Here is a 243,950-nt window from a genome sequence, read left to right on the forward strand (position 1 = left end):
AGACAGAGGAGAGGAGAAAGGGGAAATGGAAAATAAGAGGGAGTGAGAGCAAGAGAGCAAGCAAGTGCAGTGTTTATTAACCAAGGTGTTGTGTGGTATTGGGAAAGAGCTTGGCAAGTTAGAGTTCTGCCTGCCAATGGTGGAAATAGCTTCAAAGGTGGCTTGGAGAAGATCTCAAAGGCCTGTAATGCCACATCTCTGCTTCTTGTATTAAACTAGATAGCTCTTCTGCTCCTAGTAATGAATGTACAGAAAAAAGGCCAAAGGGACAGGACGGAGGGACTTTAACATCAATTCCTCCTCATGACATTTCTTCGTCTCTTATTTACTTAGCTCCCACTGAGTCCAACATTCCCTTGGTAGCTGGACTTTCTGCTGCTGGACTCTCCCTCCTGACATTAGCACCATTTCTCCTCTGGCTTCGGAAATGCTTTCGGAAAGGTGAGGAAGTTTATGAGTGTACTTCAAAAATTTTTGAAAATACATTTCTTTCTCATTGATAAGTCATGGTCTTGCTTACTAATTTAAACAATAATTAGAATCTGGATAAAATGCAGTATAATTAAGCAGAAGTCTTCAGAAAAGAGTTAGTAGTACAACTCAGTGTGGGAAGTGTTTCAGGAAATAAAAATGTTAGTCGTGCCTAATATTGTACAACTCCAGGGGGTGCTATTCATGTTGAATTATATGATGCCTCTCGGAATTGTGCAATGAAACTGCCATGATGAGCGCTCTAAGGAAAATGGATAAAATTCTTCCTAAGGAGATTTATTTGGAGTACAGGCTTAAATTTGGGAGTCTCTCATAACGAATATGCAAGCACATCTGACTACACTCATGGTTTGTTTGGCTTACATGTTTAAGAGTACTTAAAACATTTTTGAGTTAAGTTCTGACGTTTACAAAATAGGAAATCTCACATTTAAATTAAGACTTTGGACTTCTCATGAAAAATTGGGAACTGAATCAGGCAAGATGACCCCGTAGCTATTTGCTGGCATTAGGAAGCTGCTATGCCCTTTGGATGGCTGTGTACTTTGCATTTTACCCTAGATGCCACCGAGCCATGTTTGTGCTCTGATTATTACAGAGTCCCTGAAGCATTGAGTTTGCAACGCTTGATGAATTAAGTCATATTGTATCTGGATTTAATGTATCCTCAAAAGTCATTTAGTCTGAATTAATGGTTGTTTGTCTTTTCTTTTGCAGCAAAGAAATTTGTTCCTGCCAGGTAAGTTGCATTCTTATACAAAGCATGCCATTGAACATTCCACATACTTTTCTCTCTTCATGTTGGAAGACAGTGCTTTACCTAGTGTTCTCATGTGTTCCACAGCAGCTGCCAAAGCCTTGAATCAGACGGAAGCTACCAAAAGCCTTCTTACATCCTTTAAGTTCAAAAGAATCAGGTAAGACTTGTAAATCACAAATGGTTATGAGAGAGGTATCTTCTCTACGTGCTCTGTTTCTCCTTGAACCCTCCAAACTTGCCAATATCTTAGGGAGGGAGCAGGGGAGAAATCACCACCTGGGTATTGTTCTTGAAAGTTGTTTTATTTTTTGTAGAAGGAGAGGAAAGAAACAGATCTAGCTTTATTGGGTAATTTCATTTATGATAGATAATAATAATGAAGATAGCTGACGCTTACATCGCACTTACTATATTCTAGGAATTTTTCTAAGCTAGGAACTCTGAGATACGGGCTGTTACTATATTTCTTATCTTTTCTTTTTACTTTTTTTTTTTTATTTTGAGATGGAGTCTCATTCTGTTGCCCAGACTGGAGTGCAGTGGCATGATCTTGGCTCACTGCAACCTCCACCTCCTGGGTTCAAGCAATTCTCCTGCCTCAGCCTCCTGAGTAGCTGGGATTACAGGTGCCCTCCACCACACCCAGCTAATTTTTGTATTTTTAGTAGAGATTTTGTATTTTTTCATCATGTTGGCCAGGCTGGTCTTGAACTCCTGATCCACCTGCCTTTGCCTCTCAAAGTGCTGGGATTACAGGCATGAGCCACTGGGCCCGGCCTGTTACTTTATTTCTTATCACACAGATGAAGAAAATGAGACAAAGAGAAGTTAAGTAAATTGCCTGAAATCTCAAAGCTAGTAAGTGGTGTAGCCAGGATTCAAACTCTGGCAGTCTAGTTCTAAAATTTGTGTTCTTAACTACTCTGACCTGCTTTGAGAGAATTTGGAAAGGTCAAGTCCCTCTGAATACTTTTTAAACAATTAAAATAACTTTTTTTGTGTGTGTGGTTTTAAGTTTACAGAAAAATTTAGCAGAAATCACAAAGAGTTCCAACATATCTCCTCACCACCCCCTCCAATTCCCCCTGTTATTAACATCTTATATTAGTGTTACAACTGATGGGCCAATATTGATACATTATTATTCATTAATGTCCACAGGCTACATTAGAATTCACTCTGTGTTGTATATTCTGTAGGTTTTGACAGAGGTATAATATGTATCCATCATCACTGTCCTAACTGAATAGAATTCGATGTTCCTACATGGTCTATCCTAGTGAGAGTGTATACAGTGGTCTGTGTTAGAAGGTACATTTTGTTGTCATGATCAGTATGCAGAATATTAAGTCTTCTGATGACATGCATGTTTATATTTACAGAAACAGGTGTATCTGGGGAACTAGAGGGATACACTGAAGTTAACAGAGACAGATAACTCTCCTTGGGTCTCTGGCCCTTCTTGCCTACTACGGCCAGATGCCTTTATGGCTGAAACCGCAACACCCATCACCACTTCAATAGATCAAAGTCCAGCAGGCAAGGACAGCCTTCAACTGAAAAGACTCAGTGTTCCCTTTCCTACTCTCAGGATCAAGAAAGTGTTGGCTAATGAAGGGAAAGGATATTTTCTTCCAAGCAAAGGTGAAGAGACCAAGACTCTGAAATCTCAGAATTCCTTTTCGAACTCTCCCTTGCTTGCTGTAAAATCTTGGCACAGAAACACAATATTTTGTGGCTTTCTTTCTTTTGCCCTTCACAGTGTTTCGACAGCTGATTACACAGTTGCTGTCATAAGAATGAATAATAATTATCAAGAGTTTAGAGGAAAAAAATGACTAAAAATATTATAACTTAAAAAAAATGACAGATGTTGAATGCCCACAGGCAAATGCATGGAGGGTTGTTAACGGTGCAAATCCTACTGAATGCTCTGTGCGAGGGTTACTATGCACAATTTAATCACTTTCATCCCTATGGGATTCAGTGCCTCTTAAAGAGTACTTAAGGATTGTGATATTTTTACTTGCATTGAATATATTATAATCTTCCATAATTCTTCATTCAATACAAGTGTTGTAGGGACTTAAAAAACTTGTAAACGTTGTCAACTATGATATGGTAAAAATTACTTATTCTAGATTACCCCCTCATTGTTTATTAACAAATTATGTTACATCTGTTATAAATTTATTTCAAAAAGGGAAACTATTGTACCCTAGCAAGGCATGATGTTAACCAGAATAAAGTTCTGAGTGTTTTTACTACAGTTGTTTTTTGAAAACATGGTAGAAATGGAGAGTAAAAACTGAATGGAAGGTTTATATATTGTCAGGTATTTTTTCAGAAATATGTGGTTTCCATGATGAAAAACTTCCATGAGGCCAAATGTTTTGAACTAATAAAAGCATAAATGCAAACACACGAAGGTATAGTTTTATGAATGTCTTTGTTGGAAAAGAATACAGAAAGACAGATGTGCTTTGCATTCCTACAAAGATGTTTGTCAGATGTGATATGTAAACATAATTCTTGTATATTATGGAAGATTTTAAATTCACAATAGAAACTCACCATGTAAAAGAGTCATCTGGTAGATTTTTAACGAATGAAGATGTCTAATAGTTATGCCCTATTTGTTTTCTTCTGTATGTTAGGGTGCTCTGGAAGAGAGGAATGCCTGTGTGAGCAAGCATTTATGTTTATTTATAAGCAGATTTAACAATTCCAAAGGAATCTCCAGTTTTCAGTTGATCACTGGCAATGAGAAATTCTCAGTCAGTAATTGCCAAAGCTGCTCTAGCCTTGAGGAGTGTGAGAATCAAAACTCTCCTACACTTCCATTAACTTAGCATGTGTTGAAAACAAAGTTTCAGAGAAGTTCCAGCTGAACACTGGCAATGACAAAGCCAACAGTCAAAACAGAGATGTGATAAGGATCAGAACAGCAGAGATTCTTTTAAAGGGGCAAAAAGACTCTGGGAAATAAGAGAGAACAACTACTGTGATCAGGCTATGTATGGAATACATTGTTATTTTCTTTGAAATTGTTTAAGTGTTGTAAATATTTATGTAAACTGCATTAGAAATTAGCTGTGTGAAATACCAATGTGGTTTGTGTTTGAGTTTTATTGAGAATTTTAAATTATAACTTAAAATATTTTATAATTTTTAAAGTATATATTTATTTAAGCTTATGTCAGACCCATTTGACATGACACTATAAAGGTTGACAATAAACGTGCTTATGTTTATCTCTGTGTTAAGGCTCTTTCTTAGAAATTTTATTTAGATAAAACTCATATTCCATAAAATGCACCCTTTAAAAATGTATGTGATTGTATAGCTATCACCATTGTTTAACTCCAGAAGATTTCTATCACCCTGATAAAACATCATTTCTCAGTGTGTCTGTGAGAGTATTTCTGAAGAGATTAGTATTTAATTGGTAGACTAAGAGGATTGCCTTCACCAATGTGGGTGGCCATGATCCAACCCATTGAGGCACTGTGTAGAGCAAAAACAGTGAATTCACTCTCTTTTTAAGCTGGGACACCCATCTTCTCCTGCCCTCCAACACTGGCACTCTTGGTTCTAGGGCCTTTGGACTTTGAAGTATTCCACTGGCTTTCCTGGTTCTCAGCTCGTAGACAGCAGGCCATGGGACTTCTCAGCTTCCATAATTGTGTGAGACAATTTCTATAAAAAATACCACACACCCCCACACCCCAACACACACACACACACACACACACACACACACACTATTGGTTCTGTTTCTCTGGAGAACTCCAACTAATACATGTGAAGGGACCTTCATGAGAACTGGCTACTTAGACTAGGTCTCTTCTTTAATGCCCTCATAACCCATATGTCTCTTCCTTCCTTTAACTGTAATAAATAATTATATATTATTACTTGCACAATTGTTTGTTTAATGTCTGTCTTCCCCACTAAACTCTAAGTTCCTTAGGGGTAGGGAAAAATTACCTTGTTCGTTGCTGTATTCCCAGAACCTAGCACATTCCTGATGCAGAGCGGACATCCAACAAATATTTATTGAATGAATAAATCAATGCATGGGTGAATGAATGCATATTTTAGCTCATAATAAGAAGTAGAATCACTTTTCACAAATGGAATGAGTGGTCTCAGAAGGCTAGAGTTTAAAACCCAGTTATGTATCAACTACCCCCACTACTGCCAGTTTGCAATTTAATATATCTATCTCTCAAAAGTCCAGCAATTATTTCAATCCCCATATACAGAAATGGGGCTTGTAGGAATCATTGTGAGGGCTAAAGGTCAATATAAATAAAAGGGAAAATTTTTTTTAAAAAAGGAGGTGTAAAAATAGCACAAGAGGAATAAGAGAGAAAAAGGAAAGATACTAAAAGAAAAAATATTGAGGTGCATAGAGTAAACAGTACAGATGCTACAGAAGGGAAAGATCTAGTTAAGTATTCACTCACCTGGGAGCTTAAAACATCCACACAAGTGCTGGGCGTGGTGACTCACGCCTGTAATCTCAGCACTTTGGGAGGTGGAGGCGGGTGGATCACGAGGTCAAGAGATCAAGACCATCCTGGCCAACATGGCAAAACCCCGTCTCTACTAAAAATACAAAAATTAGCTGGGCATAGTGGTGCGTGCCTGTAGTCCCAGCTACTCAAGAGGCTGAGGCAGAAGAATCGCTTGAGCCCGGGAGGTGGAGTTTGCAGTGAGCAGAGATCACGCCATTGCACTCCAGCCTGGTGACAGAGCGAGACTCTGTCTCAGAAAAAAAAAAAAAAAAAATCCACACAAGCGTACATGCTCATGTGCACACACATACACACAGAGATATATTCCTAAACCCTAACCCACAGGTAATTTGCCCTGAAGATAATGAAAATTAAGCTTCAGGGCCCATTACTTAGATAAACCTTTAAATTACAAGGGCCTGCGTCCTAGGAATGTGTTTACATGGTAATACATCTTTTTAAGATCTATAAAAGCAAGACGCTTTTACATTCCTTTTCTCAAAGATAGACCTCAAATTATATAAACCTTGGACCCTGAAAAACTCCTGAATCTGTTCCTGAACAAACCCAAAATATTCTGATTCAGTAGGATTGGGAGCGAATGTTGCGTGTATATTTTTTTGTTTTTTTAATGTTACCAAGTGATTTGGATGCACAACCAGGTTTGGAAATTACTGAAAAAGGGCTATAGGCTGATTAGTTTAATGAGTCCCTGATGTCTATGTGGTATTTCTGGAGCTTTGCCACCGTTGATTGGGTCATATACCATATAACACTATGTAGTTTGGGAAAAGTGGACAATGGGTAACATTTACTTGCACATTGCAGTGATGGTCACATCCCCCCCGTGTTGAGTAATTAGCTATCCATCTGTATGTACTGGCTGTAGCAATATAGTTATTTTCAACAAGAAATAAAGAGAATTCAGACACAACATTTACAGTTGTAAATATCAAGAAAATAGAGTAAATTCATTTAACAAAAATCCAGTTTTGGAAGCAAGATATATCTGCCAACAGTGTAACTGTCCAATGGGTTCATTTTGTTTGCTGCCCAGATAAAGGTGATTTATCAAGATGGGAATTGCAATAGAGAAAGAATTTAATTCATGCAGAGCCAGCCATATGGGAGACCGGAGTTTTGTTATTACTGAAATCAGCCGCCCCCAAAATTCTAAGGCTAAGATTTTTCAAGGATAATTTGGCAGGCAGAGGAATGGGTGCTGCTGATTGGTTGGGATGCAATCACAGCGATGTGGAAAGTGGTCCTTGTGCATGTTAAGTCTGCTTCTAGGTGGAGCCACAGGACTTGTTGATGGGTCCAGGTAGAGCCACCAGTTGAAATGTAAGAATCTGAAAAGACATCTCAAAAGGCCAATCAGATTCTACGATAGTGCTGTTATCTGCAGGAGTAATTGGGGATGTTGCAAATCTTGTGACCCCGGAATAACAGTTGGTAATTGTTTACATCTACATCTTAGCAGAATTCAGGCTCCTCTCATCCTCCTAACCTTTCATGGGTGGTCTTTCATTAGTTTTACAAAGGCAGTTTAGTTTTGGAGAAGGGCTATTATTATTTAAACTATAAACTAAATTTCTGCCAAAGATAGCTTGGCCCAAGCCCAGGAATTATTAAGGGCAGTCTGGAAAGTAAAGGCAAGTTGGGGGTTGATTATATCAGATCTCTTTCACTGCCATAATTTTCTCACTATTACAATTTTTGTGAAGGCAGTTTTAATAGTGCAGCATAGACTTGAAATAAATAAGGAGAAACCAGATGGGGCATAGTGGCTCATGCCTGTATTCTCAGCACTTTGGGAGGCTGAGGCAGGTGGATCACCTGAGGTTAGGAGTTCGAGACCAGCTTGGCCAACATGGCAAAACCCCGTCTCTAATAAAAATACAAAATCTTAGCCGGGCGTGGTGGCACACACCTATAGTCCCAGCTACTCGGGAGGCTGAGACATGAGAATCACTTGAACTACGAAGATGGAGGCTGCAGTGAGCCGAGATCACACCACTGCACTCCAGCCTGGGCAACAGAGTGAGACCCTGGAAAAAAAAACAAAAAAAACAAACAAGTAAGGAGAAACCTGATGGTTAGAAATAAGGAAATGTTTAATGGCCTGGAGGTTCAATGAGGTAGGAGTAAAAAGCATTGCAATGAGATACTTGAGCAATACACTTGCAAGAATGGGAGACAGTGGTTAAAGAGTGAAGTGTTTGAACATGTGACTTTAGAGATGGTACAGTCTTAGGTGATGTCGAGGTTGAGACTGTGCCTAGGGAAGGAGGTAGCTCAAGTCTAGTGGAGGAAAATGTCATTGGAGAGCTGAGGATCTGGGCTGTGGTATGGGTTGTGCCATGGATGGTGAAGTCCCATGACTATGAGAAGTGCTTACAGGGAGAGGAAGATCAGGAGCCAGGTGCCAAAGCCAATCCTGCATGAGGAGTTGGGCGGTCACTACAATGAGGACAGTGAGATGGTTTATCTCAGTGTCACAAGCTTCAAAGAAGCAGAGTTATTTTATTTCTTCTTTGTGTGTGTTTTTTTTTTTTTTTTTTTTTTTTTTTACAAGAGGGCAGATGAACAAAGATATATAAGAGGCACTCGTTATAAAGGAGAAGATTGCCCCTGCCTTCCAACCCTGAAGTATGTGCTGTGTGGAGAATAGATATTGTCATCTTGAGAGATCTGCAGGGGAAGTGATGTCCTCAGGAGGCAGTTGGGCTAATGACAAAGCAAGGAGGTAGGAGAAAAGTTTGAACAGGAAACTGGAAGACTGAGGGGAGTTTGGTGATGGTGAAGACAGGAATCCCAGGGATGGCAAGGAAGGATTTTGGATGAAAATCAAGGTTGGGTCAGGAGAGAACAGTTTAGGTGAACTGTCTAGGAGATAGATGACAGATAATAAGAGGGGCTTACATGCCAAATGTAAGGAAATGTGAGCCATGGTGATTTGTCCTGATAGGATTGTGGAGGTAGGTGGGCAGTTAGTTAATTCTGTACTGCACATTCCTTCTACCCATGATAAACTGATAGCAACTGCAGTGAGTGCAGCCTTGGTTGGCAGCTATGAGCAAATAAAGCTTGCGGTCATCTGTAATGGAGGTGTAGGCTAGGGAAGGGTTGGGTAGTGGTCCTTTGACCATCCCTTGGACCCAGGGATGCTGCTTTCAATGGCATTCACTGGTACTTTCCTCATGTCTCATGTCAGGCAAATGGTTCTTCAGCATTGGGTCCTCTCTCCAGGGTTTTGTGATGGTTTTATAATGCTCACCAACTCAATCTAGTTCTACCTTTTGAGAGCCACAAAACAGTCTAATAACCACTCTTTTCCTTACCACCCATCAAATGGCTGTTAATATATCTCCATGACCTTTCCTATTCCAAATCTTCTTTTGGTTGAATGCACATTAAATATTTTCTTTTTATTGAGGTGAATTTCACATAACATAAAACAACCATCTTAAAGTGTACAATCCAGTGACATTTATCACATTGTATAACCACCATCTCTGATATGGTTTGGATCCGTGTTCTCACTCAAATCTCATGTCAAATTGTGATCCCCAATGTTGGAGGTGGGGCCTGGTGGGAGGTGATTTGATCATGAGGGTGGGGTTTCTCATGAATGATTTAGTACCATCCTCTTGGTACTGTCCTCATGATAGTGAATGAGTTCTCACGAGATCTGGCTGTTTAAAAGTGACTGTCACCTCCCCACATCCCTCTCTTGCTGCTGCTTTTGCCATATGATATCCCTGCTCCCCTTTCACTTTCTGCCATGATTGTAAGCTTCCTGAGGCCTCACCAGAAGCTGAGCAGATATCGGCACCATGCTTCCTCTAAAGCTTGCAGAAGTGTAAGCCAATTAAACATCTTCTCTTTATAAATTACCAAGTCTCAGGTAATTCTTTATAACAATGCAAGAATGGCCTAACAAAATCTCTATCTAGTTCTGAAATATTTTCATCAGAAGAAAACTCTTTACCCTGTAAGCAGTTAGTCCCCATTTCTTCCTCAGCCCCTAGGAACCTCTAATCTACTTTCTGTCTCTGTGGATTTACCTCTTCTATATATTTCACATAAATGGAATCAGACAACATGTAACCTTTTGTATCTGGCTTCTTTTGGAACAGGAATTAAAAGAAATTAAATAATGTGTAAGCAGAAACTCAGTTGTATGTAAGAAAACCCAATTCCCCCTGAGAAAGACAAAGAGCTGAAGTCCTTTAAAAATTAACTGCCTGTTTTTCTACGGCTAGTGAGCCTTATCTCTCCTCCTTTCCTAGGCATTGTGAAGACCCTGTTTCTCTAGCTGTGCAGCTGCAAGGTCACTAGACAGATAAACTCAAGTCGCAAAACATGTTTCTCCTTGAAAAGTAAGAAATGATGTAATGCATGTCTCAATTAATTGAATAACTGTCTTTGTTTCTCACTTCTGTAGTATGGTTCCCCCTGCACAGATCCCCCTCTCCCCAACCCCACAAAATGCTTAAAAGATAACTTAACTCTTTGTTCAGGGCTCAGTCCTGTGGAGTTAATCCAACTTGGCCAGTGCACCTAAATATTAAATATCCTTCTGAACCCCATCGGTCTCTCTGATTCCTTAAAAAATCCCGCAACATTTCCACTACCAAAATGTGTTGACACATTGGATATGAGTTGTGAAAAAAAAGAGAGGTGTCTCAGTTAACTCCAAAAGTTTTGGTCTGAGTAACTGGAAGGATGGAGTTATAATCTACTGAGATGGAAAGGCTGGGGGAAGAGGCCTACAGATTGGAGGAGAAATTCAGAAGTTCAGTTCGGGATATGTAAAATATGAGAGGCTGATTGAACAATTTAATTTGTTTGGAGATGGAGATGTTGAGTAGGCATTTGGCTACAGGAGAATGGTTCTGGCTGTACAGAATTTAGAAGTCATTAGCATTTAAATGGTATTCAAAGTCAAGAGAGTGAATTGGACCACCAAGTTATTGAGGTTAGACACAGAAGAGCAAAGCAGTGATCTCTGGAGTACTCCAGGGGTTTGGAGGTTGGGGAGATGAGGGAGAATCAACACATGATGCAGAAGAAATAGCCAGTGAAGTAGGAGGAAAACCAGGAGCTCCCTGGTGAAGTAAGATGAGGATGGAGAATAAGCTGTTGGTGTTAGTAAAGTGTAGGACCTTGGTGAGAGCAGTCTCAGGGAATTGGTGTGGCCGAAAGCCTGATTGGACAAGCTTCAAGAGAGAATTACAGCCTAAGCAACATAGTGAGATCCTGTCTCTACAAAAAAAATAAAAATAAAAAAAATTAGTTGAGGGTTGGGGCATGTGCCTGTAGTCCTAGCTACATGGGAGGGTGAGGGAGAAGGGGCACTAGATCCCAGGATTACTTGAGTGCAATGAGCTATGATCGCACCACTGCACTCTAGCCTGAGTGACAGAGCAGCATTCCCATCTCTTAGAGAAAGAGAGATTGAGATTGAGAGAATTAGAGGAGTGGACTTAGAAAAAAGCAAGTCTAGATATTTCTTTCAGGGTACAGTAGGAGCATTGGCACTTTCACAAGTCTCCCTGGCTCCACATTTGTCCCCATTTTACCATGTCTTCCAAGTTCCTGCCATAAGTTCAGCTTAATGATCAAGAGCATGCATTTGGAACTGACTGGTCTCTGTTCAAATTCCCAACTGTGTCTCTTACTAGTTATGTGACTAAGGCAACTTTCTTTTTTTTAAATTTTTTTATTAGACTTTAATTTCTGGGATACATGTGCAGAACGTGCAGGTTTGCTACATAGGTATACATGTGCCATGGTGGTTTGCTGCACTCATCAACCTGTCATCTACATTAGGTATTTCTCCTAATGCTGTTCCTCCCCTAGCCCCACATCCCCTGACATGCCCCAGTGTGTGATGTTCCCCTCCCTGTGTCCATGTATTCTCATTGTTCAACTCCCACTTATGAGTGAGAATGGGTAATGTTTGGTTTTCTGTTCCAGTGTTAGTTTGCTGAGAATGATGGTTTCCAGCTTAATCCATGTCCCTGCAAAGGACATGAACTCATCCTTTTTTATGGCTGTATAGTATTCCATGACATATATGTGCCACAATGTCTTTATCCAGTTTATCATTGATGGGCATTTGGGTTGGTTCCAAGTCTTTGCTGTTGTGAATAGTGCTTCAATAAACATAAGTGTGCATGTGTCTTTATAGTAGAATGATTTATAATCCTTTGGGTATATACCCAGTAATGGGATTGCTGGGTCAAATGGTATTTCTAGTTATAGATCCTTGAGAAATCACCACATTGTCTTCCACAATGGTTGAACTAATTTACACTCCCACCAACACTGTAAAAAGCATTCCTATTTCTCCACATCCTCTCCAGCATCTGTTGTTTCCTGACTTTTTAATAATCGCCATTCTAACTGGCATGAGATGGCATCTCATTGTGGTTTTGATTTGCATTTTTCTAATGACCAGTGATGATGAGCATTTTTTCATGTTTGTTGACCGCATAAATGTCTTCTTTTGAGAAGGGTCTGTTCATATCCTTTGCTCACTTTTTGATGGCATTGTTTGTTCTTTCCTGTAAATTTGTTTAAGTTTCTTGTAGATTTTGGATATTAGCCCTTTGTCAGATGGATAGATTGCAAAAATTTTCTCCCATTCTGTAGGTTGCCTGTTCACTCTGATGATAGTTTTTTTTTTTTTTTACTACTGTGCAGAAGCTCTTTAGTTAAATTAGATCCCATTTGTCAATTTTGGCTTTTGTTGCCATTGCTTTTGGTGTTTTAGTCATGAAGGCTTTGCCCATACCTATGTCCTGAATGGTATTGCCTAGGTTTTCTCCTAGAATTTTTATGGTTTTAGGTCTTTCGTTTAAGTCTTTAATCCATCTTGAGTTAATTTTTGTATAAGGTGTAAGGAAGGGATCCAGTTTCAGTTTTCTGCATATGGCTAGCCAGTTTTCCCAACATCATTTATTAAATAGGGAATCCTTTCCCCATTGCTTCTTTTTGTCAGCTTTGTCAAAGATCAGATAGTTATAGATGTGTGGTGTTATTTCTGATTCCTCTGTTCTGTTCCGTTGGTCCATATATCTGTTTTGGTACCAGTACCATGCTGTTTTGGTTACTATAGCCTTGTAGTATAGTTTGAAGTCAGGTAGCATGATGCCTCCAGCTTTGTTCTTTTTGCTTAGGATTGTCTTGGCTATACAAGCTCTTTTTTGGTTCCATATAAAATTTAAGGTAGTTTTTTCCAATTCTGTGAAGAAAGTCAATGGTAGCTTGATGGGGATAGCATTGAATCTATAAATTCCCTTGGGCAGTATGGCCATTTTCACAATATTGATTCTTCCTATCCATGAGCATGGAATGTTTTTCCATTTGTTTGTGTCCTCTCTTATTTCCTTGAGCAGTGGTTTGTAGTTCTACTTGAAGAGATCCTTCACATCCCTTGTAAGTTGGATTCCTAGGTATTTTATTCTGTTTGTAGCAATTGTGAATGGGAGTTCACTCATGATTTGGCTCTCTGTTTGTCTATTATTGCTGTATAGGAATTCTTGTGATTCTTTCACATTGATTTTGTAACCTGGGACTTTGCTGAAGTTGCTTATCAGCTTAAGGAGATTTTGGGCTGAGACGATGGGATTTTCTAAATATAAAATCATGTCATGTGCAAACAGACACAATTTGACTTCCTCTCTTCTATTTGAATACTCTTTATTTCTTTCTCTTGCCTGATTGCCCTGGCCAGAACTTCCAATACTATGTTGAACAGGAGTGGTGAGAGAGGTATCCTTGTCTTGTGCCAGTTTTTAAAGTGAATGCTTTCAGTTTTTGCCCATTCAGTATGCTATTGGCTGTGGGTTTGTCATAAATAGCTCTTATTATTTTGAGATACGTTCCATCAATACCTAGTTTATTGAGAGTTTTTAGCATGAAGGGGTGTTGAATTTTATTAAAGGCCTTTTCTGCATCTATTGAAATAATCACGTGGTTTTTGTGATTGGTTCTGTTCATGTCATGGATTCCATTTATTGATTTGTGTATGTTGAACCAGACTTGCATCCCAGGGAAGAAGCCGACTTGATTGTGGTCGATAAGCTTTTTGATGTGCTGCTGGATTTGGTTTGCCATATTTTATTGAGGATTTTCGCATTGATGTTCATCAGGGATATTGGCCTGAAATTTTCTTTTTTTGTTGTGTCTCTGCCAGGTTTTGGTATCAGGATGATGCTGTCCTCATAAAATGAGTTAGGGAGGAGTCCCTCCTTTTCTATTCTTTGGAATAGTTTCAGAAGGAATGGTACCAGCTCCTCTTTGTACCTCTGGTAGAATTTGGCTGTGATCCATCTGGTCCTGGGCTTTTTTTAGTTGGTAGGCTATTAATTATTGCCTTAGTTTCAGAACTTGTTATTGGTCTATTCAGGGATTTGACTTCTTCCTGGTTTAGTCTTGGGAGGGCATATGTGTCCAGGAATTTATCCGTTTCTTCTAGATTTTCTAGTTTATTTGCATAAAGATGTTTATAGTATCTCTGATGGTAGTTTATATTTCTATGGGATCAGTGGTAATACCCCCTTTATCATTTCTTATTGTGTCTATTTGATTCTTCTTTCTTTTCTTATTAGTCTAGCTAGTGGTCCATCATTTTGTCAATCTTTTCAAAATCCAGCTCCTGGATTCATTGATTTTTTGAAGGGTTTTTCGTGTCTCTACCTCTTACAGTTCTGCTCTGATCTTAGTTATTTCTTGTCTTCTGCTAGTTTTTGAATTTGTTTCTTAACCTCTTTGAGACTCTTTAGAATGGGGATAATAATCATATCTTTAGCACAGAGGTGTTATAAAGATTAAATAGTATATAAATATGGGGTGCTGAGCTTCAGAGTTTTTGTTGTTGCTATTATTATTTTCCTAAAAATGCAAATCTCATTTGCATTTGACTCATTGACTCACATCAGTGGGTCTTCCTTTTTATCGTTCTTCATTGTATGGGTCCTAATTTCACATGCAGTCTTATGAAACCATCTCATTTTATAGTCCAAGAATACTAAAGGTACTTGTAGGCTCCCAAACCTACAAGGTGAAAAGCTAGAGAGCATGGGCTCTCTTCAGGGGTTAACTTCAGGAAGTGCCACTAACAAGGACCTCCACTAGGTGGTGAGCAAGGAAAGACGGAGTTGAAGGAACCGAAACGAGTCAAGTCCACTGCTTAGCTCTACTGAAGTTTTGCAAATATCACAAATTTGTCTGAAATGTAGTTTTGATTTGTAGTATTTGCAATTTCCAAGGGCCATTTACCACAGGTAGCCAAGAGTTAGTTTAGCATTTATGAAAAAGATAGGGGAGGATGGTGGAAAAGAAGAAGAGACAGAAGGAGGAAGAGGAGAACGAGAACCAAACAAAAACAAGAACAAGAACAAGTAGAAGAAGAAGAGGAGGAGGAAAAGAAGAGGAAGAAGAACAACAACAACAATGAGGGAAGGAGGAGGAGGGGAAGGAAAGATGCATAGGAGAATGGAAGGAAGGATAGAAAGGAGGGAAGGAAGAGAGAATCTAGTCACATTACTTTTCTGATCAGCAGTTCATTTTTGTCTCAGTGGGAGGCAATAGAGGCCGGTCTAGGAAAGGGGTGGGGAAAGAGGAAAGAGAAGTGGAGGAGGAAGGGGAGGGAAAAGGGGAGGAGGAGGAGGATGTGAGACTGGGTTAGAGAAATGAAAGAAAGCAAGGCTTTCCGTTGACATTCAGTGCAGTCTCCCTGCAGCACAGCACACTCCCCTTGGGCAAGGACCTGAGACCCTTGTGCTAAGTCAAGAGGCTCAATGGGCTGCAGAAGAACTAGAGAAGGACCAAGCAAAGCCATGGTGAGCCTTTCAGCCTAAAAGACTTTTAGATCCTCAGATAGAAACTCTTGGGGTTGTAGAGGCAGGTGGCAAGGATAGGAAGCACCCCCATTTCAATTCTGGTTTTAAATAATATAGAAACTAAAAATTTTCTCAGACCCTCAAAAAAAGTGATCCCGAAATCTTTCTTCTCAGATATGCTGATTTCCTCTTCTTGACTTTGTCTCTGGGGAGACTCTTGAAGAAGTACTATTGAAATCAGATCTTTTGCAATAAACACTATCTACCTGAGAAGTGATATGCTTTGGAAGACAGAATTTTTTTTAAAATTATACTTTAAGTTCTAGGGTACATGTGCACAACGTGCAGGTTTATTACATATGTATACATGTGCCATGTTGGTGTGCTGCACCCATTAAGTCGTCATTTACATTAAGTATATTTTAAGGTGTGCAGGAAATCTGTGACTTTGTCATTTCAGTTGCTCAGAAAGGTATTTCTTTTTATTAAAAAAAGAAATACTTTTCTTTCCTGGTGTCTGGCTATCTAATTGTTTTTTTTTAGGTATTTGAGGCATTGACCCATTATGATCAAGAGTGAGGCTATAACATTAAATATAAGCATCAATAGTTAATTAAGTACCAACAATACTTTAAAAAATATACGTACTAAATATTAAATAGTTTTATCTAATAGCTCAGCAGAAAAGCAGGTATAAAAATTACCAAACCATAGAAAAAATTCAGGGCAGTACTGATTAGCAACTTGAGACTAAAGCGTGAAAATAAAATAGAACAAAACAAAACTATGCATCAGTTCTGATGTAAATTTGAAGTAATTTTTCATCTATGTCTGAGAAACCTGTTACCTCAGACAGGGTTAGTAGACATGTGTGTTTTATTTTGAATATTAAGAAAGTTGTAAGCACCACCTCAAAGGCTATAAATATGTGGTTTAAGAGTATAAATCTAAATATAATTTTGTATTTCATTTGCAGATATTTCCATGGAAATGTCAGAGCACCCAGAGGGACTTATGTAACATCTTCAAGTTATGGGGGTGGACAATGCTCTGTTGTGGTATGTTATGATATTTATATATCGCTAAGTCTACTTTACTTCTATTCATTTTTCTTAAATATCCACTGCTTATACATAGTCTAAGGGAAAATTATTTCACAGAGAGCTGTTAATTCTATCCCTTCTGTAAACATCTCTTTTCTTCTCACCTTTAGTTCTTCCCCAGAAACTCCTGAACACTATTTTTAACCTATAATAGCCCATGCTGTAGGGTTCAAATCCCAATAACCCCACAAAATCCTTCAATTATAAAGGAATAATGTTAATTAAGAAATCTCTGTTAAGGCACTTACAATCTGTACCAAATATTTAGCACCTCATTTTCTATTTTTTATTCATAGTTCAGTGTACATTAATATCATTTCTACAATTACAATATGAGCTCATTAAGGGATAGGGCTTTATCATTTTTTGGTCCTTCTCCCATTGTCATGACAAATTTTATATCTGATTCTTGAAGACTCTCCAGCAATAGCTTTGAACTTGGTTTTTCATTTCCTAAGTAAACTAATGTCTTCTTACTCCCTAGCCTGGATTTTCAGCTCTAGCCAAGCAAACATGCTAACTCTCCCCTTCACACATTCCTTATGCCATGTCTGCACTGTGTCACATGGAAACTTAGTGCTCTTTTCATACAACAGGTATTTTCCGAGTCCCTAGAATGTGTGAAATTTATGCTAGGCACTAACGATACAGCAGTGGACACAACAGTTTTTTCCCTCTTAGAACTTGCATTCTAGTGGAATGCTCATTCAAAACTCTGTTCAAAATGTTTATTTTATGATGCTCTTTACCATCAATTATATCTGTTTCTTTACTGTATTAAATAGTGATTCATGTAGATCATACCATGCTTAGAATGCCATATATTATTATGAAGTCATTGTATAATTATGTGTTTAATTAGATATCTTCAAAGCCCTCATATTTGATGGGTCCATATGTTTATTAAACATCATCAGTTGAGTCTCTTTGTGTATAGAACATGATCTAATCAATTTCATAATCCTATATCATTTGGCTTTGTAAATTGTTCTTTTTAAAAATTATACAGTTAGATATATAAGAGTTGAGTGGTATATTGGGCTTTTCCAGAAGCAGTTCTTCCTATGGTAAAATAAAATGTTTTTTATGTAAAAGAGATTACTTAAAACTATGTCACTGTTCTTCCCATCCTTATTATGCTTCTCCCATAGGTACATATGTGTTGGCCTTCAAGAAATGATTCCAGGATTAAAAAGTATACATAAATTGTATAGTAATATGATATTACACTGTAATTAGTTGTAAATCATTAACAGCTACAAAGAAAAAGAAATATGAATGTCTAAAATATGTTGGTTAAATTTCACCTGAAATAATTTTGAGAAAAAATTAATAAGAAAATAAACCTAGAAAGCCACTAAATTTGTTTAAAATAGAACCTTAGATAAAAGCATCTTATATTCAAGCCAGAAGGTCTAGGTTCTACTTCAAATCTGCAAACAACTATTCTGTGATCCTGAGATGGTCACATACACTCTTAGGCTCTGTTTCCTCATCTCTAAGTGTCTGGCTCAGCCTGGAGTAGTGCTAGGTTCTTTTTAGCTGTAACATTATGTAAGTCTGCATAGGTCACACTGATGTCTTGCAGATTTCCTGGCACATCATGGAACTGACTGCTGGACTTACCATTATTCTGAAAAACCCATGAACTGGCAAAGGGCTAGAAGATTCTGCCGAGAGAATTACACAGATTTAGTTGCCATACAAAACAAGGCGGAAATTGAGTATCTGGAGAAGACTCTGCCTTTCAGTCGTTCTTACTACTGGATAGGAATCCGGAAGATAGGAGGAATATGGACGTGGGTGGGAACCAACAAATCTCTCACTGAAGAAGCAGAGAACTGGGGAGATGGTGAGCCCAACAACAAGAAGAACAAGGAGGACTGCGTGGAGATCTATATCAAGAGAAACAAAGATGCAGGCAAATGGAACGATGACGCCTGCCACAAACTAAAGGCAGCCCTCTGTTACACAGGTAGGGAGTGACAAGACGGCTATGCTGCCTCAGACTCAGGAAGGGCCACGGTTAAGAGAATACTCAGATTTACCCCATGGAAAGGTAGGGGGATGAGAACAGCTGCTGGTTCATTCTAAAATACATCTAGACCTCTATATAATCTTGCATCGTGTCACTTCTAAGAATTTTTGGTGTGTAAGATTTGTCCCTGTGCACAAAAGCTATACCCCTAAATCAAGTTACATCAAAATGATAGGTGTACATAGGAAGTACAGAGGAAGAACTAGACAATCAGTGCCTTTGATAATAAGGCAGGGGAGGAGAAGCTGACAGCTGGGGCCAGTTGGAAACTTAGGCTCACATCACCTCAGTTTTCACATTGTGAAGTAGAGAGTGTGGTGCTGCGTGCTTCCTTCTTGGTCTAAATTTATATAATTTTATATAAAAATTGCACTATGTTTGGTGTATGAATATTTCTGTAAAATCTTTTACAATTCCAAAACAGCCAGCATTTTCCAAGTGATGTTTTAATAGTGAACCATAGTTAATTTGGTCTCTTGTAAATTGGACTGTACTGTTTTAGCAAATTTGGACTTTTTAATCTTTGATTTCTATAAAGAAAGGGATTGCCAAGAAATAATTGCATGCAGAAATGATTGAGGTCAGGTCATCATTTAACCTTCTCACTCATTAAAAACAAGTAATTTCAAGAGTTTCAAGGTATGCCACTAAGTTTCCTATAAGTGTTACAGAATATTAGTATTGGTAATTTCATTCCAAAAGCAAATAAATGCCTATGGCTATATACTTAGTGTATTTTATAAGTAAAAATTTTAGCATATGATTTTTATGCTATGAATTTACAAATAAACCTTTCCTGATTTTTTAAATCATCTCAGACAAAAGGTTATCTATGTCTAAAGAAATTACTTTGAGTACTAAAATGTAATCACATTAAAATATTTTTTTTCTGACTTCCTTAAAGCTTCTTGCCAGCCCTGGTCATGCAGTGGCCATGGAGAATGTGTAGAAATCATCAATAATTACACCTGCAACTGTGATGTGGGGTACTATGGGCCCCAGTGTCAGTTTGGTAAGTCTCTTTCCTTTCTTTGCTTCTTCTTAGATAAAGTCACAGGAATCATTATAGCTTATCACAGAAGCTGGTTGGAACAAAATGATACTAGCCACTCTGAGAAATGGGAAGTTTTGATCAGAAAGCTCTGCTTTCACAATATTGTTACCTTTCCGTAAAGATTTCATAAGTCAGCATGAAGTTTCGATTCACTTCTCAACAAGTCTTTTTGAGTACCACAAGAAGCACAGTGTTGGGATAAAAGCTGTCAGGGTTACAATAAGGAATTAGCATTGTAGATTCCCGCTCTCAAGTAGCTCACAATCTAATGAGCTTGTTAGATTAATTAGAACTCTAAGGTCTGGAAGAAAGTATGCCATTTATCATTAGGACGCTGAGTTACCCAGAAAGTAATCTTGCTTTTTCCTTCTAGTAGTTCATTTCCTTCTTGCAGTTCTCCACACTTAACACATGTGCTCTGTAGCACACTGATTTTGCTCGTGGCCTTCTCTCTCATTTTGCACATGGCCAAGAAACATGTCATCTTTAAGACATTGTTCAAAGACAATTTCTTCTAGGAAGCTTTCTTAGTTCTGATAGCTCCACATATTTCTTCCTCATTTCTCCCACTTATGTTGAAGTCATCTGTTCACTTGTCCATCTCCTCTGGTACTGAAAGCTTCTTGAGATCAGTAAGTGTCCTATTTATCATTGCATCTTTGGGATTCACAAAATGCCTGTATGTATCAGGTACTTGCTTGTGAGCCTGAATTGAATTGGACGATTTAATTTTTTAAAAAAGCAATGTTTGTAAAGAATAAAGAATTAAAACCAAAATAAATTTAAATGTCAACCAACTGAAATAGATCTATAGATCTAACTCATTTCACTTGATCCCTGGGCCATGACTCCTTCCTAATACTTTACCCTCACCCCATTTTTGAACTCTGTTTTTTAACCTTTATGTTATTGGTATGCCTATTTTACTCATTTTTAATTATTGGTATGCCTATTTCACTCATTTTTAACATTTTACTTTTTTTTTGTCTTGGTTTCTCTCATATCACTCTTTTCTCATTCTTTCTACCTGTGATCATTTCTCCTGAGATCCTTCATGAGCACTTATCCAGGACCATAAACTATTATAATTTCTCAGTTTTTGTCTTTCATATATTGCTCTTCTGACTCTAATCTACATGTATCCTTTGGTCAAACTTTCTAACTTTTGCGGACTCACAAATCTATGTGATCTTTGGACTGATAAGCCTATCTCCAGCTCTGAACTCAAATATGCTAAGGATGTCCTTTGGTATGTTTAAAAGACTATAAAACCAATTGTTCCCAGTCAGCTTTCCTTTTTGTATTTCTTATCTCAGTATGTGGAATCACCATTTACATGGGCACCCTGGTATGAGACTCTCTTAACTCCCCCAACATTTATGCGGGGTAACATTTTACCAATTTTTACAACTTAGTGTTTTTCTAATCTGTCTTCCACTTGTCAACTCTACTACCATTGCCCTCATTATCTTTCTCCTAGATTCTTGCAATAGTTTATTAGATGAGTTCCACAATTTTAAATTAGCTCCCCTCAAATATATTATTTATACTACAGGGAGACTGATCAATTAAAAGCAATTAAAACACATCACACATACATGACAATCCACCCATTAATTTCTACCTACCATTTTGTCCTACAGGGTGAAATCTAAGGTCTTCAAGCCCCAGAGTAATGCTTGATGTATAATAGATACTCTTTAAATCAATGAAAAAGGATAACATTTTCTCTTAGTTCCCATCTTTCTCCCTAATCTCATCTCATATAGTTTCCAAATACAAAAATTCTTCCGATTCCTTGAGTCCATTCTTCATTGAAGTCTCTAGAGCAAGGCAGCAATAATGGCTTAAATTTGACAGATGAGGAATAAGACATGAAAGTTGTACTGTTTACTAAATGGCATGGCAGGGACTAAAACGTGAAAACTTTAATTTCCAAGTCTTAAATTTGCCTATTGTACCACCAATCAGAACAGGGAAATAGATACAGTTTCTGGAGAGGGTTGTCAAAATCAAAAGAGTTAAAATTCTGGAACTGAGCTAGAACAGAAGACAGAATTGAGGTCAAAATGCTTCCTAGACTTTTATATTCTCTCCTTGCAAAGGGCTTATTATGGAGACCTACTCTTTCTCTGAACGTCTTGCTCCCAATACTCTAGTAGACTCAGGGGCTCTGATGTGATAGTTATTTCCCGACTAAGCTAGTCATTCCCAGTTACACCTATTTGGGTTTAAGGATTCTCACTCCAGATAATGCTGAAGATAATAATATGAAGACTAGCTAATGTTTAATTAGAATTTCTTATGAGTCAGGCTTTGTTCTAAGGTCCTTGACTTATGCTAATTGAATTCCATTTAGTTTCCATATCAATTTGATAAAGATAACACAATTTCATTATTCCTCTTATATAGATGAAGAAACTGAAGTTGGAGGGTTCAAGTAACCTTGTTTAAAGGCACATGGTTATCAAGTGGCAGGGCTAGGATTCAAATCCAGGCATCAGTACCTCTTAACTCTTCCCCATACTATTTCTTTCCCTATTGAAGTGATTCAGTGTGAGCCTTTGGAGGCCCCGGAGCTGGGTACCATGGACTGTACTCACCCTTTGGGAAACTTCAGCTTCAGCTCACAGTGTGCTTTCAACTGCTCTGAGGGAACAAACTTAACTGGAATTGAAGAAACCACTTGTGGACCATTTGGAAACTGGTCATCTCCAGAACCAACCTGTCAAGGTGAGTAACTTAAGACTAGAGGCTTTGTCATGGCAATCCTGGGCTTACAGTCAGAACATTCAGTAGAAGTTTGCTGAGAAGTCAAACTTAGGAGCCTAATTTAACCTAACTTTGTTTAACTTACTGTGATATTTTTCAAAGGACTTATTCTTACTAAATTTTTTTGAAAAACCTCCCAAACAAAAAGTAAAAACCAAATACCCCTGAAGCCATCTCCCAGTGTGTAACATGATTTATAGCAATACAGCATGGTTATACTGTGTTTTTTATTTTTCTCATTGCCATTGCATAAATAACATCTTGTTGAACCTCAGTTAAATTTTGGTTATTCTCCTCTCAGTAACACCAACCAATTTCCTTCCCAGGGTAGTGGAGGTCTTTCTTGGTTGTTTTATTTGGCTTATTCTTAAAATCACATTTTACTTTTCCTCGTGCATAAATTTTTAGGAGAATAACAACTGAAAAACAAAAACACAATCTCTCGATCTTTTTAAGTTTGAAATATGGTAGGTTATTATTATTATTATTATTTTCATTTTTAACTGCCAACCTTATCTCCGTATGGGAGAAAACCAGTGTCATCTGAACTTGTGAAGTTTTGGTTAAATTTTCTACAAGTATGCTCCTGATGCATTAGTTTAAATAGTTTAATTCTTAGAAGTGCTATCAAAATCCCTTATTGAAATTATAAAACTGTCAACCCACCTACTGGAATTTACAGAAGTTGGACTTGCTTCAGTGAATTGGGATGTTTTTCAAAACGCTTGGGTAGATATCAGAACAGATGAAAAGGCAGAGATTCTCTGAGAATATCCCATAAGAGCTCTTGATGCAGAGGCCATATGGCATGGTACTTCCAGCAGAAGGGGAGGGTCACCTTAGCTAGGGCAGCAGCCTGGAGTAGCCACTCCTCTCCCCACAGCTTTCAATGCTTCCTTGCCTTCATCTCTCATTCACCACCCACCATCATTCTCAAGAAAATAAAGCCTGGAAGCAATATCACAAGTAATGTAGTCAGGCAGCTTTGGCTAAAAATCCTTTGCTAAAGGGAGGATCTCTACTCAGAAATACTGTTTTGTCTTCTTTTTTTTTTTCTTTTTCATTGAAGTGATTCAGTGTGAGCCTCTATCAGCACCAGATTTGGGGATCATGAACTGTAGCCATCCCCTGGCCAGCTTCAGCTTTACCTCTGCATGTACCTTCATCTGCTCAGAAGGAACTGAGTTAATTGGGAAGAAGAAAACCATTTGTGAATCATCTGGAATCTGGTCAAATCCTAGTCCAATATGTCAAAGTGAGTAAGTTTGTCCTGGAAAACTGAAGTCTCAAAGATGGAGCTGATGGATGAGCAGATATGAGGAAAGACATACATAAACACTTACATGTTGTTTTGCTAAGAATATGTGGCCTAGAAATAAATTTGTATGCTTAACTCACTGTAAAATCTTTGGTTGGTCTTTCTTCCTCCTTTAATGACAATCATTTCTTTTTTTCATTCTCACCTCTTGCCATCTTAACTCTTAAAATCTGAACTCACTGATTTACTTTTTACCCATTCTTCTATTCCACTACAATCTAACATCTCTGTTAGCCTGTTGAAATGCCTCTAAAACATCACTAATGAACACCTACTTCCCCAAATAATGGATACTACCGAATTATCACTAAGCTAATGCCTCCCAAATCTATCTGTGTATGAGAAGAATCATGTCTTGTTCATCTTTGTATACCCTCTACCTGACACAGTGCCTGGCAATAGGTGCTAAAGCAAATGCATGTTAAGCTAGCGCATGAAAGAATAGCTACCTATGCCTGCTCCTGAGACTATCTGCATGGATGACAAAAGTCTTTAAATGGTAGGATCTGCAGAAGCTGTCAGAGATGCTGATCTCTGTGTGCTGGGTGCCCAGGGCCAGGGAGTAGAGTGGATGAGCAGAGAGAGGCAGGGAGGCCTTTAGCAGAGGACTGTGCATTAGGCCTATCAGAGACATTTCCCTTTAAGGCCTAGCTAGTGTTCATTTCCTCCTCATCTTCATCAAGCCAACAGGTACCCTCTGTCTGGAGCTCCTGGGAACTTGAGCCTTCTCTCCATCATATATTTGGGTGTGGGGATCAAATCACCTTGAAAAGGTTCATCAAAGTAATGGGAAGAACTAAGGATAGAATCAGACCCTCTGCCAATATATAAAAAAGTAGATTCCTTCAAATGTTCGTATCAGGAGACAGATTTTTTTTATACCAGTATTTTCAAATAGAGGCTCCCAAATGAACTTAGTTTACACTTACAGGAGTATCTCTAAACATGCCCTTTTACTTATTCGTGAAGGAAGTAGAGGGAAGTGGTAACTACTGCATTGGAAAGAAATTAGTGCAGGTCCTTGGCATGTAAAAAACAAGTGCTTATTTTTGCACAACTGCTTTAAAGTAAAAGCATTAATGATTTCCTTTGACTGGTGAATTATCCAGTTCAGATCATTGGCTTTTATTTTTCCTGAAGTTGTATTAGGCTTTTCGCTCTTCTCTATGTTTCAGAGTTCCAGTCATTGAACAAGTCCATGGAGCTAAATACAATGATGACCATTCTTGCCAACATTTTTAGGTGCATTCCCAGGAACTCTATGAACCACAAATCTGGGCATTGAGATTCTGTAGGCATTAGAATAGCAAGGCTGGTCCAGTCTTTGCCTATGCTGTAGACTCATCATGGGCCTTCCCACGCCAGTTTCCTCATCTGTCAAATGGCATCAAATGGGCTACTACTGGGAGATGTAAGGAGGAAAAAGTCAAATATCATGAGATGGACTAAGGAAATAATGCTGGTGGTCTCATGCTATGTGCCTTACTGATTTCTCTTTCAGAATTGGACAAAAGTTTCTCAATGATTAAGGAGGGTGATTATAACCCCCTCTTCATTCCGGTAGCGGTCATGGTTACTGCATTCTCTGGGTTGGCATTTATCATTTGGCTGGCAAGGAGATTAAAAAAAGGTATGTGAGTTTAACTTCATATGAAAAGAACACAACTTTAAAGTGAAAAAGAAAAAAAAAAGAAACCCACAGGAAATTAAGTGTGATAGATTCAACACAAGCAGGATGCCAAGCTTTACATTCTAGAGCCATCAGTCCCTGAAGACATGTAAATCAGCCCAGGACACACCTTCATTAAAACAGGTTGGCTGATTTTTGCTTTTCATCTGATAAACTTTTAAAAATGTCTATTACCTTCAAGGCAGCTTGCTAGGCTGATAACAACTAAGTGAGATATTCTAATGGTTCTTTGCTCTTATGTAATTCTTTAATACTTTTTTTTTTTTTTTTGAGATGGAGCCTGACTCTGTCACCAGGCTAGAGTGCAGTGGTGCAATCTCAGCTCACTGCAACCTCCGCCTTCTGGGTTCAAGCTATTCTCCCACCTCAGCCTCCCAAGTAGCTGGGACTACAGGAGCATGCCACCATGCCCGGCTAATTTTTTGTATTTTCAGTAGACACGGGGTTTCACTGTGTTAGCCAGAGTGGTCTCGATCTCCTGACCTCGTGATCTGCCTGCCTTGGCCTCCCAAAGGGCTTGGATTACAGGTGTGAGCCACCACGCCTGGTCTGCTCTTAATTAATCCTGAAAAAATGACACACAATCTCTGTCCTCTAAGAGCCTACATGCCTTGGATTTCAATGCTACAATTCCACTAGGAAGTGGGTCTAATGTCCACTAAGGTTTCAAGGCACTGCTCCCAAATACCTGAGCTCTTCAAGAGTCACCTGGTTTCCAACACATGGGCATTGCATTAACCCTGGGAGAAATTCCCATGTGTTCTCCCAAGTATCTATTTACCAAGGCCACAGCTCTAACCAAATGCACCATATATGCTTTCCCTCCATCCGCCACTGGAGAGGAAAATAGAAGGAGGACTGCCTTGAGAAGTTAACATCTGCTGCCCAGATTATCACTCCCTTTACCTTAAGGCATGAGTGTGTCTCAGCCTTAAAGTGCGAGCAACCCACTAGCCTGCAGCAGGCCTTGGGTGTATGGTGCCACATTTGGCCAAACTCACCTGGAAGAACCATTCAAGGCTGTAACATTCATGGACATTGGGCAGCTTTTAAGATATACCTGTTTTGGCCAGGTGCGGTGGCTCACGCCTGTAATCCCAGCACTTTGGGAGGCCGAGGCGGGTGGACCATGAGGTCAGCAGTTCAAGACCAGCCTGGCCAACATGGTGAAACCCTGTCTCTACTAAAAATACAAAAATTAGCCAGGCGTGGTGGCGGGTACCTGTAATCGCAGCTACTCGGGAGGCTGAGACAGGAGAATCACTTGAACCCGGGAGGCAGAGGTTGCAGTGAGCCGAGACCGTGCCATTGCACTCCAGCCTGGTGACAGAGAGTGAGACTCTGTCTCAACAACAACAACAACAACAACAAAAAAAGATATACCTGTTTCAAGTTCAGGGATGATCTCAAAACAGTTGCTAACCAACTGCTCTGTGTTGCCTTTCTGTGGGCTCAGTTGATTGTCATTTTAATTTTCCTTCCATCAAATTAGTTAGTATGTATTCTGTTCACTGAATATGGTATGTAAAGGTTGCCCCCTGTCCATTTACACTGGCAATTACAAAAATATTATTTATCAGTCCCTAATTGCGTGCCACTCTGATCTTATCTTTCATTTAAATTTGAGAATAGTGGGTGCTAGGTAAGTTTTCTAACCAATCCAGAAAGACAAAGTGTTGAGGGGGTGGGGATTGTTGGTATGCAAGAACTTCATTAGCTATGTATAACCTGAGAACACTGAGGAGTTAAAATGTCTCTGCCCTTGCTATTAGAAATTCTGTGCTGATTGAATCTCACTATCTTATAGTATTATACAGTACTAAGTACTATACAGTATTAAGTATAAGTATCAAGTACTGCATTAAGGCAAAAGAAGAATGACAGTTTTCTCCAACCACTGATTATTCTTTCCATTGAGACTTCAAAGCCTGACCCCAATCGTCCTGTCTTTCTTCCTACCTTGGGCGATGATGGCAGAACTGACGGATAGAGAACAGGGTGGGTTATTACACACTGCCCCCTGGGATAAGGTGGCTATTATCTAAATAATTTTATAATAAGGAAGCTATTTATTTCCGAATTCTAAAATCTTTTAATAAGTGTTTGTAGAATCAAAAGAATAGAATCAAACTCACTTGTATGTAGTGAGGGGTTAGCTGCCTAAGGCTGTTTTATAAGCAAGGGTAAAAAAATTAGTGGGGTTGTTTTTAAATTTTTTACCTTGGAGTCATTTCTGTACAAGATCTCAAACCGATAACTTGAAAACTGCTGTGGGAATCAGTGTGGGGCAAACAGGAAACAGATAACGGGCAGTTAGGCTAGTTACAGTTATGCCAACAAAGAAAACAGAAGCCCCAAAAGATCACTGGCTTGGTAGGAAGCTCAGGGTATCTTTAAGGTAACATTAAATAGTCTTCATCTGTGGGCCAGGCACCGTGGCTCTCACCTGTAATCCCAGCACTTTTGGAGGCTGAGGCAGGAGGATTACTTGAGCCCACAAGTTCAAGACCGGCCTGGGCAACATGGCAAAACCACATCTCTACAAAAATACAAAAAATTAGTCAGGCATGGTAGCATGCACATGTAGTCCCAGCTACCCAGGAGACTGAGGTGGGAGGATCACTTGAACCCAGGAGGTCAAGGCTGCAGTAAGCCATGACAGCACCACTGCACTCCAGCCTGGGCAACAGAGTGAGGCCCTGTCTCAAAAAAAAAAAAAAAAAAAAGTCTTCATTTATAAAACATGTTTCGTTTTCACCAACTTACAAATGATTCTGCTTTCCAAAGATTTTAGTTGTAGGTTGGTCCTTTAAAACATGAAGAATATTTTTCCTATAGAGACAATGGTAGAAATAATGACTACATTCCCAGGCTAAATCTAAGACAAAAGATAGTTCATGACATTTACAAGGATAAAAGTAAAAAGTCATAAACTTCTATGTGTGTGTTTAGGGGTGTGTGTGTGTGTCTGTGTGTGTGTGTATATGTATATATACACAGAGAGAGAGAGAGAATTTATAGGCTTTTTAGGTTCTAATAGCTAGAAAAAGGGCACAGGTAATTATTTAGAGCATGGTAGCCAATGAAGTGACTAGAGTCTTCACCCCTATTCTTCTATGCTCAGATGAATCTTCTGACTCTAGCACTTTGTCTCCTGCCCTAGTAGTCTTAGTATGGAGACTTTCGCTCCTTTCTTTTAGGAAAGGAATAAGGAACGGCTCCAGAAACATGTGTCCTTGTGCATGGGCTCATCCAGATACATTTTGTGCTCCTGGCATTATCATTCTCTGATTAGTCACTACCACTGGCCCTGTTTGGTAAATGAGGAAACCAGGGCAATGATGTTATAGGCCAAATCTCAAAAATTCCATATCAGCAGGACCCAGAGTCAGAGATTAGACTCCAATCCAGATACATCTTCTAAAATCACTGGTCTTCAGATTTGTGAACTGTTTTTTTCCTCGGTTGGAAGAATTTCCCACCAGAACCAACACACAGGGTTAGACCAGGGCATGAAACTGAACACATGCCCCCTTAGTTCCCTTTTCTTCAAAATGAAACTTTCTCAGTAGGAACAGATTCTTACTCATCTATTGCTATTAGGTTCATCATCCCTAAAAAAATATTTATGTGAAGTTAACCAGAATCTGAAATTAATTCAGATTTGATTCTCCCTGCTCAAGTGCACTTGGTCATCAGCAGGCTGAATTTTAGAAGAAAAGATTTCAAATAGTAGTCTTTAATACTTTAAAGGATTAAAACAGTAATGGAACACTGTCTATGTGCTAGGACCTGAACTAAATACTTGGAAATATTTTATTTTATCAACCCAGTGAGGATGATACAATTATTATGCCTCTTTAACAGATGAAGAAATTGTAGTTTAGAAAAGAAAGTAGCTGTTCAAAGACACACTACACTACAGGTGGCAAAATAGGGCTTGCACCTGGGTGGGATGATTCTAGAATGCCAGTTTACAGCCACTGAAATATATTGCCTCCCAAATGATTCTTTCTGCTCAAAGAGTTTTTTTTAAGTTACCTACTTATTGATATTCTGCTTTTTTCAAAAAGAATGTGAGAACAGTATAAAATGTGTTCAGTATAGCAAATTAAAATTAATTAAAAAGTAAGAAAAAGCCAAATTTGGGCAACCCACTCGGGTCCCCTTCCACGCTGTGGAAGCTTTGTTCTTTCACTCTTTGCAATAATAAATAAGCTTTATGTTTTATTGAGCCAAAAAAAAAAAGAAAGCCAAATTTAAACTTAGGGTACAAAAATCATTTGGAACCAAGGTTGAAGTTATGGCACAAAAATGTATGTCACAAAGTTCTATATACTTGGTAGGAGAGGGTCTCAGATCTAGCTCTGAGTTTCCTTACAGCCAGTCAAAGGAGAACCATGTGATATTCCTTGTGTTTGTAAGATAAAAACACATTAGTTACTAAGATGAGGCTGCACAATTCCTATCAACAAGACCAAAGTGAAATTCTCTTGTGGATTCTCATAGAGATGATGCTGTGAGCTGTAATGGCACATAGTTTTACAGTATTAGCAGCTGTCCCTCAGTGGAAGAATCTGCAGGTAGGATGAGATGGCAGATTGGGAAGGGATAAACTCTTGAATGGACATATTGGGTCTCACCACCAGGCAATTTAGCCTACACTTCTGTCTTCTTGAGTAGCACGGAGAATGGACTGGAACCTCAAGAGGCATCTGCATCAACATATCTGTTCTGTATTAGCGTCTACCACTGTTTATTAAGCCAGTTCCTCAAATCTCCTTTGACACAGATAGGGTCCACCTAACAAATACCTAATATACTTCAAAAGACAGTTTTGAGAGTGGGAGTCTTCCTTCTCCCTTACTTGAAAAACTTTAAATTGTCTAATTTTTGCTAATGCCATTTCTCTATTTTCTATTTTCAGGCAAGAAATCCAAGAAAAGGTAAGTTCTATTAGTGGCAAGGAGTTTCCACATCTGCTGATTCGTTCTCTACTTCCTTAAGTTACTTCCTGCTCTAGCTAGACACATTAACCCCATAGTAGTTTTTTTACCTGGGGTCCTCATCCAAATGACCAGATAAGGTGATAAATCTACTAGCTTCTTTTCAGAGCTGTGCTTTTTGGTGCTAGTGGAGCTGAATGAATGAATGAATGAACGAACAAGTAATCCCTATTAGAAAAGGGCAGTTTATGTAAAGGGAGACTTTTCTGATTACCTCAGAATTTTTTCTGAGAGTTAAAAACATTGTGGTGTGTTCTTCTTGTTCTTAAATATATTATTTAAGAAATATTCAATTGAACAAGCACTTATTGAGAAATGAATAAATGCTTGTTCAATTGACTATTTGCATTCAATTGCTCTAACAGGCATTGCCCTTCAGAAATGTGGGAAAGATAAGGAGCATGAATTCTACCTACAGCTTCCCCAAGGAGGCAAGTATTTTTCAGTTTGGTCTTGAAGCTCATGTTTCTTCTACTGGAGAAATAGCACAGTGGAAGGAGATGCAGACATGTGAAAGTTGATGGCCCACCTGGAAGAAATGAAGATGGAAAAATATTTCTCAGTATCTAGGGTTTAGTGACTTGCTCTGGAATTTTAGGAAGGAGAGTGTAAGTAAAATAAACTATGAAAGGAAGACTTTGGTGACACATTCAGTACCCAGCTGGACAACTGAGCTTCCTTTAAAATGCTAGAAATGAAATGAGATGATTTCTGAAGGGATTGGGTGCTGGTTTGGGCAACCATCCTACCAACCACAAACTTAGTATGGGCCATTGCTTAGAATGCAAAGGAAAAAGTGGGGAAATGTGAGGCACCAGAAGCCAGATCATAAACTAATGTATAAGCCATGTGATATGGGCTTTATCTTGAGATGTTTTGGGATATCACTAAAGGGGTTTAAACAGTCAGTAGCCTTGCCTCTGGCATCTTATAAGGTCACCCTGCAGAGCAGTATGGCAAGTGTGGGAGACAGGTGAGCCTGGATTCAAAGAGACTTGTTTTGGAGGGATTTGAAGTTATTAGGTTAAAACTGATGGCGCCTGTCTAGGGAACTAGTAGTAAGAATGGGTTCATGAAATAAGAGGAGGTGATATTAACTGAATGTGTCTGTTAATTGGCTAAAAGTGAGAGAGAAGAATCAAATTAACATCTTTCTCACCTGGAAACTGGCGGATGGTAGTCCTGTTTACTTCTGAGAAGGGAGCATAAAAGAATGAGAGGTTTTGGAGGTAAAGATCGTGGGTTCAGTTTTGTACTGAGCTTTGGGTGTATGCACATCATTCACTGTGGTTAATTGGACCTATCCAAAGCACAGAGGCTATGTTGGGGCAGGAGAGGTGGATTTGGGTCCCTCACATTTCAGGAGGTAACTGCCATCTCAGGAGTAGGTACCATCATCCAGGGAGGGTGCGAGTGCTCTAAGAATGGAAGAAGACCTGGGAGAGAGGATGGGAGCCAGAGGAATATCACTATCTAATAAGTCACCTAAGGGAAAGAGAAATGAAAAGAGGTTGCCAGGCAGGGAGAAGAAAGAGGAGGAAGAGTGTGGGGTAATGAATGCCAAGGAAACAAAGAAAGGGGAACGGTTTCAAACATTGCCAGGAGAACCAGTAAGTATCCCCTGGATGCAACAAGGGTGTCAGTGGGGAGACTATTTTCAGTGCAGACATCAAGACAGAGGTCAGGTGGCCAAGCATTGAGCATCACTGAGGATGAGAAAGTAGAGACAGAACAAGCAGTCATCTCTTTTAAAATGTTTGGCTGTGAAGGAGAAGTGGGGCAGGGGTAACTTCATGAGGATGTACAATCAGTGGAGGTTCTTTTTATTCTTTTTAATTACTCTGTCTTCTCTTTACTAGCGTAAATGGAGTCTAGTGAGGAAAGGCTTCTTTCTCTGGGCTGGTCTTCCTATGTCTGTGGCAGGAAACCCACAGATGTGAAGATTTCTTTCAAACTCGCACCTACTGAGTGAAAGTATTTTCTGGCACAATCTACCCAGAGCTGTTTTCTGGCTACCGGAACCACCTGTTTTAATTGCCACTAGATGGAAGCAGATCAACTAGATTTTTTTTTTAAGATGTCCTTGAGGCACAGGAAGAGAGACTGGCTGGAAGAATATTAGCAAAAAGCTAATTACCATGCTAAGCAAATTGCCATATTAAGTTTAATGGTTCACTGATTTTTTATAATCAGTCAATTAATAGTTGTTTATTGAACATTTTTGCGTTGGAAACTGCTGAGCTTTCTTGAGACACCAAGAGGAGTTAGCCTGGTCCCTGATTTCAGGAAAATTATTACCTAGCTGGGGAGTTAAGACAGGAATATAGAAAGAAAAAAATCAAAAAAATACAAGGCAGAGCATGGTAATGGCCAATGGATGCTATATTTAAGAAGGAAAAGGTCATTTGGCTTGGTGATTATAGAAAGTCTTATAAAGAAGGTTGCTTATGAAGACTAGATAGGATTTAGGTATATGGAGAAAAGCAGGAAAGGAAGGCAGTCTGTAGGAAGGAAATTATGTAAGCAGTGGTATGGTAGTGAGACTATGAAAGCATTTTTCAGGTGCCAGTGAGCAAAACTTTCTTGAGCCCATGGCTTATTGAGGAGTTGTGGAGTTGAAGTTGGAAAGGAAGGCTGGCCCCAACAACATAAGTCTTGAATGCTTCACCAGATGGTCTAGAAAGGCCTAGCAAAGAAGAATTATTTGCCCAGCTCTCATTTATTGACCAAGGCTGTATTAATTCATAAGAATCACAGAATTTTAGGTCTGGATAAGATCTTGGTGGATATCACATTCAAACTCTTTTTGTAGTTGAACTAATTAAGTAACTTTTCTATAGGCCTTGAGCAAGTGACAGAGTTCGTTACAATAATCATAAACCTTTATCAAATATTAATTCCATGTTGTACACTATTATGAATGGTTTACATGTCTTAAATCATGAAATATGCCTTTAAGTCTATGGGAGAAGGGTCTATGAACATCTTCATTACTGATAAAGAAACAGGCACAGAGAAATAAAATAGCCTGAGGTCACAATAAATGGCAATGCTGAGATCCATACTCATTTGGATCCAGGAATCATGCTCTTAATGCGTATGCTTTTAGAATTCAGGACCCTTGACTACCAGCTTAGAATGGCAAGTCCCAGGCACCCTCCTATTCCAGTAACGTGATTTTTTTTTTTTCACACTGAAACCATTGTGTGATGGCACTGAGGAAGGGTGGGGTAGAAGTGCGGTGTGTTTTTAGAACAAGTCAAAGGTAAAATGAATACTATCACACTAAACACTGTGAGCCTTTTTTTTTTTTTTTAAAGTTCTTGGGCGAATTTTCATAGTAATTTGTGTTCATTTCTATTAGCTTTTCAATGGTGAATGAATGACTCCTTGGGCATTTGTGGTTTCATTTCTTGCTGGGTTATTTTGACTCTTCTGCAAAATGACTCTGTTTATCACCTCATTTGGTTTCTACTGTGTAAATTCTGGCAGGGTAGAAGCTACACCCAAGATACACAGGAAGATATGATGCCAACCTCAGAGGAGGGCATATGTGAAATTTTGTTTTCAGAAACATTTTTTTGTCTCTATTTTGGCAAGCACATTTGCAGCTGCTGAGCTGTGGTTTACCCTGACAGTTCATCATGAGACCAGCTCCTCAGAATCTGGTTCTCCCTTTGAAAGGTGCATACCACATTTCATTCTCTCCTTGTCCTTTCCAAGAATAAAACAGTTGTGTCACACACAAAAAAGTGTCACTTATTTCTTTAAACTAAATGTGTTACCATCTCATTAAATGATATCCCAGGATATAAGTCATCACGAGTTTATAACTACCACTCTTTCATGAGTTTAAATTTTCTCCAATTCACTTTCCATTTAAGCATGCCTTCTAATTTCTTGACTTTCCACTGCTCAAAATCAATCTACGGCCGGGTGCGGTGGCTCATGCCTGTAATCCCAGCACTCTGGGAGGCTGTGGCGGGCGGATCATGAGGTCAGGAGTTTGAGATTAGCCTGGCCAATATGGTGAAACCCCATCTCTACTAAAAATACAAAAATTAGCTGGGTGTGGTGGCACGCACCTGTATTCCCAGCTACTCAGGAAGTTGAGGCGGAAGAATCGCTTGAACCCAGAAGGCCGTGGTTGCATGAGCTGCCACCGTGCCACTGCACTCCAGACTGGGCAACAGAGTGAGACTCCATCTCAAAAAAATAATAATAATAATAAAAAAATAAAATAAAATAAACATAAACATAAATTAAAAAAAACAATCTACACTGTCCTTCAAACTCATTAGATCTGGAGACAAAGACCGTATGTACCACAAAAATTTCTCCAAGTGGGGTCTGTGGGCCAGTGGCATAAGTATCACTAAAGAGCTTGTTAGGGCTGCAGAATCTCAGGCTCCACTCAGACCTACTGAATCAGAGTCTACATTTTAACACCATCTCTGAGTGGTAAGCACATGAAAGTCTGAGAAGTGCTGCTACTAGGGTTTGCTTACATTCGTTCATCTTCAAAGGTTCCTAAAGCCCGGCCTCTTGTCTGATATTTCCAGCTGAAAGCATTTCCTTGCTCCTCTTCTTATCTCTAATGAATACTTACCTTTACTACTAACACTCCAAGTTTTGCAATTTTTAAACTCTTATTATCTTTTGTTTTTCTTTCAGTATGGATGACCCATATTAAATTGCCCTCGGTGAAAGAAAATTCTTGGAATACTAAAAATCTTGGGATCCTTTAAATCCTTCCATGAAATGTTTTGCATGGTGGCACCTCCTACGTCAAACATGAAGTGTGTTTCCTTCAGCACATCTGGAAAGATTTCTACCTGACCAACAGCTCCTTCTGCTTCCATTTTGCCCCTCATTTATCCCTCAACCCCCAGCCCACAGGTGTTTATACAGCTCAGCTTTTTGTCTTTTCTGAGGAGAAACAAGACCATAAAGGGAAAGGATTCTGTGGAATATAAGGATGGCTGACTTTGCTCTTTCTTGACTCTTGTTTTCAGTTTCAATTCAGTGCTGTACTTGATGACAGACACTTCTAAATGAAGTGCAAATTTGATACATATGTGAATATGGACTCAGTTTTCTTTCAGATCAAATTTCACGTCATCTTCTGTATACTGTGGAGGTACACTCTTATAGAAAGTTCAAAAAGTCTACGCTCTCCTTGCTTTCTAACTCCAGTGAAGTAATGGGGTCCTGCTCAAGTTGAAAGAGTCCTATTTGCACTGTAGACTCACCGTCTGTGAATTGGACCGTCCTATTTAACTGGCTTCAGCCTCCCCACCTTCTTCAGCCGCCTCTGTTTTTCAGTTGGCTGACTTCCACACCTAGCATCTCATGAGTGCCAAGCAAAAGGAGAGAAGAGAGAAATAGCCTGCACTGTTTTTTAGTTTGGGGGTTTTGCTGTTTCTTTTTAAGAGACCCATTCCTATTTCTTATAGTCAATGTTTCTTTTATCATGATATTAGTAAGAAAACATCACTGAAATGCTAGCTGCAAGTGACATCTCTTTGATGTTATATGGAAGAGTTAAAACAGGTGGAGAAATTCCTTGATTCACAATGAAATGCTCTCCTTTCCCCTGTCCCCAGACCTTTTATCCACTTACCTAGATTCTACATATTCTTTAAATTTCATCTCAGGCCTCCCTCAACCCCACCACTTCTTTTATAACTAGTCCTTTTACTAATCCAACCCATGATGAGGTCCTCTTCCTGGCTTCTTATTGAAAGGCTACCCTGTAACATGCAATTTTGCATTTGAATAAAGCCTGCTTTTTAAGTGTTAACTGGTTTGCCTAGTTTGTTATTTTGAAAATTATCATATGTTTTGTTTTCTCCCCAGTGAGATTATATGCTCCTTCAGGGCAGAGTTTGTGTCAGATCCCTGGAGTGTCTAGTGCATTACTTGGCACTCAATAAATGAATGTTCAGATAAATCAGAAAGAGCATACAGTATACTGCTGATATAAGTTTCAGCAAACCCTCTTTCTCTATGGCATCTGATGACCTGGGCAGATATCACCTAATGTCAAGAGCTGAATTCTTAAGAGAGAATAGAGCCCTATCAGAAGCTAGCTGGAAATACCTCCTTGCCCCATGGCCAATACAGATTTCATACAAATTTGCACACATTATGAGAATAATTTTTCGGTAATGATTACACTTTTCTTTCTCAAAGACATCTCAGATTCTGTATTATAGCAAGAGCTGTTGCAAAAGATTCTCCCTATAGTACACTGTAAATCTTGGATGTGCAAATCACATTCATGTAGTTTAGGGTACATCCCCTGGAGTTGTACAGTGCATGCGTGCACAGACACACATGGCAACCCTGATCGAAAATGTTTATTCGACTAACACTTCAGGGCCAAGGAAACCAAATGGACACTACTCCTTGTAATTATGATGTATATAGATTTAAAAATAAAGTTCTATATTCAAGCTCTAGGATTCCTATATGATCTTAGGAATTACATAAAAGTAAGCCCATAAATGAAGATTTATAATATAAATTTCTCCAAAAACCTTGGTCTTAACCTCCCTGAGACTTACTTCCTATGCCCATAAAACAAGAATGAAATTTGCCTTGCTTACCCCACAGGGTTATTGTGATGGTACCTTAAGTGTGAAACTGCTTTGTGAACTGAATCTGAAACACGGACTGTTTTTTTTTTTCTCACTCAAATCTTACCTTTCATGCTTTCGTGGTGTAAGATTCTGGTTCTTTTCCTAAGGCTGGAACAGACGGAGCTCGGAGTCCTTATCCTGAGATTAGAAGCCAGGAAGTCTTTCACTTGTGTTCCAATAGGAACTCAGCCCTCAGATTTTCACTGCACTGGGTCAGCTCTGCCCCCTGCACTTCTACTTGGGGGAGGTGGAAGGGCCTGGGACAGGGAGTGAGAGGCATCAGTGGGAACCCTGCCTCTGTCTCTGTGATGTGACCCTGGCCAGTTGATACTCTCTCTGAACTTCAGATTTATTTATGAAATGGGGATCCTATTATCTTCATCATATGATTGTGCTCCACATTTTATGAAATAACTCCTTCCATCCTTTACTCAAATTACCAAGTTCATGAAATTGACAGAGTCCCAGAAACACAGAATTATTCATTCCTTCTGATTTGTTCACCCAAGATCAATGTGTCTGGGCTGTATGATTGTAGTTTCCTGTAGAAATAGTTCACCAAATTAAAATCTAATTTTTAAAAAATTAGCTGGGCATGGTAGCACATACCTGTAGTCCTAGCTAGTCAGGAAGCTGAGGCAGAAGGATTGCTTGAGCTCTAATGATTTAATGAGAATAGAAAGAAGCGAGAAAGAGGCTTCTTGTCCAAATTGCACTGTGGAAAATGAATAAATGTATTCTTTAGACATCTATATTTTTCCCCTTAAACTTCCTCTTATCTGCCAGTTGACTTCTCTCTACAGTTCTTTCTCCAAAGTTCTTTGCATTGCCCTCTTTTGACTTCAGCAATTTGATTTTTCCCTTCTGTTCAAATGTCCTATTATGGACATTTTACGGAAAGAAAATCTGCCATCACCATAACAGCCTACCCACAATTTATGACAAAGGACAGGAAAATTATTAGGAGAAATAATGAGATCTTTACTTCCCTTTGGCCTTTGTGGCCTTCTCTGATCCAGTGGGCCCCAACATTTTATGAGATATATACAGCCTTCCCTGTGAGACTCTGAAAGGGTTTTAGTTAAAAGTTATATAATAATTCTCATGCATGTCGGTGTGAAGAGACCACCAAACAGGCTTTGTGTGAGCAATAAAGCTTTTCAATCACCTGGGTGCAGGTGGGCTGAGTCCAAAAAGAGAGTCAGCAAAGGGAGATGGGGTGGGGCTGTTTTATAGGATTTGGGTGGGTAGTGGAAATTTACAGTCAAAAGGGGTTTTCACTTGTGGGCAGGGGCAGGGGTCACAAGGTGCTCAGTGGGGGAGCCTCTGAGCCAGGAGAAGGAATTTCACAAGGTTAATCACTCAGTCAAGGTGTGGCAGGAACAAATCACAATGGTGGAATGTCATCAGTTAAGGCAGGAACCGGCCATTTTCACTTCTTTTGTGATTCTTCACTTGCTTCAGGCCATGTGGATGTATATGTGCAGGCTTGGGCTCAGAGGCCTGACATTTCTGTCTTCTTATATTAATAAGAAAAATAAAATGAAATAGTGGTAAAGTGGTGGGGCAGTGAAAATTTTTAGGGGTGTTGCGGAGAGATAATGGGCAATGTTTCTCAGGGCTGCTTCGAGTGGGATTAGGGGTGGCGTGAGAACCTAGAGTGGGAGAGATTAAGCTGAAGGAAGATTTTGCAGTAAGGGGTGATATTGTGGGGTTGTTAGAAGAAACTGTAGCAGGACAAGCCACAGACAAAACCCCTCAGACACCAAGTTAAAGAAGGAAGGGCTTTATTCGGCTGGGAGCATTGGCAAGACTCATATCTCAAAAACCGAGCTCCCCGAGTGAACAATTCCTGTTCCTCTTAAGGGCTTACAACTCTAAGGGGGTCTGCATGAGAGGGTCGTGACTGATTGAGCAAGCAGGGGGAGCAAGCAGGTACGTGACTGGGGCTGCGTGTACTGGTAATTAGAACGGAACAGAACAGGACAGGGATTTTCACAGTGCTTTTCCATACAATGTCTGTAATCTATAGATAACATAACTGATTAGGTCAGGGGTCGATCTTAACTACCAGGCCCAGGGTGTGGCACCAGGCTGTCTGCCTGTGGATTTCATTTCTGCCTTTTAGTTTTTACTTCTTCTTTCTTTGGAGGCAGAAATTGGGCATAAGACAATTTGAGGGGTGGTATCCTCCCTTAAAACATTTGTCGTATAGAATGATTGGTGATGGCCTGGATACTGTTTTGTATGAATTGAGAAACTAAATGGAAGACACAAAGTCTGCATAAGAGAAGGAGAAAAAGAGGTATTAAAGGACTAAGAATTGGGAGAACCCAGGACATCTAATTAGAGTGCCCAAGGGGGTTCAGCATAATTACTTGCTTGGTTGGCAAGGTTTTTGGCTCTATCCTTGAGTTTTTTTTTATGTTGTCATATACCAGGCCAGATTGACTTAGGTAAAAACAACACTCTTCATTTAACAATATACAGAGTCCCCTTTTTTAGCAATGAGTAAATTGAGGCCTCGGCGATTTTGGAGGAAAGAGAAATTGTAAAGCCAGCAATTGTTTGTTAAAGAAGGATTAGAAACGGCTAGGAGAGAGTGAGTGAGATTGACAGTGTGGTGGAGATAGCTGGAGAGAGGTAGTGGGTGGCATAAGAATGGGAATGAGAATAAGAGTGAATATAAAAGTAAAGAATAGGGCTTCATTAGGGTGAAAGTATTGGAGTGTACCTTGTCACTGAAGATCTTCTATCCACTTTAAGAGAGACTTAAGGGTGGCAGTTTGAGGTAAAACCAGGAGATATCAGTTACAATGGTTTGGAGGAAAAGTATAAATCAGCACTGTAAAAAAGGGCAGGGCATTTACAAGTAGTTGAGAATGGTGAATAGGAGTATGACTAGACAGAAGATTGTAGGGATGACAAGTTTTTGGGGCACAGTTCAAGTTGGGCTGGTGTCTGGAATGAGACTGGGGCCTAATAAAAAGGAGCGTTCATACAGAAGCTTAAATGGGCTGTACCTTGTAGCATTTCGAGGACAGGCCCAAATTCTGAGAATGGCAAGGGGTAAAAGTACTGTCCAGTCCTTTTTAAGTTGGAGGCTGAGCTTGGTGAGGTGTGTTTTTAAAAGACCATTAGTCCATTCTACCTTTCCTAAAGATTGAGGACAGTAAGAGGTATGAAGGTTTCACTGAATGCCAAGAGCCTGAGAAACTGCTTGCATGCTTTGACTAGTAAAGGCTGGTCCATTATCAGACTGTATAGAGGTGGGAAGGCCAAACCAAGGAATTATGTCTGACAGAAGGGAAGAAATGACCATGGTGGCCTTCTCAGGCCCTGTGGGAAAGGCTTCTACCTATCCAGTGAAAGTGTCTACCCAGACCAAGAGGTATTTTAATGTCCTGATTTGAGGCATGTGAGTAAAGTCAATTTGCCAGTCCTGGGCAGGGACAAATTCCCAAGCTTGATGTGTAGGGAAGGGAGGGGGCCTGAACAATCCCTGAGGAGTAGTAGAATAGCAGATGAACACTGAGAAGTGATTTCCTTGAGGATAGATTTCCATGATGGAAAGGAAATGAGAGGTTCTAAGAAACAGGCCAGTGGCTTGTAACCTACATGGAAGAGGTTGTGAAATGACAACAGAATAGAATGGACCTGTGAGGCTGGAAGGAGACATTTTTCTTGGTCCAAGAACCATTTGCCTTGTGTGGGAAGAGACTAATAGATGGAAATTTCAGTGGGAGAGTAGGTGAGCGTGACCAATGAGAAGGAGAAAAACTGGCCGTGAGGGACAGAAGTGGGAACTGTAGCTACATTTTTAGCTACCTTATCAGCATAAGCATTGCCCTGAGTGATGGGATCTGATGCCTTCTGATGGCCCTTGCAGTGAATGACTCTAGCTTCCTTTGGAAAAAAGCAGTCTTGAGAAGAGTTTTTATTAAAGAGGCATTAATGATGGAGGACCTTTGCACAGTGAGGAAACCTCTTTCTGAGCATATAACAGCATGGTGTCGCAGGATAAGGAAGGCATGTTTAGAGTCAGTATAAATATTGACACGTAGTTGCTTCACAAGAGTGAGGGCTCCAGTTAAGGCAATGAGTTCGGCTTGCTGAGAGGTAGTGGAGGGAGGCAGAGTGCTAGCCTCAGTGATAGATATGGAAGATACTATAGCATAGCCTGCCTTTGTTGGTGAGTGGTGATTAGGCCTGGTAGAACTGCCATCGATAAACCAAGTGTGATCAGGGTGAGGAACAGGAAAGAAGGAAATATGGGGAAATGGCATGAATGTCAGTTTGATTAGAGAGATACAGTCCTGGGTGTCAGGTGTAGTATCCAGAATAATGTGGGAGGCCAGCCTAAAACAGTAAGGTCAAGTTGTTTGGACAGAAAGGCTACAGGGTGCGGTCCTGGCTCTTGTATAAGAATTTTGACTGCATAGCCCTATACTTTGGCTGTGTGTAATGAAAAGGATTGGGATGAGTTAGGGAGAGCTAGTGTGGGAGCAGTTTCTAGGACTGTTTTTTAAGGCATGGAAAGGGAAGTGGGGAAAGGATTTAGGATTTATGGGGTCAGCTAGGTTTCCTTTTGTGTGTTTATATAATGGTTTAGTCACGGTGGTAAAATTAGGTATTCAAAGGTGGAAGTAATTAAACATGCCTAGGAAGGAAAGGAGTTGTTGTTTTCTAGAAGGGGTTGGGGTTTGGGACATTAACTGGACATGATCAGCAGGGAGAGCACGTGTGTTTTCATGAAGAATTATGCCGAGATAGGTAATGGATGAGGAAGAAATTTGGGTTGACTGAAGTAATGTGGGCTGTCCGTGATGCCTTGCAGTAGTACAGCCCAGGTAAGTTGCTGAGGCTGATGGGTGTCAGGGTCAGTCCAACTGAAAGTGAAGAGAGGCTGGGATGAAGGGTGCAAACGAATAGTAAAGAAAGCATGTTTTGAGATCCAGAACAGAATAAGGGTTATGGAGGGGTTTTGGAGGGAGGTATTGAGGATAGAAGAGTATATGGGTTTGGCACCATGGCGTGGATAGGCAAGACAATTTCATTGATAAGGCACAGATCCTGAACTAACCTGTAAGGCGTGTCCAGTTTTTGGACAGGTAAAATGGGAGAATTGTAAGGAGAGTTTATAGGCTTTAAAAGGACATGCTGTAACAGGCAAGTAATAACAGGCTTTAATCCCTTTAAAGCCTGTTGTGGGATGGGATACTGGTGGTGAGCCAGGTACGGGTGATTAGGTTTTAATGGGATAGTAATGGGGGTGTGATTTGTTGCCAGGGAGGGAGTAGAGGTGTCCCATACCTGTGGGTTAAGGTAGGGGGATATGAGAGGAAGAGGCAAAGGAGGCTTTGGGTTGGGAAGAAGGGCAGCAATGAGATATGGCTGTAGTCCAGGAATAGACAGGGAGGCAAATAATTTGGTTAAAATATCTCAGCCTAATAAGGGAACTGGGCAGGTGGGGATAACTAAAAAGAAGTGTATAAAAGAATATTGTTTAAATTGGCACCAGAGTTGGGGAGTTTTAAGGGCTTTAGAAGCCTGGCCGTCAATACCCACAACAGTTATGGGGACAAGGGAAACAAGCCCTTGAAGAGAAGGTAATGTGGAGTGGGTAGCCTCTGCACTGATTAAGAAGGGGATGGACTTACCCTCCACTGTAAGAGTTACCAAAAGCATCTGTGATGGTCCAGGAGGCTTCCGAGGCGATCAGGCAGCATCAGTCTTCAGCCACTAAGCCAAGAAGATCTGGGAAGGAGTCAGTCACAGAGCCTTGGGCCAGAGTTCCAGGGACTCTGGGAGCGGCTGCTGGGTAAGTTGGACAGTCCAATTTCCAGTGGGGTCCCACACAGATGGAACATGGCTTAGGAGGAATCCCAGGCTGAGGGCATTCCTAGGCCCAGTGGCTAGATTTCTGGCACTTGAAGCAAGATCCTGATGGAGAAGGTCCTGTAGGAATGCTTGACCACTGTGGCTTAGGCATTTTGAAGTTCTTGTGTGCTGGAGATGTGGCTGGGGTTTCTCTCGCAGTGGAGGCAAGGAATTGCAACTCAGAAATATGTTGCTACTTGGCTGCCTCTATTCTATTATTGTACACCTTGAAGGCAAGGTTAATTAAGTCCTTTTGTGGGGTTTGAGGGCCAGAGTCTAATTTTTGGAGCTTTTTCTAATGTTGGGAGCAGATTGGGTAATAAAATGCATATTGAGAATAAGATGGCCTTCTGGCCCCTCTGGGTCCAACGCTGTAAAATGTCTAAGGGTTGCTGCCAAATGAGCCATGGACTGGGCTAGGTTTTCATATTTGATGAAAAAAAGCCTAAACACTAACTGAGTTGGGAGAGGTTGGATAAAGAAAAAGGAGCATTAACCTTGACTATGCCTTTAGCTCCAGCCACCTCTTTAAGAGGAAATTGTTGGGCAGGTGGGGGAGGGCTAGTCATGGAATGAAACTGTAAGCTGGACCAGGTGTGAGGAAGGGAGGTGATAGAAGGATTATAGGGTGGAGGAGTGGATGCCGAGGAAGAATTGGAGCCTGATTCAGCCTGGCGGGGAGCGACCTGAGGAGCAGCAGTCTGGGAAGGAGGGGAGAGGTCAGATGGGTCAGTAGAAAAGGAAGATTGGAAAGACTCAGCGACACTTGGGGTTGGGACTGACAGGACAGACAGGAGGGAAAGAAGGAGGATTTGGGATGAGTTGCATTGGGAGCAGAGACTAGGGAGGGACCGACATGTAAAAGAATGCCTGGATGTCAGGCACCTCAGATCATTTGCCCATTTTACGACAAGAATTATTTAGATCTTGTGGGATGGAGAAATTGAAAGTGCCATTTTCAGGCTATTTGGAACCATTGTTGAGTTTGTATTGGGGGTCAAGCGGTATTGCAGAAGAAAATAAGGCATTTAGGTTTTAGGTCAGATGTGAGTTGAAGAGGTTTTAAGTTCTTGAGAACACACGCTAAGGGAGAAAAGCGAGGAATGGAGGGTGGAAGGTGGCCCATAGTGAAGGAGGCAAGCCCAGAGAAGAGAAGGTGGAGACACAGAGAGAAGGGGTGGTGGGGTACTTGCCCCCCAGGAGAGGTGGTGCTTGCCACCCAGGCAAAGTGGTACTTGCCACTAAGGTGAAGGATCCAGGCAGGCGTCCCCGCAGTGATCAGACACCTCTGAAACACGGGTGAATAATCAGGCAGGCGTCCCTGCAGTGATTAAACATCAAGGGAAGACTGTCTTCCCGAGTCCATGACTGGTGCTGGAGTTTTGGGTTCACAGATAAAACACGTTTCCTCTGTCTCTACCAGAAAAGGAAAGGAACTGAAATTAAGGGAAGGGAGAGATTGAAGGGTGGTGCCAAGATTGAAAGGAGAAAGATGTTGAGGGATAGTGAGAGAGGTTGGAGAAGAGAGTAAAAAGAGGCCGCTTACCCAATTTAAAATTGGTGAGATGTTCCTTGGGCTGGTTGGTCTGAGGACCAGAGGTCATAGGTGGATCTTTCTCATGGATCAAAGAGCAGGAGGACAGGGGATTGATCTCCCAAGGGAGGTTCACCGATCTGAGTTACAGCACCAAATGTCACATGGTCTGTGTGAAGAGACCACAAAACAGGCTTTGTGTGAGCAATAAAGCTTTTTAATCACCTAGGTGCAGGTGGGCTGAGTCTGAAAAGAGAGTCAGTGAAGGGAGATAGGGGTGAGGCTGTTTTATAGGATTTGGGTGGGTAGTGGAAAATTACAGTCAAAGGGGGTTTTTCACTTGTGGGCAGGGGCGGGGGTCACAAGGTGCTCAGTGGGGGAGCTTCTGAGCCAGGGGAAGGAATTTCACAAGGTTAATCGCTCAGTCAAGGTGGGGCAGGAACAAATCACAATGGTGGAATGTCATCAGTTAAGGCAGGAACCGGCCATTTTCACTTCTTTTGTGATTCTTCACTTGCTTCAGGCCATCTGGGTGTATACGTGCAGGCTTGGGCTCAGAGGCTTGACAATAATATTTACTTGACATCTTGGTTTGAAGCTTGATCTGGTAGTGGTGTTTTCAATACCAATTGTTTTAATACTGGTAGTAACCATAATGATGATAACAGTAAGTAATGTGGTTTCTTTTAAAAGTTTTTAAATCTTGGTTGAGTGCTGTGGCTCATGCCTGTAACTCCAACAATTAAAGAGGTAAAAGGCAGGAGGATTGCTTGAAACCAGAAGTTTGAGACCAGCCTGGGCAATACAACAAGACCCATCCTTAATTATTTTTTTAAAATTAGCTGGGCAGAGTAGCATATGCCTGTAGTCCTAGCTACTCAGGGAGCTGAAGCAGGAGGATTGCATGAACTCAGGACTTCGAGGCTGCAGTGAGCTATGATTGCACCCCTGCAATGCAGTCTGGGTGACAGAATAAATACCTATCTCTAACAATAATAATAATAATAATAATAATAAAGTTTGTTAGGTTAAACTTATCTTGGCATCCAGTTATCTTAGTGGGCATCCAAATCCCTTTTTAGGAGAAAGCTACCTTTTTTTGATAAGCCTCTAATATAGCAGGTGTGACCCTACAGATGTAGTGTTGGCAGGAACTAAAACAATAGTAATATGTAATTAAGACACTCTGTGTAAGAAAACTTAGAGGAGTTAATTTTCTTTGCTCCCGTGAGCACATGAGAAGAAAAAAAAAGAGAAGGTAATGAAAGTAGAGAGAGAAGAATTAGAAATGTGAGAAGCTGAAGAACTCTGTGGCGGGAGGGGTAGGGGTGGTGGGGGCAGCCTGGCCTCTGGGGACTAGTATGGATTTAAACAGCATGACTCCCCTGCATCACACTAACCTCTGTAACATCCCATTAGGCATACAAACCCAGACCTGTATTTAGGTTGCTTTGAAGGAGGAGTTTAAGGTGAAAGGGCTGCTTCTTTAGTTTGGGAAAGTGGATATGAAGAAATAGCCATATAAGGCAAAATTGGGACAAAGTATTTTGGTAGAAACAAAATATTTAGAAGAAAATCAGTGCTATGGTGAGCATGAAAATTAAGCTTTCTGAGAATTTTGAGAACTCTTAGAGAGGGTTTGCGGCCAGTATTTTTAATTCATTTTATCTGGATTTTAGAGAGATGGTACCTGACATCTGGTTTACATTCCTCATAGCATTTAATCCCTGGCCATAGATGGTATTGTCCTCATTTTAAATTTTAAGAAATTGAAGCTCAGAGATATTAGTTTGTCTAAGTTCATATAGCTAGACAGTGTCTATAGAGTTACTGAATGTCTGTTTAATAGATAACGAAAGGTAGTTTAAAAGAGCTGTGTGTCTAATGCCATAGAGAAAAGGGAATAAAAAATTACTTAGAATAGATTTAGTTTCAAACACTCTTGCTGAAGTGGGTAGTCCAAAAGTATGCAGCCATTTCTCAATTCACAACAAAATCACTCTTGAAAGCAATTTTGAGAGAATAGGCTATGTCTCTTGATTTCAGCATCCTCAGAACTGACTCCTATGTCAGGAAGAAAATAGATCAAAATAGTTGTTCAATGACAAAGGACACAGGCATGTTTAGCAGAAAGAGAGGCTTAAGGCATGGGACAGTTGTCTTCAATTAACCAATTAAACATTTGCTGAAAATGTACGACTGCCAGAAATATTACCGGGGGCTACGGACACATACGGGCAGAGTTCCTGTCCCTGGGGATCCAGCATCTGGAAGGGGAGGGAAGGTAAACACCCTGAACGGCAAGCTAAGGCTGTGTGTGCTTTGGCCATGCCAAGTGTGCAAGCTCAGAGATGCTGCGGCTCAGAGGAGGAACAGATCACTTGGCAAAGGGCAACAGAATTCAGAGACAAAATTAGATCCTAGATCGGGTTTAATTAGAAACCAGGAGGAGAGTCTAGTATCTAAGACAACGGTATTGAAGTTAGAGATGTCGGACAGGTTATACTGCCTTGGCAGAGACCTGGGGATGAAACAGAGATAGAGTGGCTTTCAACTCTAGAGTAAAGCTTAAAAAGTTTGTACTCTAGTTTCTGGGAAAACTTGAGCAAGAGTGGAACAGGATCACAACGGTATTCTGGGAAGATTAAGGTGTCAGAGGGTTTAGGAGTGGAGATAAACGGAAGCAGGGGAGACCAGTCAGTAATGTAATTATTCAGGCGTGATGATGAGGGTGGGGCCAGGAAGGTTCAAGTGTAAACCATTGTGAAGGCTTTGGTCTCTGACTAGTTGGGGTCAGGGAGAGGGGGGCTGGCTGGGAGGAGGTGTAACAAAGTATTCAGAAAGGAAAACATAAAACAACAGTTCTGGCTAAATATGACTTATGCAAATGTTCCATTTTTCAAAGATCTTGTAGGAAAGTCCCTCCTTTGTTATATTTCCTCTGCATGAACTTAGCTCTTTAATTCTTAATATAGGAGAGAGTCAAGGATGTGGCCAAATTGCCTGTGGATTCACAAAGACCAATAGCGGAGACTGGGAATAGGAAAAGCCCCACATCTAAGGCTTTTAAAAATGTGAATTTGGATCAGTTCTGACCCCTTAAAAGAAAGCAATCTGAGTTTAGTTTCAGAAATGCAGTTTTGACAAAGACCCTAACGCAGACTGGCCAACCCTGTCTCAATGTACCAGGAAGTCTCCAAAAATGCCTCTCCACTGGGCTCGCCTTTGACTGCATAATCAGTTTCATGTGGATTTGGAGTAAACAGGCAGAATGTATAGTTGATGATGCACAGACTTGCACAATTGTGCTAATTACTTCTGGAGCAGTATATGAATATTCTAGAGAAATTACTATCCCTTTAGAAAGTATATACCCATAGCAATGGTTTTCTAACTTTTCTATTATGAGGAACACTCATTAAAGTCAAAAAATATTACAGAAGAAAAGTTATATTTTACTACCCAATAATTGAGAAAAATACAGATGTGCATATAGATTAAAACCAAAAAGGATTCCTTGTTCTGAGAAAAGTTAAAGCCTAGAGATTTAAAACCACTGTTTGTTCCTATACCCAGCGATATCTTTAAATATCTTTTATCTTCAGTAGAATGTATATTCACCTGCAATTCACATGCAAAAATACCTACAAGTAACTCAGGGCCATCTTCTCTTGGACTGTAATGGGAGGAGGCTGACTAGATAACATCTAAGATTCCTTCTAGCTCTAATTCTTAAAGACTCTATGACTTAAGTGTCCTTCCCATCCCTTTGAAGTTTGAGAGCAAATTGAGCAACATTGTGGCTTCACTAAGCTCCGTAACTTGGACAAGTTACTTAAACGTTTTATGCCAGTTTTCTCATTGGTAAAACGGTGACAATGAGGGTACATCCCTCATATGGCAGTTATATGGCAGTTGTATAATACATGTAAAGAATTTAGAACAGTGACTAGCAAACAGTAAGCACTAAATAAATGATAGCTACTGGTATAATAATGGTAATAGTTATTATTATTATTAATTTCAGAAGACCTGTGCTTGTATCTGGGTTCTGGTACCTAGTAGTAGTGTGCTATTCTAGTACCCTTCTTAGACTTGGGCAAGAGTGGCCCCTACTCAGGACCCCATGCTTTAGAAGTCCTCACTCTGACCCTCCTCCAGCACCCTTGCTACAGTGGGAGAAGTTCATGCAATTAAGAAAACATGTCTTCTGAGGCCTCCCTTACAGACCACACTACTGAAACCATCCCAAGCTTGCTTCCAGAACTTGTATGGACTTTTCCAGGTTTTCCTGAGGATGGGCTGTGTCTCCGTGTATGCCAAGGGTGTCCCATTTTGTTTAGGGTTTGGACTTGGAGGCTGGGGTGTTCATACACGTATGTGAAAGGTGATTTAGTAAAGAGAAGGTGGGTGGACTGAAGGCTGGGGACCAACTCACCATGTGCCTCCACATTTCAGTGTGGGACTCTGAAGCATCAAAGATTTCTAAATTCGAACCCCAGCTCATTATGAAAGTATGTCTGTCAATATAGAAATTGGAGCACATTTTATTTAGCAGTTTTAAAGCTTGAATTAGAATGCTTAAATACCTAGTTATAGGATATGTGGGCCTTCATTCGTATCTTTGCTTCATTCTTTACGAATAGTAGAGCTAGGTTTTTTTTTTTAACCCTCAGGCTCCTCATGTGTAAAGTGGAATTAATTATGGCTGCCTCATGCAATTGTGGTGAGGATTAAACATGACAACATATAATAGCACCTAGAACAATATATTCAATAAATTTCTCTTTCTCTCTGGATTACACTTGATTTCATAGACATATGTGTACTTTACTCAGCTATTAGCCAATTCTACTACAGATGTAACATGAACAAAAGTAGACCATATAACAGACTATGAAGCAAATGTCAATAAATTTCAATGATGCAGAATCATACAGGTTAATATCTGTTCTACTTGTTATAAGTTAATAATAAAAAGGTAAATTACTTAAAATCCCAATATGCTTAATAATTTAAAAATATTTAAATAACTCATAAGTTAAAAAGTCACATAGCTCTCACCACAAAAAATGATAAGTATGTGAGATAATGCATATGTTAGTAAGCTAAATTTAGCCATTCCACAAGGTACACATATTTCAAAGCCATATGCTGTGCACAATAAATATACACAATTTTTATTTGTCAATTTAAAAAGTTAGTTTTTAAAAACCAAAAAGAAACTTTAAAGTATTCTAATTGAATAGAAATTAGACAATAGAAATATCAACAATTTGGGGTGCAGCAAAAGAATAACAAGGAAAATTTGTAGTTTTAATGCTTATACTAGAAAAGCAAAGCAAGCTAAAAATTAAACACCAACTTAAGAAGTTAGAGAAAAATTGAAAGAATAAACCATAAGGAAGTAGAAAAAAAACAATAAACTTCAGAACAGAAGTTAATAGAAACAAGGAATAAGAGAAGATCAAAGAAGTTAAAAAAATAGATGAACATCTATGAGACTCATCGAGGAAAAAAGAAAAATGGTATAAATAGACAAAATCTGGAGTACATAAAGAATATCTCTAAAGATATAGCAGGTAATTTTTTAAATTAAGAAAACATTAAGAATAACTTAATTAAAATATATTGGGTAATACTCAAAATAGCCAAAACAAATTCCCCAAAAAATTACTTGCCAAGGATTATTTGCCAAATATTTCATAAGTCTAAAATATCCTTAATTTAAAAACCAGATAAAAATTGGCAAGAAAGAAAAATAGTCCAATCTCATTCACAAATATGTGTGAACAAATCTTAAACATAATACTGTATAGCAACCAAATATAGAAGCAAATAAAAAATATAGCCTCATGCTCAGTTTAGGTTTATTTCTGCAATATAAGAGTGGAATTTACATTAGAAAATTTCTAACCATTAAATCACCATATTAACAGATTAGAGAAGAGAAACCATATAACCACCTCAATATTGCAAAAAGGAATTCATGATTTTTAAAATGGAAAGAAAAAACTTTCAGCAAGCCAGAAGGGGGGATTTCCCTTACTAAAAAGGCGTACCATCCAAACATTGCAAGAAACATCATATTTAATGGGGAATCGTTTGCAGCTGTGTCTCTATAAGCAGGAGTAATTCAATGATGCTGACTGACAATGTTGGCCATGAAAATGCATCACTGGCATCTCCTGTGGGGGAGCAGAGTTGACTGAGTTGACTGACAGTTCAGCCCCAGTTGCTACCCCTCTGGATCTAACACGACTTTTTTTTTTTTTTTTTTTTTTGAGACTGAGTCTGCCTCTGTGGCCCAGGCTGGAGTGCAGTGGCGCGATCTCCGCTCACTGCAAGCTCCGCCTCCCGGGTTCACGCCATTCTCCTGCCTCAGCCTCCCAAGTAGCTGGGACTACAGGCGCCCACCACCACGCCTGGCTATTTTTTTGTATTTTTAGTAGAGACGGGGTTTCACCGTGTTAGCCAGGATGGTCTCCATCTCCTGACCTCGTGATCCTCCTGCCTTGGCCTCCCAAAGTGCTGGGATTACAGGCATGAGCCACCCTGCCAGCCTAATATTCTACAGCTCTCTCTGTGATTATAGTAATGATCACAACCTGTCACATAGATCTTACTATTGTGTATGACCCTTCTACCAGATGATTAACTCCTGAAAAATCAGTCATGGCCAGATACCTAACTCCTGAAAACTGCTCACAGCTTGTGCACAATACATGTTAGAATTAAATTAAGATCAAAACCTAACCTATTTATGCCTTGCAAATAAGTGTAAAAACATACTAATACAAAACATTTTTACTTATTCCATCAGCCTTCATTACAGTGATAATCAGTGTGGATCTAAACCTTGCAGTGAGCTGCAAGATCATTTCAGCTCTATATTTTCTTCAGAATTCTTCCCTGAAACCCTACACAATTCTTCCCTGAAAAAATAGTTCCAATATGTAATTAGCCTAGCATTACAGGCTAAAGGAAGTTATTTACATCTAGCTTAAATTTGTCTTGCTGCAACATCAGTGTATTTTTCTTCTTCAGGGGAACTGATGTAAACAAATGTGATTGGCTGATTCTTCCACAGAGGAAGAGTCAATATTCTAGTTATAGTTAACCCAAGATTATTTCTTTCTGCCAATACTTGAGTGTTATTAAAAATTTTATAAAAGCTGGTGGTGGTCCTGAACTATTACCACTGGCAAAGAGTCTGCTTCTCTGGTTAGGGTTTGCATTTCTCTCACATGTGGTGCTGTTCTAGGCTGTGCCACTTCCTCAGAGCAGGAGAGAGAGAGTGGGGTGGACCATCTGGCAAAATTCCCCGAGGTTACAGGCCACCATTTCCCCTTCCTGCTCTATTGAAATGTAATGACTGAGTCAAGCCCTAGCCATCCCCCAGGTTGGCCCTTTTGTGTACCAAACTATGACTGTTCACCAGACACTTAAAGATGATGGCCATAAGAAAGTTCTGGGAAAACTTGTGGGCTGGAGTCCTGATTCATGCACCAGGCATCAACAATAGCAGATGCAAACACAGAGAGCATTTGCACAACAGAGTATGCTAGTATAAGTGATGATAAATGTAGCTTTTAGCTTTGTAATGCTGATAAAGAACTTGCCAAGAAACTCATTTTTCCTCAAGGGCAACTTGTTATTGCCAAATATCCTGCTCATCTGATTGGACATTGGTTCCTCTATTGTTCATCAATATGCATATAGTACAACTACTGACATTAACTTGTTTATTCAGAGGCATTTACTTCCCTTCTCTCTCTCTCACTGGGTATTTGTTGTGTTTTAGAAAATAGTGAACTTGGCATTTAAAATGCTTAAACCCAGGTCCCAAGTTTATAGCTGTCTTATTTCCCATGGATTTAAAATGAGAATATCACTGCAGATGGTTTCTGCAGCTACTGTTAACCCTAAATTGCTCTTATGGACCTCAAATACATCCAACCTTGAGAGACTCCGATAAAGGGATAATTTGTAATCTTTGAACTATAAAGTATACTGTAGGTCCCCTCAGGGTTCGTATACTGCATTGCTCCAGGGACACCATTTATGTTGTATTCTGCATGAATGGTGCCCCTTTTGGGTTATGCAAAGCAGTGGCCTGGATATTATATGTAATACTTATACAAAAATAGCTACTATTTATTGATAAACTTACACAATTATCTCAAATTCATACATTGCAAGAATGAATCACTATCTCTATCTTATAGACGTGAAACTGGAAATTCAGAAAAATTCAATAAGTTGTCCCACACCCACACCTGCCAAAAAAAAAGTCAATAATTGAGGATGAGGGAATAAGGTTTTAAAACCTGTTTGACTCCAAAGTTTGAGTTTTCCCCATTGTGCCATCAATATTAAACATACTTGCAGTAAATGGGTATTTCTTCATTCATTTAACAGATATTTGTTAAATGCCACTAGTAATAATAGTCAACAACTATTGAACGCACACTGTATACCAGGTTGAGGATGCAATGTGGAACAAAACCAACATGGTCCTTGCATGCATGCTGCTTAGTTGTAGGAAAAACATGAGCCCAATAAGACAACAGCTAGTATATTTGTGTTCAGTATGTGAAGGCATTATTGTTAAGTGGCCTACATACATACGCTCATTTAATGTTCACACTAATCCTATGAGGTGGATATTATTTTTATCTCTATTTTACAGATGAAGAAACTAAGGAACAAGAGCAATTTACCTAGTATTGCACAGCTAGTCAATGACAGATCTGGGATTAAAATCCAGGGAGGCTAGCTCCAGAGTTCATGCACTTAGCTATTAGCTTACTAACAATGATCATGTAAATCATTATCTCATGACTGCTGTGATAAATGTTATAAAGTAAAGGCATGATGTTAAAGCATACACATTGTATTTATTTTCATTCAAAGGATATTAATCTCCTAGTTTTTATTAAAACTTTATATACATTTATACAAAGAAATTTAGGATGATATATATGTATATATGTGTGTGTGTCTATATATCAAATCTTTAAGCACTATTATCTCTGGATGGTAGAATTTCAAGTAATATCTGAAAATTTATTTTTAATGATTTTTATATCAAAAATTTTAAAATAATAACTTATTGATTTTATCATATAAAATGAGTACACTGTTTTCATTTGGGAAAAATGTCCCCACTTGATACAAAAACAACGTTTTTATTTTAAAAATTATCTTTCAGTGGGTCTGAGGAAAAGAAAAAGCTGATGTCCAAATGAGGAAAAAAATTACAGTGAATCTTTCCATAAGACTTACCTTTGCAGTGGAACTACATAAAAATTGAGAACTACTCCATAAAATTTCTCAACTAAGCATTGAATAAGAGTTATTTGGCTTCAGAAGATCCATACTATACTCAAATTTTTGAGTAAAAATTTAACAGCAGATCTTGAATAGTTAATATTTGCTTCACTTAAACCAAACAAGACAAACACCAGAAAGGACCTGTTCTTCATGGTAGGCCATGCTATAATGTGGAAAAAGCAAAGCCTACAAAACCATTCAGAACTGAGTTTAAATCCTGATGCTTCCAGTTTCTAGTCAAATGGCATGCCCCATGTATTTAATCTCTCCAAGGCTCAATTTCCACATATGTACATACAATGGACGGTTGTTATGAGATTAAAGATCATTGTGAGATTAAACATCATGTGTGTAAGGTACTCGGCTCTTTGCTTAATAAATGTTAAGTACTCTAATGAGGTAAATATTTTATTGTAATATGAATGCTCAGATTTATACCACAAAGCAGATTAACCCCACCTCCCCCCACCATTAACTTTTAGGTTCAGGGGTACATGCACAGGTTTTCTATATAGGTAAATTGTGTGTCACAGGGGTTTGGTGTGCAAATTATTTCATCACCCAGGTAATAAGCACAGTGTCCTATGGGTACTTTTTGATCCTCACCCTCCTCCCACCCTCTATTCTCAAGTAGGTCCATGTCTATTGTTCCCTTCTTTGTGTCCATGTTTACTCAATATTTAGCTGTCACTTATAAATGAGAACATGTGGTATTTGGCTTTCTGTTCCTGCATTAATTTGTTTAGGATAATGACCTCCAGCTACATCCATCTTGCTGCAAAGGACATGATGATCTCGTTCATTTTTATGGCTGCATACTATTCTGTGATGTATATGTAGCACATTTTTTTTTTAGCCAGTCTACCACTGATGGGCATTTAGATTGATTCCATCTCTTTGCTATCGTAAGTAGTGCTGTAATGAACATATGCATGCATGCGCCTTTATGGTAAAACAATTTCTATTCTTTGGGTATATATCCAATAATGGGATTGCTGGATTGAAAGGCAGCTCTGTTTTACATTCTTTGAGGAATCACCACACTCTCTTCCACAATGGCTGAACTAGTTTACATTCCCACCAGTGGTGCATAAGCATTCCCTTTTCTCCACAACCTTCACCAGCATCTGTTATTGTCTGACTTTTTAATAGTAGTCATTCCTACTGGTATTAGATGGTATCTCATTATGGTTTTGATTTGCATTCCTCTAATGATTAGTGATGTTAAACATTTTTTCATAGGGTTGTTGGATATGTGAATGTCTTATTTTGAAAAGCATCTATTCATATCCTTTGCCCACTTTTTAATGAAGTCGTTTTTTGCTTGTAAATTTGTTTAAATTCCTTATAGATTCTGGATATTAGACCTTTGTCAGATGCATAGTTTGCAAAAATTTTTTTCCATTCTGTAGTTGTTTACTCTGTTGGTAGTTTATTTTGTTGTACAGATAAACTATCTGTTGCACAACTAAAGAGTTTCATTAGTTTCATTAGTCAATTTGGTTTTTGTTGCTATTGCTTTTGGTGTCTTATCATGAAGTCTTTGCCAGGTCCTATGTCCAGAATGGTATTTCCCAGGTTATCTTCCAGGGTTTTTATAGTGTTTGGTTTTAGATTTAAGTCTTTACTCCATCTTGAGTTATTTTTTGTATATAATGTAAGGAAGGGGCCCAGGTTCAACCTTCTGCATATAGCTAGAGAGTTGTCCCAGCACCATTATGGAATAGGGAGTCCTTTCTCCATTGCTTGTTTTTGTGGATTTTGTCAAAGATCAGATGGTTGTCAGTGTTCAGCATTATTTCTGGCCTCTGTATTCTGTTCCATTGTTTAACCCCTCTTTTGAGTGAAATGTATTATAAGCAGCAGTCAGTGGTTATTAAGGTGACTTCCATTTGTACATCTTTGCAGAGCCTTCCCTGGCTTTGGTCTGCACTTCTCAGGTTGGCTCTGCAGATGAGGAATGAAGAAACAGTAACAGACAGAAAAGTCTCTAGTGGCTCAAGGAGCAGATCTTGGGGAAAAAAGAAAAAAGCCTGTAACTTCCATTCTATAGCACCAATTTACTTATTTTCAGACTATTGCCCCCTGGAAAGTTTTAAATACTTTCTACTGTATCTTTAATCCCACTTATTGGTCCCACCTATTGGTGCCTGGTAGGAAATAGGCACCAAATTTCTCCTACAACAAAAATGTGGTTCTTTTCTGTTTACCAAGTGCTGGTAGATAAATGTATCAGGTGTTAGAAGCACATGCTGTCTTCTTGTAAGATACATGAAAAAGACACAATGCTGAGACTCCTTAAGAACTGGAATCAAGAAATAAACTCACTTTGGAAAATGGAGAGACTCTTACCCAGTAAACCTTCATTCTGGATTTTATACTCTTAACTTTCCCTGTGAATTTTCCTACTTGTAAATGACTGATGGCTTAAGGTAAAACAAGATTAAGCCAGAGGCTTGCTGGGGCTAACTGAGCTACTCTACAGTGACATGAGAAATTATTAATTGAACTTCTTTGAAGTATAATGTACACATGGAAAAAGGTAGATATAAAAAAATGTACAGCTTAATGCATTTTTACAAACAACACATCCTGTAGCCAGCATCCAGATCATTACCACTCCCCAGAGGATTCCTTATTTACCACTTCTGGGCATTAAACTGTCCCCTCCCCACAAAGGTAGCCTCTCTTCTGATTTCTAACACCACCATGAATTGGTCCCACCTATTTTTGAACTTTGTATATAGAGAGAATCTTTCAGTATGTGTTCTTTGGTCTGATTTCTTTCACTCAGCATTTTATGAAATTCATCCATATAATTGTATGAAGACTGTTCACCATCATTGCTGTGTCTGTGTGTGCATTTATATACTTGTTTATATATCAAATGTATTAATAGGTAAAAATTTTGATCAGGTATGCTTTTTCAACACATAGAAGTTAAAAACAGCTATGTACTGATGTGAAGCTTTTCTTTTTCCAATTTTCTGACTTCCCAAAATTCTCCTAAATGAGTTAGGCAAGGAAACTTTTCGCTATAGAAAGGAAGATGTTGGATTCCTGTTAATTCTAGTTTGTTTAGATTTTTCCACAATGGGAGGTGTTAACAGGGGAAGAAGTATAATGCTGCCTGGGAAAGGCTGCCACTGTTTATCATCCAAGTATGTCAGGTCAATCTAACTGATTTCCTGTGCTTGAAGACAGGAAAAGACGTTGCTGCCTGGCTGCTCCTGCTCTGCATTTCAAACCAAAGCTGGGGTCAGGCCCAATTGTGAAGTGGTTTAAATTGGTCTCTAGTGCCACTCCATTCTCCTTTCTATACCATCAGATACCCTCCCCTATTGCTCACTAAGGAGCTTGTGATTATAGCCCTCCTCTTCATCAGTAGATACATACCACCTAAAAGTGATGTTTTTTAAAACAAATTATACTTTAAGTTCTGTGATACATGTGCAGAACGTGTAGGTTTGTTAAATAGGTATACACGTGCCATGGTGGTTTGCTGCACCCATCAACCTGTCATCTACATTAGGTGTTTCTCCTAATGCTATCCCTCCCCTAGCTCCCCACCCCGCAACAAGCCCTGGTGTGTGATGTTCCCCTCCCTGTGTCCATGTGTTCTCATTGTTCAACTCCCACTTATGAGTGAGAACATGCAATGTTTGGTTTTCCATTCCTGTGTTGGTTTGCTGAGAATGATGGTTTCCAGCTTCATCCATGTCCCTGAAAAGGACATGAACTCATTTTTTATGGCTGCATAGTATTCCATGGTGTATATGTGCTGCATTTTCTTTATCCAGTTTATCATTGATGGGTATTTGGGTTGGTCCCAAGTCTTTGCTATTGTGAACAGTGCCACAATAAACATATGTGTGCATGTGTCTATAGTAAAATGATTTATAATCCTTTGGGTACATACCTAGTAATGGGATTGCTGGGTCAAATGGTATTTCTGGTTCTAGATCCTTGAGGAATTGCCACACTGTCTTCCACAATGGCTGAACTAATTTACACTCTCACCAAGAGTGTAAAAGCATTCCTATTTCTTCACATCCTCTCTAGCATCTGTTGTTTCCCGACTTTTTAATGATCACCATTCTAACTGGCATAAGATGGTATCTCATTGTGGTTTAGATTTGCATTTCTCTAATGACCAGTGATGATGAGCTTTTTTTCATACATTTGTTGGCCACATAAATGTCTTCTTTTGAGAATTGTCTGTTCATATCCTTCGTCCACTTTTTGATGGGGTTGATTTTTTCTTGTAAACTTGTTGAAGTTCCTCGTAGATTCTGGATATTAGCCCTTTGTCAGACGGATAGATTGCAAAACTTTCTCCCACTCTATAGGTTTCCTGTTCACTCTGATGATACTTTCTTTTGCTCTGCAGAAGCTCTTTAGTTTAATTATATCCAATTTGTCAATTTTGGCTTTTGTTGCCTTTGAGTTTGGTATTTTAGTCATGAAGTCTTTGCTCATGCTTATGTTCTGAATGGTATTGCCTAGGTTTTCTTCTAGGGTTTTTATGGTTTTAGGTCTCACATTTAAGTCTTTAATCCATCTTGAGTTAATTTTTGTATAAAGTGTAAGGAAGGGATCCAGTTTCAGTTTTCTGCATACGGCTAGCCAGTTTTCCCAACACCATTTATTAAGCAGGGAATCCTTTCTGCATTTCTTGTTTTTGTCAGGTTTGTCAAAGATCAGATGGTTGTAGATGTGTGGTATTATTTCTGAGGGCTCTGTTCTGCTCCATTGGTCTATATATCTGTCTTGGTACTGTGTCCAGAATTGGTGGGTTCTTGGTCTCACTGACTTCAAGAATGAAGCTGCGGACCCTCGCGGTGAGTGTTACAGTTCTTAAAGGTGACATGTCCAGAGTTCGTTCTTTCTGATGTTCGGATATGTTCAGCCTTCTGGTGGGTTCGTGGTCTCGCTGGCTCAGGAGTGAAGCTGCAGACCTTCGTGGTGAATGTTACAGCTCTTAAGGTGGTGCGTCTGGAGTTGTTCGTTCCTCCCAGTGGCTTCGTGGTCTCGCTGGCTTCAAGAGTTAAGCTGCAGACCTTCGCGGTGAGTGTTACAGCTCATAAAGGCAGTGTGGACCCAAAGAGTGAGCAGCAGCAAGATTTATTGCAAAGAGTAAAAGAACAAAGCTTCCACAGTGCAGAAGGGGACCCGAGCGGGTTGCCACTGCTGGCTGGAGCAGCCTGCTTTTATTCTCTTATCTGGCCCCACCCACATCCTGCTAATTGGTAGAGCCAAGTGGTCTCTTTTCACAGGGTGCTGATTGATGCATTTACAATCCATGAGCTAGACACAAAACTTCTCCATGTCCCCACCAGATTAGCTAGATACAGAGTGTGGACAAAAAGGTTCTCCAAGTCCCCACCAGAGTAGCTAGATACAGAGTGTCAATTGGTGCATTCACAAATCCTGAGCTAGACACAGGGTGCTGACTGGTGTGTTTACAAACCTTGAGCTAGATACAGAGTGCCGACTGGTGTATTTACAATCCCTTAGCTAGACATAATGGTTCTCCAAGGCCCCACCAGAGTAGCTAGATACAGAGTGTTGATTGGTGCATTCACAAACCCTGAGCTAGACACAGGGTGCTGATTGGTGTGTTTACAAACCTTGAGCTAGATACAGAGTGCCAACTGGGGTATTTACAATCCCTTAGCTAGACATAAAGGTTCTCCACATCCCCACCAGACTCAGGAGCCCAGCTGGCTTCACCCAGTGGATCCCGCACCGGGGCTGCAGGTGGAGCTGCCTGCCAGTCCCACGCCATGCGCCCGCACTCCTCAGCCCTTGGGTGATTGATGCGACTGGGTGCCGTGGAGCAGGGGGCAGTGCTCGTCAGGGAGGCTCGGGCTGCACAGGAGCCCACGGAGTTGGGGGAAGCTCAGGCATGGCAGGCTACAGGTCCCGAGCCCTGCCCCGTGGGAAGGCAGCTAAGGCCCGGCGAGAAATTGAGCACAGCAGCTGCTGGCCCAGGTGCTAAGCCCCTCACTGCCCAGGGCCGGTGGGGCCAGCCGGACGCTGCGAGTGTGGGGTCCACCGAGCCCACACCCACCCGGAACTCATGCTGGCCTGCAAGCACTGCGTGCACCCCTAGTTCCTGCCCATGCCTCTCCCTCCACACCTCCCCTAGAAAGGGGAGAAGCCATGTTGCCCAACTCCAGAGGCTGGTATAAGAGTTTGAAGACGTTGTCCGATTTCAGAAGCCTTTTCCTGTAAATGCTGGGTGGCATCTCATACTATCCCTGACTGGTTAGTGTAAAAACAACACTGTTCCCCTAAGAAGGTGTAGAGTCCCCCTTTTTCAGCAGTGAGGAGGTCTAGGCCTCAGCAGTTTTGGAGATTCACTGCTGCCAGAGAATCTATTTGGGATTGTAAAGTAAGGACAGATTTCATTATTTCTTGCAAACTGTCTGAGAGGCAGATATGGGTTGAAGATCCACATAAGTAGAATATGCCTTGGCTGGGTAGATGGACATTTACCCTGGCTTTTAAAGCAATAGGGTACACTGTTTTTTTTCTCTACTACTTCCATCTCTCTTTCTCTTTCTCTTTGACTTCTCCTTTGTCTCTCTTTCTCTTTCTCTTTGACTTCTTCCTCTCTGTCTCCTCTGTCTCTTTGACTTCCTGTCTCTTTCTTTCTCTCTGTTTCTTCCTCTCTCTTTCTCTGACTTTCTCTTTCTCTCTTTCCTTCTTGCTGATCTTTCCCTGCCTCTGCCAGCCACTTATGCTGCTGTTCTCCCCTCTTCTTCCCATTTTGATGGCTTTGGCAGTGTAAGAGTGCCACCTCCTTGTGTTTTTGCATTGTGTGCAATAACTCTATAATTTCCTTGTGGTATTTGATGGGGGTTCCCCCCAGAGGTTAGGAACTCCCTCTCTTTCCATATTGCAGCATGGGCATGTAGGATTAGATAAGCATACTTGCTATCTGTATACACATTTATTCTTTTTCCCTTTCCCGGTTCTAAGGCTCGGGTAAGTGCCACTAGTTCTGCTAACTGGGCACTGGTCCCTAGGGGAGGAGGCTTACTCTCAAGTATGGTTACATCACTAACGATGGCATAACCTGCCCTTCATATCCCATTCTCCACAAATGAACTTCCATTGGTATATAGGTTAAGGTCAGGATTAGTTAAGGGGACTTCTAAGAGATCATCTTGGGTGGCATAAGTCTGGACTATAATTTTTTGGCAGTCATGCTCGATTGGTTCCCCATCCTCCGGGAGAAAAGTGGCAGGGTTGAGGGCCACACACATGCGTATTTGAAACACTGGTCCCTCAAGGAGGAGCGCCTGGTATCTAAGTAGGCCATTGTCTGATAGCCATAAACTTCCTTTGGCACCTAGTATGCCATTTACATCATGAGTAGTCCAGACAGTGAGATCCTTTCCTTGTATTATTTTGATAGCCTCTGGCACTAAGATGGCCACTGCTGCAACTACCCTTAAACAGTGAGGCCAGCCTTTTGCTACTACATCGATTTCCTTACTTAGGTATGCCACTGGTTGTGGGGTTGTCCCACGAGTCTGAGTAAGGACTCCAAGAGCTATCCCGGCTCTCTCTGTGATGTATAAAGAGAAGTTTTGTCCTGTGGGAAGGCTTAAAGCTGGAGCTTGTACTAGGGCCTGCTTTAAGGTTTTGAAGGCTCTTTCTGCCTCTGGTTCCCATTTGACTAGATGAGTATTTGCCCTCTGGGTTTCCTTGATTAGAGTATAGAGGGGGCCTGGCTATCTCGCTGTATCTGGGGATCCATAGTCGGCAAAAGCCGGTAATTCCAAGGAACCCCCTCAACTGTTTTAATGTCTTAGGGTGAGGATAAGCCAGTATAGGCTGTATTCGTTCCTTGCTGAGGGCCCTGGTCTCTTTGGCTAAGATTAGGCCTAGATATTTAACCTGCTATAGGCAAAGCTGAGCCTTCAACATAGACACCTCGTACCCTTGATTAGTTAGAAAGTTCAAGAGATCTAGAGTAGCCTGCTGGCACGAGGCTTCCAAACTAGTAGCCAAAACTAAATCATCCACATATTGAAGGACCAGAGTACGTGGACTTGAGAAGTGGCCTAGATCTTGGGCCAGTGCCTGACCAAACAGATGAGGGCTATCCCTAAACCCTTGGGGTAAAACCGTCCACATAAGTTGGGACATGTGGTCTGTGGGATCCTCAAAAGCAAAGAGGAACTGGGAATCACAGTGCAGGAGAATACAGAATAAGGCATCCTTGAGGTCCAGAACTGCAAACCATTCTGCCTTCTCTGGTATTTGAGAGAGCAGGGTATAGGGGATGGGTACAACTGGATATAGTGGAATTACTGCCTCATTGATGAGTCTAAGATCTTGCACTAGTCTCCACTGACCATTCCGTTTTTGTACTCCTAGAATTGGGGTGTTGCAGGGACTGCTGCATTTCCTTACTAAGACTTGAGCTTTCAAATGTTTAACAATATTCTGTAATCCTTTATGAGCTTCAGGCCTTAAGGGATATTGCCTTTGATAAGGAAAAGTGGTGGTATCTTTTAACCTAATTTGGATTGGGCAGGCATTTTTTGCCCTTCCAAATTGTCCTTCCAATGCCCAGACTTCAGGATTGATTCCCTCCTCAAGTAAGGGACAACAAATGGGTAACTTGTTCCCCATATTCATATAGATAATAGCTCCAGCCTTGGCTAATATATCCCTCCCTAATAAGGGTGTGGGACTTTCAGGCATAACAAGAAAGGCATGTGAAAAGAGCAAAGTTTCCCAATTACAACTGAGAAGGTGGGAGAAATACCTGGTTACAGGCTATCCCAGGATTCCTCAGATGGTAACAGACCTTGAGGATAATCATCCAGGACAGGAGATTAACACTGAGAAGGCCGTGCCAGTGTCCAGGAGGAAGTCAATTTCCTGATCCTCAATAGTTAAACATACCCAGGGCTCAGTGAGGGTGATGACATGAGCTGGCGCTTGCCCCGGGCACCCTCAGTCCTGTTGTTGGATCATCTGGTTGGGGGCTTCTGACCCAGGGAACCTTCATCCTCTGGTGCAGTGCACCTTCCAGTGATTGCCTCAGCATAGTGGACATGGACGAGGGGGCAGCTTGTTTCTCATTGGACAATCTTTTTAAGTGTCCTAGTAAACCACACTGATAACAAGCCCTACTGGGTGATTGGCCTGCTCCATTTTCTATCCTCTCTGAACCACCAAAGTTTGTTTTTCTGAGGGCCATGACTAAGGCTACGGCCTTTCTCTGATCTTGCTTTTCCTTTTGGGCCTGTTCCTCTTGGTTGCTATTATAGAACACCGAGGTTGCCAGGTTTAATAATGTCTCTAGATTTTGTTCAGGGCCCAGGGCTTGCTTTTGGAGCTTTCTCCTGATATCTGCAGCTGATTGGGTAATAAACTTATCTTTTAGAATCAATTGACCCTCGAGTGATTTGGGTGACAGGGGAGTATATTTTCTTAAGGCCTCTCGTAGCCACTCGAGGAAGGAAGAGGAATTTTTCTTCCTTTCCCTGAGTTATGGTGGACATCATTGAATAATTCATCAGTTTTTTTCTAATTCTCCTTAGTCTTTCTAGAACGCAGGTCAACAGATGTTTATGACTCCAGTCCCCATGATCTGAGTCAAGGTCCTAGTGGAGATCCATACTGGGGATGGCTTGCTGACCGGTAGGGAATTTGTCCCTTTCTTCGGCTGTCATTCTATCATTTACTTGACTAAGATACCAGGTATCTCCAAACTCTTGGGCTGCAGCTAAAGCTGCATTCTTTTCATTAAAGGCCAGGGTTTGATCTAACAGTAGCATGACATCTCTCCAAGCAAGGTCAAAGGTTTGCCCTAGACCCTGTAGGACATCTACATACCTATCAGGATCATCTGAAAACTTCCCCATGTCTACATTGATCTGCTTTAAATCAGAGAGGGAGAGGGGGACATGTACCCAGGTTGGGCCAAATTCCCCTCCCCCTACAGCTTGAAGGGGACATAACCGATAGCCCGGGGGTTTCTGTGGTCCTTTGGAGATTTCTTTGCTTATTTCCTTCTGGCAGGGGAGATTAGAGGAGGATTATCATTAATAGGAAGGGGAGCTATAAGGAGGCTAGGATATGGGGGTAAGCTGAGAGGTCCTCCTGTGGGATGTAAATTGTAAGTTTTGCATAGTTGTGTATTCTCCCTCAATGAAAAGAAAGCTTGGGCATAAGCTATTTCACTCCATTTGCCTTCCCTCTCACAGAAAAGGTCAAGCTGCAGGATAGTATTGTAATTTATACTTTCTTCAGGTGGCCATTTTTCCCCATCAGAAAGAGAATATTGGGGCCAAGCCGTAGTGCAGAAAAAAAAAAGCCACCTCTTTTTCAGGGTTTGTGGGTCAAATTGGTCCCAATGGCTTAGGATGCATTTCAAGGGTGAGCCTGTTGATGCCTGAGTGTTTCCCATCTGAAAGACAAAACCACCCACAGTTTTGGTTTATTTTTTGTTTCTCCCCCTGCCCAAGAACCTGCAACGGTCCCTGGACCCTGCTGATCGGAATAGTTGTGCTCACTGACGCAGCAGCAGAAACAACCCCTGCCCAAGAACCCACAACAGTCCCTGGACCCTGCTGATCGGAATAGTTGCACTCACTGATGCAGCAGCAGAAACACTAGTTTTCCTCCCAGACCACATGGAGGACTGAGGAAGGGCAGATTTAGCTGCCCTTACCGATGCATTCTCAAAAACCTGCATCCTTGCCTGTCCTCCTAGACCACAAGGAGGACCAACTGAGAAAAATCGGATTTAGTGGCCCTTACCGAGGCATTCTCAAAAACCTGTTAGAGTCCTAAGCATTCTCCTGTTAGTATTGGGACTTTACCCCTTTCCTAGAAAGATGTTATGCCCCAAAAATGAAGTGGAGGGCCATACCCTGAGGGAGGGAAGGGATCTCCAGGGTTGGAAGAGTGACACCTTTTGTCCTCACTTATATGAATAGGAAGGATACAATTTCTGAGGCTCCCCATATCCTAGCTTCAGGAATAGCTTTTGCTAGGCCTATTAGTGTGAGGAGGGATCCTAAAATTCCAGGTAGTCCCCACTATGATGGGGCTTTGGGCAAAAATTGTCTTTCTGATTGGTGAGTCCAGGTGCCTAAAGAAGGTAACAGAGTCCTGGAGTTTATACTAGAAATTATTCTTATAGGAGAAACTAGAAAACCACCAGAGACAGGTAGCAATTTTTAGAAGCAGGACTAACCTCAGAGAAGAGAGGCAAGAGGAAGTATGTCTGGCAGGCATTAGGACCCAGGGGGCAAGGGTCAGGATAGATAGGATAGATGGGCGAGTCTCACTTGGGCGACATGCCTTTGTGAGTTCCGCTCATGACCGCAGGGTCAACCAACTTGTTGTCAGGACCCTGGAGATGCATGGCTTTCCTCTCTGTCAACCCTCAGCTCAGCCCAGAAGTACAGGAAAAGCAGAAGCTGGTTCTAGGCAAACCAACAGTCCCAACTCTGAAGAGTCGGGGGTTGTTAGAGGGCCCTTTCACCGAAAGCCTGACACCCGTTTCTTTAGTCTGGCGGCCGCGCTAGTCACTTTTAACTGGCCAACAGGTGCCCGGTATTTAGTTCCCGAATTCTAAGGAAAAATAGGACAGAATAGCAAGTGAAAATGGTCCGATGGTACTCACTGCTTGGTGATAAGCAATTGTCTCGCTGCTCAGTGACAGGCAATGGTCTCACTGCTCGGCAATAGTCGCACCACTTGGCAATAGGTGATAGTCCCTTCGTGGTCGCCAAAATGTGTCTGGAATTGGTGGGTTCTTGGTCTCACTGACTTCAAGAATGAAGCCATGGACTCTCGCGGTGAGTGTTACAGTTCTTAAAGGTGGCATGTACGGAGTTTGTTCCTTCTGATGTTCAGATGTGTTCGGCCTTCTGGTGGCTTCGTGGTCTCGCTGGCTCAGGAGTGAAGCTGCAGACCTTCACGGTGAGTGTTACAGTTCTTAAGGTGGTGCATCTGGAGTTGTTCATTCCTCCCAGTGGGTTCATGGTCTCGCTGGCTTCAAGAGTGAAGCTGCAGACCTTCATGGTGAGTGTTACAGCTCATAAAGGTAGTGTGGACCCAAAGAGTGAGCAGCAGCAAGATTTATTACAAAGAGCAAAAGAACAAAGCTTCCACAGTGCGGAAGGGGACCCAAGCGAGTTGCCACTGCTGGCTTGGGCAGCCTGCTTTTATTCTCTTATCTGGCCCCACCCACATCCTGCTGATTGGTAGAGCCAAGTGGTCTGTTTTCACAGGGCACTGATTGATGCATTTACAATCCCTAAGCGAGACACAAAACTTCTCCACGTCCCCACCAGATTAGCTAGATACAGAGTGTCGACAGAAAGGTTCTTCAAGTCACCACCAGAGCAGCTAGATACAGAGTGTCGATTGGTGCATTCACAAACCCTGAGCTAGACACAGGGTTCTGATTGGTGTGTTTACAAACCTTGAGCTAGATACAGAGTGCCGACTGGTGTATTTACAATCCCTTAGCTAGACAAAGGTTCTCCAAGGCCCCATCAGAGTAGCTAGATACAGAGTGTTGATTGGTGCATTCACAAACCCTGAGCTAGACACAGGGTGCTGATTGGTGTGTTTACAAACCTTGAGCTAGATACAGAGTGCCGACTGGCATATTTACAATTCCTTAGCTAGACATAAAGGTTCTCCACATCCCCACCAGACTCAGGAGCCCAGCTGGCTTCACCCAGTGGATCCCACACCAGGGCTGCAGGTGGAGCTGCCTGCCAGTCCCGCGCCATGCGCCCGCACTCCTCAGCCCTTGGGTGGTTGATGGGACTGGGTGCTGTGGAGCAGGGGGTGGTGCTCGTTGGGGAGGCTCAGGCTGCACAGGAGCCCACGGAGTTGGGGGAGGCTCAGGTATGGCAGGCTGCAGGTCCCAAGCCCTGCCCATGCCTCTCCCTCCACACCTCCCCACAAGCTGAGGGAGCCGGCTCCAGCCTTGGCCAGCCCAGAAACGGGCTCCCACAGTGCAGAAGCAGGCTGAAGGGCTCCTCAAGTGCCGCCAAAGTGGGAGCCCAGGCAGAGGAGGTGCCGAGAGTGAGCGAGGGCCGTGAGCACTGCCAGCGCGCTGTCACCTCTCAGCACAAGTACCATGCTGTTTTGGTTACTGTATCCTTGCAGTATAGTTTGAAGTCAGGTAGTGTGATGCCTCCAGCTTTGTCCTTTTTGCTTAGGATTGTCTTGGCTATGTGGGCTCTTTTTTGTTACCATATGAAATTTAAAGTAGTTTTTTCTAATTCTGTGAAGAAAGTCAGTGGTAGTTTGATGGGGATAGCATTGAATCTATAAATTACTTTGGGAAGTATGGCCATTTTCATGATATTGATTCTTCCTATCCATGAGCATGGAATGTTTTAACATTTGTTTGCATCCACTTTTATTTCGTTGGGCAGTGGTTTGTAGTTCTCCTTGAAGAGGTCCTTCACATCTCTTGTAAATTGTATTCCTAGGGATTTTGTTCTCTTTGTAGCAATTATGAATGGGAGTTCACTCATGATTTGGCTCTCTGTTTGTCTATTATTGGAGTATAGGAATGCTTGTAATTTTTGCACATTGATTTTGTAACCTGAGACTTTGCTGAATTTGTTTATCAGCTTAAGGAGATTTTGGGCTGAGGTGATGGTTTCTAAATATACAATTATGTCATCTGCAAACAGAAACAATTTAACTTCCTCTCTTCCTATTTGAATACCCTTTATTTCATTCTCTTGCCTGATTGCCCTGGCTAGAACTTCCAATACTATGTTAAATAGAAGTGGTGAGAGAGCGTATCCTTGTCTTGTGTCAGTTTTCAAAGGGAATGCTTATAGCTTTTGCCCATTCAGTATGCTATTGGCTGTGGGTTTGTCATAAATAGCTCTTATTATTTTGAGATATGTTCCATCAATACCTAGTTTATTGAGAGTTTTTAGAATGAAGGGGTGTTATTTTTATTGAAGGCCTTTTCTGCCTCTATTGAGATAATCATGTTGTTTTTGTCATTGGTTCTGTTTATGTGCTGGATTACATTTATTGATTTGTGTATGCTGAACCAGCCTCACATCTCAGGGATGAAGTCGACTTGATTGTGGTGGGTGGCTTTTTGATATGCTGTTGGATTTGGTTTGCCAGTATTTTATTGAGGATTTTCGCATTGATGTTCATCAGGGATATTGGCCAGAAATTTTCTTTTTTGGTTGTGTCTCTGTCAGGTTTTTGTATCAGGATGATGCTGGCCTCATAAAATTAGTTAGGGAGGAGTCCCTCTTTTTCTATTCTTTGGAATAGTTTCAGAAGGAATTGTGCCAGCTCCTCTGTACCTCTGGTGAAATTTGTCTGTGAATCCATCTGATCCCAGGCTTTTCTTGGTGGTAGGATATTAATTACTGCCTCAATTTTAGAACTTGTTATTGGTCTATTCAGGGATTCAACTTCTTCTTGGTTTACTCTTGGGAGAGTGTATGTGTCCAAGAATTTATCAATTTCTTCTAGATTTTCTAGTTTATTTGCACAAGATGTTTATAGTATTTTCTGATGGTAGTTTGTATTTCTGTGGGATCAGTGGTGATATCACCTTTATCATTTTTTGTGTGTCTATTTGATTCTTCTCTCTTTTCTTCTTTATTAGTCTGTCTAGTGGTCTATCTATTTTGTTAATCTTTTCAAAAAATCAGCTCCTGGGTTCATTGATTTTTTTTGAAGGGTTTTCATGTCTCTATCTCCTTCAGTTTTGCTCTGATCTTAGTTTTTTCTTGTCTTCTGCTAGCTTTTGAATTTGTTTGCTCTTGCTTCTCTATTTCTTTTAATTATGATGTTAAAGTGTTGATTTTAGATCTTTCCCACTTTCTCCTGTGGGCATTTAGTACTATAAATTTCCCCCTAAACACTGCTTCGTGTCCCAGAGATTCTGGAACATTGTGTCTTTGTTCTCATTGGTTTCAAAGAACTTATTTATTTCTGCCTTAATTTTGTTATTTACCCAGTAGTCATTCAGGAGCAGGTTGTTCAGTTTCCATGTAGTTGTGCAGTTTTGAGTGAGTTTCTTAATCCTGAGTTCTAATTTAATTGCACTGTGGTCTGAGAGACTGTTTGTTATGATTTCAATTGTTTTGCATTAGTTGAGGAGTGTTTTACTTTCTGTTATGTGGTCAATTTTAGAATAAGTGTGATGTGGTGCTGAGAAGAATGTATAGTCTGTTGATTTGGGGTGGAGAGTTCTGTAGATGTCTATTAGGTCAGCTTGGTCCAGAGCTAAGTTCAAGTCCTGAATATCCTTGTTAATTTTCTGTCTTGTTGATCTGCCTAATATTGACAGTGGGGTGTTAAAGTCTCACACTATTATTGTGTGGGAGTCTAAGTCTCTTTGTAGGTCTCTAAGTACTTGCCTTATGAATCTGGGTGCTCCTGTTTTGGGTGCATATATTTTTAGGATAATTAGCTCTTCTTGCATTGATCCCCTTACATTCATTTGATGCCCTTTCTGTCTTTTGTGATCTTTGTTGGTTTAAAGTCCATTTTATCAGGGACTAGGATTCCAACCCCTGCTTTTTTTTGCTTTCCATTTGCTTGGTAAATATTCCTTCATCCCTTTATTTTGAGCCTATGTGTGTCTTTGCACGTGAGAGGGGTCTCCTGAATACAGCACACTGATGGGTCTTGACTCTTTATCCAATTTGCCAGTCTGTGTCTTTTAATTGGGACATTTAGCCCACTTACATTTAAGGTTAATATTATTATGTGCAAATTTAATCCTGTCATTATGATGGTAGCTGGTAATTTTGCCCGTTAGTTGATGCAGTTTCTTCATAGTGTCGATGGTCTTTACAATTTAGTGTGTTTTTGCAATGGCTGGTATGGGTTTTTCTTTTCCATGTTTAGTGCTTCCTTCAGGAGCTCTTGTAAGGCAGGCCTGGTGGTGACAAAATCTCTCGGCATTTGCTTGTCTATAAAGGATTTTATTTCTCCTTTGCTTATGAAGCTTAGTTTGGCTGGATATGAAATTCTGGGTTGAAAATTCTTTTTTTTAAGAATGTTGAATATTGGCCCCCACTGTCTTCTGGCTTGTAGGGTTTCTGCAGAGAGATCTGCTGTTAGTCTGATGAACTTCCCTTTGTGGGTAACCCGACCTTTCTCTCTGGCTGCCCTTAACATTTTTTCCTTCTTTTCAACCTTGGTGAATCTGACAATTACGTGTATTGGGGTTGCTCTTCTTGAGGAGTATCTTTGTGGTGTCCTCTGTATTTCCTGAATTTTAATGTTGGCTTCTCTCGCTAGGTTGGGGAAGTTCTCCTGGGTAATATCCTGAAGAGTGTTTTTCAACTTAGTTCCATTCTCCCTGTCAGTTTCAGTTACACTAATCAAACGTAGGTTTGGTCTTTTCACATAGTACCATGGAGGCTTTGTTTGTTCCTTTACATTTTTTTTTCTCTAATCTTGTCTTCACACTTTATTTTATTAAGTTGATCTTCAATCTCTGATATTCTTTCTTCCACTTGATCAATTCAGCTATTGATACTCGTATATGCCTCACAAAATTCTTGTGCTGTGTTTTTCAGCTGCATCAGGTCACTTACATTCTTCTCTAAACTGGTTATTCTAGTTAGCAATTCCTCTAACCTTTTTTTCAAGGTTCTTAGATTCCTTGCGTTGGGTTAGAACATGCTCCTTTAGCTCAGAGGAGTTTGTTATTATGCACCTTCTGAAACCTACTTCTGTCAATCCGTCAAACTCATTCTCTGTCCAGTTTTGTTCCCTTACTGGTGAGGAGTTGTGATCATTTGGAGGAGAAGAGGCATTCTGGTTTTTGTAATTATCAGCCTTTCTGTGCTGGTGTTTCCTCATCTTCATGGATTTATCTACATTTTGTCTTTGATGTTGGTAACCTTCAGATGGGGTTTTTGTGTGGACATCCTTTTTGTTGATGTTGATGCTATTCCTTTCTGTTTGTTAGTTTTCCTTCTAACAGGTCCCTATGCTGCAGGTCTGCTGAGTTTCCTGGAGGTCCACTCCAGACCCTGTTTGCCTGGGCATCATGAGCGGAGGCTTCAGAACAGCAAAGATTACTGCCTGTTACTCCTCTGGAAGCTTCATCCCAGAGGGGCACCCGCCACATGCCAGCTGGAGCACTCCTGTATGAGGTGTCTGTCGACCCCTGCTGGGAGGTGTCTCCCAGTAAGGAGGCACGGGGGTCAGGGACCCACTTGAGGCAGTCTGCCCCTTAGCAGAGCTTGAGCACTGTGCTGGGAGGTCTGCTGCTCTCTTCAGAGCTGGCAGGCAGAACATTTAATTCTGCTGAAGCTGCACCCACTGCCATCCCTTCCCCCAGGTGCTCTGTCCCAGGGACTTGAGAGTTTTATCTATAGGCCCCTGACTGGGGCTGCTGCCTTTCTTTCAGAGATGCCCTGCCCAGAGAGGAGGAATCTAGATTGCAGTCTGGCTACAGCAGCTTTGTCATGCTGCGGTGGGCTCTGCCCAGTTTGAACTTCCCAGCAGCTTTGTTTACACTGTGAGGGGAAAACCACCTACTCAAGCCTCAGTAATGGTGGACACCCCTGCCTCCACCAAGCTCAAGCATCCCAGGCCAACTTCAGACTGCTGTGCTGGCAGTGAGAATTTCAGGCCAGTGGATCTTAGCTTGCTGGGCTCCATGGGGGTGGGATCCACTGAGCTAGACCACTTGGCTCCCTGGCTTCAGCCCCCTTTCCAGGGGAGTGAACGCCTCTCTCACTGGTGTTTCAGGCACCACTGGGGTATGAAAAAAAACTCCTGCAGCTATCTCGGTGTCTGTCCAAACAGCCGCCCAGTTTTCTGCTTGAAACTCAGGGCCCTGTTGGCATAGGAACTTGAGGGAATCGCCTAGTATGTGGGTTGTGAAGATCGTGGGAAAAGCATAGTATCTAGGCTGGAGTGCACCATTCCTCACAGCACAGTCTCTCACTGCTTCCCTTGGCTAGGGGAGGGAGTTCCCTGACCCCTGGCACTTCCTGGGTGAGGCAATGCCCCACCCTGATTTGGCTCACCCTCCATGAGCTGCACCCACCATCTAATGAGTCCCAATGAGATGAGCCGGGTACGTCAGTTGGAAATGCAGAAATCACCCACCTTCTGCGTTGATCTTGCTGGGAGCTGCAGACTGGAGCTGTTCCTATTCAGCCATCTTGCCAGCCACTGGCCCTAAAGGTGGTTTTAACTGTGTGGTTTTGATTGCTTCTCCATCACTTATTACCCCTGTTGGCACCATTAGAGATGGCATAAATAAAGTGACTTTCCTAGACACTTGCCATGACGCTTTGTATTTAACTGTGTCTTTATATTACAGACACTTGTAGATTAAGTATCTTCAAAGGAGAGGAATAAGAGCTGATCAGCCTCTTAAGATATAGAGAATCCTAGTGAGAATATTAATCTTCTATAGGTAATGAAAGCAATTCATAATTTCATACCAAAGACTAGGGTCTGTTGGTATCATCACCATTCTTGGGAATTGTGAAGTGAGTCGTGTGCATGGAAGTGGGAGGAGTCAAAAATCTGGAGCTTTCCTCTGGGTCTCTCTCTCTCTATATTTTTTTTTCTGAGACAGGGTCTCACTATGTTGCCCAGGCTGGTTTCAAACTCCTGAGCTCAAGCAATGCTCTTGCCTCGGCTTGCCAAGTGCTAGGATTATAGGCATGCACTGCACCTGGCACAGTCTTTCTTGATCTTATGTTTTCATGGTCACATTTGGAAAACTCAGCTCACCTCACTCTTCAAAATACTGGTCATATTTTCCATTTTCTTAGTTTATTGGTGTCCTGTATTAGGTGGTTGTTTTGTAAATTTGCCTCGTACAAAGCAGATGCTCAACAATATTGACAATATGGAATGTCTACCACTCTCAGGGATGTTGACATTGGAGCAGAGGATCCTGAGTGCCTCAATCCAAAGAATAATTATTAAGTTTATTGATTAGAATAAAAATAATAATAGGCATAACTTTATACAGCATTGGCTATGTTTCAGGCACTATTTTAACACTATAAATGCATTCTTGTTTCATCTTCTTATCCTCACTTTATGGATGATGCATTTGCTGAAGATCATACAGCTGATAAGCGGCAGAATTGTAATTCACTTGATCTTAGCCAAAAGGCTGAGAAGCAATGCAGAATTGTAATTCAATTCTAGCCAAATCTGTCTGATGCAGGAGCCAGGTTCTCAACCATTATAATATAGGGACTCTGTTTTGTATTGTGTATTTATTTTTCTGCGGTAGTAATTCTGCTTTTTACTGCATATAGCCACTATTTTCTTGCTCTATCATTTATTTCATTGAACCTGTGTTTTCTCCTACTTGTTCCTGTTCTGATGCCATATCCTCTTTAATCTCACTGGGCATAGGAAATAGCCAGTTGTGTAGAATATTCTTCTGATTCATAAAGTGAACCTCAGAGGAAAGGCGTTTCTCAGCTCTTGACTTTTTGTTTCTCTTCATTATAAAGCATTTGTTTTCTGCACTATTTAGTCTCCATGATTTTGACTTGACCCTCCTTGCTATTCACAAATCTAAAAAGCTGGTTTTTAACTACTTGTCTTAAATGTTGGTATTTGAAGCTTCCTAGGACAAGGCTGAAGTAGCAGGCCATATGGGGTGACAGCCCTGACCCATGCCAGGTGGGCTGCCAGGGTTTCATTAACTAGGACTGGGGGTACATGTCTTGGATCCCATTTCTGAGGTATGGTTGTGCATAGATTTTCCCACCACACACATCTGGCTACTGAGGTTAGGCAAATTAGAGGAGAAAGCCAGACTGTGACAAAGTCTTACTTGGTTGTGAGGCAGGGTAGAGGCTTTATGTTATTATTGTTGTAGTTACTGAAAAATATTTAAAGTAATAACATTGGAGACAAGCAGGTTGCTGACATTGCTACTTATTCCACAATATTCCTGAAATCCTACAGTCTGAACCTCCAACTGTGGAATTTTTCACAAACTGTGACAAACTGAGATCTTTTAGAGGAGAGGCATCCCTGTAATCACACCACAGTTGCTGCCAACTTTGCCTAAACACAGAGCCCAGTGGTGCTGGCATCTGTGAACACCCATCATGCACTTCACTGTGACTGTAGCACTTGACTTTTGCAGCTTTATACCCACGTCATATATATTTTTTGAGGGTTTGAGACACAGCTGTGGCCCTATAGAGGTACACAGAGGAATGCATGCTGGCTGAGCTTTTGGACAAAGAGGGTCTTGGAAATCTGCATGATGATGTGGAAAGAACGTAGGCTTTGAAGTCAGACTTGTCACTCTTGGCTTTAAAAACTGGCTCTAATATTACTAGTTCTGTGATCTTGGGTATGGCAAATGACATGTTTAGTTTCAATTTTATCATCTGTAATATGCCAATCACACAGCATATAATCAACATGTCAAACTAATAATTACATATTTTAAGTCAGTTTCCCTCACTAGTCCAAGGTTCATGAGAATTAAGAGTTCATGTCTTGCTCATTGCTATATTCTTACTATACCTAGTACAGTCTCTAGCAAGGACTAAGTGTTCAATAAGCATTTATTAAGTTAATAAGGAGCTCTACAATAAAACTGCTGGGGTTTTAATTGGAATTGCATTACATGCATAGGTCAATTTTAGGAATATTTACATTTTTATGAGTACACATTTTAGGATTCATGAACATATCTTTGTATTTAGGTTTCCTATGTTTTCAATAAAATTTTATATTTTTGCTCTAAAGATTTATACATCTTTTGTTAGATTTATTCCTAGGTATCCAAAATTTTTACTGTACTGTAAAAGCCTTTTTATAAAAAAGCACATTTTAAAATTTTTGTGTTGATACTTAGAACTGTAACTCAAATGTACATATTATTTTTTAAGGAGCCACGTTTTTAATTTTTCTTACTAGTCTAGTAATTTTTCTGTAGATTCATTGAAGTTTTCTACCCAATGTTATCATTTGCAAATAAAGACAATTTTATTTCTTATTCCCTAATGCTTTTATCTTTTCTTTTTTCTTTTTTTCCTCATTGCCTTATCTAGGACATCTAGTACAATATTAGAGACAGATATAGTGAGATTCTGTCTTGTTACTCATCTTACAGGGAATATTTATAGTGTTTCACCATTAAGTATAGTGCCCGTTACAGGTTTTCTTTGTAGATACCATTTACATACTATAGCAATTCCCTGTCATTATAATTTTTTAAATAAATAAATGTTAGTTTATTGAACTTCTTTGTATGTTGAAAAGATTACATTTTGAATTATCTTCAATCTGTTAAAATGTAGATAATTGTATCACTGATAATGTTAAATAAATTTTGCATTCCTGGGGTAAATCCAAATTGTTTATGGTGCACTATGCAATCTCTTCATTGTTTACATAGGTCACATAGGGAAAATTAAACTCAGAGAAGTTGAGCTACTTGCCCAAGGCCACACAGCCCAAGTATTTGTAAAAAGCAGATGACTGAGGGCCAGACGCGGTGGCTCATGCCTGTAATCCCAGCACTTTGGGAGGCCGAGGCAGGGGGATAGCTTGAGTCCAGGAGTTTGAGACCAGCCTGGGCAATATGGCAAAACCCCATCTCTACAAAAAATACAAAAATTAGCCAGGCATGGTTGTGCATGCCTGTAGTCCCAGCTGATTGGGAGGCTGAGGCAGGAGGATTGTTTGAGCCTGGGACGCGGAGTTTGCAGTCAGGTGAGATTGTGCCATTGCACTCTAGCCTGGGTAAGACAGCAAGACCATGTCTCAAACAAACAAACAAACAACAAAGCAAAAAAACCACACACACACACAAACAAACAAACAAAAAAACTGAAACCTTGAAGTTCTGAGTAATATAGCCTGGATGAAATGGATTAATCATAAAAGGTGTTTAGGTATTGCCAGCAGACCACTTCATTTAGAAAGAATGAACCACTCTGCCCCTTGGATAACATCACTTAAAACTAAACTGTCATGCATTACTGCCCTCTGGGATCCCAAAGTTTCATTTAGGGTCATTGCAGGATCCCCATTATCTCTTAAGTAAATCCTCAGGGAAGCTATTAAACCTCTGGGTAAGACAATTCTCTCTTATTAGAAACCAGGATCATATAATTATTTGAGGATTAAAATATTGGACTTGATTTGACTTTTCCAGCTAACCGACTTTAGACAGTTGCTATTTTCCATTTATTTATTATATTATAATCTATTGTTTAATATCACAGTTGGAGTATGCATATATTTCAATCAGTGACTCATTTTGGTAACCAAGATATTCAGTTGTCAAAGTATTACTCCAAAATACATATTAAGTTTTTTTAAGAATTATATTCAAATTCACATTTACCAGACCAGAATTCCTCTCTTTGAATTTAGTGTGCTTCTAGCAATGCAGTCTCTGGCACACAGGGTTATGAAAAGACCCTAATTTGCTAAACAAGCCAACTGACCAGTCCTGCAGATAGAAGGTGGGCAAGTACAAAAGCAGCAGCCATGAAACCCAGGGAACAGTCAGTGTTTGTGTCTTAGACACCTATAGTTTCATTTAATTATTTTTAATAGGCTTTATTTTTAGAGCAGTTTTGGGTTCACAACAAAACTGAGCAGAAGGTACAGAAATTTTCTGTGTATCCCCTGCCCCCACTCATCCATAGTCTCCCCCATTATCAACATCCACTACCAGAGTGGTACATTTGTTACAATTGATGAACCTACATTGACACTTCATTATCACTCAAAGTCCATAGTTGACATTAGGGTTCACTCTTGGTGTTGTGTATTTTATGGGGTTGAACAAATGTGCAATGATGTGTGCCCACCATTATGTTATCATACTGCCCAAGAAATCCTCTGTGCTACACCTGTTCATTCCTCCACTTACCATAACTTGGCAACCATTAGTATTTTTACTGTCTCCATAGTTTTGCCTTTCCCAGAACGCCATATAGTTGGAATTGTATAGTATGCAGCCTCTTCAGACTGGCTTAACTTCGAGTAATATGAATTTAAGTTTCTACCACATCTTTTCATAGCTTGATTGCTCATTTCTTTTTAGCACTGAATAACATTCCATTGTCAGGATGTACCAGTTTATCCATTCACCCACTTAAGGAAATCTTGGTTGCGTCCAAGTTTTGGCAATTATGAATAAAGCTACTATAAACATTCATACACACGTTTTGGTGTGGACAAAAGTTTTCAACTCCTTTGGGTAAAAACCAAGAAGCGTGATTTCTGGAACGAATGATAAGACTATGTTTAGTTTTGTAAGAAACTGCCAAACGGTCTTCCAAAGTGGCTGTACTATTTTTCATTCCCGCTGGCAGTGAATGAAAGTTCCTATTGTTCTACATCCTTTGTGTTGTCACACAAAGGATGTCAGCATTTGGTGTTGTCCGTGTTCTAGATTTTGGCCATTCTGACAGCTGTATAGTGGTATTTTATTGTTCTTTTAATTTGTATTTCCCTGATAACACATGATGCAGAGCATCTTTTCATGTGATCATTTGTAAGCTGCACACATTCTTTGGTGAGGTGTCTTGTAAGATCTTTGACCAACTTTTAAATTGGGTGGTTTGTTTCTCAATGTTAAGTTTTAAATATCTTTGTATATTTTGGATAACAGTGCTTTCTCATGTGTGTCTTCTGCTAATTTCTCTCCCAGCCTGTGGCTTGTCTTTTCATTTCTTTGACATTGTCTTTTACAGAGCAGAAGTTCTTAAAACTAATGAAGTCCATCTTAATCAATGATTTATTTTATGTATTGTGCCTTTGGTGTTGTAGCTACAAAGTCATCGCTATATCTAAGGTTATCTAGGTTTTTTCCTGTTATCTTCTAGAAGTTTTAGAGTTTTGCATTAAATTTTCCATTTTGAGTTAAAATTTGTGAAGTGTGTAAAGTCTATGTCCAGATCTTTTATGCATGTGGATGTTCAGATGTTCCAGCTCCATTTGTGCAAAAGACTATCTTTTCTCCATTGTATTGCTTTGTTCCTTTATCAAAGATCAGTTGACTTTATGTTTGTCTATTTCTGGGCTCTCTAATCTATTCCATTGATCTATTTGTGCACTTTTTCACCAATACTGCATTTCCTTGATTACTGTAGCTTTATAGTAACTTTTGAAGGTGGGTAGTATTGGTATTTCAACGTTGTTCTTCTCCTTCAATATTGTGTTGGCAATATTGTGTTAATACACTTGGGCTGTTATAGAAAAATATCTTACACTGAGGGGCTTATAAATTTATTTCTCATGGTTCTTGAGGCTGAGAAATCCAAGATCAAGGCATAAGCAGACTTACTGTCTGTGCTCTGGTTCATAGGTGGTGACTTCCAGCTGTGTCGTCACATGGTGGAAGGGGTGAGCTCTGTGGGGTCTCTTTTATAAGGGCACAAATTCCCTTATGGCACAATCACCTCTCAATGGCCCCACATTACCCTGGGGGGTTTGAAATATGAATTTGGGGGACATACAAACATTTAGGCCTTAGTAGCAAATAAACTTTAGAATCAGTTTGTTGATATCGACAAAATAACTTGTTGGGATTTTAATTGAGATTGCATTCAATCTAAAGATCAAGTTGGGAGGAACTGATATCTTAATAACATTGAGTCTTCCTACTCGTAAACATGAAATATCTTTCAGTTTATTTAGTTCTTTGATATCTCTCATCTGAGTTTTGTAGTTTTCCTCATTTTCCTTCTCTCTAAAGAACTTTTAAAGACATTTTTTGCAAGGCAGGTCTACTGACAAGAAATTCTCTCAACTTTGTTTGAGAAAGTATTTCTCCCTCAATTTTGAAGGATTATTTCACAGGGTACAGAATCCTAGCCTGGTTGTTTTTTTTTTTTTTTTTTTTTTTTCTTAATTCTAAATATTTCACTGTATTCTCTTCTTGCTTGAAAGGTTCTTAAGATAAGTAGGATGCAATTCTTATTTTTTTCCTCTATAAGTGCTATGGTTTGGATATGGTTTGTTTGTCCCCATCAAATCCTGTGTTAAAATTTGATCCATTGTGGTGATGATGGGAGGTGAGGCCCAGTGGGAGGTGTTTCAGTCATGAGGGTGCATCTGGTACAAATGGTTTGGTGCCATTCTTGTGGTAGTGAGTGGGTTTCACTCTGGTGAGACTGGTTTAGTTCTCACAGGAATGGATTAGTTTCCTCTGAGGGTGAGTTGCTGTAAAGCCAGGATGCCCCTCAGGACTGGTTCCTCTTCACATGTGCCCACTTCCCCTTTGACCTTCTCCACCATGTTTTTTGACACAGCACAAAAGCCCCACCAGAAGAGGAGCAGATGCTGACATCATGCTTCTTATACAGTCTACAGAATAGTGAGCCAAATAACTCTCCTTTCTTTATAAATCCTCAGGTATTTATACCCATCCTCAGGTATTCTTTTATAGCAATACAAAATGGACTAAGATACTAAGTAAGGTATTTTTCCCCTCTGGCTTCTTTTGGGATTTTTTTCTTTATCTTTGATTTCCTGTAGTCTGACAGTGATAAACCTAGGGGTATTTTGTGGTGGGATTTATCCTTTTTGATGTTCTCTGAGATTTTTGTATCTGTGGCTTGGTGTCTGGCATTAATTTGGGGGAAATTATTAGTTGTTATTGTTTCAGATAACCTTCTAGTCCTTTGTCTTTTTCTTCTCTTTATGGTATTTCCATTACTCACATATTATATCCTTTGTAGCTGTTCTGGGTTTTTTCAGTCTTTGTACTCTTTGCTTTTCAGATTTGAAGGTTTCTGTTAAGATAGCCTCAACATCAGAGATTCTTCCCTGAGTTGTCTCCAGTCTACTAGTAAGCCCATTGAAGGCATTCTTCCTTTCTATTACATTGATTTTTATCTCTATCATTTCTTTTTGGTTCTTTCTTCCATCTCTCTGCTTACATCATCCATATATTCATGCATGCTCCCTACTTTATCCATGAGAGCCCTTAGCATATAAATCATAGTTCTTTTAAATCTTGATCTGATAATTCTAACATCCCTGCCATATCTGAGTCTGGTTTTCATGCTTGCTCTGTCTCTTACAAATGTGCTTTTGGCTTTTTGGTATGTCTTATAATTTTTTACTGATAGCCAGGCGTAATGTATCCTGCACTGTTTCCCATAGAGATTATTACTTCGGTAAGTTGTGATTTTCTCTATTCTCCTGTTAGTCTCTTTAATTTGGCGATGGGGGGTGGGGGTGGTGGCAGCAGTCTCCCCTGTGACCTTGCCTCTCTTATGGATCTAAGAAAAGCTTCTGATTTCTCAGTTTGTTCAGCTTTTTACTTATTGTTACATGGAGTGACAATCTTTAATATTCTTACATGCTAGACTGGAAAGCAGAAGTCCTTTATTTATTTTTCACCTTTATTGAGCCTGCCACCTTTCATGACTCACTGCTAGGGACTGCACCAAAGTCTTCAAGCTGTGAAGTGGCAAGAGGTGACATCCAAGGACATCTTTATGCAATGTCCTAAGTTCTTTGTGTTACTCCCCAAACATTATATATTGGGTAAGCTCTATAGTAATTAAAGTTAGAAAAATGAGATTTGTTGTTGTTGTTCTCTACCAGCTTGGCCAGGTTTCTTAAAGTGGAAAATGTTGGAACAGGAGTAGGGGAATGGTCACCATCATATACTGTTGGCAAGAGTTCAAATTTATACTTTTATTTGAAGGATAATTAAATAATATCTGTCAATATTTCAAGTGCACATATACTTTGGTCTAGTAAATTCACTTCTAATAATTTTCCAAGAGAAATTATGGGACAAATATAGGCAAAGACACATATTCTAGAATGTTTTGCAGTTTTGTGTATGATAGCAAGAATTCATAAATAGAAAGATTTTCATCCATATGGGATATTTTGAATACATGATGGTGTGTTCTACAATGAAATATTATGCAGCCACCACAAAGAATGATAGAGATATATTTATTAACATGAAAATATGTCCTTAATATATGACTTAACTTAAAAAAACTAAAATACAAAAGTAAAGCTTAAACCTATTTTTGTTGAAAATTATCTGTGAATATATGAATTTAAAAATTCTAAAAGCATACCAACATGTTAATAGTGGTTGTTTTGGATGATTGTTTTCTTCTTTATGTCTTTCTAGTATGAGTCTTTTATAAGAGAAACAAAACTTTTCTATTTCTATTTTAGAAAAAGACTGTTTTTGTGAAAATTTGTTTTTATGAATTACATTGACAGATGAGTTACAAAATTTAAAAGTTTTATTTTAATAACAAAAAGAAAAACAGCAAGCTCTAAAGAACACTTATTAAGCCAAGTTTAAGTACAAACAAGTCTCCTAAATTCAAATCCCCAATGACACCTTTTCCTCCCTCTTCATTGTTCAAAGGAAAGCAAATCCCTAGGAGGCTATTATACCTTTTGGTAAGACAATTTCCTCTTATCGGGAGCCAGGATCACAGAATTATTTAAGGAATAAAAAAAACGGACTTGATTTGATTACTTCCAGCCAAGTGTCTTTATATAGCTGTTATTTTTCCGTTTCTTTATTTTATTATAATCCATTGTTTAATGTCACAGTTGGAGTTTATGTATATTTCAGTAAATTACCCGTTTTGATAACCAAGGTATTTGTAAGAAAAGGAAACAATTTTTAAGCAGATGTGTCAATTTTGAAACATTGTTCAAAATTACCTTTTCACTTATAGGACTCATTTGGGGGCACTGTGGCCAGTGGTAGATGCAATTAAAGTTGTGTGTATTCCATTCATACCTAGAGAATATGTATTCTCTCCGTAAGAACCCACTGGTTCAACTGTACAGGGAAACTCGTCTTAGCCCCAAATTCAGAGCAGAGATACTGCTCAGGAAGCCATTTCCAAAAATACATCGTGAAATTTAACTGAAAGAAATCTACTATTTCTTAAGTTCTATTATATTTTTGTTATTAAATGAAAAATTATTAATGGATAACATCCATGCCTTGCATATGATGGGAAGAAAACGTGGATTTATGGCTCTTGAATGTGAAGACTTTTAATGAGCTCTAGGCTAATAGGGTTTGTGGAGAGGATGCCAGTCCCACTAAGACAATGGAGAAGCAGTGGTTTTTTTTTTTTTTTTTGAGATGGAGTTTTACTCTGGTTGCCCAAGATGGAGTGCAATGGCATGATCTTGGCTCACTGAAAACTCCACCTCCCAGGTTCAAGTGATTCTCCTGCCTCAGCTTCCCAAGCAGCTGGGATTACAGGCACTCACCACCATGCCCGGCTAATTTTTGTATTTTTAGTAGAGACGGGGTTTCGCCATGTTGGTCAGGCTGGTCTCGAACTCCTGACCTCAGATGATCCACCTCGGCCTCCTAAAGTGCTGGGATTACAGGTGTGAGCCATCGCACCCAGTCAGTAGTGGTTGTTATAGGCAGAAAACATCACCACACTGATATGTTCTATAGAAGGCTTATTGGAAGAAGAGAATATTTCAGATACGACTCTGATATAACTTGAATTGACTATTATTAAGAGCCAGAGAAATAAAAATAACACATAGTCACTGCAGTTGATAAACCTGCCATCCATAGAGGGAGACTGCTGTTCAGGCCCAATGTGGAAAAGGCAATTGTGGGCACACGGGGTACTTGTCACTCAGACAAAAGGCCACCAGCCTTGCTGCCTTTACTGAGCATGCAGCTGCCTGCACGTACTTATACCTATGTACCTGTCTCTACTTTGGGCACCACAGAAAATGTAATTCCTAGGAACCTATGATAGGGACAAATATTGAAGAAAAAAGAAAAAATCCATATTCACAAACTTCATAAGAAACTCATTATACTTTCTTTCTTATATATTCTCTTTCAGATATATTTTAAAGTGGACGTGTAGTGTATGTGTGTGGTGGGAGAAAGTGTAGAATGCATTCCTCCCCTGCAATTCCTTTATGCCTAATATGAAATTGTTCAATTCCTAAAACCTAACAAATATTAGCATTTTGAGAAATAATAGAATTGAGGCTGGGTGCAGTGGCCCACGTCTGTAATCCCAACACTTTGGGAGGCCAAGGTGTGTGGATCGCTTGAGCCCAGGACTTCAAGACCAGCCTGAGCAACATAATGAGACCTCGTCATTACAAAAAAATACAAAAATTAGCCAGGTGTGGGGGCACATGCCTATAGTCCCAGCTACTCAGGAGGCTGAGGTGGGAGGATCACTAGGGCCTGGGAGGTCAAGGCTGCAGTGAGCTATTATTGCGGTACTGTACACCAGCCTGGGTAACAGAGTGAGACCCTGCCAAAAAATAAAAAAGGAAGGGAGGAAAGGAGGAAGGAAGGAAGGAAGAAAGGAAGAAAGGAGGAGAGGGAGGGAGGAAGAAATAGTATAATTGGCTGTCTAGGAAAATCCACAGCTTTATGGGAGGCAATGGGAGGCTGACCTCACCTAGACTTGGGGGATTGAAGAAGAAAGCACGAGATGCACTTTGTGTCCTTTATTCTCTGTGCTTGGTTATTTCACTCTTTCTCTAAACTCTGGTGGTTCTCACCTGTGTGGGCATGCATTGTCTCACAGAGTTATATCTCCTTTCTTTGTGTTTGGCCTGTATCTCCAACTAGATTAAAATCTCCTAGAGGTAGTTTTTAATGCAGATTCGGCAAACTGAGTCTCCTATTTTTGTGAGGTCCCAAGCCCTAGAACAATGGCCTATGGAAAAGACACAATAAATGGTTGTTGATGTTGCTGTTACATTGATGGATGCTGGTTTGAGAGGTCTTATTTCATTAATTGCTTAATCCTTAAACAAAAGTTTCTCTACAAGGACTGGCTTTTCTTCCACACACTTGCTAACACTTGTTGGCTCTTGTCTTTTTGATAATAGCTGTCTGTGATATCTTACAGTGATTTTGATTTGCATTCCCCTGATGATTAGTGATGTTGAACACCTTTTCATATACCTGTTGGCCTGTTGGCTTTTTCTTTTTCTTTTTTTTTTTTTTGAAGACAGATCTCACTCTGTCACCTAGGCTGGAGTGCAATGGCATGATCTCGGCTCACTGCAAACTCTGCCTCCCAGTTAAAGTGATTTTCATGCCTCGGCCTCCCCAGTAGCTGGGACTACAGGAGTGCACCACCACACCTGGCTAATTTTTGTATTTTCAGTAAAGACAAGGTTTTGCCATGTTGGCCGGGTTATTCTTCAGCTCCTGGCCTCAAGTGATCCACCCACCTCGGCCTCCCAAAGTGTTGGGATTATAGGTATGAGCCATTGCCCTTGGCCCCATTTTTATGTCTTCTTTGGAGAAATCTCTATTCAGTCCTTTGCTCATTTTTAAATTAGGTTATTTCCTTTTCTGCTATTGAGTTGTATTTTGAATATCAACTCCTTATCAGATATATGGTTTTCAAATATTTTCTCCCAATCTATAAGCTATTTTTCCATTTTGTTGATTTCTTCCTTTGCTGTCCAGAAACTTTTTAGTCGGATATTATTCCATTTATTCATTTTCGCTTTTGCAGCCTCAACTTTTGGGGTCATATCAAAAAAATCATTGCCAAGACCAATTTTAATGAGCTTTCCTCCTGTGTTTTCTTCTAGGAGCTATGGTTTTGGGTCTTATGTTTAGGTCTTTTATCTATTATGAGTTGATTTTTAAGCAAAAAATTAAACTGGAGAAACACTTTCATGAACCATGGGATGTGCCTCTAAATGCTTAATTAGCATTTTTAATTTTTAATAAATGTTTCAATGAAAAATTTTTAATGTGTGTTTTTATAAATTTGATATCTATTTTTAATTTCAGAGACGTATCTCTTTTTTTTTTTTTTTTTTTTTTGGTAGTCAGAAATAAAAGGAGTATTTACTTTAGGAAAGCTCTTAAATTCTCAATTATCTTAACCTGTGAAGACTGCAGGGCTTTCAATCCGCATCTCTCCAGGCAGTAGCTTTTGTAGTCAACCCACTGTTTCCAAGGTCTGTTTCTACCTTCTCAGGGATGCGTCACACAGGGTTTGTTTCTCCTCAGGTGTTGCTTTCTCTAATGCCGCCTGGTCATCCAGCCAGGACATGGGAGGAAGTATGGCAGATTTTGTCATTTCTTTCAACCAGGGAAAAGGGAGGACTGGAATAATGTTTCCTAAAGTTGTGTTCAAGGCCTTGGTAGTTTCTGGATGTTAGCCCTTTGTCAGATGAGTAGATTGCAAAAATTTTCTCCCATTCTGTAGGTTGCCTGCTCACTCTGATGGTAGTTTCTTTTGCTGTGCAGAAGCTCTTTAGTTTAATGAGATCCCATTTGTCAATTTTGGCTTTTGTTGCCATTGCTTTTGGTGTTTTAGACATGAAGTCCTTGCCCATGCCTATGTCCTGAATGGTATTGCCTAGGTTTTCTTCTAGAGTTTTTATGGTTTTAGGTCTAACATTTAAGTCTTTAATCCATCTTGAATTAATTTTTGTATAAGGTGTAAAGAAGGGATCCAGTTTCAGCTTTCTACATATGGCTAGCCAGTTTTCCCAGCACCATTTATTAAATAGGGAATCCTTTCCCCATTTCTTGTTGTAGTTTCTTTTTTTTTTCTTTTATTATTATTATTATTATTATTATTATTATACTTTAGGCTCTATGGTACGTGTGTGCAACGTGCAGGTAAGTTACATATGTATACATGTGCCATGCTGGTGCGCTGCACCCACCAACTCGTCATCTAGCATTAGGTATATCTCCCAATGCTATCCCTCCCCCCTCCCCCCACCCCACAACAGTCCCCGAAGTGTGATGTTCCCCTTCCTGTGTCCATGTGTTCTCATTGTTCAATTCCCACCTATGAGTGAGAATATGCGGTGTTTGGTTTTTTGTTCTTGCGATAGTTTACTGAGAATGATGATTTCCAGTTTCATCCATGTCCCTACAAAGGACATGAACTCATCATTTTTTATAGCTGCATAGTATTCCATGGTGTATATGTGCCACATTTTCTTAATCCAGTCTATCATTGTTGGACATTTGGGTTGGTTCCAAGTCTTTGCTATTGTGAATAATGCTGCAATAAACATACGTGTGCATGTGTCTTTATAGCAGCATGATTTATAGTCCTTTGGGTATATACCCAGTAATGGGATGGCTGGGTCAAATGGAATTTCTAGTTCTAGATCCCTGAGGAATCGCCACACTGACTTCCACAAGGGTTGAACTAGTTTACAGTCCCACCAACAGTGTAAAAATGTTCCTATTTCTCCACATCCTCTCCAGCACCTGTTGTTTCCTGACTTTTTAATGATTGCCATTCTAACTGGTGTGAGATGGTATCTCATTGTGGTTTTGATTTGCATTTCTCTGATGGCCAGTGATGGTGAGCATTTTTTCATGTGTTTTTTGGCTGCATAAATGTCTTCTTTTGAGAAGTGTCTGTTCATGTCCTTCGCCCACTTTTTGATGGGGTTGTTTGTTTTTTTCTTGTAAATTTGTTGGAGTTCATTGTAGATTCTGCATATTAGCCCTTTATCAGATGAGTAGGTTGCGAAAATTTTCTCCCATTTTGTAGGTTGCCTGTTCACTCTGATGGTAGTTTCTTTTGCTGTGCAGAAGCTCTTTAGTTTAATTAGATCCCATTTGTCAATTTTGGCTTTTGTTGCCATTGCTTTTGGTGTTTTAGACATGAAGTCCTTGCCCATGCCTATGTCCTGAATGGTATTGCCTAGGTTTTCTTCTAGGGTTTTTATGGTTTTAGGTTCAGAGACGTATCTCTAAAGAACAAATGATTGCAGAGACCTGGTATAATAATCATTGGAGGTAACATTCCCCTGAATGCATTAAAGAAAATGAATATTATTAGCTATTTAATCTTTTATTACCTTTGATCATGGGAAACAGTAGGACAAGTTAATCAGGAAGGTTTCAGGAAACTCTGAACCGCGTAATTTTTAATTCAGTGATTGGGTGGGGACTCAGAAATTAGCCATGTCTACGTCCCATTCAACCTAGGCTTTTTTTCTTATGAATTGAAGCATGTTCATGTTTGTCCCACATTTCCAGATCAAAAATACTTTCCGCACCTGTAGTCCCAGCTACTCGGGAGGCTGAGGCACAAGAATTGCTTGAACCCAGGAGGCGAAGGTTGCAGTGAGCCAAGATTGAGCCATTGCACACCAGCCTGGGTGACAGAGTGCGACTTTGTCTCAAAAACAAACAAACAAAAAAACAAAAAAATGATTGCCCAGAAAACTGACCAAAGCTTCCCTGTGTAAACAAGGTGATTTTGACTCAAGCAGACTTAATAACAGAAGATCTTGCCCTGAGATGTGATTTCTGTGTCCTGACACAGATACAAGAAGTAGCTTGATATAGTCTTACTTTTAATTCATCTTTAATTACCAGAGATTTCTAGCATAGAGCTCACCAGAAAACTAAGGGAAAGGGGTCTGAAGGGCCTCTTCTCTTAACAAAAATGAGCACTTTTAAATGAGTTTAATGAAAAATCCCATATTTTAATATAGTATTATTTGGGGTGCACCTAAATTTGAATCCCATTTCTTTCACTTATCATCTGTGCCATCTTGAGCAAAACAGTTAACCCTCTAATCCTCAATTTCCTTTTAAATAAAATGGACATCAAAATACTGTCTAAGTAGACAGACCAGTTGTGCAGATGGAACCTACCTCATTATGTTGTGGTGAGTATTAAATGAGATATAGCTTTTTAAATGCATAGCCAGGGTCTGGCCCAAGAATAATGTCAGCTCATAAATATAACAGTATCTCTGCTTCCTTTCCTCAGTGACTTTTAAATAATCTATCATGGTGTTCATTTATAAATAGATCACCCATGTGACTATGTTTCTAGTATTCTAGCATGGGTGATAACCCTTCTGTGGTTATCACAGCCTTTTGGTGATCAGAGGGTGCAGACACAGTATGCTTTGGGAAGGACAGAACTTTTTTTAAGGAGATCCACTTCCTAATTTGTCTGTTGATTTTAGAGCATTTTCCTTGTGTACAAGTCTAACCATCGAGTTTGCACCAAAGAATCCAACTTATTTCACTCAGCTCAAGGGTTTCTCCTCCACACCCTTTCTGACCATCTCTCCACACCCACTATCAGACTGTCAGATGGCCTCTTGTGGGTCTCTTACAGGACTGTGTTTATTGACTCCTTGACATGGTCTATAATTATCTGTTTATATGCTCACTTCTCCACAGGTGTTTGAGCTCCTTCAGGACAGGGACTTTGTCTTATTCATCTTTGTGTGATCAGAGCATAGCTTAGATAATAGCACAGAGCAGGACCTCACAAAAATATATAGAATGAAAAAATGAACCATGAAGTGGGGCTAAGTGGGTATAAATATGGAAATGTATAGTGTTTCCTGAGAATCCTATTTCTATTTAAGGTTATATAGAAAGACAGTTTTTTCAAAGTTCATGTTTACTGTTTGGGACTTTTGTTAAGTTGACTTATTTCCTTGCGTTTCCTTCCCTTTCAAAAACTGGAGAGCAAAGATAAAGAAAAGAAATGCTTGAGCATAATACCACAGGCCAATTCAAATGGTATTTCAGCAAGCAGAGTCACGAGTTCATGAAACTTGTATAAGATACCTTTCTAAAGCTGTATGGGGAAAATTGGCATCTTTTTCCATGACAAGGGGAGAGAACATTAGGAAAGGGACAGACACTTCAGGCAAATGGGCCAGAAGTGTTCCATCTCTGTGGGAAGTTTTGTTAAGGACATTAACCTGTGGGGAGGTTGAATTTATCTTCATTCCTCATCATCATGTTGTATCTCTATCTACATGTATATCTATATCTCCATAAGTATAGTTATACTATATATTTGGGAGATTTTTAGTTGTAACTAGAACAGAAATATATTTTAAAACATCAAAAAGTTTATGATATATCACTGAATATTAAAAAACATATTTTAAAACAATGTACAATGTGATTCAGATTCATTGGTGACAGTATTATGAGCAATTTTTCCCCTTCTTTGTGCTTTTCTGAACTTTCAATGTATTTTTTCACAATGAACGTATATTAACAGTAAAGAAAAAAGCTGTAAATTCTTTTTTTAAATTGTAACTTGTCTTCCTATAACCTATTATTTACAAAGTTCCCCAGTCTTCTGAGTGGAGGAAACAGCTTTGCAGGTGAAATTTTCCTGAAGAAATAACTGTCTCCGATTTGATCCAATGACAGATGGCACATGTGAAAACTCAATTTTAACATACACCTGGCATAGCCAAGGCCCTCCCTAACTCTCTAGCCTCTGTCCCTGCCCCAAGGCCACCATGGCTGTCTTTAGGCTCCCAGGCTGCTTGCTCCAAACCTTGACTGGTCTAGAAAGTTCTCCCAACCTAGACCTCAGCTCCAAAGTCATTCTCTTTATATATATATATATTTTATTATACTTTAAGTTCTAGGGTACACGTGCACAACGTGCAGGTTTGTTACATATGTATACATGTGCCATGTTGGTGTGCTGCACCCATTAACTCGTCATTTACATTATGTATATCTCCTCATGCTATCCCTCCCTCCTCCCCGACCCCACAACAGGCCCCGGTGTGTGATGTTCCCCTTCCTGTGTCCAAGTGTTCTCATTGTTCAATTCCCACCTATGAGGGAGAACATGCAGTATTTGTTTTTTTGTCCTTGTGACAGTTTGCTGAGAATGATGGTTTCCAGCTTCATCCATGTCCCTACAAAGGACATGAACTCATCATTTTTTATGGCTGCATAGTATTCCATGGTGTATATGTGCCACATTTTCTTAATCCACTCTATCATTGTTGGACATTTGGGTTAGTTCCAAGTCTTTGCTATTGTGAGTAGTGCCACAATAAACATACATGTGCATGTGTCTTTATAGCAGCATGATTTATAACCCTTTGGGTATATACCCAGTAATGGAATGGCTGGGTCAAATGGTATTTCTAGTTCTAGATCCCTGAGGAATTGCCACACTGTCTTCCACAATGGTTGAACTAGTTTACAGTCCCACCAACAGTGTAAAAATGTTCCTATTTCTCCACATCCTCTCCAGCACCTGTTGTTTCCTGACTTTTTAATGATGGCCATTCTAACTGGTGTGAGATGGTATCTCATTGTGGTTTTGATTTGCATTTCTCTGATGGCCAGTGATGATGAGCATTTTTTTTCATGTGTCTGTTGGCTGCATAAATGTCTTCTTTTGAGAAGTGTCTGTTCTCTTAAAGGAGTTTTCCAATTCCTCTCATGCCCTTTCATTGTACCACATTGTTTTTTTCCTGAATTTATTTGTGTGATTTTTATTTAATATCTGCTCCCCCACCCCCAACAAAACTGTGGGCTTCATGAGATATACTCATGACTGAATCCCTATGCTAGCACACTCTCAGGAGTCTCAAAGGGACTTAGCTATTTGTTGTGTATTTGAATGCACCAGTGTAATGAGATAAATAGAATTCAGAGAGGAACATGGGAGGGAGCACTTTCATTGTGTCCGCTTGGGGTCCTCAATCTAACCAATGAATCAATAAGTATTTGCTGAGTGTCTCTCTGCCCTCTGCTAGATACTTCAGGAGATGGAAGATTAATATAGGAAAGGACCCCTGCCCTCTGGGAATGTATGGTATAATCTGAAGAGATTAAAAAAAATACAAACCAGATATATAACACTACTAATTAAATTATGTTGGAATTATATCCTGTTTTTAGTGACAACCCAAATTTTCTACACAGATTATATCCATATGAGAAAATGGTATTGAGCTTGAATAGCTTTTAAACAAATTCAAATAGTTTTTTCTTCTCATTCCTGTTCCTAGAGATTCTTCTTTTTCATTTTCTTTTTTCTTTATTTTTGGTGGGTATGTGTATATGTATGCATGTATGAATTTAACTGTAATTGATAAATAAAAATTATATATATTTATGGTGTACAACATAATGTTTTGATATATCTATACTTTTGTGAAATGGCTAAATTAAGCTAATTAACATATCAGTGACCTCACATGATTATTTTTTGTGTGATGAGAACATTTACAATCTACTCTTTTTGCAATTTTCAAGTACAGATGCCCCTCAAGTTACAATGGTGTTACATCTTGATAAACCCATTATAAGCTGAAAATATTGAAAGTTGAAAGTGCATTTTCAACTTTTGATATTTCCAATTTACAATGGGTTTATCCAAGCATAACCCCATCATAAATCTATACTGAATAAATATGGCTCTTGCACCATCATATAGTCAAAAATCCTAAGTTGAAACATTTTATGTCAGGAATCATCTGTATATAACACATTGTTATAAACTGTAGTGACCCTGTGGTACAATAGATCTCTTGAACTTACTCTTCCTAACTGAGATTCTGTATCCTTTGACCAACAACTTCCGAATTCCCACACCTCACCTCCAGTCCTTGGTAACTACCTTTCTACTTTCTGCTTCTATGAGTTCAGTGTTTTTAGATTCCAAATATAAGCAAGATCACATATTTGTCTTTCTATGCCTGGTTTATTTTATTTAACATAATGTCCTCCAGGTTCATCCATGTTGTCGCAAATGACAGGATTTCCTTCTTTTTTTTTTTTTTTTTGAGATGGAGTTTCACTCTTGTTGCACAGGCTGGAGTGCAACGGCACGATCTTGGCTCACTGCAACCTGCATCTCCCGAGTTCAAGTGATTCTCCTGCCTCAGCCTTCCTGGGTAGCTGGGATTACAGGCATGTGCCACCACGCCTGGCTAATTTTGTATTTTTAGTAGAGATGGGGTTTCTCCATGTTGGTCAGGCTGGTCTCAAACTCCTGACCTCAGATGATCCGCCCGCCTCGGCCTCCCAAAGTGCTGGGGTTACAGGCACGAGCCACCGTGCTGAGCCAAGGATTTCCTTCTTTTTAAAGACTGAGTAGTATTTCATTGTGTATATATACCACTTTTTTTTGAAAGCCATTTGTCCATTGACAGATACCTAGGTTCATTTCATATTTTGGCTATTGTGAATAATGCCACAAAAAACATGGGAGTTTAGCATTTCTTTGGCATACTGATTTCATTTTTTTTGGCTACATACCCAGTAGTGGGATTGTGTCATATGGAGGAAACTCCATAACATTTTCCATAATGGCTCTACCAATTCGCATTCCCACCAACAGTGTGCAGTGGTCACTTTTCTTTGCATCCTTACCAACACTTTTTATCTTTCATCTTTTTTTTTTTTTTTTTTTGAGACGGAGGCTCGCTCTGTCACCCAGGCTGGAGTACAGTGGCGCAATTTTGACTCACTGCAAGCTGCAAGCTCCGCCTCCCAGGTTCAAGCCATTCTCCTGCCTCAGCCTCCTGAGTAGCTGGGCCTACAGGCACCCTCCGCCACGCGCGGCTAATTTTTTTGTATTTTTGACAGAGACGGGGTTTCACTGTGTTAGCCAGGATGGTCTCGATCTCCTGACCTCGTGATCCGCCAGCCTCGGCCTCCCAAAGTGCTGGGAGTACAGGCGTGAGCCACTGCACCCAGCCTTTCATCTTTTTTATAATAGTCATTCTAACAGGTATGAGGTAATATCTCATTGTGGTTGTCATTTGCATTTCCCTGATGATTAGTCAAATATTTTAAAAATACGTGTTGGCCATTTATGTGTCTTATTTGGAGAAATGTCTATTCAGGTTCTTTGCCCATTTTTAAATTGAGTTTTGTGTGTGTGAGTGTGTGTGTGCATTTTGCAATTGAGTTTCTTACATATTTTGCGTATTAATCTTCTATCAGATACATGGTTTGTAAATATTTTCTTCAGCTCCATAGGTTGTCTCTTCACTTTGTCAATTGTTTCCTTTGCTTTGGAAAAAGCTTTTTAGTTTGAAGTTATCCCATTTGTTTATTTTTGCTTTTGTGCCTGCGCTTTTGTGGTCATATGCAAAGTCGTTGCCAATACTAATGTCATGGAGCTTTTTATGTATGTTTTCTTCTAATCGTTTTATAGTTTCAGGACTTATATTTAAGTCTTTAATCCATTTTCCTTTGATTTATGTATGTGAGACAAGAATCCACTTTCAAGCTTCTTTATATAGATATCCAGTTTTCCCAATATCATTTATTAAAGAGACCCTCCTTTCACCATTGAATGTTCTTGGCATCTTTATCAAAAATCAATTGACTGTAAATGCATGAATCTATTCCTTGGCTTTCTACTATGTTTCATTGGTCTAAGTATCTATTTTTATGCCAGTATGCTGTTTGAATTACTATAGCTTTGTAGTATATTTTGAAATCAGGCAGTGTGCTGCTTCTAGCTTTGTTCTTTTTGCTTAAGATTGCTTTGGCTATTCAGGATTTTTTTGTGGTTCTATATGAATTTCAAGATTGTTATTTTTTATTTCTCTGAAAAATGCCATTGAAATTTTGATAGGAATTACATTGAATCTGCAGACTGCTTTGGGTAGTATAGACATTTTAACAATATTAATTTTTCAAATTAATAAATATGGGATATCTTTCAATTCCTTTGTCTTCTTCAATTTGTTTTATGGTTTTCAGTACATAGATCTTTTACCTTTTTGGTTAAATTTATCCCTAACTGTGTTTTTTTGTAGCTGGTATAATGAGATTGTTTTCTTAATTTCTTTTTCAGATAGTTTGTTGTTAGTATATAGAAACACTGCTGATTTTTGCATGTTGATTTTGTATCCTGTAACTATACTAAATTCATTTACTAGTTCTAAAAGTTTTTTTTAATGAAGTCTTTAGGGTTTTCTACATATAAGATCATGTTTTAGGGTTTTCTATATATAAGATCATGTTGTCTGAAATCATAGACAACTTCTTGTGATTTGGATGTCTTTTATTTCTTTCTCTTGCCCAATTACTCTGGCTTGGATTTCCAGTACTATGCTGCATAAAAGTGGCAAAAGTGAGTATCCTTGCCTTGCTCCTGATCTTACAGGAAAAGCTTTCAACCTTTCACTATTGACTATAATGTTAGCTGTGGGCTTATGTATATGGCCTTTATTTTGTTGAGGTTACATTCTTTCCACACCTGAGGGTATTATTCCTTCCTATTGTCTGAGGGCACTATTGTTTCTTTACCAATTGTTATCATAAAATTATGGTAAAATTTGTCAAATGCTTTTTCTGCATATATTGAGATGATTATATGGCTTTTGTCCTTCATTCTGCTAATGTGTGTATCACATTTATAGATTTTCTTATGTTGAACCATCCTTGAATCCCGGGGTAAATTACACATGATCATGGTGAATAATCCTTTTAATGTGATGTTGTTGCTTTGTAGTTACTGTGAGACTTATATAAAACATATAATAGTTATAATGGCTATTTTAAGCTGATAAAATTTAACTTCAAGGATAAAAAAACTCCACACTTTTACTCTCCCTCCACATTTTATAGGTTTTTAATATTTTTCAGATTTTATGTTTTTGATGTTATAATTTACATCTTTTATATTGTACATCTGTTAACTTATTGTGGTTATAATTATTTTTAATAGTTTGTCTTTTAACCTTCATTCTAAAGATATAAATGATTTATACAGCACAATTATAATATTGGAAAATTCTGAATTTGACTATGTTTTTATTTTTACCTTTGACTTTTATACTTTCATAGACTTTCATGTTACTAATTAACATTCCTTTCTTTCAGCTTGAAGAATTCCCTTTAACATTTCTTGTAAGGCAGGTCTTGTGTTGATGAACTACCTCAGCTTTTATTTGTTTGGGAAAGTCTTTATCTCTTCTTTATTTCTGAAGGATGGGACTCTTGGTTGGCAGTTTTTTCTCTTTCAACACTTTGAATATACCATCTCACTCTCTCTGGGCCTAGAAGGATTCTGCTGAGAAATCTTGTGATAGCCTTATTGCAGTTCTTGTCTGTGATATGCTTCTTTTCTCTTGCTGATTTTAGGATCCTGTCTTTGTCTTTGATTTTTGATAGTTTGATTATTATGTCTTGGTGTGGTCTTTTTTGGATTGAACCTGACTGGAGATTTTTAAGCTTGCTGTACCTGAATATTAATATTTTATTTCAGATTTGGGAAATTTTCAGCTAGCAATCTTTAAATATGCTTTCTGACCCCCTTTTCCTCTATTTTCTCCTTCTTAAACTACTGTAATGTGAATGTTAGCTCTCTTTTTTTAATTTTTAATTTAATTTTTGTTTTTATTTTTTGAGATGCAGTCTCACTCTGTCACTCAGGCTGGAGTGCAATGGCATGATCTCAGCTCACTGCAACCTTTGCCTTCTAGGTTCAAGAGATTCTGCTGCCTCAGTCTCCCCAGTAGCTGGGATTACAGGCATGTGCCACAATCCCTGGCTAATTTTTTTGTATTTTTAGTAGAGACGGGGTTTCACCATGTTGGTCAGGCTGGTCTCGACTCCTGACCTCAGGTGATCCACCTACCTTGGCCTCCCAAAGCGCTGGGATTATAGGCGTGAGCCACTGAGCCTGGCTGAATGTTAGCTCTCTTGATGCTGTCCCATAAATCCTGTAGGCTTTCATCATTTCTTTTCATTCTTTTTTCTCCTCTCACTCTATATTTTCAAAAACCTGTCTTCAGTTCACAGATTCTTTCTTCTGCTTGATCAAGTCTGCTATTGGTGATTTCTACTGCATTTCTCACTTCATTCATTATATTTTTCAGCTCCAATTTTTTTATGATTTCAATCTTTCTGTTACATTTCTTATGTTGTCCATTTATTGTTTCTCTGATTTCACCAAATTGTTTCTCTGTGTTTGCTTCAAAGTAACTGAGCTTCTTTAAAAACAATTATCTTGAATTCATTGTCAGGCCACTTGTAGTACTCCATTTCTTTTGGGTCAGCTACCGGGAAATTATTGTGTTTCTTAGGTGGTGATATTTTAATTTGGGTTTTCATGTTTCTTGCTGCCTTACACTGCTGTCTGAGCATCTGGTGGATCTGCCCCAATTTCAGGCTGTATGGGCTGACTTTGGTGGAGAAATACCTTCTTATGTGGGATAATGCGGGGATGCTGGCTGGGTGGGATGCAAAAGTTCTGACTTCAGTGGGGGCAAAGCTGTGTGGTCTCCATGCAGATCTGTCAGCTGAGGTTGGTGTTAGTGAATACTACAGGGATCCTTAGAGGCCAACACTGTGGGTATCCACAGTGGCAATGAGGCTGTTCAGGTTTTCAATTGTGACAAGTCCTCCATATCTCTTTTTTCCCCCACCTGGGAAGTCGTGACTGAGGACATCCCTCTTGGAACTAGGTCTAACTTGCAGGCCTGCTCGTGGTGGTGGTGACACTGGTGTCTGATGAACAGTGCCCATGGAGTGGCCAAGAGCCAAGGCCTGAAGCATGGGCATGCATGGAGGGACCACAGCACCAGATTCAATTGTAGCAATGGCACCAGTGCCCAAGGCATAGGCATACTTACTATCACATTGATAATGGTGTGAAAAATGCAGGTACTTATAAAGCAGCTAAGGAGCCAGGGACTTTACTGCATGCATACACAGAGCTACAGTGGCTCCAAGATTGAGGGTGTGGGCTAGCTCTCCTTGGTGGCTGAGCTGGTGACTAGAGCATGGACAGGCACAGGGAAATCTTGACTCTGGGACCCAGGGTGTTCACTAGCTCACTATAGTGGTGGCTCTGGTGTTGGAGGTGTGGGTGCGTGTAGTACAGCCTCAGAGACAGGGTCTGGAGCAGAGGTGTGCACATTGCTACAGCAGCTCTGGAGTTGAGAATATGCGTTAGCTTTCTACAGTGGCTGAACTGGTGTCTGGAGCAAAGACTTTCATAGAGAGAACTTGGTTCTGGGTCCCAGGGTGAGATCTAGTTCACAACAGCAGTGACTCCAGTGTCTGAGACATGAGTAGGTGCACTGCAGCCACAGAGACACAGTCCAGAGTGTGAATACCTGTAAAGCAGTCACAACTTTTGGGGATCAGGAACACACATAGAGTTGTGAGAGGTGGCAACCCTGGCCCCAGTCCTGGGGCAGTACAACAATAGCTGCTTCTTGGTGAGGAGGTGTGAGGGGTAGTGCAACTGTGTTTCCCTTTCTAGCATCCTGCTATGGGAATGGCTGTTGGACAAAAGATGCCAGTGTCCTCTGTGGAGCAGGACACTGGGGGCCTCAGTGGCTCTTACCACATGACTGACACAGATAGCCTACAACTTTCTTTATTCGCAGCTATCTCCTGGTGTCTCATACATGCCAGTCTCACCAGTGATTCTTCTACATGGATATTCTTTCTTTTCTCCATTGTGTTGTTCCAAATTCTTTAACAGGCTTTTGAGCCCCACCCCCCAACTCTCCACCCTTGTGAGGGCTATTTTGGTTTGTGTATAACTGTCTATATTTGTTTTTTTGTTGGGGCATAAGGCTGACATTTCCTACTCCACCATCTTGCTAATGTCACCTGCATAGGAATCTTTTTATGCTTTCCTTATATTCACTAAAATTTAACAATATCAAACTTAAAAACATATTATCAATTGAACTTACTAATATCAAACTTATTATCAATAAGAACCTACAAGGCTGGGCATGGTGGCTCATGCCTGTAATCCCAACATTTTGTGAGGCTGAGGTGAAAGGATCACTTGAGCCCAGGAATTCAAGACCAGCCTGGGAAATATAGGGAGACCCTATCTCTAGAGATTTTTTTTTAATTAGCCAGTAGTGATGGCACACATCTGTAGTCCCAGCTACTCAGGAGGCTGAGGTGGGAGAATTGCTTGAGCCCAGGAGGTCAAGGCTGCAGCAAGCAGTAATCATGCCACTGCACTCCAGCCTGGGCCACAGAGTGGAGACCCTGTCTCAAAAAAAGAAACTACTAGTCTACATACCACCCTTCCTCATCCCCATCTGAGACTATATATATTTTTTCTAACATGAGGCAATGCCAAAAAGAGGGGCTGGTGAGTGAAAGTAAGAACAGAAAGACATGGAGGCAAGTCTTATAGAGTAATAGCCAACACTTAAACTTACACTTACAGTGTGATAGGTATTGTTCCAAACACATTAAATTCATTTAATGGTCCTTACATGTCTATGTGTTTGGTGATTATTATCCTTATTATTCACATTGCTGAGTGTATTAGTCTGTTCTCATGATGCTGATAAAGACATACCCGAGACTGGATAATTTATTTAAAAAAAAAAGGTTTAATGGACTCACAGTTCCACGTGGATGGGGAGTCCTCACAATCATGGTAGAAAGCAAAAGACACGTCTTACATGGCAGTAGGGAAGAGAGAGAAATGAGAACCAAACAAAAGGGGTCTCCCCTTATAAAACCATCAGATCTCATGAGACTTATTCATTACCATGAGAACAGTATGGGGGAAACCACCCCCATGATTCAATGATCTACCAGGTCCCTCCCACAACCTGTGGGAATTATGGGAGCTACAATTCCAGATGAGATTTGGGTGGGGACACAGCCAAACCACATCACTGAGGAAACTGAGTCATAGGGAGATTAGTAACGCCCAACACAGCTGGTAGGTGGTGGAGCCAGGCAGTCTGACTCTAGGGTCTGGACTCTGAACTGCATCATGCTGCCAAGAAGTTCCTCATTTTTCCTCTCTCTAAGTTTCCCTTATTCCCCTACAGTCATTCCTTCAACAGCATGTCCTTCACCATCTTTTCTACTTCTACTATATAATTAATTTTTTCTTCTTGGTCCCAAATTCCAACGTGCAAATGCAGCCTCATATGCCCTAATTCATCTTTACCTTTAGAATTTCTTCCAATGTTTCTACTTCATTCCATTTTAAATTTATCCATGAGATGCCTATTTACAAGCTGTAACCATCATGAAGTGAATGAAGAATAATACCTACTACTGCACAATAGAGTTCCAAGAGTATAAATAGAGGTTATGGCTTTCTGACTTGAAACTAAATACTTGATACTTGATTTTGCTGTCTGAGATCAATCTGAAAAGTAATAATAATCGCTAACATTTGTTGAGCATCAATTGTGGGCCAAGTGTCATTTCAATTGCTCTCTACATATTAACTCATTTCATCCTACAACAACCCGGTGAGGCAAGTTCTGTTGTTGTATTTTACAGTTGAGGAAACAGAGGCATAGAGAGCTTAAGTAGTTTGCCCAGTAGATAGTCAGAGGTGGAGCCAGGATGGGTCTCGGGCAGTTTAACAGCACAGCTGAAGTCTTAACCACTATGCCAACAGCTTTTTGGTCCTACACATCCCATGGGAAGAGGAAAATAAAAAGGTATCTATTTGTATACCTTTTTATTTCTGATATAAGAAGCAGAATTCCTTTCACATGACCTATGTCTATTTAATACGTCATTTTGAAACTTACCAATAAACTTTCCCAAGTGCCAGAAAACTGTTAGTGGCTTTTTCCATTTCTCTCCAATTTTTTTTGTGCTACTATTTTTGCGCTACTATTTTTGCTCCTTTCCCTCAGAAGGCTGCTGGAATAGTAAACGTTCACTGACATGTCACAATAACTGGAAAATGGGCAATGGAAAATCACAAAGTGATTAATTCAAAGCATGTTTTCCAAATGTACGACTTTAAATTGGAGCTTATATCATAATCCAAGGAAACCTTTGTGTGTATACTGTTCCCACATTGCTCAGCCTGGGATATCCAGCAGTGATCGACGTTGCCCCTGTCTCCAGACCATCTTCCATGGAAGGGGGTGACCCCTTGCCTCTTGGCAACCACTATTTCTAAGCTGCCAACATTACTCTCGCATTATCAACATTCTAACTTCATGGGAAGGGCTGTGGTGAGTTTCTGGAATGTGAATAGGAAGTTGTTTTTCTAAACAGCCTGACACTAAGGGGAGGCAGTGAGACTATAAGAAGTCTGGGTTGGGCAGAAGGCAGAAAACCAGCAGAGTCGCAGAGGAGATGGTGAGTTTATTTTTTTCTGCATGGGAAGTGGTTGAAGTGAGTTGGAGTGGTTTGGGGCTAAGTCAGGCAGGTAAAGTTTCAGAAAGTGAGGAACAGCAATAGCCATGGAGTTTTATGTTGAATTGCCTATTAGATTTTGTGAGTACTTTTAAACTTGCTGTCCACTTTGACCACCCCAACATCCTTGTGAGTTGAGGTTGCTATTTCTGTTTCACAAATGAAGCCATTGTGGTTTACAGAGGCTGTGTTTTCTCTAAGCTGCACTGTTAAGCTACATGATGTTGGGATCTGGGTCCTGTCCTCTGGCTCTGCATTTGCTGTTCCTTCTACTAGAATTTACAGGGACTCTCTGAGAATAGATCATGGTAAACCTGTCACCCCATTTTCCAAGATTGTACTTCTTTCTGGGATAAATGATGGAATAAATGGAAGACTGGGTAGTGCCATGGGACAAGCTTACAATTGAACAGTTTCTCATCCCCATCCCTCCCATTTGTTTCTGTGAGCCTATGAATCTTCTGGGACTGATCTGGAATATCCATATAGTTTCCTTTTCTGCCCTAAGACTCAATCTTGTTAATGACTCAGTTTCTTCTTCTATAAAATGGATATAGTAATAATACTCAATAGTTTCATCATGAGGATTAAATAAGATTTTGCTGAAAAGCATCCAGATCTGAGCCTGACACATAGTAAGTGATTGGTAAATGTTAGCCATTATTGTTACAATAAAAAGAAAATTCTTAGGAATAGTGGGGTTTAGGATTCAGGGAAGATCCAAGGATAGCTAGGCATTTTGCACTCAGCAATGTTATATGCTCGTGGATAAGGTGCACATGGTTAGGCTACTTCTAATTCAGGGAAGATCCAAGGATAGCTAGGCATTTTGAACTCAGCAATGTTATATGCACCTAGATAAAATGCACATGGTTAGGCTACTTCCAATTTTCCCCAAACTTTCCAAGAGTATCCCACATAGTCCCAGGGTCTGAAATCCTGCAGTCTGTGGCTATGGAGGAACCAGACAGGTCTCTGTTTTTGAGTACTTTTCTGTGGGACTCCAGAAAAAAGTACCGCATACACCTGATTCATCCTACTTCTTTGCTTTACTATAGCACATTTTTCAAGTACTTATAATGTGGGTTTCTGTGTTGGGGAAAACAGGAATAAGAGTATGATAAAGAGAAGAGGAAGGAGTTTGAGCCTGTCCTAAGTTTGAACCACAATGACATAAGGATATGAATTACTTTTGTCCTATCTTTTTGCATGTCATACTGCTGAATTGGTTAACTTAAATGAGCAGTTCTTCCTCTCTTCCTTCTACTGTCCTTGGCATCCTCCTCTACTTCAAAGGTATGAACTTATTGGATCATAGAGTTATTTGAGATTTTGATGAAAGTTACAACTTGTCTTTCCCAGATGAAAGCAAAAACATCCGCATAAACACCAACCTTTAGAGACAACCACAGGAGGTTCCCAGACCTCCATGTGGATCCCAGGGTAAGAAACCTTCTTGATTGCCTCCTGGGCAAGAACCCTTCTTGATTGCCTCCTGGGCTTTATGTTCAGAAGCCCCTCTCTTGGTACCCTGAAATTAGGCTTGAGCTCTACAATGAAGTGCTAAGGCCCCAGCCCTGGAATGGTTTTTAGTATTTCAAAGACAAGACCTCTTCCTTTTCCTCTGAGCACATTTGGCCCTAAAGATTCAGAAACCTCAAACTGCCTGTGTAAATTTTGCTTCAAGTTCAGAGGGTGGCTTTAATTAACTTTTAGGACCTGAGAAAATGAGGATAAGGTTTTTCTGGTGGGATATTTTCAATCAGATAGATCTCAGAGGAGTAGCTCTTGATTGGGAACTTACAGTTAAATTGCATTGATGTTTGTCAAAGTTTTAGTGGGCTATGGCCGGGCTCAGTGGCTCATGCCTGTAATCCCAGCACTTTGGGAGGCTGAGGCGCACAGATCACTTGAAGTCGGGAGTTCAAGAGCAGCCTGGCCAACGTGGTGAAACACCATATTTACTAAACATACAAAAACTGGCTGGGCATGTTGGCATGTGCCTGTAATCCCAGCTACTCAGGAGGCTGAGGCAGGACAATCTCTTGAACCCAGGAGGTGGAGGTGGCAGTGAGCCAAGATCACACCACTGAACTCCAGCCCGGGTGACAGAGCAAGACTCGTCTCAAAAACAAAACAAAAGAAAAAGTTTTAGTGGGCTAAGGAGCAGGTCTGGATTTTCGTCCATTTATACCTTTTAACCACCTTATGTGGCTTCCAGTCCTTACTCTTCTTTTCATTACCTGTTTTTCAAAATGCAACTAAAATAGTCCAGACTCTCCTGGGCTGGCCACCAGCTCCTAGAATGTGCATCTTCAGAGATCTTTAAGTAGAAGCTTATTAATCAAATCCTCAAAAATCAAAATGACTTACTACATAAAAAGCTGTGCTTAGAAAAAACCCTGGACCTAAACCTAGAGAGTAGGCACACAGTGGTTTTATAAATGACATTCATTACATTGTCTTCAAGGTGTCTAATCTCTTTGATTAAAAAGTAAATCAGAAATTTTATGAAGTCAAATACAGAGCAAATCCTTACCATTTGTAGAGATATAACTCATCTCTGATCCAACAGACTTTTTAAAAAATTTTAAGTATCGTACTTTATTTTTAATGCTAATATGTTACTCAAAATAATGGCAGTTAGTAGTCTAAATTAAATATATGCTTGGATTCTAAGTGTTGATGTCCTGGGTCCCTTCCTGTCTATATTCATAATTTGCTCTTTGGCTTAGAGACAACCTCTTTTCTCACTGTATTTCTTTTTCCACCCCTAAGCTGGGCTACTAATATCTGTGCCACACCACTACTACTACCACCGTCCAGAAACATAAGGGAACTAATGTATTAGCTGTAATAGCTTGTAACATCTGGGCTTTGCTACCAACAAGTTGTATAGTTCTGCATCCTCAACAACTCTCATATTCATATTCACCTCCCCCATTTGCGTTCCCATTGATGCCAGACCAAACCAGTCCCTCTTTGACTCTCACTGGGACTATTGCAATAGCCTCTTCTTTTGCAGTACCATCTCCCTGATTCTAACTCATTAAAAAAAAGAAAAAAAAGTATTGCACCACTCTCACCCCTATAATCTCAGCATTTTTGGAGGCCAACATAAGAGTATTGCTTGAGCCCAGGAGCTCCAGGCCAGCCTGGGCAATATAGTGAGACCTTATCTCTACAAAAAATTAGCCGGGTGTGGTGGTGCATGCCTGTAGTCCCAGTTACTCAGGAGGCTGAGATGGGAGATCACTTGAGCCTGGGAGGTGGAGGTTTCAGTGAACCCACATCATGCCACTGCACTTCAGCCTGGGCAACAGAGTCCCCCAGCCCCCCCAAAAAATCGTACCACCATTAAGTGCATGTGTTCATGATACTTCTCTGTTCAGAATCCTGCAATTAGATCCCTTCTGCCAACTGGTATTTGTGACCCACAAGATCTGGTCTCAAACTACCTTTTCAATTAACCTCTAGGATCTCCCAATCTTCAGCAGGCTGGAGTGCAGTAGTGCCATCTCAGCTCACTGCAACCTCTGTCTCCTGGGTTCAAGCGATTCTCCTGTCTCAGCCTTCTGAGTAGCTGGGATTACAGGCATGCGCCACCATGCCCAGCTACTTTTTGTATTTTTTAGTGGAGATAGGTTTTGCCATGTTGGCAAGGCTGGTCTTGAACTTCTGACCTCAAGTGATCTGCCTGCCTTGGCCTCACAAAGTGTTGGGATTACAGGTGTGAGCCACCATGCCCAGCCTCCCTTGGCTTATCATTGCACTTAGAATAAAATCTCATCCCCTTGTTTTGGATCCCAAAGCCCAGTGTGATCTGTCACTAACCCCGGCTCATATTTTTCTCTCCATTGCTCATTCCATTCTGGCTACACTAATGTCTTCATGTTCTTTGAACACACTGTGGTTTGCTTCCACCTTAAGGCCTTTGAAATAGCTTTTTCTTCTTCCTTTAATGCTCTTCTTCCTGCTTCTCACTGGCTGGTTTCTTGTGTCATTCTTCTCTCCACTTAAACATTATCTCATTAAAAAGTCTTCCCTGATGTTTCTGACCAACATAGTGACACAGTCATTCTATCACATAAGTTTCATTTCCTACCTAGCACTTATGGCTATATTCTGTTAATATTTTTCATGTTTACTTGTTTAGTACTGTTGTGTAGTTATTAGTATTTGTTTCATTGTCTTCTCTACCAATAGAATGTGCATTCTGTGAGGACTGGAATCATGTCTGTTTTCATCATTTCATTTGTTCACTTAGCTATTATCACTACTGTAAAAGTAATGCATTCAGTTATAATTATTATGCATTTTTCCAACATTTTCCTATTTAGCATATTTTTATCTTACTTTCAGTCATTCCTCTGCCATTATTAATTCATATAGTTATCCATAAAATGTTTATTAAGTATTGAGTATGTGCCCTACCATGGCTGGGGATTCAGACCTGAGTAAGTAATAGTCCTTGCCCTTGAGAAGCCTCTGTCAGTAGCTTCCTCAGCTGTATGCTCACATGTTTGTTGTGCATTTAAATTGTGGACCTCCTGCTCAAGAGAATATTCAGAAACGGAGATGCTGATTAGAGGACGTTGGAAACAGATGACCATAAGGAGGTCATCTTTACTTCCCAGGAAAGCAGAAGAATGAGAAGAGAATAGGGCCATGGAGGTGGGAACCTAGAGAAACCCTTACCTGTGCAAGGGAAGGCAGAGGATTGAGGTAGATTCAGAAGACTCAGAAAAGTTTCTCAAACATTAGAGCAGAAGAACAACAGAAGAGCTAAGGGAAGCATTTTAGGCAAAAGGAAGTAGTGGTATTTACTGTTACAGAAAGGTCAAGGAAGATAAGGGTAGAAAGTCTTCATTTGGTTTGGTAATGAGGATGTCAGCAATGAAGTTTGCAGGGACACTTTGATAGGATGGTGGGGCAGTGGGCTGGAGAGTAAGGGGGAGGCAAGGAAGTTAGAGGGAGGAAGGAGAGAAACAGGCAGATGTGGGCAGGAGGACAAAGGGTCAAGGGAGGGACATTGTTTGATTCCGCCTTTCTAAAAGCACAAAGCTGTGGTCTACAATGTAGACAAAAAGAACAAGATCTCCTTTCTGTGGCACTATTCTTGCCAACTTTGTAAGCCACCTGGAACATGGCAAGCCATGGGACACCTACTAGCCTCTGGTACCTCCTTCTGTGAAAAGTTAGGTCAAGGCATTTGCTTCTTCCACTTTCTCTCTGCTTTTCTCTTCACCCTGCAATCATTATTAGTTTTTTTGTCTGTTTGTTTGTTTTGTTTTTTTGAGAAAGAGTCTCACTCTGTTGCCAAGGCTGGAGTGTCTCGGCTCACTGCCACCTCTGCCTTCTGGGTTCAAGCGATTCTCCTGCCTCAGCCTCCCAATTAGCTGGGACTACAGACATGTGCCACTATGCCCGGCTAATTTTTGTATTTTTAGTAGAGACGAGGTTTTGCCACGTTGCCAGGCTGTTCTCAACTCCTGACCTCAAGTGATCTGCCCACCTCGGCCTCCCAAAATGCTGGGATTAGAGGCATGAGCCACTGCACCATCCGAGTTCTTTATTAAAGTAAAACTAAAGATAATCATAGTGCTTAATGAAGGCTTACACAGGCACAGGATGTTATTCTAATGACACAGTCTCTGACTCCTTTCCAGCAACTTCCAGTTGAACCAGGCTTCCAGAGAACATTAAAGACTAGCAGAGCATGTGGATGCTTCTAGAGAGGAATTTCCTCTTGTTTTAGTATTTAACTTGCTTAGTAACACAGGACAGACAAGCATCCTGAAGACTATAATGCAGAGTAGGAGCAGGTGTAAGAAGCCCGCCCATCCCAAGCAGGTTTCAGAGGAAAATTGTTACTCAAAGATTTTTAAACATCATCCATTCTCTATACCTCCACACAAAATCCTTATCAGTTGCCTTATAGTTAACACAGAATCTTGAACTTGGGCCCCATTAAACATGGACAGACTTAGTAGGTCATGAACCATCTGAGATTCTCTAAACTACTGCCAAGTATGCATTTGTTTTGAAGAAGTCTGACCATGGCTTTTATCAGCTTTTCAAAATTCATAAGCCCTGGGAGAATAAGAATAACTGTGTTAACCCTATGCACATTCAGGTGAGTAAGCTTGGGGAAATCATTTACACTCATTGAGTCTCAGTGGTGGGGAGTGGTGGCTGCCCCATCTTAGGCGTTCGAAGTCGGAAAGACTTACTGCAGAACAGCAGATAAATGCTAGGTTGGCTTGGAAGTGACCTTTATGGTCTCCCACAGCTCTGAAATAACCTGTAAGAGGTGAATCTTAGTATTTGGTGATGCATAGAAACAGAAAATTATGTCAGATTAAAGCAGGGGATGCACACTGACTTGCATTTTCCTTTCTTAGATGTTGTGCCTTCATCAAAAGCACTGTACCAGTCCTCTAAAATCTTAAAATGTTTAAAACAAGTTCTCTCACTCTCTCTCACTTTGTTTTGTCTTGTGTGGTAGAGAATTTGCTGAAGAAATTTTGCTTAAAAAAAGTTTAAACAAACAAACAAACAGGTTAAAATGGGAAACATCTCTTTTTGGAAATTTTGTTTAAACCAAATCTTATTTAAAAGTTTAAACAAACAGCCCCATCAAAAAGTGGGCGAAGGATATGAACAGACACTTCTCAAAAGAAGACATTTATGCAGCCAAAAGACACATGAAAAAATGCTCATCATCACTGGCCATCAGAGAAATGCAAATCAAAACCACAATGAGATACCATCTCACACCAGTTAGAATGGCCATCATTAAAAAGTCAGGAAACAACAGGTGCTGGAGAGGATGTGGAGAAATAGGAACACTTTTACACTGTTGGTGGGACTGTAAACTAGTTCAACCCTTGTGGAAGTCAGTGTGGCGATTCCTCAGGGATCTAGAACTAGAAATACCATTTGACCCAGCCATCCCATTACTGGGTACATACCCAAAAGACTATAAATCATGCTGCTATAAAGACACATGAACACGTATGTTTATTGCGGCACTATTCACAATAGAAAAGACTTGGAACCAACACAAATGTCCAACAATGATAGACTGGATTAAGAAAATGTGGCACATATACACCATGGAATACTATGCAGCCATAAAAAATGATGAGTTCATGTCCTTTGTAGGGACATGGATGAAATTGGAAATCATTATTCTCAGTAAACTATCGCAAGGACAAAAAACCAAACACCGCATGTTCTCACTCATAGATGGGAATTGAACAATGAGAACACATGGACACAGGAAGGGGAACATCACACTCTGGGGACTGTTGTGGGGTGGGGGGAGGGGGGAGGGATAGCATTAGGAGATATACCTAATGCTAAATGGCGAGTTAATGGGTGTAGCACACCAGCATGGCACATGTATACATATGTAACTAACCTGCACATTGTGCACATGTACCCTAAAACTTAAAGTATAGTAATAAAAAAAAAAAGAAAAAAAAAAGTTTAAACAAACAAGTCAAAATAGGAAACAGTGGGTAGGGTTGACCACTGTGATGCGAGACTGGGAGCCTCACCGACTCCTTTGCCCCACACACTCTTGTGAGCAAGCCCAAAGCCAGGGAAATCCCTAGAAATACTCTGTTCATGGAGAAAACCACTTCCACAGGAAGAGTACCACTAAATTTAAAATCTTTGCACTCCTTCTGCAACCTGTCTGAGTAGAGGCAAAGCCCAGGTTCAAAGGCAAGCACTCGGATCCCCTTCATGAAGGCTGCAGAGTTGTGCTCTTCAGCAGCAACATTTTTGCTCCTATACCTCCAAAAATATCCTGGAACACTATGTTACCTCTTACATCTTTCTAAGTGGAAAGCTACAATTTTTTATCCCAAATTTTAAAAGCAAAAGAAGATTGGATTTTCCAATGTATTACAAAAATTAGACTTTAAAAATAAAATTGTTACATAATTTCCTAAAGTTTATCCAATGGAATAAAGTACTAGCATGATCTGCAATCCTCATCACTTAAAAGACCACAAGCAGGCTCTTAATAATAAGAAATTTTATATTATTCATTTTTCTCACCTTGAATACTTATTTCTATCCCACTTCTACAGTATTTAGCCTAAGATAACACATTTTAAGCTTAAAGTATTTTCTTGATTATTATACTTCTTTGCAAAATAAAAATACAATGTAAAATTTCAATTTTCTACAACCATAAGTCTCTATGTGTTAAAATGTTTTTGTTTTCTATTGAGTTAGCATGACAACTACTTTCAGTACACAATTAAATAAACTAAAGTAAATATACTACAAGTTTTGACATGTAACTTAAGCCTTTATATTTAAATTGCTATTGAAGATTCATCTCTAAGACAGGAGGAGCTTTCCTCCATTTGTTCATATATCCATGAATGAATATTACTTATCAACAAAATTAGACAAGTTTGGCATCAATATTATTCCCATATTTCATTTTCAAGGATTTAAACATTGAGAAACTTCATTCATATGAATAAGTAAATGGAATTAGAAGTTTTATTATAGCAATGTCTCAATTCCTTGAAGTCCTTCCAAGTTATATGCCCCAAATTTTATAGTGATTTACTATCAAAATTTAGTCAAAGTTGACAACTTAATCGGGTGCTCTCTCAAAGCTGATGAAAGGAAATAAATGGAAATCACCGGACTTGAAAAAGGATTTGCTGCAATATCATTTAAAATATTCAAATTCTTAATACCTATAATAATATTTCGAATCATCTCTGGCATACGAATGTATTTATATCCAAGGGCAAAGCTCTAGAATAAATAAGAAATTAGTAAAAGATATAATTTTTCTCTTATAAAGCAGGAGAAAGGTGTATTTTAAGCAGATTGTTTTTAAGAAAGTATATATGTGAAAGTTGAGAATCCGACTACAGATTTAATTAACACTCTCTTTGCTTGTGAACCCCTTGGGAAGTCAGCCTTATCCTGATTTGAAGAATTCCGCTTCAGCATTTGGAATGGTGCGTTTTGAAATGTGGTAGGAAGAACAGCTTGTGACACAACACAATTCAGAGAAAGCAGTGGGGTTAGGTTTGCACCAAGGGATTATCTATCACTCTACATTTGGTGCAAATAAACAGCCATAAATCATAATGTTATGATACTCTCAGTGTTTAATCATAGGTCCTGCAGAGATCAGCAGCTTGTAAGAACACAAAATATGCCTAATTACCAAAGTCAAGATTCAGAAGCTCCCAGATGAAAAGTTCTAGGCTTATGAGATAACTCCACTCTCTGGGACACATTAACTGGTTTGAGTTGAGTTCTCGCTGGTATCTGGTCAGAATGTAGTCAAAAGTGCATGAACACATGCACACACATGACCCCACACTGTCCCATGCACCCTACATCATCCATCACTGGGCGTGACACACACACACACACACACACACACACGACCCCACACTGTCCCATGCACCCTACATCATCCATCACGGGGCGTGACACACACACACACACACACACACAACCCCACACTGACCCATGCACCCTACATCATCCATCACCAGGACATGACATATGAACACACACACAACACCACACAGTCCCATGCACCCTACATCATCCATCACTGGGGTGTGACACACACACACACACACACAACTCCACACCATCCCATGCACACTACATCATCCATCACTGGGGCAGGACACACGAACACACACACAACCCCACACAGTCCCATGCGCCCTACATCTCATCACTGGGGTGTGACACACACACACACAACTCCACACCATCCCATGCACCCTACATCATCCATCACTGGGGCATGACACACGCACACACAACCCCACACAGTCCCATGCACCCTACATCATCCATCACTGGGGTGTGACACACACACACACACACACATACACACAACTCCACACCATCCCATGCACCCTACATCATCCATCACTGGGGCATGACACATGAACACACACACAACCCTACACCATCCCATGCACCTTACATCATCCATCACTGTGGCATGACACACACATACACACAGAACCCCACACTGTCCCATCCACCCTACATTATCCATCACTGTGGCATGACACACACACACACACACACACACAACCCCACACTGTCCCATGCACCCTACATCATCCATCACTGGGGCATGACACACACATACACACACAACTCCACACTGTCCCATGCAGCCTACATCATCCATCACTGTGGCATGACACATACACACACACACACACACACACACACACACACACACACAACCCCACACTGTCCCATGCCCCCTACATCATCCATCACTGGGGCATGACACAGGAACACACACATAATCCCACAGCAAATTGTCACAGACCAAATTGTGGTCTGAGGCAATTTGGGATTTCTTTACAGGAAAGGTTTTAGGTAGCAGTCTGGCTGGGATAGTGACAAAACTGCAAATGCATAGCAAATGCACTGTTTTTATGTTGATAGTAATGTTGAGTGGCTTTGGAGGGGAACTGATGTAGCAGCTAGGCTTGGTCATGTCACACGCTCTATCATCCACAACAGCAATGCAGCATGGGATTTAGAAGCCTGAGGTTAATGAAGGTAAAAAAAAAAAAAAAAAAAAAAGTACGGTAGAAAGAGCTCTTTCTTGTTTCAAAGTCAGGCTCTGCTACTGTCACTCTGAACGTGTTATTTAGATGCTCCAAGCTTCAGTATTTTCATGTGCAACATGAGGAAGTCAGACAAGATGAGCATCACTAGAACTTAGATGCCCAAAAACTTTTTTTTTTTTTTTTTGAGACGGAGTCTCACACCGTCGCCCAGGGTGGAGTGCAGTGGTGTGATCTCCACTCACTGCAACCTCCGCCTCCCAGGTTCAAGCCATTCTGCTGCCTTGACCTCCCAAGTAGCTGGGATTAAAGGCACCCGCCACCACACCTGTCTAATTTTTTAAAATGTACTTTTAGTAGAGACAGGGTTTCACTATGTTGGCCAGGCTGGTCTTGAATTCCTGACCTCATGATCCGCCCACCTCAGCCTCCCAAAGTGCTGGGATTACAGGCATGAGCCACTGCGCCTGGCCCCAAAAACATTTTAAAAATATTCATAGATTTGATGAAATCCCAACAGAAGAGAGTTTATGAGAAATAATAGTTGCTATAGATCCAAGGGGAATAAGTTTACTGCATATATTAAGAAATATTAAATGTATACATACATATGTATATTAAACATTGAATAGTATTGTAGATGTGTACAGAAATGAGAAAGCAAGAAGATAAAACAAAGATCCACCGTACAAAATAGATGGCATAGCATAACACAATTAGTTGATGCTCTGCACCTCAAAGTATAGGTTAGACATTATTTGTGTGGGTCAGGAAGTTCTCATGTGACTTTTTATTATTCTTGGCTATGACATACCACTTCTTAAAAAGATTGTTTTATAATAACAATGACAGCCATATTAATGTGTTTAGCTTTCTTCCATACACATTAAAAATGTATCTTAAAATAAAAATATTGGTGGCACAAACTACTCAATAAATATTTGTTGAATGAATGGAGAAATGAACTCTGTCCCCAGCCTTGCTACAGTGTCCATCCAGGGTAGAACTTAGAAGCAGGGCAATGAGAAACAAGAAGGAAGCAGAGGGCTTGAACCACTCTTCCAATGGAAATTGGCACAATTATACTTCAACATAACGATTGTTAACTAGAATTATTTTTGGCCATGTTGGTAGTATATGGATACTAAAAGAAACTTTTCTCTTCTTGTTTCAGGCCAGCTGCCAAAAAGCCATCTTGTACCAGAGATTCCAGAGAGTGGTCTTTGGAATTTCCCAACTCCTTTGCTTCAGTGCCCTGATCTCTGGTAAACTTTATGCTAACTTTTCACTTAGCCCTAAGTAATTAGGGTAGAGCCCAGAGCTATGTGTGAGAACTTTAAGGATTGTAGCCAGTTGGTTTGAGGCATGGGAAAACTGTCCAAGTCCAGATTGCTGGAAGACAAATGTACCCAACACCATCATATTGGTAGAAAGGGCATAGGAAAGAACTTAAAATGATATATCCAGGACCAATTTATCCATTAGGCACAGTAGACACAGACCCACAAAATTTTTAGAGACCCACACACGTCTGAATTTCTTTTATAATTATTTTCTTTGAAGTCAAAGAAAATGTTTTAATATATAGTGATATATTCATCTTTGTACCAGTACAGTTGCAAAATAGAATTTTTAATATGTTAGCATGGAGGAAGAAGCCTACATAGGCAAAGTTGCCTAAAGTCTATGAAAGTCATAATGCAGCCCTGGCTATAACAGAATAAAGTCTTTAAGGCAAAACAATGCCCTGGAAATGTCAGCAAGGGGGGTACAAGCATGACTAACCCTCATGCAGGCAGCAGAGGAGAGGGTTGGATAGAAACAAGCCTTTAAATAAACAGGAAAGAAACCCGTTTCCAGGCCTGATTGCTTGCTTTGTACACCTCTTCATGTGGGAATTGGCCTCTCCTGCCCCGGGTGGACTCCCACAGGCTATGATAACAGTACTGTAGTACCTTTATACTTTTGAAAGGCACATTCTTTATTTCATTTGGTATCAAAAACACTTGTGAAAAAGGGCTGTTCTGACCCCTATCTTAATAAGGGAGTATGCAGACATGGAAGAAGTAGAGTAGTTAATGAAAGAGAAACAGCCAAGAGGAATGGAATGACTATAAGATTGCAGATCAGGATATCTGATTTCCCACCCAGGCTCTGCCACAAACCTACTGTGTTTCACTCATTCAACAAGTATTTATTGAAGGCCTATTAAGTGCTAAACTCTAGGCTCAGTGCTAAGGATCCAAAGCTAAAAAAACACCGTCGGAGATTTACAACCTGGCAGATGTAGACTGTATCATAGAAATAGACATTACCATACATGGCAATGAACACAATGGAAGCAGGGATGAGGTGCTGTGGGAGCCTGGAGGAAGGAACACAGAGTCCACCTGGGAAAGCCATGGAGAATAGGTGGAGTAAAGTTTACCAGACATGAGAAGAGAGGACAACCAGGACTGTGGGGAAAGCATGTGCAAATTCAACGAAGTAGGGATTCTGTTCTGCTGAGAAAGTAAATATGGTGGGCAATGAGGCTGGACCAACTGGTAGGCTCCAGGTCATAAAGCATGTTATTTTCCATGTGAAGAGGTAGAGCCTGCCCTTAAGACATTTTATATGTCATTTAATCTGAGCTTGGGCAAATTACTTATGTCTCCTTCTTTTATAAAAGGACAGGAGTAAATTAGATGACTTCCAGGGTCCCTCCCAACTTTGATATCTTATGATGCCAAACCTTTAACATCAAGGATCCTCAGAAGATGACATTTTCCTATTCTGACATCATTCACACTTTTAAGTGAAAGGTGGAAACCACTCTTTTTCCTTCAAACAACTACGTTAGACGTAAACAAGTCGTGTTTTGTGCATTCATGTTCTGGTTGGAAATTCATCTGAGTATGCAGAAGCATACTTGGGATCACGTCCTCCTTTTGGTGAGGGTTACTAACCTGGCACTCACTCTCCTTTACTCTAGAACTAACAAACCAGAAAGAAGTGGCAGCGTGGACTTATCATTACAGCACAAAAGCATACTCATGGAATATTTCCCGTAAATACTGCCAGAATCGCTACACAGACTTAGTGGCCATCCAGAATAAAAATGAAATTGATTACCTCAATAAGATCCTACCCTACTACAGCTCCTACTACTGGATTGGGATCCGAAAGAACAATAAGACATGGACATGGGTGGGAACCAAAAAGGCTCTCACTAACGAGGCTGAGAACTGGGCTGATAATGAACCTAACAACAAAAGGAACAACGAGGACTGCGTGGAGATCTACATCAAGAGTCCGTCAGCCCCTGGCAAGTGGAATGATGAGCACTGCTTGAAGAAAAAGCACGCATTGTGTTACACAGGTAGGGCCTTCTCTACTTTGAAACTTTTCTGTTAAAAAAAAACCCTGCCTTCTCTGGTTGGCCAACGTAACCACCGAGTCAACACAAAGATACAAAGGCAGGACATGAAATCAAGGGGTAAATTGTTAGTCAATCAGCATTATTGAGCACCTTGAAGAATATAAGATCAGAATTAGAGGAAACTAGCTGCTTAAAACTAGAGGGAAATTTTAATATCATCCAGCTCACCTGTCTCATCTTATAACTGATGAAAAGGACACTCACGCGGTTTTAGTTTCTCAAGGCCGTGGAGCAGGACAGAAGCAAAGTGAGGACCAGAAACCAGTCTCCCCAATTTTAGGTCTAGAGCTTTTGTTCACCCCTGTGTCTTGTATAACAAAGAGTGTAAATTGGAAGGAAATTTAGCCCTGCCCCTAGGTGACACAGCTGTAACTGTATGCTCTAGGCATTGTGTTATTAGTTTATTTAGTTCATGTGTTATTTGTTCATTTAATATTAGTCACATTTAGTCCTCATGACAACTCCATCAATCAGGTTTTTCTACTACTCTTACTTTGCTGATGAGGGAAAGGCTCAGAGCTATTAAGTAATCTGCCCAGAGTTCTAAGCTAGTTGATGGTGGAGCCAGTTTCACACTCATGTTGATTCCAAAGTTGGTGTTTTTTAGCCATGTAAACTACCACATTCTTTGCTCTACATTTTTATGAGACGATTTGAGAATATAATCAAGGATTGTAAATGCTTTACAGTTTCTCTTCAACAACAACATATCTTTAGATCCATTGAACTTTGGTGGGAGGGTAGTGGTGGGGAGTGGGCAGGAAAGGAAAGAAGTAATTGAAGGTGAAATACTTCGAGTGTATTTTAATTCTCAACTTTACCAGTACCAGAGTAAGCAGACATTCCTGAAAGCTTGGTCTTCCTCTAGTCATGAGCCTAGTGTCAGAGCTGATTCCTTCTTTTTGATGTTGCTTCCCTGTCTAGCGGGGCCGGTCCTGTCCTTTGTAGCACATGAACACTGTGCTTAAGGATGGTATGGACTGCCCCGAGCAGGAAGGTTCTAAGTACTCTGAAGCTTCTTTGATAAATCATCTGCCATACATATTCTGAATTCTTTAGATTTTAAACACCTCTCCCTCAGAAGCCCTCAACAGTACACGTATGGAACAGAATACACAGAATAAAGCAAGCCTTCTACATTGTCCCCCTTCTCCCCAAGCCTCCTAGCTGAGGCAAAACATATCCATGAATGCATTATCATATAATCAGATCTACTTTATAAATAATGCATTTATATATAAATAAATTGATTAATGACCATATATTCATGGATCAGAATGGACATTACCAGGATATTAGCTCGTCCTACTGCTCTCCCAGTCAGCTCTCTACCCCTTTCTGGGCTATGCCTCCCTAGAATTATCTCTTAACAGATAACCTTGACTGCCACTAGCTGTTTCAATATGCCACTACTTCCCCTTCTCACCCAACCTTCAAAATCCATTTCTGCAAGACAGTCTTCCTCAATAAAGCATACCAAAAAAATTGCAAGATAGAAAAAAGATAGAAAATTACTGGCATAAATGATGCCACTCCTCTAACCCACAACAGTGGTAGACATCACTAATTAATACAACTTTACCTGAACACGGATGGGTTTTATCTCCACCAACACAGTACTCTAAGTAGCCACTACCATTGATTGTCATTTTGCCATCTAAGATGTAAAGGATGTAGAGAAGCATCAATTATCCATGGGAGATGAGAAATAGACATATTTACTGTAATATGGAATTAAGTTTGATTGTTGGAATAATTCTCCACATGTCAGGAATTATTAGACCTCAGAGCAGGCTATCAAAAAAAGATTTATTCATTGAATCATCATGAATAAATCATCTTCTCCCTGGAGATCCAAAGGAATAGACAAATTGCTAACCTATCTATTCAGGAAACCCTGAAATGGGATAGAATAGAGAACATTGTCTCTTTTTTTTCCCCTAGAGTTCTGAGATCCCAAGGAAGCTATAATTGGGGAAACATCTGTATGCTCCAAGAACATAGGGCAGGCAGGGGTTGCTACTGTAAGGCATTAAGACATTGGAGGGGTTAAGGTCAGGGAGCAAAGTGAATAGGATGTGGACCAAACCTGTATCCATTTAGCTGCTATTGCCTCCTACATCTTCTCTTTATTTGAACCCTTCCCAGTGTCTCAGTGCAGCTTCGCCAAATTCACTGGCTGCCATAGGAGTTTCTTCCTATAGACACTTGCATGGTTTATAGAATTTTGTATCTCAGAATTGAGAGGAAACACAGAGATCATGTAGCACAGCATATCCACATATGACATATGGATATCCTTTTGTAATATACTTCCAAGTGAACCAGCATGTGGACAGGGCTTAAGACAGAGGAAATAACCACCAGAAAACAGTTCAGCCACAGAACTTGTCCCCAACTATGACCTCATTAATAAAAACATTCTCAGTGCTTTCAAAGTATCAATTCTAATACTAATTCTCATCAAGGCATATACCCTCAAATACTTTATTGCAGGAAAGAAACCCTGGCCCTTCTCTATTCTGTCACCTGAGTGGCACTGTCTTGGTGAGGAGGACATGGCAGGTCAGCCATAGTCGGCACTGTCTTGGCCTGCTGTATTCAGACTCGTGAAACATCACCTTATAAGATTACTTGTCCTTTACCATGAGTAGGTCTTAAACATCTCATTTGGCTCCTCTGTTTCTCCACTGTAGGATTCTGGACATAGATTTGAAGCAAATGAAAGGTGAAAGGGTTTGGGCCCTAACACTGTGCAAGCTGAGCTCAGAGAAGTAACTTGCCTAAGGTCACACAGCAAGTAGGCAGCAGAGCCAGGATTTATATCACACCTGTGTGACCCCATGCCCCATATCTGGTGCCTAACCTCAATGCTGTAACACATGACATTGGGCTTCCATAATAAAACAACGCTTGGTTTGAAAACCACAACCCATTTTGTACCACATAGGGTTTCTCTGTCCACACATCTGTCAGTGGCTCCATTTGTCCCTCTGTGTCCACACACAACAATACCCTCCTTAGGAAACACCAAATGCAGTATGAAATGGGAGCGATGCAATACTCCAGCAGGCCCCTACAATGCTTTTCACAAGGAACAGGTTGGCTCTCTAGAAGGTACTGTGGTTCCCTCTTGTCTGGCTAGCTCAGTCCTATCTGAGAGGGGATGAGTCTGTGGTCAAAACGAGAATTCAGCCTTTCCTCACATCTGTGAATGTCCATGACTCTGACCTTTCCATATCTATGCAGCCTCCTGCCAGGACATGTCCTGCAGCAAACAAGGAGAGTGCCTCGAGACCATCGGGAACTACACCTGCTCCTGTTACCCTGGATTCTATGGGCCAGAATGTGAATACGGTGAGGCTTCCTTTTTGTTGATATTATTTTGGTTTTATGCTAGAGATGACGCCAAGAAGTAAATAAATCATGCTGAAGGCTCTCCAGTGAGAATAGGATGGTACCAGCCCCCCTCTATCATCTGTCTCCTCCACTCAGTGTCCCTAGACGCACACTCTAGGTAAAAACATTTTATTCTTGGGAGAAAACATTGACTCATAAATTTCAAAAAAGAAAAGAGAAGGGGAAAGGAAGCAAAACCAACAGAACACTTTCAGGCTAATTTTACTTGTTTGAAGTAAAAACTTGTGAAAGAACGACTATTTCCCAAGATGCAGCCAATACAAAGAAACCAAATAGAGATGGATAGCTTGGGTTAGAAGTTTAGAAAATTAGAGTTAAGAGGGTTACACAAATAGTTACAGCTCTCAGCAAACCTGACATTGCTGTTAATTCTACATGGAAAATAAAAATCACTATTTTGTCTCCTGCAGTGAGAGAGTGTGGAGAACTTGAGCTCCCTCAACACGTGCTCATGAACTGCAGCCACCCTCTGGGAAACTTCTCTTTTAACTCGCAGTGCAGCTTCTACTGCACTGACGGGTACCAAGTAAATGGGCCTAGCAAGCTGGAATGCTTGGCTTCTGGAATCTGGACAAATAAGCCTCCACAGTGTTTAGGTATGTAGACCTTATTCTTTTCATCCTCACTCACATAGAATTTTTGGGGAGAAGAGGACACAATGAGCTTTCTCCATTAAAAAATGTGAGAAATAATGACCACCTATGTTAGATGGAAAATTCTGGTTATCACTGTTAACTGTCAACCAGAGTAACATTAATTTCAATTTTCACGGTATTTTTTTATGGGTAGAGTGACTTAGTCAGTTTAATTGTTGATTCGCAGGCAAAAACATTACAAAGGGTCCCCCATTTCCCTTTGCTAATTGTAAAGTAAACAGGGTACAAAGATGAGGACTTAGGGGTTAAGTATTATTAATTTGATAATTTTACCTAACTTCTCTACATGAAAAAAAAGGGTGTTTGGATCTTCCCAAACAGCTATTGAAAATACCATTTAACCATTCTAGTGCATCACCCTGCCTGTCACTTTGGGAAGGTGTGACTGCTGCAGAATTTGAAGGCTTCCAAGGTGATGGACAAAATTTGTCCAAGGACTCACACTATTATTCTGTGGTTGGTTTTAGCTGCCCAGTGCCCACCCCTGAAGATTCCTGAACAAGGAAACATGACCTGCCTTCATTCTGCAAAAGCATTCCAGCATCAGTCTAGCTGCAGCTTCAGTTGTGAAGAGGGATTTGCATTAGTTGGACCGGAAGTGGTGCAATGCACAGCCTCGGGGGTATGGACAGCCCCAGCCCCAGTGTGTAAAGGTGAGTTTCAGGTAGTTGGGATGTATAATGTCCATTGCACCCAGTCCTTACTTAGTGCATAGATGAAATTGACCAGCTTATGGAGAAGCTGGCCTGAATTGCCAAAATTTAATTCTCTTCCTACCTGCCATTCAGCTAGATTGGGTTCATCTGAGATAAGAAAGGAAAAAAATCCTTTCCTTCCCCAAACTCACAACCACAGGCAGTTTCAGAATGGGCTCATTCATAATTTCCACATAAGATTAGAAAGGGTGGCCTCTACATCTATAAGTGGACACTAGAAGACCTACTGAGAAAGGTTTATAGAAGTATAGGGAATAGAGGACATTAAGAATACAGCTTGGAGGAATCTTTGTTTTTAACAGACCCAGATCACCCTGGGAACTGGTAATCCAAGTCTGGACAAACATCATTAGGGTCTCTTGACCTTTACATCTTGCTAGCTCCACCTCCATTTCAGAGGTGGTTCCACCATTGCTCTCTATCTGTGGCTTTTCTCCTTTCTCAGTATCTTTCTCTTTATCCTTGATTATTCTCTCCAGCTGTGCAGTGTCAGCACCTGGAAGCCCCCAACGAAGGAATCATGGACTGTGTTCATCCACTCACTGCTTTTGCCTATGGCTCCAGCTGTAAATTTGAGTGCCAGCCTGGCTACAGAGTGAGGGGCTTGGACATGCTCCACTGCATTGGCTCTGGACACTGGTCTGCACCCTTGCCAACCTGTGAGGGTAGGACTTTTTGTTAGCAACCTCCATTCTGTCCAAGAAGGAATCATGGCATGGTAGAGAGGCCAAGGGCTCTCAATGTTGGGGTGATCTCTTCTAAGTTCTTGCACTGGAGCAAGCTCTTCAACCTCCAGGAACCATGGTTTTCTCATCTGTGAAACGGAGCTAAGAATTGCAAGGTGCTTGTGAGGATTAAGTACATAAAAAGTATACAATTAAATAGCATGTATAAAGTACCTAGCATAGAGCTTCTGCCCTACTGACATATCCGAGGTATAGGACCATGTCATATACTTGAGAGGGAGTTGGGAGCAGCGGCTAAGGTGGCTAAAGAGTGATTCACCATGTAGTCTTTGAGGGTAGCCTTTGACAAAGAAGCAAAGGAAGGAACACTGCATCGAAAAAGTGTGTGATGCAATCCCAGGCAATTACATAATTCCACCAAAATGAATTCTCTGCAATTGCCTCACACCCTCAGTTTATAAGGTGGACAGTGGTAATGGCAGAATACGAAATTTACGATGGATTAGTGAATTCCCAGACCTAGATGACAAGCCCAACCCTGCTACTATCTAGCTATGAGACTTTAGAGAAGTCACTTAACACTTCTGAACCTCACTTTTCTTGCCTAAAATGTAAGAGAGAAGAGAGAAACACTAGAGGATTTTGGTGTTTTTGTTTGTTTGTTTGGTTGGTTGTTTTTGAGACAGAGTCTCACTCTGTCGCCCAGGCTGAAGTGCAGTGGCACGATCTCAGCTCACTGCAACCTCTGCCTCCCAGGTTCAAGCGATTCTCCTGCCTCAGCCTCCCGAGTAGCTAGGATTACAGGCAAATTTTTGTATTTTTAATAGAGACTAGGGTTTCACCATTTTGGCCAGGCTGGTCTCAAACTCCTGACCTCAAGTGATTCACTCACATCAGCCTCTCAAAGTGCTGGGATTATAGGTGTGAGCCATTGTGCCCAGCCGGATTTTTGGTTCTTAAATGCTCTGATTCTGTAAAAACCAGAGGTCAAAGCTCAGAGCAAAGAGGTAGTCTTTACACTTTGAAAAGTTTCAGGAACAGCCTAGAGATAAAATGCTTTATCAAGGAAGAGCATGAGGAAACCAATCTTTATCAGAACTGAGGTCACTCAGGGCTTAATTGTGCTCAGGAATTCACTTTGGCTGCACTCGCTTGGCAACTGAAGTCTGATTAGGATGACATCCTGTGTTCTAGAGACAAAGCCCGGTCAGGATCACTTTACAGGACTAGGTAACAGTGTCAACAATAAGCTATGCTAGTCCAGCTTTTTTTTTTTTTTTCCTATAAGTCCAGCATTTTCCTGTATGTACTCTTTTCAGATTCAATTTCACAGATAATGTCAATATTTAATGAGCACTTTCAATGTACAAAACACTCTGCTCAGCTCCAGAATAAAACTACGAATGACAGAGCCCAACCTCGAGGAGACCATGGTATAATGGGGAAGAATGACAATCATGTATGAACAGCACAAGAACAGAGGCTGTGGGAGCACATTGCAGGGGCTTCTACACTCAGTTAAGGTGGGAAGGGAGGGCTTCCTAAGGAAAGGGAAGTCTAAGCTGAGACCTGAAGGGCAGGTGAGAGTGAGTCAGGCCAGGAGGGGCACGGGAAGGTGTTCCAGGCAGTCTCTCTTTTGGAAAATGGAGGTTTTAGGGCTCTGAACACACTGAAAATGTGGACAGGAAAGATATAGCATCCAGGAATTTTTTCTGAGGAAGAACCTGGCCCTTCCATTACCTGGCTTTAGAAGGTACCTTTTCCACTTAGCTATTTCGTGTGAGCCGCTGGAGAGTCCTGTCCACGGAAGCATGGATTGCTCTCCATCCTTGAGAGCATTTCAGTATGACACCAACTGCAGCTTCCGCTGTGCTGAAGGTTTCGTGCTGAGAGGAGCTGATATAGTTCGGTGTGATAACTTGGGACAGTGGACAGCGCCAGCCCCAGTCTGTCAAGGTACTGTAACAGTGGTAATGTTTTTCTGTGTGTCTCAGCTCATTAGAGGTATCAGCATCTGCACTGAGCATTGGCATGCCTCTATCAGATATTCACTGAGAACCTACTATGTGCCATGTCCTTTGTGCTTGGGACCAGGGATGAGATGAAATGGTGAGCAAAGCCAGTCTTAGGCACATGTCCACTATAGTATAGTCAAGGTGAGGGTTGCACTGATTGACACATATAGGGTGCATTGGAATGAAGAAGATGGGGCTTGGGGGAATAAATCATGCATGAGGAATAGCATGGGATGGGGAAGGGTAATGGACAAGGTGTTTAGTTCAGTCCTGTCACTTCCTGTCCTTAAGCTAGTGGTTTAGATTCTCTGAGGCTCTGTATCTTCTGTAAAATGGGGCTACTATCATCAGCCTTACCTACCTGCCTCACTAGTAGCTGTGAATTAATGTGTGTAAACGCAACTTTAAAACTCTTATAAGATTTATAGGGAAAATGATGATGATGATGATATGTTACCCTATAAATCACATGTCTGTGGTCTGATTTGACAAAATGATCCTCTTTCAATATGTTAGGTTTCTAATCTTTTGCTCTTATACTAAGGCACTCATGGGGGCGGGTGTGGTGATTCACAAGGATTATTATTTTTTTACAAGGAGTACCTCACACTAAAGTCATGTTCCAGAAGTGTAATATTGACATTTTGTGTTTTCATTTACGGAGACCTCTGAGCAATCTATGTGACTCCCCTGGGTTCCTAAGTATACCTTGATTTTAAAATGAGGCAGTGGTTTGAAAGCAAGTCTTGAAGAGATATTTGTGCACCCATGTTCATAGCACTATTAATCACAATAGTTAAAATGTGGAAGCAACCCAAACACCCATCAATGGATGAATGGATAAGTAAAAAGTATTCCACATACTTACAATGGAATATTATTCAACCTTAAAGAGGAAGTAAATTCTGACCTCTGCTACAAACATGAATGAACCTTGAAGACATTATGCTAAGTGAAATAAGCCATTATGAAAGGACAAATACAGTATGATTCCACTCATATGAGGAACTTAGAGTAGTCAAAGTCATAGAAACAGAAAGTAGAATGGTGGTTGCCAAGGGCTCGGTGGGAGAGGGAAATAGGGAGTTATGGTTTAATGGATATAGAGTTTCAGTTTGAGATGATGAAAAGAGTTTTGGAGATAAATAATGGTGATGGTGGCACAATAATATGAATGTACTTAATACACTGTGCTGTACACTTAATATTGGTGACATGGTAAATGGTAAATTAAATTTCATGCTATGTAAATTTCACTATAATAAAAAAATTGAACAGCAAAAAAAAAAAAAAAAAAAAAAACAAGAAGGCAATAGAATAGATGGCTGTGCACCATGATGCTGACACCTAATCTGAGTTATGGAATGTATTGTATATGTTATCTGGGAAAAAAAGACACAATGAGCTCTTTGACACACTTAAAAGGGATCATAAGGGATTATTCAAGCCATTGTCGTCTCCAGGAAGGTAAATGTCTAATCAAGAAAACATAGTTGGATATTCTCTTAAGTATCCAGAGATGTAGTCCCACTAACCCCCTTCATAGGCCTTCTGAATGTTTCCCACTCCTGAACTCAGGGTCTGCATGTGATGCAAAGCCTTAATGATATTATTACTATCTATTACTACCACTGCTACTAATATAGCAGCTAATGTTCATTGAGCACTTTCTATGATCTCAGTCTAACTCTGTGAGGTAGTTATAATTATTACTACCATTTTAAAGACGAGAAGAGACAACACATAGAATACATGTGCTCACTTCATATATGGTTATTTATTTTACATCTTTGAGATCATGGTGTATATTATTTTTATTCTGATTTTTTACTTAACATCATACATTGAGACCTCTCTCCTATCTTTCCAAGTTAAAATATATTATTTTTAGTGATGTTAACATTCTTTTCATGGATCCACCATCATTAATTTTCCACCCTCAATTAATGGCATTTGTGTTTGTTTTCAATATTCCGCTCTTACAAATAATGTCTTCACAAAAATGTCTAAATAGATTTTTTGGTATGCATCTTGATTACATACTTAGCATAAATTCTTGGGTCCAAAAGCATGATAACTTAAAAATTATTGATACATGTTGCCAAGATGCTCAACAAAGGTTTAGCATTGCCTGATAAAATCCTTCATGTGCCGTTATAATTAAATGACACTTTTTCTTATCTTCTATGTTAAACAAGCTCAATTCAGGAATCCCTGTTCTTGACACTAGAAAGAGTTAATGGCTCAAAAATCAATGAGTACATGTGTATTACTGTTTCTTTATTCCTTACTTCCTCACCCCTTAGCTTTGCAGTGCCAGGATATCCCGGTTCCAAAGGAGGCCCAAGTGAACTGCTCCCACCCCTTTGGTGCCTTTAGGTACCAGTCAGTCTGCAGCTTTACCTGCAATGAAGGCTTGCTCCTGGTGGGAGCAAGTGTGCTACAGTGCTTGGATACTGGAAACTGGGATTCTGTTCCTCCAGAATGCCAAGGTAAGAGTGTATTCTTTCTAACATCTTGGAAATAAATTGTAGGCAGTATTTTTAAAGGCTGGATTTTAGAGGTGAAAACTATGTAAGATCCACCTTGAAATATACTGGAAAATTAATAAATACTCTCACTCATCCTCTTGGCCTATAACCCAAGGATCCCAAATGCAAATGCCTCTGGGGGATAGGCAGATAACACAAGTGTCAGGATGTCTGGCCATAGGCAGTAGGGCATGGCCCTTGCTAACTCCTTATCAGGGTCTTTACCGAGACCTGAAGGCTCCTGTCACAAACCAGGTAAACTCTTCTCACCTGGCCAAAAATGGCATCTGGAAAGAAGACCAGGTGGAAAAAAATTTCTTCAGAGTGGTTGTCCCAAGACTGGTCTGGCACTTCCAGGAACCACAGGGTATAATGGTAAAGTGGGAGGGGCAGAATTTACAAGCACCCAGTTGCAAACACTCCAAGATCTGTATAAAATTGGAGAAATAGAATAAGGTGAAGAGTGATAGAAAAAAGAGAAAAACTAATCTGTGTACTGGAGGTTACAGGATTCTCAGAAGAAAGAAATGTGCAGATTCAGTATAAACATTCTATCTGCATTGTACTTGATATACATATATTTTTTGAGATGGAGTCTCACTCTGTCACCCAGGCTGGAGTGCAATGGCACAATCTCGGCCCACTGCAACCTCCGCCTCCTGGGTTCAAGCAATTCTCCTGTCTCAGCTTCCTGAGTAGCTGGGACTACAAGTGCCCACCACCATGCCCAGCTAATTTTTGTATTTTTGGTAGAGATAAGGTTTCACCATGTTGGCTAGGCTGGTCTCAAACTCCTGACCTCAGGTAATCTGCCTCTCTTGGCCTCCCAAAGTGCTGGGATTACAGGTGTGAGCCACTGCTCCCGGCCTTGTACTTGATATTTAACAAGCCAGTGTGCTCTGTCAGTATTGCAATATCTTGTATGAACTAGAACCGGTTCTAGTCATCCATGTTTGTGAATTGAAGGATAGACATATATTTTTTATATTCCCCAATCTTTTTCCCCCTCAGTGTATCCAATTCCTTAGTTAACTTTTATAGAAAATGCTGCTTTTTAAACGCAAGATTTTCATTTATAAAAATCTGCAGAAGTATAATAAAGAAATGAAAAAATATCCTCTTAAATACTCCTCTCCTAAAATAGACACTGTTAGGCTTCTGATATGAATTCTTCCAATATTTTCTCCACTTTTCCCCCTATGCAATTAATATTTTTATGATGTATATACAATTTTAACAATAAAGTTAAATGGGTAAAAGACTAGACAGTTCTACATTATTTGCCATACTTTTCACTTTGTATAGACTTTCAACATTTGAATGAAAGCAGGCAGATACATATTTTTTACTAAAAGGAAACCACTCACTATTCAGGTCACACAAAAGCATAATCACATACACACACACACACACACACACACACACACACACAACCCCCATTGTTAAGCTAGGTTAACAGTAAACGAATGAATGAATGAATGAATGAATGAACAAATGAACAAGCAAACAGCAGAATTGAATGTCCTTCATCCCCAGGCACCAGAGAGGATGGCAAGCCCCTGGACTTAGGGTTGAGTGCACCTTCAGAGCTGGGTCTGGAGAGAACAGGGCGGGGCTGTGACCTTGCCCCTTAAGTGCTCATCCTGGCTACGTTGAAGTCTAGACATATCACAAAGTCCACACAACTTTGGGGAAGTTGTAGGAAGAACTGGGAATCCCTGAGGACAGTGATCACAGTGATTGAAACTCTTCCAGGCAAGCCTGGGTGGTGCAGGGCACAGATTACAGTTCATTGCTCCATACTGTCCTGCCTCTGGGTGTTTCACAGCAAGGAGGTTGCCACTCACCACGGCTTCCTGTGACCTTCCAGTTCCCTTCTGCTTTTAGTTCTTTATTTACTCTGAAGTTTCTCCTCTTGTTGTTGGGTGCACATCAAGTGAAATACCCAAATGTGGGCTGGGCAGGAAGGTACCATGCGGTGTGCAATCCTCTTGCTGTTGCAATACTTCTGAGAGAGTGTTATCAGACAATTTCCCTTTTTAATGTCCTCCCACCCCTCCACATCTACCCCTGCTGTCAGAAGGCAAAGCCACAAAAGAGCTGGAAATGGGCTCTGTGGTACCAACATCCTCACCCACACCCTTTCCCCCATAGGTTCTTGCAGTTTATAGGCTTCTTGAGTTGTGTCTTCTTCAGCCCCACATACACGCTTACTACAGAAATACTTTTCAACTAGAAGAAAAGAACCAGATCTTTGGACAAGTTGATCAGATTGAAAGGAATGTAGTTAGAGAGAGGAAGGAATGAAGGGAAGAGAAAGGTATAGAAAGTGTTCTTGAAACCTCATGCTGTTTAAGTCAGTGGCTGAAAAATGACCCTAGGAGCAAGGACTTTATGTCTAAAACACCAAAAGCAATGGCAACAAAAGCCAAAATCAACAAATGAGATCTAATTAAACTAAAGAGCTTCTGCACAGCAAAAGAAACTACCATCAGAGTGAACAGGCAACCTACAAAATGGGAGAAAATTTTTGCAACCTACTCATATGACAAAGGGCTAATATCCAGAATCTACAATGAACTCAAACAAATTTACAAGAAAAAAAAAAACAACCCCATCAACAAGTGGGCAAAGGATATGAACAGACACTTCTCAAAAGAAGACATTTATGCAGCCAAAAGACACATGAAAAAATGCTCATCATCACTGGCCATCAGAGAAATGCAAATCAAAACCACAATGAGATACTGTCTTACACCAGTTAGAGTGGCGATCATTAAAAAGTCAGGGAACAACAGGTGCTGGACAGGATGTGGAGAAATAGCAACACTTTTACACTGTTGGTGGGACTGTAAACTAGTTCAACCATTGTGGAAGTCAGTGTGGCGATTCCTCAGGGATCTGGAACTAGAAATACCATTTGACCCAGCCATCCCATTACTGGGTATATACCCAAAGGATTATAAATCATGCTGCTATGAAGACACATGCACATGTATGTTTATTGCGGCACTATTCACAATAGCAAAGACTTGGAACCAACCCAAATGTCCAACAATGATAGACTGGATTAAGAAAATGTGGCACATATGCAAGGATTATCCTTTCTCCCATTTCGAAGATAAAGCAACTGAGGCTCAGAAAGGTTATTGTCTAGTGATAGATTGCTAGCAAGTAACAGAGCCAAAATTTGGAGGCAGATTTCACCACTTGGTTGGGAAAGGAGGAAGAAAGTATTTTCCTCCATTTCTGTGTTTCCAATCACTTGTCATTGTTTTCTGGTAAGGTCATTAGGGGTGTTTCTGAAGAAGGTATCAAGGGAGAAACCACTTCCACTCCTCTCTAGAAGCAATAAAAATGAGTTGCACCACTATCCTCCCAAACAGAGCACCAGCTTCCTTTAAAAATCACCTCTAAAGCTGTTTGTGATTGAGCACTTCAGGATGTCAATCAACTGTAAGCTGCTGCTATTTTACACCTCTACAACCTCTAACTGATGATAAAGCATCATGAAATTCAAACAATCACTTTTAGCCAAATACCATCATTGTATATTAATCACACACACACACACACACAGAGAGAGAGAGAGAGAGAGAGGGAGGGAGAAAGTGAGGGATAGAGAGTTACAGAGTTCAGGTTGCTGAATTATAAAATAATCTCTTCTTTTCTCCTCTGCTATGCCCATGATAGCCATTCCCTGCACACCTTTGCTAAGCCCTCAGAATGGAACAATGACCTGTGTCCAACCTCTTGGAAGTTCCAGTTATAAATCCACCTGTCAATTCACCTGTGATGAGGGATTTTCTTTGTCTGGACCAGAAAGATTGGATTGTACTCGATCGGGACGCTGGACAGACTCTCCACCAACATGTGAAGGTAGGCTGTGGGTCTGTCCTTTCTTATGGCTTTTAAGATGACATCAAAGAATGGAGAATCATCAGGGATTTATATAAAAGTGTTCTTGAGCTGAAGCAAACAACACTCTCCACAACAATGGTAATCTAGATAAAAAAGTTCTCCCTCTCTTTAAATAATATTTTAATAGCTTTAGTTAAATATTCCACAGTTTCAAGAACATCCTGGCCAACATGGTGAAACCCTGTTTCTACTAAAAATGCAAAAAATAGCTGGGCATGGTGGTGCATGCCTGTAGTCCCAGCTACTTGGGAGGCTGAGGCAGGAGAATCGCTTGAACCCGGGAGGTGGAGGTTGCAGTGAGGTGAGATTGCGCCATTGCCCTCCAGCCTGGTAACAGAGCGAGACTCCGTCTCAAAAAAAAATTGCACAGTTTCAGGAAGTGTTTTCATGTCATAGCATTTCTGTTTACCACAATTCTAAAATAATAAGGAAATGCAGTATCATCTCATTTTATAGATAAGGAAGAGACACAGGCTTAAAGAGGTTAAATAATTCGTCCAGGGTCACACTGTTAGTAAGTGAAAAGGCTCAGCTCTATGTCACTGAAAGTTTTACTTCCTTACAGAGTCTTTTTCAGCTACATTCTTCATTTCTTCATTCCTACACTCACCTTCAACTGAGCACTACTAAATCCCAGCCACAGACCTTATTTAGGGATGGGTGAGATTTAACCCTAGCATAACTATGTGTGCACTTCCCTCCTCTGTCCACTTCTATATTGAATATAAGCTTCTTGAAGGTAGGAGCTGTGCCTTCTTCATCTTTATACCCCTTGCAGCAGCTAGACAGAATAAAAATGGGTGTGTGTGACAAATATCTGTTGAATTGAAGCTGATCATTTACCAGTAAAATTTACTCAAACACAAGCTTTGGTAATTTAGTGGAATTCTCAAAGGCAGGGGCCAGATCTTATCTGTCTTTAATTCCCCTGAGACATCTGACTGGCAAAGTATCTAGTATATTTTATGTTCTAAAATAGAAGTGCACTGAATTAATTAATTCATAGCTCCTGTTTAGTTGCAAAAGGTACTATTGTTCTAATGTATTGTTCAGTGTAGAGTTACTAATAATGAGACCAGCGATAATTGGTAATAATTATTGCTTAATGTAGGACCACCTATTTCATAAGCATCATCACATTCAATCCACACAAATAACCCTTAAGTTAGTTATTACTATGCCCATTTTAAAGGTGAAGAAACCGAGGCTTTTAGAGGTTAAGTAGCTGGCAAAGGTCATATAGCTAGAAGTATGGAGACAGGATGCAAACCCAGGCCTAGTCTGATTACGGGGCTAGTGTTTTGACCACTGAACTACACTATCACCCAGTGGCAGAGCTTCTGAACCCCGGGTAAGTCACTTGTGAATTTACCCTTTTCCACTCCACAGATTGCAGCTATAACTGCTGAATGAACTTTAGAAATGGCAGTGCCTGGTGATCAGATGAGAGAATATGTTGGTAGAAATCTATTCGTGTTACACGAAAACAGCTAAAATATTATTTATTCCTTCCTGTGGAATGAGCACTAGATTAATATCCAAAGACTTGTATTGCTCTCTCTCCAAGTCATGTGCCATTAGGAAAGTCTTGTCACACCCTTAGGCTCCCATTTTCTCAATTCCAAAAGGAGAGGAGTGGACAAGACCATCTTTGAGGTCGCTTCCCTGGCCAAGAATTCTGCAGGGTGAAAGACATAAAATGCTACCATCTGCTGTCAAAAAGATATACTACAAGTTCCCTGAGAATTCTAGAACATTTATGGAGGAAAGCATTTGGGCTTGTGCTTTTTCACTCATTCATTTATTCCTCACTCTCTTATTAATTTATTCCATTGACATTTGTCATAAGTTCTATTTTCCCACATTTTAAGGCTAAAGAATATTAAAAAAAAACCTTTAAAAATCTCATTCACATTTTAAATCATGTAGGCAACCAACATGGCTGCTAAATCTGTAATCTCTAAAGCCCTTGCTTCCCCTCACTCCTTTTCAGCCCCCCTTTCTCTGCAGGAGGAGGCATTTGCCTCCCACTTTGCAGGCCCAGTCTCCACTCGCTGTCAAGACCCAACCCTGACCATGAACAGCAGCTTTAACCCACTATGGCCCTTGGAATTATCAACCTTGACTGATCCTGATCTTGAGCCCTGGTTTTTGCACTTGTGTTTCTTCTTTGTTCTCCAAATTTATGCTCTAAATTTAGGCAAATAGTTCCTCTTATTTTCCCATATGCCTGAACCCATTAATTCTTAACCCTCAGCACTGCCCCCTAGAACTCCAATTTTCACATAGTGTTTTGCAGAGTTCTAGGATACATCAGATGGACTCAGGGGCCTCCAAGTAAGCAGAAGCAGTGTGGCAGGAGGAGTTCTCAAGCTGTCTCTTCAGAGTGCAATGTGAGATTTCATTTTGGGGGATGGCTCTACAGATAGTTCCACTTTAGTTAGAATGCCGGTTCCCTGGGCCCTCTGGGATGTGGCCTCTGCCTAGTTGTTCCTCAGTATCTGCAGGGGGAACTGGTTCCAGGACTCCCTGCAGATACCAGAATCCCCAGATGCTCAAGTCACTTATATAAAATGGCATAATATTTGCATATAACCTACATACATTCTCCTTTAGACTTTTAAATCATCTTTAGATTACTTATAATACCTAATGTAAAGCCCACACATCACTTCATCTGCATGGATTCAACATACTCAGCACATGGCAAATTCAAGTTTTGCTTTTTGGAACTTTATAGAATTTATTTTTTTCTGAATGATCCATGATGAGTTGAATCCATAGATGCAGAACCCTTGGATACAGAGGGTCGGTTATTTTTCAGCCTTATCTCTGCCTTTGCCCTTTAGGACCTGAAGTCCTTTTCATGAGCCTAAGCAGTGCTTGAGGTTCTTGTACCAACTTTGATGATGCCACCTGCATGACGGATTGCTTGTACACAGTTTCTGTATCCCTCCTGTCCCTGCCTGTTGGACCACTTTCATGATACAGACTACTGAATTCCTAATCCCTTAACACTGTCTGTCATTGATCCTCTGGTGACCATGTTTGGCTGCTGAACCCAACTCCTAATGTCTATTTTCACTGTGTGGGGAGGGGTCCTGGTTCCAAGTCCCAACCTCAACTCTGCTCTTCTGCCATGTGCCTGCTTACTCATGTCCTAAAATATGGTGAACTGGTGCCCCCTAAAACTCTTGCCCAGCTGACATCTCCATTTTTTTCTTCATTCCCCCAACATTTCTCTGAATCCGTGGGGCTTCCTAGTTTTATTTCTAAAGTTTGAGTTTACAATATTCAACTCAGTTACATTTATTATTTATACTATATCTTCTTTCCAGAAAATTATTGAGAAAACTCTATCAAACTCAATAAAATGATATAATAAAAGGAAACAGATAATTTACTAAATCTATTTGAAATAATATAAATCAATATATTTAAGAATTCAGATGCAATCATGTATACTTCCTTGATGGACTATAGAAAAACACCAATGAATACCCATATGTGATAGAACTGCCTTGGTAGTCAGTGAAAATAGAACACTAAGCGTGCAATAAATGCAACCCCTATCTGTTTTCTATTTTTGTAATTATTCAGGAGTTTGTTTGTTTGTTTTTTTTTGCCAAAGTTTTAGAGTAGGCTCAAGAATATGACCACTTCTCAAAGTTATGCACAAAAGTCATTCCTGGGTATAACTCTTTTCCTGCATCTGCACTAATCTCCATTCCAGCAGCATCCTTGATAACTCCACAAATGTCATTCATCCCATGTTTGCTGAGTGCCCACCATATGCCGGGTCTGGGTTAGACTTCCATGTAACTCATCTAGGCTGCCCCTCAAACAGGTAAACCCGCTTCTTTACATGATCCAGAGCCAAATTCTTAGTATGTAAGGGTCAAGGTTAATTTTTACCTGAGAGGGTTCAGAGACTTTTATAAATATGAAAGCCTGGATTTGTAACCTTGGCTGAGCATGACTGATAAGACTGAAACCAAAGCACTATCCCCCAAATGAATTGAATGCTGTAGTAATTCTGATTTTATACTAGGGCCCCCTTCAGTTAATTTTTAAAAACAGTAATTCCTCTTGTTTCTTTTCAAACCAGGTAGGAATACCTTTTAGAATGCATTTAAATTAAATTGTATTCATTACTGTATTCATTCAATTCATAAGTATTTGTAGAACCCCTCCTATGTGTCAGGCCCTGTTCTCTGGGACACAGTGTTCAAAGAATTGACAAGGTCCCTGCTTTCCTGCAGCTGACATTATACATATTCTTCAGTTTAAAGTTGTAATTCTGGGAGATTATGAAAAAGTTGTTTTTGTGAAAATGTTCACAGATGACTTCGTGTCTAGGACTTACACCAGTAGACGTTTCAAAAATGTTTAGTAAATTGACTTGACGTGTCAGATATGAAGTTGTTAATTACTCAACAATTTGAGAGTACTGAACTGAAATTCACTGTGTTACTTTGGCTATTTGAATGGATTCATGCAATAAGAATCCATAATCCTTCAATGAATAGCTCGTTACTGAAAAATACATGGGCCAATATGTAAAAGCCAAATACTGTACATCGGTTTTCCATGAGGGAGCACATCGGTCTTGAAGAGGTTTGTAAAAATCAAACTAGCTAAGTAAATGAGACTTATCTAACTAAGGTATTGTTTTCAGAATAGCCTTAGATTTTTTAAAGAAAGAATAGTCACTTCATTTGTCAATAACCCAACATTTATTGATAAATAACAGTCTTACATTAGAGAATCTAATGGGGAGAAAGGAATAATGCTAAGAAAATATGTAACTGCAATAATTTGTAAAAATACTTTTGGGGGTAAATCGTTAATTAAAATTTAAATTCATTTATTCATTCACTTGGCAAGTGGTTACTGAGCACTGCCTCTTGAGATCCTGGGATGGGAATTATGGAAGACTCAAGGATGAATGATTCTTGGGTTTTAGACACTTTCCATCCAGTAGAAGAGTGAGGGTATGACACGTGACATGACAGCACATGAGTTCAGACAAAAAGTTGAAGAATTCAGAGGAGAAGAGTTCAGGCTGTGGTGATCAGCAGTCTTCAGAGAGGTTACAAGTTAAATCCTGGAGGATTAGTGGGATTTTACCCCATGAAAATGGAAAAATTCTCAGGGGAATGTGAGCCAAGAACCGGAAGCAATAACACACAAAGTCGCTTCAGGGAATTCCAAGAAACTAATCTATTTTGACCAGGAGGTTTTGAGTTTTCCTGTGTTATCTGGATGGGTGGTATTAAAATACAACAGCAAAATAAACAAAACAATTAGCGAGGAGATTCAAATGGAAGAAATAGTTTAAGGCAGAAAGCAATCATTGCAGTTTTAGGTGTGTTAAATTTGAGGAGATGGCATGATATATGGGAGCAAGTATTCTCAGGCAAGAGGAAGGGTGGAAATGAAATCCTGGATTGCACCCATTCAAATAAAATAGAGGGAGCTGCGGCAGGCTACGAGGTCTCTGAAGCAGAGGGTGTAGAGAAAATAGGGTGACATTGTAAGTTCTTGAGTATGGCTGCCTAAATCTTTGACTTCTTTGTCTTCATGACTTATACCTATCCTCCTCTCTGTAAGCTCACCATCCTTCCACTGCCCTTTGCAGCAAATGACCTACATGATATGTTGTGGAATGCTGCTGCCTAGCAAAACACCTGGAATATAGGTGCTTAATAAATATTTTTTGAATATATAAGTGAAAACTTTGTGTAACACAGAACTTCTGAATAAACTTGGACATTGTGACACTCTTAATTTGATACTCTAGCCATCAAGTGCCCAGAACTCTTTGCCCCAGAGCAGGGCAGCCTGGATTGTTCTGACACTCGTGGAGAATTCAATGTTGGCTCCGCCTGCCATTTCTCTTGTAACAAGGGCTTTAAGCTGGAGGGGCCCAATAATGTGGAATGCACAACTTCTGGAAGATGGTCAGCTACTCCACCAACCTGCAAAGGTAATAATATGTACTTACTAAGACAATTCTACTTTTGGAAATTTATTTCACAACAACAAACAATTATCTAGTTCTTATATGTGAACTAGATAATTGTATATATTACCATTATTTGGGTTTAGCAAACAGCTGAAGGATTTTAAAATGTCTACAGAGTGACAGGATATTTTTATGTTTGTGAATAAAAAATATATTGATTCTTAAGCAGGAATTTTGTTTCATGGCTTCTTTTTTTGAATGAGCTTTGTTGAGCGAACTGAATGGTCTCCATCAATTTATTGCTGAGAGAAACAGATAATACTGGGGTAGAGTCACTGGTCCAGTTTTACAAATCTAGGAATTGAGGTGCAGAGAGGTCAGTCATCATCTTCCTGCCACATGTCAAGTTAATGACAAAGCTGGTGGGATCATTCAAATGGAAGAAATAGTTTGAGACAGAAAGCAATCATTGCAGTAAATTTCAACTTTCACATTGACCTTTAGTCAAAGAACAGTACCACTTCCCAATAAAGCAGGGTTGGGCAGGCAGTTGGCCCATGTATATTTGGCTTTCTGCTGAATTTCTTATATTTCTGTACCATTTTTTGCTTCTTTTTAAAATAGCAATAACAATGACTCCTCTGATTTCTTCTCTTGGCCAGGAGAATCAGCTCCTCAAGGATGCTTTTTAATAATTATCCTCATCTGGTTTTCTATCTCTGACACTGATAGTTTTTCTTAACTTCCTTAAATAGCTCTTGCTAGAGCCTCCCTTGTTATGAAGGCAGTGAAAAGTAGTTATTCCAGATTAGCCTTAACTCTGTTAACACTTCTTTTAATTGGGAGCTCTCTGAATTGAAACATTTTCTCACAACAGGCATAGCATCACTTCCTAGTCCAGGGGTGCAATGCCCAGCCCTCACCACTCCTGGGCAGGGAACCATGTACTGTAGGCATCATCCGGGAATCTTTGGTTTTAATACCACTTGTTACTTTGGTTGCAACGCTGGATTCATACTCATAGGAGACAGCACTCTCAGCTGCAGACCTTCAGGACAATGGACAGCAGTAACTCCTGCATGCAGAGGTAAGGTGAAAAGGAGCAGGCGGTTCTGAACCTGCCTTCCTGCAAGTACTTAAGCTAGCCACTGTGCCTGTATGTTGAAGTCTCACCCAACCACAACCACTACTCCAAGTGTCATCTCCCTTATGAAATCCACACCAATCCCAATTAGAAGTAATGTGTCACAGGCATTTCACTTCTGCCCTTCCTCATGTCACAAGCTAAAGCTAATACACAAGTACTCAGAGACTTAAAGGAAGAAACATTTGCAGATGTCCAAGATGTGTTAGAAAAATAGGCATAATAAATGTAAAACCTGCTATAGAAATTGGTAAATTAGAAGTTGCATATTACGTGACAGTATAAACATTCCATATTTTCATAATAATTTGAACCTAAATAAAAAGTTAAGCCGTACATGATATTTCCTGAAGAGCTATCACCCTACACATAAAGCATTGAGACCTGTGTTTCTTTCATTTTTGTATCCCCCACAAAACATAGCACAGTGCATTGCAAATGTCACTACTGATAAATAACATTTATTTGAATTAAATCTAATTTCCTGACCTTTAATTTCCTATCCATAAATTAGAAAGAATAACCCTGAAGTTCCCTGAAAATGTAGTTTAAGGAGGATGACAGTCTACTTCTTTCAAACTTCCAGTGTCCAGATATGCTGAACACTTATTAAGTATTTTAATAAACACATACTGACATGCCTGTTGATCACAAATGTAGTAATAACATTTAGACTAATAGTATTTTTAAGAACCAAAATTTTTTAAATAGTATATTTTGAGGGAGGATTTATCAATGCATTAGCAGATATTTGTCAGATGCTACTATGTGCCCATCTTTGCATCTTGGTTCTTTGGCTATCACCCTTTGAGAGAATATTTTCATATATGTGCTGTTAGAAGAGCTACTGTGAATATTGGAAGTGGCTCATATCCTTTCTGACCTTTTACATTCTGCCTCATTTATTGGCAACGTTAGGTTACAAAAGAAACTATAATCTCTTTTACCTTCAACCCATATGTTGTTTCTCTTGCATTCTTTCTTTTCTGCAGCTGTGAAATGCTTAGAACTACATGTTAATAAGCCAATAGCGATGAACTGCTCCAACCTCTGGGGAAACTTCAGTTATGGATCAATCTGCTCTTTCCATTGTCTAGAAGGCCAGTTACTTAATGGCTCTGCACAAACAGCATGCCAGGAGAATGGCCACTGGTCAACTACCATGCCAACCTGCCAAGGTACAATTTTCATGTGGGTTAAGAAGTGACTTTGATGTGGAAAATAACAAAATCAGTGTTTCTTCTCTGTCTTTCTCATAGTGGTCTTGCTTTCCATCCCTGGGTTTCCCCCTGCATAAAAAGTGTTTCACAGTGAATCAGGCAGGATCTCCTTGCCTTATAGAGTAGTGGAAATTAAATCCAGTGACTGTGTAGGTAACCACCCCTCCTTTTCAGTGTTCAATTTGTGAAATGAAACCTTTCGCTTCATTATAATCTCTGTTTAACAGACCTTGAAGTTTCAAAATGTTTTAAACTGGGAGTTATTTCATGCAGATTTCTAATTTATTATCTCAGAAGACCTTTGCTTACCACCTAACTCTAAAAACCTCCTAGCAGATCTGCCTTAATTTCCATCTGTTTGCAAGGTATATTTCAGCCCCCTATTTTTTCCCCTCATAGCTTGTCGTGACTACCTTTTGTTACATAACTGAATCTTTGCCAAAAAATTACGCAATTTATTTTATTTGCCTAAACTTACATGTATAGGCTTCTTATGTCTACAATTTAATTTCTTTTATTGGGACCTTACCCTAATTCTTTTGGAAATTACAGTTTATATTTAAGCCTTATGAATAAATTAAGGCCCCACTTTTATTTGCCCAAACTTACATGTATAGGCTTCTTGTGTCTACAATTTAATTTCTTTTATTGGGTCCTCACCCTGATTCCTTTGGAAATTACAGTTTATATTTAAGCCTTAGGAATAAAATAAGGCCCCACTTCCCATTCTGTTGCAGTGGATTTATGAATTCCAGATCTTCTTTCATGTTAGCTTGTCAGCATTCCCAGGACCTTTGGTGATCCTACTTGATCTCACATCTTAGAGTTCTTGAAAACTTTCTGGGAGAGAAAGACTAGTCTTTTGCATAATACACTTCTTATGTCTTGCATGTGTGTGTGTTTGTTTTGCAGCAGGACCACTGACTATCCAGGAAGTCCTGACTTACTTTGGTGGAGCGGTGGCTTCTACGACAGGTCTGATAATGGGTGGGACGCTCCTGGCTTTGCTAAGAAAACGTTTCAGACAAAAAGGTAAATAGGAAAGAGTCTTCTCTTTGCTTTTTTCTTTCATGTAATTTAGGGTGGGGTGTCAAAAACCACAACTTCAGTAGTTCATGTCAGAAAACATTTGCATTAAAAGAAAATAAAGCCAAGATAAGTGATCTTGAGAACTGACTGTCCATTAGAATCACCTAGGGAACTTCCTAAAAATATAGATCCTTCTATGGGGAGACTTGGTAGTGGGTGTGGAAATCTGAATTTTTCAAAAGCCCTCTCCCAAAATTCAAATGAGGCTACTTTGCAGTTTGGCATTTGCAGTTTGGCATTTGGGGCCTCTGGTCTAAGTACTCTAGGCTATCACCAAAGCTAATTAGAAAGGTGTTATGCTTCCTTACTTCACTCATTTCTTTACATAGCAGTCATTTATTCATCAACTCTGTTAGAGTGTGAGACTCATAATGACGGTTTCTGATATTAAGGAAGGAAAAATCCAGTAGGGGAGACAGGTGAAATCAGTGCTGGTAGTGAAGTGTGGTAAGTGTGTTAGGACACAAATACAACCTAGGTATTATTAGAAAATAGACTAGAGATGCCTAAACCAGACTGGCAGGTCAGAAAGCCTTTTTCAAGCTTAGCTTTGAAGAATGAGAGGCATTTAGCCAAGGGGAAAATGGAAATAGAGTTCCATCAGAGAAAATGGCATGTAGAAAGACATGAAAGTGTAAAATCAATGAGAAGATGGTATGTTTCACAGTTCAGTGCATCTGAATCAAAAGGGGATTATGGAGGAGGCAGGAGATGAAGTTAGGGGCAGAAGAAGCTGCCCCTGTATTGGTGACCTGGTGTGATAAGCTAAGAGATTTGCTTTTTCTCTTGAAAACTTGTAAAGTTAATGCAGGATTTAAACAGAGAAGACCAAATAGATGAAAACTCTCTGTAAGGGAAACTGTGTTCATCAGACTGTTCATCAGGAAAAGAACTTTAGTCTAGGAGTTAAAGACGGGAACATCCCATCTCTTAAGATTTAAAAGATCCTTTCTCAATCTTCTCCAGACACTTAGCCTGCCTATAAGTTCATAAAGTTTTGTTTATAACCTAATGGGGCTCTTCTTCATCACTCCTCATAGAAAGTAACTAGGGGCATCAGAGAGACCATTAATTGCTCAAATCAAAGTAATTGAAAGTGGCTATGTTAAAATATCTGAAAGAGATCTCATTGAATTTCTCTATTGTTGACATAGGTCTCAACACCTATTCTTAACTGCTCAGAGGCAAAACCACATGTTCCTTACTCTTATTCTTTCTCCATTTACAATTCTACCAAAACATTGAGGCTGTTTTTCCAAATCTCCTTCATATACTCTCCTTTGAGTGGCTAAGACAATAGACAAAGGTCAGTACTCTGCTTCAATACCAAAGAGATGTACTGAGAGCTCCAGGTACAGCTCCACTGTACATGGAGGGATGTACAGTGAATCCCTCCATGTAAAATGTGTGCTTGCTCAACCAAACCCAGAAGGCAGAGACAAGAGCTCCTAGACCTTAATCTCTATGATCATGTAGGAATCACTCTAATCTTGATGTTTCCCCCAAGTCCTTTCTTTGACTTTGAGACATTTCCAGGGGCCCTCTAACAGTAAAGGACAAATGCCCACTCATGCCCCAATATTTTTAATAATAAATACATTCATTTGTTGGGGATGGGAGCTTTTTTCCTGGGCTTCTCCCAATTTGATTTTTGGCTTTCAAGTTTTCTATGGCCAAATAAGAGGAAAATGCTGCAGCCATAGCTGAAAATTCAACTATGAGAGTCTGTCATTTGGATAAAAATATGCTACCAGGGAGGAAAAACATCCACTGTTCTGTTGGTTTGGATTTGTGTATGTGATTAGCTTGCCCAGCTAAGGGCTGAGGGCAAGTGACACAAGATACCCTCAAAAGAAATTGATTTATGTATTTACTGAAAGGAAGGAGGAAGAAAGTGAGAGGATTCTGGAGTTAAATATTGTCGAATGTTTAATTTAGCCTAAAACACTTCCTACATTTCAGGGAGAGACTGTTCCCAATATTCCCCTTATAATGAGCCCAACTGAAAATCAGTCTACTGGTTTTCCCCAATAATTTCTATCCTTAATGACCCTCCCTTTCATCTTGTTTTTTTTTTTTTTTTAAATCATTCATTCTTGTCTTCTTGCTGATTTTAGATGATGGGAAATGCCCCTTGAATCCTCACAGGTAAGTTAGAAATGTTTTATGATTGAGTAAATTTTGCTACCTTAACTTTATAATTCACTGTAATATGTCAGAATGATTACATGCAATGCCTGCCTCCTTTTTACAATGTCTTTTGCAATGTCTTCTTTTCTACTCTGAAGTAAAATACACAGATAACAAATATTCTAATTAAAATATAAAGTAGAAATAAAACGAAAAGTAATTTATAATAAAAACAAGATGCAAAAACTTAGGCACTGTGCCAACAGATGCAATGAGGTCATCAGAAGCGTGCACCTCCCACAGAATCACTAGGAAAGCAACAGCCACGCAGGTGGACTGATGGCGGAATGTTGTATTAGTGACTCAAAGAGCATTAGAGCTGTGGCTGACGCCAATCTAATTTTTCAAAATGGTGAACAACTCCCGTAAAGAGTCCTAAAACCTGTGATAATTGTCCTTTGATTCATATGGCAATTGCACTTTTTAAAGATGCAAAAAATGCTTAATATTTACATGTAAAGTGCTTGAGTTCCAGTCTCAGAGATTTTTAACCTGTATGAATATTGAGCAGATATTCCAAAGTTATGTAGGGTGTTAGACAATTCTTTTGTGTCCGTACTGTACCCCCTGCTATTTATAATCTAGCAATAGTTTTCAAAAAGGGACAGTATGCCCCCAAGGGTATTTTTTGATTTTTGTAATGAACAAGAGTTCTACTGACATTGAGTGGGCAGGAGGCAGGGGTGCTGGATATCTTTTAAAGACATTTCCATCCTGGAGGACATGGAAATCCTTATATGAACTCTATTGTCATAGACATCTGGCACCCTTGCCCCATACCCATTCAATATCAGTAGAACTCTTGATGGTTATAAAAATCAAAAAACACCCCTAGGGGGCATATTGCCCCCTTTGAAAACTATTGTTAGTTATCAAGTGTTAATGCCAAGAATTTTGTAACTACTTCTTCTCACCTAGAAGAGGTTGCAGCAACTTAGAGGGTATAACAGGTATTCAGTACATAAAGCATCAACAATAACTTAGTGTGGGTGCAAAATGCAACGCAAATTACCCAGAGCTGTTAAGTGGGATATCGAATATTTCTTCGGCATTTATTTTTCTTTCCTTTCTAAAGCAGAATTCCAAGGGTGGATGGTAATTTGTGGTTTCTGGAAATACTATGTGTTGGACTGTGTTGTCGAGAACTAAGCAGTATATGGTTGCCATCCTTGTGTTTCTGTTCTTTAGCCACCTAGGAACATATGGAGTTTTTACAAATGCTGCATTTGACCCGAGTCCTTAAGGTAAAGTCCCTATAAAGATATTTTTGAAGGAAATAGAACAATAGGGAAAAATGGAAGACTATAAAGCTTAACTTTTCTTTACATAATCATGTATTAAATTTTAAGTATGTATTAAATTTTCAAGCATGAAGGAAATTGTATTGGCAGTAGGACACAGGTATGACAATGGAGTTACAAAAGAGTTCACATAAGGATTTTCATTTCCTCCAGGACAGAAATGTCCTAGCAAGACATAACTTATTTCAGGATGTGTAACATTTCCATTATTGACTGCTAAGTGGTGATGATGTGACCTTGCCTGCAAAACAGAAGTCAGGACTGCTGAAAAATGTTTACGAACTGTTATGGAGTCAATTCCCAATGCTACCTGCTGGAAAAACAAAAATAATCTGATGCTATCCCTCTCCCAAAAAGTTCAGTGGGTAGTTGAGTGTCCTACAAAAAGTCTGAATGGCAGAATATTTGAAATCTAGAAAGAAAAGATTATGCTGAGCCTCAGGGTGTAGATATGATAAGCAATTTTTTTCTTTCTTTTATTTCTTTAAGGAAATGATAATTATTTAAATTTCTTTGGTCTGATTTCCAGAGACCTGTCCTTTTCCTGGTCACCTCATTCAGCCTCCATATGATCCTGTTGTGAACATCAAGTTTCCTGCTACACTGGACTTAACTATAATGCATTTGCTGCAGTTTTCCATAAACACCCGTGAATCAAAGACATGGAATTACCTTAGATTAGCTCTGGACCAGCCTCTAGGACCAGCTCTGGACCAAGCCTGTTTCCTGACTTTGGGATTGTGGTACAATCTCAAATTCTCAACCTATCACCCCTTCCTGTCCCACCTCTTCTCTTCCTGTAACACAAGCCACAGAAGCCAGGAGCAAATGTTTCTGCAGTAGTCTCTGTGCTTTGACTCACCTCTTATTTGAAATACCAGTGAACCAAAGAGACTGGAGCATCTGACTCACAAGAAGACCAGACTGTGGAGAAATAAAAATACCTCTTTATTTTTTGATTGAAGAAGGTTTTCTCCACTTTGTTGGAAAGCAGGTGGCATCTCTAATTGGAAGAAATTCCTGTAGCATTTTCTGGAGTCTCCAGTGGTTGCTGTTGATGAGGTCTCTTGGACCTCTGCTCTGAGGCTTCCAGAGAGTCCTCTGGATGACACCAGCGGCTGCAGAAGGCCAAGAATCAAGCTAGAAGGCCACATGCCACCATGGACCTTCCTGCCACCAGTCACTGTCCCTCAAATGACCCAAAGACCAATATTCAAATGTATAATTAAAAGAATTTTCCCCAAATGCCATGTTCCTCTATTTTATGGTTTGTTCAGTAAGGTCTGTATACATCATATTGTTTACCATCAGTGTAATAACACACAATTATGGTTGTCCTATTTATACCTCGACCATTCAGTCAGTCAGCAAATATGTATCACACACCCTACACTGCAAGAGAAAATCAGAGAAATGGAAAAATTCTTCATCACCTTAATGTTTTATAGGGAAGGACAAATGTGTTTTACATGTTCTTTAAATCCCATGTTTAATAAATAGGTCATTGAAAGTTATATAGTGTTTATCTGGAACTGATGTTAAAAAAAATAGAGAGCCAAAAATTATAGCAGTCATCTTGTCTCTGTAAAATGTAATGCAATAAATATGTCATGTACACTGTATATACATAAGCAAACATGCAAATAAAAAAGCAGCCTACTCAAAGGTTACAAGAATGTTGCAACAATTTTGGTAGTAACCTTGGGATTTAGGGACACAGTGCTTTCAAAACGTTTCTCTGATACACTGCCAGTAGCATCTCTGACTGCTTATTTAAATGTCAGTCAATAGGCTAGGTGTTCTAGGACTTTGGTCTCAACCCCGTTTCCTGAGTCAGAATCTACATTTTGTAAAAGTTCCCCTGGGAATTCTGATGGTCTGTCAACTTTGGGAGACACTGATATATTGTAGATAAAGAAGTGTAAGCAACTGTTCAGTTAGGGAGACAATAGATACCTGCATGGAATAACAAAAGATAATTAACATGATTATATAATTTGAATAGTGTTGTAATAGTTCATAAAATGGAAAAGTCAATTTGAGCCCAGAATCTGGGAGATAGGCAGAACTCTGGACTGTAAAGAGAGGCCCAGCAAAGAGGAAGAAAATGGGCATTCTAAGTTGGTGCAATGATATCGGCACGGGAGAAAAGACAGAATATTGGGGGGAGTGGGGAGGGAGGAAGAGGCTGTCGATGAGCCTGATATCATTAACAGAGACCTCATGTGAGGTGCCAGATTACAATTTATTTAATGTACTGAATGCATAAAGCATAAGACAGAAACTTGGAGCCATGCAGATACAGGGAACCCAGGACAAGTCATTATGATGCCTCAGACAATATAATTCTCAGATTCTCTATCAATAGCAAAGTAAGATTTAAGGTGGTGTGAAACAGTCACATCCTTCAAGAAAAACAAGAATACAAGGGGTCCTGGAGACAGGAAAATATGATCATAGTAATAAATTTGTGATTCCTTTTTTCTTTTTCTTTCTCTCTTTCTTTCTTAATTTCTTTCTTTCTTTCTTTCTCTTTCTTTCTTTTCTTTCTTTCTTTCTTTCCTTCTTTCTTTCTCTCTTTTCTTTCTTTCTTTCTCTTTCTTTGTTTTTTCATGGAGTTTTGCTCTTGTTGCTCAGGCTGGAGTAAAATGGCACGATATCAGCTCACTGCAACCTCTACCTTCCAGGTTCAAGCAATTCTCTTGCCTCAATCTCTCGAGTAGGTGGGATTACAGGTGTCCACCACAACGCCCTGCTAATTTTTTATATTTTTAGTAGAGACAGGGTTTCACCATGTTGGCCAAGCTGGTCTTGAACTCCTGACCTCAGGTGATTCACCCGCCTCGGCCTCCCAAAGTACTGGGATTACAGGTGTGAGCCACTGCGCCTAGCCGCTGTGTGTTAAGTGCTGGAACTATAGTTTACAGTAGCATTTTATCCTCCCAACATACCCTATCAGGAAAAACTATTATTGTCATACTTATTTCACAGATGTCAAAACTGAACAGAGAGGTACAGTAACTTGCCCAAGACAACACAGCTAGTAAGTGAAACTGAAATCTGGACAGCTGATTTTTTTCAGCCAGGCTCTTCAAGCCCGCTGCTATGCTGCAGCTTAGCTGACGACAGGCCCTTATCAAGGCAGAACTGTGCCTTGATAGAGGCCAGGAAGGCGATTCAGAGCAGTAGGCCTTGTCCATGTGTTTGTTCTCTGCTTCTTCACCACTTGAAAATAGTGTTTCAGTGCCCAGTAACAGGGCACAATACTCTTTTCCTCAGATCAAAAGGGGAGCCATCTGCTTAAGATGGTTGGGTGCCACTGCACTGCACAGAAGGTTCTCCAAGTGTGAGCTTGGACCCAGGCAGGCCTCAGGTCAGCGGCAACGGACGACTGCTTCCGTGGTGTTGGCGGGTGGAAATGGAGGGATAGAGCTTTGTCCAGCTCATGAATCCCTGGGCATTGTCTCGCCTGCTAGAGCCTCTGATCTCTGCCCCTTCTTCACCTGCAGTAAAACAGTCACTAGTTTGGTTGCTCTGCCTAATACCTCTGGTCACTGGGAGCTGTGATCTCACCAAACCCCTGCCAGGAAAAGCCCCAGAAAAAGCGGAGGGAGGGAGAGCCAGAGGCTGCTGCTGCCATTTGCAAGAACTGTAGGGGAGGAGGACGCTGCCACCCACAGCCTCCAGAGCTCATTGCAGCTGGGACAGCCCGGAGTGGGATTAGTCAGCAGCTCGGCAAGCGCTGCCCAGGTCCTGGGGTGGTGGCAGCCAGCGGGAGCAGGAAAGGAAGCATGTTCCCAGGCTGCCCACGCCTCTGGGTCCTGGTGGTCTTGGGCACCAGCTGGGTAGGCTGGGGGAGCCAAGGGACAGAAGCGGCACAGCTAAGGCAGTTCTACGTGGCTGCTCAGGGCATCAGTTGGAGCTACCGACCTGAGCCCACAAACTCAAGGTAACTCAGGTGTGGCGTTCGGGTGGGCTTCTCTAGAGAGGAAAATCTATTTCTTTTAGAGAACATTCCCTTTGCAATGTCATGGCTTTTTTTTTTTTTTTTTTTTTTAACTTCAGGTAAGTAAATATAACTAATAGGAGAGTATACTGAATTAAATAAACTGGGCAAATGCTAATTTTGCCTCCAACAATGTAGTTTATCATTCCGAGGGTATAGAAAGCATGCCATTTGATTGGTTAGATGTTGCTTTCTTTTCAAGTTTATTTTCAGTACAGTTTTGTTAGTATGTTTGTGTTGGCTTATATATTGGTTAATTCAAAGGCACCAGGCACTTGCTCCCTCATTAGCCCTTTCTGCAAACTCCTGTTCTAGAATTTTAGTTGTATAGTATTTTTATGAGACTCCTAGTTACATATTATTTATTCCATTGTCTGCATAGCTTCGTCTTCTAAAACTAAAAATGAACACCTTGTGCTTTTTGTCATATAATTTTATTGCTGCCTTATAAATGACTTTCAAAATATGATCAGTTCTTGTATGTTTTTGTACTTTCACCTTTTTTCTGCTTCATATTTGACTTATTTATCCTATTGAATGTGACTCTTCATTTTTTTTCTCTCTGTTCATCATGTCCTGGGATATGGTTTACCCTGGCTATTTAAAGGCGTATGTAACTGAGAGGAGGTTTAATTCATATAAAATACTATCCTTGAGTTGCAAACTATTTTTTCTAATTGAAATGTTAAAAATAAGACTTCTCAGAAATTAAGTAAATCATAGAGTCTATTCAATATTTCCAGTTAGTTATTTTTTAAATGGTAAACCTGCTAGTGTGACTCACTTTTTTTCCTTACATCACACTTCATTATGAAAGATGTGTTCCTCTTTTACAATTACAAAACCAAAGTAATCTGCCAAAAAATAATGTAATATTTTGAGATCTTTTAGTGTATAATATTAACCTTTTTAAAACTCTCATTGTAACTGGGTGATTTTGGAGGGTATTACATACCATCTTGGTCTTATAATAAGAAGAGATCCCTCCTTCTCAAAAATAATCATTTTAAATATCGTACTTCAAAGTGATAATCTAGGTCACACCCACACCCTTCAGGAACTGCCGTAAGCTAAAACCCCAAGGAAAATAATAGTCCTTCTAACACTAATCTTGCCTGCTCATGAGTAGAATGCAGACTTAGTTGTTGGCTTTCTTGTAGCATGCTGGGTTTACACTTGGGAGTTTTTTCTCTTGTCTGTAGTTAGCATTGAAAATAACAAGCAAAATACTGGAGGCAGAACCAGATAGGGCAAAGGTCTGATTCACATGGTGAGTACACAGGGAACCATGACTGGTCATTCTGTCCCCTCACCCTGTGGGTAAGTTTCCAAAGTTCTGGAGATTCGTTCCTCTGGTAGCAATTGTTGAGTCAAAACCATAGAAACACAACCCAGACAAACTGTCATATTGTTTAACCCTAAATCATATCATTTCTCTCTAGCATTTTCTTATGAAAAATCTAATCCATATATGTGGCTGCTTAAACTAAGAACTTGTTCTAACTTGTCCTGCCCCTAGAGCTATGATACTCACTAGGTGAATATCAACATAGACAACTCCATCTTTTGGCAAAGTGTATTTTAGCACAAAGCAGAAATCTATCTACTTATTTCATATAACATTAGCAGGACAATGCCTTTTAAAGGTAAAATTGTATCTATTATTCTTGCTCCAAGTCTAAGGTGAACACTTTCAAAAATTTCCTTATAAAACTTGTTTAGTCACTCACATGTATACAAAGAGATATTGAAGAAAAGATACACATACATTTTCATTCTAGGGTTCTAGCTTTATATAATTTTTGATTATGAACAAATCATCTTTAAACAATCCTTATAAATGAAAAACTCATCATACACATTGTTTGAATTCATATCATCTGTAACTTTTTAATCAGATAGATTATTTTCCAATAGAAATTGTTCAGATCAAAATAGACATACCTCAGTATGAATACACAGCATACATAGTAAAACATGTTAGAAAACATCTCTCTGTTGAAATTACTCCATGTAAGAGACTGATTTTTTTTAGTAAAGATTTTACACCATCATCTACATTTCTGTATTAAAGATCTGGGGCAGGGGAGGACAATAACTTTTCAATTGTACTAAAAATAAATAAATGAAAATGGACTTCCACATTAGGGACATTAGTATATAGAATCCTAGAATTCTTAAGTTATAAGAACGCTAAGAGGTCATTTAATTCATATTCAACTTCCATGCTTTAACCTTCTACTTTTCCCCTTGCCCTCAGCACCAATGACCTTACCAAGTAGTTGTCTAATTTCTACTTGAATGCTGCCAGTGATGGAGAATCCACTACCTTCTCTATCTAGCTATTCTAAAAGTACTTACATGCCTCCTTTAATTCTGCCCCCACATATTAACACAGTTCCTGTATTCCACATATTAAAATTTGTGAGCATTACTGTAACTACAGATTTGTTTTTGCTTTCTGTGAAAACCTGAAGGGTAAAGACTAACTCTTATTACATTTACCAAATAATATTACTAGCTAACATGGATTGAGTATTTCTAGTGTGCCAGCTCTATGCCTTTTGCACATATCAACTTATTTAAAATTATACAAAAATTCTGTGAAGGAGATTTCAGTATTAATCTCATAGTTGTAGAAACTGAGGCACAAATTGATTAAGTAAACTTTTCAAAGTAAAACAATAAGAGGTAGATGTAGGCTTCAAGTCCAGAGATACTGAATTCACAGCCTGCACCCTAGCCACCACGCTGTATAGAAGTCATGGCATATGTGGGTGCTGTTATGTCTTGATTATGGCTGGGCCACTGTCCCCACATTAGGAAGCAAAACAAAGCCACTCTGATCAACTGATTTAGACATTTGTGGAGTATTTTCTCCAAATTCTCTTTCCTTTTACTCTCATCTTTGAGTTTAAGACAAGGATAAGAATGATTTGCCTTTAGAGGTACAGAACAATAACAACAACAGCAAAAACAGGAAAGTAACCCACCACTCACAACTCTCCCTGTTGTCTGTCCTCTCTCTAACTTTATTTAAAATCATGAATGCAGTGGTTTCATATTTTTTAATCTTAGTTCTGCCACTTATCAACTGTATCTCTTGGACAAGTTATTGACTCTTTCTAAAACAGTTTTTTCATTTGTTTGTTTCCAATATGAATCCCAGGGCTTTTACCCCATTAGCCATCTCTCACCTCTCAACTAGAAATAAATTCCACCAAATCAATACTTTTTCACGATGTTCCCCAGTAGATTAAAACTATATTTGATTGATCAGTTGAAAAACAGCTCATATATTTATTCATAAAGGATTTGGTCATATTTTAATCATAGAAAATCTAAACCTACAGTTTGGGTTTCTGCTGTGATATTGGGTTCTTTTTAGAAAATTGATTATGAGGAATGATATTAGGGTAGATTAACTTGTAAACAAATAGTTATCATAACAGGATATTTTTGAAGAGACCAATAATTGTTTCATTAACTTTACTTATTGATCATATTTATAAAACGGTGGGCTTCTGAAATACAATAAAGATACTGGTATTCTACTAGAAGTCTGAAGATATGAGAGATCTACTTTTTTTGTAATGTGAGAAATAGATGTTGAATATGCATTTCAAATTAGTTTTTGTATTTTATTTGCAGTTTGAATCTTTCTGCAACTTCCTTTAAGAAAATTGTCTACAGAGAGTATGAACCATATTTTAAGAAAGAAAAACCACAATCTACCATTTCAGGTAAGCCTGAAATATACTTTTTTAATTTTAAAGATAAATTTCTATGGGTAATTTGGCATTCATATGCATCTAAAATATCCATTTACTGAAAATTTATAGAAATATGTGGTGGTTTTTTTAAGAAGTACTGGCTACATAATATGTGTGGCCTGGTGCAAAATGAAAATGTGGGTCCCCTTGTTCATATTATTGAAAATTTCACAGTGACTGCAAAGCATTAAACCAAGCCAGGGGCCCTTCAGGGCATGGGGCCCTGTGAAACTGCCCAGGTCACATACCCATGAAGCTGGCTCTGTTTTTAACCTTGATTAAAATAGCTAAATAAAACTTCTAAGTGTTTGAATTTTTATTCGTTCGTCTAAAAAACTGTTATTGAGTACCTGGTATGGGCTGGGCACTGAAATAGGCATTGTGGATGCAATAGTGGACAACACAGTCTCATATCCTGGGTTCATGCAGGTTATGGTCTAGTTTAATGAACATAGATGTACCTTCGCAGAATGATATTTTGCTTCCATTTGGCTCCCTAGATTCATTCAAAGGAACTATGTATGGCTGACTCTTTTGCATTTCTTTCCCATCTATTCTCCTGTTTATTCAATGTGATATATACAATAGCCATAATTTTTAAAGAAAATCTCTTCTTTTTTCCTCATCTCTTCCTTTATCAAGAAGACTGGGTTGAACAGGGTTCTAATATCTTAACTATGATACTATATTCCACAGGGATGATAGAGACCATCAAGGGAGAACTTCCTCCAGTTGAATCCCCTTGTCAGTAATTCACCTGTCTCTTTCCCCAATCAGATGAAGACCTGCTGTCTTTCCCAGAATCATCCTAGTCTGTCCTGCCTCTTCTGATCTCCTTTAATCTTCAATATTTAGTCAATGGGAGTCTTCCTTTCAGTTAAAAATCAACAACCAAACCAAAACCAAATCAAACCATGTCCAGTTAACTCCTATCTAGAAAAAGAAAAAAAAAAGTCTCCCCTTGACCCTGCCTGCCTTTTCTTTTTCTCTCCTTTCATTCACTACCAGTTTTCTGTATGAGAACTCTGTATCATTCTCTACATTTCTTCGCCTATATTCCTTCCCTAATCTGCTTTAGTATGAATGAGTCTACTAAAATTACTCTCACAAAAGGGCACCTAGGACTTGAGGTGCCAGAGCCTATGTTCTTTTACTACTAGACATTACTAGGACATTTAACACTCTTCCATTCTGAAGCTCTCTCTTTACCTGTTTTTTCTAGTGCCACTTCCCCTAGGTTTTCTCAGACTTCTCTTACCACTCCTGCCCAGTATCCCCACCAGATATTCTTCCCCAGGGTTCCAATCTCACCCAAAACCAAGGCTTTCACTACGACCTACCCAGAAGCCACTTTCCCTCTGAAGCTACATTGACACCCCCTCAATACCAGCAGAATTAAATCTTCCCTCTTCTATACACCCCCAGTACCTTGAATTAATCCCTACCTTCTAAAGATATTAAGAGGATCAATTGAGTTAATAAGTACAAAGTATTTATAATGATGCTGACACATAATAGGCACTCAGTAGAAGTTAGCTACATTATTGTTATTATTGTGGCTATTATTAATCATAACTTAGATCATATATATCATAGTATTATGGATATCTATATATCTATATTTCTCCACTCCTTTATATATTCTTCATATGTGTTCATTTATATATTTATTTAATTTTAAACAAATCTGCATTTAAATATTCTTTTATTTTTAAATAATTGTGTATTGTGGCCAGGCGTGGTGGCTCATGCACTTTGGGAGGCCAAGGCAGATGGATCACTTGAGGTCAGGAGTTCCAGACCAGCCTGGCCCACATGGTGAAACCCCGTCTCTACTGAAAATACAAAAATTAGTTGTGCATGGTGGTGCATGCCTGTAGCCCCAGCTACTCAGGAGGCTGAGACATGAGAATCACTTGAACCCAGGAGGTGGAGGCTGCAGTGAGCTGACATCGCATCACTTCACTCCAACCTGGGTGACAGAGCAAAACTCCATCTCAAAAAAAAAAAAAAAAAAGTATATTGAGAACCTACTACATTCCAGGCTCTGGGATAAAGTGAATAAGACATGGACCTTGATTTCCAGGAGCCAATCAGCTACTGGGGATAACCTATGGATAGACAAGCAATGACAGTAGAGTAATAAGGAAGAACTATGATGAGTATTCTGTAGTAGGACATAGGAGACCTATCTTCAGTCCGGTGGTCAGGAAAGTATTTCTATTTCTAGATTGATAGCTGAAAAAAGAGTAGGATCTTGGAAAGCCAAGTGGGGAGGCAAGGGGTTGGCTGGTAGATGCATTTTAAACCAAGGCACAGAATGTTTAAAAGTTTGGAGGTGAGAGTATGGTATATTTGTGGAACCATAACTGGATCAGCACAGTTGGAGCACAAACTTCAGGGAAGGAATTAATAAGAGATGCAACTAGATGGGGATCAGGGATCTGTTCTAGGCTTTATATTGAGAGGAATAGGGAGTCCCTAAAAGGATTTCAGCAGGGGAAATATTTGTCCTTTAGAAAGATTATTTTGTCCAATTATAGAGAATAGATTGGAGAAAGACCAGTCCAGAGCCAGAGAAAGTAGTCATGGGACTGTTGTATCAATCCAGATAGCAGAGAAGCTGAGATGGAGAAAATGAGATGGAGTCCAAAGATATTTAGGAGCTAAAATTGATTAAACTTGGTGACTCACTAGATGCAGATAATGAGGAAGAAAAGGGAATTGTTATGGACTTCAAGGTTTCTGGTTTGAACAGCAGAATGGATACAGTGCCATTCAGTGAGAAAGAAAATTTAAGAAAAGGAGATAGTTTGTGAGAGAAGGTGATAAGTATAGATTTGGAGTCTGAGGTGTGTATAGAATATCTAACTAGAGATGTTAAGTGAGCAGATGGGTGTAGAAGTTTGGCCCTCAAAAGAGAGATCTGAGCTAGCTGTCAACATTTGGGAGACATCAGAACAAAGATGGCAAATGAAGAATTTAGAGGGTGTGAACTCACCCAGGGAGGATGTGATGAGAAGAGAAGCCTGCAGACAGAGCTCAAAGTAGCAGCAAAGTCCAAGGGATGAGCCAAGAAAGAAAAGTTTACCAAGGAGCTTGAGAAAGACTGTTCAGGGAGGGGAGAAGAAATCTAGAGAATGTGTTATCCTGGAGGCAAAGGGTCGAATGCTATTAATAATAGGGCCAAAATATGGTCCTTTTGTTATGGAATAGTGGGGCAAGACCAGATGGCAGGGTGTTGAGGAGTGAATGGAAGGCGAGGAAACTGAAGCAGAAGGATCTTATAGATAACTCTTCCCTGAAACTTGGTTCCAGATGGGAGGAGAGACAGGGTAGTTCTGGGGTGGACTGAGGAGCTTAAGGATATTTGAGAATTTTATAAAAAGGAATACAGAGACTTAAATATTTAAGGGAAGACTCTATAGAAATGCCATGAAGTCCTTTCCAATAGAAAATGAGGGGATAAAACATCAGAGAGAATGATTAATGGAGACTTAGAAGAAGCAGGAAGCGTTAGGATTCAAACCTTGGGCTGGCTTGGCCTTAGGTAGAATGGCTACCACCTTCATGGGGGGCCAGGAAAGCAGAGGATAACGTTGCAAATAAAATTAAGTTTGTAGTTGTGAGCAGGAAGTTGAAGGATGTCCTGTCCTATATCACAGAGTCTATTTATTTTCATAGCTCCAGCTCCAAGCTTAGCATGTACAATAGATACTTAAGAACTATTTAATTAAATTAAACTGTAGGTAGATGAAGGGAATATAAGGTGGGAAACATACTCATTAGGGCCAGGAAAAGAGGAATTGGGCTGGTATTTGAAGGTGTACCTTTTGTGGTTTTTGCCAAGCTAAGCAAATTTTAATCCCTTTGCTGTGTGAGACATTGTGCTAAATGCCATAAGAGACGGAAAGGACTAATTCCAGGCTGAAGACTTTTAAACAATAAAAAGGCATGGATAGTTTTTGAAGAAAAGGGTACTGTAATCAAAGTCCTTCCAGATGATTAAGTTTTGTAGTGATTTCCTGATTTAACCTTGTTAGAGGTAGACTTTGACAGTTGGTGAGAACAGTCTCCAATTTATGTGTAAGGCCTTTGCACCTTTCTGTCAACCCCTGTGTATCTCAGAATATATTTGTTTCATGTGAACAAAGGGGTTTCGATGTCCATTTTAATGTAATCTCTTCCTGAATGTCCAAAGTTGCTTAACTATGAACTTCTGAAGTGCAGGAGTGGTATCTTATTCACCTTTGTATTTCTATAGTAGTTGATACAAGGAGGCAAATCTGGCATGAAGGAAAAGCCTTTTATTTTGACTGAGAAGATCTGGATTTGAACACTGCCATTAACTATGTGGCCTCTCCCATTCCCCAGACTAGTCCTGTGTTATTTATACATTTCCCCTATGTCCTGCTCCACTCATCTGCTGGGTATGATTCTAGCTGAGCCCTGAAAAAGTCATGAGCCTCACTCCTGCAGCATGAACTATTGTTGTTGTTAGTTCTTGTAATTGCAGGGGGCTGGGCTGTAGGATTGGAGGTCTGCCAAATGTGGACATTTGGGCAGGTGAGGGAGTACAGCTGGGGTCATTTTTAGGAATTCTGTCTTGGGCTTTAAAATGGCTAGTTTTGGCTGGGCATAGTGGCTCACGACTGTAATCCCAGCACTTTGGGAGGCCAAGGTGGAAGGATTGCTTGAGGCCAGGAGTTTTAGGCCAGCCTGGGCAATGTAGTGAGACCCTCTGTTTAAAAAAAATATATATATATATATTTTTTTTAACTAGCCAGGCATGGTGGTACATACCTGTCATTTCAGCTACTGGGGAGGCTAAGGCAAAAGGGTCATTTAGGACAAGAGCATCACTTGAGCCCAGGAGTTTGAGGCTGCAGTGAATTATGATCACACCACTGCACTCCAGCCTGGGTGACAAAATAAGACCTCATCTCTAAATAAATAAATAATTAATTAAATTGGCTAGTTTTGAGTCTGCATATTTTTCAGGGACAAATTATAAAATGTTTGTCCCTGAAGGAGTTTTGAAATAATTGCAACAATCACTACCTTGTGTTATGTAATGCATTGTTCACCTAAGAGCAGGGGATTGGATTAGCTGACCTTCTGCAGTCCTTTCCAGTTCCACAACTGCACTAAATTGGGTACATGCTGTGCTGGCTTCCCCAAGCCCTGAAGTAGGCCACTCCTTTCCCCAATCCAGCTTTGGGCACTAAGGAGAGGGTGAGAAGGGTTTTAGGCCATCTGGCTGATGGAGGAGCTAAAGAGCAGCTCGAAAACCATTTAGCCATGTGTTTTCCTACATGCTTGAAAGTATTTGGTATGCATTTATGAAAACATCCTTTTGTTTTGCCTTAATTCTGAAGAAGCAGGAGGGGAGGTTGAATAAATACTCCAAACTGTCCACTGAAGTAATAGGTCTTATTAGGTTAAATAACTTAGGAGACTTTCTCTGGACATCTGGTATTTGCAGGCATGTGATGCCAACAAACAAATCAACCAAGCAAGAGAACCATGGCAACTAAATGCGGCACACAATTGGCAGCATAGTCAGCACCCTGTTGGGCTCATTGGCAGCTGGGGTAGGTGGGAATAGTCAGTGGAAACTTCCATCAGGAGCCAAGACAGAGGGTAGCAGCTGGAAGAGAGGGGCCAGTCAGTGGAGTCTGACATGTCAGGAGTCAAAAGAGGTGTAGACATCTGGACTATTCTATAAAGATGGGGGCCTGAGCCTGCCCCATGGAAGGAATAGGGAGAGCTTTGGCTCAGGAGTCCAGAGATCTGAGTTCTGATCCCAGCAATGCTACCAGATCACTGACTGACCTTGGGCAAGTCATCTTTGTCCCCCGATTCCTACCTCCCAGGCTTTGTTAACTAAAATAAGGACTGAACTTTGTGACCTCCACAGTCCTGTGTAAAGCCAACATAAAAACAAACAAAAAGCTTCAGGCACAAGATCAGAATAAACTCCAGGACTAGGAGTTCAAGGAAAGGAATAGGACAACCGTGGGTGGCAAGACAGGGGTAGGGAAAGATAGGACCTCTGTCCCAGAGATCAGAGTTTACCATTGCTTCTGTAACCAGTTACTGCAAACTCAGTGGCTAAAACAACACAAATTTATTCTTTTATGATTATATTTTTGCAGACCAGAAGTCCAAAATGGGTTTTATTGGGCTAAAATCAAGGTGTTGGCAGAGCTGCATTCCTTCTGGAGGCTCTAGGGGAGAATTGTTTCCTTGTCTTTTCCAGTTACTGGAAGCTGCCTACACTCATGAACTCATGGCCCCTTCCTCCATCTTCAAAACCAGCTGAGTAGCATCTTCCAAGCTCTTCCTAACTCAGATTCTCCTGCATCCCTCTGATAAGGACTTTTGTGATTACATGGGATCCTCCTGGACAGCCCAGGAAAGTCTCATCTCAAGATTCTTAATCATAGATACACAGTCTCTTTTGCCATATAAAGTAGCATATTTCCAGGTCCCAGAGATTAGGACGTGGACATCTCAGCAGGGGCACATTATTCTGCCTACTACACCCACCAAACAAAGCCCTCCCACTGTGTCCTCCCTCTCAGAGAATGGCACCCTCCTCCACCCAGCTCTCCAAACCAGAACCTCATCAGCCATCCAAGGCAACTGATTTCCTTCATTCTCTACCCCATATCCAATCCATCTTCAAGTTCCAACTATTTTATCTCTGAAATAGATCACTAATATATTCTCTCCTCATCATCTCATCATCATCTCAGTCACCACCATCTCTCCTGGAGTCTTCTATCTGTTCTCTCAATTGTTCTCCACTCGGTTTCCTCCCAGATCATCCTCCACAAATGCAGCCAGAGATTTTAAAACCAAAATTTGGTCCATGTTGCACTCCTGATGAAAACTCTTTAATGGCTTCCAGATACTCTTAGGTTAAAGAGAAAACTCTACGAGGCTTACAAAGCCCTGCATGATGGGACTCTGAGGATGCCTTCGGCTTCACCTTCTGCCCCTTCCTTTCACATACTAAGCTCCACCTCCCCACTGGCTAACTGTCAGTTCTCTAAAAAGGCCACATTTTCTGGCACCTCAGGGCCTTTGTGCACGCTACTCTCACTTTTTAGAATGTCTTTGGCCATCCCTTTGCTCTCTGCCTTTGGACCTCAGTTAAAGGATTAATTCCTCAGGAAAGAATTCCCCAACTCACCTCCAATTGGACTAGATTCCACTGTCAAATACTCTTCAGAGTCTTCCATCCTTTTCTGTCATAATATTTACCGTAGGTTTAAATTGAATGTTTTTGTGATCGTTTGTTTAAAATCTGTCTTTCCTACTATAAAAACTTATAAAGTTATAGAACTATAATAATGTTATAAAAGTTGAAAATGTTCAACTTTTATAAACTCTGTGAAGACAGGGAGTGAGTGTATCTATTTTACTCTTTTATGCACCATTGCAATTCTGATGCCTAGGATAATATAGGCACTTGACATTCATTGAATAAATAAAGGAATGAATAAACGAATGAAGGTGGAGGTGTACTAAAAAGAAGTAGCTTAAAAGTCACGATCTAGAGACAGACATATTAAACTTTAAATCATGATGCTGTGTGATATCAGGCAAGATATTTAAACTCTCCAAGGCTCAGTTTCCTCATCTATAAAATGAGGATCTTAATATCTACCTTAAAAACGTGTGAGGATTAATGTAGGGACTTACAGTGCTTGAATGTATTAAGGGAAACAGTACAGGAAAGCCCTATTATAATTATCATCACCACTGCAAACAAATGCTGGCTGAACTCCATGAGTGCTGTGACTTCCTTCTCCTGCTTCTAGGATGCCTAATGGCGAGAAGCCAATCCCATGACACTTGTGGATGGCTCAGAAATGACAGTAGTTGATTTCTGTCACTTGTCTGGAATGGGGCTTTTGGTCATAGATTCTCAAGATTTCAAAGACATCAAGATCACCAAGGAGCACATGTTAAAGTCCAGATTCCCAAGTTTCACCTCCAGAGCTCAGATTCATTGAGGCTGAGGTGATATTTGGAAATCTGCCTCTTATTAAGACCCTAGGTGATTCCGATGCGGAGACTCCAAGGACTACACTTCGGAAATTCTAGTACAATCATCACTTTGTATCCACAGGGTGTTGCTTCCAGGACTACTCACAGATACCAAAATTTGCAGATGCTCAAGTCCCTTATATAAAATGTCATAGTATTTGCAATAACCTATGCACCTCCTCTTATATACTTTAAATCATCTCTAAATTAGTTATAATACTGAATGCAATGTAAATACTATGTAAATTGCTATTATGTTATAGTTTTATTTGTATTGTTTTTATTGTTGTGTTATTTTTTATTGTTGTTTTTTGAATATTTTTGATCCAAAATTGGTTGACTCCATGGATGTGTAACCATGAATATGAACCATGGTCATGGAGGGCTGACTATATATAATTCCTCAAATTCTGACTCAGCCATCAACTTTTTCGCTAACTCCCCAGACAGAATTTGTGCTTCATCCTCTCTTCTTCTGTAGTATTTTGCCCATATCTCAGCAGTCACTCCTATCATACATCTATCTCCAAACTAGCTTGTGAGTTCCTTCAGTACAGGGACTGTATTTGATCCAGGTAGCCAGAAACTTTCTAACACAGTGCCAGGCATGTAGAAAGTAAAACCTCATTCTTGATTTCTGCACCCATAACCTCCTGTCCCTGCTGTGTTCTCCCATTGCAGTAACTAATAACATCATTTACTCAGTTGTTCTGATAAAACACCTTGAGGTCATCCTAGACTTCTGTCTCTGACAAGCCACATGCAATCCATCAGCAAGTCTTGTTTGCCCTACCTACAAAAATGTCCAGAATCCAACCACTACTCATCACGTCCTGCTACATGTGCTGGCCCAGTACACTGCAGTCTCTTTCCTATACTGCCTAATCTCTCTGCTTCCATTCTTGTCCCTACAGACTATTCTCTACACAGCAGCTATGATGAACTTTTTGTTTTAGGATGAACTTTTAATACACGTTATACTATGTCTCTGCTGTACAAAGTGGTTTTTCATTTACTTAGAAATGCTCCATTTCACTTGGACGAGGCATGGTGGCTCACGCCTGTAATCCCAGCACTTTGGGAGGCTGAGGCAGGTGTATCACCTGAGGTCAGGAGTTTGAGACCAGCCTGGCCAACATGGTGAAAAGTCATCTCTACTAAAAATATAAAAATTAGCTGGGTGGGTGGTGCATGCCTGTAATCCCAGCTACTTGGGAGGTTGAGGTAGGAGAACTGCTTGAACCCAGGAGGCGGAGGTTGCAGTGGGTCCCGAGACTGCACCACTGCACTCCAGCCTAAGAGACAGAGCGAGACTCCATCTCAAAAAAAAAAAAAAAAAAAAAAAAAAAATGCTCCAGTGATGTCCCATTTCACTTAGAAGAAAATTCAAGTTCTTACCATAGCCCATAGGGCCCTCCTTTGTTCTGCACACCTACCATCTACTTCATCTCTTCTTTCTTCCCATACTGTTTTTCTCACTGTTCCTTAGATACATCAAGCCCACTCCTGCCTCAGAGCCAGAGAGCTGTGTGATTTGGTTCCTCAATTCATCTAGGTCTCTGAGCACACCCATGTCAGAGAAATCTAAAGTAACTACTCTCTCGCATCACCCTCTGTAATTGAAATGAACATCTTTCTTAAGCAAAGACAGTTATCTCTAAGGAATGACAGTGGGTCAAAATCTCTAAGGAATGACAGTGGGTCAAAGTGGGCAGGACTTGGTCAGAACTATTTCTCCTACTCTGTTGACTTCTTTTGGGTCCAGGACAAGTGTTTCTACCATTCTGTTGTGATCTGTGTGCATGTAATGTTGAGTTAATGAGCTGCTAAAACCTTCTAGATTGAAGATAAGCGAGTCAGCCTCAGGACCAGGAGGAATGGTAGCAATCACTCTTGGTATCATCTGTTTGTTTTTCTTGCTTAGCAACTCTGCCTTTGGTGACCCTGAATACAGACATAGTTTAAATATTTGTTTTCACAGGACTTCTTGGGCCTACTTTATATGCTGAAGTCGGAGACATCATAAAAGTTCACTTTAAAAATAAGGCAGATAAGCCCTTAAGCATCCATCCTCAAGGAATTAGGTACAGTAAATTATCAGAAGGTAAGATAAATTTAATATTTTTCTGAAAATGGAAAATGTCTAAGTTTTTAATACCAGCATCAATATTTAAAACTATACTGTTAACCACGTGTTGTTAGGGAAATCTCTTGCAACTGGTAATTATAAAAATTGTTGCTGTTGTAAGTTTTGAGAGAAGAAAAAGAAAAGGTTTTGGAGTCCTCTAGACCTGCATTTTTCACTGGGTTCTTACTCTTTAATGTTTGGGAGGGCAAGTTGTCTAATTTCTCTGAATTCTCATATGTTCATCTTAAAATGGGAATAATAATATATACATTGAAAGATGGTTTAAGGCGGGGGTCAGTAAATTTTTCTGTAAAGGTCCAGATAGTAAATTTGTTTGGCTTTGCAAGCCATAAGATCTCTGTTGCAAGTACTCAACTCTGCCTTTTAGTACAAAAGCAGCCATAGACTATACTTATTTTTTTATGGCTTTGGTTACAGATGCCAGAACTAATTAACTTTATTACCGTATTCTTTCCCTCAAGTCATACACCAGAGTAAAACTACCTCTGACAATACAATTTTATTTACAAAAACAGGCAATTGGTTGGATTTGGCCCGTGAGCCACAGTCATAGTGACATAGAACTAGCCTGATATAGGCTTCCTGGCACATAGATGACACTCGATAAGTGGTATTTGGTGGTGGTGAGACTAGAAGTATTAATAGTATTAGACTTTTGGACATAGTGAAGTGGTTAAGAAAGTAAGCTTTAAAGGCAGACAAGTTAAAATTCTAGCTTTATCATCTCTAATTCTACGACTTTAGCATCTCTGAGCCTTAGTTTTCTCATCTATAAAATGGAAATGATTATAACCACCCATAAGATTGCCTGAAATTTAAATGAGATCACTTAGGTAGAGTACTAAACATGGTTCCTGGGATCTGATAAGCTCTCAATAAATAATGATGATAATGATAGCAATAATCATAAAGATAATAGTCATGCAAGTTATTGTATCAGCCGCTGAACAGTAAGTACCTGATGTTAATATGGTTCTAATTATCCCATTATGCTGATGTTCAGATCATTGTAAGCAAAGTAGAGTTCCGTCAGGCACTGGTATAAAAAAATTTTATCCATATTGTAGTAGTTGTTATAATTACATTTTAAAATAATTTCAGACTTTTCATGGTTCACAAATATCTTTCCTTCTCCCACATGTTCCAGCCATCATACCTTTGAGAGAATAATTGAGTAGGAGAGTGGTTTACGTGCAGGTTTTATAACTGGATTAATAAGTGCAAATCCTGGCTCAGTGACTTTTATAAAGTTATTTAACCTCTGTGTGCCTCATCTTTCTCATCTGTAAAATGGGAATAATAATCATATCTCTGTCATACAGTTTTGTTGTCATGAAATCTTAGAAAAATGACTAGCATATAACAGATAATAAATATTAGCTATGATAGTAAAGATAATTCTTCAATTAAAATGTGTTCAAATAATTTAGTATTTATCCGAAAACTTGTTAGTTTCAGAAAAAATCAGAAAGTAATTTTTAAATGTATTATTTTCTATATAAACTGTTGTCAAACTCATTCCCACTAATAAGTGACTGATAATAGGTCAATGAACTACCTTCCTTAGGAGTACTTGCACTAGCACTTAATCTTTGGCTTGAGGAAAAACAATGAAGCATTAACTGTGGCACTGAAATTTCTTCTAAAGTGAATTTGGCAAGACTCTGGGTGAGGTAGTGTGCACAGGAGTTTCTCCTATGTTCTTAAAATCATACAGTGACATACATGAAATCAATCATACAGTGACATAGTGAACAACCACTTCACCTATTTATGAGGCTTCCAGATGACTGCATCGGAAGTTCAGCAATATAAAGAAGAAGGGAGAGAAACCTCAAAATATCAAAATGTCACATGCAGGTTTCATTTCAAATAAGGGAGGAGGTAAGAATTGTAGACTTTGGACCCTACCTGGGCTGTTTGCACAGTGAATGAACCTTGCAACATTATCCCTCTTCCTTTACTGTTTATTTTTCCCTATATTCCTCACAGCCAGCAATTATTTATGAGCAATTGCTTAAAATGCTCCCACAACTTTCACTGGAGACATGATTATTGTTGTATAATATTGCCTCTGGTCCTATGAATCTAAGAAAGGTAAATACATATTGGTAGGGAAAGTAAAATTTTACCTTGGAAATGAGATGCAAATCTAGTAAACAGATACTATCTTTTATGGCAAAAGACAAGCCTTGTAAGTTGATTTTATTATGCCCTCTGCATTAAAATAAAACATCTCCTTCTCCATGTCTGACACTAACCCTCACCTATAGCCTCCCTCTATGATTTGAGCTATTTTTTAGGAGTGGGGATAAACTAACTGCATGCTAAGCCAGTTACATGAGAATCCAGATTCCTCTATCTCAGAGGTAGATATTAGAGAGATGGGTGGTAGGGGGTTAAGATAGTATTACATTGGCCTGAGAAACCACAACAGAACATAAGACAACTCTGGATAACCCTTTTTGACAGAATGGACAAATTGTGATTCATAAAAATGCTTATAAGGACATTTCCTTTAAAAAGTATTTAATACGATTGTTTTAGATCAGGGAATAAAGTATCTGCAACTGTAACTAATCACTTAAAAACTATCACTAAAGGGTTTCAATTTGAGGTTAAATTTTCAGAAACTCTGTAACTAGCATGCATCGAATTGACTTTAATGCTACATCTTTGAGCAAAGTTTGTTGTTCAGTAAAATTTTCAAAGTTGTTTTGGTCAATTACCTTTAAAAAGCTTGTTTCATAGAGAATTTAATATTATTCTTTTAGTTATATTCTCATATTTTAAATATACGAGTTGCATATGAATGTAATGTCACAAAATTAGTTCTATAATATATAGCCATCTGCTGGTAAGCCAGCTCTCCAAATAAAACATGTTTTCTGCCAGACATTGTTCCTTGTATCTAAATGTTGCCAAATTCTCTACACAAAAATTTACTCTTTTAGATTTTTCCAAAACATTCCAATGCTTGACTTAATGTAGGTGATTACATTTTTTCACTTTTCATCTGAATATTTTGGCCTTATGTAGACACTTCCTTGAGTATATGATAAACACCTGAAACAAACTATAATGGCTATAGTTTGTATATTTAATAAATCACAAAAATGTGGATCCCTTTTCCAAAGAGACTTGCAAGTCCTGTGCAATGAAATCAGCTCTTTATAAAACATCAGCACTGATTTGCCCATTGCCTACATTATAGCTTCTAAAAGAATATTCTGAATCTTTGAATGCATTGAAGCATTCACTAAGTTTATTAACTTAGGAGAGGAAAAGAGTTGTTCACAAAAATAAGTAACAAGGGAAGAGTTACTGAGTGAGCACCCTAATGGGTAACCAAAAAGGCTCTTTATGTAACTTCACTTTCCCAAAGCTTGTATGCACCATTTTTCATTTTTAAAAAATACTGAGAGCCTTTGGCAAGTAATTAGTACATCATGACAAGAATAAATACAATACAAAGCTGACTATTGACTGAGCAGGAAACGAACAGAACTGAGTAAATATAAATGAAGAGCTACCCTTGTGTAAAGATTTTATTCCAGCAAGCAGCTGAACAAGGACTTTTTGTGCTCTAGCACAATAGTTGTCCCTGTCCATTTCTCTTCTTTTCAGTTTAGAGCTTAATTTTTTTATTTTGATTACAAAGTAAAAATCACATTCACCAAAACTGCATCTCACAAACGCTTCCTCTTAATAGCTGTTTGTATTTATACTTTATATTAATGTATGTTGCAAAATCAAAGATACAACAAACCTGTTTTATTCTAGACTAAAGGTAAAATAATTTGAAGTGAAAAGAATAAAAGCATTGATAAAATTATACCCCAATTATCTCATTAGCAGTCCTCATTCAGTGTAATTATAGAATATATCCTAAGTGCAAGTCTATATCATTCACTAAGTGTTTCAAGATGCTCATAATTCAACTTTTAGTAGTATACTAAACTTAATTAACATCATTCATTTAATTATTTGAAATTCATCTTATATTTAACTGACAGGTGAATGTGAAATTCTGAGTAATTTAGTTTGGTCAATTAGACAGACATTAATTTGTGTGACTAGAGTAACCTTTCATTATCTATCTCAAAATATCATGTACACAAATATATACAATAATTTTTTAAGCCCAGTATGTGTTAAAATAAATCTAGGTGTGAAACACTGATTGTTTACAAGTAGGTTCAATATTGTTAGGAAATCAGTCACCCTGCTATACCTAGCACAAGTGTTATAGCATCTTAGGCAATTTTTAGATACTTACATTGGTTGGTTCTCATTCCAGATTGACAGTGTGTTCTAATTGTAGCCTTAGAAGAAATCTAGAGGTCAAACCTATCACAATTAGGGCACCAACATGTACCCTAGAGTTAACTAGGCTGAGCCCCTCTGGGGCCCAGGCCCTGTCTTCTTTACATTTGTGCTCTGGCATTTAGCACAGAGCCTGGAACCTAGTGGATGATGATGGTCATGATCATGATGATATTAATCATTACTGAACTAAACTGAGGGACTGAGGACTGATTAGAAAGTAGGGACTATGCATTATTTTCCCTTGCTTTAAAATTATTGATTTTGCTGATAATTTTGAGCAGGTACCTTGTCTTACTTATTACCAAAAACAAAAAAAGTACTTTTACCAAAAAAGTCTTACTTACTTTTATCACCTTCAGAATAGATACATCACTGCAATGGACTGGATGTTTGTGTCCTCCCAAAATTCACATATTGAAATCTAACCTCCAGTGTGGTGGCATTAGTAGGTGGGGCCTTTGGGAGATTTTTAGGTAATGAGGATGGAGCCCTCATGATGAGATTAGTGCCCTTATAAAAGGGACCCTCTCACTCACCCTCTTTCTACCATGTGAGGATACAAGGAGAAGATGGCAGTCTACAACCTGGAAGAGACCCTGCACCAGAACCCAACCATGCTGGCACCCTGATTTTAAACTTCCAGCCTCCAGAACTGTGAGAAAGAAGTGTCCGTTGTTTATAAGCCACTCAGTCCAGGGCACTTTGTTACAGCAACCCAAACTAAGAAAATCACCAATTTCTATCTTACTCACATGTCTTACCAGAACTCAAGCACACTTAAGATATATCTTATCTAAAGTAGAACATAAAGGAAAGAGGCTGTATTAATTGCAACATGGCTGGGAAAGAAAATACTTAAACAAAATGTGAACATGTATTCCCACAGGCTACCAGAGCATTTGTTAGGAGCCAGAAATTTTACAAATATTTTCCAGTCTTCATAGCCCATCAAAAAGGATAAAGTTATCTGTAGAAAAAGGATTATATTATCTTAAATTATAAATGAAAAAACTGAGTCTAAAGGGACTTCAAGAAACCTTCCCAAGTTCCCACAGTTAGCAAATGATACAACCACCAAGATATTTCAACTCTGACCCTAAAGTTCAAGTGCTTTCTCCCACTATCTAGCAGAAGAAAGTATCGTTAACCATATAATCTCACAAATACTGAATTACAAATGGCGATGAGTGCTGTCAAAAAACCAACAACAAACAAACATGTGTCACAATCAGAGATCAAGAAGGGTGTAAGATGATATTTGATCTGACATCTGAAGAATAAGCACACATTTACCCAGAAAAAGAAAGGGAGGAAGAACTTCAAAAGTTATCTCCTACCCTGCAAAGAATATAATGTTTTGCCCTTAGGGGAGCTTGTGAAGGCAGTGGAAAGAATATCATTTTCTACTATAGAAACCCCATGTGATGTTTTAACAGTTGAAACAGTGGAAGCTGCCTGTCCAGAAACATCATTTTTCAACTTTCTGAGGCCATGTAGCAAGAAGCATTGAAGAAGGGCTGTCATGCTTGATTCAAGATAGATAGTGCAGCTCATCAACTAGCCATGCTAATTTCAGTTAATACACAAGTTCTGACCTGAGAGGGCAACTCTCCTTATCAGTCCTGTTTGTGCTTTGCTACCAAAGCTCTTTTGTAATCTTTCACAGATAATGCTTCCTGCTTATTAGTGGAGACTTTCTCCATAAACTTTTTTTCTTTTATAGACTAGAATTATGTTATAACTTACAGGAAGTGACTTAAGCTTTTATCATTTCTCAGCTCTTGACAGTTTTATTATCAAAGTGAAAGTACAGCCTAGAGTAAATATTAGTTATTCGTGTCAAGCTATCCTTTGGGGTGTGTTGGGGGAAGACACAACGAAGTCCACTTTACGCTAGTGCAAAGTTCACAAACTCAGATGCCTATAGTAGCCAGATGAGTAGTTCAGTGAACAAAATTGGTCCAGTAAGTACTGATAATCAGAAAGCAGAAAAGGGCAGCTAAGATCCAGGTCCAACCAAATTCTGTGCAGGAGTTTGGTGCTGTTGTTAACCAGATCTCCAGGTTTTTGTTTTTTAAAGAGAAACCAGTAATCCAGATTCTTATATAATTTCTCTGGATTTTTAATGTTGGCATTTTATCTATTTTAACATTATACAATCCTAACAACATACAGCCATGAGCTTTGACTTGTTGACCTAGGCTCTAACCCATAGGACCTTAAATTTTAGGAGTTTAATAAACATTCATTGAGCATCTTCTTCATGTTCGTGTTCCATGCTTCTCCAGGTACCTATGGAAGGCACCAGAGACAGTAAGACAAATACAATCCAGCACTTTGCCTTGAGGAACTCACACTTGGATGACCAAAATGTTCAGGACAGAAATACTTATGATCTAGTAGAAGAAAATGGAATTAGTCATATAATCTCACAGGCATTTAATTACAAATTGTGATGGGTGCTGTAAAAGAAAAAAATGTGTATCAGAATTGGAGATAAAGGTAGAAGTGAACCGGTATTCAAGGTGATGTCTGAATGACGAGCACATATTTATCAAAAGGAAGAAGGGAGGAAGAGCACTCTAGGCAGAGGGAATGGCATCTGCAAAGACCCTGAGGTAGGACAGAACTTGGATGTCTGGGGAACTGACAGGGGACCCAAGGGACAAGGAGCCCACAGTAAACAAGAGAAAAGACATATGATAAGACTGAAGAGAGAAGTAGAGGTAAATCATACATGGACTTGTGGTTCACGTTAAGGACTTTACGCAAGAAGTAAATCTAGATATACCTACTCAACTTATGGTTTCCATGCTCAGAACCTCATGAGGTACATTGCACATCACTGTAGTACCTGAATCCTTCATTGCTAATGAATGGATGTGCCTTATTTTCCACTCCCACCTGGAGAATCCAAACATATGCTGATGCCATGCAAACTCATGCAAAGCGTTTTGAGTGGAATAGATTTTCCACAGTTGAGATGGGGAAACGTACAATTAAAGAAGGGAAGCTGACATTGCTGTAATGTAAAAAATATTTTATATGGAAATTTTGCATCTCAGACTTTGGCTTCTGAACATAAGGAAGCAGATTTACCCTTTTTCTTAACAACTAGACAGGCAGACAAAACATATAAAACAGAAGTTTTCAGACATCGAATGACAGACAACTCAAGACAATGAAAGAAGAATAATAAACCAGGTGTGCCCTATGAGCGCCTAAGCTTACTGCTTGAAGAGTGTTGCCAGGGAACAGCACAAGCAGGGAGAACCCAGACAGAGTCTCTATGGGTTGAGGAAACAGAGTTTGGACTTCGGAGAAGCCTAAGTGGCTAGAATTTGTGATTTGTAGGGCAGAGTCCTGGAGAGGACAGTATAATCACAGAGAAAGAGCTCTTGAGAATCTACGGAGAGGTTTTGTCAAGTTGAATACTGATCTGCACATACACGTGAGGAAAGTACCGAGGGTAAGAAAAATGTCACTTGAACAGGTGGAACAGTCCCTGGACCTTACGCAGGGCCAGTAATCGTTTACGTTCCTACCATCAAACATAGAAAGACCTCCTAATAAATGAGCATTGGATAGAATTCTCAGAAGGATTTAGAAACAGTGGGTGGGTAAAATTAGACTACAGGCTGCTGAGGAGGCAACAGAATAAAAAATAAGATTTGAAAGAATCAAGTTGATTTCAAGTATCTTAACTGTGAATAAAACTCAATATTGGTTAACAAGAATGCAACAAACAACAATGTAAATACACAATGTTAATAAAAATAAACAAGCATTAGAAGAAGCAGAAAGAGATGACTCATAACCAAGAAAAAACTCAACAGATTGAGAAGTGAAAGAGAGAATAGAAGCAGCAGGCAGAGACAGTAAGACAGCTATCATAAATCTTCCCAATATGTTCCAGAAAGCAGAGAAAAGCATGAGCATGATGAAGAGATAGAGAATATAAATATGCATACACAGAACTTCTGTAGATGAATACAATTGCTGACATGAAAAGTAAAAAATAAAGCATAGAAAATAAAGATAAAAAATAAAGGATAAAAAATTATATATTATAAACTGAAGGGCACCACTAATACAACAAACACTGGATGAAATTAATAGCACATTAGACGCTGTGAAAGGAAATAGTAGAAAATATTAATACATTGCAATAGAAACTGCAAAATGAAATACAGAGATTAAAAAGGCTGAAGAAAGTGAACAGAGCATCAGTGAACTGTGGGACCATATCAAGTGATCTAACATATGTGTAATTGGATCCCAGAAGTAGCAGGAACAGAAAAAGTATTTGAAGAAATAATGACTGAAAAATTTCCAAATGTAATGTAAACTACAAACCAACAGATTCAAGAGGTTTGACAAAACTAAGAAGAAGGAACATGAAGAAAACCACACCAAGCCACATCACAATCAAGTTGCTGGAAACCAGTGATAAAGAGAAAATACTGGAAGCAGTGAGAGACAAAAACACACATCACATACAGGGGAACAAAACCAAGAAATGATAGCAGACTTATCATTAGAAACTATGCAAACCAGAAGACAATTAGGGACATGCTTAAAGTGTTTGGAGGGTGGAAGATAGGGGAATCTGTCTGTTTAGTATTCTATACCAAGCCAAAAAATCTTTTTTAAATGAAGGCAAAATAAAGAGTGTTTTAGACATACAAATGCAGAAAGAATTTCTCACTAGCAGAGCAGAAAAAAATGTTAAAGGAACTCCTTTAGATAGAAGAAATATTATATCAGAGAGACATTTAGATTCATAAGAAGGAATGAAAAGTTCCAGAAGTTAATAAATATAGAGAAATTTTTTCCTCATTTTAATCTATTAAAAAGGCAATTGATTATCTAAATGTTAAAGCAAAATAGTAACAATTTATTGTGGGGTATATTATGTGTATATAAATAAAATGTATGACAATAGCACAAAGGCTGGGAGGGAAGAAATGGAAATATATTATTGCAAGCTTCTTACAAGTGAAATACTACAATATTATTTGAAGGAAGTCTGTGACAAGTTAAAAATGTATTATATATAGTAAACTGAAGGGCACCACTAAGAAAACAAAGCTAAGAAGCCAACAATGGAGATTAAACATCATTAAATATACTCAATCAAAAAAAAAAAAAAAACAGAAAGGAAAGGGAAAAGGAATAAAGACCAGAGAGACAAATAGAAAATAAATATAAAGATGGCAGTTTTAAATCCAACCATATCATCAATTCCATTAAAAGTAAATGGAAAGAACACTACAATGAAGAAACAAATAAGGTTGAATAAAAAGCAATGCTAAACTGTACGCAGAATTTAAGAAATCCGCTTTATGAGAGAGACAAAGATAGGTAAAAAATAAAGGATAGAAAATTATATACCACACCAGCTAACACTAATCCAACACAAAAGGGTGTATAATGATTCCATTGATATGACATTACAGAAAAGCCAAATTATAGTGAAATAAAGCAGATTAGTGGTTGTCTGGGCCCGGAGGGCATTGGCTACAAATGGCATGAGGAAATGTTTTGGAATGATGAAACCCTTCTCTATCTTGATTGGGACTATAGCTATAAGACTGTGTAATTTTTTTTATCAAAGCTCAGCAAATATTATACTTAAAGCTGGCAAATATTATTATATGCAAATTATACCTCAATAAAGATAATGAAAGGAAGAAAGAGAGGGAAGGAGGGTAGGGAAGAGGGAAGGAAGAAGACAAAGAAAGGAAGAAAGGAGAAAAGAAAAGAAACTAGGAAAGGAAAAAGAAAAGAAAGGGAAGAGAAAGGAAGGGGAGGGGAAGGATTAATCATTTCAGTTTTCAAAAAGTGTAGTTGCTTCCGTAAGAGTAGTTTTTATTGGCCTTTTACCCCATCATGTAAAACATTTCAGGCTTTTTTTTTTCCAGATCCTTGTTGTCTGCCTACATCCACACTGATGTTCTCACCTTCTTCTCTTAAAGAATTTCTCAAGTTATTGTACCAAACAAAAATAACTGCATCCCAAAGAGAAATTCCGGCACCAGCTGATGATAGGGAATATTTCACCTAATTAAATGAGGAATTCCTCAGGCAGAGGAAACTGTCCATTCCACTTGGCTATCTATGGCACTCACCTCTCCCCTTCCTGACCTCACTTGCTCCATTTTATTATTGAAAACCTCACCCAACCCTCTACACTTCTTTTAATATTGAGCATCTCAGTTCCCTCTCTTCAATAAGGAAGACCAATTTCTTCATCCTCTCCCTCTCCTATCAGTAGGGAAAGTCCAGTATACATGGAGGTGTTAATGATGGGTCTTTGGGTGCACAAAGTACAAAGTAAGACATCTAAGTTTCAGAGGATGGACACATTTCATATTCATACAGACAACCAGCCTGCATAGGGGAGTTAGACGCTGTGGCTCTGGGGAAAAAATTGAGATAATCAGATGGCTAAGATGAAATAAAGAGATAAAACAAAGCTGAGGATCACAGCAGTTGGAAAGAAGATCTGAAATAGCAAAACAAAACAATATATAAACAGCTCTGACTATCCTCCCATCTCATGTTAATAGGCTAAGTATGTCTTGTTAAAAACCACAAAGAAGATATCACCCATTCTTATATTCTGAGATGATTTACTGATCAAATGTGATTCAATTCTCTGATCATATATAAATAATAATTGTTCAGGTACCCTGGAAAATTAACTTGCTAAACTTTAATTTACAAATAACATTTGTTATTCTTAAGATCACCATGTTATCAAAGCCTTTGTAACTACATGAGCATAGAAATGGGCATATGTGGATCTTTCCAAATAATGAAAGTTCACTATTGAAGGACATATGCATCTCCAGAGAGCTCATCTTAGCTATCCCCAGATTTGAGAGTGGTGAAAACGCAATCCTCAGAAACTGCCCACGTGTCTTGATGGCTCTTACTCTTCCAGGTGCTTCTTACCTTGACCACACATTCCCTGTGGAGAAGATGGACGACGCTGTGGCTCCAGGCCGAGAATACACCTATGAATGGAGTATCAGTGAGGACAGTGGACCCACCCATGATGACCCTCCATGCCTCACACACATCTATTACTCCCATGAAAATCTGATTGAGGACTTTAACTCTGGGCTGATTGGGCCCCTGCTTATCTGTAAAAAAGGTAAGAACACCCCCACCAAAAGATTCAACAACTAAATATTGGAATGGTCAGGAGTTCTGTCATGGGACAAAGCTTGGGAACATCTTGGTAACTTCTTGTACATCAAGCAGAGGAAGAGGGCACAGAGACCAGATCACTGTTTGACAAGAGAAAAAAGTACCTGCTGTTTCAGGTGTGGATCCACCTCTGTTTCTTCTCATTCCTCCTTCATCTCAGTCCTTAAGATTCTCCCAAGCAAATTCCTGTTTGAGAGTATGTTCTGATGTCATGCTTGTATGATCTGTAACATTTACCTCAAGACCAGAGTCTTTTAGAAAGTATACAGCAGCCTATACTCTGCTGAAAGAGCTCTTGGAAAGAACTTTGGCTAACATATTTGACATATCTGAGGTTTGGGCTGGTAATTTGTTCTATAAACACGTTAAATGCCAGCTTCCTTTCTTATAAACAAGTTGAAAACTTTGGGTGGTAGGTTTCAAACACACTCAAGTGACTTTACAAGAACTTTTATTGGCTGGGCTTCTTAGGAGCAAGCTTGGATTTTCATTTTATCCCATGAGAATCCAGCCCATCTTTCATTAAAACAAGCAAACAACCACAGTGAGCCACAGCATGGGAAATAACGTGATGGACTCACCATCTGCCTATACATACACTCAGACCATACCTACATACATTCCCAATGTATTTACTCATTATACAAATACTTTTTTTTCATTTCCTGGTATATATAAGATACTGTGATGGTACTGAAAAAAACCTTAAAACTTACGAAAGACTCTTCTTGCATTTTACCATCAGCAGCATGTTTTCTCATAGTGAGAATGGATTAATGCTGATACTTCCAACCAATTATCTAATGCCCCCTTTCATATACAAATAAGATGACAGCATTAAACTTGGGGCATGATGCTTTTACCAACTGAGCTAACATATCTATATACTGTTCTATTGAGACTGGAGGAAATGGATACTTGTACAGAGTCTTGAGAGTCACCAAATGTTTTCTTCTCAAGCTGGATGAAATAAAACCTGTTCCCCCAAGCAAGAAGGTATCAAAGAAGACAGTGTTGCACCAGATTTTAAATAACCCTAGAACCATTGTTACTTGATAAATATGCTATTTTAAAAAATAAGAATTTCTTCAAGTTGAAATCATTATGGTTGATTGCTTGCCCTAAACTCTTTGCTATCCTGGAAAGCTAATGAGAGTCTTTTATCTGCAGTGCTACTGAAAACATGTCTTTCCTTTCATAGGGACCCTAACTGAGGATGGGACACAGAAGATGTTTGACAAGCAAATTGTGCTACTATTTGCTGTGTTTGATGAAAGCAAGAGCTGGAGCCAGTCATCATCCCTAATGTACACAGTCAATGGATATGTGAATGCGACAATGCCAGGTAACACAAGGGCTGTGCACCATTAAACAACAGTAAAATCATTAGTAATTTTTCGGTCCTGTTTTCTTCAAAGCACTAGAGAAGTTGACCATACTCACTGTTTTGCCACTCCCTATCAAGAAGGAAATATTTTCTTTTTTTTTTTTTTTTGTTTTAAACAGGAAATAGAAGAGACAAATTAGAAGCTAGAGAAGAAATGTGTAGCCTTGTTAGGTATAGTGACCTGAGTCTCAGGTTTCACCTTGGCCTGTACTTTGAGTAAGACCTTAAGGTATCAGCTCAGCCACTCTCTCCGAGTTCTGCAGTTCCTCTATATGATGACCATGCCTTCTTCAAGGACAAGCCCTAGCAGGAAGGATCAGCAGGAAGATTGCAGTAAAGATGAACAGATTAGGAGTAATCCTTAACACACACAAAATAACAGCATTTCACAAGGCGACAGAAGAGTAATATTCAATGGCATCTAGAACATTTTCTCTTTCCATTTGCATTTGGGCTCTTATGAGAAGGCAAAATCATAGCAATCCTTAAGAGAAAAAATAACTGATTCCCACTTAGACCACATCTCTCCTATTTCTCTCTGGTAGAACTGACCTACAACTAAAGATCCAGGGTATATGATACTAGCCTGAGGGAAAAACATTAAAAAATTAAAATTCCACTTTACTAAATAAACTATATTTCAAAACACTAAACTTCTTAGAGGTTATTCTCTAATGCCATCTGAAAATCACAAATAGCTTCACTTACTAAAACACAAATATTGTTAAGAGTTGAGATCTGGGTAGTGTTTTTAAATTGTATTTATTTCATTTGACTACATTTTCCACTTGGTTTTCTGAAAATATACTCATATGACTCTCAGTGTTGATCCCAAGTTCCAATACTAGGAGCTTGTAAAAACTGGGGCTTAGTTAACTGACCTCGACCTTAGATAATCTGAGTTCAGACTTCACTCACTTCTCTACCTTCTGTGGCCCTGGATAAATTAGTTGTCTCAATGTGCTTACTTACAAAAGTGGACTAACCATTTATCCTAATATCTATTTCCTGGCAGAGTGAACAATCTGTGTAAGTATATGGATGCCAAGAAAAGCAAAACCATACGCACAAAAATAAAAACAAATTGATCTGAGCTTAGAGTTTATGAATTTATAGTTCCCAAAAGAATAATTGGGGGTAAATGGGACAAAGTAGGGAAAGGCCATCAGTAGAAACTAAGAATAGTAAACATTTGTAAAAACCCTCTGCCTTATAAAGCAGAATAAATTGAATACATATGATAAATGCTAACACAGATATGTTAATTGCTGAACTCAATATAAGCGTTTCTTTGGCATGGATAAATGCTTCCACCAAAGCCTCCTAGTGATGCAAGGAATCCTGGCTTTGTTGCAATGGTCTCCTAAAAAAGACAAGCCTTTGTGTGGGTAAGGAACTGATTCTCAGCCCCATTATCTAGTATCTAGTGATTATGTATCTGAGATGTAAAACGGAAACCTAAAAGCCAAGGATGGAGTCTACCCACAGAGCAAATGAGCATTTTCCCAGTGACTGTAGGAGCAAAGAAGGAGCAAAACTAAGTTTTTATATTCAGTTATCATTACTCCTTCCATGAAAAGCTCCCAATGGCCCAGCATAATGAGGACTTGTACACTGCATTTTAAGGAGAGTGTGTAACCCCAAAGTGATTTCGTTGACTTGTCATTAAAACAATCAAAAAGTAAGTAAAAATAACAATTGAAAATCCTCACATCATCTTCACGTCTTCTTCCGTTAGGTAGAGCTTCAACCACTAGAGAGCTAGAGAGCTGAGAGGATTAAGTGCTTGAACTCAGCCCTATTGGCAGTTCTGGTGATTTGACTCCCTCCAGCTGAGATCAGATTGGGGTGACAAAACATTCCATTTTGCCATGGACTTTTTACCAGTTCTAATAGTGAAAGTCCTGAATCTTGGGAAACCCCTCAGACCAGAACAGTCAGTTACCCTCCTGGTTCCCTTCTTGGCCTAATCCTTTAGCAATCCCTGTGTTTCTGAGTTAACATCTGCCATTTCTAGGCTCTGTTGTTACCTGTATAATGCCATTTATCACAATGAGTTGTGACTGCTTGTTTGCTGGTCACTCAGATGTCTGCTTTTGCAGGGCACAAACTATAACTGGAGTGTCTGTTCCCTCAAAGCTTTATACAATGCCTGACACACAGCAGGTGCTCAGTACACTTGGTGAGTGAATGTTTGATCACAGAGTATTTGACTGAATGCTTATTTTGGCCTGTGTCTCTCCCTCTCTCTCAGATATAACAGTTTGTGCCCATGACCACATCAGCTGGCATCTGCTGGGAATGAGCTCGGGGCCAGAATTGTTCTCTATTCATTTCAATGGCCAGGTCCTGGAGCAGAACCATCATAAGGTCTCAGCCGTCACCCTTGTCAGTGCTACATCCACTACTGCAAATATGACTGTGGGCCCAGAGGGAAAGTGGATCATATCTTCTCTCACCCCAAAACATTTGCAAGGCAAGAAACTCTCCCGACAGTCTTGCTTCTGAATGCAGAATCCTTTCTTCCCACTCACTAACTCCCTCTTTCTCCCTTGCCCTTTCAAGCCACCTGCACCCCAGACAAACTTTCCTCGGTTCCCAACAACCAAACTTAGATATTTTGCTCTTAGATTTATAACTTGCTCTTTGGGGATGGAGAAAGCGAAGGAATTGACAAAGTTTTTTTTTGTTGTTTTTTTGTTGTTGTTGTTGTTGTTTTAAATTAAGCAAAAGCTAAAGAGGTCTCTAATTTCCTCTAAAGAAGAAAAGAGGAAGAAAACAAATGCATACATAGAGATATTCTTTCTTGGGGTTACTTCATATGCCGCCAGAGAAAAAGACCTAGATGCTAGCACAAGACAAACTACAAATTTACAGAAGCACTAAGTTGTAGAAAGTGTAAAAGTTTAGCATGAAAACATTAACCTTTACAGTGGGATGAACACAAAGTCTAGCATAGAGAGGAACTCAGTGAATGTGTGTTGAATGGATCATACATGTCATAAACTTAGGGGTGAGCTCCAAAGAACACTGGTGAATTCAGGTGGGAAAATAAATCAACCCAGGTTATGTGGTATCGTGTAAACAAAATAACTGATTGTTCTACTACACAGTTTTGCTTTAAAACTGTTGAGACGAGGGTTCATATAAACGGAGACTAAAATCTAAGGAAATGATATCACAATAGGAAATCATTTTGTTACCAAAATAATGTATAAGCAACACATATAAGGAAGAGATACTTCATGAGATCATTTCTGTTTCTTTTCACACGAGTAGTCAAAATTATATTTGAAGTAATAAAACCATCATGATATCCGTGGAAGATAGAGTTCCCAATAATATTAAAACAACAATGTAACTTTTGTTTCTTTGTTGAGGATAAGTGCATTATGTATTGTTATTAATATTTAATTTTTAACAACAATTTTATTAGGTACTGGTGCTATCTTCATTTTATAGATTAAGGGACAGATGACAGAAAAATGAGAATTTAACAAGACTTAATTCATAAGGTCTTAAGAAGTTAAAAACTATAAGAAATTTGCCTGCTCAAGAAGAAATAAAGGGAATGTTTCCTAATTTATTCCCTAACCCCTCCTCCTTTTCCCCCTTTTAAAATTCTTGCCTTTTCTGGATGCCACTGAAAGAGTTCCAAACTAAAATGTTCAAAAATTGCCTGAGCATTACTTTCACTCTTATTATATTAATATAAACCTTCTACAAGTTGATTTAAAGGATATGCATTTCCATCAACCATAATTTCTTCTCTTGAGTTATTTCATTGTCTTTCTGTCCTAACTCAGCTGGGATGCAGGCTTACATTGACATTAAAAACTGCCCAAAGAAAACCAGGAATCCTAAGAAAATAACTCGTGAGCAGAGGCGGCACATGAAGAGGTGGGAATACTTCATTGCTGCAGAGGAAGTCATTTGGGACTATGCACCTGTAATACCAGCGAATATGGACAAGTGAGTTGTTGGGGTTCTTACCACTGGGCAAAGGTTCAAGACACATTCCATAGGGTCCTAGATGTTTGGGGTGAAATGTTGTAAGTTCACAGCTCTCAAGGGGACACATGTATTGGTTTCTATTCAAGTCTTTTTGTAAAAATTAATCTTGAATTACCCCCAAATCACCAAAGAAATTCAGCCTAATAATAATAAAAATGACAACAGCAGCTACCTTTTGTTGAATGTTTGCCATTGCCAAGCACTGTATTATCCCTTTCTGAGAGCTTCACTTCAACTCTACAAACTAGATAACTGCTCTTATTTCTTTTTATAGATGAGGAAATGGGTCAGAGAGATTAAGAGATTTGGAAATTCAAATAGCTCTTAAACCCTTGAAAAGTCACTCAAATTCACTCATAATAAGAGAAATGCAAATTAAACTTCATGGGAATACTACTTTTATCTATCAGATTCACAAGTCCAGATGACACCATCTGTTGACAAGGCTGTGAGAAATAAGAACTATCATATATTGTTCATGGAAGATTAAATTGGTAAAGGGATTCTGAAGAATAACCTGGCAATATGTATCAAAATTCTAAATGCATACACCCTTTGACTCAGCTATCTCACTCTGGAAATCTAACTATACAGATATACTTGTTCACAGGTGAAATGATGTATGTACAGCATATTCACTGTTGCAATGTTAGTAGTAGTAAGACTGGAAACAACTCAAAATGTCCATCAGTAGAAAACTAGTTTAATAAATTATGATACATTCATACAATGGAATACTAAGCATCAAAAAAAGAGGATGCAAACACTCTATATGTACCAATACAAAAAGTTCTCCAAGATATGTTATTAAATTAAAAAGCCGGGATGTAGTATAGCGTGTATATATAGCTGCCTTATGTTAAAGGAGTGAAAGGGATAAGAATACTTATATTTTGTTATTTGTAAGACATATTTGCATATATATACATAAAGGTATTCTGGAATTATACACATGAAATTAATATGTGGCTACCTAGAAAATTCAGGGAGGGTAGGGAGGTCCATTGAGGGTTATCAGAGAAAAGTGAGAGTTTTCACTGTAATAAAATTACATGAATGTATTTTCTATTAAAAATTCAGGGAGGGCTAGGGAGGTCATTTTGAGAGTCATCAGAGAAAAGTGAGAGTTTTCACTTAATAAAAATTATGTGAATGTATTTTCTATTAAAAAGAATTAAACTAGGAAAAAGAACAAAAAAAAATTTGGCCAAGATTATAGAATTGTTGACAGAACTGAGATAGGAATCCAGGAGTGTTTGGCAACAGTCAGTGCTTTCCACTGGGCAAAATAAATTCATAAAATGATACTCTATCTTAAAAGATTGCTGGATTAAATGATATTTCTGACTTTAGGTCTTTGAGGAACTGCCATACTGTCTTCCACAATGGTTGAATTAATTTACATTCCACCAAGAGTGTATAAGTGTTCCTTTTTTTCCATAACCTTGCCAGCATCTGTTCTTTCTTGACTTTTCAATCATCGCCATTCTGACTGGCATGAGAGGGCATCTCATTGCGTTTTTCTTTCTTTTTTTGAGAAGGAGTCTCGCTCTGTCGCCCAGGCTGGAGTGCAGTGGCGCAATCTCTGCTCACTGAAAGCTCCGCCTCCCGGGCTCATGCCATTCTCCTGCCTCAGCCTCCCGAGTAGCTGGGACTACAGGGGCCCGCCAACACAAATACAAAATACAAAAAATATAATTTTTTGTATTTTTAGTAGAGACAGGGTTTCACCGTGTTAGCCAGGATGGTCTCGATCTCCTGACCTTCTGATTTGCCCGCCTCAGCCTCCCAAAGTGCTGAGATTACAGGCGTGAGCCACCGCACTCGGCCTCATTGTGGTTTTGATTTGCATTTCTCTCATGATCACTGATGTTGAGCTTTTTAAAATATGCTTTTTGGCCGCATGTAGTTGCTTTTGCAAACTAAGGTAATAAAGAGGGCAGGGGAAAAGTGGTTCATGTTTCCGCTCCCAAAGTATTTATCCCAATAGCTACAAAAGATGGGTGAAGGAGGTTGCTTTTCAGTCAGCTCCAAGAATTGGCTAGATGGTGGAAGAGATAGCCCAATAGCACAGAACTATAATTAACAATGCTAGTAAATGTTTCCTGGGGTGGGAAGTTGCTTTTAGGGATTAAGAAATACCTTTAAAACCAAAAAGGCTATCATAGAATAAGTGATAGGAGAGACTTTAGAAAAATTCCTGGTATCTTTTCAGCCAGTATAGGCCTTTTCCCAGAGATATCAAAGGTCTGCTGTAGCAATAAGAATGACAGGAAGATCTAAGTAGCTGCTTCTAACCAGTTACTTATGACTTTTATCAGTGATGCAGGAGACAAATCAGAAGTTTCCAGTTTTCCAACTAGACAGAAAACATCAGGACTTTGCAAACTACACTAAGAAATTTTTAGAGAACTAGCATATTAGCTAATCTAAGGGCAGAATGTTTAAGCACAAGAGTTTCCCCATCCTACCGAGATCTCTATTTGAGAAAGTGGTTTAATTTTTCTTTTATTTCACTTTAAGAAAATACAGGTCTCAGCATTTGGATAATTTCTCAAACCAAATTGGAAAACATTATAAGAAAGTCATGTACACACAGTACGAAGATGAGTCCTTCACCAAACATACAGTGAATCCCAATATGAAAGAAGATGGGATTTTGGGTCCTATTATCAGAGCCCAGGTCAGAGACACACTCAAAGTAAGTAACACAAATACAGAATCATGGGAGAAATTAAATAGTAAAATATTATGGAGTACCTGGTTATTTTTTAATTTTAAAAGAAAAAGGTACCCATATAATTTTAAATTCAAATGCAACTTTTAGTTTTTATTTAGTATTTGCATTTATTTACAGTTTACTCAGTAATACAAAGGATCTGAGACAGTTTTTCAAATTATAAAGGTATAAAACAAAGAGTCTATGTAATTGGGATACAATATGGGGACAAAGAAAATAAAGCCACAGATAAGTAGATACCATGCGACCCTGTAAGGCTGTCTTCAAATTTTGTCCTAAGCTTTATGGCAGTCAGTGTAAAAAACGAAATACGTCAGGGTGAAGTTTACATCATCTACAAAAAGAAAGCACCATTTATCCTGATACTGAGATCTAAGAGGAACTTCTTTAATGAATTCTACAAAAGAGAGTGCTGAGTGATACAGTAGATGGTATCCTTGATAAAATTCTTATAACCAGCATAATAGATTAAAAGTTGCATAAAATAATAGATTAAAAGTTGCATTAAAATGTTTCTCATTATAGCTAAGATATAACAGTAAACACAATTGAATAGAAACAATTTTTACTCATTTTTTAATGTAGTCTAGGTATGCAGCTCCCTAATGGTTGGACTCTGATGAAGGTAAACTCCATGTATCAAGAGCACGGAGTTTTCCTCAGACAATTCTCCTTAAATGTCATGTCACTTCACCAAGATAGATAAGAATTGGACAGCAGAGAATTAAAGGTTGCAATCTTTGACAAAATCCTAGAGTGTAGGTAATCTACAGACAAAGGATGATCCAAAGGCTTTGACAATCAACCAAATAGAAGATAGGATTAAGGTTCTCTTTTGCAGATTAAAGAGCCTAACTAGGACTCCTATGTGTTTTATGCACCTGACAAGGTCTATTCTGTTCATTTAAAATAGCCAAAGGACAAAAGCAGATTTTTTCCTCCATGCCTCTTTCCCTTCTTCCATTTCTGATCCCTTTTATGTGCTCTCAGCAAGTGTAGACATACCTTATTAAAAGTTCAGGATCTGGCTATTTGTCAGCGCCTCTCAAGAAGGTGGCTTTTTCCCCCCACCAAAGGTCTTATTCTGTCACCCAGGCTGGAGTGCAGTGGTGTGATCATGGCTCACTGCAACCTCCACTTCCTGGGCTCAGGCGATTCTCCCACCTCAGCCTCTCAAGTAGCTGGGACTACAGGCACACGGCCCAACGCCTGGCTAATTTGTGTATTTTTTTGTAGAGATGAGGTTTCACCATGTTGCCCAGGCTGGTCTTGAACTCCTGAGCTCAAGTGATCCACCTGCTTCGGCCTCCCAAAGTGCTGGGGTTACAGGTTTGAGCCACTGCACCTAGCTGAGAAGATGACTTCAAAGACAGTGTCCTAAAAAATCTACCAGGCAGGGGAAGGGGATCACGGTCTAGAGACAAGAAGCAGATTCAAAATGAGATGTGGCCCAAGCTGAAAAGAGAAGGGCAGGGGAAGGAGGACTTGCTTGGAGAGAGTGATACTGTGAGGAAAACGTCACTTCTCCTAACCTATCCTCTAAAGTCAGACTTCTCTTTCCATTTTCCACCTTAATGTGTGAGTGAAACACTCTCTCCAATGCTCCTGCCAAGTGATGAGAGGAGGTTACTGCTCAGATAAACAGATCTAATTTTCCCACTGTGTGTACACATGTATACACACACACCATCCAAAAGGTGAACATGCAAAGCTAGTATCTTATATTATTTGTCATGATCAACCTTAAATCCTAGAATAAATTTGATTTAACTTTGTAGATCGTGTTCAAAAATATGGCCAGCCGCCCCTATAGCATTTACCCTCATGGAGTGACCTTCTCGCCTTATGAAGATGAAGTCAACTCTTCTTTCACCTCAGGTTTGAATCTTTCACTTCTACTGAATCCAACTAGTAACTTCTGAGAGGCCGCCACATTTTTCTGCTGTTCTTGTCCGGTGGTGTCACTACTGCAGTCAGATAGTATACATGTAGGAGTATCCTAAAAATCATAGCCAAACCCTTCTCACTTCAGGAGTTTTGTCTCTTAGTGGTAACAAAATATGGTGTCTTTTATTAGTGTCATAGTGGCCTGTAGTGGAGCAGTATCTAATGGCTACATGTTATCCAGGTTCCAAGTAGAATATTTAAAGAATTCAATTGAACAATGAGAACATTTAGACACAGGATGGGGAACATCACACACCGGGGCCTGTCGGTGGGTGGGGGGAGAGGGGAGGGATAGCATTAGGAGATATACCTAATGTAAATGACAAGTTAATGGGTGTAGCACACCAACATGGCACATGTATACATATGTAACAAACCTGCATGTTGTGCACATGTACCCTAGAACTTAAAGTATAATTTAAAAAAAAATAAAAAAAAGAATTCCTTTTGCAATATTAATTGGTTCCAATGAAAGTTTATTTATTTATTTATTATCATGAAATAACTTTGCAAATGAAAACAATTTTGAATATATTTTCTTTCAGGCAGGAACAACACCATGATCAGAGCAGTTCAACCAGGGGAAACCTATACTTATAAGTGGAACATCTTAGAGTTTGATGAACCCACAGAAAACGATGCCCAGTGCTTAACAAGACCATACTACAGTGACGTGGACATCATGAGAGACATCGCCTCTGGGCTAATAGGACTACTTCTAATCTGTAAGAGCAGATCCCTGGACAGGCGAGGAATACAGGTATTTTGTCCTTGAGGTAACCTTTCAGAAATTCTGGGAATTTCTTCTGGCTAGAACATGTTAGGTCTCCTGGCTAAATAATGGCGCTTTTCCTTCAAGAGAACGGTAATTGTCAAGTAGTCCTTTTTAGCACCAGTGTGATAACATTTATTCTTTTTTTTTTTTTTTTGTCTTGTCTATTTTTATCAGTACCATCACTGCGGAAGGCAAGTCTAGAGTGTGATAACATATTTTGTCTTAGTTTCAAATTCCAGGTCTGTTGGTATTGGATGTGTTGAGCGAATTGATTAGCCTTTCCTAATTTCTTCCTTTTATCAAATGGGTAATAACCCTCCTAAAAATGTTACAGGTCTGTTTGGGGGTTCAGTGAGATACCATCTGGTAAAAGTATAAAGCTCTTTACCAGTCTTTGTTATCTTTAGAGACCTGCAATAGGGAGAGAGAGGAGAGATTCTCTGAAAGCAACCAAATTTAGAGACATAGTTCCTAGTGAAATTGAACCCAGATAATGGCCCATCTCTGTTGAGACTAAAGTACACAGAAGAATGTGAGCAAAGATACTGAATTTCTGAGTTGGTTTTCATTGAAGAATTGTAGTCTCATATTATTAAACTAAAATTCCCAATTATGCTAAACTATAACCAAAGAGGTCTTATCTCAAGGCATACAAAATAAACATACGCCTAGAAAAATCAGAAATGAATTTCTGGACATATGGAAGATCCTGATTTATTGAGCTAGGAAAGGAAACAGGTAGTAGAAGCATAAGGCTTTTCTATTGCAACCTTCTCTTTCATCCTTTGCACTTATTCAGAGCATATTCAGTCAATCATTCATGTTGAAAGGTGTGCAATTACAGAGATAGACAGACTTTCAGTTGCCATAGTTAAATGAGATTTTTCTTTTGGTATTTTTTATTTTTTCTTTTGAGACAGAGTCTCGCTCTGTCACCCAGGCTGGAGAGCAGTGGCACCATTTTAGATCACTTCAAACTCTGCCTCCTGGGTTCAAGTGATTCTCTTGCCTCAGCCTCTTGAGTAGCTGGGATTACAGGCGCCTGCCACCACCCCCATGTAATTTTTGTATTTTTTAGTAGAGACAGGGTTTCACCATGTTGGCTAGGCTGGTCTTGAACTCCTGACCTAAGGTGTTCCACCTGCCTCAGCCTCCCAAAGTGCTGGGATTACAGGTGTGAGCCTCTGTGCCTGGCTCTTTTTGGATATTTTAATCTCTGAATTTTCTTATCTGTTCTGTTTGCTTTTGCATATTACCTTTAGCTCTAACAAGTGCTGTGTACACAATGGACTCTCATAAATGCCTGAATTATACAGCTTCAGTAGTTCCAAGAACTGTGTTGCTTTGGTTTCTGAGAACTCAGTTGTGTAGATAATTTGCTGGAACGTTAATGACTGAATACAGCACTTTTTTTTTTTTTTTTTTTTTTTACTTTTAAGTTCAGGGGTACATGTGCAGGATGTGCAGGTTTGTTACATAGGTAAACATGTGTCATGGAGGTCTGTAGTATTTACTATTTCATCACCCAGGTATTAAGCCTAGTATCCATTAGTTATTTTTTCTGATCCTCTCCCTCTTTCCACCCTCCATCCTCTGATAGGTCCCAGTGTGTATTGTTCCCTTCTATGTGTCCATGTGTTCTCTCCCTTCTATGTTCCATGTGTTCTCATCATTTAGCCCTCACTTGTAAGTGAAAACATGCAGTATGTGGTTTTCTGTTCTTGTGTTAACTTGCTTAGAATAATGGCCTCCAGCTCCATCCATGTCCCTGCAAAGGACATAATCTTGTTCTTTCTGATGGTCACATAGTATTCTATGGTGTATATGTACCATATTTTCTTCATCCAGTCTGTCATTGATGGGCATTTGGGTTGATTTCATGTCTTTGCTATTGTGAAGAGTGTGAAAATGAACATACGCATGCATGTGTTTTTATAATAGAATGATTTATATTCCTTTGGGTACATACCAAGTAATGGAATTGCTGGGTTCAAAGGTATTTCTGACTTTAGGTCTTTGAGGACTCACCATGGTGTCTTCCACAATGGTTGAACTAATTTACACTCCCACCAAGAGTGTATAAGTGTTCCTTTTTCTCCACAACCTTGCCAGCATCTGTTAGTTTTTGACTTTTTAATAATAGCCATTCTTATTGGTGCGAGATGGTATCTCATTGTGGTTTTGATTTGCATTTCTCTAATCAGTGATGTTGAGCGTTTTTTTAATATGCTCTTTGGCCACATGTATGTCTTCTTTTGAACAGTGTCTGTTCCTGTCCTTTGCCTACTTTTTAATGGGGCTGTTTGTTTTTTTCTTGTAAATTTAAGTTCCTTATAAAAGCACGATATTAGACCTTTGCCAGATGCATAGTTTGCAAAAATTTTCTCCCATTCTGAATGTTGTCTGTTTATTCTCTTGATAGTTTCTTTTGCTGTGCAGGAGCTCTTTATTTCAATTAAATCCCATTTGTCAATTTTTGCTTTTGTTGCTATTGCTTTTGGCATGTTCGTCATGAAAGATTTGCCCGTGCCTATGTCCTAAATAATAAAGCCTAGGTTGTCTTCCAGGGTTTTTGTAGTTTGGGGTTTTACGTTTAAGTGTTTTGTTGTTGTTTTTTGTTTGTTTGTTTCTGTTATTTTTGAGACGGAGTCTTGCTGCGTTGCCCAGGCTGGAGTGCAGTGGTATGATCAGAGCTCACTGCAACCTCTGCCTCCCAGGTTCAGGTGGTTCTCCTGCCTTGGCCTCCCGAGTAGCTGGGATTACAGGCATACGCCACGATGCCTGGCTAATTTTTTTTTTCTTTTTTTTTTTAGTAGAGATGGGTTTTGCCATTTTGGCCAGACTGGTCTTGAACTCCTGACCTCAGGTGATCCACCTGCCTTGGCCTCCCAAAGTGCTGGTATTACAGGCGTGATCCACTGCGCCAGGCCTACATTTAAGTCTTTAATCCATCTTGAGTTAATTTTTGTATAGGATGTAAGGAAGGGGTCCAGTTTCAATTTTCTGCTTACGGCTAGCCTGTTTTCCCAGAACCGTTTATGGAATAGAGAATCCTTTCCCCGTTGCTTGTTTTTGTCACGTTTGTCGAGGATCAGATAGTTGTAGGTGGGCAGCCTTATTTCTGAGTTCTCTATTCTGTTCCATTGGTCTATGCATCTGTTCTTTTACCAGTACTATACTGTTTTGTCCTCCAGAGGGCAGCAGACATCGAACAGCAGGCTGTGTTTGCTGTGTTTGATGAGAACAAAAGCTGGTACCTTGAGGACAACATCAACAAGTTTTGTGAAAATCCTGATGAGGTGAAACGTGATGACCCCAAGTTTTATGAATCAAACATCATGAGCAGTAAGTCCGAGTACTATTTTTGTTCATCAGTTTTTCATTCCTGTGGTTGAAATATAACTGTGCCTAGAGTCAGAGACATGGATTAAAATCTACTCGCTAAGGAGCACCTCCAATCCTCACTTCCAGTCCAAAGACTTGGTGATGAAATCCGTGGGTGACATCATAGCAACATTTGTAAGCAAGAGGTCAAAGGCTCACTATCCTTAGAAATGCGTTTGATCTTCTATTCCAAGCGCGTGTGTGTGTGTGTGTGTGTGTGTGTGTGTGTGTGTGTACACAGACATACTCTGGGTGGTGAGGAACAGGGTGAGGGGGTAGGACAAATGCAAGGTGTTACAGTCCACGTCAATAGTATCCTAGACTGAGTTCAGGGTGAATATATGGCCAGGACAGAAACAAGGCAAGTAATCCAAAGATGGATTGACACATCAAAGTAGAGCAAAATGAGTATAGGGACCCAAGAGTCTCGGAAAGGCATGCATGAAGACGTTTCAAGTGATCAGTAAGACGTTCAGAACAAAAGGAATTCCCTGAATGAGGGTTCCGGCATTTGCTGCAGTTCTAAAGTTCAGTAGCCAAAAGCACTGCCATGGCAGTCTGAGAGAAATGTCACTGAGCCAGCTGGAAGCAAACTTCTCCACAACAGCCAGGGTCCCCCTACTGATCCTCAGAGTCTAGAGTCATGGTAATCACCTTCTCTAGTAGGTAATCACACATGTGAGGACGATTTCTCCATGTTCTGTTCATATAGCTTCAGATAACTGACAGCTAGGGATTATCAGAGCTGACAGGTGCCAGGTCAAATAATTCAAACAGAAAATTGCTCTCAGCTTTCTTTGCATAACTTCCTTTTGGCAGTGAATATATCATAGTTCTAGACCAGTGCTGTCCAATAGAAACTACGTATGAGCTACAAGCGTAATTTAAAATTTTCTGATAGCAACATTAAAAAGTAAAGAGAAATAGGTGACATTAATTTTAGTAATATGTTTTACTTAACTCAGTATATCCTAAATATTATCATTTCAACATGTAATCAATAAAAATTAATGACACTTACTTTATTACTAAGTCTTTGAAATTCAATGTATATTTTGTACTCACAGCATATCTCAGTCCAGTCTACCCATATTTCAAGTGCTCAATAGCCACTTGTAGCCAGTGGCTATCATATTGAACAATGCAGTTATAGACCATTTAGAAAAACATCTAGAATGAGGTATAAACTAATAATACATCATGTAAATTATTAAAGTCACTTAAGTGATTTAAGTAGGTATTTAAATATTTGTTAATGCCAGTCATTATACTGGTACTAAGGCTAAGAGTGGTAATCGAGGTAGACATGAGCCCCGCCCTTGTAGAAATCATACCTTTGATTTTTTACTATGATTAGTACATAAGTAAATAAAAATGTTGCCTACAGCAGTGTCCCTTTTAACAATAATGAAAATGTATGAACTGGATACTCAAATGGAAACTGTGAATACTATGTAGATTATAAGACAGCAATAAAAACTATAAAATATGCTAAATGGGCTTTATTTTTAGGGACATTACTTCTTACCCAATGACTAATATATCAAAAAGATGAATTTCTTATATTATGCTTTTCCTCCAAGTGGAATTATTAGAATATCTGTAAAGGCAGAGAATGGAGCACAAAATATTTACTATACATTTGATGAATGACTAAATCAATGTAAATGAAAGGCTTTATCTTTTTCCTGAGATTTCTCCTTTGGCTAATTTAGGAGAATAATCTCTCATTTGAAAATTCTGAGTTTGATCTTCTAGTCACATGTTAGACTAGATAAAGCTTATCTTGGATAATCACTGCTTTGACACAACCAAATTAACATGGAGACATTTATCTTAGGTATAATTAGACACATGCCCTTTTGTTGGCATAGACCTGGAATTTTAACAGATTTTACACTTTCAGCTATCAATGGCTATGTGCCCGAGAGCATACCTACTCTCGGATTCTGCTTTGATGACACTGTCCAGTGGCACTTCTGTAGTGTGGGGACCCAGAATGAAATTTTGACCATCCACTTCACTGGGCACTCATTCATCTATGGAAAGAGGCATGAGGACACTTTGACCCTCTTCCCCATGCGTGGAGAATCTGTGACAGTCACAATGGATAATGTTGGTGAGTAAGAGTCTGGACACTCAGAGAGGAAGCTTGCTTTGAATTTCTGGTCTACAAAGGTCTGCTGCAACTCTCCAGGCTACCAGTGCTTCTCTATTTATCTCCCTGACCCCCTGCAGGCTTTTCTTTCAATGTTTCTCATGATTTCTCTTTGAGAAATTAATGACTTAGATGGATCCAGTTCTTTAGTGTGCGTTATATTTTTCCTTCTCTGGGCAAAGTAGGAAGTAAAAATATACAACAGCAGAAAAATAAGGCATAACTCTGAGGAAGAAGCATAAATATTTTGGCCACAAAAGAGCATTTCTTTTATCAAAATGCCCTATTCAGTTTTTTGCAACAGCCATCTTCAATCATGAGGTACAGTGCCTTAAAGGCTGCTTCAGCAACAGCTTTGAAGTTTGTCAGACTGGAATGCAAGTCCTGATCTGCCAATCGATTGCTGTGTAACCTTACACAAGTTATTTGGCCTCACTGAGCCACAAGTCATTTATCTGGAAAACAGTGTAATCACATCTCACAGAGTTACTTTGACCATTAAAATAGTAATATGTGCCAAGTGCCTAGCACTCAGTAGACACCAACAATGGTAACTATTGGAGACTCACTGAGAAATCTTTAATGTTCCAGCAATGCATGCCATTTCAGAGATTCAAAATTGTCCTCCTGAATTATTACTTAGAAACATCTAAATGTCTCTTATTTGTGGGGATAGAGCTCATCACCATCCCTTTAATTCTAAGACAAGATGTGCTGTTAAGATATTTATGATATTGAAAGTCCATTTTATTCTTGATTCATCCCTTTCTTAATATATTTTAAAATAGTGAGCAACTATCTGTGCCGAAAGATCTTTTTTCCCCTCTAATCTCCACTAAGCAATACTTTTGGTTTTTATTCTGTTAAGCGAGATAAATGCACTGGTCATGTGCTTAGAGTCACAGCAATGACAAATTGCTTTAGAAAAAAAAAGTTTATTAAACATTTCATTCTCATTTTTCTCTCCTTATGTTATTTTGACCCAGTAATCAATAGTTCACAGACAAGCAGTGGTCCACAGCCCATACTTGAATATTCCTGATGAAAGTTTATTAGAAATTACCTGCCACAATGGATTATTGTGTTTTCATGTCTTTTCCCAGACTTCCAGATCTCTCTTCTGTCTGTCTCTCTTCTGTAGGAACTTGGATGTTAACTTCCATGAATTCTAGTCCAAGAAGCAAAAAGCTGAGGCTGAAATTCAGGGATGTTAAATGTATCCCAGATGATGATGAAGACTCATATGAGATTTTTGAACCTCCAGAATCTACAGTCATGGCTACACGGAAAATGCATGATCGTTTAGAACCTGAAGATGAAGAGAGTGATGCTGACTATGATTACCAGAACAGACTGGCTGCAGCATTAGGAATTAGGTCATTCCGAAACTCATCATTGAATCAGGAAGAAGAAGAGTTCAATCTTACTGCCCTAGCTCTGGAGAATGGCACTGAATTCATTTCTTCGAACACAGATATAATTGTTGTTTCAAATTATTCTTCCCCAAGTAATATTAGTAAGCTCACTGTCAATAACCTTGAAGAAACTCAGAAAACCCCTTCTCACCAGCAAGCCACCACAGCTGGTTCCCCACTGAGACACCTAATTGGCAAGAACTCAGTTCTCAATTCTTCCACAGCAGAGCATTCCAGCCCATATTCTGAAGACCCTATAGAGGATCCTCTACAGCCAGATGTCACAGGGATACGTCTACTTTCACTTGGTGCTGGAGAATTCAAAAGTCAAGAACATGCTAAGCATAAGGGACCCAAGGTAGAAAGAGACCAAGCAGCAAAGCACAGGTTCTCCTGGATGAAATTACTAGCACATAAAGTTGGGAGACACCTAAGCCAAGACACTCGTTCTCCTTCTGGAATGAGGCCCTGGGAGGACCTTCCTAGTGATCTGTTACTCTTAAAACAAAATAACCCATCTAAGATTTTGGTTGGGAGATGGCATTTGGCTTCTGAGAAAGGTAGCTATGAAATAATCCAAGATACTGATGAACACACAGCTGTTAACAATTGGCTGATCAGCCCCCAGAATGCCTCACGTGCTTGGGGAGAGAGCACCCCTCTTGCCAACAAGCCTGGGAAGCAGAGTGGCCACCCAAAGTTTCCTACAGTTAGACACAAATCTCTACAAGTAAGACAGGATGGAGGAAAGAGTAGACTGAAGAAGAGCCAGTTTCTCATTAAGACACGAAAAAAGAAAAAAGAGAAGCACACACACCATGCTCCTTTATCTCCGAGGACCTTTCACCCTCTAAGAAGTGAAGCCTACAACACATTTTCAGAAAGAAGACTTAAACATTCGTTGTTCCTTCATAAATCCAATGAAACATCTCTTCCCACAGACCTCAATCAGACATTGCCCTCTATGGATTTTGACTGGATAGCCTCACTTCCTGACCATAATCAGAATTCCTCAAATGACACTGGTCAGACAAGCTCTCCTCCAGGTCTTTATCAGACAGTGCCCCCAGAGGAACACTATCAAACATTCCCCATTCAAGACCCTGATCAAATGCACTCTACTTCAGACCCCAGTCACAGATCCTCTTCTCCAGAGCTCAGTGAGATGCTTGAGTATGACCGAAGTCACAGGTCCTTCCCCACTGATATAAGTCAAATGTCCCCTTCCTCAGAACATGAAGTCTGGCAGACAATCACCTCTCCAGACCTCAGCCAGGTGACCCTCTCTCCAGAACTCAGTCAGACAAACCTTTCCCCAGCCTTCGGTCAGATGCCCATTTCTCCAGACCGCAGCCATACAACCCTTTCTCCAGACCTCAGCCATACAACCCTTTCTCCAGACCTCAGCCATACAACCCTTTCTTTAGACCTCAGCCAGACAAACCTCTCTCCAGAACTCAGTCAGACAAACCTTTCCCCAGCCCTCAGTCAGATGCCCCTTTCTCCAGACCTCAGCCATACAACCCTTTCTCTAGACCTCAGCCAGACAAACCTCTCTCCAGAACTCAGCCATACGACTCTGTCTCCAGAACTCAGTCAGACAAACCTTTCCCCAGCCCTCGGCCAATTGCCCATTTCTCCAGACCTCAGCCATACAACCCTTTCTCTAGACTTCAGCCAGACAAACCTCTCTCCAGAACTCAGTCAAACAAACCTTTCCCCAGCCCTCGGTCAGATGCCCCTTTCTCCAGATCCCAGCCATACAACCCTTTCTCTAGACCTCAGCCAGCCAAACCTCTCTCCAGAACTCAGTCAGACAAACCTTTCCCCAGACCTCAGTGAGATGCCCATCTTTGCAGATCTCAGTCAAATTCCCCTTACCCCAGACCTCGACCAGATGACACTTTCTCCAGACCTTGGTGAGACAGACCTTTCCTCAGACTTTGGTCAGATGTCCCTTTCCCCAGACCTCAGCCAGGTGACTCTCTTTCCAGACATCAGTGACACCACCCTTCCTCCTGATCTCAGCCAGATATCACCTCCTCCAGACCTTGATCATATATTCTACCCTTCTGAATCTAGTCAGTCATTGCTTCTTCCAGAATTTAATGAGACTTTTCCTTATCCAGACCTTGGTCAGATGCCATCTCCTTCATCTCCTACTCTCAATGATACTTTTCTATCAAAGGAATTTAATCCACTGGTTATAGTGGGCCTCAGTAAAGATGGTACAGATTACATTGAGATTATTCCAAAGGAAGAGGTCCAGAGCAGTGAAGATGACTATGCTGAAATTGATTATGTGCCCTATGATGACCCCTACAAAACTGATGTTAGGACAAACATCAACTCCTCCAGAAATCCTGACAACATTGCAGCATGGTACCTCCGCAGCAACAATGGAAACAGAAGAAATTATTACATTGCTGCTGAAGAAATATCCTGGGATTATTCAGAATTTGTACAAAGGTTTGGGCAGTTTTCTCCTTTTTTATTCTCATTTTTCCATTACTGCTGAAAAAAGTAGCTACTACAATTCAGGGGGTAATTGTGGGCAAATTATACTAAGAACAGTGTGGTTCCCCTATTGCAAGTTGGCCTGTTCTTTTTCCTTTGTCAATTCCAAGATTGCTTCTTTACCTTAGATGACCCCCTGGACAATATAAGAACAATCACTGTGAGAACTCTATAATATTCTGTAATTAAGCCTTTTTCTGTGTCCTCTCCTCTCACTACCCATATTTCTACTGACTCTTATTGCTCCAGGCAGAGCCCAACCTATCCATAGCTATATGCTAATCAATATGATTTAATTGAAGTTAGCCTCAAATCCAAACCCAAATATGATGTAGAAATCTCCTTTTCACATTTACTTCTTTAGATCAGAATTTCTAAGAGATCCAAATCGCTTTTTTAAAAGAATATTTACAATTCAGTTTTGCTTAGGGGTAGGAAGTCATGTTGAACTGGGCTCTTTGTTCTGGGATGAAGATACAGAAAGAGAAGAGAGGAGGAAAGGAGCAAGGCTTAGTCAGCTACAAATTCTCAGGGATATAGCATGATGACTGCGCATCAACTGTCTAGATATGCCCACAGCTCTTACTAAAGCTGTTACACTAATCACTTAAAAAACAAAAGTGTAATTACAGTAGGCAAACACAATGTATGGTGTGACTTATGCAAATAAGTTCATTAATCTGATGCCTGACATCTCCACATTAGAACTCTGTTTGAAACACTTTTTCCTATGACTTCCTATTTAAATGTTGCACTCAATACTACATGAGAACAACTAGCTACCTGAGTATTTCTAAGCAAGGCCCTCAGGGAGTGAGATGTAGGGCCTGTCCAGAGTGAATAGGGATGGAACCACCTTCAAAATCTTGTATTCCATTCAAGGCTCACAACCCACTTTTATGGCAGTCAGAGTTGCTTTACCCACTCCCTTGTGTTCTGTGAGTTTGCATGTTATGCTCAGAGTCTGGAAAGATGGGATTAGTAGGGGAGGTAGACCAGAAGAAAAGCAGAAGGAGATTCTCTGTTGGTGACTCATGGTATATAGCAAATATTATGGGTTTGATGGGTGAGTGTTTGGCTTGTTTCCACAGGCTTGAGAAATGTGAGAGTCAGCGGGAGAATTTGACATGCTTCAGTCCTAGACTGAGACAATGAAGTAGATGGAAATAATGTGCTTTATTTATTTATTTATAATTTTTAATTAAACTTTTTATTTTGGAATAAAAATAAAATAGATTCACATACAGTCAAGAGAAATAATACAGAGAGATCCTTTGGGTATCCTGAGTATTCTTTACCCAGTTTCTCCCAGGGGTAACATTTTGCAAATCTATAATACTATATCACAACCAGCACACTGACATTGATACTGTCAAGATACAGAATGTTTACCATCACCATAAAAATCCCTCTCATTACCCCTTTATAGTCACATCTACCTTCCTCCCACCATACCCCTTCCTTATTCCCTGGCAACCAGTAGTCTGGTCTCCATTTCTATAATTTTGTCATTTCAAGAATATTACATAAATGGAATCAGGCAATATGTAACCTTTGGGGACTGGTATTTTTTCACTCAGTATAATTCTCTGGAGATTTGTCAGGTTATTGCATGTATTCCATTATATGGGTGTGCCACAGTTTTTTTTTTGTTGTTGTTGTTTTATACACATTTATGGTATAAACATGATGTTTTAATATATTTATAAATTGTGAATTGGCTAAATCAAGCTAATTAACCTATGCATTACCTCACATACTTTTTTGTGGTTAGAACATTTAAAATGTACTCAGCAATGTTAAAAATTCGGTGTGTTGTTATTAACTACAGTCACCATCTTATACAACAGATCTTCTAAATTTACTTCTTCTAACTGAATTTTATCTTTCGACCATTTTCTCAATGCTCCACCTCTGTATCCCTTTGTTAACCACTGTTCTACCTTCTGCTTCTATGAGCTCAATGTTTTTAGTTTCCACATTATAAGTGAGATCCTGCAGTACTTGTCTTTCTGTGCCTGGCTTATTTTATGTAACGTAACGACCTCCTGGTTCAGTCATGTTGTCACAAATGACATTTCTTTGTTTTCTTTTTTTTAATGCTAAATAGTATTTCATTGTTTATGTAGATCACATTTAAGAAATCCATTCATTTGTTTATAGACATTTGGGTTGCTTCCCTATCTTGGCTAATGTGGCTAATGCTGCAGTGAACGTGGGAGAGCAGATATCTCTTCAACATACTGATTCATTTTCTTTGGGTATACAACCAAAAGTGGGATTGATGGATCATATGGTAATTATATTTTTAATTTTTAAAGGAACCTCCCATACTGTTTTCCATAATGGCTGTACTAATTTACATTCTCACCAAGAGTATACAAGAGTTCCCTTTTCTTCACATCCTTGCCAACATTTATCTCTTGTCATTTTTATAATAGCCATCCTAACGGTGTGAGGTGAGCCCTCATTGTGATTTTAAATTGCATTTCTCTGATTATTAGTAATGTTGAGCATCTTTTCTATTTGTTGGTCATTTGTATGTCTTCTTTTATGAAATGTCTATTCAAGTCTTTTGCTCATTTTTTAATCAGGCTATTTGGGTTTTTTGCTGAATTGAGTTCCTTATACTTTTAATATTAATTCCTTATCAGATATCTGGTTTTCAAGAATATTCTTCCATTCCAAAGGTTGTCTCTTCACTCTGTTATTTCCTTTGCTGTGCGTAAACTTTTGAATTTGATGGCAATCCCATTTGTCTATTTCTGCTTTTGTTGCCTGTGCTTTTGAGGTCATATCCAAAAAATCTTTGTCCACACCAATGTCAAGAAGCTTAAGAATAATGGAATTTAGCAAAAAACAAATGTGAGAAGAGTGGCTACTTTTAGAGTACAAAACATTCATCCATCCAGTGACTTTCATAAGTGTGACCTTCTAATTAATCTGACCATTGTCACCTGATAGCCCCAAGCTCTGGCACTGTCCCATTACATGGCTTTGTCTGCCTTTGATCTTAAAATTTGGTGTGTTAACATACGATTATATTTGTGCATTCATTTATATGTTTGACAAAAAATTTATTAAGTTCCTGCTGTGTGCCAAATAATGTGCTTACTACTGGAGAGAGTACTATGAGCAAACTAGGCACAATGGCTGACCTCATGGTACTTATACCCAGTGAGAGTCAGATATTAATAGATAATCTCACAAATAAATTATATATAATCTACTATATATACTGTTGAAATATTATAAGAATACTACAGGAATTTACTATGTATACTATAATAATACTATAGAAATATAAGAAATTGATATAGAGACTTGACCTAGTCTAAAAGGTCATAGGAAGACTTACCTATAAAATAATATTTGAGTTAGGAATTGAAAGATATTTACTGGCTTTTGTTTTTATCCACTTATATATTTACTCATTTATCCACCAAGTATTTATTAAAGACCTTGTCTATGCTAGATGCTGTATTTAGAAAGAGACAATTTCCTAAATTCTTTGAACAGTCTTTAATTTCTTCTTTTACACAAATAGTATTATTATTTCAGGGAAAGAGATATTGAAGACTCTGATGATATTCCAGAAGACACCATATATAAGAAAGTAGTTTTTCGAAAGTACCTCGACAGCACTTTTACCAAACGTGATCCTCAAGGGGAGTATGAAGAGCATCTCGGAATTCTTGGTCCTATTATCAGAGCTGAAGTGGATGATGTTATCCAAGTAAGTCTTTTGAGCACTGCTAAGATCATCGGAGGAATTTCCACAAGCACCAGAGGGTTGTAAAGGTGCAGGTGGCAAGAGAGCTATAGGTGATTTGTTTATTTTCCAGGATTAATGAATAATTACATTTCTTTTCAAAGACTCCTTGCCAAGCAATTTGGCAATCTTCGAGACTAAAAAAAAAAGATCTCATTTTTTAAATGCTGAAAACTATCTAATCTGTGGAAAATCTTTCTGTAATTTCTATCTAAAGCTAACCTATCTAAAGTTAACACAGAAAATTAATATATTCAAGAGCAATTGAATTGGGTTTCACAGCAGTGGTGGTGCTGGTGGTGGTAGTAGTGCTAGTAGTAATAGTAATTTAGAAATATCTTCTGGTGTTTTCCTAAAAAAATAAATAAAATGAAGTTAAATAAAACGAGTAAGGAAAGTAAAGATGTCTCTGTGCCCTCCAAAAGTGAGCAAGTTTCTTCAGTGTCTTCCTAGTTCTGGTAATTTCTTTCAAAATCTTGTGTCCAGACCCACGATTATAACTTGCTTTTGTAACAAAGTTTACTTCCGCCATTTTTGCTAACCTTTCACGTTCAAAAACCCAGAAAGAACCCTGATTCTAAAGTAAGCTATTCTAGATTTTAAAATATAATCTACTATACCTGTGAAAGCATTGACTACATTTTCAGTGACCATTTGTTCTTTTTAAAAATGTAAACAAGTACATAGGGATATAAGAATCTTAATTATTCTAAATTTTCCGTGAAGCTATGGGAGGCAATATTCTCTTTTATGATTAGGGGATCCTTTTTCAAGGTGAACGATAATTTAACACAATATTTAAAAAACTTATTCTAAGTGAAGTAACTCAGGAATCAAAAACCAGACACTGTATGTTCTCACTTATAAATGGGAGATAAACTATGGGTATGCAAAGGCAGACAGATTGGTATAGTGGACATTGGAGACTCAAAAGGGAACGGGGGGATGGATGGAAAGCTACCTGTTAGGTACAGGGTACACTGCTCAGGTGACAGGTACACTAAAATCCTAGACTTCACCACTATGCAATTCATCCATGTAACCAAAAACCACTTGCATCCCTAAAGCAACTGAAGTTTTTAAAAAAATTTAAAAATCAAAATTAACACATAAAAGCCACAATAAATAAAACCTCACAATTGTGAATAAAGACAGGATCAGTAACAATGTTGCATTGAGTCATACTGGAGCCTTAGGCAAAAGGAAAAAAATCAAATACTGAATCTTTGTTTTAGCCCTGGATTTCACTAGATAAAAATGACTTTATTTGTATATTTTAAAAATAACTTTAACTTTTATTTTAGATTCGGGGGCATATGTGAAGTTTTGTTATCTGGGTATATTATGTGATGCTGATGTTTAGGATATGATTGATCCCATCATCCAAGTAGTGTGCACAGTACCCAGTAGTTTTTCAGCCCTTGCTCATCTCCCTCCTTCCCCCCTCTAGCAGTCCCCAATGTTTATTGCCATCTTTATGTTCATGAATACCCAATGTTTAGCTCCCACTTATAAGTGAGAACATGTGGTATTTGTTTTTCTGTTTCTGCATTAATTCACTTAGCATAATAGCCTCCAGCTGGCATCCATGTTGTTGCAAAGGACGTGATTTCAGTCTTTGTTATGGCTGTGTAGTATTCCATGGTGCATATGTACCATATTTTCTTTATGTAGTCCACCACTGATGGGCGCCTAGATTGATTCCATGTCTTTGCTACTGTGAATAATGCTGTGATGAACATCCTAGTACATGTGTCTTTTCGGTAGAACAATGTATTTTCTTTCTTTTTTTTTTTTTTTTTTTGAGATGGAGTCTCACTCTGTCGCCCAGGCTGGAGTACAGAGGTATGATCTCAACTCACTGCAACCTCTGCCTCCCAGGTTCAAGCAATTCTCCTGCCTCAGCCTCCCGAGTAGCTGGGATTACAGGCACCCACCAGCATGCCCAGCTAATTTTTGTGTTTTTAGTAGAGACAGGGTTTTACCATGTTGGCCAGGCTGGTCTCAAACTCCTGACCTCAGGCAATCTGCCTGCCTCAGCTTCCCAAAGTGCTGGGATTACAGGCATGAACCATTGCGCCCGGCTGAACAATTTATTTTTATTTTTTTGGCTATATACCCAGTAATAGAATTGCTAGGTCAAATTGTAGCAGGACAAGCTGCAGACAAAACCCTTCAGACACCAAGTTAAAGAGGGAAGGGCTTTATTCAGCTGGGAGCTTTGGCAAGACTCATGTCTCCAACAACCGAGCTCCCCGAGTGAGCAATTCCTGTCCCTTTTAAGGGCTCACAACTATAAGAGGGTCCACGTGAGTGGGTCCTGATCGATTGAGCAAGGAGCGGGTACGTGACTGGGGGCTGCATGCACCAGTAATTAGAACGGAACAGAACAGGACAGGGATTTTCACAGTGCCTTTCTATATAATGTCTGTAATCTATAAACAACATAACCAATTAGGTCAGGGGTCGATCTTTAGCTACCAGGCCCAGGGTGTGGCGCCGGGCTGTCTGCTTGTGGATTTCATTTCTGCCTTTTAGTTTTTACTTCTTTCTTTGGAGGAAGAAATTGGGCATAAGACAATATGAGGGGTGGTCTCCTCCCTTAAAATAGTAGTTCTGTTTTAAATTCTTTGAGAACCCCCCAAACTTCTTTCCACAGTGGTTAATTTACATTCTAGGCAGCAGTGTATAAGCATTCCCTTTTCTTCACAGCCTCACCAGCATCTATTTTTTGACTTTGTACTAATAGCCATTCTGACTGGTGTGAGATGGTATTTCACTGTGGTATTGATTTGCATTTCTCTGATGATTAGTGATGTTGAGCATTTTTTTCACATTTGTTGGCTATTGGTATGTCTTCTTTTGAGAAGTATCTGTTCATGTCTTTTGCCCACTTTTTAATGGGGTTATTTGTTTTTCGCTTGTTCAATTGTTTAACTATCTTATAGTTTCTGGATATTAGACCTTTGTCAGATACATACTTTGTGAATATTTTTTCTATTCTGTGTCTGTTCACTCTGTAGATAGCTTCTTTTGCTGAGCAGAAGCTCTTTAATTTGTCAGTTTTTGCTTTTGTTGAAATGCTTTTGAGGAATTAGTCATAAATTCTTTCCCAAGGCTGATATCCAGAATGGTGTTTCCTAGGTTTTTCTTCTAGGATTCTTATAGTTTGAGGTCTTACATTTAAATCTTTAATCCATCTTGAGTTAATTTTTGTATATGATGAATCCAGTTTCATTGGATTCACTGGGGTCCAGTTTCATTCTTCCACATATGGGTAGCCGGCTATTCCAGCACCATTTATTAAATACGAGTCCTTTTCCCCTTGTTTTGTTTTTTTTGTTGTTGTTGTTGTTGTTGACTTTGTCGAAGTGCAGGTGGTTGTCAGTGTGTGGCTTTATTTCTGGGTTCTTTATTCTGTTTCATTGGCATATGTGTCTGTTTTTGTATCAGTACCATGCTATTTTGGTTATTGTAGCTTTATAGTATAGTTTCAAGTCAGGTACTGTGATACCTCCAGATTTGTTCTTTTTGCTTAGGATTGCTTTGGCTATTCAGGCTCTTTTTTGATTCCATATGACTTTTAGAATAGCCTTGTCTAATCCTGAGGAAAATGATTCCAGTAGTTGTTAAAAAATAGTGTTGAATCTGTAGATTGCTTTGGGCACAATGGCTATTTTAACAATACTGATTCTTCCAATACATAAACATAGAATGTTTTTCCATTTGTTTGTGTCATCTATGATTTCTTTCATCAGCGTTTTGTAATTCTCCTTATAGAGATCTTTCACCTCTTTGGTTAGATGTTTTCCTAGGTATTTTGTATGTGTGTGTGTGTGGCTATGTTTAATGGGATTGCGTTCTTGATTTCGCTCTCAGTTTGAACATTACTGATGTATAGAAATCCTATTTTGTACATTTGTACATTGTATTTTGTATAATTGATTTTGTACATTAATCTTGCATCCTGAAACTTTACTGAAGTCATTTATCAGTTCCTGGAGCCTTTTCATGAAGTCTTTAGGGTTTTCTAGGTACAGAATCATATTGCCAATGAAGAGAGATAGTTTAACTTCTTTTCTGCTTTGGTTGCCTTTTATTTCTTTCTCTTGCTTGATTGCTGTGACTAGAATTTCCAGTACTGTGTTGAATAAGAGTGATGAGAGTGGGCATCCATGTCTTGTTCCAGTTCTCACGGGGAAGGCTTTCAGCTTTTGCTCATTCAGTATGATGTTGGCTGTAGGTTTGTCATAGATGGCTCCTATTAGTTTGAAGTATGTTCCTTCAATGCCTAGTTTGTTGAAGGTTTTTATCATGAAGGGATGTTAGGTTTTAGCAAAAGCTTTTTCCACATTTATTGAGATGATGATACTGTTTTTGTTTTTAATTCGGTTTATGTGGTGAATCACATTTATTGATTTGCATATGTTGAGCCACTTTGCATCCTAGGAATGAAGCCTATGTGATTGTGATGAATTAATTTTTAATTTGCTGCTGGATTTGGTTTGCCAATATTTTGTTGAAGATTTTTGTGTCTATGTACATCAGAGATATTGGCCGGTAGTTTTCATTATTCATTGTGTCTTTGCCAGGTTTTGTTATTAGGGTGATGCTGGCTTTGTAGAAGAAAATAAGGAACAGACAATTAGGGGGTCTTTAATCACTAGAAGTTATAGAAGAGCTGGGAGGAGCTTCCTGGGTGTGACTGCTGGGGTGTGAAGACTTCCCATATGGCATTTAAGTCCTTTACCATCTGGCCCCAACCTGGTCCTTTTCCAGCCTCATTTCTCACCAGGTTCCACCTGTCCCTGTGCATTTCACAGCCCAGTTTCACCCAGATCCTTGCTATTTCCCAAACTCTTCCTTTACACCCCTGCTCACAGGCATCCTTCTGCCCTTCTGAGAGTCTGAAATGTCTTTCTAGCTCCTATTCATTCTATGATAGCCAATTCCATTTCGTCTAAGAAACTTACTTTAATTCTTCCAACCGCTCCTAAATATTCAACCAAATTGTTCCTCCAGGGCATTGTCATCTGAACCCACTTAGACTTTGTATATAGCACCTGTTGTCTCCAGATTTGTAGTGTGGATGCCCATTGCATGTCTGTCTTCACCGGTAGCTTAAAAGCTTCTTATGAACGAGAATCAAGCTGCTTTCATCTTCACATCTCCACTACCTATCACTCTCATTTCATTAGTAGATAATGTCAGTACTTTAGCCTTGAGCCTAAGAACAAATATCTTTTGGTATTTCTGGAGAAAACTACTTGGGCCATATCTCACAGGATGGTTGTGAAAATTAAATGAAATAATATACATAAGTTATTTTGTACCTTATATCTTAGCTCCGATTTTATAACCAGCCATTTTGACCTATAATGCTGACATTTTTGTGGTTTAGATTTTTATTAAGCTTAAGTACATTTGTGGATCATTCCTTTTCCTAGGTTCGTTTTAAAAATTTAGCATCCAGACCATATTCTCTACATGCCCATGGACTTTCCTATGAAAAATCATCAGAGGGAAAGACTTATGAAGATGACTCTCCTGAATGGTTTAAGGAAGATAATGCTGTTCAGCCAAATAGCAGTTATACCTACGTATGGCATGCCACTGAGCGATCAGGGCCAGAAAGTCCTGGCTCTGCCTGTCGGGCTTGGGCCTACTACTCAGCTGTGAACCCAGTAGGTACTTTCATTGAATGCTTTTCTCATTCCCCTAACCTCGTAATCTGAGTCCACCAAATGGAAGAGTCGGGGTTATTTCTTGTCAAATGTCTGTCTTGCTTTTCATGAGGAACGCATAAGGGTGTGGTTAACAGTCTACATTTATCATAACCAGGAACTCTCCATGCAGCTCTTCAGATGACAGAGAGAGAAACGTTTATTCAGTGGAGAGGAGGGAAGATTACTTGAATGACTGGCCATGGATTAGAATGCCTACATTTACAGAAGATGGCATTTATTTGAAATTTTCTTGAACAACTATTAGCTATGTTCTGCTCTTTCTTTTTGAAAAGAACTGCAAAGTCAAGACTCCTTTATCTATCATTCTGCGATGTATATATACTTCAAAACAATATGTCGTACACAGTATATGCATACAATTTTATCTGTCAATTAAAAAGAGAAACAACTCCTTCATTTCAGGCATAGTGGAAAGAGCGCAGACTCAGATTTAAATTTTTACCCTGTCACTTAATGCATAATCCTAGGAAATTCCTTGACCTCTCTTAGCCTGGTATCAGAAGTTAAAAATGAGATAACAGTACATAGTGTATGGTAAGCACTTGGTAAATACTTGTTCAATCAATGAATTTATATTTACCATATAAGATAGTTGTCAGGATTAAATGGGAGATTGCAGGCAAATCATTAAATATAGTAATAGATTCTCAATAAATAGTATCCCTTATATTATCAATTTATTATTATCATCATTGTTACTGGGATAAAGATCAACCAGAGGAAGGAGGATTATGAATACAACAGAATTAGGTGATAAATATCCAGGCTTATTACACCATTCATTTATAATCTTCGTCTTCAAATTCAGAGCCTATCAGAAAGTTTCCTTTTCTTATAATGAGTGATTATCAGAAGAGCAGGGAAATTCCTGAGAAAGAGACAACACAATTTACTCTCTTTTTCCAGGAAAAAGATATTCACTCAGGCTTGATAGGTCCCCTCCTAATCTGCCAAAAAGGAATACTACATAAGGACAGCAACATGCCTGTGGACATGAGAGAATTTGTCTTACTATTTATGACCTTTGATGAAAAGAAGAGCTGGTACTATGAAAAGAAGTCCCGAAGTTCTTGGAGACTCACATCCTCAGAAATGAAAAAATCCCATGAGTTTCACGGTATTTTCCTCTGACTTTGATCTAATCTCCTAATTAAATCACACTGGGTCACAGTGATTTCTGCTCTTAGATCTTCACAAAATTAGACATGAGATGCTTCTGAGACACCCAGAGCTACAACTAAAACCGGTTCCTTAACATTCCAGAGGGCTGATGTAATCTGGCAGGTGACACTGTGGGTGACGCAAAAAGAGAAAGTCTGAAAGAGCGTAGAGAAGCTGCTGCAAAACAAACCAACAGAAAACCACAACAACAAAAAGCCAGTGTGCTTCAGCTGGTAACACACATTGAAAAGGAATTAACATTGTTCTGCAATTTAAAGTTAATAAGTTTGTTTCTGGATCTCTAAAGGCACAAGTGTTTATATAAAAGAAATGATCACCTGTGTGTCTTTTCTAAAATAAGAATGATTCTAACAGTTTTAGCTCTCAGCAGCTACCAGCTGGCACCCAAAGCATATGAGAGCAAAATATGAGAGAGAAACTAGGTACCCAGATAATGGGAGAATAGTGGCAAGAGAGCGTTTGGGTGGTCACACTGGGAAAAGTGTGCCTACTTGGAAATTTCACTCGGAAATTTGCCCTGTAAGCTAGTAACTGAAACAGAAACTGAGATGAGAAAGGTACGAGTTTGTGTTATGAATATGTAGATAGGTGTTCTCACGCCTGATATAATTTTAAGGATGCCCAAATGATCTCAACCCGTCCCTCTCCAAAAATTCACTTGCCTGGTTTCTGAAATTTCACAGCAGTGCCTCTAACTTAAGAAGGAGGAAACAAAGCACTTCCCTCACTTTGGTTTCAGTTAAATGTTTGGTAACACTAAACTTTATCTTTAAAATGTTGTGTTACATTTTTAAGGTGATCAAGTTTCTCAGGAACTTTTTAAAAAATCCACATATTTTACTATGGTGAGAGTAGATAAAGCCTGAGAACCCTGGATATCTAATCTGAGAAGTGGGCAGAGGAGTTATCATACCAATGAGAGAATAAACATGACTTGCTATGGTTGCTGGATACACCAACGATAAACTCCTAATTTTATAAACTCCTAGACTTCCTAATTTGCCTGAAATTTTCTCTGAATTTAGAAGGCCTTAAGGTGACATGTTGCATATCTCCTTGCTGACTCTAATCCCTGGAGTTTACTTTGTCTGCCCATATTTGTGTTTATCTTTTGTAGTTAAGGAAAATTAAGACTGTTAATGGAAAGGATACACGGGGAAAGCACAGAACTATAAAAGCTGAGGAAAAGAGTGATAAACTGTTTGGAAAGGGAGTTCCCCCCGCCTTCTGCTATAGGCTGGTGTGAATGATATGAGAAAGACTAGTGGTTCTGCTTCAGCCTCTCACTAATATGACATACAAGAGGGCCCTTTCCATGGCTAGGTAGGCCTGGGAATGCAGAATCATGAATAATATGGGTGTTGAGTGGGTTGCCCCGTATTTCCTTACCACTCACCCTCTCTGTGTCAACAGATTTTTAATTGATTTCAACTCTTTGTCCTTTCAGCTATTAATGGGATGATCTACAGCTTGCCTGGCCTGAGAATGTATGAGCAAGAATGGGTGAGGTTACACCTGCTGAACATAGGCGACTCCCAAGACATTCACGTGGTTCACTTTCACGGCCAGACCTTGCTGGAAAATGGCAATAAACAGCACCAGTTAGGGGTCTGGCCCCTTCTGCCTGGTAAAGATTGGGTAATGGAAAGAGGTCCCTGCTAAGAAATACAGGGAAAAGGCAGTCTGTAACTCCTTCTCATTTCTTTCTTGTGCATATACTTCCTAAGGGGTCAGAACACAGGGTTCTGGCATAGAGCCTAGGCAAACCCATAGACCCAAAGTATATACGGAGTACAAAAATATCACCTAATTTATGAACTATTTGCAGCACCACACAGGCTAAATGTGTGACCCAACTCAGTTGCTACATAACATGCAGTTTCTCCTAAGCCACTGTGTGTCATACAGATGAGGTCTTAAGCAGATGAAAAAATGAATCCCACAGGGCTCAGGCAGCTACAGCTATCTCTGCTGGGAGGGTTTCCAGATTCTTCAGTTCTGCTCCTCTTCTAGGCTCTATCACCCTAATATCTTTGGGCAAGTGACTCCAGGAATCATATTTTTAAACTGACTTACAGACTATTTGAAGAGGAAAACATTTTAAAAAAATAATTATAAAGTTAAAGAATAACAAAGGTATTTAGAACTTTTCATGTGCAAAATAAAGATAAATGTAGATTTAAACAATCTACAATTACACAGAAGGGATGTTTCTGTGCCAATGAGTTGTTTGTAAGTGTATCTACTTGTGCAGCAGTATAAAAACCTAGGAAGTCAGTTAAAATGCAGATGTGAAGGCAGAGGGATTTTGTTCTCAGTGACTTTAAAGTAGATTTTGGGCAGAATTCCCAGGAGTCTGTATTTTTAACAAACAGCCTTCCTTCTATTTTGCCTTCTATTAAAAGTAATGGCAAAAACCGTAATTATAGTTTGCACCAACCTAACACATGCTGCCTGAGGATTTAGTGAAGGCAGCCCCTCGATAGCACTTTAGGTGATGTTGTGTGAATCTGCCTCAGATGCAGGCACAGAAGTCCAAATGGACTGGTTGGATTAAGATCAGGGAAAAAAAGAGGGTTCTTTTTGGTTTTTCACATGCCAGTAACTCACTAATACATCGAGAGTATTAATTGTATTATATTAATATCATATTAATTAATACAATAATTAATCAATAGATAATCTATTGTATTAAAATCAGAGACAGAAGAGATTCACTCAGATTTACTCATCTTTTCATCAAGTATTAGAAAATCAGTCATCCTTCCCAACAGCCTGCAGACAGACTGAGAAGCTAGGATTGGCTGGTGTCTCTAAATCTGCAAACCTAAATACCTGCATTGGAGAGAGGAAAACTGGAGATCTTTTTCAGTGTGTTTGAGGAAGATAACCATATCTATTCATTTTCACCCATAATCTGGGAAACAGTCATAAATTATAGTCAACAGAATTTAAATATTAACTGCCGGGGGTAATGTTAAATACCAGAATGGATAGCCAGAGGTTTTAGAAATCTCATTCTTTCAGTGTTTTTTCTGAACAATTTATGTAAATCTCTATTCAAATATGTAAGCTTTACGGAAAATTTGAAAACATGGAGGAAGAAGGTTTTATTTTTATTTTCTTAAATAAAAAAGAGAAAAAAGCAAAATGAAGAGACGGAAAGGAAACATATATGATATTTTTGAAGCCCAATGATGTCATTCGAGGTCACTTTGATAATTAGGACTGTGAAGCTGTATTGTATGTGAGTTAATTTGTAATATTATATTTAGATAAGTGAAACTTTCTTCTAGTGAGGCGTGGTGGAGATTTAAAAATTTTTTTAGTTATCTCTGTGTGTGTGTTGTTATTGTTTTGTTTTTATCTGTTATACTTTTAGTCCTACCTAAAGAAAAATGGTTAAATTCTATTTGAAAGTCTCTTGTGAAGCAGGAATTTTAGGACTCTTAGAGAACTATCAACCACAATATTTACTTGTTAATTTTTGCAAATGTAATGTTGTTCTTTTTATTTTAGGTTCATTTAAAACTCTTGAAATGAAGGCATCAAAACCTGGCTGGTGGCTCCTAAACACAGAGGTTGGAGAAAACCAGAGAGCAGGGATGCAAACGCCATTTCTTATCATGGACAGAGGTATCACAAGAGCCATGTGATACTTGGTTTAGCAGGAGAGTGCCTATTACTAGAATATTACCAACTTTTAGATTGGAAATATTCAACTCTAAGAACTCTGATGTGACAAAGGCATAATTTGTAGCCATAGTTGCTTTTATTCCGGCCCATGGTCTGATTGCATTGAAAACACATCAGTCAGATCAAAAGCATTCCTCTCAATTCGGGAACCTGCGTAAAGCATCCTTCTTCATGAATTGTGATCCATGGGCAAGTACATGTAAGAAATTTTCCAGCTTCCAAGAGTTGAGGAGGGAAAAGGTCACAGGAATTTAACAATGACTGAGTCACTAAACTTGACATTTCAGCATTTAGGAAACACAGTTTTCATCTGTCCATCTGTTCATCCGTTCTTTAAGCCATTACTAAGCACTGTTGAGTATGAAGCACTGTGCCAACATCCAGGTAGCACAGTGGCTGGTATCCCTTCCTTGATCAAGATATAAATAACCTTGTAACTTTGAGGTCAGCTTTTGAGAACATAGTCTCATGAGGGCTAGAACTTTTTTTTCATATTTTTATATTTTGTATTTCAATTTTTTTGTAGAGAAGAGGTTGCCCAAGATGGTGTCAAACTCCTGGCCTCAAGTAATCCTCCCCCTTCGGCCTCCCAGAGTGCTAGGATTACAGGCATGAGCCACTGTACCTGGCCATGGATAGTACCTAATGTTGTAAAATAGCATAATTTAAGATAAAAGCAGAAGAAAATCAGTTTAAAAAATGATTACATTTCAGGATTTCAGTTGCTTTCTTCTAGGATGCCACTGTATCTATTAAAGCACCAGTCTTGTTAGTGCATTTACCATTTTATAATCAGATATATTTAAGTCAGGGCCACACAAGGTAGGTAAAAATATCTAATTACTGACCTGTCAGAAACATAATCCCTAACCATGGAGTTTTACTTTATTATATATATTTTCTGAGCAAAAATTATTCATTTTTTTCTGTTTTTCATAGACTGTAGGATGCCAATGGGACTAAGCACTGGTATCATATCTGATTCACAGATCAAGGCTTCAGAGTTTCTGGGTGAGTTGTAGCACCATGGTCTGTGAATGGTACCCCCTACAATTGTGCAGCATGCAGCCTATGAAACCATACGTGACAATCCTATCTATGAATCAGTTTTTCTCTTTATGCTTTTCTCTACTACAATATAGTGAAGCAGCTCCATTTGGGGTACATATATGGTAAAGGAAGGAACACTATGGCAGGAGCTAAAGGCCTGTTAGTGTGCTCTTAACACTGCCACCTCTTCTGGTGTATAATGATCCCAAAGAGTCTTTTCCAGGAAAAACCAATAGCTGGGGGTCATTGATTTCTCTACATAAAAAGCCCAGCCTCTCTGCAGGGATTTGGCAAGGATCAGATAGCTTACTCTTATGACCACGCTCCCATTTCCAAAACTCTCCTCAGTCACCTTTTCTGGGTTTGGCCACATATGTAGTATTTCAGCCAGATTCACAGGGTCTTATCAGCCAGGCATTATAGTCCCCATTAATATGGCCCTTTGCCTATGGCAACCATTCATCTATTCAGAAAACTTTGTTGAACCTCCACTATATGTCAGGAATTCCTCCAAAGTTTTCCCACACTGCCTCAAACCCCTTCCCAAGATCAAGAGGTCATGATCAAGAGGATGATGAGGCTCCCATACACCCTTCCATGTCTTCCTGTTAGGCAGGCACATTCAGCATTAGGAATATCAACACAACAGAAAAAATCAAACATGACCTGTGTGCAAGAAAGGGGATAGCTGGTAGTTGGCAGTTGACCAAACGCAGACCTGAAGCCCAGATTTCATCATTAAGGACTGGCTTAGTAGCTGAGGCCCATGCCTAGACTCCTGACTACAACAGAGGTCCTCCAAGGATCTGGTTTTCCACTGGATGAAACTCACTTGAGAAATTGCTGAGTTTTTAAAAAATTCAGAATAAATCTTTTTCTTCCCTTGAGTTTAGGTTACTGGGAGCCCAGATTAGCAAGATTAAACAATGGTGGATCTTATAATGCTTGGAGTGTAGAAAAACTTGCAGCAGAATTTGCCTCTAAACCTTGGATCCAGGTTTGTCTTAACAGACTGATAATATTTACTGCTATTGTAATAATAAAAATAAAAGTGATTTAGTAATTCCTCGTTATTGTTCTTGCAATGGTGTTAGGGGAAATAGCAAGTACTAAGTGTGAGGCACTGTTCTAAGTACTTTATGTCCTTAAAATCAACCATCTGAGGTTGGTTCTAATAATATCTTGTTTTATAGATTAAAAAACAAAAGGCACAGAGATACTACCTACCTTCCCAAAGTAACACACAGCTAATTAGTCATTGAGTTGGGATTCAAATCTAGGTACTATGTGCCCAAATATGAATTGCATGTAGTCATTGCATCAGTTTGCTAAGATCTTACGTGCTAGCTCTTTAGTTCTGAAGAAAGCTGATTGTATAATGAATTTAGGCAGTGTGTGACTTGTTGACAAGGACAGTTCTGTTTACTGGCTTTCCTATATTGCAGGTGGACATGCAAAAGGAAGTCATAATCACAGGGATCCAGACCCAAGGTGCCAAACACTACCTGAAGTCCTGCTATACCACAGAGTTCTATGTAGCTTACAGTTCCAACCAGATCAACTGGCAGATCTTCAAAGGGAACAGCACAAGGAATGTGATGGTTTGTGTGCATATTTCTATCTGAATCTCTAGACTAAGCCTAGGATTATTATGACTATACCTAATGATTATGTATTTTAAAAAAATACCTTTCTGGGTATTAGAAATGTGAATGGCTTTCTAAGGGTCATATGGAGAAAAGCAGTAATATGATAGGTCTGTGTCTTACAAATTAAAGAGAGAAGCAGGGTTACTGAAACTTCAAAACCCCACAAAACTTTAAAAAATCATTTTACCATCAAGCAAAATACCCAGATTTCTCAGACTGGCCGATGGTACACGGCAGAGTAGAACATCTGGTCTTGCGCCTCAAGGAGCTCATGCTAAAAATTGGCTACCAAGACTTTTGGTTTTACTATTGTAGTTTGTTTTGTTCTTTATTTCAGTGTACCTGAAGTAAATAGTAGTGTTAATGCTAGTAAGCCTCTGAGGCAGTGTGATTCTCAGACTTTTTGGGGGGCCATGCCTGAGGAATGACATCCTCCTTCTGGTTCTTCCAGGGGCTCAGCCAGAAGCCCTAACTCTTCTCCTCCTCTCTATTCTCTTCCCCAAAGAAACCTACCTGAATGCAAGGAGTCTGCCTGCCATTATTATACCGATAACCTTGAGTCTGTTTCTGCTTATATTTTATATAAAATTATTTACTGTTTATTAGTTACCTATTTTTAATAATTATTTATGTCTCAGAACCATCGGAATCCTAAATTATGGTTCTTACTAATCAGTATTATGAGAGAAAACACAGATTGCAGTTGAGTCCATAGCATAAAGATTTTGTCATCTATGTTCATGAGAGGATATTGGTATATAGTTTTATTTTTTTAATTGTCTTTTTCTGTTTTTGATACCACAGTTATACTAGTTTCATAAAATTGGTAAGCATGCTTTTTTCTACATTCTAGGAGAAAATGTCTGCAATTGGTATTAATTCTTTAAATATTTGGTAGGAATCACTAGTGAAACCATCCGGGCCTGCAGATTTTTTTGGGCAGTTTTTAAATTACAAATTCTATGTTCTAAATAGTTACAGGGCTATTCAAATTATCTATGTCATATTGGGTGAATTGAAATACTTTGTATATTTCAATTAACTGGTCAATTCCCTCTATGTTGTTAAGTTTATATGTGTAGAGTTGTTTGTGTATTCCCTTATCCTTTTTCATGTTTGTAGTGATTTTGCCTGTTTCATCTCTGATATTGTCATCTGCACCTCCTTTCTTTTTTGTGTGAATCTTGCTAGAGATTTGTCGATTTCAAAAAAAAAAAAATCTTGGCTGGGTGCAGTGGCTCACGTCTGTAATCCCAGCACTTTGGGAGGCCGAGGAGGGCAGATCACGAGGTCAAGAGATCAAGACCATCCTGACCAACACGGTGAAACCCCCTCTCTACTAAAAATATAAAAAAAGATTAGGCATGGTGGTGTGCACCTGTAATCCCAGCTACTTGGGAGGCTGAGGCAGGAGTATCGCTTGAATCCGAAAGGCAGAGGTTGCAGTAAGCCGAGATCTTGCCACTGCACTCCAGCCTGGTGATGGAGTGAGACTCCAGTCTCAAAAAAAAAAAAAAAATCTTTTTACAGAACCAGCCTTGTTTTATTGATTTTTCTCTATTGTTTTTCTGTTTTCAATATTACCGATACCTGCTCCAATCTTCTGTTTTAAAAAGTTGGCTTTTTCTGACATTGCTCTGTCAGAAAAAGGGGTAGGGCACAGCCTGGTTACTGCCAAGTGGGGGTCAAAGTCCAGGTTCCCCACTCCGTTGCCACCTAAGAAGGGATTGTTCCTTGGTGGCTGGGTGGGAAGGGAAGTTCCCCATTTGGCCTCCACTGACACTGCAGGGGCAGGAGCTTCATTAGGGGCTGGAGATGAAGGCCCTAAATCCCTACATGGCCTTTTCTGACACAACCCCCGTGAGGGTGTGGGGTGCCTCTTTAGCCTCATGAGCATAGAAGTCTAGGCTCCCCATTCAGCCTTTGCTGTTGTGGGTTGGGGAGGGGCCTCAGGTTTTTCTATGGTGTTCGGCTAAAGGAGAGAAGTCAGTGTCCACCAGTTTTCTATCATATCTCACTATGCTGCCCTTTACTGGTACTTTGGTTAGAGAAAGCAGATTTTATTTGGGCTTTTTCAGTCTGTACTCATTGGTGTTTCCAGGTTGCCGGCTTCTTCATCTCTAAGTCTGGGATTTATGAGGCAAAAAGAAGATTCAGGACACTGACCACCATTTTGTTCCTTCCAAGAACCCTAGCCAGTCTGTCTTCTGAGCTCTTTTCAGGGTCTTATGTTTCTCTTAGTTATAATGTCCAAAGTTTTTAGTTGTACTTAGCAGGAGGAATAGGGCAAAGTACATATACACAATATTCCTGGAAGTGGAATTATCCCCAAGTATATTTTATAACCAAATTGATTTAGTTCGGGCCCCATGAAAATGTAGTATTACAATATTAAATTAGATCAAAATTTTAATATAAAGTCACTTTATAGATCATTGTTACATAACTAAACTTTCCTCTTTTCTTCTAGTATTTTAATGGCAATTCAGATGCCTCTACAATAAAAGAGAATCAGTTTGACCCACCTATTGTGGCTAGATATATTAGGATCTCTCCAACTCAAGCCTATAACAGACCTACCCTTCGATTGGAGCTGCAAGGTTGTGAGGTAAATGGTAAGGTACAAAGATGCATTATTTTCTCACTGCCACTCAAAGAATCAAGATTTGGGAGGTATGGGAGAATGAGTAGAATTTTTAGTTCTTTTCAGTGATTTAGGCTCTTAGGAAAACCTTTGTGAAACAGAGGTTCTACTCAGGTAAACTCTCAGTGTGATCTAGACCAAGAATAGTTCTGCCAATCAGAGGGCCGACAGCATCTCTGTGAAGAAAGTGCCTGGATTATATAGATACATCACAACTCTCCAAGGAAGGGCTCTAATTTGGAATTACCTCTATCAGCCCATTTTCAATAAGACCTACCTGAGATTCAAACTAGGCCTGACTCTTCCAAAGTCCTCCAGGTCACTCAGACTTCAATGTCATGACAGTATCTGGCAACATCACTGCCATATATGTGGTGTTGAATGAGTGTTTTTGAAATCCGAATTGGCTTCCCAACTTCCTGAAACCACAATTCTTCTTTATATTTTCTTTCATACCCTATGTAGGTACTCAAGTCTTTTCTATGTTAGCTGCTATTTCTCAGGGGATGTAATGTGACCTGTGGTATAAATAAATCCAGGTAATCATAAATGGTCATAATAAAATTCTACTATATATAACAAGGATGTTTAAGAGTCTTAACTGTTCTTCTTGGACTCTTAAAGCAGTGCTTTCCAATATTTTTTACTTCAAATCACACAAAGAAAATGATATCTGCCTGGCATTCTGAGGTAAAAGAATGAAGCAAGAAACCTAAGGCATGGCTGATCCAGGCCCCACTTGGCTGCTCAAGGGCTGGAGGTGGGAAGAGGGATCAATAAATAGGCGCACTAGAAACCTGCCATGGCACACCTGTCAGGAGTTGCAGTACTTCCCTTTGGGTGGAGAGAAGCCGCCATGATTCACAATAGAGAAAGTAGCTAAAACTTGGAATCAGTTTCCTATTAAAGCAGATAATGGCACAGTATACCCTTGGATGGATATGGGTATTTTGCCAATGTCCAGATAGCAGTAGTCTATAACATCTCCCAAATAAAACACAAATCTTATATCAGCAGGACCACTCCTTGAAACAGTTCCATAAGTCATTGTGTTTTTTTCTTTCCATATGGTATAAATAGATTTGTTCAGATCCTAATAAACTACCCTAAAATGTGACATTCAATTCTGTTAACTTATTTAAAACATCTATTTTTATACAAGAAGCATTATTTTCTTCTTATTCATTTTCTTGATACTTAGGTAATTATTAGCAGTGGGTATTATTTTTAGGGCTCTTTTATTTTCATGGAGAAAGTAAGGCATCACTTCAAGCAAATTTCTGCATGATTTACCAACAAGAACAAAGTGTCACAGAGATGATGGGCAGTCAGCCAGGTTCACTCACTAGCTGTGTTTCTTACAGTCACAGGTCTGCCTTGCTGCCTATGATATTCAAATTACACCTTGGAAAAATTCCAAAGGGTATATAACTTGAATTACCCTCTAAGGGTTGAAACAGAAAATATTAAATAGTGACTGAGGGTCCATTGTATCTTCTTTGTAGCTTTTGTTAGAAGAAACAGATTTTTATATATAGATAGTTTAGGATTATTGTCACCTGAAAGCAAAGACCAAAGTTTCCAAGACTCTCAGAAGGAGGAAGTGAGTTTAAATGTTTAGAACATGGTATTTGGTATCAGATTGTCTGAATTCAATTCAGTTTCTGATTCTTGTGGCTGTGTTACCTTAGACAAGTTACTGTGTTTTGGCTATACTAAAATGGAGATATTTATGAGCATTAAATAATACATGTAAAGCCTGAGAACAGTATTTGGCACTTGGATTCAATAAATCTTCATTGTTGTGGTTATTGTTTTTGTCATTCGTTGGTAGTAATATTATTTCTTATCTCCTCTGCAGTGCAAAATGCCATGCAGGGAATATTGGTGTGTAATTAATCACATTACTTTTCTTTTGATAGGATGTTCCACACCCCTGGGTATCGAAAATGGAAAGATAGAAAACAAGCAAATCACAGCTTCTTCGTTTAAAAAATCTTGGTGGGGAGATTACTGGGAACCCTTCCGTGCCCGTCTGAATGCCCAGGGACGTGTGAATGCCTGGCAAGCCAAGGTCAAGTATACTCTATGCATGTTGTTCTCTTAGCGCTCCAGAAGAAAGCAAAGGCCCTCACTACCGCAAACATGGAGGATCTGGGAAGCAGGAGTATTTTAATCTGTTTCTGCAGATTAAAATCCTAGGTCCAAGAGTCTAGGATGTCTGTGGATTTGATAGCTTTGACTATAACTTTGTCTCAGAGAGAAGTCACTTATCATCTCTGTGGTTTTTGGTCTAGTCTTGATTTAAACCAATAATAAGCAAATTAATTTTTCTACAAAGGGATAGATAGTAAATATTTTAGTCTTTGTGGGCCATACATTCTCTGCCATAACTACTCAACTCTGCCATTGTAGCAGTAAAGTAGCCATAAACAATATGTAAATGAATGAGCTGGCTGTGTTCTAATAAAACTTTGTTTACAAAAAACAGGCAGCGGGCCAAATTTAGCCCATGGATCATAGTTTGCCAACTCCTCATTTAGACAGCTTACATTAGTGATAAACAAATGATTTAGATTTGCAACATCATCTCTTATTTTTTCTTTACAATTTAACAATATTTTTTCATTTTCTTAAATGAAATGTCATTTAAACTCTTTTGTTCTCTTCCCCGCCCTCCTTATTTTAAGAGCTTTGTGATATTCCTTGAGACAACTAGAAGCATAGTAAAATGTTGCAAAACCAGAGTTATAAAATCAGTGATCTAAGTTAAACAAACACCTTCCAGAGAGTTATACTGTCCCTGATATTAGCCCACTGAGTAATTCAGGTGATTTAATTTGGGGGTAACTCTTAATAGTTGACTCATTTTTATTAATTCTTTAAATGACCTGAGATATCAGAATGGCATGGATAACTTGATGATCCCTTCAGCCAACTAAATCCAAATTCCCTACTTTCTATCCTCATATCTCCCTCCCTTGAGATACCTACACTACAATTTCCTGACTTTCTATAGAATTCCAGGGCATATTCTTAAATTAGGCCACCAGAAAGGAAAAAAGAATTGTGATGCTGGTGGGGTAAATAGAAAAGACTGGATTCCACACAGTCTTGGGAACTGATATCTGTGTCTTGAAACTCATTCTGGCCCAATACGGAATCACAGAATGTTACAGTAGCAAGGAGCAAAGCATCTGGTTTAGATTTTTCCTTTTAATTCTAAATACACGGGATATTAAATAATTTTAGCTTAGTTTGGTAGCAGAATCAGGACTAGAATCCCATTCTCCCAGTAAACAGGCCATGCTCCTTCCACCATTTGAAGCAGTCCAAATACCTCATTTTGCAATTTTGCAGAGGGCAAAGCTGACACCCAGAGAAGTTAAAATAATAAAAACAGTGTTATATTACATTTATATAATTTACATAGCAATATAAATAATAATTAAAGAGATGTTATCCAATTCTTTTTCAGATGACTCTTTAGACTTGTTCATGGTATAACCTTGTCACTCCATACTTCATTTTACAATCTTTTAAAAAAATTTGTACTCTCTATAATTTGCTCTTAGTCTTTGTGATATAACAAAGGCCTCAAAGATAAAATGCTCATTTTTAATGGTGTCATTTCAAAGTTAGAATTCGAGATCAGAAATATGTGTTTTACTTAACCCCCTTCCATTCACATGAAATGTCTTTATATGGTCTCTTTAGAGAGGTTGAAAATCAAAGCTGGACATATGCAGGGATGCACATAGATGCTGTTCTCTCCATAACTAAAATGTCTCTACCTCTTTTATGCCTATGAAAACCTCTAGCTGGTTATACTCTGTATCGCTGGTACAACCTTGATATGAAGACACACTAAGATACCACCCAGATGACACTAGAGGATGTTATAGAGTTAAAAGTTTTCTCATATAATCATTCTAATTCAGTTAATTTGCTTTTAAAATACATATAGCATGTGAATTTTTGTATATACACATACACCTATATATACACATACACATATGTATGTGTGGGTGATGTTGAAGAAACATATCAATATTATTTCCTTTAGAATTGAATGAGTTTATGGTAGATGATAAATCTCCCAAAGGTAAAAATTTATCTCAGATTACTCTGAAACTCAGTTTAGACCTTCTGATCTTTCTCCAAACACATATCACCAACCATGTGATTAGGCATTTTGTCAGGCGGAGACAGGACAATAACTGTACTGTGTATCAAGCTCTACTTATGGTTTTATCAGGTCTCTCAAATATTACATTTATTTGAAATATTAGAAGAAATTGAACTATTTCTGCTATTTGACATTAACAGGGGGAAAGAGAAGTTGTGTTTTGTAAAATAGGTGAAATAGAGAGAGGATGCTATCCAATTATTTCCCAGATAACCCTGCAGCAATATTACCAGAGTATTTAAAGAAATTTGCTTAAGAAAATAATATTCACAGATAATTTAGCAATTTAATAATTTTTCCAAATAAAGCTCATTTATTCAACAACTATTTATTGAACACCAACTGGGTGTCTTAACATTGTGGTGAGTACCAGGAAACAAAATGAAGTAAGCCTTTACCCTCAAGCAGTAAGGAATACTAAGAAAGAAACAATTATAGTACAATGTGTGAAATACTTCAATAAAAATTTACACACATATTGTGGCAATGAAGAAGAAAGAGGGAAAGCTTCTAGGAGACTGTGAATCCTAAGGGATAAGATAGAACAAAATCCTTTTGAACTCTGTGCTTTTTTGCATAACTTGGTCTAAAGAAAAATAAAGGTTTTAACATCTTCCTTATCTATGTGTTTTTGTCATTTTCATAGGCAAACAACAATAAGCAGTGGCTAGAAATTGATCTACTCAAGATCAAGAAGATAACAGCAATCATAACACAGGGCTGCAAGTCTCTGTCCTCTGAAATGTATGTAAAGAGCTATACCATCCACTACAGTGACCAGGGAGTGGAATGGAAACCATACAGGCTGAAATCCTCCATGGTGGACAAGGTAGAGTGGCTTCTGGGCAAAGAGAAAGCAATCTGAAGACTGTGCTACAATGAGAATAACAGTATTTTGCATTTGACAAATATGCAGTGACATGTACCACCTCTTTAAGTCTTCTAAATCTTAGTTCTTCAGGTGCCTAGTCTCAGACAAACTCCTGGTTGTCTGTTTTGGTTTGTTTTATTTCTCACTACACCAGGTTGCCCTCGTGGGCGGATAAATATCATTGTCATAAAAAAATAGTGATTTTATTTCTGGTGTGTGTAAACCTTGGGGAACTTGCTGATGATGGAGGGGGGGGGAAGTTATACACTTTAGTTGAGGATATAAGGTACACGCCAACAAGAATAAATAAATTAAAATGCATGGTCACATTTTAAATGTTAGCAATAGTTAACCATTTATTTGTGGCCACTTCCTGGCACTTACAATGCACTTACGTTGAGATACATTTTTAAATATTTACAATGACTTCTGTGAGGTAAAATTTTATTATCCTTATTTTGCCAATGAGGAAATGAAGAATCAGAGAGTAAGTAACTTGTTCAGTCATATAGCTAATACAAAGGGGCTGAAGGCAGAAATGGTTTTGCAGCTGCTCCACAGCACCGTGTGAGACTTGTTTATTTTTCCCCAATTTAAGTCAGATCACTGGTGAGATGAAATCTATCTGGCATGTGATTTCGTAACTGATAAAGGATCATCTCTGTGACAGTGTTCTATGTGTTCTTTGATATGTTCATTTTGAGCTAATAGGATAAAAAATTTTCTGGGTTGGGCATGATGGCTCATGTCTGCAATGCCAGCACTTTGGAAGGCTGAGGTGAGAGGATTACTTGAGCCCAGGAGTTTAAGGCTGCAGTGAGCCATGATTGTGCCACTGGACTCAAGCCTGGGCAACAGAATAAGACCATGTCTTAAAAAAAAAAAAACAAAAAAAAACACCTTATCCATTTATGCTGTCATTAAAGATTTTCTCTTATTTTGCTTTCAGATTTTTGAAGGAAATACTAATACCAAAGGACATGTGAAGAACTTTTTCAACCCCCCAATCATTTCCAGGTTTATCCGTGTCATTCCTAAAACATGGAATCAAAGTATTGCACTTCGCCTGGAACTCTTTGGCTGTGATATTTACTAGAATTGAATATTCAAAAACCCCTGGAAGAGACTCTTTAAGACCTTAAACCATTTAGAATGGGCAATGTATTTTATGCTGTGTTAAATGTTAACAGTTTTCCACTATTTCTCTTTTTTTTTCTATTAGTGAATAAAATTTTATACAAGAAGCTTTTATAATGTAACTCCTTGCTACCAGTAAGTAAGATAATGGCTGTTACTTCTGCATTAATTTGAATACAGATAGGAAAATATCAAGAACCAACAAGAAAAGGGCTTATCTTTCTTAATGATTAAAAAGGCTATGAAGTAATATTTATGTAGTTAAAATGCTTCATTATAACACTTTTAAATCCTTTACACACTAATAAAACAGATATTACTTTAAATAATAATTGATAGACCTGGATAACTTTCATTCCTACATTTTTCTTTAGAATAATTATGATTTAAGAGCAAAGGAAACAAACACATGATTTTTTTAATGGTTTTTCTTGACAGTGAAGAGAAAAACAATATTATCGAATGAAATAAGTACTTAAAATATCCTGTTTTTCCTATATAACCATGATTTTTCTGACTTTCCATGAGTAAAGAAACAGCCAAGCATCTTTCCAGTAGCCCCATTGAAATTGTGAATCTGTCCTGGTCTCCCTAAGGACTGTACACATTGATATTCAAGGTTGGTGGTCATTAGATATGGAACAGAACTAAAATAACCATGGTAGAACTGAATGTGTAATGTTGGCTTTATTCTAGCTGGTACTACATGGCACACAACTTCAAAACATAATTTCACCTACGGGAAAGCTCAGACCTATAAAACAGAGCATGGGAACTGCTGGTCTAAATACAGTTGTTCCTGTTCAAACAGACCTCTGGCCAAACTGGCAAGCAGTTAAAGTTTTCTTTCAGGGCCTTCCTCTCTATGGCCTCAACTTCCTCCTCTCTCTCCTTCCAGCAACTTCCCCTTTCATCATTCCTTTCCCTGGGGACTTGGCTTTCAGTGATCCTATAGATATTGCACAACTGGGGAACCTTTAGACATCCTTAAAGTCACATGAGATAGACAGTCATTTGGGATGTCTGAAATAAACCACCCCAAAACTTAGTGTTAAAACAGCAACCAAAAAAAAATTTATGTGAGATTATGGATATGTTACTTAACTTGATTTAATCATCCCGTAACGTATACATATATCAAAATGTTATGTACACCATAAATATATAAAATTTTATCAGTGGAATTCATAACAATCTCTCAGACCACGGAGCAATCAAATTAGAACTGAGGATTAAGAAACTCACTCAAAACCACACAACTACATGGAAACTGAACAACCTGTTCCTGAATGACTACTGGATAAATAATGAAATTAAGGCAGAAATAAATAAGTTCCTTAAAACCAATGAGAATAAAGAGATAACGTACAAGAATCTCTAGGACACAGGGCTTCACTTTTGCTGCATTCTATTTGTTGTGAACACAAATTACAGGCCAGTCTAGATTCAATGTAGAAGGGAACTGCATAAGGACCACATACCAGGAGGCATAATTCACTGGGAGCATCTTTAGAAACTACCAGAGTTACCCGTTGCCCATACCAGTGGGGTAGCCCTATGAATGTATATTAGAGTTTCGAACATCCACAAAACACTGGCTTTCTAATATTTGTATTCCCACTATTCCTTTCTTTTCATGATTCATGTCATTGTCCCATCAACATTTCTAAGATTTCCATTCTGTTAAGAGCAAAAGAGAATGTTGGAAGGTAGGGGAAACATTTCTTTGTTTTCTATAGGGCCAGCCTCATGGATATGTGTGATCTGTTTAGTTGCAAAGGGTCCCATGCTCAGAAGGACAACATGCTTAATTTAATGCCTTGCAGTTACCATCTTGAAATCCTTTATTTTTTAAGAAGGAATTAAACATTTCCATTTTTCAATGAGCCCCACAAATTAAGCAGCTAGTCCTGGGCTTCTCTACTCTGAAATTGGGCAGGATCTCTCTTGATCTAGAATTTACTAAGGCATAATAGGGGCAAGAAAATCTTACGAAATAATGGGGGGTAGGGAAAAGATGGGAATGGAGCATGAGATCCAGCTTCGTCATTCTCTACTTGAGAAAAATAAGGCCCCAAAGATTAAACAACTTACCCAAGGATATTGCTTGTTAGTGTCAGAACTGAAACCAGAAACCAAATATCTATCCCTAGACTTTTAGTCTGGTTTCTCTTCCATAAATGAAAATTATAATGTTTCTAATCCATTGCTCAGACAGGTAGACATGAATATTAATTGATAATGACTATTAATTGATCTGGAAAATACTTGTTTGGGGATCAATAATATGTTTGAGCTATTATCTGATGCTGTGTAGAAATATTAAAACCCCTCTTATTTTGAAATAAAAAAGAATTTCCACTTTTTATTTCTCTCTCTGAACTCACTTAGATGAAATTACAAGTTTGGCTACATAGTATATCTCCAGTGACATAATCCACTGTTTGTTATAACTGGGTGCTATGGAAAGAAGTTAAATGACTCACGGTAGAATCATGACTTAAGAGAAACCAACAGATAAAATTCTAAACATTATTAGTCATTCTAATTGCAAGCTGGGAAAGAATAGCTGTGAATGTATCAAAAATATGAAAGGACTAGAACAAACATGAAATTATTTCTCCAGAATTCTTTCAAGTTATTAAAAGAAATAACAAACTTCATGCCATTTTTATAATCATTTTGAATAAACACCATATTTTGAGTTCAGGGCCATTTTGGCAAACCCAGAGAAAAGCTCTTGCCAAATAGCTTGGATGTTCCCAAGAGCCATGAATATTTCACCATTTACTTCTCTGGAGAGGCCGGGAAGGAACAATTTACTAGGCAGGGAATTTTGGTTTTACAAAATATTGGCATATGCCCCAGTGCAGTGGGCCTAACACATACTTAAAAATATCTGATAGCTCCATGTTAGCATTTTTCTTGTTTTATTTTTCCTAATGGAGAAGTATTTTATGGAAAATTCTGAATGCCTAATTCTCCCAAGTTCGTATATTCTCATAGCCTAGAGATAGGGAAAGCTGTGGACAAAGACAAAATGATTATGTGTGGAATAGTATTTACATGGTCAATGCCCAGATAACAAGGTTTTTCATATCCAAGTACTTCAATTGTTGGGAGAGACTACAGAGCTTTAAGATTTTATTATCTCTGGCTTGTATGAACTGTCCCCACCAAAACATATACATGTATTTTGCATTTGGTACATGTAAAGAAAACTTGATATTAACCTCTCTACATGTACCATCATTTTAATTTTTTAAAAAGCATTGAGCTCATTCTATCTGCACAACAAACCACTATGACAGGCATTGTAGGGGAGAGTATATAAAGGAAATAAAAGACACTTCTCTGGCTTATTCAAATACATCATCTAGTTGCATAGAGAAGACAAACATAAGAAGCAAATGGACACTATGAGCCTATTAAGCCTAACAGATTACACCCTGAGTAGTAAAGAAAAAGACAATTAGATGAGTAGCCCTTGTGGGATGGAATCAGACTGTGAAAACTTTTGGAGATGGTTTAACCTAGGTGATTTGATATTAGATGTGTATGAAGGCAACCCGTGCAGAACTCCAAAGAAGAGATGACTGGGATAAGGAACAATAAAAACCAGGATGAATAAGAGCTTTATGCTCAAATTCAGGGACCAGTTAAGCTTTCTCTGACATACCTACTCATTTTCCCTACCCTCTCTATACAGTCTAATAATGACTTATCCACTTCCCTCCATCTCCTCTACCATGCCCATAAATCCAGTGTATGTGCAAGGTCAAAAGAAATGAGTTACCTGGGTAGAACTGATGATGTGAGGGTGGAGAAAGAGACAAAAACAGATACAATACATATCCCTAATCTCCAAATCGTGAATTACAGATGGTAGTGACCAGATTAAAAGTGGGTCACCTTTGGAAATGTTACAGAAGACGCCCATGAGGAACAGGATTCTGACTTGCTTAGGGTGATAGGAGAATGACACTGGAGTGGGGAGAAGACGGGTAAAAGTATGTCGTATGTGAGAAATTGACTAATGGAGAGATGAGATGATCATTGAGGATGTTTGGACAATGACAAGAGTTCAAAGTTCTTATGTGATGGTTTTATTTTTACCATTGGTCCACATCTAAACCACTTCTAACTCATCTGTACTTTCATGTTTTACACTTAGAAGAAGCTTCTTAATGTCTTAGGAATGGTGTGCAGTTAATTTCATACCCCACCTGCTTTTTATTGACAGGAAATTTGGTAATGGCTTTACCGTCTTAGTTATCTCCACCTTGTATTGAAGTTCCTTCCTGCTGATTAAAATGACTTTCTGAAAGTCTGGAATGTGGCAACCTTGTTTACAGATATGACAAGTAAAAATGTTTAAAAAGCTTTTCTTTTATGAATAGACTGGGAGAAATAGTGACAAAGGCTATAATTCTATGATTGGAATAGTATTGGTACATAGTAAGCATTGTATCAGTATTTATTATTAGCATTATAATGAAAATATGATATACTATGAATATAATGGTATTAATTACTAATATTAATTTCTACTATTCTTTAACACTTTTTAATACTGCTTATTACTTTTTTAGAAATTGTGGTAAAATACACATAAAAGTTACTCTTTAAGTGTACAATTCAGCGGCATTAAGTACATTCTCACTGTTGTGCAGCCATCACCACCATCCACTGCTCATTACTTTTTATTGCAGCTCTATTTTCTACCCATACTTGATGCTCTTCCCAGTAGGTGGCATGTCTGGTTCAACTGTACTTAGCCAGAGTTCTGAAGACATTCACATAGAGGTCAAGCTTTAATTATTCAGGCTAAACAAATAATTGAACAGCTTGCATGGACTTTTTTCAGTGGGTTTAACTGACCTAATTATGTTTTTCTCAGGCATAGAGACTATTGGCATTAGTTTACATCCTAAGCCCATAGGCCTAGTATAGAATTCAGAAATTATCAAACTATCCACAAATTGGAAGATTTAAATAAAATCAAGTAAAAATTTTCTCCACAAGAAAAAAATCAATTAGTTGCCAATGAAGGAGTTTAAATGGGAGAGGTAAATAAATTGTGCCAGAAAATAAATTAGAAAGAACAGTCAGCATGCTAGGTTATAGTAGATATTGTGAAAACTGATAAAGTAGGTCATTAAAAATTATTGGCTGGTGATGATAGTGTGGTTTGATATTGCCAGCATTATGAAGAATCTTCTCTGCACTCCTAGCAGCTAGAATTTTAAATAAAAAGTTATCGTATTTCTTCAGGTGGCAAAATAATTGTGAAACACCATGTTCTTAGCAGAAAATAAAACCCAAATGACTAAATACAACATATTTTTATGGAGGTGTGAATGAATATATTTCTCTCTCATCTTGTCCCCCCAAGACTTAAGGTTGCTTTAAAAAAACAAAAAATACTACTAGATGACATATGTTAGAAGTAGGGAAGAAAGCAAAAGTGGAGGTAGAAACATAAACAGGAAGCAGAAAAAAGCTAACAGGAAAATGCATATCATAAAGCTATCAACCTTGCTATGGGTGAACTTGGGTTTAAGTGAACTTTTTAAACAGCTAATGCACAAAAAAACCTTATCAGTTATACAATATGGTGTCCCCAAAAAATGTACAAAAGGAGCACACTTTTATTGAGACTGAAGTTAAAAATAAGCTTCTCCCGAAGGTCCACAGAAAGAGGTCGCTATGAAATGAGCAGAACGCCTTTAACAAGAGCAAATTAGATAGGCTGCTTTCTGTGCAGAAGGTGCTGAGGACCTCCCACCAAAGCACAGTTCAGTAAAAACAAGTCTTCAGAGGCCACTGCTGTGTGGTCCATGTGCAGGGGCTCTTTGCTGGTCTGGCTTAAGCCAAAGGTAGATTTTACAGCCTCTAAAAATCATTTTCCTTCAGGCAAAGGCTCATATCATAAATACTGTTTCTCTAAGGCATGATTTTGTTAGCTACTCTGTGACAATGAGCTCAAGGTTATGTACTCTGCAAGGTGTAACAACTGCATTTTTACAAAATTGTTATGTTCTTGCACCAGATTCTATCATAAACAAATGGCAATAGAAGCCAAATGTTTCAGAACAATTAATGGAAAAAAACGTAAATAGAGACAATTATTTTTATTAATCTAATTTCTTTCCTGCTATTTTGGAAAACAGCATCTTTCTGTTTTGGGGGTAGAACACCTTAATCCAGTTCACAGAATAGATGGCAAAGATATCAACATTCCAACATGTGTATAATCTAGTTCTTATTTATACTTCATTTAGCATAAATTAACTTTCTAATAATCATCTTTCTTAAAAGTGAACATAGCATGCTTGGAGTTTTTCAAGTCAATTAAACAAATATTTCTTGTTAATCATTTATAGAAAAGGAAGTTTTAGTTACTGCAAAGAATAGTCCCTGGCAGAGCCCTCAAAGATCTAACAAACTTATTTACACATTTTCAGTTATTAAGTCTTGGTTTGAGTAATTACCTATTATTTTCTTCATAATTACTGGCTTCTTAATATTTTGTGGTTTGTTGTCATATTAACACTAAGTACAATGGACTCTAAAAAAAGTTTCTCTCAGATTTGAAATCGTTTGGACTATAACCTAGATTTTGAAACACAAATATGAGCTCCCTATATAAGATATTTGCTTTAAGAAGGTCCCATTTATCAAGATTAAAGCTTTGCAAATAAAACCAGGTTTATATTTAACTACCTTTCCCCATCCTCCTCCTCAATGCACTCATTTCCCTAATACTTTACTCATTATGCTTTTTCGACACTCACAAAAAAACACAACTTTTTCTCCTTTTTTATACTAAGATAACTTCTTTTTTATTTTATTTTACTTTAAGTTCTGGGATACATGTGCAGGTTTGTTACAAAGGCATAAATGTGCCATGGTGGTTTGCTGCACCTATCAACCCGTCATCAAGGTTTTAAGCCCCGCATGTATTAGGTATTTGTACTAATGCTCTCCCTCCGCTTGCCCCCCGAACCCCTAACAGGACTTGGTGTGTGATGTTCCCCTCCCTGTGTCTATGCATTATTATTCAACTCCCACTTATGAGTGAGAACATGGGGTGTTTGGTCTTCGGTTCCTATGTTAGTTTGCTGAGAATGATGGCTTCCAGCTTCATCCGTGTCCCTGCAAAGGACATGAACTCATTCTTTTTTATGTCTGCATAGTATTCCATGGTGCATATGTGCCATATTTTCTTTATCCAGTCTATCATTGATGGGCATTTGTGTTGGTTCCAAGTCTTTGCTATTGTAAATAGTGATGCAATAAACATACATATGCATGTGTCTTTATAGTAGAATGATTTATATTCCTTTGGGTATATACCCAGTAATGGGATTGCTGGGTCCAATGGTATTTCTGATTCTATATCCTTGAGGAATCACCACATTGTCTTCCACAATGGTGGAACTAATTTACACCCCTACCCACAGTGTAAAAGCATTCCTATTTCTCCACGGCCTTGCCAGCATCTATTGTTTCCTGACTTTTTAATAATCACCATTCTAACTGGTATGAGATGGTATCTCATTGTGGTTTTGATTTGCATTTCTCTAATAACCAGTGATGATGAGCTTTTTTTCCATATGTTTGTTGGCTGCGTAAATGTCTTCTTTGAGAAGTATCTGTTCATATCCTTCGCCCATGTTTTGATGGGGTTGTTTTTTTCTTGTAAATTTAAGTTCCTTGTAGATTCTGGATATTAGACCTTTGTCAGATGGGTAGATTGCAAAAATTTTCTCCCATTCTGAGGTTGCCTGTTTACCCTGATAGTTTCTTTTGCTGTGCAGAAGCTCTTTAGCTTAATTCGATCTCATTTGTCAATTTTGCCTTTTGTTGCAGTTGCTTTTGTCATTTTAGTCATGAATTCTTTGCTCATGCCTATGTCCTGAATAGTATTGTCTAGGTTTTCTTCTAGGGTTTTTATGGTTTTGGGTTTAACATTTAAGTATTTAATTCATCTTGAGTTAATTTTTGTATCAGATGTAAGGAAGGGGTCCAATTTCTGTTTTCCACATATGGCTAGCCAGTTTTCCCAGCGCCATTTATTAAATAGGGAATCCTTTCCCCCATTTCTTGTTTTTGGCAGGTTTGTCGAAGATCAGATGGTTGTAGATGTGTGGTGTTATTTCTGAGGTCTCCGTTCTGTTCCATTGGTCTATATATCTGTTTTGGTACCAGTACCATGCTGTTTTGGTTACTGTAGGCTTGTGGTATAATTTGGAGTCAGGTAGTGTGATGCCTCCAGTTTTGTTCTTTTTGCTTAGAAGTCTCTTGGCTATACAGGCTTTTTGTTCCATATGAAATTTGAAGTAGTTTTTCTAATTCTGAGAAGAAAGTCAATGGTAGCTTGATGGGAATAACATTGAATCTATACATTACCTTGGGCAGTATGACCATTTTCACGATATTGATTGTTCCTATCCATGAGCATGGAATGTTTTTCCATTTGTTTGTGTCCTTTCTTATTTCCTTGAGCAGTGGTTTGTAGTTCTCCTTGAAGAGGTCCTTTACGTCCCTTCTAAGTTGTATTCTGAGGTATTTTATTCTTTGTAGCAATTGTGAATGGGAGTTCATAATAGACTCTGCTTGTCTATTATTGGCGTATAGGAATGCTTGTTATTTTTGCACATCAATTTTGTATCCTGAGACTTTGCTGAAATTGCTTATCAGCATAAGGAGATTTTGGGGCTGAGACTATGGGGTTTTCTAAATATTCAATCATGTCATCTGCAAACAGAGACGATTTGACTTCCTCTCTTCCTATTTAAATACCCTTTATTTCTTTCTTTTGCTTGATTGCCCTGGCCAGAACTTCCAATACTATGTTGAATAGGAGCGGTGAGAGAGGTCATCCTTGTCTTGTGCCAGATGTCAAAAGGAATGCTTCTAGCTTTTGCCCATTCAGTATGATATTGGCTACGGATTTGTCATAAATAGCTCTTATTATTTTGAGATATGTTCCATCAATACCTAGTTTATTGAGACTTTTTAACATGAAGGGCTGTTGAATATTATTGAAGGCCTTTTCTGCATCTATTGAGGTAATCATGTGGTTTTTGTCATTGGTTCTGTTCATGTGATGGATAACATTTATTGATTTGTGCATGTTGAACCCAGCCTTCCATCCGAGAGATGAAGTCAACTTGATTGTGGTAGATAAGCTTTTTGATCTGCTACTGGACTCGGTTTGACAGCATTTTATTGAGGATTTTGGATACTGGCCTGAAATTTTCTTTTTTTGTTGTGTCTCTGCCAGGTTTTGGTATCGGGATGATGCTGGCCTCATAAATTGTGTTAGGGAGGAATCCCTCTTTTTCTATTGTTTGGAAGAGTTTCAGAAGGAACGGTACCAGCTCCTCTTTGTATCTCTAGTAGAATTCTGCTGTGAATCAGTCTGGTCCTGGGCTTTTTTTGGTTGGTAGGCTATTAATTACTGCCTCAATTTCAGAACTTGTTATTGGCCTATTCAGGGATTTGACTTCTTCCTGGTTTAATTTTGGGAAGATGTATGTGTCCAGGAATTTATCCATTTCTTCTAGATTTTCTAGTTTATTTGCATACAGGTGTTTATAGTATAAGAAAGCTTCTTTTGAAGTAATCATTTTCATGAACTATTTTGCTAAAACACATCTTGTCATCCTGTTTAGCTCCCTTTAGCATACTGGCCTATTTAACCTAATGCCATGCTTTTTAAACACCCTTTCTAATGACATTCTGCAGTTCCTTACAACTTAAATTTTCACAGATGTGGAGGGATGTTAAATTAGATTACAGCTTTTCCTAGAATATGTACTTAGAATACCAGGCCTCCCAATGATTTCTTAAATCCGTATCTTACTTGTTTATTTTCTTTCTCTGACCTTTGACCTGTCTCAGTTTTTGAACTATTAAGGAGCTAATAGTTAATTAATAATTAAACAGCAGCAGCTTTAGTTCTTCCTCTCTTCTTTTTTTCATTTTCTTTCTTTTTTCCCCAGAGGAAATTATCTTTTTTCTTTTTTTTATCATGGCTTGTTATCCTTTTTCTTAGTATCTAAGCCTACATTCAATTAAAATTTTGCTTTATAGTCAAGACAAATTTTTTTATTATTATTATACTTTAAGTTCTAGGGTACATGTGCACAAAGTGCAGGTTTGATACATAGGTATACATATGCCATGTTGGTTTGCTGCACCAATCAACTCATCATTTACATTAGGTATTTCTCCTAATGCTATCCCTGCCCCAGCCACCCCACCCCCCGACAGGCCCCCGTGTGTGACGGTCCCCACTCTGTGTCCAAGTGATCTCATTGTTCAGTTCCCACCTATGAGTGAGAACATGCAGTGTTTGGTTTTCTGTCCTTGTGAGAGTTTGCTGAGAATGATGGTTTCCAGCTTCATCCATGTCCCTGCAAAGGACATGAACTCATCCTTTTTATGGCTGCATAGTATTCCATGGTGTATATGTGCCACATTTTCTTAATCCAGTGTATCACTGATGGACATCTCGTTGGTTCTAAGTCTTTGCTATTGTGAATAGTGCCGCAATAAACATATGTGTGCATGTGTCTTCATAGTAGCATGATTTATAATCCTTTGGGTATATACCCAGTAATGGGATCGCTGGGTCAAATGGTAATTCTAGTTCCAGATCTTTGAGGAATCACCACAGTGTCTTCCACAATGGTTGAACTAATTTACACTTCCACCAACAGCGTAAAAGAGTTCCTATTTCTCCACATCTTCTCCCGCATCTGTTGTTTCCTGACTTTTTAATGATTGCCATTCTAACTGGTGTGAGATGGTATCTCATTGTGGTTTTGATTTGCATTTCTCTGATGACCAGTGATGATGAGCATTTTTTCAAGTATCTGTTGGCTGCATAGATGTCTTCTTTTGAGAAGTGTCTGCTCATATCCTTTGCCAACTTTTTGATGGGGTTGTGTTTTTCTTGTAAATTTGTTTGAGTTCTTTGTAGATTCTGGATATTAGCCCTTTGTCAGATGGATAGATTGCAAAAATTTTCCCCCATTTTGTAGGTTGCCTGTTCACGCTGATGGTAGTTTCTTTTGCTGTGCAGAAGCTCTTTAGTTTAATTAGATCAAACTAATTTTGATCTAATTTTAGATCAAATAAGTTTAATTTGTCTATTTTGGCTTTTGTTGCCATTGCTTTTGGTGTTTTAGTCATGAAGTCTTTGCCCACGCCTATGTCCTGAATGGTATTGCCTAGGTTTTCTTCTAGGCTTTTTATGGTTTTAGGTCTATCATTTAAGTCTTTAATTCATCTTGAATTAATTTTTGTATAAGGTGTAAGGATGGGATCTAGTTTCAGCTTTCTATATATGGCTAGTCAGTTTTCCCAGCACCATTTGTTAAATAGGGAATCCTTTCCCCATTGCTTTTTTTTTGTCAGGTTTGTCAAAGATCAGATGGTTGTAGATGTTTGGTGTAATTTCTGAGGCCTCTGTTCTGTTCCATTGGTCTATATATATCTGTTTTGGTACCAGCACCATGCTGTTTTGGTTACTGTAACCTTGTAGTATAGTTTGAAGTCAGGTAGCATGATGCCTCCAGCTTTGTTCTTTTTGCTTAGGATTGTCTTGGCAATGTGGGCTCTTTTTTGGTTCCATATGAACTTTAAAGTAGTTTTTTCCAATTCTGTGAAGAAAGTCATTGGTAGCTTGATGGGGATGGCATTGAATCTATAAATTACTTTGGGCAGTATGGCCATTTTCACGATATTGATTTTTCCTATCCATGAGCATGGAATTTTCTTCCATTTGTTTGTGTCCTCTTTTATTTCCTTGAGCAGTGGTTTGTAGTTCTACTTGAAGAGATCCTTCACATCCCTTGTAAGTTGGATTCCTAGGTATTTTATTCCCTTTGTAGCAATTGTGAATGGGAGTTCACTCATGATTTGTCTCTCTGTTTGTCTGTTAATGGTGTATAGGAATTCTTGTGATTTTTGCACATTGATTTTGTATCCTGAGACTTTGCTGAAGTTCCTTATCAGCTTAAGGAGGTTTTGGGCTGAGACAATGGGGTTTCCTAAATATAAAATCATGCCATCTGCAAACAGGGACAATTTGACTTCCTCATTTCCTAATCGAATACCCTTTATTTCTTTCTCTTGCCTGATTGCCCTGGCCAGAACTTCAAACACTATGTTGAATAGGAGTGGTGAGAGAGGGCATCCCTGTCTTGTGCCAGTTTTCAAAGGGAATGCTTCCAGTTTTTGCCCATTCATTATGAAATTGGCTGTGGGTTTGTCATAAATAGCTCTTATTATTTTGAGATACATTCCACCAATACCTAGTTTATCCAGAGTTTTTAGCATGAAGAGCTGTTGAATTTTTTCAAAGGCCTTTTCTGACTCTATTGAGATAATCATGTGCTTTTTGTCATTGGTTCTGTTTATGTGATGGATTACGTTTATTGACTTGCGTATGTTGAACCAGCCTTGCATCCCAAGGATGAAGCCGACTTGATTGTGGTGGATAAGCTTTTCGATGTGCTGCTGGATTCAGTTTGCCAGTATTTTACTGAGGATTTTCACATCGACATTCATCAGGGATATTGGTCTAAAATTCTCTTTTTTTGTTGTGTCTCTGCCAGGCTTTGGTATCAGGATGATGTTGGTCTTATAAGATGAGTTAGGGAGGATTCTCTCTTTTTCTATTGATTGGAATAGTTTCAGAAGGTGTGGTACCAGCTCCTCCTTGTACCTCTGGTGAATTTGGCTGTGAATCTGTCTGGTTCTGGACATTTTTTGGTTGGCAGGTTATTAATTATTGCCTCAATTTCAGAGCCTGTTATTGGTCTATTCAGAGATTCAACTTCTTCCTGGTTTAGTCTTGGGAGGGTGTATGTGTCCAGGAATTTATCCATTTCTTCTAGATTTTCTAGTTTATTTGCGTAGAGGTGTTTATAGCATTCTCTGATGGTAGTTTGTATTTCTGTGGGATCAGTGGTGATATCTCCTTTATCATTTTTATTGTGTCTATTTGATTCTTTTCTTCTTTATTAGTCTTGCTAGTGGTCTATTAATTTTGTTGATCTTTTCAAAAAACCATCTCCTAGATTCATTGATTTTTTGAAGGGTTTTTTGTGTCTCTATCTCTTTCAGTTCTGCTCTGATCTGAGTTATTTCTTGCCTTCTGCTAGCTTTTGAATGTGTTTGCTCTTGCTTCTCCAGTTCTTTTAATTGTGATGTTAGGGTGTCGATTTTAGATCTTTCCTCTTTCTCTTGTGGGCATTTAGTGCTATAAATTTCACTCTAAACACTGCTTTAAATGTGTCTCAGAGATTCTGGTATGTTGTGTCTTTGTTCTCATTGGTGTCAAAGAATATCTTTATTTCTGCCTTCATTTTGTTATTTACCCAGCAGTCATTCAGGAGCAAGTTGTTCAGTTTCCATGTAGTTGTGTGGTTTTGAGTGAGTTTCTTAATCCTGAATTCTAATTTGATTGCACTGTGGTCTGAGAGACAGTTTGTTGTGATTTCTGTTCTTTTACATTTGCTGAGGAGTGCTTTACTTCCAATTATGTGGTCAATTTTAGAATAATGCGAAGTGGTGCTGAAAAGAATGTATATTCTGTTGATTTGGGGTGGAAAGTTCTGTAGATGTCTATTAGGTCTGCTTGTTGCAGAGCTGAGTTCAGGTCCTGGATATCCTTGTTAATCTTCTGAGTCTGGACAAATATCCTTACAGTCAATTCATTTATTGATTGCCTATTAAGTGCTAAGTACTGTTCAGGTACTGAAGATAACAAAACAGACAAAATTCCTACTTGAATGGAGTTTATTCACAAGTTGAAAGAAAGAGACAATAAACCATAATAAAAATATATAAGATATTAGATAATAAGTCCTATGGCAAAAATAAATCAATAGCGGGAGCTGAATGTTTGTAGTGGGGAGGAAGTCAACATTAAAAAGGATGGTCAGGGGGCCGGGCGCGGTGGCTCATGCCTGTAATCCCAGCACTTTGGGAGGCCTAGGTGGGTGGTTCACAAGGTCAGGGGATCGAGATCATCCTGGCTAACACGGTGAAACCCCATCTCTACTAAAAATACAAAAAATTAGCTGGACGTGGTGGTGGGCGCCTGTGGTCCCAGCTACTCAGGAGGCAGAGGCAGGAGAATGGCATGAACGTGGGAGGCGGAGCTTGCAGTGAGCCAAGATTGCGCCACTGCACTCCAGCCTGGGCGAAAGAGCGAGACTCCGTCTCAAAAAAAAAGGATGGTCAGGGGAGGCCGTAGCTTGATGTTTGAGCAAAGAGCAGAGGAAGTGAGGAAGTAAACACCACAGACATATAGGAAAAAAAAACACTTAGAAAGCAGAAAGAACCATGAATACACATTTTGTAGTAAAAACATGCAGGGAGTGATCCAGGATTGGCAAGGAGAACCAGGTGGCTGAAGCCAAATGAGCAAGGGGAGAGCAGAAGTTGAGATCAAAGAATAAAATGGGTGGGGAAATGTGGAGAGAGATGGAGGGTGGGGAATAGAGTGGCTATTTAGGTCTAGCAGCCCTTGGGCTCATTTGCTGAATGAGATGGGAAGTTATTGGACAGTATTGAACAGAGAAGAATATCATCTGACTTGTGCTTTAAAAGAATCTTTGTGACAGCTGTAACAAGAAGAGACTATAGGGGATCAAGGATGTTAGCAGGAAGTCCAATTTAGCTGCAATTCAGATATTCATCTAAACGGTGGTAGCAATAAAAATGGTGAGAGTGGTGGAATTCTGGCCATATTTTGAAGGCAAAGTCAATAGGATTTGCTAATGAATTAAGCAGTATGCAATGTAATAGCTGTCTCCCAAGACTATGGGTAAGAACACTACCCACTGAAACACTGGCAGTGCTTTTTAAAAGCCCAGTGTTGGGCCAGACATTGTGGCTCATGTCTGTAATCCTAGCACTTTGGGAGGCCGAGGCAGTGGATCACCTGAAGTCAGGAGTTCGAGACCAGCCTGGCCAACATTGTGAAACCCCATCTCTACTAAAAAATACAAAAATTAGCCAGGCATGGTGGCAGGCACCTATAATCCCAGCTACTCAGGAGGCTGAGGCAGCAGGAGAATCGCTTGAACCCTGGGGGCGGAGGTTGCAGTGAGCAGAGATTGCACCACTTCACTCTAGCCTGGGCGACAGAGAGAAACTCCATCTCAAAAAAAAAAAAAAAAAAAAAAAAAGCCTAGTGTTGTCAAAATTATTCTTTCTTTTTTATCAATTGTTAACAAATTAACTTCGCATTCCACTGTATGTGAAGAGCCGATTTCTATGAGCACAACATGAACTTTGTTATCTGATATGATTAGGCTTTGTGTACCCACCCAAATCTCATCTTGAATTATATTCCCCAGCTATTGAGGGAGAGGCCTGGTGGGAGGTGATTGAATCATATGGGTGATTTTCCCCAGTGCTATTCTCATGATAGTGAGAGGGTTCTCACAAGATCTGATGGTTTTATAAATGGCAGTTTCCCCTGGACTTCTCTCGCTCTCACCTGCTGCCATGTGAGATGTGCTGCTTCCCCTTCTGCCATGATTGTAAGTTTCCTGAGGCCTCCCCAGCCATGTGCAATGGGTCAATTAAATATCCTTCCTTTAAAAGTTACTCAGTCTTCAGTAGTATCTTTATAGCAGTGTGAAAACTAATACATCACCCTTCAGAATATGTTCTCCATGGAATGTTAAATCCAATTAGCAAGAAACTCCCTGTGCATCTCAGCTCATGTGAACTCCCACCCCACTCACTCTCACATTTCATGGAGATATCCAGCTCTCTCAATCCCTTCATTACATCACACCTCTGGGGCCCCTCATGGCTTCCCTTCCTTCTCTAAGCAGCATATACCCATGGTTCATCAACAATACTTACAAACCCTGGGAAAAACTCTTGTCTCTGGCCTTCTGCTCCTCATTCTTATCCCCTGAGAAGCCCCCAACCTTGAATTAGTCTAGCGCTCACACTCTTCATGCTACACCCAGGCTGTAACATACACGCAGACCTAGCTGGGCAATTTCTATATACATTCCTTGTCACTCGCTCGCCACATACCCTATTTAAACTTTCATATTCTAAGGTAGAACCTGTCTCATCCTTGTTTACCTTTTTTTCAGCAAGTACCTTGCCTCTTATCACATAGGAAAAATAGATAACATTAGGGAATGTTTTCAATGTCATCTCCTACCCCCTCCTAGTGCCTATTTATCTACATTTTCATCGACCTTAACTCCTTCCCTGGGGAGCCTGAGGCCGTTACAGGAAAGGGGTCCCAATCCAGACCCCAAGAAAGGGTTCTTGGATCTTGTGCAAGAAAGAATTCAGGGTGAGTCCTCAGTGCAAAGCGAAAGCAAGTTTATTAAGAAAGTAAAGTGGTGGAAGAACAGCTATTCTATAGACAGAGTAGGACATTCCTGAAAGTAAGAGGAGGAACGCACTCTCCCTAGGTACAATGCTTGTATTATATGGGGAGATGTGTTCTGCTACGAGGGTTTGTGATAAAGGATGAATTTTCTTAATTACTATATTTTGCAAGAATTGATATTACTGCCTTTAAAGCAAAATTAGGAATGCCTTTATTCTCCAGATATCGGGATACCTGGACACTCCTAAATCTGGGTGTGTTTAGTAAACATTATTAATTTGTCCCCTTAACCGTAAACATCTAAAAGCTAAGATTGCCTAACTTTTTTAGAATGCAGCCCAGCAAGTCTCAGCCTCATATTCCTAGCCCTCACTCAAAATGGAGTCGTTCTGGTTCGACCACCTGACAGGGTGAATTTTCCCTTCTTAGGTCACACCTTACATTTCAGTTTTGGATCCCAGTACCTCCATACCTCAGGGACTTGTTTCATATGTGTGATTACATATGTTTGTCAAAACTTATCAAATATATATTTAATATATACTTAAAATGGGTGATATTGGACAAAAATTATACCTCAATAAAGTTGTTTAAAGAAAATTTTGTATACTCTGGATCTCTTCTTTTTCCTCTACTCATGAATATGCTCTAGTCTCTGACAAAATAAACAGAAGCTAAATTTGAAAATGTAACTGGCATTTGCTGCCTGTACAAGTATTTAAAGAGCTCCTACTTTGTGCAAGGATCTTTCCTAAGTACTTGGAAGCTGGCCCACTATGGTACTTAGATAATAATAGATCTCCTTTTTTTAAAGATTAATTTTGTGCTAGGTACTATGCAGAACATTTATCATATATAATCTTATTTAATCCTCCCAACTACCCTAAGAAGTGGATATTATTTTCTCCATTTTACATGAGAAAACTGAGCCTTAGAAGGGAATGATACCTTGTCCTAGGTTGCCAAAAGTTATAATGGTGGCTAGGTCCTAAACCTAGGTGAGCCTGATGTATCCCACCATTAAGCTCTTTATATGCTAAGCCAGGTGATGAGGTTTTAGATAGGGTGCGAGTGGGGAGGTAAGATATCAGAATACTCAGATGCTCACAAGTTTCATTAATTTCTCTTTCTTGTACAAAGTCCCTGTCCTCACTGATGGGGACATATCAAAGTATCCTTTGGAGAATAAAGAACTGAGGTTCAGAGTTCTTGGTGGACCTCCCAGACACAAAGTCTTGAATCTGTAGATCTTCTCTTGTATTTCAAATTAGGAAGAGCTTCTGCTATGGAATGCCAATGGAAAGCTAAAGAAGAAGAGGTTAGAAATTAAATTGATATGAGTTATACGCAAAAGCATGAATGTAGACCTCTCCTGAGAGGATATTCATACTGTAATACAGATAGGTCTTTTTCACCCTGTGGTTCATGACAGACTCTAAAGATGGTTTCACCTAAAGATCTCTACACCACAATAGAAGAACTTGGATAACTATAAGGATGGAATGCTTCATCTATAGCTAAACGGAATGTTATAATACCTGTAAATGAGCTGCAAAAAAGCATTAGTTAAGGTTGAAAGTATAATTCATGAGGACTCAGAAATGTGTCCACCAAACACTTACTGGACAACTCTTATATTTAAAACATCACAGGAGACACCAGGAAAGATAAAGACCACACTTAGTTTCTAATCACAAAAATCCCTACAGTTAGTGGGAGAGGAAGTCATGTATATAAAAACCAGAAATTGTTTACCAGGCAGGATGTGACAAGCATGCACACACACGGCTTAAATAGTCATGTTCTGTAATACCTGAATGCCTCACCAAGAACTGAAGATGTCTTCTCACTGTTAGCAAATATTCCAGCCAAGAATCCTCATCTTGAAAATCAGAATTGAGAAGCAGACAAAAGCTGAACAGCATAATGGGAATTTGCAGTTATGAGAACCTGGACAGTATTGTATTCAGATTGAGACTTGGAAAGAATATTTCTTTACTAATCTCTTCTATCTGGGAGAATTTTACATAAAATTTTTTGAACCTTTAATTATCCATTGAAGAGTATTTTAAAATATCTCACCAAACCACATAGAGAACACATAACTGAGAGGAGATAAAATAAATGTGTGATTGTGTGTTTGAACGCATTTATACATCATTAAGAGGGAAGGAGGGAGGAGAGTGACATACCAGAAACATTCATAGATATGGCCTGTCTTTGTGGCTTTGAGAATTTCAAAGCACTTAATATCTGTGCCTTGAGTATGTTATGTCGCCATAAATGAATATTTGATGAGAGAAATCAACATACCCTTATTTCAGATCATTCAACATTTCTTAGTTTATGACTCATTCACATGTGATTGTAAATGCTGCTTTGGAGATTACTGTAAGAGGTGACATGCTTTTACAAATCAAGACTCATCACTCTTCCCAAAAAAGTTCTGATACATTCTCTAAGAAAGATAAAGTATATCAGAAAATAAATTATTTCACCACCTGTCTTGGCTAAATATATAGTCCAGCCCCTTCTGGTCTCACATGAACCCCATTCTTAATGGAAGTCTGTCTGATGTGAGGAAACAAGGAGGCTGCTTTGAGTCACAGACAGGGCTTCCAAAACTGCCACCTCATAGGTAACTGTGACTGTTTGCTCCCAGTGTGCCTCTGGCAATCTCCGGAAGCCCCATGGGAACTCCCAAAGGACACACCCTGAATGCTGGGCCACATTCATTCTCATTCTCAGAGAAAAATCCAACAGCAGAGCTTAGCCAATGACTACAATGCTGGCAAGTTTGCAGTCTCCTTCCTAAGACCTCAGCTAAACACATCTCTCAAATCCAGCTAGTGCCTCAAACCCTTTCCCTCTTCCATCTTTTTTTTTTTTTTTTTTTTTTGAGACGGAGTCTCACTTGTCGCCAGGCTGGAGTGCAGCGGCGAGATCTCGGCTCACTGCAACCTCCGCCTCCCAGGTTCAAGCGATTCTCCTGCCTCCGCCTCCCGAGTACCTGGGGCTACAGGCACGTGCCACCACGCCCAGCTAATTTTTGTATTTTTAGGAGAGACAGGGTTTCACCATGTTGACCAGGATGGTCTTGATCTCTTGACTCGTGATCTGCCCGTCTCGGCCTCCCAAAGTGCTGGGATTAAAGGCGTGAGCCACCGCGGCCGGCACCTTCTTCCATCTTAATGGGAGTCCAGTTTCTGCAAGTTTGGGAAAAGCAGTTGTGTCTACAGGAGCAGGAGTACAAACAGGATTTGAGACCTGGGTCCAGGTACTGCTAGGTGTCAAAACTCTGTAATCACTCTCACATTCAAGGTCATTGATGTTGAGAGAGAATACATTCCTTTTGCAGTACTCAGTCTGTTCCTGTTACTTAGGTACAGTCTCCCAGCTAAATCAATAGAGTCAGTGAACTTTATAGCTAGAAGGCTTATGGAGATCTTCTACTCCTAACACCCATGTTAGAGGAACCTCAGATGCAACATGCAGCCATTTATCTGAAGTCATGTAGCCTATTTATAGAAAAATCTGAGTGAGAATTTAGGGTTCTCAATTCCTAATCCAGTGCCATTTTTGAATCACAACAAAATTTCCCCTAGATTGGCTCCTAGAGTCTGTATGAGGGAGGTCCATAGAACTCATGGTATCCGGGTGGATAATGTGTTAAAGTCTTTTTTCTATGAATATCTATTTCATTTTCTTATTGAATTCCACATGTTATCACTGTTTGTGATATGGCCTTATGACAGAACTGTTACATATTAGCTTGGTTTTTTTTTTTTTTTTTTTGAGACGGAGTCCGGGTCTGTCGCCCAGGCTGGAGTGCAGTAGCACAATCTCGGCTCACTGCAAGCTCCGCCTCCCGGGTTCACGCCATTCTCCTGCCTCAGACTCCCGATTAACTGGGACTACAGGCACCGCCACTACGCCTGGCTAATTTTTTGTATTTTTAGTAGAGACGGGGTTGCTCCGTGTTAGCCAGGACGCTTGTTTTTAAAGCTTCAGCCACTCAAGTAGTTTACGGGATAATACCCAAGTATTTTCCTAAGGGAAATTTGGAAACTTGTAGACCAGTAAAATATCGTTTTTGCCTTGAGCATCTCTATTGAAATAAATGCCACATATAGTACCAATATAGCCTCCTGAAGATGGGATTAATGAGGGCTCAAACATGTCCATCCTCAAATCTGCAGAGTGGCTGTATTGCTATTCTTCTTCTACCTTCATTCACTCTACTCATTTTCACTAAATTTGTGTTAGGAAGGATATGATAAGACATCTGCTTTTAAGGATTCTATAGACTGGTGAGGAAAAAAAGTTACAATAAAATGTGATAGCTATAGTAGAGGTATATACATAGTTCCAAGGGAACAGAAAACAGAGCAATTGCCCAAGAGGCATCAGAGCAGTATGCAGAGAGGAATTGACACTTACTTCATTCATTCAACAAATATGTATCAAGTATGAGTATGTTGTCAAGCACTGTTCTAGAACAGTAAACAAAAACAAAGCCATTGCTTTTATGGAGCTCTTATTGTAGTGCTTATTCTCAGAAACAGGAAAAATAAATAAATATGTAATATAGCAAGTGGGGACAAGTGCTAAGATGAAGAAAGCAGGGTAGAAGAATAGAAGGTGGCCAGGATGGGAATGTGTGCTATTTTAAGTAGAAGAAGGTGGTAATTATGCAGAAACCTGAAAGTAGTGAGGGAGGGCATCATACTAATATCTAAAAAGAGACTGTTCTAGACAGACAGAATAGCAAGGGCCAAGGTCCTGATGTGGAAGTGTGCTTAGTATATACAAGAAACAACGAAGAAGACAGCGTGACTAGCCCAGAGTGGGAAGGTGGACAGTCATAGGAGATGAGATTAGAGATATACTGAGATGGAGTGAGTTTATCAGGTAGGGCCTTACAGACCACAGTAAAAACTAAGGATTTAATTCAAAATTTGATGGGAAGCCACTGGAGGAATCTGAGCAGAAGAGTGGCATAATTCAATTTAGGCTTTAGGGAGGTCAATCCACCTGCTGGGCAAATAGACTAGTAGGGGAAGGCTGTGGTCAGAGAAATGGGTTAGGAGCTAGGGTAGCAGCTCAGAAGATAAATAATGATGGCCTGAACTAGGGTGGTAGTGGTGAAGGAGATAAGACATCTGAATGACAATTTGAGAAACTGGTGAGCATTAAAGGAGATTAGTAGAAAATGAGATTGAAGCAGTTAGCAGAAGTCAGAAATAAGAATTTTCTACTTTATTTATTAAGCACCAGAGATTCCTAAACAATCAGAGATCAGGGCAAGGGTAATATCAGATTTGAGGAAGATTCTTCTTACTGTGGTATAAAGATTGGCCTGCGCTAGGGTGAGACTAGAGGCAAGAAACTACGATCAAATAAATGCAAGTCAGAGGATGAAGACAGTGGTTTAATAATAACTGAATTATGGTTAATAACCAGTTTGTTCTTCCAGAGTGCACTAACTTTTCACACAGGATGACATTTTTGAGATCAATAGGTGATGACAGCTTTCCAATTTACACATCAAAGGATAGCAGAAGACAGGCAGAGTCAGGAGGCAGGAATGGTGCCACAGAGTGTTTATGGGGCAGGCACAGAGTGCTTTCCCAAAGGGTATGTGGTACCATGCAAGGGTGGCAATGCCTCCCCTGCATGGCACCACATTCCCAGCCCACACAGGCTGAGAAGGCTGATGAGTAGGCAGCCTTTTAGATGGGCTGGCTGCTCCATGACACAGCTCAGCTGTGGGGCGATGTCTTGATGACTACATGTAAAATTCTGGGTCAAGCATTTAAGAAACAAAGAAGAGAGTCACTTGTGAGCTGAACTGGCATTTTACTGGATGGCATGGCAAGTCATTTAGTCTGTGATTATTGTCAGAACAGAACTTGGTTCTGTTTGTGAAATAAGTCATCAGTTTAGGAGCATTTCAGGGGCATAGCCTGGAGTGGTTCTTGGGTGACTGATTCACCACTGATTCACCATGTGAGCTCTCTGAGGTTGGGGACTGTCTTATCTTTGCTGTAGTAGCAAGTGCAAGGCGTTGAACAACAGGCTGTCAATATACTCATGTTGAGGAAATAAATGTGACCTAGAAGGACTAAGATTCTTTGTCCCTCAGTGTTCCCACCTACAAATTGAGAAAAAATGTGTATTTGTACCTATCATACTTACAGGGATGAAGTAAGAATCCAAGTTCTAGTAAATATCTTTGAAAGGCATTTCAATACTCTGTTTTTCCAGGAGAACTGCTGTGTGGTACCAGTATATTGAAAGTAAAGAAACATTAACTAGGTAAGCACTTAAGAGGTTACATGGCATGGAGGAATAGTATTGAACTGTAAGTCTGCATGACCAAAGACTATTTAGAATTTGCTGCTAACTCTCTAGGTTATTCTGGTAAGCTGATTTACATTTCTTGGTCTCAACTTCAATGTTTTTTTCCAAAATTAATAGTTTATGATTATAATTATTTTTATTGAATTCCATCATTTCTAGAACAAAGTTCAAATTGGGCCAACCAGAATGTTTCCAATTTTAGCATATCATATGTCCCTTAACTCCTCTGTAACTTAGTGTCTTCCTCAGAAAAGTAATGCAATGGACAGACTGATCTTAATGCTTCTTTTTGCTCTAAAATTCTACATGTCACACAATAGGTATGAATCAATGCTCCTTTCTAGCCTGCACTAGTCCATAGATTAAAAACGTCTGACTTGTACATCCAGTTGGAATTGTGTTAAAGTTACAGACTAACTTTAGGAAAAGGACATTTTTATGATGCTTCTTTTCTCATCCAAAGACACAGTATGTCCGACCATTTTTTCAGACCTTGTTTTAATGTCTACAATAATATTTTACCATCTAGCAAAGATACTACAAAAGTCAATAAAAAGTATATTTGAAAAATAAATGTTTTCGAATAGGAAAAATAAATGATTAAAAAATATAAAAAGCTTTTTAAAATAAATTAATGAGAGGGATAAGCCACCAAAAGAAAAAATGGGCAAATAATATGGATAGGCTATTTGCACAAGGGTAAATCCAAGTAGCTGACAAACATATGGAAAAAAGTGCTCAAATTCATTCATAAAGATTTTCAAATTGAAGATACATTGAAGATACAATGAGGTATCTTTTTTTTTTTTTTTTTTTTTGAGATGGAGTCCAGTCTCAGGCTGGAGTGCAGTCGCGTCGATCTCTGCTCACTGCAACCTCTGCCTCCCGGGTTCAAGTGATTCTCCTGCCTCAGGCTCCCGAGTAGATGGGACTACAGGCATCCGCCACCACACCCAGCTAATTTTTGTATTTTTAGTAGAGACAGGGTTTCACCATGTTGGCCAGGATGGTCTTGATCTCTTGACCTTGTGATCCGCCCACCTTGGCCTCCCAAAGTGCTGGGATTACAGGCATGAGCCACCGCACCCAGCCACAATGAGGTATCTTTATACCATGGTTTCTTATCTTTCTCACTAGTGGCATTCTGGGATGGACAACTCTTTGTTGTGGGTGATGCCCCGAGTATATTGCAGGATATTTAACAGAATCCCTGGTTCTGCCCACAGAAGCTAGTAGCACCACTCGCCCTGCCACCCCGCCCCCCCATTGTGACAATCAAAAATGCCTCCAAACATTGCCAAATGTCCCCTGTGGGACAAAATCATTACCGATTGAGAACCACTGATTTATACCTATTAGATAAGCAAAAATTGTAAAGTTTGATTCTAACTGTAATCAAGGATGCAGTGCAGAAAGAATGTTTTCATATATTGCTAGTAAAAATGTAAGTTATTAATGTAAAACAATTGAGCAATATCTATTAAAATTAAAAACACATATACTCTTTAAACCGGAAATACTACTCTCGGAATAAATCCTTTTAAACTGAAATTTAAAATACATAAACATATATTGTACAAGGATGTTAACTGCAGCATTGTTGGCAGTGGCCAAAAACTAGAAACAGAATGAATAACCATAAGTAGGGGCTGAATAGCACACCCATGCAATAGGATATTATGTAGGCATTAGAAAGAATTAGAGGTATACCTTAACACATGGAATGTTCTTCATGAGTTATTCCTTAGTGAGAAAACCAAGAGCCAGAGTGTATACCATAGTTGTATGATACTGTGTAATCTTACTTTTTGCAAAACACATCCCTTCATGCTTTTTTATATTACTATATAAAAAGTCTCTCAATATTCTATTTACCCCTATTGAATGGAAGAAAATATATTTGCAAATCATATCTGACAAAGGTCTAGTACCTAGAATTTATAAAGAACTCTTCTAACTCAACAACAAAAAGACAAACAACTGAATCAAAGAGGGGCAAAGGACTTGAATAGGCATTTCTCCAAAGTAGTTATATGATTGGCCAACAAATACATGAGAAGATGCTCAACATCAGTCATTAGAGAAGTACAAATCAAACCCACAATGAGATACCACTTCACACCCACCAGGATGGCTACTATAAAAAGGAAAATAAGTGTTGGCAAGGATGTGGAGAAATTGGAAACTTTGTACATTACTTATGAGAGTGTGAAATCATGCAGCCTGTGGAAAACAGTTTGGCAGTTTCTCAGATAAACACAGAATTACCAAATGACACAACAATTCTACTCCTAGGTATATACCCCAAAGAAATAAAAATAAATATTCAAATACACACTTGCATACAAATGTTCATAGCAGCACTATTCACAATAGACAAAAGTAAAAATAATCCAAATGTTATCAATTGATGGATAAACAAAATGTTGTATATACACATATTACTTAGCCGTAAAAAGGAACGAAGTACTGACACATGCTACAATGTGGATGAATCTTTAAAACATTAAACTAAGGGAAAGAAGCTAGACACAAAACGCCACAAATTGTATATAACCTCCAGAATAGACAAATCCATAGGCAGAAAGCATATTAGTGTTTGCCAGAGACTAAGGGGAGGAGGGAACAGGGAGTGACCGCTTAATGGGTATCAGTTTCCTATAGGGTGGTGAAAATATCTTGGAATTAGACAGAAGTGATGGTTTCACAATATTATGAATGTAGTAATGCCACTGAGTTGTACACTTAATTAATGGTTAATTTTATGTTATGTGAATATTGCCTCGATTTAAAACATATATTCTATTTACCTTTGTGTTAGATTCCTATTGCTGCACAACAAATGAACAAAAATTTAGCAGCTTTAAAATATTACCACATCAGCTTAGCTCACAGTTCTGTAGATCCAGGTGGGCTTGAGTGGATTCTCTGCTTGTGGATTCTCTGCTTACGTTTTCGCAGGCCAAAATTAAGATGCTGACCCGGCTGGGCTCTTCTCGGAAGAATCCCACTTCCAAGCTCGTTTAGGTTTTTAGCAGAATTCAGTTCCTTATGATTCTGGGACTGATATCCTGATTCTCTGCTGGCTGTCAGCCAGGAGCCAGTTTCAGTTGTTATAGGATGCCCACATTTCTTGGCATGTAGCCCCCTCCAACAGTAGCACGTCAAATTCTTCTCATCCTTCAAATCTCTCTGACTTCCTCTTCTGCTATTAGCAGAAGGAAAATCTCGGCTTTTAAAGGGCTCTTGTGATTAGATTGGGCCCACCTGGAAAATCTCACATCTGTCATAAAATGTAACATAATAACAGGAGTATTGCCTCATCAAATTCATAGGTTCCACCTCACACTCAAATGGGTGGGGGTTATACAAGGGCAAGCGTCACTGGGGATCATTCTTAGAATTCTGCCTATCGCAATGACCTCTTAGACAAAAATAATAAGAAAACATCTACCCAATTCAAGGACAATTACTGTTTATACCCAACCTCATTGCCTATGTGATTTATACCAAAGAAAAGTTACAGAAGCAGTGATTTACAGATTAACGTGGTTCAGGTCCCCAAGCCTCAGGGAAGGGATGGAAAGCTGTTTTTGTTATTGTTGTTTTGTTTTTTGAGACGAGTACTTGCGAGTCTCGCTCTCCGCTCACTGCAACCTCCGCCTCCTGGGTTCAAGTGGTTCTCCTGCCTCTGCCTCCCAAGTAGCTGGAACTACAGGCGTGCCACTATGCCTGGCTAATTTTTGCATTTTTAGTAGAGACGTGTTTTCGCCATGTTGGCCAGGCTGGTCTGAGACTCCTGACCTCAAGTGATCCGCCCGCCTCGGCCTCCCAAAGTGCTGGGATTACGGGAGTGAGCCACCATGACCAGCCAGAAAGCTATTTTTAGTAAGTAGGCTTCTCTTTCCGAGGCCTCTCTGGCTTGCTTTCTCTTTCTTTCTTCTCTTCTACTAAAGCACTGAATGTAAATACAAAGCAATTGTCAAGAAGACCACCTGTTTTCTCTCTGTAGTCCTGATAAGAAGGGTTGGAGTTTAGGGGACTAGACAATTGAATAATATCGATTAGCAGTCCTCAAACATTTTGGTCTTAGGACCCTTGTTACTGAGGTGCCCCAAAAATCTGTTGCGTTTTGTGGGTTATACCGATTGATAATTGCCATATGATAATAAATTAAACCTGGAAAGTCTTACAAACACAAGAATATACAAGCACGTATTCTCTCATCCTATAAAGTGATGATGTCATCAGACATTATATAGCCTCTGGAGTGGAAAAGGAAATAAAGAGTTAGCATGGTTATGAAAATAGTTTTGAACTCGTGGAACCTCTGAAAGGGTCCCAAGGACCCCCAGGGCTTCCTCGACCACACTTTGAGACTCATTGAGATATGTAAATACTGCCAATTGTATTTCTTCACAGATTAATCAACTCGCAGATTTGGGTGCATTCATTTGTGCAGTCTTAGAAACAAATCTTTCCCTTTACTAGTATCTTATTCCATCTGGTAGACTCATTTCTGCTGCTGATGCTTGAAAAAAGTGTCATTTGCTACCACAGGAGGAAAACTGTGCTAGATGGATGATAACAT

At 39.2% G+C, this 243,950-nt stretch overlaps 4 protein-coding genes across 5 annotated transcripts in view; all 4 read left to right on the forward strand.

Moving 5' to 3' along the window:
- SELE (selectin E) overlaps positions 1 to 4,588 on the forward strand; it is an 11,582-nt gene extending 6,994 nt beyond the window's left edge. Inside the window, exons 11-14 of the mRNA XM_054495418.1 lie at positions 334 to 441; positions 1,210 to 1,231; positions 1,337 to 1,409; positions 2,635 to 4,588. Coding sequence (XP_054351393.1) covers positions 334 to 441; positions 1,210 to 1,231; positions 1,337 to 1,394 — 188 coding nt within the window. The 3' untranslated portion in view covers positions 1,395 to 1,409; positions 2,635 to 4,588. The remainder of the gene's footprint in view (positions 1 to 333; positions 442 to 1,209; positions 1,232 to 1,336; positions 1,410 to 2,634) is intronic.
- Positions 4,589 to 14,937: 10,349 nt separating this feature from the next.
- Positions 14,938 to 36,416, forward strand: SELL (selectin L). The gene is made up of 9 exons (XM_054495617.1): positions 14,938 to 15,632; positions 16,609 to 16,690; positions 18,324 to 18,710; positions 19,678 to 19,785; positions 22,375 to 22,560; positions 23,669 to 23,854; positions 25,419 to 25,547; positions 30,535 to 30,553; positions 35,288 to 36,416. The coding sequence occupies exons 1-9, from the start codon at positions 15,591 to 15,593 to the stop codon at positions 35,304 to 35,306; spliced, it is 1,158 nt and encodes a 385-aa protein (XP_054351592.1). The 5' UTR covers positions 14,938 to 15,590; the 3' UTR covers positions 35,307 to 36,416.
- A 5,627-nt stretch (positions 36,417 to 42,043) lies between these two features.
- On the forward strand, positions 42,044 to 142,439 carry SELP (selectin P). Of its 2 annotated transcripts, none has more exons than XM_054495480.1 (17): positions 42,044 to 42,107; positions 111,687 to 111,777; positions 113,487 to 113,873; positions 117,183 to 117,290; positions 117,764 to 117,949; positions 118,477 to 118,662; positions 119,205 to 119,390; positions 121,182 to 121,367; positions 123,733 to 123,918; positions 127,651 to 127,836; positions 133,682 to 133,867; positions 134,724 to 134,933; positions 135,983 to 136,168; positions 137,123 to 137,242; positions 139,417 to 139,447; positions 140,678 to 140,733; positions 141,320 to 142,439. In XM_054495480.1, exons 1-16 carry the CDS (start codon positions 42,084 to 42,086, stop codon positions 140,730 to 140,732), a joined length of 2,514 nt encoding a protein of 837 aa, XP_054351455.1. In that variant the 5' UTR covers positions 42,044 to 42,083; the 3' UTR covers position 140,733; positions 141,320 to 142,439. The 2 variants fall into 2 exon arrangements, with proteins under 2 accessions (XP_054351455.1, XP_054351461.1); XM_054495486.1 differs by lacking the exon at positions 42,044 to 42,107 and adding an exon at positions 99,747 to 99,851.
- A 2,019-nt stretch (positions 142,440 to 144,458) lies between these two features.
- F5 (coagulation factor V) lies at positions 144,459 to 216,707 on the forward strand. The gene is made up of 25 exons (XM_054495473.1): positions 144,459 to 144,739; positions 148,448 to 148,539; positions 158,612 to 158,734; positions 170,058 to 170,270; positions 171,528 to 171,671; positions 173,968 to 174,189; positions 175,520 to 175,685; positions 178,251 to 178,428; positions 180,246 to 180,345; positions 180,960 to 181,174; positions 184,384 to 184,534; positions 186,480 to 186,692; positions 187,873 to 190,615; positions 194,225 to 194,399; positions 199,883 to 200,119; positions 201,089 to 201,299; positions 202,812 to 202,991; positions 204,884 to 205,000; positions 206,000 to 206,071; positions 207,004 to 207,107; positions 207,556 to 207,711; positions 210,230 to 210,374; positions 212,326 to 212,477; positions 215,239 to 215,421; positions 216,413 to 216,707. Exons 1-25 carry the CDS (start codon positions 144,582 to 144,584, stop codon positions 216,557 to 216,559), a joined length of 6,597 nt encoding a protein of 2,198 aa, XP_054351448.1. The 5' UTR covers positions 144,459 to 144,581; the 3' UTR covers positions 216,560 to 216,707.
- Positions 216,708 to 243,950: the final 27,243 nt, after the last annotated feature.

This window comes from Pongo pygmaeus, chromosome 1 (genome assembly GCF_028885625.2).
Source record: "Pongo pygmaeus isolate AG05252 chromosome 1, NHGRI_mPonPyg2-v2.0_pri, whole genome shotgun sequence".
In the NCBI taxonomy this organism is placed as follows: domain Eukaryota; kingdom Metazoa; phylum Chordata; class Mammalia; order Primates; family Hominidae; genus Pongo; species Pongo pygmaeus.

Bases quoted from the DNA above. Each gene is read 5' to 3' on its own strand.
- SELL (XM_054495617.1), top strand. From the start codon at position 15,591: ATGGGCTGCAGAAGAACTAGAGAAGGACCAAGCAAAGCCATG. The intron at 16,691-18,323 runs GTATGTTATGAT...GATGTCTTGCAG, and splicing joins GTGGACAATGCTCTGTTGTG to ATTTCCTGGCACATCATGGA. The intron at 19,786-22,374 runs GTAAGTCTCTTT...TCCCTATTGAAG, and splicing joins TGGGCCCCAGTGTCAGTTTG to TGATTCAGTGTGAGCCTTTG.
- SELP (XM_054495480.1), top strand. From the start codon at position 42,084: ATGCCTTGCAGTAGTACAGCCCAG. The intron at 123,919-127,650 runs GTAAGAGTGTAT...TGCCCATGATAG, and splicing joins TGTTCCTCCAGAATGCCAAG to CCATTCCCTGCACACCTTTG. The intron at 136,169-137,122 runs GTACAATTTTCA...TTTGTTTTGCAG, and splicing joins TACCATGCCAACCTGCCAAG to CAGGACCACTGACTATCCAG.
- F5 (XM_054495473.1), top strand. From the start codon at position 144,582: ATGTTCCCAGGCTGCCCACGCCTCTGGGTCCTGGTGGTCTTGGGCACC. The intron at 207,108-207,555 runs GTTTGTCTTAAC...CCTATATTGCAG, and splicing joins CCTCTAAACCTTGGATCCAG to GTGGACATGCAAAAGGAAGT. The intron at 207,712-210,229 runs GTTTGTGTGCAT...CTTTTCTTCTAG, and splicing joins ACAGCACAAGGAATGTGATG to TATTTTAATGGCAATTCAGA.